This window comes from Lepisma saccharinum, chromosome 2, assembly GCF_977018435.1.
Source record: "Lepisma saccharinum chromosome 2, izLepSacc3.1, whole genome shotgun sequence".
In the NCBI taxonomy this organism is placed as follows: Eukaryota; Metazoa; Arthropoda; class Insecta; order Zygentoma; family Lepismatidae; genus Lepisma; species Lepisma saccharinum.
Genome location: NC_139230.1, coordinates 67,559,042 through 67,847,399, shown reverse-complemented (window position 1 = coordinate 67,847,399; position 288,358 = coordinate 67,559,042). Strand labels below are relative to the sequence as shown.

Here is a 288,358-nt window from a genome sequence, read left to right as displayed (position 1 = left end):
CGCATCTGTGTCCAAGCAGATCCATTCACGATCTCTCCATCGAAAATCTCGAGATTGAAACTTGGCGTGGTCATATTTGTTATATTACTATTCTTCTTCATATTGTTATAAGTGAGCAATTTCATTTAAAACAATGTTAATGCATATAATGGCTTGATGGTATAGTGAAAAAAACTACGCAAAAAATACTACTAAAGAAAATGAGATGAGTTGCAAAAATATTGCAACATAGAATGTTATGTAGTAGGAAGGCAAAATAAAACATACAGGGTGATATACTGTGTATGTAGAAAAGAAAATGGAAGTATAAAGATGTGTGGGTATGGATATGGGTGTATATGGAATTCACTGTTCCTGGGATGAGGATGAAAATTTAAATATGTGTGGTTGTGTGTGTGTGTGAGAGAGAGAGAGAGAAAGAGCGATAGCGAGAAAGAGCGAGAGAGAGAGAGAGAGAGAGAGAGAGAGCGCACTGAGTGTCCCTTCGACAAAATTAATCTAAAGAGCATTCATCCTCATTGTCAAAGAAATTGAAGAAAGGTGACTTAAAGCAAGAAGTACCATGAATCATGGAGCCTTCGTTGTACCCTTATCGTGGCTGCTGCAAAACCAAGAGGTCCTATGTTCAAATCTCAAATGAATGCATGCTCCTTTCTAATTCTTCTTTGTAACTGATCAGCAGTGGTTCATTCATGATAAATTGCTTGGAATTTTAACCACTGTATTTTTATACCAACGTTTCAGAGACTTGTTCTGTCTCCGTCTTGAGGATAGAGGGTTATGTTTATGTGATCATATGTAGGTCGTCCCCGAACACAGGATGTGTTTATTGAATGCACTCAATAGAAGTGATAATGAGCTAGCAAGAGCGTATTTAGCGGGGGGGGGGGTCCAGGGGGTCCGGACACCCCCCGAAAAATTTATGAAGTACTAAAATTAAATAATGAAAAATTTATTCGTTTAGCCGTTGTTATATAAATTCCTCTGAACTTATTGTAAGACAAGGATTATATTGGGCTTTGAAGGACAGGAAGGACGTATAGGGGGCCCGCCCCCCCATACACACAAACACCCGAAAGACTTATTAAGTACGAACATTTAATAATGAAAATATACTCGTTTAGCATTTGTTGTATAATTTCCTTTGAACTTATTGGAATACAAGGATTATATTGGGATCATACGGCTTTGAAGGACAGGAAGGACATATTTTTTGGGGGGGTATAGGGGTCCGGACTCCCCGAAAGACTTATCAAGTACTAAAATTAAGAAATTAAAATATTAGCATTTGTTAAATAACCGATGGTTATTAATTTCCTCTGAGCTTTTTAGAAGGCAAGGATTATATTGGGATCATACGGTTTTGAATGCCATTACAAAGAAGATTTATGTACACGACTGCTCAAAATAATATGCATAAAATATTAATCAGAAACTTACTTTTCTCCAACTACATGTAACATCATATTTGTTATTCGATAAATATTCAATTATTCATCTATTTGACATTAATTTCATTGCCAGGTCACTTGTTTTTATGTAAATTATTCCGATCTTAACTACAGGTAAGCTACGTAATGAATATGCGCTGTCATTTCTCTATTCTTATAGTCTTTTTACCTAATCGTGTCATACAGTAATAATATAATTTTAATTTATGTATTGTAATTAGTATTAATTTGATTTAATATAATTATTTAATATGTTATTTAAACATTATTTTATTATTATTTATTATTATTATAGTTTTTATTATTATTATTATTATTCCTGAGACACTTAGTTCGGACACCCCCCGAAACATATTTCTAGATACGTGCCTGTGAGCTAGGCATTAGTGGATCTAATTATTATTGCCACCAAAATAAATATATTAACTTTCCTTTATGTTTAACGCGAGTCAGATTATACAAATCTTCTCACATTCTTCAATTAGCATGCAATGTTAATTAGACTTTATTCATTGTCTACTGCTTCTACTTTAACTATTCTAACACCACGTTTCAAGAGAGCACCTCCCTCCCGTCTTCAGGTATTACTAGTATTATTATTTATTTTTATAGGTTCGAACTCCGCCGTTGTATGATAACCACGTCAACCACTGCCATTAATATTCAGAGAATTATTACATTTTTCAATTGTTATCAACAACTCGTTGCTTAACAACGAAACAACTTTTTATTACGTTTTCGTTGTTATATACTATTTGATATTACATTCTTGTATACAATAAATAATATGTTTGCAATCAGTTACAAATCTATTGACTGATTGTTTTGTTTTATTTAACTTCGATTTTCTGCTACTTTTGGCTGATTGCAAAGAATCACACAATCACAAACACACATGGACAGGACACAGAACAAGTCTCACAGAGGATTGTACTGGCTGTGGGTCCAGGCACCAGAACCTCGTTAGTCAACAAGAACGCAGTCCAGGGCATTTATTTACTACTGACAAAAGCATACACAACGATATTACAGCAATTGTGCACAGCGGACACATAGTACTACAAAATTACAAGTTGACGGAGATACTAAGAAATGAGATAAGACATATAACTAAAAATAATAATAATCAGGGAAAACGAACCATTAAAACTAACATAAAGAATAAAACTGAGTAAAAAAGAGAGACATTGAATGATAATAAAAGAGATATACAAGGTATGGAGTTTCATAAATTTTATTATGCATTAGAAAGTTTACTTGAGATAAAGATAATACCGGACCGTTACTTTTTTCAGCTTTGCTAGATGAATACTGTAAATCTTAGTAAGGAATTGTAAAAACTTTTTGTTTGCTCAATATCACTTTGAAGCAATTTGATGTTAGAAGGATAGGTACTTACAGTCTGCCTTCTAAAATATTCTCAAAGTAAGGTATAGTACATTTTCTCTTCTTACTTCAAAGTGTACTACATGGAAGAGCGGTTGGAATTTAGGTACCTTGATAAGTGACTCCCTCCAATCCAGTTACAAATCTATTAAAAGTTATTGAATATAAGAGCTCATTCTCATGACAAATCTTTAAATGCATTCTAACATGTAAGTTATTTGTAAAGACTTGTTAAGTCATCCTTAGGTACCAGCAATATTAGCTACTGCAGGTACCAGTGGTCGGCAACTCAAAACTCCCACCAAGCTCTCTTCCATTCTTCTTTCTTCTTTTTCATGTAAAGATAAAATACGCAGGCTTCATCGTACACAAACGTTTTTCTCACGCTGCTATTCTTTCACTCTTCGTACGAAATGCTTTTTGTCGTCGCTGGCAAACCCCAAACACACAGCAGCAACAAATGGTATTCCCCTGTAGACTAACTTATTTTCTTTAGAATAGAAAATGGTGGAATCTTGCAGAATCATACGTATTTCGTCATGGATGAGTGATTCTCGATTCCCCGATAAATATTTGCATTTATCTTTTGAGTAGGAGTGAGCGTTTCTTTACAAAGCACGTGTGCAAATAGCTTCAAGCATGATGTGATTGCAGTTTCGACTGAGTGAAAAATATGTATTTTTTTGCAATGTGCATGCATTCAAAAATATTTCCAAGATCGGAACGGAAACGAGGAACAAAGATACGTGCAAATATAAAACGTTCCGTCGGTAAGGCAAGTGTGACAAATATCAACACTGCTTGTTATGTTTAATTTTCGTCGGTACTAACGAGGAAAGACAAGGAAACATAAACTTAAATTGTTTAAAATGTAAGATTTTATAGGTATTGACAGAGATCATCTTATGCTTAACACGAGTCGGAGATGTGTGTAATTGAGGTTGGCAAAACGTTGGATATGGCATAAAAAAATGTGTTCCTTTTTTGTATTCTTTCATTAGTTTAATTGAATGAAAGCAAAGGTGACTGAACAAAGTTAGTAATGTTTTCATGTAATCTGATGAATAAGGTATAAGTTACTTTGTAAGAACTTACTTATAGTCCATAAAGGACTTCCTTGTTGATGCAAGCTTATTAGGTCTTCTTTATCGCTTTTAGTCTCCATATTTTGACGCCTATCTTCTGTAGGCCTGCTTTCACATCTTCTAGCCATCTAAGCCTTTGCCTATCTACCCGTCTTCTTCCTACAGATTTTCCATTGAAGAGTTCTTTAACCATCTGATCTCCATCCATTTTTATGACATATCCTTACCATGCCTTTCGTTTACAAAAAACAAAATTAAACAATGCAGGAAATGCACATGTGAAGTAATTTACTTTGTGGTTTAATTGAAGGAACTATAATACGCAACAGCACATCATTTTCAAAACAGCCTCTTATTTTTAAAAAATGATAGTTATTACATTTATGAACGAAAGAGTGGATGATGAGGTATTACGTCTTCAGTGTATATGTTGGAAAAGTATGGCGGGAAAATTATGAGTACTTAACAGTTTTATACCGTAAATTTCGGACTTTGTTGATATAGAGCAGTGTTTCTCAACCGCCGAGCCGCGGCCTGGCATCAATTATACCGGGCCGGGAGAGGTTCTCCTGACGTTTGCAAATTGCAGCCCGAGCTGACAACCACCTCGAAAGATGGCCTTTCGTTCGGGGTTCACCAGCGATAAAGAGGAAATTCTTTCTCTCAAGTGCTGGTGAGAAATCAAAGCCGCTGAGAGAGTTTCGCAAATACCTGCAGACTTCTGGCATGGAAATTCCCGCTTCGGTTTCGTGCGTTTCCCTGTAGTGGGTGTTACACCATTTGATTTCAATAGAAGCAGACAACACAGGTTCTGTTGCTTTCTGTTGCCGATTTTCTCTGCGTCTCAGTGGGCGTCAAGCTTTATGGCCGTTCCCGAATGAGAGCCGGAAGTGTGAAACTGGCAACCATTTAAAAAGATAGCATTTCGTTCGAGTTTCCACTGTGATAACAGAAAATGCTTTCGTGCCAGTGGTGGTGAGGAGTCAAATGATCTAACCATTGGGTGGGTGCCTTGCTTCCAAAAATGGAACATACTAATGAAAATTAGCACTTACCAAATTAATTTAACGATATTGGGCAGAGGAAACTAAAAGATTCCATTAGATCCAATCTTTGTCAACTAATTTAAACTAAATTTTATATTTGCCAACAACCCTAGACATAAACGAACTTACACTCTCTATGATAATGCCATAATTTATTTATTAATATTAAAATCGAAGGGTTCATATTAATTAACGTATAAAGTTAGAAAAAAATAGAAATTGTAAAATTGTTAGGATCGAGGCATCGACTTTTAGAATGCGAATTTACCGGGCCGTGGGCTCACGTAGGTTGAGAACCTCTGATGTAGAGGATGTCCGGATTATCACTGATACATTTCAAGTGAATGCTATATAATTCACTGGGGATGTAAGGTGTGACTTCCTCGTTCTAATATAAGTTTCAAAGTTCATTTTTTATTATCGCCGATAAATTTTAAATAGCTTTGTAAGCATTTGTAAACTAATTAATTGGGAAATAAAATTATGAGAAGATAATATTCAGTTTCAGTTACATTATAAAGTGTTCTCGCTCATCACTTAATAATTCGGAATAGATTTGATACTCTATTCTCTTTTCCCAGTGCATTAAGTAAACGCAGAACTAGAGAAATTTTAATAATATTTCTGTGCATGTTGTTAAAAACATGGATCTGTATCGACAAAAGGAGTAATACAAACAAACACGTTCAAAGTTAACGATGCTATGTGTAAATAAATTTTTACGTTTGAATAATCAATATTTACTAATTTGTTCTATGTTTACGCTTAATTATACGATGAGCTTGTTTAAAAACATCAATTGTGTTAATGGCGCATTCAGATGCAGAATTTTTGATGCAATGTAGAATTTGCAATCAAAGAATTATTTTACAGACTAAATAATATTTCTATTATATTTCTCTCTACGCAAAGTGAATTTTAGAAGAGCTACGGCAGAAAATTCGTCATAATTCTGTAATACTTGTCAATCATTTTACGTGTATTAAATGCTGATTCTCTCTCATTGTATAAATTGGAAGGCATTTTCAGTCCAATGGCAAAATATTTGAAATAATGTGAAACGAATGTTAAAATCTTAAAGTATTTCATAAGTTACACCATTTCAATGTTCTTCTGAAATATTCTTCTTTGGTATTTGATATTTGGATTCACAGGTGAACTGTTCCAAACGATCGTCGTGTGAAATATGAACTTCTGTATATATTAATTATCTACGTCATAGGTTATTTTATTAGTATTTTAATGGGAGTCATCAAGCTCCTTTTCTTCCCTTGTTTCGTGAACATTGTTTTTATAGTGCATCAGCCGGACCCTGTGGCCGAGTGATTAGCACATCGCGCTGCGACGCCAAGGGTCCCGGGTTCGAATCCCGCTCGGGCTTGGTTGTTTGTGAATGTCCATTCATCAATTTCATCATTTCATCACTCATCCCCATCTTCGCAAATTAGCCAAGAGGCACAAAACGCGAAGTAAAATAAACTAAATCAATCAATCAATTTATAGTGCATCACTATAGTTTCCATTAACAACCGTACGATACGTCAATTACGCATTTCATCTAGTTTCACCTGATCACAGTACACTTGCCTTGGCAATAAAGTATTCAGGGGACTCTTTAGTTAATTGAAAGTCCCGGGTGTAATTTTTGATTTACATAAAAAAATGCGCCATCCTTCAATTTTCGAATGAAATTGACATGACATACAATTTGCATTGGACTCAGTGAAGCCTTCTGAAATTGGTAACCACATCACGAAAACAATTTATCTACAGTATAGCTTCTAATAAACTTTTATCATAATGAACTCAGAAATGACCAAAATGTCACTTACCATGTTTTACACCGGAGCCCTTCAATTATGACTTGAACCTTGCGATGGGCAGATCGCACGAATTGTGCTCCTCATTATTGCTTATCTTTTTATAATGAAGGGGTACAGTGTTCGATTCTATCGGAGCCAGCATTTTAAATTTCAGGTAAAAATATAAATTCAGTGCAGAAATGCATTTCCAATGCAATACAATTACAAACTGTGTTATCGGACAAGGACTAGTAGTTTTGATAACGTGTTCGCAATGTTAAATATATCGGGAGAAAGTATTTATTTGTACCCTATGATATCTCATGGCTTGTTTTCGCCTTGCCCTTACATGCAATTTCTGTAGTTCCCCATTTTCTAAAGAAATGTTCCTCATTTTGGGTTTGAGAACGAGAAATAGCTCATAAGTTTCAACTGCCATTAAATTTATTTTACACCTCTCAACATGTCAAAAAAAAGTACGTACGTCGGGTATGTGTGTTTCCATTTCTGTCATGGAAGACACCCGAGTGGCAAACTCTCTTTCACCCTAGAAACTGTATTCTTTCAGGCTAACGAAGTTCTGTGTGTCTCCCTCCTTCATTGATTGCCTTCATCTGTCTGATGATTATATTATTATATTAAGCGAAATAGGGGAAGGGAGGGAGAGGGAGATAGAGTTCTTAAGAGAGAAAGAAATGCTGGTGCTTCATTGATGGCTAACAATAATGTTTCGTTACAAGTTACATTACACACAAATCTTTAGAGTTGTAACAAATGTATGAATCTTGTTGCTAAAATTAGATACTCAGTAATTGTGCTAAACTAAAGGCACGAATTGTGACAACAATAACACCTCAAAATAGGAAAAATTACACGGATTTTCGTGGGATCTTCGCGATTAGGCAAAAATGGCAGGAAAGCGAAGTAAAATTAAGGAAATCAATCAATATCTGGGGGGATGACACCCAATAATTCGAGTCACTAAGGCAGGAATACGGGTTTGAATTCAAATAATTTGTATTCAAATTCGTCAATGTCTTCAACCTATAGTTCACTCCTAATCTCTTTATCGCATCCGACCTCCATCTCCCCACCTCCCGTCTCAAATTATTTTAGAAGATGAATACAGAGCTTACACGCAATAATTACGTTATTCAATTATGATTCTCAAGCTTGTTACTATCTTTAAATCATGATGTATGGGTATTTCTATGTAATTAGCAGTTTTTTTGTCTCATAACTTTACTTGTAATACCACCCTTTAGTAATCCTTCCTTTATCAGTGATATGAGTAGATTTTCAAATACAATTTCGTGCCAACACGGAGAAGCAGCTCTCCGCCTTCATATAATTAATAATTCACATGCTCATGTGATCTTGCGAGATGAGTTTCACGCCTGTCGAAACACGGAAAATGTTGGAATTGAAAACAAATCGTCCGTCCGCAGACAAGGTGTGACGACATTGCAGCAAGACATGGAAATAGTTCTGGTGGAAGATTCCGCAGCGAGACAGGAGTCCCAAATGCCTTGCCACCTCAGCGAAAGCGTGAAATATAGCAGCGATTTTAAGTCACAATGGAGTCATGTTAACCTCATTAAAACGGAATTTGGGAGGGCATTATACTCTCCTCGGCTGTACCAAAATTACGAAACGAATGTGACTCCTTGCTGTATATCATTAAGTTAAACGAAAATGCGAGATCCGCCTACGAAACTGGATGCATGGAACAGGTACATGCTCCTTGCAATAATTCAATTTATCTTTCGTAAGAAAGTTACAGCTCAGTGCCATTTGCTGGACGAAGCTTACCAGAGTTGGGGTAAGTTATATAAGAAAATAAAAAAATAAGGAGTTACAGTTACTTTGCATCCAAATTCAACGCGTTAACGTTACCGTAGTCACAAGGGCACTTAAGTTACTTTCCAATGTAACTTTACACGCACAGCTTTAAAATAATACAACAAACCATGTTTCATCCTGGTAAATAAATCCTGTAGTTCTAATTTATCAAGGTAATGCAAGTAATACATAGTAACGAAGTTCCGTCACAATTATTCTTGTAATGTTGTTACCAACACAATTACCGAAAAAGTAACACCTTATTTGCGTTATGTTACTCCCCAACTATGAAGCATATTTACGTCATTCAATTCATCCATGAATTTATCTGAGATGAAACTATGTTTGACAGTATTCCTATTCTCGAATTCCATTTGTTGAACTGCAAGGAATTATTTAAGAATGCCCCTTAATTATTTTTTTTTGCCCATTTTTGATTTTACATCACTTCTCTGCCTCTTTCAAGCTAATCGAGACATTGAGGATAAAATTGATGAACGTGAAGGATACTCGTACAAGACAGGACTCAAATCTGACGAAATTTTTAGATGACCTGTTGTAGAGATCGGCTACCGAGGCGAGAAGAATACTCTTAAAAATAGTTAAATGAGATCTTGTCCGTATGGCATTTAGCTAGATAAAATAGGCCTTCCCGATGGCGCAGTGGTAGCGTCGTCGCCTTGTAATCAAGGGGTCCCGGGTTCGATACCCGGTGGAGGAACATAGTGGTTCGGATCTCACTTTAAACTGTAGGTCCAGTCTCGATTAGCCTTACTGTGCATAAAGTGGACTTAAAACACCAAATCAATCCCATCCAATCCAAAAGCTAGATAAAATGGCACTTGCTAAAATTATCCTAATTCTTAAAAAACTACAGCTATTTCTAAATCAGGAGAACTCTTACCCTTATTGAATACTTCAACATTTTTTCAAGCTGAAAGCTATTGATTTCATTGCAACTTGAATATTTTTAAAATGAACGAAGTCTTTGAACGTTCATATTGTGAATTCAACAAGCGACCGATTTCAAGGAAGAAAGAAACACTGAAGGTGAAGAAACATGTTACGCATTCAATTCTTAAATATGCTCGCAGTTTTCGTGACGTTTATAACATATTTTTTAAAAAAATCACGAGAACATGAATAGAAGATTTGCAAAACGCTATTGTGAAAAAAAATTCAATTCATTTCAATAATAATTTAAGAATAGCGTTACGTGTACGTACATGTTCACAATTGAGAAAATTCTTGGTACAGGATCAGCAAGATTGCATGCGTTAGTCTCTTCCTCATCCTTGGTGATTCATCAAAGAGGCAAGGACATAATGATTGACTGAGTGCGGGAGTGAGTAATCGTCACTTTTGACAGATATTATGGTTGAACATCACACGATGAGAGGCGCGGGTGAGATAGACTGTTTTCCATGTTAACTCTCTGCTACCCTCGCCTTCGGAATTATACTTCCGAAAACTCGCATAGTTTACTCATATAAACAAACATCTTGCGTAGTAATAGTCACTTATGCATTAATTCGGAGAGCACAACTTAATGTGAAAGTTGGAACAAATTTACACAGTGATATACTAGAAATGTAATTATAGGTGGCCTGCAATACTATGGAAACCTTTTTATTATGCGAACGTTGACAGGAAATTCAGACATGTTAAAATCAATTCCACAAGGCGAAACTAGTACCAAAACTGAAAATCCCCGATAGCGTATTGGCTACCTCTATTGTCTTGTAATCCAGGTTTGATTACCAGCAAAGGCACGTTGTACAGGGATCCCACTTTGAAACTGTGGGCAGAGTCCTAATTAGACTATCTGGACATAAAATGGACATCAAACAAACTTCCATTAGATTTTTTTTCACATCGTAAGCTTCTTGCATTCCAGTGCTTATATTTACCAACAAACAAACCCTTTCACTACGAGATCCATGTCTCTTTTACACGTAACTCCAAACACATGCACCTCTACTCCTTATATTTTTACGAGTATCACAATATCAACAAGAAATGGAGAAACAAAGTAACAACTAATATTTGAATTTTGAGTCTCGGTTCCTTGACTTGCAACTTGTACAACCTGAATAAATTTAGCTATTTTTATGGAATATATAACATATGATTTACATACTTTACACAAAGACAACCTTGGATTGTATATTTTATCTGTTGTGTGTCAATCATATTAACTATAGCGTATGTTTTAATGATTGCATAATAACGCTAAATTTATGATGACTGTGCATCTTTTTTTGTTTAAGTTATTTTTATAGATATCTAAGTTAGATACTTCCCTGTGTTACATCTGATGGTAAACAGAACAGTATCAAGAGCCATCAAGATGCTCTTTACATTTTGCAACGAATAAAGCGAAAGACATTTAGGTGGCTACTTTACAATTTACGTCACCTCTTATATCTACATCCTTAACAACATAAAGACAAACCTTTGAGAATCTCACTAATTGATTTTGTTCATAATAAACAATTTTTTTAAAGTTATTTTTCTTTTCACATATTTCGAAATTCACATTGAAATATCAATCTTGATATACCTTTACTGCCATACATAACTCAATTCTTCTCTCCCTGTCCAGATAAACCACACATGCAAACTTTCCGATACATTTGTAGTGTCATTATACAGGAAATGGGTGGGGGTAGGGGGGCTGCAACTGACTCTGATAAATATTCATGAACAAACGGCGACAAAGATCATTTGCCCAGAGGATGTTTGTTCCACCTTCCATCCTATTCCGCGCACTCAGAAAACCGAAGAACGTGAAGCACTAACGCATTATGTAAAGCGATGGAATTTTTTTCGACGTAGATGAAAGCATTCTTGCCTTATATAACTCCCCCATCAGGATACCGTCCTCTTGACATCGTCTGCACTTCCCACTGAATCCGTTCAGACAAAAGAAAGCCCTTCCAATACGTAAGCAAACACAAACCGAGACAGTCCCCTCCAACTTTTCACTTCCCTCGAATTTCAAAAGAAGATATCGGTTTTGTGAAATGTGTGTAATCAATCCAAAAAAAGAAAAAGAATTCTTCGAAATTTCCCATCAGGAGCATTCCCCTCCTCTCACATAAGGCTTTTCCTGACAGAATCAGGTGTCAGAACGACAAAAAAGGGGGGAAAGCCCCGCTGGAACAACCAGATTCTTTGAACACATCATGGATGAATCTTGAGAGAGGCTGGGAAGTTTCGGCGTAGTACTTCTCGCTTTACCGTTACTTTCGTCCGTTTGCTCAAGCGACACTGGGATTGAACTTGTGGCATATACAGTGCAGGTTTCGGTTTGAAATGGTCTCAAATAGTGTTATATAAAATATAGTATATTCCCGGGGTGGGTGATTGCAAGTGGGAATTTATCCGGCAATGTCTCTGCATGGATCGGCTATGGTGTAAAGGCAGCCGGAGCGTGGTGTTGATTGATGCAAGTGTCACATTACCCAGTAGACTGTATAGCCTAAGGTAGAGGATTTCTGAGGAGCGCAAGACCTTGCGGCGAGTCGCAAAACTGTTCAAGAAACGTATAAATACATAAATATTGTTTTTCTTCACCAGATGTTTTCTGCTGTTAACACCAAATTATTCGTTGTCGTACAACAGTATTTGTTTTTACATTCGAATAGCGGGGAAACGCTTCGGTATTCTGGTGTTCACGTTTCATTATAAGTATCCGATTTTTCTTATCGTTGCGGTTAACCAACGGATAGAAATGCGACAGAGAAAATAGCCAGTAAACCTTTCTTGCCTTGCTAGCCTAGCGTTTTGTTGAGTAAATTTACTATTTCCGACTACCATCGATTTCAGAGGGCTGATGTCCTGGCAAATATATGGGTTTATTTTAAAGACAGAGTTTATTGATTGATTGAGTTGGTGTTTTAAGTCAACTTTATGCACAGTAAGGCTAATCGGAACTGGACCTACAGTTTAAAGTGGGATCCAAACCACTGTGTGCCTCCACCGGGTATCGAATCCGGGACCCCTTGATTACAAGGCGAAAACGCTACCACTACGCCATCGGCGAGGCCCTAAAGACAGAGTATAATAAACAGAGTTAATAAATGGTAATTGTCATTTAGAAAGTCAAACAGCTATCTGAGTTTTAGATTTATTATTATTATGATCATCTGATTGTTACATTTGTGAGAAGGCAGGAGGGACTCAGGAAAAACGTGAGCATTATGTGTGATGGTACTAATAATCTTAATCATGCTTTGTCGCAGAATGTAGTTCGCATCGTCGAAAACGGAAATACAGACATTGTTGACAGAAAGCGCAATAACATACAAAGCTTAACAGTCGTGAACAGCTTTCGCCCTCCTTCATCCTATTAGTTTACGCTACAGCCTTAAATCAATTTCGGCTGTGGGGAAATATCTCAGGTCTTCGGTTCAACACTGCACTGAAAATCCAGTCCAAAGCCCTTCGATTGTATCTTCAATTTACATAAACATTTCTTGATCTCGTCAAGAAATGTTTATACTTATCTTCTTTAAAGTTGGCCAAGCACTTTGACTGGTTGACCTATCACCAAAGGTTTCACGTTCGAGTCCTGGCCTGGGTATGCGTGTGAACGTCCCTTCGTCAGTTTCATGTAATCATGATTCACTCTCATCATATATTAATTATATTTTGCAGTCTCAAATTTGGGAAAATTTGGCAAAAAGTATTGGAAACAACTAGGTCAACAATCTTTTTTTTTTTTTAATGAACAATCCATATTGATTTGATGAACATTAAATTTCATCGTAGATTTGCAATTAATGTAAGTCACATTCATAGCTTTAGAACGCAATATCACTATTATACCAATTACACTGCTACTGAATTATGTCCGCTGACTTAATTACCTTTTGTCCAAATGTCCTTCGGTATTGGATGTCCATCTATCTATCTCTACGGCTAAGGCTTGGGAGTACCTTTATTCCTAACAATGACCATCCATCCTCACCGTCCTAATAAGGAATAGTAGAGCGATGTAAAATAACAAAAGTGTACTATATCAAATAAACGACAATATACAATTCCCAGCACCTAGTTTGTGCTTTATCGTAAACCATTATCTTATCAAACTTCTTGTAACGATGTGGATGCAACCATAATAATTGTTTTGAAGTCGCTCACAATAAAAACAAACTAGGCTGGAGAATCGTTAAACCTGGTGGGTCTGTCTTTGCTTCCGGCGAAATACGACCTTTAGGCAAATGAGATTGATTTACGTTGCAACCAGTAACGGCGGGGAAATAAAGAAGGAAAGTTCCCATGATTATTGAAATAAATTTCCATGAACTCTCAAAAAGTTAATTTATATATGTGGAAAGTGTTGATTTTAAACAATTGTTCAGCGGCCTTGCATGTCATGTTATACTAACATGCTGGAGGCGATGTGAGAAACCTGGTCACATATACGAGTATACAGTCATAAAACATTCACTTCTGAAATATGAGCGAAAAAGTCGGCTGGTACAAAATTCAATTAGCATGAAAAAATAGGACATTTTGACTGAATCTATCAGACCAAAATCAAAGTAACACAACAATGGAAGAAATAGTTGTTCCCCAGTAATTCCATGGTTTGAAAAACATTATGGCCTTTATTTCGTTAAATTTACTCAATTTAAACATATACGAGAACATACCAATATTCTTTTGCTTCCCCAAATGAGTTGAGCTAGGATTCTGTAGCTACACACGATCCCTAATATGGTTTCGCAGTCGGTTGACATGTGGCTGCATCATTTACCAATGTCATTCTGCAGGTCAAAATGATAACAACCATTATTCATGCATTATTAAAGGCTACCAGAAGACATCTTTATGGTCCACAAAGCGGAATCGCAGTCTGTCCGTTGCTATTATCAACGAAGTGTGTTTGAAAACTCGAATGTAGTACGGTGTTAATCCACAGCAAGAATGTAATGGATTTTTCGTTTGTTCACCTTTCCACTTTATGCTTCTTGGTGCCAACCTCCGTGGCGGAGTGGTTAGCACAGCGCATTACGAACCCAGGGGTCCCGGGTTCGAATCCCGGTCTGGGCATGGGTGTTTCTTGTGACTGTCCCTTCGTCAGTTTCGACCTATCATCACTCATCCTCATCTTCGCGATTACCAAAAGTGGCAAAGAAGCGAAGTAATTCAATTTCCAAACTTGAAGTTATATTTCTGTGAATAGGGATGGTCATCGTTCACCATAGTCACTATTATTCAATTTTCGATAGCGTACTCCTTTTCATAATTGTTGCAGGTTTTGCACTTACGTTTCAACATGAAAAGATAAGAATTGGACATGTGGAAGCAAACACTGTAAACTTCAAATTCTCAGCTCAGCTATTATGTGAGGGCAAAAACTTACTCATACACACACACACACTAAGGCAGAGATGGGTAAGTTGCTCTGGCCTGCGAAGTTTTTGTTGTTTTGATACATTTAACTAATTTCTGACAAACCAGACGTGCTGATTTTAAAAAAAAAAAAACATTGTTCATTTTACACCATCACGTAAAGGTTCTACACAGTTCAGTATTTTGTGGATACTGTGAATCTTCTCTTGGTTGCATTATAAGCGTACACTATTGCATTGCGTCTAGAACCTTTTAATTCTTCTAATTATTATTTGTATGAAGAAGACTTTCATGACATCAAACAGCATTCCTAACACTGGTTTTTGAACTGTTACGTTGGTATAGAATGCGCGTTTAAATGGTTTACCCCTGAAGTCAAAGAGTGGGACGAATCCATGGAAGGTGGTAAGTGTTTGTTGCATTTTCAAGAACATGACTTCTACAGAACTGACACCCATCATGTGATTTTGGATTCTTGAGGTTCCGAGTAGTATCACGTGCGCTTTCGTTGCATACCTAGTCTTGCAGTCACGTTCTGTTTTTCTACCAGCAACTAAATGTTCTGGTAAGGTGGAAAATGTGCCTAGTGTATTTAGAAAACGTTATGTAAACAAGCCAGAGAGTTTTATTTATACATGTAGCTGTTACGTGACAAAGGGTCAGAAATGAAGTGTAACTCGGTGTTCAGGGCTCCACGTGTCGTGTGCGACTTGTGTGTTGAACGATTTAGGCACAGGCGCAAGGGCAGTCGTTCATTCATGAAACAAAACACACCCAATCTCTATAAACAAGTCTTCCCTCCTCAAATGCAGTGTACACGTACATTTGATTTAGCCTACATTTTTGATCGGCCGCATTACCACATACGATGCGAATCTGTCGTAAGAAATGGATAACACTGCAGTAATTTCTCAAGCATATTTGAACTAGAAGCACTCAGTAACAAATATCGAATTTATTTTTTAAACAAAATTCGCATATTAGTTAAGATTTAACACCAGAAATTAGAACATAGACACATAAATGAAATTCAGCACTTACAGGAGGAACATTTTATTTTTTCAAATATTTTTGAAGAATTTTGACAGGATAGAAATATAGATCTACAAAAATGTATCTTAATAAATATATTAAAGTTTGAAGATGACTTGAAGACTAAAATTGGTAAACGCTTTAAGTGCTACAATAATTCAAACACCGTTTTCCACGTTAAACTGTGAAATGTGCCATGCTTTGTAATGTGGTAAACGTGAAATGTGGCTGGTAGCCTTCTAAGTAGTTCAAATGGCGTGTAAAGAGGTCACTAGTGTGAACGTTCTTACCGGCTGATGTGCGAAACGATGCGATTTCCCAACGTTTACCACTTTTAGTCCTCACTTTCTCGCAGGAGACAACCCCTTTCTTTCAGTGTATAGTCAGAAGCAAATTACCGTTAGTAGGGACACCCTGTCCTGAAAAAACAACCTTTCATCATGTATTGCCTTTTGATTTTCCCAAGCAAATGTATCACAAAGGAACATAAATTATGGGAATTTTATAACATAACACGAAATTGCAATAACAATGATAATTTTCCCCTGACTGTACAACGTGCATTTATTTTCTTTTAAACTTTCGTTTTTTTTTAGGAAAACCTGTGTTATTCAAGGACGTAAATGGTAAGAAATTCTCTTGTCACACATTTTCACTCAGCACTCCGAACAGTGAATATTAGTATTGACACTGATTTTACGGTCGAAAAGGAAGAATCTATAATCATCTCTTTCTCAGAAAGCAATGACCAAGAGCACGCGTTATTCATGACTAATCGGTTGATTGACAGAACGGCCTTTCTTATATACAGGAAGTGGACCATGCATGTGACAGGTAGGTTCAGTAGCGTTTCGTCCTAGTTGCAGTTCGCCCGAAAGCGAAATTTGTAGAAAAATGCTACAGTTCTTCCGCGACGGTTTAATGAGTTGCGTATCGTCCGAGCCCGGGTCTCTGGCATACCGTGCCATTGCTCTAACCATTGAGCTAGTTTACAACTTTTAAAAGTACATTGCATAGACAGCGGAGTGTAGCGCAGGGAGTGCAGACTGCCAAATCGTCGAGAGAGGGGTACCGGGTTCGATACCCGGAAGGTCCAGTCCCGATTAGTCTTACTGTGCATAAAGTGAACTTCTAACAACAAATCAAATCAAATCAAATCGTCGAGAGCAAGTGAACTTGGATCCAGAAATTTTATTCATGGCAGATGGCAACGCTTTCTTACTATCTGACGACTGTGAAGGTGAGAGGTTATTAATATTTGCAAGTTCCAGAGGGAAAGAAATATTTAAACAACATAAAAATATTTTCTTGGATGGAACATTTAAGAGTGTTAGCAAGCAGTTTGCTTCATTAAACACTACAAGCCCTCGGACGAAACGCTACTCGGTCAGATAACAGTAAGCTGCTGCTTGTTCCTGGAATTCGGACGAAACGCTACGCCACGGACAGGTACGTACCAGAGACTGTCCCCCAAACCCTTTAATCTTTGTCATTAATCTAGGAAACTGTTTCCTGCTGAGTTATGAGAAAATTCAAACCATCCCTCTTCCATGTTTCGCTTTCTGCCAAATGAATCCTTCAGTTCTGAGTTCATCAAGGTAAAGCAAAGTAATGTTCATTGCATTTGAAATGTAAGGAAGTACGTTGCATTACATGTGTAATTTCAATAACGCGATATTAACGCGTTAATGTCGTTACACTACTCCCTACTCCCTATTTCTGCGCTGAAGTTATTTTGGTATTAATTTCCTTCAACTACAGTATGCAACTTTGTACAACAAGGAGGGATCAGGTATTGAATTTTATCCATTGCTATGGATAAAATTCTTCTCATATCTAATGATCACATGAATCAAACAAGCGCTTCTTAGTTTCAACAACTGCCAAGGTTTTCTCGCGTAGCCCATTGATCAAGTAATGTGTTACTCGTGTATTGTAATGTTTTTTATTTGCATTCACAGACGCATAGATCTAGAATAATTTTAGAAATTAAGTTATTATTAACTGTCTTTGGAATATACATAATAAAGTTTAGGCTGCGTTCACTACATAACTGCGATATGCCCAATAGGTACAAATAGATTTTCTAATGATGTACTAATCTAATGAGAATAATTTATATCATTACTAATTACCACTTGAATCCTATCTCATTGCACCAAATTTTATATTTTTAACATTCGTAGATTGATAAATAGTCAAATCTAGATAACTAAGATTTTGTTATTATGTTAGCGGAATTTTACCCACTAAATACATTTGTATGGGTATTTTTTACGAATAGTTTGCTACAATGCAATTGCAATTGCTGTCATTGAAGACACGCAGACATTTCGATCGAGATACTAAATATCCCGTTATACTAGCGCCTTGTATTTATTTCATTCCACAAAATTGTATGTTAGTGTCTGTATTAGTTTCCAAGAAACTAACAGTTTATAACAGAAATGAGAAGATATCGAATTGTTAGAATGTGGGACACGGACACACCAATCTTTCCAAACATTCAATTTTCAAACATTCCAATATCAGTTGAGACTTGTGTATATGGTCTTGTCGCCTACTAACCAATACAAACATTAAACGATATTAATAATATTTATACTATTCACCATTTCACCCTTATCTCTCCAGCTCTTTAATTATTTATATCTATCTTTTACTTCTCCAACTCTCTGCAAGTTGCAATGAATCTTTGTAGTGCAATAAGCACCGTCAAATATCCGCCATTTGTTCTTTTCGCAAGATGATAATTCTGGGAAATGCCAACGCTTAACTCTCCTTAAATTCATTCTTCCCCCGAACTCGTCAAAGATTTCGCTCCAGCAACATCTATTTCGAACTCCTCTGGCAACTTGCCTGGAGGAAAGATACAAAGAAGAACAGTAATGTCTCTAATTAGCATGGCCACTGCAACCCACACCAGCTGCTGCCCAGGAATTAACTTGACAGCAAGCCTTAATATCTTCCTGTTTACAACGCGAAATCATTATTAGAGTTCTTAATTACTTTGAAAATGTGCTGCAGGAGTTCCCGTGGCGTTTATGTAACAAAACATTATTATTCGACATCGGAATCTGTCAGATACCGAGGATCCTTGCCGTTTCTTACAAATAAAACTTTTAGACTGAATTTGAAATTCTTGAGATCAGGAAAATAATATCCGAAGAAGATAAACGTCCTTAGGCTTTTCATTATTATATAAACTCGTGAGGTTTTCCGTCCATCAAATCTATTGGAAACGCAACGACAGATGCGTTTTTTCTTCATTCTTTTTTTTTGGCCTTCCCCAAGAATCAGGTTTACAGTTTGATGCATTTTTGTACATCGTAAAGGACACACCAAAGTGCATCACATGATGCAAGTGATTATTTCTATGTCGAACTGTATTTTAATATATCAATTGATGCGTTTCTTGATGCACCAGTAGTGTATATTGAGCGGTTCAAAGTAGTACTTAGTAGGTATGGTCTTTTTTTACCAATTGAATATCACTTTTTGACATACTTTGACAATTTTTTGTCGATGTTTTAGCGTTTAGCGATGTTTTAGTACAAATTTTCACTATACTCATTTTTCCCCCACTCGTACTTGGTAGGTATATCATGATGTTACGTGATACAACTTAACCTATCCTTTTTTTACGATTATTTAATTTTTTTACGACCCTAAGTGATATAACTTAACCTATCATTTTTTTTTATTTAGGTACTGTTTGAACGTTATTATTTGAGGATCATATTTTGTAGGTAATTTTTTTATCAATCGAATATAAGTTTTTGACATATTTTGACAATTTTTTGTCGATGTTATAGCGTTTAGCGATGTTTTAGTACAAATTTTCACTGCACCCATTTTTTTTTCTATTTGTACTTGGTAGGTATATCACGATGTTACGTGATATAACTTAACCTATCTTTTTTTTACGATTTTTTTAATTTTCTCACGATCCTAAGTGATATAACTTAACCTATCATTTTTTTTATTTACGCACCGAACTAACCTACAAGGGGGAGTTTGTTTGTTTTAATATTTCAGTATTATAAGGTTTTCACAAATTTTATATAACCTAAAATGTGTTGGATGTTGATTTTTAGTATGTGGCAATTTTTTATGAATTTAAAACTGTTCCGTCACCCTCTCGTTCTTCACGTCGTGGACGAAGGACTTCTCTGCAATTAGGATGACGCTGCATAGAGTATCCTCGGGCAAGGCGTCGTGGAACTCGCAGACGACCTTGATGTTGGTTCGATCGTTGACCACCACCTGCCTTCTCTTAGATGTGTTGATGACGGTCATGGGTCTCCGTGCTTTGAATTCGCTGGGCGTGTAATACATGTCCACGCTTCCCTCGGTCACGCGTTTGTAAGCCGTGTAAGCTTCGTAAAGTTTGAGGTAATCGTTTTTGATCACGTCGAGGTTGTAATTCTCGCGCGGGAACACTTCGTTGCGTCCGTTCTTCAGATAAACGTTCTTGATCTTGCAGTCGTCGAACTTGCTGGAATCTTTTTCCTGATTCTTGTCCCTCCCGGTCTGAAAAAGCACCACGACGAAATCTGGCATGTCGAACTGTATGTTGTTGAACTGCGTCGTTACGTCGAATTCCATGTGACTTCCCGACGCTATTTTCTGCACGCACTGGTAACCGTGAAAGTGAATCGACACCTGCGGACTTTTCAAGATCTCCGCTTTGTACTTGAGGGCGTAGTTCGTTTCGTATTCCACCACCGGCATTCTCAATTCCATGCTTCGGATGACGCATTTCGCTGCTTCGGGTAAAGTGTTGGCTATCGGCGTGGTGCCGTCCGGACCCAAAGTAGCGTATCGCATCAGTGCGTCGTTGTCGTTGGCTGCTCTTCGAAACGTGATCCTCAGTCCTCCCTTCCACATGATCTCCTTGTAATCCGAGAAGAAACCTGGCAGCAGACGCATGGGAAAGAGCACCGTGTGACTTTTCGTCGATATTTTGGTTCCGGCTTCGAATCCCCCGGCCTGGTAGTACGCTGCGTCCGTTTTGGATAATTTTAACGTTCCCACTGCCGTCGACGTGATGCCTGGATAATCTATTCTGTCGATGACAGTGTTGTGTTTCCTCACCTCCACCTGCGAGAACAGGTGAGGCACGAAGTTGTCCACGAGTATCAAGTTTGCTGCTGCGGGAAACGCGTCTCCGCTTTCTTTCTTCACCACGTCGAATTGAAGGTAGAGGTCCGCTCTGTGAGGATGAATAAACCCGTCGCCTACGTCCACGTCGTATTCGATCTCCCTGTTTGCCTCGTTGAGATTGGCGAACGTGCGACGGTTGGGAGGGAAAGATTGCAATTCGTAACTTTCGATTTGCTCCATTTTACATGTATGGTTATTTATTATACGTTGATCTCCACGATGGCCGTCGTAGTGGCACCTGCGAAATCCACCACGTCTCCTTTCTCGTTCGTCACCACCAACTCTATGTCGTCTATGCGGTTGCGACATACTGGAAAATAGATCGGCGAAGAGGGCGTGTAGATGATCGGTTCCATGAACTCGGAACTTGGTTTGAAAGTGGCTATGATTCCCGTCTGCTTGTGACTTCCTAACAATCCGTCCGAAGATTTCGTGATCATACCTTCGGCCACGTTACAGTGTACGTTCAGAGTCTCTATGGCCAAGAATTTAGGAATGTTGGTTGCTACGTGCTTGATGCCAGCTTCGAGTTTGGTGTCGTTCTCGAAACCTAAAAGTTCTCCTATGGTGCCCAGGTCCACGGTCTCCGTCGCGGATAGGATTTCCACTCTGTGCGTGACCGAATTTTGAGAAAGGTATGTGCCTTTGGGTAATTGAGCTTGCAAAGTGGAAAGATTGTATTGTCCTGGCGTGACGACGATGTGTTCGCTTCCGACGCTAATTTTGTTGTTGTGCTGGGTGACGTTAGGTATGAGGTACATGCTGTAGAATGCACGCAGAGCCACGGATTTAGGATAGACGATGTCGTCGTGCAGCGTGAGTTTCAAGATCGAAGATTCGCTCGTGAGATGGAACACGCCCATCCTAGTGATGCTGTTTGAGGTTCCACAATGCTTTCTGGAAATCCTCGATCGTAGGGTTATTTATTTTAGAGAGAAACGCGAGCACGGAGAGGCAGAGATGACCGCAGTTCACGTCTCCGAAATCTTGAATGCGTTCGTCGTTGTAGTATATGGAGGTTTTGTTCGTTTTCAGATAATGAACTAAATTTGTAGGTGGAACACCTCCGAAAGAATCGAAAACGAATGCTTTATCATCATTTTTGTGGTAACATATCCAATGCGTGCCTGGATTTTCTTGACCGTCCAAGTTGACTACTCCGCATTCTCTTCTTTTCACGCTTGAAGGTAACGAGTCGGACATGAAAACTCCTCTGAAGTGTTTGATTTGTAACGGTTCGATCAGAGATTCAATATCTCGGTTGGTGAGTGCTTCTGTTTCTTTTTTTTAAACTTCTTCATCACGCCCTTCCCCTTCTTCTCCATGGCCAGGTTGTGACGTTTCTGTTCTTCCAATTCCGCCTTGTTCTTCTTCGAGTCGATGACGGTTTTCGCGATGGCGGCACTTCCGCCGGCCAAACTTCCAACGGCCCCCAATGCTGCCAGGATGGCCGGGATGCTGAATATGAAACCTCCGACCTTTTGTTGTTTCCGCGAACGCTGCAATCTTTTCAATTGAGGTGTGCTGAGCAGCAATTTCATTCCATGTCCTTTCGACAAGCAAGAACGTTTCTTCTCACGTTGTTTCTTGGTGAGTAACCCATCGAGGGCACCTAGATTTTTAAGATTGGAGTATGGTATCTGGTACACGACACCCTTGGGCTTCATGTTGATGCTCTATGTGTTATTTTCACGGTATGTTATTTATATATATATTCTGAGATTTTTTTTGTGTAGTTTTTTACGGTATGTTATTTATATATTTTCAAGGCCTCGCAGTCGTTACACAAATTCTATTACGTGCTTCGTTTTCTTGCCAAGAAGTTCCTTTGTCCCCTTGTACACGATTCGAGTTTTGTTCTCGATTAAAATAGATAGCTTCTCGTCGGATAACATGTTAGCGTATCGATCTGGTAAAAATAGACTGTATTGTGCGTTGAGCAACAGGCGTACCTTGGGACCATACTGGGTAGAAACGATTGAACCGGAAGTTATTGTGTAAGGTTTGTCGACTTCCAATTCCTGAATTTTTACATACTCGACTGACAAATTTAGCATTTGTTTTAATGCTTGGAGATCGCTCATTTTTTCAGTTGTCAGAGTGTTAGAGAGAAATTTAATTGCTTTTTTTCACTATGTGTGTTATTTATATATACCAAAAATTATTTTTTACGATGTGTGTTATTTATATATCAAGTTTTTTTTACGGTATGTTATTTATATACCCCACCCCAATTTTTGTTTCGTGTTCATGGCGATGGTGGTACCCAGTGCGGCGACCCGTTCACCCAGCGATGCGTCTCTGCTCACGAACCTTTCGAAAGCTGCGTGCTCTAACTTTCTGTCTGCTTCGTGACGTGCGTCCAGATCCGTCTGCGTGGTGTTGTAGGCGATGTCGTGATCTTTGCATGCCGCGTCCAACGGATTCACACCCTTGTCTCCTCTCTCCAATCTTTTCTCGAGTTTGGTACCCGGCCCGCAGTACTGGTAGCCAGGTAAATGCATCTCGAAAGGTAACTTGTTGATGATGTCGTTCACGAGTCCCTTTCCTTCGGCCACGTTCCAAAATTTCGGAGGCAGCGTGTTGATGATTTTGATCAGGTAACCTATGCCCTTGTCGTCGTTCACGATGAAGTTGGAAAGTTTCGTGCTGATCATGTCCACGATGCCAACCTTCTCGTTGTAGAAATTACGGTTGCCTGCATTCTCTTCGCCGGCTATCACCAACAATCGGTCCACGAGCTTCCTTACGTCGTCCACCCAAACAAATTCTTTGGGTAACGTGTTGTAGCGTTTGACGCCGCTGCCTGTTTTGACCTGGTTCCAAATCGGTTTGATGAGATTCCTGTACTTCTCGCCGCTGCTCGATTTCACCCTATTCTGCGAGGCGTCGTTGTTCTGGTACAAGGCATCCGTCATGATCAGAATTTCCTTGTAACTTTGGTAATCTTCGTCGGTGTAATCTTTCGGCTGCTTTTTGGCGACGAGTTCCCACAGTCCCACCGTACCCGGATACCTGTTCCAACTATCCTTGTCGCCTAAATTGACTTTAATGTCGTTGCCTTCGAAGGTCACCTTCGATTTCCCAATCTTCCACACCACACCGCCGCCTTCGCTGGTTTCCATGCTGGGATACAATCCGAACACTTCATCCTTGTCGAATTTCCCCGTGCTCAGGTAGTCTCGTGCCAAAGGTCCCAACTCGATTTTATCCGAAGACGACGACGTGCTACCTATGGCTCGACGTCGTGCCGGTGCATCCTTCAGTTCGAACGGCGTCGAAGGAATGCTCGAAATAGGCGTGGGTACGGCGTAACTTTTAGCTGCGAGCGGTACGAGTTCATTAATCAAATTTTTATTTTGTTCCGTGACACTTTTAATTTCTTTACCTAGACCGCTGATGGCATCGATCACGGGTTGATCCTGACGTTTCTTCTCTTCGTAGAATCCGCGATTCTCGGATTTCCAACCTTTGAAGCGTTTCGCGAGGTATTTTCGCAACTTGAGATTTTCGTCTTCGATTTTTCGTTTCGTCATGACGTTATTTATATACGTCGTTTCTCACAACGTTGCAACGTTTAGAAAGTCGTTGATTTTGTTTCTGTATTTTCCGTCGTTGGGTTTCCTCGTCATGTCGATCGTCGCGAATCCGAAATCGTCACCGTTCCAGCAAGTAGAGCAGCAGCCTTCCGAAAATTGATTGTAGTTCATGTCTCCGCCTACGTAGTCATCGTACGCATGCTTGAGGTTGGTGTGATCTTGACGAAACAAACATATGAAATTGGCGTTGTCGCGCACTAACTGTTTTGGAATTTTGGAAAACGTTTGAGCTAGGTAAAAGCAATCCATTCCTTTGTGACGACCTTGCGTGAAAAAGTTGCGAATTTCATTTTGATTTTCCAGGATGGCGTCGTCGAACACAACGACTGAATTTTCACGACAATCGTCGAGTGGTTTTATTTCCGAGGCAAACGTTGCAATGTCCAGACCATCGTACAGTTTCATCAGTTGCTGGTATTTGGATTGCTCCAAACTTTTCGAGAACACGTACAGGTGCCTGTTCTTCCAATCTAACCAATTCGGTGCGAGGAGAAAATTGTCCACGAGCAGTGTCGTTTTCCCACACCCCGAAGGACCTACGATCAGACAGCGGATGCTGTCGGGAAGCAACTCGCCGTTCTTTTTTTTTCTCGTTTGACTTTCCGGATCCGGTAGACGCTTCACCACGTTCCACGTACTCACAAGATCACTTCGTTCGCGTCGATCCAACTCTTTTCCGGAAGTCCCAGCCATTTGACCAAAAGTTTGTCACCTTTCCTACGCAATACTTTCTCGATGAGGTACGTGTCGGGGTGTTTTGTTTTAGAGAGTTCCTCTTCGTAAAATCTTCCTTTCAAAATCTCGCCGCTACTATCTTTTATTATATACGTGTGTCGGTTTCCAGGTAGAACTCGAACCACCGTAAAGAGTTCCGTGCTCCAATTTTTTGTGAACCCCTTCTCGAAGGTGCGTTTGAATTTGCTGATCCTCACCTGGTCTCCAATTTTGTATTTAGCTTTTTTTGTCGTGGGTGTGTACTTTGGACAGTAAACGGTAGAAATTAAACGCTGCTCGTCGGACTTGGTAACGTCGGCTGGCTTCATGCCTATCGTTCTGTGTACCGTTTCATTATAGGTGTCGACGAGTTCCGGCAGGATGTCGACCCATTTGTAATTTCCCCGAAGCGTGAATCGTTTCCACATGTGTGTTTTCAAGGTTCGATTGAATCTTTCCACGATGCTGGCTTTGATGTGACTGAAGCTCGAATAATGTCGAATCTTGTGTTTTTGAATAAACTTTTGGAATACGGCGTTGTAAAATTCTTTACCGTTGTCCGTTTGCAGAAACCGTGGTCGTCTGCCTCCGCTTTCGCGAAAAATTAATTTGAATGCTTCCGTGACGCACGTTCCCGTTTTCGCCTTCAAAGGTAGAGCCCATGCGAATTTCGAAAACGTGTCTATGACGGTGAGGAGGTACTTGTTGCCCTTGTTCAATTTATGTACGTTTTTCAAATTACCGCTACTCATCTCCACGAGGTCGCTTTGCCAGAGGTCGTCGATGCCCTTGGTTACCACAGCCAAACGTTCGTAGTTACGGCGCGCAGGTTTATGCAATTCTTCGACGATGGCTTGCCTAGACATTTTCTTAGAGATTACGTTTCAAGAGAAGCACAAGCGTGATGGGATTCAAAGAGGGTGGCACTTCGCTCGTGTTTTGAATGATCAGCTTATCGCCGGCACTCACGTCGAAAACGGTGAGATCTTCGTCTTCGTGTATTTCATATATGTTGCGCGTTTCGTTCCAACGTGCCAGAGGAATGTTTCCTGCTTTCTGCACACCACGATTCGATATCAAAGTCATGGTGGGAACGCTAGCTTTTCTGCCGTGAGACCAGTACGAAAATTCGTTTATCTGAATCGTGCCATCGAGGAGAAACTTGTAGTACGGATGATAAGGATGCAACATGTACAGTTTGTTACCTTCGACGAACGTGGAGATTCTTTGTTGATTGGGTACGCTGTTGATTTCGATGGCTTGCAGAGAATGCAGTTTAGCGAATTTAGTGTCGACGCCGAGCAGATTACTGTGAACTTGTCCGAGTTTATTTTCGATGGGCAGCAAATGCTCGACTATGGTATCCGTTACGGCAGAAAACGACGGTTTGATTTTCACTTCCACGTTCAACTGCTTGTAGTTTTCGTTGAGTTCTTGCAACTTGGCACCGAAAGAGGCCAGCGTCGATTCCTGCGTGGATTCCAGCACTCCAACTTGATCTCTGATGTTGACGACAATGTTCTGAAGGTTCTCGACTTGATTCAATTTCGAGCTCTTCTCGGTAAGATCGTTCACGATGCTTCGCATCTCTGTAAACTGCGTGTGAAGGTCGGCGACGCTCTGCGAAGTAGGCAGCGTCGACACCAGCGAACTAATTTCGTCTCGAATCTGTTCCACGTTCGCCGTTTCCGTTTCTAGTCGTTTTAGCATTCGAGATATGTTTCTTTTCAAAGCGTGCAATTCTTTGGAGGTGGGGAGATTGGCCACTTTACTCTCAAGATCGCTCAATGAACTTTTGATGTCGCTCGAATCGGATAGTGCCGTCACCGCCGTTTTCAATTTTTCCAAATCTTCGCTCGAAGGCACGCTCGTCCGTAACGATTCCAAGTCACCCTGTATGTTGTCGAGTACGTGATGAAAATGAGCGAGATTCGTTTCGACGTTCAAATTTTCTAAATATTCGATCTTCTGCTGAACCGTGCTCAACGTGTCTTGAATGCTCGTCAACGCTCTCGCTTCAGCGTGAATATTTTTAATTTCTTCGTTGATCAATTCCAAGGACGCCTGAAGCGTAGCGATGGTGGTTTGAATGTGTTCGAAATCTCGATAGGCCTCCAATTGAATTTTTATGTTCGCGACGCTTTTACCGATGACCTGCAGTTCGTCCGACGATGGTAGGTTCGTCATTGTATCTTCCAAAGTCTGCAACTTGGATTTAATTTCTTCCAACGTGCTGGTGAATTCTTCTTGTAATTTGGAAACAACGACATGCAAGCGTTCTACATCAATATCGTTCACGACGGTTTGAAGTTCAGAGAAATTCTTTTCTATTGCGGAAGTTCGTTCTTCGATTTCGAGTTTCAATTTTTCCAAATCTTCATTTTTCGATTGAAATTGCTGTAATTTGGCCAAATCATTTTGAAGCGAATCCACGCTCAACTGTATATTTTGAACGTTGTCGTAAGAAGGTACGTCGACATAATTTTTTATGAGCGTTTTCAGTTCGGAATCGATTTTCAGAATGGGGTCGAGACATTGCGTTTGGAGCGTAGCGATTTCCGACTCTAAACTTTTGTTTAAGGTCTCCTGCAAAGCGATCAAATCGGTCCTTAACTTCTTAACTCGAATGTCCAACATGAGAATCTCTTCTGCATGGTCTACACGCTTGGTGTTGCCAAAAATGTCGTTAGGCATTTTGTTAACGGTTATTTATAATAGGATAGACGATTCGTAATTCTACAAAAAGAGGAATAAGTTTGTCGTAATCTCCGAGGAGTTCTATGTAAAAATAATCTCCTGCAGACACATCGTACGTAATGTTAGAAAGCATCTTGTCGTGCTTGATTCGAAAAATGTTCTTGCCGGTAGAAATTTTGATTTCGCCTGCGTTTTCCGGATTCACGGTGATTTGAAGTTTCCCGTCGATCGGAATTTCGTAGAAATGTAAATTGTTATTAAAAACATAAAACATCTTGCCCACATCGTCATTCAGTTTCGTCCAAATGCTGTTGAGGTGAATGATCAACAGACCGTTGAGTTTAGGTAACACGGAAGGTAAGACTTCATGATCTGGTATGGTTTCCATGATGATCTGTTTTTTGAAACCGAACAAGTTCATAGGCATGCTGGTTATTTAAGGATACGGTCATAGTTTTTTGTAATAACAGTCAGTGTTTTTTTACTGAGTAACAAAAGGTTTTTTTTGAGTTAGTGAAAATGGTTGTGTGTGGTGGTGAGTGCTAATTATTTGCACTGTGCGCAATTCTTATTTATTTCTAAACGACGATGTCCCCAAGGCAATGTGTGAATACCACACTCGAGGACGCACCTCTTGTCGTCATGCGGATCTAATGCTACTTTCCTAACTTCGTTTGTTGTAATCACATGGTCGACGCTCTGGATTCTTTGTTCTATGCTTAGTATCGTCGATTGTGAGTAAAGGCAATCGATGTAATCGTGGAAGGTGAGTTTGTTCTCCACCGTATTTTTGCCCACACCTTTTGCTTTCTTCGTGACACTACTCTCTGTTCTCATGGCATACATCTTCGAACGCAAACCCGCGAACTCGACAATAATATCACCGTTACATTCATCTTTCAGCTTACCTAGGATTTTTTTGTTGAGGGAAGGAATTCCAAATCTGTTGGGTTGAGGATACGCAGAAGTATCGAAATACTCAAGCATGGAAGGATTTTTTATGTCTTCATAGAGGTTAGGTGTTTGTATGCTGTAAATGAAGCTGTCGGTGTCCGTGTACAAAAGTGATATTTTATCATTGTAGAAGGGTTTCATCACGTCATAATGAAATTCGAACATGTAAAGTTTCGACAAGTCGAGAACCGTTGCGCCAACGTAAATTGGTTTTCTGAATTTCATCAATTTTATGTGTAGATTGAAAAGTGCTAAATTCTCGTTGTAAATTTTTCTCGACTTGAATCTAGGATCGGCTATCCACTTCCGACATTTATTCTTATCGGAAATTAATTTCACGTCTACGTGCTTTCTAACATTCTCCATGGTCTTTCCATACACCGCATTGTTCATTAATTTAAAGAAGTCCTTGTCTAAATCGGAAGTGGCAGCTGTTCTATGTTGTGTGTTAGTTTCTATGTAAGGTCTTAACCACGTGGAATGTTTAAACTTTAGTATTCTTCTAACATTTACTATCTGAACACCCTTCCCAATCAAAAACCGGAGATTCTTGTAGTGGACGACGTATCTCTGTTTAGGGTCCAATGTTAACAAAAGCTTGTCTTGAACCGAGTCGGGTGGACATTTGATTTCGGGAGTCGGAGGCAAATCCGAAAACGTGTCGTGCTGGTGGTCGGAGAATTGGAGATCTACCTCTGCGAAGAAACCACACTCGCTATCGTCGAAATGAATAATATCTATCGAAGTGGGATCTAACCATTCGAATCCCCCGTAAGGAAGTTTCTGAACCATGGCATGTCCGTAGAGATTATTAACGTCAGCGTAGAAGATGTAATTCGATGCTCGATTTGAATCGTAATCTTCTTTCATGTGTACGTTATTAGCTTTTGCATGTCTCTGTACGCATTGCACCATTCCACCTCGTATCCCTCTTTCGATGAAAAGTAACATGTCAACGTCCGATATCAGTTCCAGCTTGACCTTTGTCTGGAATAACATTGCCGACCACGCTAATCCCGGTAGACTGTAGAAATACGCTGGATCTAATTTATAAATATTCGTTGCCGTTTTCCTGAACGCTTGAAAAACATCCGCGAGTATCGTCACGTCCAGTTTTAAGTATGCGTCGTGGTAGTCTCCGAGTGTCCTACATTCTAATTTCTCCCACATGAGTTGCGCGTGTTGGTATTCTTCTTCCGCGATTCCTTTCTCTCTGAGTCTGCTGTAAAATTCTCTTGGAAGTGGAAGAGCGTCGTCGTTAAATTTAGAACCATCACTAACATATTCGTAAGGATAAATCCCTTTACGTCTAACGAGTTCTATGTCTACGTTGGGAAAACTAGCTCTAGTTATTGTGAATTGATCGTCGGTGAGTTTGTTCGCTAAAGCATCCAGACTTGCAGAGAGAAATCTATACGAATCCAGGAAGCGCATCTCGATTGTATTTTTCGTTCCCGGAATCGACACTTGCTTGCTGAGACTAATATAGCGTTCTTCATTCTCGGCCAAGACACCTATACGTTTCGGATCGTAGCCAAGATGTCTCACCAGGTGGTGAAAATCATATCCGCTTCCGTTGTGAAAAAATATGGGGATGAATTTAGGTTTCTGGATTTTAAGATTGCACGTGTTGCAAATTCCACCTATGTAGTTTCCGCTGAAATGATCGTGGTGGAATATTTTTTTGTTCTCATCAGTGAAACTTTGATCACATACCGGACACACCTCAGTGGAATTGTAATTTTGAAGTTCATTTTCAGTTAAAGATGTCATCGGTTTTGATGTAAGCAGTACGCTACCAATTACCTCAACCTCCTCCACCATTTTTTCCAGGAAGTGTTCGATTGCATTTGGCCCGCGGTATATATATGCTTCATTTATTTTATCACGTCGCACAACAACATAGCCGAAACTATTAGGTTGATGAAGCTGGTACGGCGTTGTGGAGGAAATTTCAGGATCCGGTTCGCAGTAGGAGAGTGGTTTGAGGAACGCCTCGAAATCTGCGACGATGATTGCGGGATGTTCCAACAATGCCTTGTGCATTTTGAATTCTTCGACTTCGTTCGTTTCGAGCATCAACATTCTAGCCGGTCTGTTGTCGCCGCAATAAATTTTATGTTCGACAAGTTTCTCCAGAGCAATTTGACGTCCGGTGTATTTTCGATAATCGAGCTGTTTTTGATCGTCGAACGTGGTTAGGCATCTCGGGCAAACTTCGATGCAATTTTTATGCTTGGTTGATTGACTTCTGACCAAACGTGATAGTGAACGAATTAGCGTGTAGTGATGAACATCCTCGTTTGAAATTAGAAGGAGATTTATTACACAGGCATCGTCATCGTCGATATCGCTTATCCTGACAGGGTGCACGAGATATTTATCTGACGTGAAGGAATACACATTAATAGCGATGCGTTTTCCTGTACGATTTTCGAACTTTGTTATATCCGACAATGTCACCGGGTATTCAATATCAGACATTACACTTTGAAAGTCGGTCTCGTATTGCTTGTAATGATAAATCCGTTCTGGATTATTTTTGCAATGAACAGGATGCAGTGCAGCCAACACACACCAGAGAAAACACTTGTTATCACCGTTTTGTATATTTAACACAGCCCTCTTGCGTTGAATATTCGGTGGAAGAGGAACGTAGCTGGAAGCGCGAAGAGGCGAGAATCGGTTCACGTAAACGGTTAACGTGTGAGGACTTCCACACAGAGACCATCCCGACCCTTTAGCCTCGAAATCGTCGTGTTTCTTAACCAGCTCGTTGGAAACTTTATAATAGAAGTTGTCCAAATTTTCGACGTCAGCAAAATAAAGAGTCTGGTTTTTTGTACGATGATAAAAAATACTCGTTGTGCCATCAACTTTCTTGTATTCGGAAAACAGAACAACGTATACTTTTATAGAGTTGTTTTCCAATTTATTTTTTAGAATATTTATCACGGATGTTTTCGTTTCGTCCAAGAAACTAAGGATGTCACGGCCTGCTTCTGACTTAATTGAAAAATCCTGGAGTTGGTCGTTGAATGCAGATCTAATTGGTTTGGGTTCATCGGATAATTTAATTTGCTTGGAAGTGGAAGCTTCCGTTTCTGAATTATCGATTTTCCTTTTCGATGTTTCTTGTTCGGTCGATGGTTTGCAAATTTTGAGATGTTTACTTAAATTTGTAATGCTGATCATCTTTCCGCATCGAGCACAGGGCTTAGAAGGTAACGAACGATTAATTCTCGAACCTGTTTCGCTACATCTTGCCCTGTGTACCGATAAATTGTTCCTTGAGATTAGCTTCCCACAAGTAACACATTCAGTTTTATCATTTTTACGATTGAAACTGGTGGTGGATGCCATTGCTTTCTCCAAAATCACAGAAATAAAAAAATCTAGTATATAGCAACACAATTTTCAGGTATGTTATTTTATATAGAATTTCTTGGAGTGATTACAAAACTCAAAAATTCAATCTACTGTAAATAGAATTTCAGGTATGTTATTTATATAGAATTTCTTGTGTGCGAATACAAAAACTCAAGAATTCAATCTACTGTAAATACAATTTTCAGGTATGTTATTTTATATAGAATTTCTTGGGGTAATTACAAAACTCAAAAAATGAATCTACTGTGAATATAATTTTCAGGTATGTTATTTTATATAGAATTTTCTCGGGGGGGGGGGGGGGGGCGAATACAAAACTCAACGTTTCAGCTACTAGGACCTCATTACCATGAGCCTAATCCTAGTAAGTCACATACACACCTGTTCTTCGTATCGCATATGCTAGTAAGTCAGATGACATATTGGGAGAATCACATTTCCCCCAATGATCCCACCACAACAAACGTCGCACATGCTAGAAGCGTCACATCAAGCTTCAGGTATGCATCGTGGTAATCACCGAAAGTTCGGCAACCCAACTCGACCCACATACTCCTCGTCGGTAATACCTGAACCTCTCAACTGGTTGTAGAACTTATCCTAGGGAGGCAGCAACTTTTCTTCGAACTTGGAAGGGTCTGTGACGTATTTGTAGGGGTAGACCCCTTTACGTCTGATGAGTGCGACATCTAAGTTTGGGAAACTTGATGTAGTAATGGCTAGTTGGTCGTCTCTGAGCTTCCCAGCAAGAGTATCGAGGCTTGCCTGGAGGAACCTCAGAGAGTCGAGGAACCGAAGCTCGATGCTGTTGCTTGAGTTGGGGATCGGCCCCCACTTACTGATGCTAATATAACGCTTTTTGTTCTGCGCCAGGATATTGATTCTCGCATTGTCGTACCCTAGATGTGTAACCAAGTGATGGAAATCATATCCCGAGCCATTGTGAAAAAAAACCGGTATTTCATCAGACGGTTTCTTATACTTGCAGCATAGCACGGCATAGAATTTAGTGGAGTATGTAGGCAATGCATCGTTGAGGATGGATATTATCTTAGCTCGCTCGCTCTCCAGAAAACTACGCACATCGCAGAAGCTGTCTGATGTTATGTTAAAGTCTTCTAATAAATGCTCAAACGCAATTCGGTCTGCTTTCTTCGTCAGCTTGACGCATTTGGTAGGTGGCGATGCATCGAGGGAGGTTACTTCTACCTTTCGCTTGGAAGGTTGCGGTAGTGATGTTCCAGTGCTCTTGCAAGTAAGCTGGTGTCGCTTGAAGTAGTCAATAGAAAAATTGTTTCCACACTTAGAGCACAGTTTGGTCGCACATATTCGCTTTCCCGGCACACAAGTACGACAGTGCTTTTTGAAAATTTTTACTTGACACAGTAATTTGACACGTAGAGCAATTTTTTTCAGAACACATAATGCAGAGATTTTTTGGGGGTATGTTATTTAATACCAAATGCTGTGCAATGCAAAATATAATTGCTCACTTTTTTTAACTATTTTCTATGACCTTACTTTGGGTTTTTTTTTTTTCGCCAAATTATATGCTTCTAGTCTCCTATACAATACAATATACGTACAATATATTGTCAACGGTATTATATTTGAGCGGGCCGCTTGTCGCCTAAACACTACAGCTCACAGGTCGGAAAATCTGACATGAAAGCAGATAATACGCTTATGGCTTATTTATATATAATTTTCACGGGGGCGTACAATATTGTCAACGGTATTATATTTGAGCACGTCGCTTGTCACCTAAACACTACAGCTCACAGGTCGGAAAATCTGACATGAAAGCAGATAATACGCTTATGGCTTATTTATATATAATTTTCACGGGGGCGTACAATATTGTCAACGGTATTATATTTGAGCACGTCGCTTGTCACCTAAACACTACAGCTCACAGGTCGGGAAAATCTGACATGAAAGCAGATAATACGCTTATGGCTTATTTATATATAATTTTCACGGGGGCATACAATATTGTCAACGGTATTATATTTGAGCGCGTCGCTTGTCGCCTAAACACTACAGCTCACAGGTCGGGAAAATCTGACATGAAAGCAGATAATACGCTTATCCTTATTTATATATAATTTTCACGGGGGCGTACAATATTGTCAACGGTATTATATTTGAGCGCGTCGCTTGTCACCTAAACACTACAGCTCACAGGTCGGGAAAATCTGACATGAAAGCAGATAATACGCTTATCCTTATTTATATATAATTTTCACGGGGGCGTACAATATTGTCAACGGTATTATATTTGAGCGCGTCGCTTGTCGCCTAAACACTACAGCTCACAGGTCGGGAAAATCTGACATGAAAGCAGATAATACGCTTATCCTTATTTATATATAATTTTCACGAGGCGTACAATATTGTCAACGGTATTATATTTGAGCGCGTCGCTTGTCGCCTAAACACTACAGCTCACAGGTCGGGAAAATCTGACATGAAAGCAGATAATACGCTTATCCTTATTTATATATAATTTTCACGAGGCGTACAATATTGTCAACGGTATTATATTTGAGCGCGTCGCTTGTCGCCTAAACACTACAGCTCACAGGTCGGGAAAATCTGACATGAAAGCAGATAATACGCTTATCCTTATTTATATATAATTTTCACGGGGGCGTACAATATTGTCAACGGTATTATATTTGAGCGCGTCGCTTGTCGCCTAAACACTACAGCTCACAGGTCGGGAAAATCTGACATGAAAGCAGATAATACGCTTAAGTCTTATTTATATATGTAATTTTCACGGGGCATACAATATTGTCAAGAGCGTTAGTTTTTGTAGAGTTCTTTTTTTCCATCTTTCCTCTAAACAGTGAAGTTGTAGAAGACGCAATTAGCTAACCTAGCATACGACATACCTTCCTAATTAATATGGATATTGTCACACATTTCTTTTATTTTATACTGTTGTAAATAGAAAAGATTATGTACGGTAAATGTTTTGTACATTATAGGAAAAAAATTCAAAATATCCTTCAATTTTAATTCGAATCGAGTCGAATTTTTACATATTTCCACGCCACCACATATTGTCCTATTTGCTTCTTTTACTTGCCTTGCTTAATTAACTCTCGCTAATTAGCATTTTTTTGGAAGAAGTCAACTAGAACAACATATGGCGGTATGAGAAATATGTAAATTAAAGAACATTTTAGTAATATATGGGCCCTAGCAATTAGCTTTCTCGACTAAGAGTACTCTTTTAAACGTCTTCTGCTGATCGTATTACTAAACGAGGACGTTTAAAATTTTTGGGTGTTGAAAAAGTTTGACCCCCTACTTTTTATTTCTATTGTTTGCTAATAGATGGCGCTAATAGTACCTCCTCCCCTCCCCTCTCCCCTCTTCTCCTCTGCTGTATGACAAATAGCGCAAACATAAAAATCAAGATTTTGGAGAGCAAAACATAAAATTTGCATGCATCTGATGTCGAACCAGGAACTTTTATCTTTCGGGGAGTCAACATTATTTTTTTACTCAGTCGTCATATAACATGAACACACGCAAAAATTTACATGTGCTTTTATTATTTTGTGTTCGGTAAGTACAAGTATATTCTTACATAAATTATTGTTTAATTTAATAAATTGTAAACTCGGAGCCTGCTATACTAGCCTGTCTATTGAAAGCGAATGTTGCGTGCATGCGGAAATAGCACAGGAAAAAAAACCGGATGGAAGCAATTTAAAATCAGTGGGGCAAGGTCAGTATTACGAGAGCGTAAAAAACACGTGATTTCATTCAACTTCGAAAAATAAGAATGAATATGTGCATACAGAACACATATGCTTTCTTTTCACAGTTGTACATGAAATAAGTTACGGGAAGGCTCTATTTTTTATGTCTGTGTATATGTTGTACAATTAGGTACAAATATTGTACAATTAGGTACAAATTGTTGTACAATTATTTTCCCCAGTTGCCCAGTTGGAGTTGGGGGGGGGGGGCATAACACTGGTATTATTTGTAATCACAGTGCTTACTCATGTATTTTGTTTAATATTTTATTTCAAATTCACTGTCAGAAACTAGTGTTGTTAGTTTCTGCATGTAGGTTTATTTACTCTGTTGGTTAGCACTGTCAAGTTTTTAGTATTCGTACAGCATAAAAAACTATAACCCCCCTCTCAAAATATATACATTGTATACGCCAAGATGCGCAATAGCCTGGCAACACATCATGAAAAAACATGCCAAGAAGATCCAGTGGGTTTATAAGTCAGTGCTGCCAATTCCTATTTGTAGGTTAGCTTAGCCAGTGAAAGATCATATAGTAGAATTTTTGTAGAGTGGGTGTTTGCGAGTTCCACGACGCCTTGCCCGAGGATACTCTATGCAGCGTCATCCTAATTGCAGAGAAGTCCTTCGTCCACGACGTGAAGAACGAGAGGGTGACGGAACAGTTTTAAATTCATAAAAAATTGCCACATACTAACATCAACATCCAACACATTTTAGGTTATATAAAATTTGTGAAAACCTTATAATACTGAAATATTAAAACAAACAAACTCCCCCTTGTAGGTTAGTTCGGTGCGTAAATAAAAAAAATGATAGGTTAAGTTATATCACTTAGGATCGTGAGAAAATTAAAAAAATCGTAAAAAAAAGATAGGTTAAGTTATATCACGTAACATCGTGATATACCTACCAAGTACAAATAGAAAAAAAAATGGGTGCAGTGAAAATTTGTACTAAAACATCGCTAAACGCTATAACATCGACAAAAAATTGTCAAAATATGTCAAAAACTTATATTCGATTGATAAAAAAATTACCTACAAAATATGATCCTCAAATAATAACGTTCAAACAGTACCTAAATAAAAAAAATGATAGGTTAAGTTATATCACTTAGGGTCGTAAAAAAATTAAATAATCGTAAAAAAAGGATAGGTTAAGTTGTATCACGTAACATCATGATATACCTACCAAGTACGAGTGGGGGAAAAATGAGTATAGTGAAAATTTGTACTAAAACATCGCTAAACGCTAAAACATCGACAAAAAATTGTCAAAGTATGTCAAAAAGTGATATTCAATTGGTAAAAAAAGACCATACCTACTAAGTACTACTTTGAACCGCTCAATATACACTACTTGCACCTTCCTGCATCTTTCTCGATGATGCAATTAAACATTTGGTCTGAGCTACAGACTTTATGCATTTCTTTGTTTCAACTGATTCGTTTACTTAGTTTGCTTATCCAAAATATTGATGAAATATTACACAACACAAAACAGAAATATTTATCCGATACCTGCAAAACGTCGACATGTTCTGTGACATTTATTCTCCAAAACTTAAACCTTAATATTACGCACAATTACATGTTGCATTATGCAGTCCAATCCTAAAAAATATACTTATGATTCATGACATCTATTTGCAAATGATTTAAATTGTCCGTTAAATACTGATCTTCTCAAATATGGATGAAACGAAATGCTAAAATCATAAGAAATAAAAAAAAACTTTCAACGAAGTTCGAAAAATATAAAACTATAACGGGATTAATGATCACAGACAAAATTTTAGAAAGTATATTTAAAAAATATAAGCACATAGGGATAAATAAACTGTTATACCAAATCAAGAAATGGAAAGTAAAAGAAATTATCATTGAGAGACATTGCAAGAAATGTAATACGTAATAATTGTGTTCAAGTTATTGATAGTACAGACAGAAAATAAAAGAAACGTTTAGGACTTCTTAGCTACTTCATGTAAAATTTATATTGAAAGCTTCCGCAAACAATATGTCAATATCTATCTAAAATTGAGTGATTGATTGATTTGATTGATTTAGTTTATTTTACTTCGCGTTTTGTGCCTCTTGGCTAATTTGCGAAGATGGGGATGAGTGATGAAATGATGAAATTGATGAATGGACATTCAGAAACAACCAAGCCCAACCGAGATTCGAACCCGGGACCCTTGGCGTCGCAGCGCGTTGTGCTAACCACTCGGCCACAGGGTCGCGCAATATCTATCTAAAATAAATTATAAATAATTATGTTATTTAGTTGTAAATTTTATTGTCTGAATTCTAAATGTAGATAATGTAATAACAAAATGCCATAAGGATTTCATTATTAATTTTACTTCAATTTGCATGTTCTATAATACAACAAGAAAACACAATATTTGTAACGGTACAACCCATTATTTATCCTGGCATAGGCCTATATCTGTTTTCCAATAGATATTGGGTTTGCTAAATTCAACCAACAGAAGTTTCTACAAGCAACAACACAGTAGGCCAACGTACTATTTCAGATGAAAAAAAACACTTAGGCAACACTCTCCTTACGTTACAGTTATGAGTAATGGCGCACTATTTCAAATAGATTTTGGATTTAAGTTTGACATTAAAGTGAATGTAAAGCTGTTCCCTCTCGCATCTCGTCAAGGTATGTCGTCAAGGTATCTCGTCTCAACCATTTGTGGCGGTGATGTAATCAGCATTACGTTCTGGCCGCCTTTACTCTGGGTGAACCCCAGAGCCGCTCCATGCAGGGCCACTGCTGAGAAATTTCCCCCCTGAAACTCCGGGAAACGAACCACAGTCTTCCGTATGACAGTTAGACGCCCTACCGACTGCATCACCGGGCTTCTCTCTCTCTCTCTCTCTCTCTCTTTCTCTCTCTCTCTCTCTCTCTCTCTCTCTCCCTTTCGCTCGCTCTCTTCCTCCAGTTCCATTAAAAACAGGATGGTTCTGCCTCAGGTCAGGTAAAAGTAAACATTATTATTTTTGTCGAAAACTTTACTCAACAAAGCATTGATCTCATTGGACATCACAAACATGTGTATTATCACAAAAAAGATAATATAGTGTTAATTAAAAACATACTGAAAAGAATATCCATCCCTTACGTTCATATTTTGGTACAAAAAAGAGAGGCATTAAAATTATTAAGAAATTGTTGAGAAGATATGAAACAAAAGTCCACAATTTATGTAGAATTTTCATTTGTTTCTTAAGATTTTTTGTTAAGATTATATGTTGGTCGGTGCTTTAGATATTTGCTCCACTTATACAACACATTGGTTTATGTTTGGCTAAATATATTAATTCATTTCAGTCCTAAAATGAAGTCCCGATAGATAAGTACTTTGTCAACATTTTTAAAATGAAAACTGTACTAAAAACAGTTTACACTTCTACATTGAAAGACGAATAGTGTAGTGAATTTAGAACATACAAGGAAATGAAATTGCGGAAGTAGAAGAAGGATATATTTCAAGGGTAAATGAAAGGATCGGACATTACAGATATCTTCCCGGTTGTGGTCACAATCGCCATAGCCTCGATAGATTCACGTGGCTGCCATTGTTTCAATGATGCAGTGTGTCATCTACCACTTACACATTTACTCTTACGTCAGGTTTCCAAATGAGGCAAGGAACTAATGGTTTCCAAATGGTCGTGCATTTTCTGATTATATGTGGTGTTATCGAACACGTTTAGTATAGACAGGGCTAATAGGTGGTGTTAACAAATAAACATACAAGGTGATGTTTGTCACTGAAATTACGCAAGAGTCAATATTCTTCCAGCTTTGACGAAAGTTTAATCAAACTTTCTTTTATTTTTTCCAGTTGGAACCACAAATTTGACTAGTCCAATTCCAATGTTCTAACTGAAGAAATTGTGGTAGAAGGAGAGAAGAGGGCTTGAGAAATTTAATTTTCAACTTTTATATGTGTTTTCTAAAGTGGTATATAAAGTTGTATATATCTAATAGAAGGGAATTCAAATTGTGATGTTGCAATATAAAGTATTTCAAACTGGAGATCAAATAGCAATATTGTATAAGTAAACGTGCATGCAAGGTTTCCCATTACTTTCATGATGATTTGATATGCCAGTAATGCAATTATCACTCTTCCGCCTTAAATTTAAGTTACTATAAACCACGCGTCACCCAGTGAAAAAGCCGCTCGGGCAGGTCATGCTCCTAAGAGGTCTGTTGCACCATGGAGATTAGTTTAGTTCATCCTCGAAAATATATTTTTCAATTCTGTTCTGCAAACAGATGATACATATCAAAGTACATTTTAAATATTTCATTGGGTTCAATTAAAAAGGTTAAAATATGAAAACCACACACACACACATAAACAAAGGGTTGATGGGGCTTGAGTTGATAACATAATAACCATACAGTCGAGTTCGCTGTTGTAAGGAAAATGTGATGAAATGGCCACCTAAAAATGAAGATGAAAATGCTTGTGCGTTGGGTGTGGTGAGAAACAAAGATTTATAAAATCGCCCGCTGCAGCGCTAAGTAGACATGCAAAGGAAGAGTTAGACTCTTTAGGTTAATTACTTCCCATCAAGTACTTAAACAGAATTAGGTCGATTGCTTGGAAACCAAATGGTATCAGGAAAAGAGAAACGTTGAAATCAGTGTTTCTGTTTGGTTTTCAAACACTGTTGCTTGCGAATCCAGAGTAGAAACAAACAACTATGACATATGTAGCGATGAATGAAGATGTTTGTGAACAATGAACTTTCATTCCTTAATATTTCCAATCGTATATAATTTCTGTTACAATGAGCAATAAAATGTTGTAGAGAAGCCAAATGAGATGGGTGAACTAATAAATATTGATGACATTTTATCGAATTTTCAGTAGTTTCGTACACTGCTATCGTTTTATTATGCGAATTAAACAGTTCTATTCCTCTCCAGTGGATTTTTAAAATCCTTTTGACTAGAAAATTTATTCCCTGCTCGGAGGAAGTGACATACTCGATAAAAATTATAATGTGTGCAAAGTCGCATGTTCCTCTCGACCTTGTGTAACACAAACACTTCATTTTGGATAATATACCACAGTAAAACACCACTGATTTCTCTCATAAGTGTCTACACATACTGCTGAGAACTATTAGTATAGGTTTAATTAATAGAAGGAATCTACCCATTACGTAAAATTTCATAATATTATATCTATTATGTCATATATTCTACTTGTTTAGGTTTACTATATGCATGAACATTTTTCATAACTGGAACATTTGAACGCGTGTCTAGTATTTAAAAGCATTCAAAATAATATTAATTAAAAATTAATTAATAAAGCAAAATAGTAAGTTTCGGCTTTAAAATTATAGGTTCCAGGATTGATGGCCATTATTGAAACAGGAGAAAACATTTAAATAAAAGCTTTAAAACTGCTAATATAGCCTCGTGTTCCGGAAGCCAACATTTATAAATTGAGGCGAGGCGACACCGAAATTTAGACTTATAATTTAAACAGTTCGTCTTTCTAGAAATATCCGTCAGTTTTAGAATTAGGATATCAATTTAATACACTGAATATTTTAAACACATTAATTCACCTATATGCAGTTGGTTTGGTTTCTCAATGTAATTATTTTTCCTAATGAGTGAATGAAGATGATATTCAAAAGGTCATGGGTTGAAACCATGCTGGATGAGGTTTGTCCGTGATTTACCTTTTCCCTTTCCATCCATCTTCCTACGATATTTCAGAGTGAAAGTAAATGAATTAATTTTCGGGACGTTGATGCAATATATGAAAATATCAAACAGTGGTTCTCTAGAGACGTTCTTTTTCAGTGGTCAAGTGAAATCTGAAAATTTTCTGTCAACTAGTTCTCAAGATAATCGTGACCAAATTTACCTCGTAAGCTTACACAGACTTGACAAGTAAAATTCTCAATTTTTTGCCGGGTATGAGATCATTTAACAGTACAAGCAAGTGGCCTTAAATAGCCCAACAAAAGGTCAACTTTACCAGGACCCGAGATGAAAATGAAACACTGGACTTGCACATATCTATTCGAAAATAAGTTAGAGCTGAAGGCTGACAAAATACTTAGCTGCATAAGTGCATTGAGAATGTTTCAATGGGTTTGAGGTTCACCCACAGAAAATAATTTCCAATGGAAACATGAGCGTGGTAGCTATCGCCTTCTAGTCAAGCGTTTCTGGGTTCAATTCTCGGTAGAGGCACATTGCACTGTGGTTCGCACTCCACTTAGAACTGCACGTCCAATCCTGACGAGCGTATCTGAACATAAAGTGAACTTAAACAAACTTTATAAAACTTGTTTGTAAATATGAGTAGCAAAATATTTCAAATTAATCATATTTCCCCTTTTTGCTTAAGAAATACGAATAAAGAAAGAGGAGATTCTAGCCTCCATAACTCCCCTTTCGGTGCTTCATTTCTTAACTAACAATAAAACAGAAACGTATCGACAAATTTTGCGAAATATCTGTCATTCAACAAAATTAGATATCGAACGACAGACAGGAAAGGATGTATGAAGCATCTGGTGTTCTCTCCTTATTAAGTTTCTGTCTCTTTTAACCAGTATCATGAATGCATTGACAATACACGTTGGGCTTCCTATACAATAGCATGTAATTGAGTATCAGGGAGGAGCAATACTTCTAAGATTTCACCTTGTTTTCCCTCGAAACAACGGGATACGGGGAAATTGGTGGGAATCCCCTCAAAGTTTGCACCTTTCTCGTTTTTTTTCACAGTACAAGGATGTTCTGTTCTAAAATGCAATGTAGAGGAGAATTCTCTTTGCACTACAAATCACACGCAAGGACTGAAGTATATTTCACGAGTCTTATTGTTTCTGCAATGTCTTGTTGTAGCTCTCTCTTACGTATGATCGTTATGAAGTGCTTAGAACTGAACATATTTAGGTGCTCTGCATGGTCAGAAAGAATTTTATCTCAAGTGCATTGTGAGTGGTGTGGACGTAGGACTCCTCTCATTCTAGGTGTGATCAGCATCACGATCAAGTCGCCTATACCTCTTCCCAAGTACCCTTTGCTAAAAGGCCGTGGACATTGTAGAGACATTGACTGAAAATATCCTGACTGAGATCGCTCACACTGGTAATCGAATCACCCCCGTGCACTACCTACTGGTTCTTAGGAGGTTCTTAGTAGACTAAGTAGTAGTTGCTTTAATTTTTATAATAAGTTGGTTTTAACGCACTCACACTAAGTAATCATAGATTTTGTGTTGCTACAGTAGTACGCATCTTCTTCAGAATATTCAAAATTATGAAAATTTTCACAGATCGCCCTGATACAAATTAATCCCATCCTATATATATAGTAATCATAAGTATAGTATGTAGTAATCAAGGGGGCGTAGGTTATATTCCAGTTTCAGTTTCAGTCGTAAGTTTTATTCAAGTCTCAGTTGTTCGACTTCCATGTGACTTTTTCATCAGAATCCAGAATTTCATATTGACATCTTCCCGTAGATTGGCCTTTAAATACAGACATGTAAGTGACAATAAAACGTCATATGTAATATATTGGTATCTGAGCTGCGAGTAATTCCATATCTTACGACAGGTGCAAGTAGTATTTGTGCCCACGCAGCACAATGGCCATGAAAAACAATCACTATCACATAATAGGCTTAGACAGAAATTAGACAACAGTTTTATGTTTTAAAAGTGTGCGTAGTGACAACAAAATCGGATTAAAATGAGGGATTGGTGAAGCTACCCCCTGACCATTTCAGATTTAGCCCGGACATGCTAAAAGAAGAACTTCGGATTCATGAAGATTTTGCAAAATATATTGTTGACTACTGAAAAAACACCATCATTGCATGTCACCCCATCCCACCACTTGTACATGTTTGAGATCAAATATCCAATGTACACAATTGCTTCTGAGAATCGAAGAGAACGCAGATCTTCCGGGATCTTCCCAACTTTGTTTCGCATTTCCTCAGCTTTCGATTTTATTTGTTTATCGCAGCCTCGCAGCGCAAAACAGTTTAGAACTGCATTATTTACCATGTCAACAAAGGCTGCTTGCAAATTAGCGAAGGAGAGAGAGAACGCTTTACAAAACGTTTTGATTCCTTCGCCTGGACCCATTCTGCCGAAGACAAGACCGCCTTGAGAATTCTCCGTTTCCTGACCTTGCTTGACCTGGCACGGTGTTTACAAGGGCATCCAATTACAGCGACGAGACGACCAAGTAAATGAAGGACAGCGGAAACAAATTGCTCCAACATTGAATAAGAAAATTTCCCCGATAGTTGAGGGACTGTTGTTTGTTTGGCATTAACATAATGAATGATGTATGAAAGCAGATCAAGTTGTGTACACGGAATCTAGTTTACACAAACTTTAGTGAGGGCTTGATAACAAACGTCTCCAATTTTAGCGAGCGAGAGAGAGAGAGAGAGTTCTTGCTTAGAGTTTGGTTTAAGAATGAAGAGTATACATCAATTACGATGTTTAATACCGTGAACGATGAGGAAGAGTTAGAGCAAGACATGTTGTTTAAAGCCATAATGAAAATTTCATTCAAAAGTTTGTAAACTTACTACTCCAGCGATTTTATGTAGAACAGAGTTTGCTTGGCTAAATACCATTTTGTGCAGTGCCAGCGAAGTTGTAAATTAAAGAGAGAATGAATTTGCCTTCCAATCGATGCTGCAGTAGGTATGGAGGAATTTCTCTCTCACCCCCCGCCCCTTCTTAATTGCTTGCACAAAATTTACCGTTCCATAAGCAAATGGAAAGTCAGCGAGCAAATTAACCTCGCACTTGAGTTTGGGGGGGTTGGGGGTTATGAAGTCAACCACACTTAAGTGCAGATTGCCGACCACGGGAGCATGAGATCCTGGACTCGAGTCCCGGGACAAGTGCATGGTCATTTGTATATAAGTAGTTTCACACCTTTTTTGTGTCCATTCAGGAATATAAATACGCCAAAGAAATTTTCCGGAGCAAAAGAGTTTATCTTTCGTGGTGATTGCCTCAATCAAAATATAAACTTACCTAATTGAGTGATGTGCCCCTAGAAACGTTAAAAGCCGTTTCACAAATCTTTATATTGCGTGTACACACGTGTCCAGCATGTTTAATAACAATAAAAGAAACTGATTAAAATATCAAATTACCTCTCAACGAGCCTTACGTGCATGCTTCTACGTATATGCAAGAAATCCTGCTGCTGAAACAAACAGGATATTTTCATAGTATCTGCGACTTATCACAGTGATTTGCATGAGTCGTGATGTCCTTTAGTGATTAAATTATGCTTTCTGGGGTAAGTGAACAATTAGTGTAACCTGTACTCAGTATTAGTTATATTATTCATCGAGAGTGATGAGGCAAGAAAATAAATGTTCGAACTTTCATGGATGTTTGTAATGTTGTTACAGGTTGTTTCCCTTAATCGTGTAAAAATCTTTTACAAATAAATTGTATTCGCAAGAGAGAGAGAGAGAGAGAGGGAGGGAGAGAGAGAGAGGTGTGAAGAATGAAACAAACGTGAGGTATAATTAGGGCGGTAAAGCTTATCCTCCATCTAAGGCGCGATTTAGACGACCCTTCATGTGACATCTTCCCACGACAAAAGATTGATTGAAACATATCAGGGTTTGCTACTTCCGCAGGAAATCTAGCGAGATCATTATGACTTTGTGGATATTCGGACGATAAACTGTAGATTTCCCTTAATAAATATCAATAATTATTCACCATGTTCTTAGACTGGTGGTGGTCAGGGGACACCCCTGTCTGATTTGAGAAGAGATCACCCTACGTCCAAATACAATGTGTTTGAAATTATAAAATAAGAATAGAAAGTTTGCTTGTGTCCATTTTATGCTCAGATAGGGTAATCTGGATATGAGCTGAAGTTTAAAGTGAAACACGGACCGCTGTGCAATGAGAACCGTCGAACATATGGCGACAGCGTTAGTTACTTCGCTATTGGGAGGCCCTTCATTAAAAATAAAAGTATGTGCTTAACATAAAATCTCTGGCATTATTGAATTTGGTTTACAATCGCAGAAAGACATTTTGTAGTGTGGTAAAAACATAATTATCTGGTTAACTTATGATCAGGGAACGGATTCATATATAGTAAAAATGTACTAAATATGTAAATACATATTTAGTTATTCTCACCAAAAATGGAGTTAAACATGGACTTAAAATTGCAAAAATTTACCTTTTTAATAATATAAGACACTATACGAGCTACATAACATAAACCATTCGCTTACATTAACATTATTTGTAAAACAGCACAAAATGTTTTTCATTTTCTGTTTCCAAAACAATGAATAACAAAATTTTGTTGTTGGTGTTCGAAAGTGAATTTCCTTCCGTTGTCTCTTTAGATGGATTTATATTAACTAAAACTGTGTTCAATATCGCAAGACGTATTGCAAGTGTATTTCAAATTTGTCAGTTATTCGCAAGAAATTCACCCAACTCTTTCGGCCACACAGGGACTCGTGTCTTATTTCACAAATATGGAGTATATGTTGAGAAATGTTCTGAAGTATGGGAAGAATATGTAAAAATAACTAAAATATGTAAAATATGAATCAAAAACCTAATATATGTAAAAATATGGAAAACAAGAACTGAATTTTTCGAGTCTACATGCCATGATGCGCAAAGATAATAAAATATCAGCTTCATACATAAATATGTATTTACATATAAATCCGTCTCCTTCTTGTAAGTGAAACATTAAAATAAAACTGTAAAATGGGCTTGATTAATTTCTCATGAAACAAAATTAATAAATTTCGTCATCTCTGCGCATTACACCTACCTGTTCTTACATCTGTGCTCTATTCTTAGAATAGCATAAGACAATCAACATCTATTCTTTAATAAATACCTTCCTTTTATCAAATTTCCCAAATTTCTCGAAATATTAAAAGTATCGCGTATTACTAATGTGAAAGTATAGACCGTAGTATCTGAAATCGCTTTTTCGGTAACTAACAGAGCTGCTAAGCATAATTCATATCTGTGTACGATTCATTTATACAGCAAGGTTGTTACTAATTAGAAAGATTCTAACGTTAATTTCTAATACAGAATCAATTGAAAAAGAAAATCTTTCTTTGCATGCGACACTCTAATTTGACATTCTCTTCAACTACGATGTCATTACTGAATATTCGCGTGCTTCAAAAAAGAACATCACAGGTTGCTATCATCGACACCGTTCGCCCATCTTTTGTAACGGATAATTTAGAGGAATCAATCCAATATTCTTCATTCTTTGTAAGGAAGAAAACTGAAATTATAATTAACGATTTAAAAAACTTGCTCTCTTTTCGATACTATCAATTATTATTAACCTATCTAATTAAACTCGTTTAGAAAGTTGCTTTCTTAATGAATTGCCGAATGGAGTTGAAGTGAGATTTTTCTTCCATCCTTATGAGTTACTTTGAAGATTTTTGACGCGTAGCTAACAACGTAATTACACCAGGCAAATTCTTAAGTTCTCGCCCCCAAACTTGCTGGTTCTGTCTTTCTCTTGAGAAGCATATTGTTGAAGCACTCCCTACCTTTCCAAGTTTCTAAGCAACGGAATTACGTTTCAATTAGGCGAAACACTAGAGTTTTAACAACCGGATAACAAAAAGTATCATACTTCAGCAAATAATTTGTTCACTTTTCTTTCCCTTTCTCGGCGACAAGTCAGACACTGATCCATTATAGACAAGAACGTTAAGAGAAGATTTTGAACATGAAAATGCCATATTTTCCTGCCCGAATTTTCACAATAAGTATCACCATTCGTGTCTAAAGATGCCGCTACGTTACATTACGTGGTACAAGAATAACGTAACTAAATGATCATTATTCATCATTAAGGCTAGGATTTTTATGACTTAGCATATTTTTTTTGGTAAGTGTGATGTGTTCTTTAAATATATAGAACTTCATATTGTGAAGAAACTAATTGAATGAAGCTGCTTTTTAAGGACATATTTTGGCATATTTGGCCATTTCTACGCGATAAAGCCTATTTTGATGGATATTAGGGCATATTCAGCATATTTTCGCTTATTCAAGAAATATAGTCATTTTCCAAGTGAATTCGTTCTTACTCTCATGTTCACTAGTTTTTGATTTTTTTTGACTGCAGCAAAATCTTTTTCATTTTTAATTGAAAATTTACAGAAAGTATTCATTGTGCATTTTAACTCATCAGGGCCCATAAAGTGAACTAAAAATAGTATGTATATGAAAATATTCATAAGTTAGATATTGATGTTTGAAACAGTCTAGTTATAAGGGCATATTTTTCAAATTATAGTGCATATTTTGTAAAATTTTAGATCATAAGAGCATATTTTATTTTGCATATTTTGGTGATTTTTAGGTCATAAAAATCCTAGCCCTGTTCATCATTATCAAAATGAAGCCTACCTACTGTCTAGTAAGTCTAAATTTGTTAAAAGCATAAAATCTTTCAAACGATCAAAAAATAAAAGCACATTTCAGGACCAGCAGATTATTGCAAATAATGAGAATACCTTGACATATAGTTAAACCCAGATATTTCTTCCGCGATCGGAGCAGTAGAACAGGAGAACCAGTATTGCTAATCTGCTCGATAGAAAAATCGCTACATTGCGCCGAGGCACAGCTGTTCGTAGAACAAGGAAATTAGAGAACTCAGCTCTAACGTTGAGTTTTAAACACCATGCATTATAACCAGGGCTGAGATTTATATGTGCTAACAAGTGGCTTTATATGTACAGTACATACATATGGACTAAAACCGCTAAATGTGGACTAATCCTTGTGTAAAATTACCCAAAATGATGTAAAGAAGACTTCTTCATAGTGATTTCAAATAAAATTAAACAATTTATTATTTTTCCATTGCATTAATGAACCTGGTGGCATTTTAACTGTTCACTCCCAATAAGCCCGTCCATACCGGTACTGGAACTGCAACGACACGACATGTGATGCACGACTGACACTACCACTGGTTTGAGAACTAATAACACTGTTCTACACACGTTTTGCTACAGAAATGAGAGTACCCAATCTTTACTAATATGAGGATGCTGATTACGGAAGTGTTTAAAGTGGAGGAAACAGAGTTATGCTTTCCCCCAGTTAAGAGAATTATCATAAAGCATCACCAACATTAAGTTAATTTGCATCTGTCTTTCACGGCATCTCTCATCTATGTTTTCACGCCTTAATTTCAAAATTTGAATTGTATTAATATTCTTCCTGGCCTCCTTTTGCGGGCGTTCTTAATATATTTATTAAATTATGCTCACATTGATTATGATTAATTGTTATGTAACATGAATTATGCTATCTTGAAAATAAGAGCCAACGCATTGCTTATGGGTAACATGAATTATGCCCTAACTCAAATTAAAAGCCAATCTTAGAAAATGAAATCCGTATTCGTGTTTAGGAGGTCAATTTCCGTAAGAAAGAGCTACTTTCCTTTCTGTAACATAAAAAAGTGAAAATTTGTAGAATAGTGTAACTTGCGAACGTGTTTAACAGCGACAATTGGGCCACAAACACTCCTCCTTAAGCAGTATTATTGCCTTTCTGTGATGGTCAACAGTCGGTTGCCTTTGTTGTAAATTTACAAACGATTCCGGCTTCCGCAACAGGAATAAGAAGTACATATATTGCCACCAGACGACAAGCGGCGCGGATTTTTCTTTTGTTATGAACTTGTCACCCTGGACGTCCGCAGGATTTTTTCCAGGGAGGGGCAAGGAAGGTATTTTTTTCCAGGGGGGCAAACAAGGCACATTTTCTCCAAAAATATTGTTGTTCCCTAAAAAAACATTGCTTAAATTCGAATTTATGGTGTTCATGCAATAATTAACACATATTATTGTGGCTAAAATGAAATTATATGTGTGAAATACATAATTTTTGGTTGACTTTCATTTTCCAGGGGGGGCCGTGGCCCCCCCTTGCCCCCCCTTCCGGTCGCCCATGCCTTCAAAACATGCCAACTTTAACACAAAAAAAAAAACATGCATCGCATTAAGCAGCAAAAATAACAGCTTACATCATACAATTCCTGCAAGAACACGTGCCTGTGCCAGAGACGAGGGTTGAAATGCTCATGCATCCACATAATTTATTTCTTTTGAGCAATTCTAAAGTGATGAAATATGAACAATAGTACTGGAGGCATTATGGAATTTAACGTTCACTAACCAAACACATGCACTTTCACTTACACACACGCAATACACGCACACAATGTCAAACCAGTCAAATACTTAAAATAAAAATATGGTCTTTACAATCCAACAAAACTCACCGTCATTTTGCCTTTCTCCTTCCGTAACAGAAATAGTGCTTTATATTTACATTTGTCAACACTAGTCACTAGCTAGCCAATGAACATGCACTGCATAAAAGAAGCAACCACTACGCCATGCTATATTGCCACATTACCGTCCCTGCCGAACGGTGTGAACCGCGAGCTGGAGCGCTATTCAATTGTTTTCTATGATGTTTGCGCGAGTGTGTCCAGGAATGGAATGACAATATGGCAACAATGGCGAAGGTTGGCGAGCAGGGTAGAACACGTGATGCTAAGAGAGAGGGAGACGAAACGAAAATTGGTATCTGCGCAACGGCAAAGATATGTGTGTTGCACTCTACCTGCATCACAGGAAAACATTAAAAATCAATGTTAATATTAATCATATTATACTCAGAAGTAATAAAAGCACTACTTCTATCTCACTGTTATAAATTTTAGTACTTTTCCGAATCTTCTCAAGAAACTCTCGACTTATATTAATGTAATCGATAATAAAGAAAGACGTAAATATTTCAGTTTGTCTTGTAAAACTTCTAATCAAAATATTTCAAAGTATATCTGTAGTGTGAAACGGAACTCCGTGGTGCAACAGTCTTTTGAGAGGCCAAGAGCTGCCAAGAGTAGTCAACGCATCGAACCCAATCGCCGATGTTTTCTTCCTTTCTAGACTAAAATTTGTGAAGAAGTAGATGCAAAATATTCACGAGAAGCGATATAAGGCTAAGCAGATAGGAAGGGAGAAGAGAATGCTAGTGAGAAAATAGAAGGAAGCCAAGGAAATAGAGAAGAAAGGTGAAGAAGACACAATCAACTGGAATGGGGGACTGAAGTTAAACAAAGAATGGAAGAAGGTGTTAGAAAGAGTGGAAAGGACAAGAGAGAAAGAGGAGAGGAGAAGGAAGAAAAATGAAGGAAAAAGAGCGTGAGATATAAAGCCCAACCACATTCTATATGGAAGTAAATATGTTTAGCCTTTTAGGTGAAAGTACAGTTGACAAGGAAAGCCACCTGGTAGAAAGTTCCATAACAACTTTCTAATAGTCTGGAGGGAATAATGTTTGTGTATATATAATACCCTGTTTTTGTATCTTGTTACTTTTGTACTTGATACAGAATCTGAAGAAGACCTTGCTAGAAGGTTGAAACGTTACGTTTAGTTTATGTTTTTAATAAAATAAATTACTGCCTTGGTCAGCATATTTATATTTTTTCATAATCGAGGAAACAAGGTTTAATGGTGTTATAGTCTTACTTTGGTAAAATAAGCATAAAGTTGAAAATGAATCAGTTGTGTGCCCAAAATATAATAAAAACTCTTACCTATATATTTTAAATCGTGTTATTTGAGTAAAAATAAGCATAAACTTGGAAAATAAAGGGGTACAACTTGACAAAACACTTTGTGTGTACAGTGTACAAAATGTAATAAAAACTATTGCCTAAATCGAAAAAATTGTGTTATTTTGGTAAAAAGAGGCATACAGTTGGAGAAAAACCTGTTAAACTTGAAAAAAAATCTCTTTGAGTGTCCAAAATGTAATAAAAGACAGTTTGTGTGTCAAGAATATAATAAAAACTCTTACCTAAATCGAATAAATCGTGTTATTTGAGTAAAAATACATAAAAAGTTGTAAAATATTGGACATTAAGATCAAACTTTGGTAAAAATAAACTCAATTTTATAATTAATTTTTAATTTTATAATTAAATCAACAATCAAAGGGTCCGAGGTCTCTGGTTCGATACCTGGTGGAGGCATAATTGGTTTAAACTTTGGGCCTCGTCCCAGATAGCATTCCCTTACGCTTCATTCTCCTTGTTCAAGGTAAAGTTCTCGCTCCAATCTAATTGGGTATCCCAAAATACCTTTTCCTTGTGTTCTGTGTAATCTTGGGTTACTTTGACAGAAACATGTTCTGACATAAAATCGTTCTACCCTAATACCCGTGCTACAGCATCCCGTGCCTTGGGGGCAAACCTGAGCGGAATATTAATTGGCGGCGGAAACCGGTTCTACAAGCGACGCGCAGCTTCAGGGATTTGACCTTGACCGAGCAGTTCCAGACATCCTTTGTTGTCTGGTTCAATTCCTCCCTTGTCCTGAGCTACGCTGTTGCATACCTTTCTCCTGTTCTTGCGTACTAGTTAACCTTGAAAAATCAGTTCTCAAAATCTACCGACGCGTTTTCTGATTAGTCAATCGAGTTCTTTCTTTGTTCTGACGTCATTTGACCTTGACCGCACATTCCACAAATTCCTCTGTCGTCTACCTGCGCGGAGTTCATCGTCTCCTGTCTAGCGTCTCGGATCAACTTCTTTCATACCATATAACATTATTGCATTAGTACACTATAATTATTATCATTACATATCGCGGGTTCGAGTACCGGGACCGTCCTAAATCGTAATTGGACCTTTAACATTACCCATTACCACCCTTCATAGCGTTTAATAAACCATAAAATCTTATTTTCAATATTATAAACATGAATTATTATCGTTTTATACATTACATACTTTACAGTAATTAACATAATATCATATGCATAGCGTTTAGTAACACTAATTGCTTTCTATTTACATTTTTCGTAAAATAAATAATTAAAAATTCATAAAAGTTATAAATATGCAGATACGTAAATGTAAATTAGTTCTAATCATATGTAATTTTTTTTCTAAATACATGCATATTCATTCTAAATACATGCAAATGAATTGTGAATATTAAACATCAACAGACGTTGGCGGGGATCAATACTACGAGTACTTAACTTATTTTACTTAGCTTATCTACCTCTTGTGTCAATGGATGCGAGGAAGATGAATGATGAACTTACGAAATGGATGATGGGACAACTGGATATAGATTCGTATTATGATTCGTCACGTAGCATTTCTAACGCCTTTTTTCAAGGAGTTCTGGGTTTGATAGCCTGTGAGTGGCCTGCGATAATGATTCTGTGCAACCCATAATTTCAGTGAACCTTCTTCACAATGACTCTAATATTAGTTAAGAAACATTCAATTACGAGTAGCATTTGTTAAAAAAAACAATTCATGAAACTTTCTCTTGCAGGCCTCGTAGTAACCAGCTGTTGTTTGTTGTGACTGTGGACATAACTCATGAAATCAATGCTCAATTGTTCCCGAGAACCCAGAACCACTAGACAAACCAAAGAGACAGTTTTGTTGTTTGGACTGTATAGACAACGTGCTTTAAGACGTTACGAAATTCTAGTTTACGTGGTTCAAATGCAATATATTCTTCCATGACTGTGCTCCAGGAATTCCGCATCTCTCTTCTCAAATCGTTATTTTTTCCACTGCTGAATTGGGTCTGTAGCCGAGAGGGACTGAAGGAATTTAATCAAATTTAGTAATATTTTGCAGCGTTAGTTTTAGATGAATCTTAAATGGATCGCCACCGCACCTTCGTCATAAATTCCTGTACTGCTGAACATAGACAACGCCTTGTTGCTTCAGGCAGGGTGTCGCCTATAGCGCAATGTATTAGTACGGCAAGGGGGGGGGGACAGGTTCGATCTCTGTGGTGGTACATTTCAAAATGTTTCAGATCCCACAATAAGCTGTAGGTTCAGTCCTTATTAGCCGGAGCATAAAGTGTGGACATAAAGTGTTTCTCTTTTAAAGAAATAAAGAAAGAAGCATGAAACTTTTCGCATTTTTGAGGTAGGACCTAAAAATTATGGCTGCTGTCTTGGAAATACGATACCATATGAGATGTTTCGCATCGCTCCCTTTGAAGGTACAGTAGTTTCTGAAGAACCAATAAGCCAAATTTTACCGATTTTTAAAATCATTCATAAAGCTAGATGTTAGTCTCATATTGGAATACGTACTTTAAAAAAATCATGCAAATAATAGTAACTATTTAAAATATAATTAAAGAAAAATAGTGTTTGTTTTAAAAATAAATGTTGAAATCTCAGTCTTCGGGCAGCATCATGGGTTGCAATCACGGTGTAAGCGGATGAAGCAATAAACACCCGTTTGGACAACGTTCCATACATTTCGTTTCGGATGACATCTCCATTTGATTGTCACACCCTTCTGCAAATAATAACAAAAAATATACCCTGCTTCCCCTCCCCAAAATGGAAAGCAATACCTTTCCAGGAGTGTGTAGTACCACAGATATATTGTGGTTACTTTATTCTAGATACGATATGACTCGTATATCGTGTCATCCTTGAATTGCAAGCGGGTTGTTCCTTTTCTTCACTGATAACAATGAAAAAATTAACATTAATTTTCACTAGTATAATTAACCTAATGTATTTAAATACAGAATGGGCCAAGAAAAAGTAAGCCCAGACTAAAACAACGAGCGAATGGATAATGTACGTATAACTACTACTTCATTATTGCCATTATTACAGTTAATACAATACTATTTTTTTCTAAATATTTGGTAACACACTCACTTGTCATATGCTGTGCTGGAAATGGCCCCCGTTTAAATTAACAATAAACACTGGTATGTAGTACTGTGGAGTCAGGCTACTTATTCGCGAACCTGCCAGTATAAAAATACAGAATAAATAAAAATTGAGAAATTTCAATATAATTTAAAATGAAGATTAACATTTTAGCAAACCATAATTTTCCTAATTACCAAGACTAATGTAATGATAGTCGACAGTATGATAGTCGGAGGTCATATACTCTTAAATCCTAGGAGTACTATAATAAATACACTTGGGGCACATGCGCAGTTCCGATTTTGGCGATAAAAGTTTAACATATTTCTCACAATTTTAACAATCAACTCAACCATATTCTGAGGTGACAATTTTGTTCGAGATATTGCATAAATCTGGCTGGACAAAAATCCTTCTATGCGAAAAGCATAAAGAAAAGTAACTCTTGAAATATGTCTTGAAGCTTTCCTGGCGACGAATGATGAACAGATCCTCTCGGGCTATCGACCAGGTGAGATCTCGAAAGGTTTCCGAGCTTTTGAGAGCTGTTATCGAAAGCCCGGGCCAAGCTACGTGGCGTAGTGGCTAGCATATCCCGCTACGGCACCAGATGTTCTGGGTTCGAATCCCAGCCTGGGTATGGGTGTTCCTTGTGCGTCCCCTCATCAATTTCATCACTCATCCTCATTCGCGCGATTAGTCAAAAGTGGCAGAAAAGCGACGTAAAATAACCTAATTAATCAATCGAAAGCTGGAAAACATTTCCAGAACTCAGCCGGTCTATAGCCCGAGAGAATTTGTTCATAAAGTGTAACTCTTGTTTTAGTTACTAGTTACTAGTTACTAGTTACTAGTTGCTAGTTACTAGTTTCTTGAAAAAGTAACCGAGTTACAGGTACTCTTTCTTCCAAACACTGTCCACATCATTGTTCCACACTGGAGAGAAAGGAACTTTTGTCAATATAGCAAGCTGAAACACAGAAATATTAAGGTTATAGTTGTGGTTGGTTTTTGTACAGTACCATTAAATGTTAGACTAGAAATGTTAAATTTCGCGCGTATGTCGTCGTTGAGATCTGAAGGAGAGTGTTTCATTTCGAAAAACAGAATTTTTTCGTGGCATTACCCTGTAAAACATGTGCAAAAATATGTAGTGGGTTAAATTGCTAATTGACGTTTCCTTCATGAAAGAAAATTGAATATAAAATATACTTTTCATGCGGCCATGACATTGACGGGAGATAGATAAGAGTTTCATAACGTCGCACAGAAGGAATTACTGTGTGTTTATGACGAATCCTCGCCTTCTCGATAAACGTGACGAACAGAATACGTTCTTGTCAGAATGAATCTCTCGTCGTGCTGCTCTTACGCAAAGATGATTCCCATTTTATATAAAAAAACAAGAAATCGCGTAACTGTGGCTAAAAAAAACTTTTGAATGCACGCAGCGCAAACAAATTCTACAAAACCAGGGTCTCGCTCGTCTTGTGCAGGAATTTCGCTTTTAATGATGCATGCTGCGCCAGATCAAGTTATTTTCTGGTTTGAGTTTTCCCCTCTCGTCTTGCTAGGCTGCTTTCTTCACTCTAGAATAACATCGTATGATTTCTTTGATGTCGGCACATTTCAATTGAAGCATTCGAAGACACTGTTTCCAACTTCTATCCGTTACTAAATGATCCATTGTTGATGTATAACTAGTACTATTTTATATATTCTCTAAATGCACTGTTTCCATTTTATTACGTAACATTCCTAATTATTTATATTACTTCATGTACGCGTATGTGACCGTGAGAGTGTATGTATAATTTTCAAACATCCGTAATACACACACATAACTAACTAACTAACTCTAACTAACTCTCTAGCCTTCTTAAACCCGTAGGTTCATGGCTGTAGCAACACAGACCTTCCATCTGTCCCTATCCTGAGCAAGATCTATATACTCTTTTCCATCCCTACCAATTTCTTTATGTCCATCTCAACCTTGGTCTGACGATTGCTGGTGACAACTGACTTATGGCCCACCATATATATATATATATTCTTTGTTTCATGTACATGTATGTAATTGTATGTTATAAATAAAAACAATAAAGAAAGGAAAACAAAGTGGGGGAACCGATAAATTCAGAGCAAAACACGCCCTGGTCTATTTAAAGGCACCAGGACATAAGCGCCCTACGCTTCCTGCCCCCGCTATGGGTCTGTTGTCAATGGTGTAAGTACACAGGATTTTAAGCAAAATTACAAAAATCACTGGGATGGATAGGTGTGATTCACTACACAGGAACCCTTTCTTAGGAACAACCATCTGCATGTTTCAGATCTGATGGACCATATTAGTGGTGACGTCACCAGCAGACAACTGAGCAAGAATAAGTCCAAACAAACTACAAACTTGTCACGTGCTTTTACCCTAGCTGATAGCATTGGATTTTCCATCGTCAAAGGTAACACATAAAATTGTGAACGTAGTCATGAAACAAAATTTTGATGTGTATCGTACATCCATGTAAACATGAGATTTCGGGGAATACGTCGAAATATTACACTACCTTAATAAGCATAAGGTAAAGAATAACCGGAGTAAGGAAAACTTGCATTTTAAAAGAAAATCGTACCATTCTAGCTCCGAAGGTACATCGCCGCATTGAATGCTGGGAGTCCAGCAGCCTCACGTGACTGGAGCGGCTCCGCCTATTGGCTGCGGTTCGCGATCGGACGACGGAATATGCTTCCCTACTCTTACACGATCTCTTAACCGGCGGTTCCAGGTTCGAGTATTGGCATGGTGAAGGTTTTTTCTTTGCGAATGTCCACTTCATCAACGGGCCTGGTCAAAGCAAAATATTGTAGGTGCCAGCACCAGCACCCCTGTTGTGTCCCCACGCTTTTGATGGGCAATTGTTCTCCCATTTAAATACATGGGGAATTTGATGCTGAACGAGCTGCTATTACATTAAATTGCAAGTTTAATTTCATGTTAACCTCAGAAATTATATCGGAACATGATAGACAAATTATCAGCGCTGTGATACTGGGAATTTTAATAAGATGATCGTCAACAACAGAAAAGATACCGGAACTCAAAAAAGCCTAAAATTTGCACAGCACTTGTTTACGTCACTTGCAATTTTCCCAATTTAAGTGCTGTTTTCTTGTCAATCTGGTAAAGAATAATACATAATAATTATGGTTCTCTATTTTATACATACACATTTATCGAGAAGATTAGTTATTACAAAAGATATTTTATATCTTTTATATCTAGGGCTTTCCTATTTACAGGAATTATAATTTTAAAATTGTTGTAACCAAGAACATAAAGACGAAAATACGAGGGGAAAATGTCTTTTTAATACAAAGAAAACATATGTTAATATTAAGTTATAGGGCATAGTGTATAATAATAAATATCATGCGCTTACTCACTTAATACATTTTTTCTTTGTAATTTGGCAAGTTTCTCCGATTCCTACTCCCACCGTTGAATTACACGTACTCGCAAGTCGCAACAAGAGGAAACATAAAAGAGTAGTGTAAAAATCTAAATTTTTGTATTATAGACCCATTGGAGCTAGGGATGACCAAAATTAAGTCAAGTTTAGTGCTCTTTGTGCATAAACATACTATATTTAGCCCGTCTGAGCTGCCCTACCGTTGCGCTTTAATATATTAATTCTTAGGTTCAGGAAAATGTAATTTTCGGAAACTTATGACTTGCTACATAATATTAAAGGTTTGATAAACACATTTTTGTTATCGATTTACACAAAAAAGTCTTACCTTCTTTGAAAATAACGTTTCAATAGCTCTCCTATCGCGCTCCAATGTAAAGCTTAGGACAACCAGATGATGAACGAAATTCTTTAGGGACACAACTCTAGCGGAAAAGTTTGGCAATTAACAACCACCATCAATTGCATCTAATCAGCATTCATTCTCATCGTCACAATTAGCCAAAAGTAGCAGAAAATGATCGCTAAATAAAAAATATATCTATGGCATTCTCGCTCTTCCTCGATGTTCTCTTCTCTCTCTCTGTGTGTGGCTATCTCTTCTTTTCCAAATTACTTTTTCCTCCATATGTCTGTCCCTGCTTCTCTCTTTCCTGGTATAATTCATAATCATCTCTCTCTCTCTCTCTCTCTCTCGCAATTAGTATCGTATCTTCTTATCTTCTTTCAGTTTTCTCCTTTTCTCCCTTTCGTTTTGTCTCTCCTCTCTCTCTCTCTCTCTCTCTCTCTCTCTCTCTCTCTCTCTCTCTCTCTCTCTCTCTCCTGTTTATTTCTAGTTTTATCTATATTTATTCACATTATATGAGAACAACTGGCCTAAATATTCACATTTTTCACGGTAAAAATGTGCGAGACAATAAAAATTAAAGTCCGCCCGGCCAAAGAATGGACTTGAGGAAACCCAGATTTTTCGCCTCCAATTCAAGGGGAGAAAAGCGGTATTGCTACCGGTTGCTACACGCCTGATTTTTGTCCAGTCGTACACGACACCTCTTCCTGTCAACATGACCCTTTCGTTCACATTTCAGGGAGAGGCAGGTAATCGGAGACCCATTCGCTTGCTACGTGGCGGGAACCATTACGCTTCTCCATGCTTGGCTTTGTTGAGGGTGCCATCTGTTTCGAAAACGACCCAATACCAAAAATTGAGCAACGCAGAATACCACGAGAATTTCCTCTCACCACGGCAACTGGACATAGCCGATTTGTTCAGCTGTTCATGTGACCCTCCATGGCTTTCGACAGAAAAGACAAAAATAGAATTTTCAAGTCCATTGTTCGGCCGGAACCACTGTAGTTTTTGTTTATACTTCCATTTTGCATTGTCCTCATTTTTTTTGCTTCCATTTGCATAACAGTTTTTCAGCAAGAAGAACACTGTAAACGAGGGACATGTAAAATCATATGTTGTTAATTTCTCGTTGTTTTTTTTTTCATATCAATTGTTTTGAGACTCGGGACAAAACTGAGAGAAACCCAACGAGAACGAGACAGATATTTTTAAAAAAACCGAGACGAGACCAAGAACGAGACAGGATTCTTCATTCTCATACCTAAACTTAGTGCGTGGACCTTCGTGGCGTAGTGATACGAAGACAGGGATCCTAGATTCGAATTCCGGCTAGGGAATGGGTGTTCTTTGTGGGTGTCCCTTCATGTATTTCATCGTATCATCTTCATCGTCGCGATTTGCCCAAAGTAGCAGAAAAGCGACGCTAAATAGCAAAAATACAAATACGAAATTTAGTTTCTCCCTCAGAGGAGGTGCTTGCGCGAGGAAAGATATATTGAAACTCATACCAGAAAAAAAAGAAGAACTCAAAGAATTTGTACACACGTTATGCTCCTATTGTCTACGTAGTTGTAAGTTGCACGAAGCAAAATGACGACATTAAAAACAACAAGCATCGCAGTTGGTAAAACGGGCTGCAGAGCGAGAGAGAGGCTTTAGGTTGGAACCAGTGCCGGATCTACAAGCCGCAAAACCTCGCAGTGCGGGTGGGGGGCCCGGAGACAAGTAAGCCTTTAGGGGGCCCTCAGCCATTGACATAGTAGAGGGTTCTCGTATGTAAAAAATAAACGTAGTTAGTCAGTGGTACAGAAACGAATACAATATATACAGGTAAAGGCAAAGTTAAAGTTCCCGTGCATCTAGGTTGGATAATAAGTAATGGCAACACTGCTGTCCCGTGAAAGGGGCGAGTCACAGCGCCACAACCGTTTCGTGGTTGATAAAGGAATGTCAGACGAGGAAGTATAGTGAGTGGGGTGCGATTGTATGTTATTCAGTGAAAAACAGCAGTGCTCTGAAGCAGAGGACGAGAGTGCAAGCGCCCTAACAATATGTTTCGGCAAGAAGAACAACGTCTCTTAGGCAGACGGTCAACGCAGCCTACTACTGCACCTTCTTGCAACACCACCTTCGTCTCGCATTAAGAAGAAAGCGACGGCACGTTCTGGCACGGTGTCCCATCATCCTGCTTGACAATGCAAAGTGTCACACTGCGAACACTGTGACGGCGCTCCTGCATAACTGGTAGTGGGAGGTACTGGAACATCCGCCGTATTCACCGGTATGAGACCGTGTGATTACGACCTTTTTGCCAAAATGAAGGAACCACTGGGCGTGAAGCACTACGACACGCGCGAAGCCATCATACGTGCTATAGGGCGGTCACTGCGGGACATCGACAGAGATGGACGCGCTGACGGTGTACGACGCCTTCCATACGTGTGGCAGAAGGTCGTAGAGATGGGGGGGGGGGGGCGATTACATTGAAGGAATGTAACACGTGCTCCTCTGCCAATACAGTCAAGTAGCAATTATACCAGTGTTGCCATTACTTTTTATCCAACCCTTGTATATGTCCCATGAAGGCACATTTAGGGTATATGGGGGTAGGGCAGGGCCACACGTATTTTCGATGTCGGACATCTTGGAGGCGATATGATCAGCACCACGCTCCGGCCGCCTTTACCCCTCACCGGGTACAATTTGATTTGATGCTGGGTGGGCCCTGGAGCCGCTTTATGCGGGGACAAAGCCAGAAAAATTCCGACCTAAGTTCACCCACCCCGGGTCTCCCGCGTGGCAGTAGAACAAAATAAAGCTAGAATTTCACGAAAAATGCAGTGGAGAAGGTTTCTTCACCCTATCTTTAATCAGGAAAAAGTTATGACTGCATGATTGTAACAAATATATCATTTTACAGGTGTGAGAAAACAGTGTCACATACCGGTACATATCACATCACCACGGGGGGCAGGGGGGTCCGGGTCCCATCTGTTCGTTTGGCCCAATGCGTAACTTTCAGCATATTACATAACTTTTGCAGACAGAAACTTCGCACGCAGCAGGTAGGAATTTACGCAGGAATCTGCTCTGAAATGGGCAGAATCAACAATGTGTCTTTCTTGTGCTTGTGCGTTTACTATTTCAGTATTTCCTTTTTCAAACCGACAATGAATTAAGGTTGGTTGGTTGATTTGTTGTTTTAAGTCCACTTTATGCACAGTAAGGCTAATTGGGACTGGACCTACAGTTTAAAGTGGGATCCGAACCACTTGTGCCTCCACCGGGTATCGAACCCGGGACCCCTTGATTGCAAGGCGACGACGCTACCACTGCGCCATCGGGGAGGCAATGAATTAAGGAAAACGCATGGTATTTATGAATGAATATGTGCGAGAATAGAGGAAATTAATGGGGATACTGTAGGCTTCATGCTCTTGAATGAGCCAGTCTATTGCAAAATAGGCACTTTTCGGAAAAACCAAGCAGAAGTTGAAAACATTCTGTTTTCAATATGCCACTGGTTTATATAATCGCAGGATTAGTATTTTTTTACATGCACCTGTAAACGTGTGCGATCACCAACCTCGACGGCGCGAGACCGGGGCGTCCAGATTTAGTAGAGCCATATCCTTATTACTGATTATATAAATGTGGATATTTGTTTTGTAAAGATTTGGATTTGTGTAGAGAAAAATTCATTGAAGTTACTTCTCAATGACAAACGTATATTGCAAAATCATGTAGCAATTTAAACTAAGAGACTACTGTTATCTAGATATACAATAAAATACACGCGTTCTTTGACATAAAGGCATTGAAAAAACATGGTTTTTATTGTCGTTTAAACCGTAAATACATATACAGCAAAGTCATGTTTTGTATTAGCCGAAGGTGGAAAGTAGTGGGATCAGGGTAGAAAGTTGAGGCGGAGGGTGACAGGGTGGACAGTTGGGGTGCCAAGAATCGACCTCGCCTGGATGAAAATTTTATCTTGGGCCTTCCTTTTTTATGTAAATATGTGTGAAGGAACAAAGGATCGTTGTAAATCTTGGTAATTGGCGTGTCTTCCTCTCGAACCCAATTCCTAAAGGATTGTAGGAATACGTATTGGAAACCAAAGATGATAATCAAATTCTCTGTCAAAAGTTACATGTAAAGTATTATGTTGTATAATTACATAATCACAGTACTAGAGTGATTTTTTTCCAGCTAATAAAGTTCGATATACCCTGTTATACGTATATGTTTTGTTGTAAACGCTAGTTATAATAATTACAATTTTTCAAAGATTAACTCAATTGTATCAGGCCCAACTTACAAAAAAAAGAACCCCATCCCCCCGCAAACAGAAATAAATCAGTATTTATGCTTTACTTAGCTTTGCCATTCCAAATATCTGAAGAAATCGGCGCCTATGCATATCACCCCCTTCCCATTTAAACATTTTGAGTTGAATACAATATGGCGGACGTCCGCTTGGAACACACATATGTGGTTCCCCCTAAGCCTAACTTGTTCCTAACATGATCAATTTTACCCAGCCTAACTTTACCTTTTATAGGGGGTGTTAAGGGATTTTTGAACCACCGGCCCTTGCATGTGACGAATACGCGACCGAACGTACAGTCAGAGAAAAAATTACCTGGGCCACGGGACGTAGAATTTCGTAACGTCTTAAAGCCTGTTGTTTATGCAATCCAAATAACAAAATATTCGCTTAAGTTTGCCTGGTGATTCTGAGTTCTCGAGAAGGATTGAGCTTTGATAGCATGAGTCACATGACTCGTGCCCCAGCCACAACAAACAGCTGGGTGCTACGAGGCCTCCAGAAGAAAATTTCAGGAACTGGTTTCTTGACAAGAGCTACTCGTAAGGAAATACTATTCTTTCGAGTGATATTAGAGTCATTGCCAAGAAGGTTCGCTGAAATGATGGTTCTCATCACAGACCACATGCCACACGTTAATTGTTTAAGTCCAGTTCATGCACTGGACCTACAGATTAAAATGGGATCCGAACCAAATGCCTCTCTATTTGGTATTGAATTCGGAAGCCTTTCATTACATGGCGAAGACGTTACCACTACGACATCAGAGAGGCAATGGAACCCCTTGAGAAGGAGATAAGCGAAAATTGCTACGTGACAAACCATATTTGCCCGTAAATTTTAAAAATAAGACAATATTTTGTATTGACAGTTTCGAACCGTGGAAGAGGCATATATTTTTTTGTACCATCGTCCATTTCACGAGTTTATAATTCTTTCTCACCGACACGATTAACGCGAGTGGTAGAAGAAAAGCGAAGTAAAATAACTGAAACAGAAATAAAAGGAAAAAGCGAAATAAATTTTATTCATAATATTCTGCAGTCACTTGAGTTGTATTCACGGGATGCTATCTTTAAAGAAAGCCGTGATCTCTTCCTTGTATTTTTCGCTTTTTTGTGCTCTTGCTTCCCCCTGTCACGATTGGTCTAAAACTAATTAATGCGACGTTAATTAAACAATCCAAACAACGAAATAATGCACAATCTACTGCACAAAACAACATTCCAAATGTTTTCGACTCGGAAAACAATTGAGATGCTGTAAAATGACTTAAGATGCAGTAATAAAGTGGGAATTTGGTACCGTATAGAATTAAATCGGTAGAGATGTTCGATTTGATTGGATGTTTGTTATTTAGATTTGCTATTCTTTCACTTTTGGCAAATAGCGACGATGAAGATGAGTGATGCTATGATGAAATTGATGAAGGGACACTTACCAAGGACACCCACGCCCAAGTCGAGATTCTAACCAGGGACCCATGGCATCGTAGCGCGCTGTGCTAACCACTCCTCCATGGAGTGGACATTATACCATATTTTGTGTGCTCAATTGGGATCAATCAATGGAATGAATAGGCATATTATATGATTAATAAATTCATATCATAATACCGCGTAATATTATTCGGCACGAAGTAACATCAGAGACATTCAATCTTGCATTTTTGCCTTTCAACTGATTCTTTGAATTCAGGTTAATCACAACAATAAGATAAATTATGAAGCAAATGATAGTGAATGTGGGATATTGACAGTTATTACGAATTACCTGACAGAAACAACACTAAGCAGGCTCGGTGGTCAAGCTCATTAAGTGATTGACATTCGATATCGTCGCCAAAGTTCCCGGGTTTGAGTACCGTCCTTGTCGGAGGTGTTTGACTATTTCGTCATCAATTTCATGTAATGGTCACTCGTCCTTATCGTCGCGATCATCGAACAGGGAATAAAAATTATAAAAATAAATACGATGGAAGAGTACTTATTTCATCTCTCACGAAATCTCCTACAAAACCGGAATACGAAGTATATAAAATACATGTATATTCATTCACATACATTTTCGATTTCTATATTTAACTAATCGAGACCGAGAACGGGAGAGCAATTTTCAATTCGACAAACCGAGAGACGGAGACACTTGGCACCTCAGTAATCGAGTTGTTCTGTTTGTCATTGGCTTTGTATTGGCAATTATTGTCATTATTCTTCCCCTGCAGGTAAACCATAACGATGAATTATGATGAAATGAAGCAGATAAAAGGGCAAGAACAAGAAAGTCATGCCTGTTCGGGACTCCAACCCAGAACCTTATGTAACGAGATTTGAAATTCTGGAGAAGGCGTCCGTGTTTCGTTTGGTTTTCTCTTTCCTCTACTTCTCTTATATTATCATACATGTATAATAAAAATGGATCTGATACGATATGTTGCGATTCATAATTGTGCTGGTTAGATGCTACAGATGTGAACTCCAACCTGCAATATATTATTCCCTTTTGTTTCGTATCTGGTTGAACATGAAATTTTCTTACACTGTGACAATTTCTTTCTTAGTTTTGGTTTGGTGCACAGATATGCTAATCTGGACTCGACCTTCAGTTTAAAGTGGGATACTAACCACTATGTGCATCCATCGTGTATCAAACCCGGGATCCACTGATTACAAGGCGACGACGTTATCACTACTCCATCGAGGAGGCCCCATGACAAAATGTTATTCACTCGATCTCTACCATAATTTATTTCAGCATTTACATTTTCGTTTTCTTCTTCTTTTTTCCTTTTGTTAACTACTCTTATACAACTCTTTTTGCGTCTTCGAATTTCTTCTTGTTTCAGGAAAAAATAATACATGCAGGCTCTATAAAAATCCCCCGTTCAAATAGATAAAACGTTCACTCTCGAGAACTAATTTACATGTTTATCACTAACGTAACCATTAGGAAACTATTGAAATGTTAACTGATATAACTGCAGATGAAACAATACTTACAGCCACTAACGAAATATCTATTCTTGTGTAGCCTCACAGACAACAAGTATCTGGTGAGTCATTCACTCTTGCTGACTACGGGCGAAGGTCACTGAACTAAAGGGTGGTGGCAAGCAAGCATACTTCTGCTCTACCAAAGACGAGGTCACGTGTTCCAGTTATCAATGGCGTACGAAATAAGGAGGAACACAGCTATCTGACGTATGTTTTGGTCCCGTCATTGCACGGAGAATACTTTATCATCGTGGCCTTGAAGTTCCCTCAGGGCACTCCTACGTAAAGGTTTCTCAGCTAGAAGGATATCTTCCCCATTCAGTGGAGGAAAAGTGGGTGCGTATAGAGGTCCTTCAACTTTCGTATTCTTGTTCACTTCAGAACGCGTGCTGTATCGTCGACTTAATCCAATCTATCCGTTGTAGGTTTTAGGTTCCGCTTCTATTCGGTTATTTCACATTGTCTTACTGCCTATGTTATTCGCGACGAAGGTTCTGAATTCGATAATATGGACAATAACGGGATTGTGTTGGTTGCTTGATTTGGTGTCTTAAGTCCACTTTATGTCCTGTTAGGCTAATCGTGAATGGACCTACAGTTTAAAGGGGGATCCGAACCACTATGTTCATCCACCGAGTATCGAACCCGGGATCCCTTAATTACAAGGCGCCCACGATCCCACTGCGCCATCGGGGATTGTGTTCGAAACGAATGAATCAAATTTGAGTGATATGATATGCAACCATTGTAAGACTAATGAAAGAAAAGCTATGGGAACCTGCCAGTTTTTCTATTGCAGACAGGAAACCATAAACATGGAAGAGAAGCTTATATTCTATGAAATCTGACGCTATGTGCTCGAATACTGGCTAAATATAATCCATAGAGGCATAGCAACGTTAAACAACCTATTATATGATACATATAGGTTAAAAAAGGTCGAAATACAAAGATTGTGTGCGCCTCACTGATGGCGTAGTGGTAAGGCCTTGTAATCAAGGGGTCTCGGGTACGATACCAGGTGATAGCACATAGTGGTTCGGATCCCACTTTAAACTGTATGCAGTTCAGATTAGTCTATCTGTGCCGGTGACTCAAGTCGGTAACGCGTCTGACTACCATGCTATAGGCCCCGGGTTCGATCCCCGGCCGGTTCAAACCCTGGAACTTTACTAACGTTGGAAGCGGCCCCGGCGCCCACCCAGCGTCGAATGACATGGGTACCTGGGGGAAATCCTGGGGGTAAAGGCGGTCAGGGGCGTGATGCTGATCACATCACCCCCACTCACGAACGAATCAAGAAAGTGTGGGGCGTTACCCCCACACCCCCTATACGCCTTCATGGAGTAGCGCTAAGCATAACACATTTTTTTATTGTTTACCAATGTCATTGTTAACTAATATTCTTAATTTCAGTTTCAAGATGAAATCGGCTACGAAATAAAAGAAGTGGGTTCATATTTCTGTTACGAAATTACACTTTTGTAGTAGACCTTTGCCACTCTAAGATGTGACATAATAAACAAATCTGAGACACTTTCAAAGTATTAAATTGCTATCTACGTATTTGGGAACAATCTTTCAATATAATACTTTTTTTGGACGCGTCAAATCATAGTATTTAATTCATGTTTTAGCAGCTTTAAGAAACCTGATTTGGGGGGGGGGGTTACAAATGCCCTTTCTGCTCCCGTCAAGTTACGCCTATGACGAACAGGAATTCAAAGTAAAAGACTGTCCCGACTAAATCGGGAGACACGTCTGATAGATTTAGAATTGGAAAAATCATAATTAAGCGTGTAGTTGAAAACAACCTATTTTCATATATTGCATGCAGCTCTGCTTTTTCTGCAATGTGGATCAAGAACTGGGGACATGGAGAAGCACAACACTCCACGTAACCAATAGTCACGTGACCCTCTTTGCTTTCCTGTCATGTTGACCTTCGCGTGGAACACATTTCTCGGTGTTAAGACAGGCAAAATCACCCGATCATCGAAGGGTGCAATATGTGTTGCCTACCCTCCTGCATTACTTGCTCCTATTAAAGCCTTATGGGGAAGAACTTTTTCCATGACTGTACCACCGATAAAACGTACCTACCACCTGACCGGCTACCTGCGAAGGATCTTCTAATGAGTCTAAAAATATTTGCGATGCGACAAAACGTACCACTTGATGGTTTTGCTGATTTCCATTACACTTTATCCACGCTTTGGACTGGTAAAATTACTATATAATGCATATATAGCTATTTTGGCGTGTTTAAAATCAGCTGTGGTTAAGCTGTCGTCCACATTTTTTCTCTCTTCGTCTTTTTTTCGATTTTTCGTTTTAGTTATGTCAGTTCTAACCTAACGTAACATAGCCTAGCCTAACCTAACCTAACCTAACCTAACCTTTGTCGTGTAGGTTGCCTAGAGTATCGTTGTAAATCTTGATGATTGGCGTGTCTTCCTTTCGAACCATTTTCTTCGCCTCTTACATACGCTTCTTCACATCTAACTGAGCATCATTCGGGACTCCACAAACTCTTTTAATTTTAAGTTCAAGCGTTTTCCTTGAAGTGGTACGTTTTGTCGCTGGTACGTTCTGTCGGGACACCGCATGTGACTGTTAACATGAGATCAAGAATTACACACACACACACACATTATATATATAGATATATGTATAGTGTGTGTGTGTGAGGGTAGGTAGATAGGTAGAGTGGGGGCGTTTGGGGAAGGGGGCAAGATTTGTAGATCCGGCACTGGTTCGAACCCTGGGTAATTCATGAACGTTTCCTTAGGGAGCATTCAGACGGAAGTGACAAGCCACAAACGCACCTTGTCAATTTGAAACCAAGCTTCCAAACTAAATGGAACCTTTCGTACCGAAGCAACACGACAAACTGCACGCGTCATTCGTGCTGGGCCGTTTTCTCAATAGCGTGCATCGTGTCGCCTCGGTTTGTTGATCGCGCATGCGCAGTGAACTATTTCTTACAGATGGGAGGGTCCGTGTCGCTTGTCGCTTCGGTGTGAAAGCCTCTCTTACGGGTGTTATCTCGTCCATTCTTCGTAGCCGCTGTTAACCGGAATATGTAGAAAAGCGACGTACAGCTGAGACAAAAAAAAAAAAAAAAAAAAAAAAAACTGTTGAAACAGTCGCGTGTTTACGCTAGAGTTACGCATCCCATTACCAATGTCTTCACGAAATGCCGGTGGATTTCCAAACCGAAAAAAATTGAAAATTGTTTCTAATTCGCGAACTATATTTATGCATTCGAGCTTCAATTAAACACTTGGATCGTAACTTTCCTTCCTTTGGTCGTTTATGCTTTATTATCCACTCCCTCCCCCCTCGTTCATCTTTCCCCTCCCCACTCTTCGTTCCCAGACTCTCCGCAGTGCTCGTGCAACCGGCTGCCTGCTCATCAGTCATTAGGCCGACTTCTCATTAAGCCATTAACGGTAACAGGTATGACAGGTGTAATGAGATTGTTGTCTAGCGCATGCGTATCTTGCGTTGCACTTCGTAACAGATACGAAGTCGTCGTGGAATGGGATATTAGAATGAATATGCAAGGAGAGAGAGATCTTGAAAACAGAAGCTTGAGATAGAAGCATGGTTAGGCCCCGGTCACTTTGAGAAACGAGTGAGGAGGGCGGGGGACTATTGGCGACTATCAGCAAATGAAGGAAAAGGGGGGAGATTTATAGTAAGCGGGGAAAGCACGTGCACATCATCCCCTGTCAACAGACCCAAGCATCAACATGATTAATGGCCGATCAAACGTGTTAACAAGCGTGCTGCATGATGTTTTGTGTTTAGATCCTGGTAGCGCCAGTTAGGTAAGCAAGGAATTGTTTTGACTGCAACAAAACTCTAGTTTAGTTTCACGGGTTACATGGATTAATAAAAGAAAACAGAGCAGTTTGCACAAACTTGATTTTCGCATTTTTCTCTCTTTAATTTGCTAGAAAGAAATATCACCCCTTATTTTGTTTAAATCGAGTTCGGATTATTTAACACCCAACCCCCCTCTTGATGTTAGGATGGATTCTGACAATAAGCAGGGCAATATTTGTATGGAGCTTAAGGGGGACTTACTCCTCTCTCGTCAAATATTATTCTCCGTGATGGGCAAGAGAAAATTTCAACTTCAAATTTCAGCTCCTTAGAAAAACGTGAATAGGAATATGTATATGTTATCATGATGACGTCAGAAATCATAAAACTCAATCGTAGAAATAATAATAATAACAATTACGTACTAATTTGAAACTAATGATAACCACTATTATTTCTATTTTCAATTATTATTATTATTTTCAGTGGAAGATGCTTCTACTCAATCCACCAGATGAGTGATTATCCACCCAATTTTTCCTTATTTATTATATTTCGTAAGTAAAATTTACTGAAATGGATAGTTATTCTATTGTGTTTTTAACTTTTACACACCTCCCTCCAGACTAATCTTAAATGTATGGGGAAATTTTAAAGGTAAGCTTTATCCCATACTGCACACAAATATCCAGGAGACATTAATATATATCTTCTAGATATTCATTCCAAAATTCTGGATGCCCAGTAGATATCCATATTCCATCCAGGGGACATCCATAGGATATTCAGGAAGGATATGTTTTGAGCATTCTGTGGATAATTTTTGGACAAGTTTTGAATATTATATGGACCACTTTGGATATGTTTCGAACATCAGTGCAACTTGGTTCATGTGAACAGAAAGTTGCCTGGATGTTTTTATTTGATTGTGGATAATGATATATTCTGGACTAAAATTGGACCTGATCCTGATATTTCTCACATATATTTTGGATACAAAAATAACATTCTTGGACTTGGACTAGATTTATGTATATCAAAGATCTCCTGCACTCATATGTTTATAACATGCACTCCTCTTTCTCTCTCTCTCTCTCTCTCTCTCTCTCTCTCTCACACACACACACACACACACAAGGACACATACAAACATGTCTACACATCTGAAAAATGCTTTATATTCACACACATTTCCATGATAAGCAGAGTATGCACCGAATTTGAGCTTATTCTTCACTACCACTACTTCCTCATTGCAAACTAGACTGGCGAAGCAGACACAAAGACTCATAGCAATGGAACATTCACCTGGTCTTGGACGCATGCGCCACTCGCTGGATCAGACAATGGGCATATACATGACAGGTGATGTTTTGGAGTTATGATTTAAGACTGCATCACAGAGTTCGATTAGCTGAATGACTAATACACGTGGGCATATACCATATATCCAATGGATATTCAGGACAATAGATGTCCAGAGCTGGATATCCATAATATCTATAGATCTGATCTGGATATTTGTGGATATCCCTTGGAGATTTGTACTGTATGGGATGTTGTGTGACCTAGAATAATAAACAGATAATTTTGATACCACTACTCTTAATACCCAGATATCTGTCTTCTCAATCCTGCGATACCATACCTTATCATGGGGATACTAACATACCTGTCATGTTGATAACAAGGCAACCCCAATGGCGTGGTGTAGTGATAACACTCTCACCTTGTAATCTGGTGGGTTCAAATCCCACTTTAAACTGTAGGTTTAGCATATATCAGCAAAAAAGTGGACTTCAAACTTTGACTTTGCCACCATGGTACTCATTATCTTGATACTCTAACGTTGACACCCAGTGGAGACACATAGTGGTTCTGATCCCACTTTAAACCTGTCAGTTCGATCAAGCTTGATCTGGAAATTATTTTTTGAAAAATGTTCTCACATGATACGATAATTACTAATACAGAGCACGATAAGTGGTTGACCAACAAAGTTCCTCGGTTCAAGCCCCAAACTGGGAATGGATATTATTTGTGAGAGTTCCTTCATCAGTTTAATCTAATTATCAATAATCATCTTCATCATAGTGATGTGTGACATGTTTTACCATTCTGCAGTTCAGCTAAGATGATCTTAAGTGAGAAGTTGGTTAAGATTTATTTCCTGTTGGACATATCTTGTTGCCTGGTTCGAACTCTGCTAATAATTACCTATAGGAAAAAGTAACTTTTTAAACAACTTTCAATGTAATGCATAAGTTTTATTCTGTATACCCCGAGGACAGGCTATTAAAATTAAAATATACTTAAATTTACTAAGAAAAAGTTAATTTACTTACATTATATTTTATATGGACATCCAGAACAGCTCAGAAAACAATCACACCGGACAAATCAGTGCAGTATGTAATTATGCATAAAGAAGATTATTCTACCAAAATAAAAGATAAGCTAAGGAATGATGCATGCCAAACTATTGCAAAAAAACAAAGGGACAAATACAATGGGGTAGTGAGGCAATCAGTGTTATCATCTTGGAACATGGTCCAACTAACAAAATTGATAAAAAACAAAATCTCAGCCTTCAACCATAAATTAACATACATTTTTCACAATAGTGCAGAAGCTAAGAAACTCATCACCTCCATACCTCAAGCTGACAGTGCCAACCCACCAGAATAGACATACTGTAGTAGATATGTACAACTCCATTCCATTAATTTGGCACTCACTTCAGTTGAGATATGGCTAACTGTAAACAGAGTATCAACATTAGAAGTTGCAGAAACAATCAAACTCCTTAAAATCTGTTGAAAAGATTATCTCAGGCTATCGACCATGTGAGTTGTGGAAAGGATTCCAAGCTTGTGAGAGCTAACACTCTCCTCTTCAGGGTACAAGTGCAGTCCTGAGCGTCAACCTGGTGTATGTGTGTTTATAGAGGGCAGACCAGTCGGGTCCTGTGTCTGCCGCATCTGTGCTGCTGGTTGACTATTGCAAGCCAAGCTGCATCCAGTTGGAGCACCATATCGTGATTAACATTATTTTTTCCCTATCATCTTTTTACGCATCATCAAAGAAGCAATAGCCATTCATGGAGAAACTAGTACATCCATGGTCTATCTAACCATATGCCAAAACAAAAGGCCAACATATGGCTTAAGAAGATCCTTCTCCTACTGCTCTTTGGAGGAAATTTTGAATAAATAGACAGAACACCAACTATTCACATGGTGCAGTAAGGCAGAGGCTTAAACCAAACAATCCTTGTTGCTTCAACATTCCAAAAAATAATAATTTAACCATTTATTTCTGTGTCCTTCAAATGGTGAAAATTGACATTGAAATTTTTTCTCAGGCTTGCGTATAGATCTGCCGGCCATTTTCAATTAGTCGCATGCATTTGTGAAAATTACTGTAACTTCTGTTCAATAATTCCAAATGTAATTATTCAAAAACTATTACATTCACAAATATATGTTCATTCACTTTATCACCATATTTACTCTCAGATAAGTAGGTTCCATGCTATACTACAAAGAATATTTTCATCTTTGGGGCACAAAATAACTATGAAGGGGGAAAAACACCTTGCCCATATTTCTCATGCTTACTATGCAGTGCCAGGTAAGCCCAAAAATTGCTAATGAGGCGTATGGGCCCTCTTTTTTCTATAAGTTTCCAAAAATTGAAAATTTTGAAAAAATGAAAAGTTTGACACTCTGTAATCAATGGAGACAGGAGAAATCTTAACAACTTTTCACCACACCACGATCCACTGGATAACTTGGGGATGTATGATGCCATTACATCACACTTGGCTTCTGCTAATTGAGCAAGTAAAGTTGACAATCAAATAATAGCAATGCACCTAACGGCCATCAGCATAACAATGCAGACCAGAAGCCCATGAAGCAGACTACTACAAGTTCTGATGTGGATGGTGACAGTGGCCACCGAAATTAATCGAATATAATAAACAGGTACGTGGATACGTAAGCCAGTTTCATGTGTATTAATAAAAGGTAAAGAAGTCCAATAAAATACCTTACTTTAGTCTCATTTGACTTGAATTTTAAGTACCTTTATGCACAGATAGGGTATTGGGGACTGGACCAACAGTTTAAAGTGGGAGCTGAACCACTACGTGCCTACACCAAGTTTTAAGAATGAACTTTCTCAATGTATATATTAGTAGATGATACAATAATCAGTGGCATCGCATGCCATTCAAATTCAGGTGTTTGCAATAAGATTTTGATGTTGAATCATGGGCATATTTAAGGGGGGTTCAACGGGTCCAACTCCCCCCCTTTTGGTTAAGAAAAAATACCAGATTACCTTTTCTATCTGCTATGCACAGAGACTTGTTCGTAAAAATTTCTTCAGACTTATTTCGTTCTCATAAATTACAAGCATATAAAACGGTATACAGATGGGAAAGAAATTAATTCCGCACACCAGATGGGACTGCAAAGCAAATGTCTGCAATTTCCTGAAAGTTTCGAAATTTCTCTGGAAAATACTCAGAAAGCTCCTAACATTTCACAAATTCTATAATGCCACATGTAATTTCTGCCCGAAGCAGCTGCTTGTGAACTTATAGCACGAACATTATAATTTCATTAGAAGTTCCCGATATGGTTTGTTACCATTCAAGATTTAAGTATTCCTCAGGTTCTAATTTTTTGATAATTTCAAATTTCCCAACTGTTTGATAATCCCGAAAGTCGATAAACCATTTTCCAAACTCTAGATCGGAATGGGAAACTTGTCCCTATTGGAGATTGTAACTGCATCTGAGTTAGCTTCAGCTATTAGTACCTCTACTCTCTCTGGGTTGAGTGGGTGTGGATTTAGAAAAAAAAAATAGTTGGTGAAGAATATGATGGTGCTGATGTAATGGGTGATAGAATTAAGGGGTGAGATAGATAGATAATTTCAGAGAAGTGTCCAAAAGCAATTTTTGTACATTGTTCAGCATATATTTTAACCCTGGCTATTGCCCATTTCTGTGGATTTTCTGCGATATTGAGACTGTCAAATCAGTTATAATTTTTTCCCCTTGAGTCTTCTCAAAGGAGCAGCCCCTACAATGTGCAGATTTTCAAGGGAAAGTCAGACATCTTCCCCTGCTTCCTGTTTTTCCTAAAGGATATTTTTCTTGGTTAGCACATTGTGGGTCCAGGGTTCGAAACCCGGCATGGGCATTTGTGGGTGTCCATTCATCAATTTTATCATGTCATCATTCATCCTGATCTTCGGAAATTAGATAAAAGTGGCACAAAAGGCGAAGTAAAATAATGCAAATAAATCAATCAATCTTCTCAAAGTAATTTGGTTGTAAAAATGCAGGGCAAGATAGCTAGGGAAGTACTGTAACATTCTCAGGTTGTTCGACACAAGATGGACAGAAAAGTATCAATACTCAGTAGGGTGACTTGTGAAATTGTATACATTAATAATAGAAACTTTACTGTTGTCCATTTTTGGACCATTTTGTAGTAGAAATGAACTCAAGTTTCTCTGAATACAGTCAACACATTGAAAAATTGCAACAACTTATTCCAATATGAAATGCCTATTCCTCATTCATTGGAACAGTGTGTCGAAATGTTGGATGGCCTGGTTGATATTTTTTTACATTTTCAAATCTGAATGAAAAATGTGGTGTGGCAAACAGTAATTGAAAAGACATGTCCAGGGTCTGCATTGTAGGCAGTAGAAAATTGTGACAAGCTCTTGTACTCAAATATGCACAAATTGTTGGTGGTCTTGGCTACACTGTCAGTTTTATCTTCAACACCCGAGAGGACGTGTTTAACATTAAGGAGGTTGAAATAATGTCCTCGCAATTCAATGGAAGATCCTCAACTCATGGATCCTGCACTGTTAGTGTGCATACATACGACTATTAAAATAACACCCACGATGTTATTTTCAATTTTGTAGCAAGGAGGAAAAGACTAATTGTAATTCGTTTTTAAAGAGAAGCTGGGATTAGCTTTTTCAAAGCATTTTCTGCTCATTTTATGTAGAAAAGTTAGGAGTTCGTAGATAGACTTAATTTAATAAATGTGTGACCTTTCATGTGGTGGCAGAGTGAATTTTGATACAGATCATACCTAGGGACGCTATACGTCCCGGATTTTCAGCGACAATCCTGGAATGGTATAATTTGTCCCAGTGTCCCGAATAGTTTCTTCGGAAAGCACAAAGATCCTGGAATCAGGTGGGAAAGAAGAAATGATTAAGACTATACTTTCCTGTTTTTTTTTTATATATTTAAATGCGTGGACGTAATTTTAAAATGCTCATTTTACAAAACAATCTAACTCTACATTGAACCAATCTCTCTCCATAATACAAGAGTTAACGAGATACAGATGGTACTACAAAACATCTTTGACTTCACGATGGCTCTGCCATCTGCTAGCAGTGCTGAATTTCAGTTACGATTCTCTTACATTGTATATACTATAAAGAGTGAGTGCTTGGGTGCTTATCTGTTCAGTCCGCAGTTTTCAAATAAAGTTCCCACATGATGTGGATGTAAATGACAATTATGTTTTACATACACACAACTTGGCCCAGCCCCCCCCCCCCCCCCCCTTGCTCCCTAACAAGCTACCAGTCAGTAGTGTCTTGGATTTTCACTTATGAAATATAGGAACCCTAATTGAACCAAAAGTTGACCCCCCCTTCCCTTACGTGAGCTATATATACGCCCATGTGTTGAATCCATATTTAATCATCCTCTTTTGTGTAAATACATCTTCAGCTGAAAAAGTGAGAATAATAATTCAATTAATTTTCAACCATTTTCCAAAAACATTAACGTTATATTGAAATAATACAAGTTTTTAAATTCAATTAAGTTATTTATAATTAGCAATGACTATTCCAAAATAAATAAGCATAATAATTCGTGGAGCATACAATCTGAGTTATGTACAGCATAAGGCTACCATACTTTGCAATCTACTTTTTATTTCAGGAACCCCACATTAATACGAACTGCCATCAGCATTGAGAGCACGTTCCTCATTCCCTACAACCGGTAAATTCAGAACAGGGACTCCCCAATGGCGTAGTGGTATAGTTGTCACCTTGTAATCAAGGGGTCCCAGGTTCGATACCCGGTGGAGGCACACAGTGGTTTGGACCCCACTTTAAACTGTAGGCCCAGTCCCGATTAGCCTTTCTGTGCATAAAGTGGACTTACAACAACAATTCAAACAAGGGAATTCAGAATGTTGATTACCTCTTAACAATAAACATGGAAAACAAAAGAGTGGCCTTTTCCTTTGCAATTTAAGTTGCTGAGAGTTACTTTCATGGTATGAAAAAAGTCGATTACGGTGCGGATGTCTAAAAAAATTACACAGGTCTGAATGAACCTTCAGAGGCACATGCACAAATCATGTAAAAACCTGGTAAGATATTATGTAACTCAAGTAGACTAGTTTCTAAAGAAACCTAAATTTTCCAGAGTCACTCGTCGATATTCCATGAATTTCAGAGCCAGGTAGAATTTGAAATCTTCCAGGTTGAGCAACATGTCACTAAAGTTGGCAACTACATGGCCTAAAAGGGAGACCCATCGAGGTAGGAAGGACAGAGGACCTTTGTTATGTGCTACACTCTGGTGTTGAATGTAAAAATGTATTATGGTTCACACCACTACGTGAACGACTTTGGGGTATAGCCCCTTAGTTATCAGTTTTATGCAAAAGACACAGAGAGTGCAAGTGTTACTAACTACCTTTAAAAGTTATCAAATGTGAAAGTAGTTGCATCAAAGTAAATTGTGTGTATATACTTGAACATAAAACAAACATTTTGCGAATAAATATGGGTGTGTGTGTGCCTTTAAGGTACACATAATTTAAAATACAGGGTGACCGGAATGGGACTGACAGTTTTTAAAAGTTTGTGGTTTTAATATGGATAGAAGTAGATAAAAAAAAGCAAGACTTTTGAAGATAAACTCACCAAGTTTTATTGGCAGCAGATACAACTCAGCACAGCTCAGTATAGCTCCACATGAGCTCATTTTTTGATACGGAGGATGTCCAACCTGAATTCAATTTCTCTCCACATATTCTGTAGCATTAGAGGGGTTACAGAAGCAATTGCATTCCTAATTTGGTCCTGCAGTTCTTGTAGGTTTCTTACCTTTGGGCCAGAATACACAATGTCTTTCACATAACCCCAGAGAAAAAAGTCCAGATGGGTAACATCAGGCGAGCGTGGTGGCCAAGAAATTGGCCCATCATGGCCTATCCAACAATCAGGATACTGTATGTACTCCCTCACTTGTAGGCTCCAATGTGGTGGGGCATCATCTAGTTGGAATATCACTGTAGGTTGTAAATGACATAATTGGGAAGCTGCAAAGTTTTCGAGCATATCTAGGAACACATTTCCTGTTATTGTTTGCTCCACGAAAAAGAATGAGTCCATGACTTCCTTATGCGTTAAAGCACACCACATGTTCATCTGACACTTGCGGTTTACCACCACTGCGAGGTTTCATCACACTCCCTGTAGATAAAAAATGTTTCTTCCATGCCTTGATGGTGTTACGTGATTGAGGATCCTTCTGGTAAACACAGCGAAAGTTTCGTTGCACTTGCACAACACTGTTTGTCTCTGCATACCACCACATGCATTGCGCTTTTTTGCTTACCAATGCCATTTTGGTTTCAGTGATACCAGCACCGACACCGCTAGTCGTACAAGTATGAACAATTGCGAAACGAAACTCGCAAATGTATACTTCCTTTGCAGTCCATTGTTAAAAACAAGCTCGGTTTGCAAGAAAAAGTTATATCTGTTTAAAAACTATCAGTCCCATTCCGGACTCCCTGTACATTCCATGGGTGTTTGCATGCTTGTGCGAACATTATCAAGTGACAATAAGCTTGATGGCATAGTCACTGAGAAACAAATTCAATGCTTCTATTGGACTTTTGACAAGACATGCTTTGCATTAAAATCCAGGAAGATGTGTGATGCAATGGTGTGTGAACATTTAAATGAGAAACTTTTGTTTTCCATATTGTATTACCATCCTTTCCAACACATACTTCAGATGAACAAATAGATCAAGCATGGTTGCAATCCAATTCACCATGACTTACCTCTTGCTCCGAAGCAGTGTCATATTCATTTTCATCACTTACACCTCTTATTAACCCACCTCCGTATAATATCTGAATTTGCTGTGCTGTCTTTTGACATTTTTCTTGTTATGCATTTAGGTCAACTACTGTAACCCAAGCATGCAACTGACGTTCATTTTATAATATTACATTGTTCTAATTTCAGTAGTGTAATCAGCAAAGACAAAGAAACAATGTTCAGCTACTCAACAGCATGCACACACAATGTACTTCACAGTGTTGCAATCTCACAATGAATAATGATGGGTGACAGTGTGCATAACAGAGGGTTAAGGACAAATATAAGAGGTTGAGCACAATTACAATTTGAATGGCAAACACAAGAGGATGATCCCTTCTCCACCACAACAGGTATAGTGATAAGGATGGTGCATTACTTACTTTGAATTCACTGAATCTGTGACATTGTCCCTGCTCAATTAACCCCAATCCTCGCTTGCTACAGCCTTTTATTTCCCAGAATCTTTCACCTCTGTCAGCGAGAACCATTAACACCAGGCGACGTTCTCAGAATGAGTTCAGTTGCTTACAGACTTCCATGCCAGGTATCCGCCAAGCCATTTCTTCCTGGGTTACATGTGCCACTAGACCATAAGAATCAAAGTCTAACAGAAACAACAAAAATATGATGGCATTCTTGCCCCAATTTGAATGTGGTGTTATGAACAGTGGCGAAGCGTCCTATGAGGCCGGGCCTACCCTAATATATTTGTCTATTACGGATTATTTTATTACTTATAAATTTCATTAAATGACGCTTAATAAAAGAAAACTGAAATTCTAGGTCTTCTGATAATTAGAGCAAGTTTGCAACCCTGCCTTGAACCGTATCTGCGCATTCAGCGAGGCCCGCCTGAGAGTGCCTCAGCTGGTCCAAAAATAACCTATGTGATTCATGCGGGAAAGCATAATTTCAGGGGCGCGTTCGCCTGTAATTTAAACAAAGAGGCCCGCCTCTTTTCTCTCTCTCACCCTCTCTCCCTGACTTCCGAAGAGTGCCGATCATGTACGAGTCCGCAACGAAGCAGGCAGTGGACGTACAGAGCTTGTTGAGAAGCAGCGTTTCCATGGAAGATTCAGAGCTGTGCCGGAAGCAGAGCACACCCAGCTGCTAACATGTAGCGAAAATGTGTTGCTAACACCTCTAAGCCTGGCCTCCTAACCTATCAAAGTAGGCATTATTAGAATTCTAACTGCAAATAATGCATGCAAGTTGGTTACCAGTGTTAAGTTTGTTGCTTTCAGCTCTTTTGAGGAACCGCTTTTCGCGAAGTGTTAGCTGCTGGATGTGCCCCACACCAATCTAGATTCAGAGAGGGAAAGTATTTTATTTCTTTGAGGAAAGGTATATTGAGGCGAAATTTCCTTTCATGATTAGTGACATAACTGAAAATGCGCTACTTTTAAAATGGGGCAAAGTACGTACAATGCAAACGTATAGAGAAAATCCATGTTACTGAAATTTTCTGGTCGGTGTGTTACACAGAAAGGTGTCCGTGTTCTCATTTAGTATTTCATCATTTTCTAAATCATATTATAATTTTTTTTAAAAAAGTCGCCTGTTGAAGAAGAATTATATGCATAAAAGAGTTAAAAAGAAATAATTGATTGATAGATTTAGTTTATTTTACTTGGCTTTCTGCCATTTTTGGCTAATTGGGAAGATGAGAATGAGCGATAATATGATGACATTGACGAAGGGACACTCACAAAGAACACCTATGCTCAGGTGGGGATTTGAACCTGAGGCCCTTGTCGTAGCATGCTGTTATAACCAATCCACTGCGGAGGTCAGCATCAAAAAGAAATAAACGCTAAGTGACGATCAAGTGAACCAACCATTTCTGTGATGCGAGAAACATTTACAATACTGTTATTGAAGTAGCAAATAATATTTACGAGCAGCTTTAATCTAACAAATGTAAGATGGCTAGGGCCTGACAGAACGGCTCTTTCATTGGGTGACGCGTGGTCAGAACATCGAGTCCCATTGTCACTGTTTTCTGACCTTCGAGACAGAAGCGCCTTTATTCTCAGATATCTAATCGAGACTAGATTAAAGTAGAATCCGAACCAATGACTCCAGGGGGAATCGAAGCTTCTACTTCTTGATTATAAGGCGAGAGCGTTAATCACTAGATTATCCTTTACAATCACTATCCCAACTTTTTCGAACAGTAGTAGACGAGATTCAGGCAATATGTTATCTTTTATTTTCTAGGGGCTATATTTTAACATACTACTGTTAAAAAAAATCACATCTTCCCCTCCCCCCAATCCCTGCTCCGTCCTGTGCCTACCCTTCCAGAGACAGCACGCTTCGCCACTGGTTATGAACACCTTTGTTTCACGTTTCTCTCTGATTGCATTCAGACTGGTAAAATAACAACTGGATGAACATTTAATAATGTAGTGTGAAAGAGTGCAATACATGCTAAAAAAACAGTGTAAAATAATATCATCATATAATTCAAATAAAACCTCAATTCAGCTTTTTACCTTCCAAATTTTAAAACAGCACCCTTATCAACCACCTCTGTTTACTTTGATTAGCTAGTGACACAGTTAATTTTATTTTACCATACCCATTGCCATATTCTGATTGAACCCCGAGACCCCTTGATTACAAGCCATATTCTGAGACACAACTTTCAAATATACCTTTGAAAGTGCATGTGAGAATGGTTTTGATACTTTCGAGCTATCTTATAATAATCTTATTCAACATATTTCAATTGGCGAATGCTCCGTTTCAATGCCTATTGAATCACATGCAGGTGGTTTTTAGAGATTTTCACTTAAAAAGATGTGGAAAATTTTTCATCATTGTAATTAGGGTTGAGCCAATACCACTTTGAACCGATACCCAAACCAACATCAATACTCTTACCGATTTCAATGCTTGAAAATACAGTGCCTTTTTTGGTCGAGTCGCCCTCAGCAGGAAGTAAGATCGCATCTGCCAGCATTTAGACCCACAGCTGTATGCTGACCTGCCACTGGACATGTCAGTGCTTCATTATCCAGATAGCTCGTGTTCAGTTTGCACCTGTTTGTGAAGTGTTAATGTGTTAACAAGTGTTTTAGATTGCTTTAGTTTACATAATACTGGTGCTTTTCTGCAGTCTAATAATGCCACACTATCCATACAATTTGAAACAACACATTTTTATGCATGACTCTTATGTCATTACGAACTCTTGTAGGGAAGTTAAAATACGTTTTACAGCATAATTCCCAGATGTTCCTGTTTCACACAGACAGTGTTCGGATACTTGTGATCAAATTTAGGTAATCTGGGTCTGTTCTTGATAAGAAGCAAAAAGTAAAACGGCGTGTGCTTAATGAAGAGAAACATTGAAGTACGATAAAAAATCCCTCTCGCACCTCGCACAAGAAAAAAAGACATTTTCATGATGTCTGCATGGTGAGCTACCAAGCTTTCAAACCTGAAACCATACATTAGAAGAATCGAAAGGAAATATCAGGAGAGAAATTGATGCACTTTTGGAAGAGAAACTGATATGTGTAAGTCAAAATTTCCTTTAAAAAATGCCGTAAATGTGTGGATGCAGGAGGACATCATTTCCAACACCTCGTGTAACAAGATATGTGCTCATTTTAATTGTGACTGTCAATGTAATCGACGAGCTTCTTTTGTTACATAGTTAGCAGTTTAAGTTACGCAGAAATCACAAAGTACAGTTTTTCACACAATATTGGTGCAAAATAAATGGAAAGTTGAAATTTTGCATAATTTCCTTTGTAATTAGACTCAATGACAGTGGCATTTTTGTGGACCCTGAAAAAGGGCAAAATGTCAGAAAAGTATCAGTAAATCAAAATCCAACCGATACATTGACATCGCTATCAGTTCAGTCCTAATTTTAATTCTAGTTCATGAACTTGCAATAAAATGGAACACCTAGATCCTGAGATATACTGGCTTCCCTGCATGGTGTTGTGTGTGTTGACTAGGGTGATGACTTTTTCATTTTTTTCTCAAAACTTATTTCCTGTAGCACAAATGGATAAACTTTTGCCTATTAATGACTAAAATGAGGTATATTCCATTGAAATATTGAAAAAGGTCATGCACAAACCATTTTTAAATTTTATGTATGCCATTTTACCATTTCATAAAACTGTATTAAGAATATTTATATATAATATAATTCAGCAAATGGAGTTGTGTAATAATTTATGCACCAGAGAATTGTATGGAATATTCCAGAAAATCATAGAACGCTGTGCTCTGTCCAGCCGGACTGAGATGTAATTACTCGGGAAGCATCTGTACAGTACTAAAATTTTCTTCAGCTGTTTCGCAGTGTGGTATAAACTGCTATATAAGCGAGGTGTCCAAAGTGGGTAGTTGAGTTTTAATTAGATTAATTTGGTGTCAACATTATTATTGCCTTATTATAACTATTGCGCAATGTGCAATTGCGCATTATCCAGAGTATATTATAAAGAAATCCTTGTATTATTTGGTGAGCTACATTGAACTCTCTCGCTAATTATAATTGAGCATCTAATATATTATTAGTGTCTGTCCTTTTTTTATTTTCTATAATTGATTTTTGCTTGTTTTTAAATAAAATATATGGAAGCTCAATACAGTTTCTTTAATTTGTTACGTATTTAATATTTATGTTAAGGCCTTTTATATATCAGTTGCTGAGTAGAAAACAACATGTTGTTCAAGAAGAGCTCCTCTAACACGGAGAAGAACAAGGAAACCTGGACAAAGAACTTAGTCCAGTTTCAAGCACCATTAAGAAGAGGCAACGTGGCAATTTATGAAGCACCCTTGAGTGAACAGAGTCGCATGCCCCTGAAAAGCCACATCATTGGATGCTTCAAATTTCTTGAATTTACTGCCAAAGAACTGGGAGAGAGGATCGGTCTAATTGCTGTGGAGCTTAAAGCCCTATGGAGCAAAACATTGAACTTCCCGCATGTATCTGATCAAGCCATTTGTGCAAAACTAGCAAACCTTCTGAAAGACTATGAGCGATGCAGAAAGAAACAAAACTTTGATTCATTGAATGAACTGTTTGACGTGACCAAGGTGAAAGGCAAATGGATGTACAAAGAGGATGAGAACCTCTACAAACTGCAAATTGAGAGCAAGGGCCAGGTTGGTTATTCCAGTTGCAAACGTGCTAGTGCAAAGACCATCCACCCATCCAAGTGAAAGAAGGCAATGGAAGCGACTGTGTCAACACTTACCAGCTCAGCGCCACCTGATTGTTCAGTTAGTTACACGGACTCATCCAACAACAGCAAAGACAGTCCTTGGGAGGATGAGAATGAAGCATGCATCAATGAGCACAAGGAAGCATAACCCAACAGGTATTTCAAGATGCCTTGTTACAAGCTCAAAGCTGTCGCCCAACGGAGCAGCAAAGGTGTGCTGCCAGCTTTCTGGTGAGGGCATTGAAATCCCAACCCCATGTCAGTCAGCAATCCACAAGGCTATCTACACGAGAGCTGCTCAGATGAAGAAGCACTTGGTGAGCACGCTTCATCTGGAGAAGTGGAGCATACACCTTGACGGCAAACACATTCATGGCTTTGAATATCAGGCCATGGTCCTCAAGAATGAAGCAAAATAAATTAAGTTGTCTGTACTAAAATTGAAAGATGGGAAAGCTCAAACAATCGCAGAAGGACACCGGGATGTGTTACAGGAGTTCAACCTGTGGGGATCAATTTTGATGATTGTTGCTGACACAACAAGCGTGAATACCGGCAAGAAGACAGGCATTGTTGTTCGGCTGCAGCAAATGTTCGAAGAGAAAGGTCACCCCAAACCCAAGTTCATCAGTTGCCAGCACCATGTGCTGGATCGCGTTGTCATGGACGATGAGTTCCATGGTTCGACTAAATCACCAAACATCGACTACTTCTTTGTGCATGATTTGATGAGCAATTATGATAAATTGAAAGCAGCCTTCAGCAACGGTAAAACTGAGATTAAGGAAACAGGCGGCTGGAGAGACAACATGAAGTTTCTCTACCACCTCACTAGAGTCTTCTGTCACTTCACTGACAGGAATGAGATCCCCTTTGTGAAGTTTCAACATATCCCAAACATCAGCAATGCACGATGGAACTCTCGTGCCATTCTAGCCCTTCTTGCATTTATTCTGATGCCTGAAACCCGGAACAGGCTGCGTAAAATTTGTTCATTCATTTCCTACTCATGGGCTGACCATTGGTTCAGCAGTCAATTGTTCCACGCTGAAGATTTTGATGAACTATCTGCAGTTCTGAATGACTACCCAACAGGTCTCAAATGCTTGAAAACCCACTGGAAAACAGATGAATCTCCAATCAACATTGCCCGAAGCAACCAGTGCTGTGAGCGAGCAATCAAAGTTATGCAAGACTTGCACGACTCCTACCGCAACAAGGACAACCTCCCACTGAGATTCATCCTGTCCAATGATATTATCGTGAATAATTGACTTCCTTGTGTGTTTGATGACCCTATATAATGTTGTATATATGTGACTCTAAAGCTTGTGTTCAATTTTATATCTGCTTACAGTGACTTCAAAAAATGGGCAAAAAAACTGTAAATAAAATTTTTAAAATCATTTTGTGCGTTAGTTTTTTTTTTATCTAATCACCTTGAAAGTAAGATTTTATCTAATCTTTAATGAAAGCTCATCAAATTATGATACAGGGAAATGAGGTTGTAAAAACGTCATCACCCTAGTCAACACTGTTGACATCCTCACTAGTCAGATCGGCCACGAACATAGAGTTAGGCAACACACACAACACCATGCAGGATATAGGTGTCCCATTTTTATTGCCAGTGACTACACATGAATAACCAAAATTACAACTTTCATAGCGTTTCCTTTGAACAAACCAAGCTTTTTTCCTTCCAATGTAGAGAAACCTTGAAAATCCATTATGAACAAGTGTGCAAAATACTTCTTGAATATAACAGGGTGGCTACTTTAGGACCATGATAAAATTCAAGTATAATTCCCGGTTTTCAAAGCATAATTTTCAAAAAAATTCAAGGCCACAAGCAGATGTTTTTCTCTATTTCAACCTTGCGTATTACCGCCTCTCAACATCCACACACATGCACTATGCACTAGAGGCACAACCACGAACTTTTGTCTGAGGTGAGGGGGGGGGGGGGGCAAGTCCCAGATAAACATACCAATAATAATAATAATAATGACTATTATTAGTAGTAGTAGTGTCAGACGTTACCATCCTCGTAAATTACACAAAAAGGGGGTAGAAGTCTGTGTTAAAGCATTTGTGTTGAAACAAACTATTTTAAATATTTCTCTTATTTAAAAAAAACGTTCAATTTCACATTAATTAATAATGGAAAACAAGTACACAAACTGTATTTTTGAATGGCAGAAAATGCATGATAAATGCATTCCAAACATTATTCTTTTTGCACATATAACATGTATAACTTTCATGTAAAAAATATGTTTTACACATATTCAAAATGGAGTGATGTAAAATAAGAAAATTCATGCCAACATTAATATAAAGAGCATTCCCTGACATTCGCTACGAGACTCGGCGGCAAGCGGGCCGGTGTCAGCACTTGTATTTCCCGGTGAACAGGGTCCGCGACAGTCGCTAGAGTCTGCTATTAAAATTAAAGTTTTCATATTGTGTACTAACCATGACTACAGAAGGTGTTGAAAATGATGTCCCTCTGCTGCAACACATTCCTGGCATCTCCGAAGGAAATTGACATTTACACGAGCAAGTTCGTCTACTGTAATTCTCCCGATTTCTCGTACAATACTCTCTTTTAACTCATGGATGGTGTGCAGATTGTCTTTGTATACTTTATTTTTTAGATTTCCCCATAAATAAAAATCGCAGGCTGACAAATAAGGGGACCTAGAGGGTTTTTGAAACACCCGTTTCTTGTGAGGCGGCGGATAGATTTCCGAGGAGACTGTTCTAACCTTTGTCCTATCTCATAGTCTTTTTCCTCAGTAAGTACACGTGGGTTTTTCTTTCCACTTTTATTCAGAACTGACCCTGTCACTCTAAACTTTTTTACGAGGTTTAATATAGTGGTCCTATGTGGAACAGGAACACCAGGAAATTTTGTTGCAAAATGTCGTCGCACTTCTTCACAATTCCTCTTTCCGAAGTAACACTCGACAAGATAAATCCTTTGTTGTAATGTAAACTTTTGTGGTGCTATATTAAGCCACACATCTTCAACACACAGACACGACACAACACAACTCCCAAGGGAGGATTATACTGGCGTCAGTCTGCAACGTCAACAGAAAGGGAAATAGAGCGAAGGCAGGGAGAGCAAAAAAACAGACTGTAGCCTGTGAATGTCGCGAACCCTGTTCACTGGGAAAGACAAGCGCTGACGCCGGGCCGCTTGCTGCCGAGTCTCGTAGCAAATGTCAGGAAATGCTCTGCATACACACATGCACACACACACACACAGTATATAGGTCTATTATTTATATTCATTATGTAATCAATTCATCAACCTCATAACAAACCAACAGCAAACATTATATAAATTGTCTCAAATGTGCATGCTCCTTTTCCTCCAAACAATTGTTCATGCATTTAAGAAAAATCCATTAAGAGAAGACTTTACAGTGCATTACAGAGAACAATCATATTGCGAGTGAAGCAAACAAGAAAATTTTTTATTCATTTTTTTGAAAACTGAAAACAATATTGATTTAATATCACGCAAATAAATTCGCAAGGCAGCATAGCATTATTTCTCTCTTTTACAACTTTCATCATTTCGATTGTTCGGCGGCCAGGGCCGACTCCCGCTACTCCCTAGCGACGGCTCTGAACTTGACGAGACTAAGAAAAGCAAGTATTGCAAGAGAAGCGAGCAAGAAAATTTTATGAAATGTATTTTTATTTGCATAAAATTTGAAATCGAGGGGGATAATTGCCCCTCTGTGCTCTCTGCAGGTGCCCCTGGCCATCAATGTTCTAATTTAATTTAATGAAACGGTTTATTTAAAACATTTAATTTGAGGTCCTTAGTTTACATTTGCCATTTCACATACTCCGACTCGAAATACATCTACAAACACAAGTCACACAAATGTTATGGTATAAATTCTAACTTGCGAAAAATGTTAATTGTGTAAGAATTTCCAACTCAAATCTACGTAATCATCTTCAAGAAATCTTATCTTGAAATAATTTTCCATCTGTCAGATTGCTCTACAAAGGACAGTAACAAAGTAAACAGATTGAGAGAATTCTGTTTTATTTTTGACACATTATTTTCCTTCCTCGATAAAAATAAAAAGTCAACTGTGAAAATCTCGCCTCAGGGCATTTATCAATATGTATAAATTCAATAGGATTTGGATTAATAAAAGTTGCAATTTTTCATGTCTAGAGAAAAATTCAAGCAGAATTCACGCAGCCAATAATTCATGCAGAACGGTGAGTAGCCACCCTGTATAAGAATGATGATAGCAAATTGTGAGCTTGCATTATAAATCAGTATAAAAAGAAAGTAGCGTTTACTTCAACATTATTTTATTATGCTTTTAAAAAACTGTTTGTTTTTAACATCATGAGATTCACTGAGGAAAGAAAATTCAAAGCAAAATTACAACAGTCTAGATTAAATCACAACAGAATATTTTTTCCTAGTAACAGTAATTCTTGTTCCAAAACTGGAAAAGTCTCCATGTTTAACTAGCAACCACACAAATATATCACCTAACTAGAAATAAATGACGTGACAATCACACATTTTATTTTTTAATGGGAGCTTTAAAACTTACTAAAGTTATGAAATCAACACAAAAATAAATACCTTTACCTCATATTGACTCTTGTACTTTTAACAACATCCATACAAACTACTTTAGAGTACAATTAATTAACGTCATTAATACTATGTAAAATGAAGTTGATTCCTAGAATCATTTGTGCTTCTGAATAAATTGGAACTAAGGTTCAGTTAATTAGAGCAAGTTTCAAGATAAAAGTTACTCAGAATTTTGTAAAATTAAACTAACATCTACTAACAAAACACAGTTTTAAAAAATACTATAACAAGACATGAACAAATCAGTAAGTCACTAGTTAATCACTAGGTTAGGAGAACTTGAAATGCACTTTACCCAATTTCCCCATGATTCTGCAAGTCTGACTTTGTCGCCATGTTTCAGTTCTGTAACTGGCACACAAATATACATCAATTGTGGTGTATTATATTCAGAACCACTAATGGGCAAGAATGAAAATGACATTTGAAAAACATACATCAGCTACCAAATTCTCTTTTGTTAGATTTCAAACACATACGCATATAAGTAACGTCCTTTGTAAGGGACATGAAACACGAAATACTAAGACTAATAAACAAAGGAAGAAAGACATAGCAAATGATTACTTTCAAATAACATCAAACAGTTGTGTTGCTATTGAAGAATAACAGTTAAATCTACAAAATTATTTTTAATCACACAAAATATTTCACATTAATCTTTTTTCCAGGTTACACACACATCTATCTATAATTGTGTTACTCATACATATATGCATATATATAATATGTGCATGTGTGAACAGAATAAGAAAATGGAAAAAAGAAATGCTTGCCAATGGAAATAAATTAGTATATTTGAATGCAAATATATTTTTCAATATGAAGAATAAAAGAAAAGTACAAGAAAGAATGTATGGAAAAGAACAAATTATTTTGTATGCAACTTCACCCCCCCCCCCTTTCATTAATTCTCGTTATGAACAGTTTACACCAAAAATCACACCCACCTATTATCAAATAGGTCCTTTAAATTCCACTTCCTTATTTTATTCAACAATATTTCTTCTTTCAGTATATGTATGTGTATATACATATGTATATATATTTATTTGTATGTATATTTACAAGTTAAAATAACATTTGTCAACAAAGTTAGCAAAGAAAAAGTTGTATGTGTGTGTGTATATATATATATATATATATTTAGACATCTAACTAATTTATTTTCAATATACAGCAAAATCAGAACAGTTCAGTTGGAATCCCCTCAGTCATGGCATAATAGTAACATTTGCATTCACTTTGTGTAAATGCACATTTGCTCTTACACTGTCACACATATTCACATAAAATTAATAATACTCTTCATTTAATCCCAATAATTATATAATGCCTCAAAAAATACAACTCTTACTTATTTTCTTTTAAAAAAACCTGCATGTAGCAGAAGTCAATTAGGAGAAAGCGGTTTGGAAGCATTCATTACTTTATAGATATATAAATATAGATATATATTTATATATATATATATTGCAGTTATTGTCTTCCTAAGAAGATACATTTATCAACATATTTTATGCAACTGAAATGCTAAGTGAATCATATTTATACTGTCAGTATAACATGTCACAACTATAGTTATCTTCATTGTCAACTCTATGCATATATATACATGTATGTGAGATGATCACAGTTGTCAGGTAGCTTGTGAATTATGCAAGTGAACATTCGAATTTACAAAAGATATACATAGTAAGTGAAAGAAAACTAATGGGGCACATTTACAAGAAGAGCCAAATTATGCTTGACATCAGTTTTCTCTGACTAGCTAGCATGTTAAGGATATAAAACTATATTCTAGACAGCTAGCAGGGAGCATCTTGCATAACATGAAAAAAAAAAAATACAAATAGCAAATATACAGAATTTGAATTTTGAAACAAACACTGAGACATATCAGCTAGAGGAACATGGTTACTTTTCTTCTCCCCACAAATTTCACACCATGCAATCTTTCATGAAGATCTATTTGCCATGAACAAGAGGTCATCATGAGACTAAATGTCACCCCTTTTCACAGAAAATTCACATTTGAGATTGAGCTGTGTCCACAGGCACAACTTGAAATACCTATGTAAGTCAGGCAGGGTGGTCAATAAATGTAAAGAAATCAGAGTAAGAAACAGACGTACTCTTTCCACGGTGAGAATTATGAGGGTGCTGGGGATTTCCACTGTAGACAATAATACCACCTGGCAAACCAAGGATTTTCATTTGTAAACATTAAATAGATGTGATTATTGTAAAACTGACCACTTGCACTCAAGCTCATTGATAATTTTATAATATTATGTCTTAGAAGTGCAGCAGTACTATGCATCTGAGCTTAGAACAAACACAAAGAAAGAACATTCAGCACACATGCACAGTACTCACTGCAAATTCCACATTTAAAGACAGCTAAAGGGTTGGTTGACACATCACCCACGTGACTAAGTATGTTACAGAATGTAGTGCCTAATGCAGGGTAAAATGGATTTAAAAGTTTGTTCCATAACTTCATCTAGAACAAGAAAACAGAGGTAAAATTGGTGCATGCCCCCACCCCATCTTCCTTGCTTAAAAGCAAAAGGTTTAATTTGCAATCTGATGTTCCATCATTTAATGGTACTCACATGAACAATTATTGTAACAACAACAATAGAAATCTGCAGTGCAAACAACTGTACAAGGAATCTATGTAAATATCTCTAGTATATATCAGTAACTGACAGCTGGAGATCAATGACTTCTAGTGTGTACTGCTCACATTATTTATTTAGTTCCATGTCTCAAGGAGCCAAACACTGCTTGCAGGCAAAACAAATGAGGGTCTGATACACCAAATGTTGCCAAACCTAAAAGTGCCAAGTTTGTTCTCCAGATAGAACCCAAAATTAAAAATAACAAAAAAGGAAACAAAGCTATAAAAGAATTTCAAGGGGGGAGGGGACAATTAGTTCTTTAGTAACACACATGCAAAGGTAGGATTATTCCTGACAATGTTTACTTTGCAAATGAAATTATGTTCCCACCAGGAAGCCCCCAGATGATGATTGGCAGTCACCAGTATAACCAAAGTTTGTATTAACCCTGCTTTGTGCACAGCTTTTCTATCAGGATTGGGCCTGACAGTTTAAAATTAGAACCTGAACCACCATTCGGAATCAAATCCAGACACCCTTCATTCTAAGGTGACAGCAGAAGCATGTATTGGTACCTGCTACCAAGAGCTGGTAGAGTTCTTACCACAGTCATTCTGCTGAGCTCTTACAAACCTCACTTTTTCATTGGTGAATCTATTGCCATAGCTTTACAACTTTTTTCTTTAAAAGACCAAAACTTCTATCAGGAAATGCAAAAGAGAGCAAATGGATAATTACAGATCAAATTACATGTATGCTCTTGGCAACTTTGTGCTACTGTGGACCACTATGCCTGCTCTAAGAAAGGTACATGCAAGAATTGCTTGATATTGTGAAGTGGTTTCATCCCAATGTATTCTAATTGTATCGTATAACAATACAATTAGACTGCCTGTCTCCACACACGTTTTAATTTGCAAGATAAATTTTATTCTCATAACAACCCCTTGCCAGGATAAAATTATTTTCTACTACAGAATAAGTCTGAAAATTATGCAATACATTCAAATTCATTGCTTTTACACATTAAATCAGTTTTATCTACCCCATCAGTTTTACTTACAATTTACTGTATTTGTAAATCCCAAGTGCCACTGACTCACACAAGATCTTGATTAGCAACACACACGCTACATGTTAAATTAAAACATCTGGCACTAGTCATGTTTAATAATGATTATTTTTAACAAACAAAACTAACAGTTATGCTAATAGTTTAAAGCATATGCTATTTAACCCCCCTCCCCAAAACACACACACACACAATATGCATATACACATGCATATAAAACACATGTATATTCATGAAAAAATCATGAATCCATTCATGTACACATTAGCACATGCATCTACACGCAAACGCTTGATGAACACGTAGACATTAAAATATCTTTGTGGACAAATTACACGTGTATGTACATTAAAAATAAATAATTTAGAAAATGCAAACATTTTCATTCATTCATTCAGGTTCCTTTTCAAGTGATTTTCTTTTCTTGGACATAGTAGTTCGTCTGATGCTTGTTACAGTAGTTCGTTTCACTATTTTATGTTTAAATATATTTGTATTACTGTCAATAAATTCCTTGTGCAAAATTTTCCTGTCTCTGACTTTAAGCTTTGGCAAAACAAATTTCTTTCCAGAAATGGGTTTTGAAGTCTGGTGGCTTTCTGTACACACTGATTGCCAAGAATTGGGTAAATTAATTCCTGGCAAATATTCCTTGCAAACTTCAAGTTCTGGAGATAGTTCATCTTTAACACCAAAGGTGCTAAATTCTGAAACTGTTGCACTACTTTTTGGTCTGCGTAATGCCTTTGCCATTCGTGGTGATTGCTTTTCCCGACTAGCACTTAGTGATCTCTTAGTACACGACGAAGTTTTCGGTGCGTATTCTTCATTCTCTACTTCTGCTTGTTTGCAATGAACTGAATTTCCATTGTCATCTATATCTGCAGACAACGGTTCAAGCAGCATTAATTTTATATTCCTCTGAGATGGAATTATTGGTAAAATGCTGGCAGGAGCCAATACAGACTTAATCCCTTCTGTCAATGTAACGTTTGAACTATTTTCCACACCAGAGCCTGGTTCATCTTTCTTTAAAGCACATTTTCTTTGACGTGGGCAATTCCTGTTTCTGGCATCAACCTGAGGAGCTCCTTGGGTTTGAATGGAGGGAAGTTTATTTAGTCATCTAATAAATGCAGTCTTGCAGTTCCTTGTAGATGATGTACGTGTACTGTAATAACAAACAAAGCAGGATTAATAGAAGTTTCTTATAATTTTGAGCTACATGTACAAACAAATTTTAATTTTTTAAATATGTGCTGTACTACACGTCAGTAATTTGATCTATTTCTGTTCACCAGAAGCAACCCTGGTGAAGAACATACATATTCAAAAAAAATATTATTTTAAAAAATTCATGGTTTGAGCAGAATAAATGAGGATGTTATATTTACATATTTATATTCCATGTACATATTTCTTTACTACCAGCTGTTTAATATTAAACAATTCAATATCAAAATTAGCGCCAATGGGTAAAAAAAAAATGAAAGTGCTCGCACTTGTTACACCTGTTCCGGTGTCTCTTCATATAATGGAATAATTAATGAATGAATTAAATTATACTGGGGTAACAGAATGTGACACACCATAAGAACTTGTAAAGAAACAACATATTTCTGCATATTTTCTTTCTTCTTTTAGAAGGGGGTCTTAAGAGTGGGCAGAGTGACAGATATAATGGGAGTGGGTGACAAAATTCTCGAAAGTTTGAGAATTAATACAGAACACCACAGAACATCACACCAAAGTCAAAACCATGAATGTGCAAATTCTAACTTTTTCAGCTGGAGCAGTTTCAAACAATTTTTTGTTGACAGATTCCTGTGCTAACTTATATGACGTAATTAACAGTAATAAGCAGGTACATATTGTAATGATGACAACATTTATCAAAATGTAAAACCTGTCTCCCCCCCCCCCCAGGACATTGAATAATAAAATGCTTTCATCTCAAACACAATGCCACTATATATTGATAGTGAAAACCTTTCTCCCGCTAAAAACTGGGAAGGTCACTGGGGTGTTTGGGGAGGTACCAGCTTCTCTTTGGAAGGTGGCTCACACTACCAACTTTATCATCACCACTTCACTCATGCCCATTCGAAAATTAAGGAAGACTTTTGCAGGTAGCCGATTGTTAAAATGACAAGACAATTAATAAGTGGTGATTGAGTTCCTCAACAAGTGGCAGGACCGAAAGAAAGAAGAAGAAAAAGTTTCACACTATGTTTGATATTATGGTGTTGCCGCTATTGTATCTGTTAAGAGGAAGCTGCAATACAAGGGGGTTGCAGGAAATATCAAGCTGTATGTACCAAGACACTAATAAAACTTAATACACTGAAAATTGGAATTTTGGTACTTTCAGTATTTCTGGTATACCTAGAATTTTCAGTATATTGATATTTTTTGGTATGCATCAAATACCAAAACCTGGTATTTGAAACTCAATACAGGCAACCCAAGCACATCCAACCCAGATGAACTGTGTTGACTGCTGACTGCACTTCAATCCCTGAAAATTACACTGATGATGCCTCTTGAAAGCTAGGAAACCTTTCTGGAACTCACCTGGTAAATAACCTGACAAAAATCTCTCTATCATTTGACACCATTTGACATACTTTCCTGTATTGAGCCTTGCAGAAACTTCTATATTGTAATGACCCATTGACTTTAAATGAGGCTGTCACAATGTGGAATACAAGTGACAATACAAGTACCAATTTTAAGTAGCCTCAGACAATTACTTGAGAATACATTAGCCTTAATAGCTAGAAATAAAACTACTGGGCTGAACATGTTGAAGTTGTACATTGGATGTAAAAGTACAATTCAAAATAGAAAAATAAAGAAATTGGAACCTACGTTGATCTTTCCTTTAAATGCAGTGCATCACAGAGTACAGAAGGAACTGGAAAATTGAATCCAGTATATCCATATTTTTTTGTGACATGTCACAGCTGAACTACAATACATTGCAGTACCTCATCACCCCAACACTGCTAACTCTTGTGATTCATTGTTTAAGTTTATTTTACTTCATGTTTCTGCCACTTGGTTATCAAATGAAATGGATGGAAAAACAATCACAAACACAAATGGACAACACAAAGGATTATAGTGGCCATGGGTGCAGATGCCAGAGCCTTGCTAGTCTGCAAAATGCAGTTCAGGGTGTACTACGTGGAAGGGAGGATGACATTTGGGTGTTTTTGGAAGTCACCCCTTGCACCCCTATCCCCTTACGAAAAAGTTCTCTCTCTCAGAATCTAAACAGCTCTACAGCCTTCAGACGTTACTATAACACTGTTGGAATGCTACACCAGCAGCACACAGGCAAGAATGTGTGAATCCCACCAATGTTCAAGAGCTCTTGAGGCCAACACCTGTCAAGTGGATTTTCACCGTTTTTATCCGACTTTTGAGACCAGAGTCTGCTACTTCTGCTACTAAATAGCTCTGCAATTGTCCACTCAATGCAGTCAACACCAATTTTGGAGCTCCCACCACATTTGGGACCACTTGCACTGTGGCTACAGGGAAGTCAATTATTTATTAGAATGAAATCTTAATTGAACAATATATATTTTCTACCTATTCTAACACTAACACTCAAAACCTACTGTCAGGTAGGTAAAGACAATATCAGTTGAGATGGATGCATAGTAACATCAAATGTGGTATATTATTCTAAGGAAGCTAGAATCAATTCCAAAAGTCAGAAATTATAAGAAAATGGCAAAACAAACATGTTCCACCTCCCTCCTTATAAAATGATCTGCCAGGACACATGAATACACATAACATGGGCTCTCAGAACCCACTCCTACACAAAACAGAGCTAACTACCATCATTAGCCAAGGAAGAAAGTAGGACACCATTATAAAAGTAGATATACTCAATTTGCAAAAGTAAAAATGAATCATGAATACAAGGAACACCAACAGTCCAATCAGAGAACCTACAGTTGATAGAAACTAAAGTGCCATTGAAATAACCTATCAAAAGGATTTCAGGTACTGTGTTGTATGTGCAAGGATTAGCACTTTTGAGGTTTTTTTTTTTTAAATGTAGTTGCCTTCATAAAGCACGAGGAGCAAGAGAGAGATCCCAGCAACTGGCATTTTAAATGGACAATATTAATGAAATATTACTTTTTCTCTAGAAATTTTAATAAACTTTATTCAACTTAGTAACCAACTTAAAGATCAGCTTACAACTTAAACGTGATGATAAATACATAACCTAGAACTTGTTCATCTCGTTACTTCTAATTGTCACAAGCATTTTGACAGAATTTAAATAAATATGAAACTGTGCCTCATCGCTATAAATTTAGTGTAATATAGTATATGAATAAGAGGAAAATTTGTACATGTAAACTAGAAAAAAGTGACAATATTGAAAACAACAATCAAAACACCAGGATTTTGAGAGCTGTAAAATTAATAAATGTACATATGTCAGCAAATTCTCCAATTAAGGTCCCTTTCCAGGATATTTGTACAACATGACCATTCTGTTGAATGTCCAATACCATGAACTGCAGATGCTATTAATTATAAATTCCTCAATTCCTCAAATAACACACTGAAACTTTGAGAAAATAAAACATCGCAAAAAAGTTAACATGCATCAAGTGCATCAATCATCTCCATGCAAGTACATGTGCTCATTCCCACTTTTAATACACACACAAAACAGCAACAACATGTATTCAAAGTAGATGCAAATAATAATAAATATGAATATCAGAACATGGACAGGAAAATATGTGTAAAAGTTACTAATGTGACTATGATTTTCTCTTAAGGTCTTTGATTTAGTCATCATCCATGGGCATCTGGAAGGGGTGGGGCAAGGGGGGGGCATGGTCCTCCCTGGAAAATGAATGTGTACCTAAAAATTATATATTTCACACATAGTTTCATTTCAATCACAGTAATTTATGTTAATTATTATAAATTTGTTGAAGAAACATGATAATTTCAGACTGAAATAGTGTTTTTTGAGAGGGCATCACTATTTTGGAGGAAAATATGTGTCCTTTGCTCCCCCTGGAAAAAAATTACCTTGCTTGCCCCTCCCTGGAAGAAATCCTGCGGACGTCCATGTCATCATCCACTAAGTTCATTGCAGAATTATTAATTTTAGTAATCCAGATTTTTGAACAAGATGGGGAAGACAAAAATGCATGATCTAAGTCAAAAACAGTACTTCATCACAATTCTTAAAAAAGGGACCCATAGGAAATGCCAAGTTCAGTGGCAATGTCCTTCAGATGAACACGTCGATCAGCTTTCACCATTTCATCAACACGGGTAAAGTTGTCTGGTGTCAGCTAGGAATGAAGTCAGCCCGATCGCTCATTGTCCTCCACATTTTCCTATCAATTTTCAAACTCCTTGCACCACCACTACACACTTTGCACTGATAAACACTTGTCCCCATGCACTGGCTCCATTTCCCTGCAGATATCTGTGGCTGTTTGTCCTTTGCATCATAAAAACTAATAAATCATAAAAACTAATAACACTTCGCTGCTCATATGGGGTGGACTTCCTAAGCACTCCAACCAGCTTTGCCAACTGATAACAGGGCCGTGCCATGGAAGAAATTGGAAGTTACAATAGGGCCATTCCAAGGAAAGCCTACTGCATCGCTCGTATATCTCGCCTTTGTAATAACACTTATAACAAGCTAGAAAAAAATTAGGCGGAAAGACTTTTTGATTTGCCCTCGTATTAGGGATGAGGCAGATATTAACACTTGCTACTGTAATGATATAGATAAGAGCCACAGTGGTCTGGTTGGTATGACATCTGACTACCACGTTGAAGACCCAGGTTCAACCTGGTGTGGGTGATCTAAGGTCGGAACTCTTCCGGCATTGTTCCCGCATAAAAGCAGCTCTGGGGTCACCCAGCCTCAAATCAATGGGTACCTGTGGGCAACCCTGGGGAGGAGAGGCACCCTTAGTGCGGTGCTGATCACATCACCTCCAAAATGGCAGAGATCGAGAATGTGTGGGGCCCTAAACCCCACACCCCCTAAATGTGTTCATGGCACAGTGCTTTTTGCATGGGAAACTTTACCTTTGCTGTAACGATTACATTGATAAAAGGATAATGGTAAAATTGTCCATAATTTTATAGATTCCTCAAAACTACAGTTCTCACATAAAATTTTGTGATCTGGAAGCAGCAACTAGGAAACAAATTTTTCTCAGACAGGTGCATAACTGTATTAAATTACCACTATCTGTGACAAAACACAACATTTCTCTGCTTCTATCTGTCGGTTTTTTCAATTTATTAATATTAATATGGTTGATGATCAGTTAACCATTACCATCATCCAGCAGTACAATATGAGAAATTTAAGAATGCTCAATGATTCTTATTTGTTTATTTTATTTTTCACTTCCAAGTATGTTGAGAAAAAAAACTGTTTCAGCAGCATGAACTCATGCTCTATTTTTGACACTATTTCCTGGCAGTATGTTTAATCACAAAACATCTTTCTCCGAAATGAACTACACAGAGCTAACCAAAAGGAAGGAATTGACACTGTGAACCTCATACAGAAAACTTGGATCTGTATAGCTCCTTCACACATATAAGACCAGTACAGGTGGTGAATTTATGATTTTCTCTTAGAGGATGACTTTCTGTTTTTAGCTGTCATTCACAAGGCATCCAGATTCTTGGAGGAGAATGATGCTTGGTGGCCAGTTTAGATCCAGCATCGCATTTGAAACCCTGGCTTGGAAGCAGTGGTGTCACTAGCTTAAGTCACAGGGAAGCCTGTAGTTTATACATTTTCCAAGTTTTCAGAAATCTAGTATAATATCTGTATACTACTACTGGCGTTAGTATATCTGTATGCAATGAAGTCATTACAGCTGTGCACAGTTGGATATGTGGACAACCAGACAAGCTTCTTTGAAAGTGGTATTTACAAGATGCCAGAATGTTGGCTAGAGTGTATTTCATGATATGACAATTACATTGAAAAATATCATGCTATGCTTTCAGGTGTTCCAGACAAATGCTTGTTCATATTCAAATGACCCTCAGAGAAGCCAAATGAAGAAATGAATGAATGGAAGAAAGAGAGAGATTATCACTTGCAAGGTAAGGTTTTCATAAATTAGGATTGATTGATTTGGTGTTTTAAGTCCACTTTATGCACAGTAGGGCTAATCAGGACTGGACCTACAGTTCAAAGTGGGATCCGAACCACCATGTGCCTCCACCGGGTATCGAACCTGGGACCCCTTGATTACAAGGCAAAGACACTACCACTATACCATTGGGGAGGCCCTCATAAATTAGAACAATTAAAAGAAACAGGAATGAATGAACTCAAATTACATATTCACATGCTACTTACTTGGAAAAAAGGACGGAGTTTACAATGAAAAAGAAAACCAAATCTAGCCTCCCAAAGAAACAAATATGTAAACCTTAGTCAATTCCTCTTCACTTTATAGACAAGAAAATGATATTTGAAGAAAACTTTTATGGAAATGTTGAAGTACATGAGAGAGAAATAAAAGAATATCTTAACATCATCTATTCTATATTTTTAAAAAAAAATCAGTCAATGAAATTAAAAAGGGCAATTCTGCATGGTGCAATAAAAACTAATAATTCCCATGGTACCAAAATGAAAAACAGGCTTACACAGGATGGAACACAGCATCAAGCAAAGAAATATGTAAGCATTTGGAATTCCATATAGATGCAGTATGTATGTGTGTTTCTTCTCACACCCGTACTAAGTAATAATTAAAGTAAGAGTGAAAAGAACTCAAACAACATTAGGAGAAATAGCAGAAGAGAGAAAGTTTCTCTTAGAAAATGGTTTTCAATAATACACTAGATCATATTCTGACACAGCTGACTATGATAACAACAAATATGATGTTATTCTTTCTATATTTCAAAAGAAGCCTTCAAGTGCTGCCTGCCCAAGATAAATCCCACATCTGCATATCTACATGTTCATCTAGAGCAATGGAAGAACAACTACTTTAAATAATTCCATAAAAAAGCAAACTGATGACACACTATAATGGAACCACAAGCAAAGAAACTTGCACAGACCCACAACTCCTGTGCACCATACTCCCTCATGGAGGGGAGGGGAGGGGGAGAGTGGACCATGCTTCCTTATGGCCAGAGTTGAATAGAAGAAGGGAAAGCTGCACGGGGGCTTTTCGTCCAAGGTTTTCTTCCTTGTGGTTGCTCTATATCAACCTTGTCTGCACCACATTCTAAACCACTGAGTGGAATTTCAGCCCTTATTAAAAGTGAATGCTCCATTTTTCTAATTTCCATGAATGTGTTGACTAATGTTGAAGACTTGAGGACTATGAAGATTAGAGTGTGAAGAAGAATTGTAAATGAGGGAGGCCGACAGGCCAACATTCAACAAGGGCTGTAATTAATGACAGACTTTCTGTTGCCATCCAACATCATCCACTGAATAGCAAGAATGGGACTACACTTATTAGACTATCCATATCAACCCATTTTAGGTATACCAATACATTAGTTTATTGGTAAAATTTCTGATCATTTCTGGCATTTTGTTATTTCTAACATATAATTCATATACAGAATGTAATTTTAATGGCACCCATGGACCACAGAAACGTATAGAGGACATCAAAACAAATAACTTCTCTCAGTAACATTTTTCTCGTTGGTGCATCGTTTTGGTGCTACAGTCGTTGAAAAAAGCCTGTTTTGCTGCCTGAATACTGGCAACCCAACACAACATTTGATAACATCTGTGATGCCATTTTCTGCGGCAAAACAGAGCACTGCAGTGTTGCAAGGACACACACAAATTTTGGGGAAAATGACAGACTACCAACCACATTATGAGCTGTAAAACGAAGATAGGAATGCCTCCAGTAGACTGAACATCTAGGGAAACACAGCCTACCAGCCAGAATATCAGCAGTCATCCCAGGGTAAGGGGGAAGTGAACCAACGATATGTAAAATGGTAGAAAAACAACATATTCAAAATGAAGTGGCAATATCGAATTTTGTCTCTAAGCCTACATGTCAAATATAATCATCATCAACAACAACAAATTTGATTGAAATTACAGTTTACATCTGGCTGTTTTCGCCCAGCTACATGTCAAATATTTGCAACTCTCGTTGCAAGGTTGATATCTACAGGTGTGTATATCAATTTGTCCTGATACATGTGTTGTGGGATTGTGGTGCTGATAACGGAAGTATCAGAGGTTCACATTGTAACATTATGTCTAAAACACGTACAACAACAGTAACAACCTAATAATGAATCAGCAGCGAATATACTGCCATATTCACAGTTGCAAACTATTGCATGTATATCCGGTGAGTAGATAAACAAAGTCGTCCGAGAGCTTGTTTTACTACTACTTATATCCCTTTATTTTAAACTATTTTTACCCCTTGTTGCATAATGCCCTGAATATGCATTACATTATGTGTTACTTACCTTTGGAATTTTGATTTTTTCATTTCTATTTTGTCAACTGTTCAGTGTATCACAGACAACGAGTATCAGAAGGACAAAGTGGATAGACTAAATTGTAGATACCAACTTGGCAACGAGATTTGCAACTATTTGATATGTAAGCTGAGACAAAATTCGGTATTACCACTTCCATTTGAATTCCTTTTTCTTTCTACCATTTTTCGTATAGTTTGTTCACTTCCTGTTGGGTTACAGAAGGTGTTTTCTTGCTTTGTTTCACGGTACATAATGTGGCTGATTGTAGCTATGTCATTTTTCACAGAATATGTGTTTTTCTGGCAATCATGGGATGCATCACTTCACAACAGGAAATGACATCTCAAATGCAATCAAATGTTGTGTGTGGTTGCCAGCATTAAGGCAGCAAAATACGATTTATTGAACGAATGTAATGCCGAAACGATGCACCAATGAGAAAAATGTTACTGAGAAAAGTTGTTTGTTTTGATGTCCTCTATATGTTTCTGTGGTCCGTGTGTGCCATTAAAATGACACCCTGTATATCTTTGTTTTGCCATGTAAATAACTAAATATGCTGGGAATAACATATGTCTGGTTTGTTTTGATAAGGTATCTTTCTGCTACCTAAAATTTCCAAAACTAGTCCAATTATTTAGGGCTTGTATATCACTTTTTGCATGTGGAAACACATTACTTGCAAGCAATTTCATCCTCTCTCTTATTCTCACACGTATTTAAAATAATAATAATATTGGGGCATTCAAAAACTGGGTCCTTATAAATTGGGTTCTTCTCATAAGCTGTTTGAAATTAGTGACATCTAAGACTCAACTCAACCACCATTTCTCATTTAAAATTTGAGGCACTCTTCCATCCACAACCCACTGGGGAAGATACAATGCAAGTGTAAAATCCAATGAGACAGAATGCCAGGTTGAGTCAAAAGTTCGTTCGTTTTTTCACGTGGGAGGGAAACAGTGAAGCCAGAGAAAAAGCATGGAAAGCCAAGCGAGCACCTCGCAGTGGGCATGGGACATGCAGGTCAACTGGTGCATACATTCACACAGGCACAATGCATTTCGACAAGGCACAGTGCAATTTCTGTGGTCCATCATGGAGGTCGACAAATTGGCCGTGTGTATCTTATGATATTATTGGAAAAAGGGGTGAAAGATGCGAGGGAAATTTGTGTGGTGGAAGATGAGGGCACAGTGAACATTAGGACAGCACAGAAATGGTTCAAGCGGTTCTCGTCTGGGGATATTAGTGTGGAAGACAAGCTCCAATTTTGGAGACAGGGTGCCATGGATGCAGATGCCCTGCTACAGCACATGACAGCCGATGCAAGCATCAGTAACGGCAACTGGCACGACAGATTGGATTATCCCAAATGGGTTTTGTCTCTCAACAGCCTCGACTTGTACACCACGAGTTGACACCACAACAGGCAATGACAAGTCTCCACCTGTGAACAATTCACTTCAAAATCCACTTGACTACAACTTTTAGCATCGAATTGTCACAGGTGATGAAAAGTGGATCATTCTACAATATTCTGCCTGTGGTAGTAGTGGTTGCGGCCACGGCAAGAAACAATGGCACTTGTTTAAAGGGATGGTTTGAAAAGAAGGTCATTTGTGCATATGGTGGAGTATCGATGGTTCAGTTTTCTGGGAACTTGTGCCAGATGGTCGTGCTGTCGATGGGAACCTTTACGTTGTACAACTGCAGCAGGTCCATGATGCTATGCTCCAGAAGTATCCAACATTGATGCATCGGAAGAGAGCCTTGTTGCAGATCGATAATGCCCCATGTAACCAGTCATGAATTGTTACCTAGAAACTGCAGGACTTGGAGGGAATTGAAGTGTTGCCTCATCCCCTGTACAGCCCTGATCTCATGCCATCCGATTACCATTTGTTTTGCTCTCTCGAGCATTTCCTGCAAGGATGACAGTTCGACACAATGGATGCTATGGAAACAGGGGTGCGCGAGTTTATGGCCTCGAAACCAGCTGAATGGTATTGTCGTGGCTCTCACGGAACGTTGGTAGAAGACCACACAACAGAATGGCCTATACTTTGCTGAATAAGTCCAATGTATCGCCTTGTGTCTCCAGTCTCAATGTCCATGTGAAAAAATGAACGAACATTTGACTCACCCTGATATATGCATAGAGGGATAGAAGGAGTCTCCTGGCTGATGTAAATTGAAGCTCCAATGGCCATGATATGAGTGCCCGAAATGCTGAATTTCCACAAGAGCCAATGTTAATTGGGGCAGGAATATTCAGAAGGAAAAAAAAATAATGCTGTGGTGTGAACAGACAGACTTGTATACACAATCTTGTAACGTGCTATGATGTGTACATATAGGATTTGAAATAATACATTGCCATAAATATGTGGATGCGGCTCAACGAGCTACAGTACTATCCACCTTATTCCACTGGGCCATCTCCATCAGTGACATGGAGCATCTATCAGAAGAAATACAGCATCTTCGCATGACTTTTAGACCGAATGCGTACTCGGAACACAATATCAATAAAACATTAAAACGAGTACTGTCCAAGAAGACCATCACATCAGGGAATCTGGACACACACACACACCAGGGAATCTAGAAACTCCAGGGAACCAGGACGAAGCTTTCATGAAGATAGCCATCCTACTATACATCGGAAATCTCTCCGGAATTATAAGCCAAATTCTCAGGAAGCACAACATAAAAACCATTCACAAACCACCGCCAAATATCAGAAGCCTACCATGTAACCCCAAGGAAAAATTAGGACTTAAAACACCTGGAGTTTACCGTATTATATGCAAATGTGATAAAGCATACATTGGGCAGATGGGCAGGACAATAGAACAGCGCTGCAAAGAACACCAAAGCTACATCAAGAATTTCAATCCGGAAAAGTCGGGACTAGCGGAACATTCAATCAACGAGGGCCATAGACCAGATTTCAGCAACACAGAAATTATAGCCAATTCTTCAATCTACTGGGATCGCATCATAAAAGAAGCAATAGTTATTCATGGGGAAAAGGAGAATCTCAATCGCGACAGGGGCTCGAACTGGACCCAGCTTGGCCAGCGATAGTCGACGAGCAGTGCTTGGCACCAGATTGATCCACCATATTCACCAGCAAACCCCCTTCATGAATGTATAGGGTGGGAAATAACCTTTTGCTAGGGGTCCACAGTAAAAAGTAACAACAATTGAGAAATTATGGTAATACCAAATGTTTACTACGACAATTGTGGTTACAAAAACAAAATTAAAAGTTAGTATGTCCGCCGTTTGCTTCTCTCACAGCACGAAGACGATCAGGGTAGGAGCTCAGAAGATTCGCAAACAGTCCGTATTCCATTCCATGTCACGGAGGACTTGTTCCAGATGTGCAAGGAGTGTTGGCCGGGAATAGCGGTCCGGTCCGGGTTCCACTATCATCAAGGACTCAACTGCATCCTTCAGAATAGCCCCAAAGTGCTCTGCTGCATTGAGGTCCGGTGATGCACCTGGCCATTCAGAACTGCTGAAGAAGTCAATGCCACTTCGCCGAAGAAGGTCTTGGTTTTAGCATTTGCCTTGAAGCAAGGTGCTTTGTCGTGAACTAACTTTTAATTTTGTTTTTGGAACCACAATTGTTGTAGTAAACATTTGGTATTACCATAATTTCTTAATTGTTGTTACTTTTTCCTGCAGACCCCTAGCAAAAGGTTATTTCCCACCCTGTATATACACTGGGTTGACACTCAGGACTGCACTTCTACCCTGAAGATGAGAGTGACGTAAGCTCTCGAAAGCTTGGAATATTTTCCACAACTCACCTGGTCGATAGCCCGAGAGAATCTTTTCATGTGGATTTTCTGTTGCTCATGTCATTGCAATGGTGATAGGAGCATAGGAAATTATTGATCTAATTGTCAGGTGTAAGCCTAAATGTAGCCTTTATGTAAAATACATAAACATGTATGCAGTGATGGACCCAGAGAGGGTAACGGGACTATCCCACCACCACCTATCCTATTTTATTTTTTAAACATAGGTTAGATATGTGAAAATATATTTTTTTTAAAATAATAATATTGTATTGATTTGCCAAAAGTCATACGCTCCATTTATGGTCATATCATCCCTATTTAACACTAGAATGGCGAAGGATATGATAACCCCTAGAACAGCGGAAAGGGGTCATTTTGACCCCTCATAAGAAACACATTTAAAAATTATAATTATTTTAGAATGGGAACATCTTTTTAATTTATATTATTATCTGTGCTTCACGTATTATCATTGGTTTCCAATATATTTTGATTACAAATAAAAAAAAATATAATCAATGACAACTTAAGACTCCAGAATCATGGGTGTAGTTAGATAGGGGTAGGTTGTGAACCCTCTTTCAAAAGTCTACTTTTAGAGAATAATTGAATAAATACATCACATAAATTGCAACTTTCTGTATCCTTCACCCCATTATTTAGTATAAGTATGCGCTTTTCTTATAATTTGTTTAAGTCAGACCTTCTCTTCAGGTGTGTTTGATAATCATTTTAATAAAAGGTCGACTTTAATCTTAAGCCAACATAGAGATCAAGAATAATTCAATAATTTATCAAGTTCTAAATTTTGTAATAGTTCGGAATTTTTCGTTTCCCTAATTCATTTCTTCAGTATACATTTTCTGAAGATCTGAAAGCATACACGTAACTTGGAGGGGGCAAAAGGTTGAGAGCACAAATCGCACCCTGGGTAGATATTAATTTTCAGTTGTACAAAAAAGTTTAATATTGCACAGTGTGTGCCACTGTATTCGGCTACAGCTGAACATTCTTTCTCTGCAATGACACGTCTGAAATTAGGGGCCAAAATGACCCCTCCCGCTGTTCTAGGGTTACAACATGAAATATTACAGAAATAAATTATATTTTGTAGATTTAAATATACCATCTTAAAAAGGACAAAGAATTATGAAAGGTCACAAAATTTCGAGGAAAAAATAAGAAAAACTGGAGTTATCAAAGAAACTGTGAAGGTAGGGTCACTTTGATCCCTCCCGCCATTCTAGTGCTAAAAAAATGCATTTTGCTGCCAGTACTTAAGGAGTTTTGAGTTTGATTCCCTTTGGGGGCATATTTCAGTTAAGATCACACTTTCAACCACCCTGCACTGTATACATGTTTGTGAATCAACAAGTGGATAGCGATTTTACTAAGAAAATCATCTTTAGTGATGAGGCAAATTTCCACCTTAGTGAGTATGTCAACAAGCAAAATTGTCACATTGGGGCATAGAAAATCCTCGGGTCATTCAAGAATTGCCTATGTACACCCAATAAGGGACAGTTTGGTGAAGATTTCATACTGGGGGAAGTGATTGGGCCATTCTTATTTGAACATGGGGCCGGAAACGCAGTGACTGTCAATGGTGAACATTATCGTGAGATGATATTGGACTTTTTGTGGCCTCATTTGGACGACATGTGGTTCCAGCAGGATGGCACCACCGGCTGTACAGTGCATGAAACATTCCACTTGATGTGGCAGAAATTTAATAAGACTCATCTTGCGCAACAGTGAAGTACAAGGGCAAATCAAAAAGTCTTTGCCCCTATTTTTTTTTTTTCAGCCGAAATACTAGTGTGATTGAGAAACAGAGATATACATTCAATGAAATAGGTTTTTCTTGGAACGGCCCAGCGTTAACTCTGAGCTACTCCGCGGCACGGTGCTGCTGTCAGTTTGCAAAGATGGCTGTAAAGGGTGTCTACCAAAAATTACACATCCAAAATTATTGACTTTTTCTTGACCTTTCCTTCCTTTTACTTGACCTTTTTTCCTTTTTCTTAACATTTATTTAATCGCCCGCTACTTAGGTATAGTTGGAAATTAAGAAAATATATATTTTTATTCAATGAAAAACCCCTACCACAAGACTGGTTAAGATGAAACTGAAGCTGTACTTTAACAAGAGATTTAGACTTACTTTAATTATTGATGCATGTAAAAATTAATGCTCCAGACTTAATTCTGGATGGAGAATTGCCACATTCCTTTGTTTAATATTTTCACAAAACTTCACGCATACAAGAATGTCATTCTTAAGAATCAAAGTGAACAAATTTTAACCACAACTCACTTTTATCAAATCCCAGTACAGGTATATAACAATGTAAATTGACTATACTGTAAAAATGATCAAAAATTATTGACCACAAGCATGATTTCTTGACAGTCTTGACTGGTAGACACCCTGCTGTAGGACTCAACACATCCACGTCATACGAGCAGTGAAGTGTTATTCGTTTTCTATGGAGCAAGAGATGAATGCCCATCGAGATCCATAGGGAAATGCAGCCGACGTATGGGGACAAGTGTCTTGCTTTGAGAAGTTTGCGGTGGTGGTGTTGCGAGTTCAAAAATGGCCGAGAAGACCTTCATGACAATGAACGGTCGGGGGTGTCCTCACTCACAATGAAAAACATTGCCCACATGGATGCAATGGTGAAAGTAGATCGGCGTGTGCATCTGAAGGACATTTCCAAGGAGCTTGGCATTTCTTATGGCCGTGTTTATGATATTGTTCATGAATCCTTGGGGTATCGCAAGGTTTCATGTCGGTGGGTACCTAAGCTTTTGGATGACCTGAACAAGGGCAAGCAAATGATGGCTTCACTGAAACATTTGCAGCGTTACGTCAAGGAGGGTGCAAGTTTCCTGGATCTCATTGTGACTGGAGATGAAACATGGGTATTGCATTTCACTCCAGAATCAAAGCAGCAGAGCATGGTGTGGAAACATCCACATTCGGCTGTCACAAAGAAATTCCGCAGAATGCCATCAGTCGGGAAGTTGATGCTCACAGTCATCTGGGATTGCTGAGGACCACTCCTGATAGATTTCATGCCACGAGGTGACACCATCAATGCTGACAGCTATTGTGGCACACACTCACATCTGCAAGCTGTCATCAGGAAAAAGTGTCAAGGGATTCTCGATGTCGACAATGTGGTTATCCTCCACTATAACGACAGGCCTCATGTGGCAAACAGGACCATCGACAGACTTCAGTCATTCGAATGGGAGATTCTGGAGCATGCACTGCATAGTCCAGACCTAGGCTCCAGTGATTTCCACATGTTCGGTCCACTGAAGAAGTTCCTGGCAGGAGAGAGGTTCATTTGCGATGACAAAGCAAAAAAAGCTTTCCGGCAGTGGTTCCACATCAACTGGCCGAATTCTACAACAGCGGCATCTCCAAACTAGAGGTGCGATGGGACAAATGCCTGAACCGCTGTGGTGACTATGTGGAAAAATAGTGAAAGGTACATAGAACAATTCCTATATTTTGATTCCCTGCATGTTTATTATTTCAGCTGGAAAAAAATGGGGTCAAGACCTCATAAATTGGCCACCAAGATTGTGCGACCTCATACTGTGTGATTTTTTTCTCTGGGGATTTATTAAGTCGAGAGTTTATGCTGTGAAAATAAGAATGATTCCTGAATTGAAAGCAGAAATTTGAAGAGTAATGGATGGCATCCAGAATTTTGTCAAAAGAATTTGAGGGTGTGAAATGTGTCATGGAGGACATTTGTCAGATATCCTATTTCACATTTAATGGCAATGTTTACCCTTTCAAATAATGTAATGACTTTGCCAACTAATAAATAAATAAAATGTTTTTATTTTAAATGAAATTCTACCTTTCTTGGGGACATCCTTTATTATGGTGGACAGAGATTAATTTTCTTCAATAGAAGCCATTACCTGGGTGCTCTTCACACACACTCTATGGTATTTATTCTAATTTATTGGTAAAATCACACATGTCACCTTGGCCCATGCATTTTCGTGCAGTGATGAAATTTTGATCTTAGCCTGTTCCAAAATTATACTCACCTGTGTGTGTGTGTGTGTGTGTGTGTATATATATATATATATATATATATATATATATATATATATATATATATATATATATACATACACATACACACACACATCGGGTGATCCATTTGAGATGTCAGAAAAGTAAACCTTTATACACAAGAGGTTAATGTACGTATCTGTGAGCAGTTTATTATAATATAAGCATAAAGGATGGAAGTTTCAAATGAGACTTCAGCTGCATGGCGGCAGTAGCATGCATGGAATACTCGAAAATTCGCATACCATATGACATACTGTGTGTGCTGTTGTGCCATGATCACCACCTTTGTTACCATGCACATGTTACCATGTATCAAGGTTTACTTTTCTGACATCTCAAACGGATCACCCGGTATATTTTTAAAATTTAATCTGAAAGTAATAGTAAGGAGAGAAGAATTATAAACACAAGATAACATGCATACATTTTGCTTCAGATGCAACAAAGGTTTCAAAAATGTTCTCAATTGAAAATTTAAAGTTTAAAGAAAAGCACCCTCTAGTAACATAAATCCTGTAAATGCAATTCTTTATGTGAGAAAGAAATAGTTGCACTCATTCTAGTAGCTGGTATTGTGTTCAATGATTACAGAATACAAGCTTTAATTGGCAATCTACTACTAAAATAACCACACACGACACTTGAAACACTGTGCTTGCTGAGCAAATCCATATTTTCAAATCAGGTTATCATGCATGTTTTTGTTAGAAGCGGAAGCACAAGAGGCACATTAAGTGTAGCTTGCACTTACTGATGAATATTATGGTACCTGGAGACCCTTTCTGCACTTCTTAACGTCATGCCCATTGAGGTTTGGGAAGGACCAGAAGTTGTGGTAGATGCTTTGAAGGAGTATCGTGTTATGGGTCTTGAAGGGTGGGTTAGGTTGACTTTGCTGATGTTTAACGATCTGTTGGATCCATACATAGAGCTTAGAAGCCAAGTATGTCTAGGACAGAAAAAGGTGAAGATACAAATAGAGTTTATTATTTTATTAGTTGAAACTACTCTCTTACTCTAAATTGCCCTTTTGGTTTGTTATAACAGTGTGTTACGTAATTTTAACTCATACTACATACATACCAAAATACATACTAATTCCAAGTTTAAAAATCACTTATATTCTGTGCATAGCCAAATTCAATCTAAATACTTTCAAAATTGTACATTGTAAATGTCATTACCAAATAGTTGTCCACTAAGATTTTCTTACTACAACAAGGAAAAAGGAAAAAAAATACTTCACAATCTCTATATTATCTTAATGACATACTGATCAAGCAATCATGAAGTATGAAGTTTTAGTTACTAAGTCAAAAAACAAAAAGGAATAATAAAAATTGTTCTTTATTCTACAAGCTACTTCTATCATTAACAATTAGCAACTTAAGAAACATAAAAGAAAGAACTATTGTAGGAAAAAATAGAAATACTATAATGTCTGGAAAGTATATTTCCTATTAAGCAGAAACAAGTGAACAGAGAAGAAAATCAGGCTCACAACAAAATAGAAGTACTTGTAACTTTTCACCTTGCATATTGCATACAACAAAATGCATCAAGGTAAAAACATATTCTGATACTAAAAAATATATTTATTTTTTGCTTTCACCTGAAAGCAGATTCTACAAACTAGATATAATACATTTTTAATTTGCCTCCATGAACTAAATTTTCTACATGCTTCTGTTATCTATTCATGCAATGTACAGATAGAATTTACATGTCCACACTCACTAGCTATCGTTTACACATGCTTGCTTGTCTTCTATGAATACTGTATGCAAGTATGTCAATGATTTTACCTTTTGGTAGATGCAGTAGATGCTCTCGATGTTCTTTTACTCAAAATGGTCTCCTTTTCTTTACTATGGGCAGCTGCAATGGTGGAGCTGACTTTTGTAGCTTTCAGTGGTGATAATATACCTTGAGAAGACTGAGTTTGTTGTCCTGTGCGAAATGGCTGAGATTTGGCTCTTGTATGAGGTCGTCCATCTTCCAGACTATGGAAAAAAAGTTACATTTTACATGTTACTTACTGCTGGGTAAAAAAAAAAATCAACTCAAATCATCAGAACTGTTCTATCAATACCCTATAGGTAGAGCCACATATTTATAGTGAATCAAAGATCAAGATTTCCGTACAAAACACTGGCAACATTTTGGGATCAAAAGCAGTATATAAATTGGCATGTGTTAAAAAAATATACTTATTGCACAAAATAAACATTTTTTGTCTTCTAATAGCACATTTTATGTAGTTATCAGTGATTAAGTTTATTCCTGTGTAAAGTAGTACATTTTTGCTTCTCAAATATTTACAGCAGAATTAATAAATTTTCAATTAACTGCATAACTCACAGGTTAATTCAGACTTCAGAAAGTGTTGCATCAGTAAATAAACTCTAAATTTAGTGTTTAAGAGTTTATTTTGCATTCTGCAGTTCATTTTGCACCACCTCGAGAAAAAACATGGTAGGAAAATGTAACTCACATCTTTAAAAAATACGAAAAATGAACATTACAGCATGCTATTTCTCATTTTGTATTTCCATAAAAAATGGAACATGCATGCCTCTACCTACAGGAAGTGTGCTTTTTCCCTAACACAACCAGATATTTACTTAACAATCATTAGATGAATTAGTAATTAAGAGACATAACCTAAAAAAATCCACTGAATGGTAAACAAAATTATTGCATATTCAATTAATGATATCCATATTAATTTTAAATTTTCCTGTATTAATCTCAATTCACTAGTGAAGAAAGGCACTGAAAGAATTTGGAGATGAATTTCACAGTAAATTTGCAATGTGAAAAGTGTACAAAATAAATAGATCCTGTTCTCCACATGATCATAGAATATCAGTCAATCTTATATGCATATTACTAATTTATAAACTTTTTATAAAACCTAAATGTAATAGATACTCAATAGTAAGATGTAGTTTCAGTAATAAATAAGTTAAAATTTCCAATTAGTGACTATCATTTGTTATACAAAATTCTTTAAATCTGAAATTTTATCCTACATACTTTAGACATTAGGAAGCTTTATTTCAACAATTTTATCTCCATTCAGACTGAAACCTTTAATTAAAAAATCAAAGCTTATCTTAAGTCTACTTTACACATAGAGGGGGCATAGGTAGAGCTTCCAGTGTAGTCACTTAGAAGACATAATCTAATCCTGGGTGCTTTGCTAACGCAGTGTACCTGATCAGTTTTATTCTATTACTTTCCAACTCCACTACATTGGAAAAAACTACCCAGATTTATATGTAAAGTATATTAATGTTTCACAACATTTTCTGGTCATCAAAACTAAGATATTGTCAGTGACAAAGCATGACATTTTTAAGTACTCATCGCAAGACTTGTCAAACAACTGTGTTGATCTTTCAACAGGGAGGGAGGACAATATTTCTCCACAATAAATGCCAAGATCATTGCCTATTCAATGTAAAAGCTCACTGCAGTACCATAGACCTTACAACTACAAAATACAAATATGCCATCCCATACGATGAGAATTATGAAATCTGATTAATTTTAAATATAACAAATTGACATTTATGAATTACGAAGTAAACACAAAGGCTACAGTACAGCATGTTATTGTATTTCATTTTCTTGCTGATATTGCTTTTGTGAATTGTCAGTTTACATAGTGTTAATAACTTTAATAATACTGATAATAACACTATAAAAATGATAAACTTGGAAGAAAATACTTTGGAGACCATACTACTAAAATTGAGCAACACAAAAAAGCAACAATTCTCATATTTCCCCTTTCTCTCTTTTTGAAACTGAAATGAAAACACCTCAATTGTCGTGAGTAAGAGAAACAAGAACATCATTGAGACTTTCACATGGGGTTTCAAAATCCCAAGTCATGTTAAGTCAAGCTTTTACGTTGGTTTTGATAATGAAAAGCAGATTTCGTATCACTCAATATGTCTTTTCCTCTTAAAAACAAGAGCGTTGCAAGCTCTACACTGAAGGAAATAGCAGACACTTGGAAGAAGCTTATGTCAGAGAAATCTTGCCATGGCTGTAAAAAAGGCCTTGTTATATGACCAGGTGAGGGAAAGTCTCTCCTCTTTCTTGTCGCAGGATGTCTGATGAGAACAGCAGATTGCTACTGAACATTGCACAATTCTGCGCTGAACTGGGCCTTGTAAAACCATTGCACTCAATGTGCAAATCTCTTGTGCATTTCTAGCTGTTTCATACAGTCACTTGGCTTATTTTGCACAAATATGCAAATATTCTGACTTATAGCTATAATAAAAGAAACATGCACTACAGTTTACGAATACCGGCCACAGTCAAAACCTGTGTATGTACGGTATTGCCATTTACGAAAAACATGAATAAATAAGGGAATAAACAGTGTCACATCTACCATGCTGTTTAACACTTGGATGGAGTTGGAGTACATGTTGAATGTTGTGATACTAAGGGTGCCCATATAGAAGTGTATTGACATTATTAGTGACAGTGACGGAGCCAATGTCTCTCATTTTGTGATGTGTAATGGTAAGGTATTGTGCCTCAGGATACACCTTCATTCCCAATAAATTCTTGGTCAAACCAATTTTGGGACAGTTTCTTTTATAGTTCTAAGCCGGACACGCTGTACTTAAAATGCAATATTTTTATTATTTTCCTTTATCATCGCTGCAACTCCCGATGACTGGATATTGTAGTTAGTGTAGAGTTGTCTGTATTTTTTACACATGTCTATCCTTTTGTGCATATTCCTGCTTCACATACTAAATGAGACACATTGTGCAGTTAGGTGAAAATTGCTGTTTTTATGAAATGATTAAAACCCACACATAATTTCCTATAATTTATATTCCTTATAGCAAACAAACCAGATACTAAAAACACTAAGTTGCTGACCAAGGCAGTTTATTAAGATATAAAAACACTTCACATGTAACAATTCAACCCTGTATCAGGGTCTTCCTCAGATGAATATAGCATAATATCTGTGGTTGTATCATTTGAAAATCCGACTTATATTTTAGGTCTGCAGTGAAGAACATCGTATTTGTGTGTGTGATGGTATGTGTGTGTGTGTGTGTTGTTGATAGGCTAATTGGGACTGGACCTACAGTTTAAACAGGAATCCGAACCACAGTGCAATGTGCCTCCACCTGATATAAAACCCGGGACACATTGATTACAACATCCTGTTTACGAACATATATTTATGACATATAAATATTTAATGTGTGTTAACATAACTTTTGGCAGCTGAATGAATAGAAAGGTCTGCCAGAAATACTGCCAATCACTGAAAAATCAAGAAGTTGAACAGAAACATTCCCAACGTATGCATCGCATAAATATTTACAGTGATTTAATATTGCATTATTATAACACTTCGTACTCGGTAAATAACAATAAAAAAATAATCAGGAGTGGGTGAGATTTGAACCTATGATGTTTCGTTCTTGATGAAAAAATAACAAGACAACCATCTATCCAACTGCTCCAGGAGATTACTAACGTGAAACTCTGTAAAACAAGTTGATCTCAGTTAAAAGAATATTTTGCCAAAGTTCCGAAGAATTGTTCGTCACAGATCAGGGAAAAGACGCACTTTGTAAAATCGTCCGGTATTGTGCAATTTTCTTTACTGTAATTTTGATTAAAATCGAGAGAAATTTGCTTCAGTGCATTGAAATGTGATGTCAATTCTCTCCAGGTGGTGGAGAACCAGATCAGTGTTTCCAACTGCACATAAATTCCCCTATTTTCAATTTCAGAACGAATACTCTTAAAAAAAAAATTCAAAATTCGTATTTCCAATTTACAATTTTTGTTTAATTACGTATTATATTACTGGTTTAGGGTTTCTAACTTCATGGAATGGGAAAGAATTAAAGAAATTCACAACAGCGTTTTTGTCTAGAAAGACAAACTGTTGCTAAGTTGGATACTATTTGTGGACTCTGAAGCACTATGTTGCCCAATTTATGAATTCAGGACTTTGAATTTTTTCAGGGTGGTCAATCAAGATGTTGCGAAGAGTACATTATGATTCATTTACCCTGGATTGTACTTGCTTTCATGTGTGCTGCTTCCATATGTTCTGTGGTACAACAAAATAAATATTAATAGGCAACATTACAATAATTAAGCATGGGATATGCAACTTTTTGAATTTATTGGGCTTCTGCAGCTTCTGTTGTGAAATATATAAGGAAAAGTTTTGCCAAATATGTTGGCATTACAAATAACTTTCTAAAGTTTAAGATCACCAGGTGGAAAATTTCTCAAGGAGGAAAATTCTTTCTAAAATGAAGGATATTTGATAGGAATGGAGAGAGATCAGGGTGGCCACTCTAGGACCACGATAAAATTCAAGTATAATTCCCAGTTTTCATGGTGAACTTTCCAAAAATTCAAGGGTACAAGCAGATGTTTTCTCTATTTCTCACACCACCCACACACACAAATATATTAACAATATAAAGGATCTGTGTTATTGTAATGTGTCCAAAATTCTAATTTAATTTAATTAAACAGTATAAACATTTAAAATATTCCATTTAAGGTGTCATTTCACACACTCAGACTCGAAATATATCTACAAGCACAAGTCACAAATGTTACAGGATATACAAATCCATGGAAAACTGTTAATTCCGTGAGAATTTCAAACTCAAATTTACCTAATCAACCTCAAGATATCTTATCTTCCATCTGTCAGATGTTCTGCAAGGGACACTAACAAATTAAAATAATTGAAAGAATTCTGTGTTATTCTCCACACAGACTTACTTTCCTTCCTCGATAAAATTAAAAACTGAACTGTGAAAAAATTGGCTCAGGGTATTTATAAATTTGTACAAATTCAATGGGATTTGGATTAATAAAAGTTTCAATTTTTCATGTCTATGGAGAAAAATTCAAGCAGAATTCACACAGAATTCCCGGAACAAATAATTCACACAGAATTCCTGGAAATCAAGGAATTCCCGGTGAGTAGCCACCCTGGAGATGCCCCTTTGGCCATTAAAAAAAAACAGATACTGGCAACATATCCAATACAAAATTGTGAATGTTTCATGAAGAACCTGAATTCAGCTCTTTAATTAATGTACATAACCAGGTGACAGATTTCGGCATGTTTTACAAACACTGTATACTTTACAAAATAGTAACACGATTTAGAATGTTGCCTTAAGCTACATTATAAATATCAGATATATACATTTCACTGATAAAGAGATATAAGGGAGAAAATGTAAGAACGCTTTCACCAGTGATGTGCCTAGTAAGTTTGTAAATTTTGTGTGTATGCTGATCAGTATGAATTTTCTCTTAGAATTTTTTAAAAAAAATTTAAAAGGAAAGCTGGGCAAGAAGGGAGGATGGGGAGTAACCCTAATTTATGCACCACCACTAGCTTCCACAGAGACTCATGATAAAATAAATTTTGCAGACACCTTTTCAAATTCTGAAAATTTTGGTACCACCATTCCTGTAGCAACTAGAATAAAATTTCCCTAGACTCTATTATGTTCCCAAGTTAATTTGAAATTCACATAACCTAAAATGTGATATTAACTAAACATAAGATGATCTGCTTTTCTATGCTTTGTTATTGAAAATGATGTTTTAACATTTACAATTTGTATCACATTCAATACAAAGTACCTGCCAGACAAAATTAAAATGAGGACTTGTGTTCTTTTTTGAAAATTGATGATAAAATACAGAATGTGTCTCTCTTGTTTTCTGCATTTAAAATGTATGTTTTTCATATAAATTAAGACAGTTTCAGTAATCACTAAAATAAATATTATTATGAAATTTGTACTGGGAAATAAATAACATGTCTGATAGAAAGAATTGCAGCAATAAAAATACCAAAGGATTTTGAAATGAACATCATAATACCAACATGCATGAAGGGAAGCACAACAACAGAGTGTGGAAACTACACAGCTATGTCTCTCTCAACAGCAGTAATGAAAATATAATAATAACCCATGGTGTAACAGCCCACGAGGGGCAGTGCCTACCTACCAATTGCCGGCATCGCTCCCAACAGAGGTGGGATATCATTCAACACATTACGGGTGATGTGTGGTCAGCGCAACAAACCCCTTGTTGTTGTATGTTTCCATGTTTGGGTTACACTTCTCATTTGTAGCTTCCAAATTTCCACATGATGGTGGGTGGCTACAGGTCCCATACGCAGCCCGAAATCTCAGGATAAAAATTGTTACATTTTCCCCCAGGAGACCCGAACCTGTGTATGTCACATAGCTGGAGGCCTAAGCTTGCACCTTAGACTGCATGGTTACAGTGGGGGACGTAATGAAACTATATTCAAGAATATTGGAAAAAAGATTGAGGATATGCCGGAATCAGATATTTAAGGGAAGTAAGCATTTTTTTTTTTTTTTTTTTGCCCAGGCAGACAGACACACTAGCATATTTACTCAATCCAGACCATAGCAGACAAATCGTTGAATAAAGGAAAATAAGTAAATTTGGCATTCCTCGACTTGAAAGCTACATGCTACCATGCAAAGTAATATGGGAGCCACTAAGAAGAGAAGCCCCACCAAGATTATACAGAACAGTAATTCAACACATGAGAAAGAAGTAGAAAATAAAAATTTTTGTTATTTTTTCTATTTTCATTTTTTGTTGTTATTCTTTGAAAATTACCACACTTGGATACATAGTGGCCGCGGTGGCTCAGTCGGTAACGCGTCTGACTACCATGCTCAAGGTCCCGGGTTCGATCCCCGGCCGGTTCAAATCCGGGAACTTTTCTAACGGTGGAAGCGGCCCCTGCGCCTACCCAGCGTCGAATAACATGGGTACCTGGGGGAAACCCTGGGGGGTAAAGGCGGTCAGGGGCGTGATGCTGATCACATCACCCCCACTCACGACCGGATCAAGAAAGTGTGGGGCGTTACCCCCACACCCCCTATACGCCTTCATGGCGTGGTGCTATGCACAGGGGAACACTTTACCTTTTTTACTTTTTGGATACATGGTAAAAAGTCAGCTATAACTTTGTAACCTCAAGATTAGTATATACCCATCACAAAATGTGAACTCACCAGATCACACACTACACATCCTTAGCAGGGCCTATCTGATAGATAGGGGCATGCTTATTTCGTTTTTGACGAAAACACGAAATGTCAAATAACAAATTGTAATGTTAATTTTTCATGTTTTTGAAAGGTGTGGGGTGCATTTTACTATCATGTTTTGTCACGAAATGAACTAAAAAATGAGAAATAAATTCTAAAGCATGAAATTTATGGTTTATTTACCAACTTTATACCTTCTGAGGTCTGAATTATCCTGAGAGTTATGCTATAAATATTTGAGAAGCAAAAATTGACTTTTTTACACAGGATTAAACTTCATACTCTGATAACTATATAAGTGTGTTATTAATAGTGAAATATTAATTTTGTGTAATAAGTAGTTTTAATTCAAATTTAGGGTTTTATTCACCATTCTAACACCGGTATGCCATTCTATGTACCACTTTTGATCCCGAAATACGCCCACTTTTTGTACAGATATCTTTATGTTTTATTTACCATAAATATGTGGTTCTACTGATAGCATAATGGCTAACAAGTGTTGATTCCAGGTGGAGGAATAATTGTGAATTTAAATCGTAGGGAAAGTCCCAATTACTGTAGTTGATGTGAGCATCCTCCAAGCTTTTGCATCTGTTGTCTTAATTTACTATTTTTGTTTATCAGCAACTAACACTTCATTGCATTCCTGGATTTTACAATTTTCTTCTTTTCTTACCAACAGCCAAAGGTTTCACTTATTTTGAAAGCCTTCAGATGCACATGCTCATTAATAAAAAATAAAATAAACTTTAAAGAGCACTTTGTGATATGATATTAAATGACAATGCTGCAAGTATGCAATATAAACACAAAAATGCAACAAAATCTCTCATGCACCATTTTCACATCCAAATATTCATGTTTGTATCTGGTTTAGGGATGGGACAGATTAATCAGTACTCTATCGGCATTGGCTGATACAAGCATATCGATGTATCAGTGAAATTACTGATTATTTTACCGATCCAATAAATCTATAAACATCTTATAATTTAGTGCAAAATTCTGCCGTTTTGTTATAACTTTTATGGATAATCTCCATGCCTTACTTTTTTAAAAAGTAAATGTCTAAATATATAACTTCTTTTGCATTGCAGTTACCTGGAAAGACACATTTATTAATGAGGTCAATGATCCATTCATGTTCAAGGACCATTTGGAATTTTGTATCAGATTGGTTGTCGGTAGAGTTAAATTTTATATCGGTACTTTATCATATATCGCCAAAATTTCATATTGGCCCATCCCAAATCTGGTTATTTACTGTATCTTTTTATACCATTTTTTATGTTCATCATGACAATGAGGAGAATAATGAATAAGTGAATAGAAAGAAAGAAAGATAAAAATATCAGTCAAACACATTGGCCTAATCTGAAGCCAATGCAACATTATATACTTACTGAAGAGCTCCAGTAGTCACAGACCTAGGATGTCTTCTCAGTGCTTTTATTTGGTTCAATTTATCACCTTGTGTCATTACTGTTATGTTTTGTTTGTCCTCTTCTGTGTTTTTATTTACAGCATCCTATAGAAAATGAAAATGTAAGAATTTAATCATCCCATGTTACCAATAAGCAATGTAAAACTTAGCAATGAAAATAAATGCAAAATGGTTTTAGTTAATTCATATGTTTCAAAAAGATATTCCCCTCATGAAGCTAATTTAATAACATGAAAAACCTTGCAACACTTACCAGCCTCTCCATGTACACCCAACAGCAAAAAGAAACAGTAACACGATTTTCATTCAACTTGCTTTCCACATACTGATGATAATGAATTGAAATATAAACGTCAATAAGTAGAAACCAACAACTGCTTCAAATCAACAGAATTCCATTACTTAAAACAACACAGGATGTAAAATAAAAAAATAATGAAAATAGCGATGGACAATTTGCCTACAATTATCTTTGCCATTGGCTGTACAGTTTAAAATGTAAGCAAATTTCTGCAAATGCAGAAATGATAAAAATATGGCATTATCAAGGTAAGTAAAATAAGCAAAGGAGTAGGGTGAAATTTCATTTTTTTCTACCATCATGCCCAGACTATTGAAGAAGAATGGCCATGAAAAGATAGACTTGAAAGCCACACTGATTGTAAGAAATCTGGTTGTTAATTCCAAGATCCATGCCAGACGTGTGTTGACCCCTCATGTGTTCCATCACATTGTTTACAAAGCAAGTCAAGTCAACAGACTGGTGCAACTTTGCCTGGTTTCAGGATGGAGATAATGGTTCATTCATTGGTCACATCTGTGCACGGCTCATTGTAATCCATCAGTACTTGCATGGATCATAGCACAATTGGCATATAGAATGGAAAAATGAGCAGTATCCAGGACTTGAGACACGGAGTAGTAAAGTAGCTGTCAAACTTGTGCGTTTGGAAAGTGCGATTTCGAGAAAACCTTATGTTCGGACAAATTGTTATTTGTATTGTCTTGTTGCCATGTTAGACTGCGCATGCACAGTGTGTGTGTGAGCCGATTTGAGTATGGCATGCAAGGTGTTGTACGCATCGTAATTACATGTGTATTTGTGGAGAACTTTGCATCATATTTAGTGTATTTAATATTCTTTGAGTCATGAAAGTGTAAGTAATTAACCATACATGTTTCATTTGAACCAGAGAGTAATTGAAATACACAAAACCATGCACTCAGGAACTAGGAGCAGCAGGGAGATTGTGTATGGTATCTCACCATGCTGCAAACATCAACATGTCGGAATGACTAATTCACATGTGCAGCGAGACTATGAAGATGAACATTATCAAAAATATAAAGTAAGGAAACTTGTATTTATGGAGCTTCTCACACTAAATGACATTAATTTTTTAATGAAGTTTTCTAGTATTATCACTGTCTGTCACTGATTCATAAGTTAATCACTCACACAGAATGGGTCAATGAAAAAGTGTACACAGCATAGTACATTAAATTGAAACATTTCTGAACAAACCACATAGAGGCAAACCTTATCAGTTTTACTCAACTTGCAACTTTTCTTCAGAAATGGAAACAGATTTTAATGCATCCATAAATTCACACTTTCTTTTCAGCATTTTCAGTTGAAAAACAAAAATCTAGAAACACAAATTACAGAGAACTGCAATAACCAGTCTTATTTGAATCTCACGTTAGCATGGGTAGCTAAAAGAATTATCTAATTACCCAAAGAGTTTTGTTGTGTGAGCAGTAGTAAACTTCTCCAGTATGGGTGAAAATAGAAAATTGACAGGCCAGGTTGACTCAACGATAGGTTGAAATACAGGACAAAAAGCTGTCTCAAGGACTTTTGTCGAGACACCGGGACGCCTTAGTCGACTTCATACAATAATCTTTGGTAGAATCGTCAACTGATAATATTTCTTTGCTGGCAAGAGAGAACCAGACATTACTGGCTTCCGCAAAGAAGGATGCAAAACTTTAGAAACAACTGGTATCTGTGGAGACAAGTCATACATCTGGATTCTTATGATTTGACAGCTACGAGCATTAGCAGCAGTGATAGCAAAGGGTAGAGATGGAGGTGTGTAGACACTCTTGTGAAGACAGATCTTCTATCCTCCAGCTGAGATTTTTTTCTATTACAACTTCTGGATCTTTTTTTCTCTCCTGCTGGTATGTAGGGCTGTGCAGGTGCTTGTCTTGACAATTGGTATATTTTGGAGCAGACGAACATGGGGTCTGATCAATGCTGGTACTTACAGTACCACATGGAGTAGGTATGTTCAATACCCAGACAGCAACACTGGTTGGGTGTGCCAATACTAGTGTAGTGAGGGTGTACAGGGAGTGGCAAGGGAATGGGACAACAATCACCAAGACACAGAACTGCAAGGGCAAATGGACATGTTGGGGTACGTGCCGAGTACACTGGTTCATAAAAGCTGAATGCATAAAATGCATGTGGACTAAGGGTAGATGGTCGCAGTTTAGTGTGCACTCAGTGTATATTTGTTTTAATTCATAGCAAAAAATAAATATACCTCTATCAACTCCGATCTTCTTTTGATGCTTCGGTCATTTCTATTTTCATCCTCTTGGTCATCAAGTTTCATGGTGTCAACTTTTTGAAGTATCCTAGAGACATTATCAGATCCTTTGAGATCTTTCTTGCTAAATTCTGAATTTCTTTTGTTGAGATCCACAGGAAGAGATTTAACTTTGACACTGTATACACCATATGGATGTGTTGGATACACATTGCTGTTTTCTCTGTGTTGTGATCTGTGAACATCTCCTTGAAGCCACATGTAAGATTGCTTTCTGAAAAATGAGAAAAGAAACATGGTGTCAGTTACAAAAATGGGCACATAATTACCATAAATTGAAAACTGATATTGTCATCTTCCATCTTAGAAATATTCAGAGATTTCTTCCGTAATGTGTGTTCTGTATTTTTCTTTACCTTGAATGCCTAATCAAGACTTGGCAGAAATGGGACTGTAACAATTACAACTACTTTTGCTTCTCTTTAACACTACAGTACATGAAGGGCCTTGGTCTCTTTATGAATTGGTGACTAACCAATGTTTTAAACATGCTGCAGTAGTTCTACTCAATCCCAATCATTTAACATAGTAACTTTGTTTCATATGCACATGGTATGAAACAAAAATACTGTATATCATAGATTTACATGGTAATGAGATGAATAGTATGACATACAAATCCACATTTCAATTGTTTTTTTGTATCAATATGTAATATGTATGCATACCTGTGGGAAAAATATAATAGCGCGAGAACTAATTGTCGTAGAGATATGAAATCTTTTTTTTCTCCAGAATTACCGAGCTTTTAGTGGAGGTGAAATTTATCCACTGTACCTCCCAATAATGAAAGTTAAAGGAAGAAAATTGAAATTTTACCACAAAAATTGCATCTACCATGACCCTGTGGCCACCACAATAGACCAAAGTGAATGAAAAAATGTGGTATGTAGCAGAGGTGCATTCCTACAACCATGAAGAGTTTCGTTGAAAAAAATAGGTGGATATTACTTGCGGGGGTCGGGTAGACGTAATTTGCAGGGAAGCACAACAAAAGATCAATCTTCGAGGACATGTAATGCCTGTCCCACAGTTTTGAAGTATAAAACTGAAAATATTGGAAAAAAATTAGAAAACCATATTATTCAGGAAATTTTGAAAATTTGACATTTCCTGCCGGACTCCTAATTGTCGCATGTTGTGAGCATGTTCTTTTGTCTTCATTATTACATGTAAAAGTAAAAATATATCAGCAAAAAGCAGTGTTTGAAGGGTAAATAGCCCATTTATATAATATTTCTCATAATGTGCATGGAGAAAATTATGACATTTTCACACTCCGTCTGTTAATAGTAGTAACAATGGATATATTGTTTTGTGATTCAAGTATGTCATACTGTAATATGTGTACAAATGAATGAGAAAGACAGAACTGAAACATCATGCGTAGTTTTCACATAAATTGTGTGTTAATTGCTGCTACATAGAGGTAGTAAACATAGCTATCACTCATCCTTTGCAGAATACACATGCCGCTAAAAATAGTTACCATTTGTACACTAAAGGTTAAGCATATATTTTTCAAAAACAGAGATCCTTTAGTTATTTATTCCCTTGCATTTCACAAACATGATGGTTATGAATGGTAATTTAGACATGTATAACTGTGCATGTTCAATTTTCATGCTTTGTAGTGAAAACATTCACAAAAACACACAGAAATCACACTTTATCTAAATTCACATTATTTAGTAACCATGAAAAAAACAGGGTTAGGATAGTTACAGTTCCACACACATACAGTGGAACACAGGCCCGTACCCAGGGGGGTGCAAAGGGGACCATGCCCCCCCCCCCTCGAGCCATGAAATATTTTGATGCAAACCTACAAAAATAACCTTGATAATTTTTAAGATTTTGCAAGAATTTAGATTTTCTTCTTGTATAAATGAATGAGTTGTCTCTGGAGAGAGGCAGTGTTCAGACGAATTGTCATTCTTATTAAGCTTGTTGCCATGCAGTGTGCGCGTGCGCAGTGTGAGTCCGAGTAGAGTCGTGAGGCGACGTACGTGTGTTGTACGCCTCGTCATATTCGTGTACATTTGTGTGGAAACCTTCATTATATATTCGTGTTATTTTACGTGCTTCATGTTATTAAAGTATAAGTTAATCTACATATATGTTTCATTTGTACCAGAGTGAAACTGACATACGCGAAACCACACACCCAGGAACTAGGAAGCTAATCATGGTCCTCCTGTGCCCGGATAAATGGTTGATTCGATTCGTTACGGCCCGGTCATCCATTGTGTTCCTGCTGAGAAAGTGCGCCTTATTAACGGCTTTGTGTTTGAGCTACGAGAGACAGTGTTTTTGTGCTTACCAGCAATTCTGTGCATCGTATCCTTGCCGGGTGTGACTGTGATCTTCGTGTATGTACTTTACGTGTTTTGAGACTGAAATATGGAGCAAATACTTTCAAACAAACGTCTCCTCAAACGTGATGTCACACGTTTAGAGAAGAAATTGGCGGCAGATGATCTCACCGAAGGTAATGTTTTAGTGTACATAGACAAAGCATTACAACTGACAGAAGACACTCAAAAACTGATCCGTGAAATCTCTGAAAAGTGCACCGACGAACAGTTTGAGCAATATGATGAGGAAGACAGGCTCGACGAAGCATTGGCCAAGTTATACATCGCGAAAAAACAGCAAACTACCGTGACCGTGACCGAGACAAAGACAGTGAGTGATGTGCGTCTACCAAGATTGGATTTGCCTACTTTTACAGAAAATCTGCAGCAGTGGCTTTCTTTTAGAGACTTGTTCGTGGCGTCCGTACACAACAACGCGTCACTTTCACCCGCGCAAAAACTTCAGCATTTGAAATCTAGCGTCCGTGGTGAACCCGCGTTATTGTTACAGTCTATAGCGATAACCGATTCGAATTACAAAGAAGCATGGGACATTCTGACTAACAGATATGAACAGAAACACGCGCTAGTGAACGACACAATTAAGCGGCTTGTGTCCCAACCCTCATTACAAACTGAGTCTGCTGTCGGCTTACGCAAGCTTGTTGACGTGACGACAGAATGTGTTCGAGTTTTACGTGTGTTGGACATTCCAGTGCAGCATTGGGACGCTATCCTAGTGTTTCATACCGTGGAGAAATTGGACAGTACTTCGAGGCAACAATGGGAGCTGAGCGTGTCGTCCGAGCAACTTCCTACTTTCGAACAGCTGAGCGGCTTCCTGGACAACAGAGCGAGAGCGCTCGCAGCATCTGCATCTTCCAAGGACCCGAAACCAGGATCCCAAAGGAAACCTCCCACCCCCCACAGTGAACCCAGTGCTAGAAGAAGTGCTAATTCATTTCACGTGTCGTCCTCTTGCCCTATGTGTCGAGAATCGCATTTTTTGAGTAAATGTGAAGAATATATGAGATTATCTGTGCCAGAGAGGGAAGTGTTTGTGAAATCGAAAGGCTTATGTTTCAACTGCCTTGATAATTCCCATTTTGTGGATAGGTGTAAATCAGGCTCGTGTAGGTCTTGTGGTAAGTCTCACCACACGTCTATCCATCGTGAAACTTCGCAAAGAGCTAAGGTAAGTGGAAACGTGGCAACACCGCAAGTGGTGTCACACATAACAGCTGATACGCAGTGTGACGCAACGCGTGTCTTGTTACCGACTGCTGTTGTGAGAGTAAAGGATAAACAAAATCAGCTTCACTCCCTGCGAGCACTTTTGGATAGTGCTAGTGAAAAGTCATTTTTGAGCGAGAACTCAGCCCAATTATTAGGCTTGAAACGTAAAAAAGTGTTCGTGTCGGTTACTGGAATTTCGGGTGTAAATGCCGGCAATTCACACTCTACTGTTGATTTGAACATACTCTCTAAAAACGGGGACAGATCCTATCATTGTTCGCCCTTAGTTGTGAAGAAAATATCCAACACAGTGCCACAAGCGTGTGTACCAAACACTCTGAGTTTTAAACATTTACGAAACCTTGAACTTGCCGATCCTTCATATCACAAACCTGACACAATTCAGTTGCTTATCGGGGCTGATCTTTTCCCATTGTTACTAATGAGTGGAAGAAGAGAGGGGAGAATGAATGAACCCATGGCTATTCAAACCCCCTTGGGATGGGTTGTTTGTGGCAAAACTCCTCAACAAAGACCTCAACAATCTCTGTCTTCTTATCACATTGTTGTCCAAGAAAATGATCTGAACGAAACACTGAATAAGTTTTTTGAATCGGAGGAGATTCCTAACTTACGAGTGCCGAGTCAAGAAGAGCAATTGTGCGAGGAACATTTCGTACGAACACATTATCGCGAGGATGATGGTCGGTACGTTGTACGCTTACCATTTAAGGTCAAGCGCGATGAGTTATTTTATTCAAAAGATAAGGCGATGAAATGTTTGCTTAGTCAAGAGCGTAGGCTTCAAGTTGATAGCCAGAGACTAGAACAATACCAGTCATTCATGCAAGAGTACATTGCGTTGAATCATATGACACCAGTGGCGGACTGTGAACCAGCCAGCACCCCCGCTGATTCTTATTTCATTCCGCATCATTCTATAACAAAGGAGACAAGCACAAGTATGAAACTGAGAGTAGTTTTTAATGGATCGAGTAAAACTAGCACAGGCGTGTCCTTGAATGACGTGTTAATGAATGGAGGTAAACAACAGCCAAGAGTTACTATCCATTTTGTTACGTTTTCGTGGCCATCTTATTGCATTGACGAGTGATGTTCGGATGATGTATCACCAGATAAAGGTGAATCTTCAGGACAGAGACTACCAATTAATTTTGTGGAGAGAATCCCCCAATCAACCTGTGATTGTTTATCGTTTAAATGCGCTCACGTATGGCACGGCACCAGCTGCTTTTCTTGCTACGAGAGTGTTACGTCAGTTAGCAGACGATGAAGGTGAAAATTACCCGATTGCAGCAGAAGTCTTAAAGCAACAGTTTTTTATGGACGATTTGTGCAGTGGAGCTGACAGTGTTCCAGAAGCAATAGAGATGCAGCAACAATTGACACAATTGTTGAGAAAGGGTGGATTTGAGTTGCATAAGTGGACGTCAAATCATACTGACGTGTTGAACAGTATTCCTGAGCATTTGCGAGAGAAACCTACAATATCTTCCATCCATAACAGCGAATTCATAAGAACTCTTGGCCTTGTGTGGCACCCGGATACTGATCATTTGAGTTTCATCATTAACCCACCTAGTGAACACCCTGTATTAACCAAAAGGTTGTTGTTGTCTGAGATAGCTCGCATATTTGATCCACTCGGATTACTAGCCCCAGTCACTATGTTAGCTAAAATATTAATTCAATCACTGTGGAAGGAACAGTTAAATTGGGATGAACCTATTCCTAGTGACATAAGAGAAATATGGGAAAGATATTGTGCTGAATTACATGTGTTACAGAGCATACAGTTACCGCGATGCTTAAAATGTAGAGAACCAACTTTGTGTCAACTGATTGGTTTTTGTGATGCCAGTGAGAAGGGTACATGTGCTATTGTGTATCTACGAACAGTATATGATGACAACGCTGTTACAGTCAGATTGTTAGTTTCGAAAACAAAGCTTGCACCCATAAAACCTGTAACATTGCCACGTTTAGAGTTATGTGCTGCTGTGTTGTTAGCCAAATTGATTAGTGTTGTGCAGTCATCATTGTCATTGCATATAGACGATATTTTCCTTTGGTCTGATTCCCAGATCACCCTATGTTGGATTAAATCAGATCCATCCAGATGGAGTACATTTGTTTCAAATAGAGTTTCACTCATTCATGAACTGACGAATCCTCAACAGTGGTTTCATGTACGTTCCAAAGAAAACCCTGCAGACATTGGTTCTCGTGGTGCTTTTCCTACACAGTTGTGTGAAGCTCATTTATGGTGGAATGGTCCATCATTTCTTTATTTGCCTGAGTTGCCTATGCATGAATCCAGAGATTCTCATCATTCTTGAGATTAATACGTGTTACTGCTTGGATGTTTAGATTCATAAGCAACTGTAGAGCGCCATCCATGCAGCGAAAAGAGCAGACGTTGACAACCGAAGAGTTATCAGCTGCGACTGAGTTTTGGGTCAAGGTCACCCAACGTGACGCGTATGAGAGCGAGGTTAACTGTTTACAAACAGAACAGGAGCTCCCCTCATCCAGTAAACTTCTTTCGTTGAGTCCATTCATTGACAATAATTGTGTGTTACGAGTTGGTTTGCGTTTACACAATGCTGATGTGTCTTCAGATAACAGGGTGGCTACAAACAAGCAGAAATGAAATTCCCTGACTTTTCCAGGTTTTCCAGGACAAAATTTACATTTTTCCCTGACAATTACAAAGTTAACTAAATCGATCTTTTTGCAAATAGAAATAATAAACTCACACAGATCCACGGATGGTTTTGTTAAGTACCAATATTATCTCCTATGAAATTGACTTAATTTCTCTATTCTCTATGATTTGAATTCAAACTGCATAATAGTGAATTTGGAAAATTATTACAATTCACAAGCTAAGGAACGATTACCGAATTTTTCATATGCAGTAAGTTTAAAATAAAATACTTGATTATTTTTAAAGTTACGACTAAATGGGATAAGAGTGAAGAGTGATTGATTAAGAAATACAATTTGTAATTTATCAGTCTCCTTAGCTATACATTCTCCGTATTATATGTTGATATTTCCACTGAGGTTTGGAACCCTCTCCTTGCAAGAACCATGAGTGCGGACTCATTTTTCAATGCATAAAGCTACTTCTCTCTTCTCTGTAAAGCAAACAACTTAACTCTTGCATATAAGTGAAACAATTGAATCGAACAAAATAAAATGTCATATTTCCTTACATTATCAATGGGATTTCTGCTTCAGTACAATATATCCAAGTGAAGTACTGTGAAACTGACAATATGCAGTTATACCATTAATACTGACGAAAAGGGTATGTAGGTATTAGAAATTGAACGCAAGGAATTTATAGAATTGCATTGTATAGGTACCTGATTTAGCTAACCACACATTAAAACAGGAACACTCTAATAATAAAAGCTTCTGAAAGTTCATATACGAGGGGCATCCTGAAAAAAGCTCCTCCAAAGGTGCCTATACGCAGCACTAGTGGTCGGAGAGCTACACACACACATGCAGGCAGGAAGAAGTGACATGTAGCTATAATCTGGTACAGTTGCAATGCAGCCGTTTTAGGACAGTTCTAGGTTAAAGATTGCAGCTCTCATACAGTCTCCCACCGACTGCAATGTAGCCTACATTGCACGCTCAGAATTTGGCACAGAGCCACCAGCAATCGTGTCAGGTGTGCAGACCGGATGTCGTGAGTGATAGTAAGGTCAGACGATGGTGCAGACAATTCACGGAAGGCCAGTCGAATGTGCACAACCCCATACAGCTGAGTACACACGGGTACTTTGCATCACTTCAGGGGAGAGATCTTGGACAACTCCCTGTACAGCCCTGGCCTTGAATGTACCGACTTTCATCTCTTTGTTTAACTGAAGAGGTTTCTGGCAGGGCAAGGATTTGACAGCTACACTGCGGTAGAGATAGTTCCAGTCTTTGTTGTCAGACACATGGGCATACAAAATTTAGTGCCATGCTACGACAAATGCCAGAACAACGGTGATGATTATGCCGAAAATTAGGTTAGGACTCACTGTTACTAATGTAACAAAGTACAACTGATATTCTTGTTTTATTTATGCCTAATCGGTAGGGACCTTGATATTTTGTTATTTTTTTTTAAATTGGTGTATTTTCTTATTTTTTATTTTTTACTACACGGTGTTATTTTCCCCAAAATTCACATTTTCATTTTAGCGTATTTTCTGGCAAATATCTGAAATTATACCTTCATGGTGCTTTAAAACTACTGTTTCAAAGTAACTCAAATGGCTTACGCCTCTTCGTGAGAGTTTGATATCTTGAAAGTTATTTCGGGAAAGTTATTTTCCATACCCCTTTTTTAATTTTAAGGTAAGGATTTTAGATAATGGAATTTTCCCCGTATATACTGAAGGGTGCATAATGACCATAAGTGGCGACGCACCCAAAAACTTAAAATCAATTAATCTCACGTGACAGATACCGATATATTATGGCACCAAAAATTGGCATTATCTTTTTTCACTTGTTAAGTTGAAAAAATCGTGGGAAATACATGATTTAATGTGGGTGTCGGAATTATTCCATGTACGTATAACTCTATAGTTTACTCTTGAGTAAAATGTTGGAAACCTTGCATGTTCTATGTACACAAACATGGCCTACAAAAGACAAGAATGTTGGATTTCATGGAATTTTTCGTTGTTTTAGGACATTTCTTTAAAAAAAATCGCTAAAAACGCCAATTCACATTTTGTGCCAAATTCACATTATTTCGAACGGGCGAAAAATGTGTCCAGACATCATCACTGCAAATTCCTAAACATAACTTCGCAGCAATTACCATTTTTCACAGTTTTCGCGTTTGCGAAAAATCAATGTCCCTACTAATTGGAAATTACTTTCTGGCCACCCCTCGTATAAATCAGTAGATGGAAGGTGAAAATTTAGCAGGGCTGGCAGAGAAAAGTCAATTCTTGAAGAAAGTGATTTGCTTTTATGATTGAATGATTCGAGTAAATATGATATTCAAATATTTACGTATCTTATTAGTATTTTATTTCATAATATTGGACATTACTCAGTGAGAGATTAATGACCATCTCTCATGAGTTTAAACAGACAGGAATTTACAGTGTTGCAGTAAATTTGAGGTTGGGAGCATGCACTTGCAATGCACTTGCAATGTCATTGTAAACGTGTGTTAACTTGTGCAAAACCAGTAATACGTCAGGATGATGAAAGAAAACCTTCGTAAGCACAGCTACATTAAATAAGGTGAAGTGAGCCAGAAGAGTAATAAAATTCCAGCAGCATATTTGCAGTCTAAAGCTCTTCTTGTTTATGCATTCGATTTTTGTTGGATGTTGCAGTCCATGCAATTTCTGTCGCATGTTGTAGTGAGATACTTTGTCGGGTGGCGATATTCGACAAAAATCGTATTTATTTATTTATTTATACCATATGGTATCATCAGTGTAAGGTCGTACTTGCCCGATGATACCATATGGTATCATGGTGCTGATTACGAAATGAATGTCCTTTTTGGACCTTCATAGTCTTATGTTTGGGTGGAAACTCTGACACAGGTCTGGAGCAAGCCTGGGAAATTCATATTGATGACCACCCTCCCCCTTCTCTTCAACATATCCATGCCACATTTCCGAACAGTTTCACATTTTGGCTCATTACTCAACTTGTATGGCACCCAGCAACATGAAATATGTTTCAATCTCTTTGGAAACGTCAATTCTTTGAAGAGAATACTAAGGTTTGCGCATTCTCCCCAAAATAGCGGCAGAAGAGGGGGCAAACTCGAGATTTTTGTTTTTTTTTTCATGGAAATTCGGTGGTCGCGCCCCCAAACCCCCCTTCCTCGGTTCGGCATTCTGAATTATACACGGTTGCATGCTATGATGATTTAGCTGCAAAACAAAACTTATCCGAAGTAGATTGCTCCTATAGTGCCCGAGTTATAACAATTTTCCTCCAAAAATGCAAATTACATATTTGTAAAAAAAATATTTAAAAATCACAGTTTGGCTTATTATTCAACTTGTATGGCACCCAAGAACATGAAACATGTTACGTTCTCTTCAGAAATGTCCATTCTTTGAAAAGAACACTAAAGTTCGCTCCTTCTTCCCAAATAGCGGCTAAGAGGGGGCAAACTCCAGATTCTTATGGTTTCTTCATTGAAATTCGGGGGCTGCGCCCCCAAACCCCCTTTCCTCGGTTCAGCGTTCTAAATTGTACACGGTTGCATGCTCTGATGTTTTAGCTGCAAATTAAAACTTATCCGAAGTAGATTGCTCGCATAGTGCCCGAGTTATAACAATTTTCTGAGCAATATGCAAATTACCTATTTTTAGTAAAAAAAACAGTGTTTCACATTTTGGCTTATGGCACGCAAGAACATGAAACATGTTTCATTCTCTTTGGAAACGTCCATTCTTTGAAGAGAATACTAAGGTTTGCGCCTTATCCCCAAAATAGCGGGAGAAGTGGGGGCAAACTTCAGATTTTTATGTTTTTTTCATTGAAATTCGGGGGTCGGGCTCCCTCAAACCCCCTTCCTCGGTCAGACGTTTGAATTGTACACGGTTGTATGCTGTGATGTTCTATCTGAAAAACAAAACTTATCTGAAGTAGATTGCTCCCATAGTGCCCAAGTTATAACAATTTACCTCTAACAATTCAAATTACATATTTTTCGTAAAAAAAAAAATCACATTTTGGCTTATTATTCAACTTGTATGGCACCCAAGAACATGAAACATGTTACGTGCTCTCGAGAAATGTCCATTCTTTGAAAAGAATACTAAATTTCGCGCCATCTCCCCAAAATAGCAGGGGAAGTAGGGGCAAACTCCAAATTTTTGTTTTTTCCATTGAAATTCGGGGGTCGTGCCCCCAGCCCCCTTCCTCGGTCCGGCGTTCTGAATTGTACACGGTTGCATGCTATGATGTTTTATCTGAAAAACAAAACTTATCTGAAGTAGATTGCTCCCATAGTGGCCGAGTTATAACAATTTTTCTCCAAAAATGCAAGTTACATATTTTTCGTAAAAATAAAAAATCACATTTTCACTTATTATTCTACTTGTATGGCACCCAAAAACATGAAACATGTTTCATTCTCTTGAGAAATGTCCATTATTTGAAAAGAATACTAAAGTTCGTGCCTTCTTCCCAAAATAGTGGGAGAAGAGGGGGCAAACTTCAGATTTTTGTTTTTTCTATTAAATTCGGGAGTTGCGCCTCCCAAACCCCCTTCCTCGGTCCGGCGTTCTGAATTGTACACGGTTGCATGCGCTGATGTTTTAGCTGCAAAGCAAAACTTATCCGAAGTAGATTGCTCCCATAGTGCCCGAGTTATAACAATTTTCTGTTCCCGTGCAGAGTTCCATAACGATATCTTTAAATTAAATAAAATAAAAAAAGTCAATGAAGACGAAATTCCCTGACATTTCCCTGACTATTTTTGACACCTCAAATTCCCTGACTTTTCCCGGTTTTCCAGGTTTTCCAGGTCTGTCGCCACCCTGGATAAGAAACATCCTATAGTGTTACCCAAAAATCATCCGTTTACTGAACTGTTATTGAGACATGAACATGTGAAAAATCTCCATGCAAATCTGCAACTGTTACAAGCTATTGTGACACAAACATATTGGATAGTTGGGCTTCGAGATATGGTTCGTAGCATAGTGAACAAATGTGTTATTTGTAGACGTGTCAAGGCTATTACAGCTAAACAATTGATGGGAAGTTTACCGCCTCCTAGAGTAAACGAAGCAAGACCTTTTGTTAACACAGGCACTGACTTTGCAGGTCCCGTTTCAATTAAGTCTGGATTTTTGAAATCTCATAAAATAATCAAGGGTTACATTGTTTTGTTTATATGTCTTTCTACTAAGTGTGTTCACATTGAGGTTGTATCTTCAGCAACTACTAATACGTTTATTGCATGTTTGAGACGTTTCATATTTCGTAGAGGAAAACCTGCTAACCTGTATTCTGATTGTGGTACTCAGTATGTAGGAGCTGACAAACTATTGCATAAAATGTTGTATTTTTTGAGAGAATCGAACCATAGAGAAACTGTGCATAACTTTCTGACAAATGAAGGAATCAAGTGGCATTTTAATCCCCCTTCCTCACCTTGGTTTGGCGGAATTTGGGAAAGTAACATAAAATGCATAAAATATCATTTGAAACGTGTTGTGGGCAATGCTGTGTTGAATTTTGAAGAGCTTTACACAGTATTAGTGCAGATAGAAGGATGTTTGAACTCTCGTCCAATCACAGCTATGTCAAGTGACCCCAATGACCTGACAGCACTTACGCCAGGGCATTTCCTGATTGGCGACAACCTCCTTAACATTCCAGAAGATGATTTCACCAAGAGCAAAATTAACCGCCTGACGCGTTGGCAAAGGTGTCAACAAATCGTGCAGCATTTTTGGAGAAGATGGCATTTGGAGTACATATCTGGACTTCAAAGTAGACCGAAGTGGCAGAAGATATTGCCTAACCTTCAAGTCAATGATTTAGTGTTGATAAAGGAAGATAACGTACCCACATTGAAGTGGAAATTAGGTAGAGTTATCGAAACTCACAAAGGACAAGATGGTTTGGTAAGAGTTGCAACTGTTAAAACTAAAGACGGTGAACTAAAGAGGCCTATTATGAAGCTTGCACCTCTACCAATTGAGAAAGTGTAAATATGTAACCAGAAAAAAAATTGTGTTTATTGTAATCTATGTATTCAAGTGTAATATGTTATTTTGTAAAGGTAATAATTATTGTGTATTCTAATTTTGGAAGCTGATCTTCCAAGAGGGGCCGTGATGTTCAGACGAATTGTCATTCTTATTAAGCTTGTTGCCATGCAGTGAGCGCGTGCGCAGTGTGAGTCCGAGTAGAGTCGTGAGGCGACGTACGTGTGTTGTACGCCTCGTCATATTCGTGTACATTTGTGTGGAAACCTTCATTATATATTCGTGTTATTTTACGTGCTTCATGTTATTAAAGTATAAGTTAATCTACATATATGTTTCATTTGTACCAGAGTGAAACTGACATACGCGAAACCACACACCCAGGAACTAGGAAGCTAATCAGGCAGTCTCCAGAAGTCTGCAGTCTACTATATTTAGTAATTTTAGTTTTATAACCATTTATGCAAAACTACTAAATGTTCCAATTTGGTCAAGACAGTTCACCATATTTACTCCCAGTTTTGACTTTTATCGAACTGCAGCCTTGACGAGAAAATGTTCTCTTTTTGTGGTTAATTCACATTCAGACATGTTCTTCATTATAAGGATAATTCCATAGCATTGGTGGTTACATTCAAGGTACGAATCCCCATGGCAGAAGGGGGATCTCCCACCTTCCCACCAACAATCTTGTTCTATTAAAATTTTCCGAGGGTAAGAGTTTGTGTTATAACTACAAAGATAAGCAATTAGTTTGGACTTCAAACATACTTTACTAAGAATATCATCAGAAACACACACAAAGAATGATGTCTGCCTGTGTGTGTTCTCTCTCTCTTTAGGCTAGTAACAACATGGGGTAAAAACGTACTTCTAGTCATAGATAAGATTTTAAAATTATATCAAATTGGACTAGTAAGAAATGGAGCCGTAGCTGGCTCCATTGTGGTTGTCGTTGTCACCCTAGGCCCCTGGAACATAAAAATTAGACCGACTGTCATTTCTCCTCAATTTCTCACCTCCTTTCGTCAGGAATAAAACATAGCATTTACATGTTAATTTAATAGGAAACTAATGTCTTCTTAAAGTTTCTCACTTTTGTCCCTTCATTGCAATCGATTTTGCAGTTGTGAACAATAACACACACTTCTTCAATGAAGATGGTGTGGGATGCACAACCAACTGTCCACATTTCTTGAATGCTAAGTTTTCTTTTCATCGGGTTCAGCAGAAAAGAGTAAGTACATAAAATTTCAACAATGTTTAAGTATGCCAGCTACACCTAGATAGGGGGTGTGCGAAAATCATTCTCGTCCTGGGTGCTGAAATCTCTAGCTACAACTCTGATAAGGAAATATTTCCTTTCGAGAGACCATTAATAGATTTACACCATTATAAAAACATAACACAATAAAAGTATGAAAATTAAATTATCATTTTTAATAAAAAAGTAATATTAAATAATATCTAACATTTATTACAAACATTTCACTTATTTTCTAATTTCTTGCCATTTTGAACCAGTCGTTAAAGGAATTAATTTGCTAGTTTATAAATGTAGCAAATTAATTTGTTTATATGTGTTTACATAAGCTTAAATCTGCTGTTTTGTAGCCAGAAAAACACATGGTTTGTTCATAGAAAGCAACAAGAAATTTATTCAAAGTACTTGCCCTCACGAGCTACACATTTTGCCCACCTCTCGGGCAATTTGTGGATATCACGCCAAAAAAGTCCTTCTCTTTCGAGACAAACCACTCATCAAGCCATTTTCAGACGTCTGCATACGAATCGAAGTGCTGCTCAGCGAGGGTGTGGCCCATCGACGAAAACATATGGTAGTCGGAAGGGGCCAGGTCTGGTGAATAGGCGGGATGGGGTAGCACCTCCCAGTTGCGTGTCTCCAAGTAGTTTTGGACCAGTCTTGATGTTTGCGATGGGGCGTTATCATGGAGGAAAATCAGCTTGTCATGCCTTTGTTGATAATCGGGCCTTTTGTGACACAGAACACGGTGCAATTTGATCAGTTGTTGGTGGTAGCGGTGGGCAGTGACAGTTTCACCAGGTTTCAACAGCTCAAAGTAGGCGATACCCTGTTGATCCCACCAAACACACAGCATCATCTTCCGGCCGAAGCGATTTGGTCTCGAGGAAGATGTTGATGGTTGGCCGGGATCAACCCACGATTTCTTGTGTTTAGGATTCTCGAAATATATCCACTTTTCATCGACAGTCACAATCCGATGCAGGAAAGACTTTCTTTTTGTCTAGCAAGCAAGATTTCGCATGTGTTTTGGCGTCTCTCCAGCTGCCGATCGGTCAATTCATGCGGCACCCATTTTCCGAACTTTTGAACCTTTCCCATGGCACATAGATGCATGGAAATGGCTGCTTGAGTAACACCCAATTGCTCGGCAAACATCTTTTGCATTTGGGTATCGTCCTCGTCCAAAAGAGCCTGCAATTGATGGTCCTCAACCTTCCTGGGCCGATTTTCACGCTTCTTGTTGCTCAGGTCAAAATTGCAGTCTTTGAACTGACAAAACCAATCCCTGCACGTTGTTTCCAATACATCGCTGTCACCATAGGCCTCCACAAGCATTCGATGCGATTCGGCAGCCGATTTCTTCAATTGGAAGCAGAAAAGCAGAGCTTCCCGCATATGCTCTTTTTCTGACACAAAACTAGACATGCTTACCACAGGAACACTGTCTGTTGTTGTCTGCACATGCTGACGATGTGCACTGATTCGTGTTGGCAGATGTCCAACTCATACAAACACCAGGTATGGCGGGCCCATGGTAGCTTCATACGCTCACTAACGCCATCTATGAGCAAACAGCAGATTTAAGCTTATACACCTGGTATAAATATATATAAATAAATAAATACATTAATGATATTAATTAATTATTTAATAATTGACATATATTTCATGATAATTTATTTATTTATATATATATACTGAACGTTCATGTAAAGCATGATTTATTTGTTTAATGTATAAAAAATATCCACATAGACAAAATTAATACCCGTGTTTCATTTCTATTGCTTTCTGTACAAAAGTTACACATGTTCAAAGTCTCGGTATCACTGACTTTTTGCACACCCTGTATATATAATTTCAGAGAACTATTAACAATTATGCTACACTTCACTGCATAAAATGTATTATTTTATTCTGATTTTTAACTTGGGAAATAAGTGATGGGCTACCTGATGTTATCTTATATTTGAATTATAAAATGACAGTGCATGCCCAAGTCCCATAAACTGCAACATGATTCATGCTTTAACGAAGTAAATATGGTGAAAAATTCTTAGCTGTGTAGTAAACACTTAATTCATCCATGCATCTAATTTTACTGGTTTCATTAATTTCTGTAGCCTCTGCCACAACGTCATGAGCTGGTTCAGTGGCAGACTAAAGTTTTTTGGGTTTGAGTCTTAGCCTGGGCATGAGTGTTCTTTGAGAGTGTCGGTTCATCAGTTTCATCTAATCATCACTCATCCTCATTGTCACAATTAGCAAAAGTGGCTGAAAAGTGAAGCTAAATAACAAAAATACAAAACACAAATACATACACAATCTCATGAGAACTTTATATTTTTGTTGGCCAGCAGTTTCATGTGCATAAGGTTTCCCCATCTACTGCTAGGTGTACTATTGTGGTATGCTCACAAACTTCAGTTGCCTCCTGCGTTTCACATATTGCACTGGCAAAATCCAAATGTGTGGGTCTTTCCACTGGCAATGTTCAATTCATGTAAGAAGTGTATAATGGTGCATGCTTCATTTAACCTTGTACCAGCACCATGAGGCAGCAAATAATGTGCCATTTCTTGAAAACTACACATGATATTTCAGTTCTCTCTTTCTTGATCATTACTATATATATGAAGGTATTATATACTTGAATTACAAAACAATATATCCATTGTTACTATTATTAACAAGCGGAGATTCAAAAAGTCCTTTGTTACTGCCTTAATATTATGGGACAGATTTATAAAAATGGCTATAATTTCTAAACCACTGCATTTAAAAAAAATGTGCATGTAATAATGAGTAAAGAGACTTTAAGTAACAATTAAGGGTCCAGAGAGCAAAGGCCAAAATTTTGAAATTACGCAAAATTTCTGAACCCTGTAATTTCAATTTTTTTCTTCAAAATTTTGGCACGAGCAATACATGTCCTCAAAGAGTGGTCTTTTGTCGTGTTTCCCCTCCATATTTGGTCCATCCAGCATCCATAGGGCCCACGCTATAAGTAAAATTCTGGATATTGTTTCGACAAAACACTCATATTCTATAACTGTAACTATTGGAATTTTATTAATATCTTCAAATTATTATTATTATTATTTACTTAAATGCAACCTTATGTTAACATTTATATTTTTCTTTTCACATTTGTATTTTATTTTATTTTATTTTATTATTATTATTTTTAAATATTTTCGTGTTCTTTCACACAACTAATATTACTGAAATGAGAATATTCGTAATTGTAGGTAATGTGAATTTTTTGATTTCTCTTTAATGTAATCAAGCTTTCCATCTGTATTCATATATTATCATATTATATTATATATACTTATATAGTTTCTTATGTAGCTCATGAAAGGATTAGGTGGCAGAGCAGCCTACGGCTGAACCTCGCCCGCTAAATAAAGGAATTATTATTATTATTATTATTATTATTATTATTATTACTATTATAAGCTGGCAACACTGCAGCTCTTATACACTGTTGTAATTTTTTAGCCAAGAAGTATGAGTCTGTTCTCAACGAAACTTTGCATTAGGGATGTACAACTGCTACATATTAGAATTTTTTAATTCACTTCGGACTATTGTGGGGGCTACAGGGGCATGCCATATGCCAATTTTATTGAAAAATTTCAATTTTCTTCTCTTTATTCCCTTAACACTAATTACTGGGAGGCCCAATTTTAGCTCTGCTAAAAGCCCTGTCTTTAAGAAGAAAAAATAGATATCATCTCTCTACAACAATTAGTTCTTGAACTATGATTTATTTTGTACTTCACAGAACGTTTGAAAAGTACGCTTGAATAGGCCCCGTCTGCAGAGGCTTTCCAGGAGCGCAAGGCTTCATCCGCTAAAGGTTAATGAAAAACTTTGAGTTTCCATAAAAATTGTGCTAGATGCAACTGAAATTAAATGGAACCAGAAAACACAAGGCTCAAGGGAAAAGTATGTATGTTTTTATACATTCCAGAGTAAGTGTGAAATATGTGCACTAAAACTTAGATGAATGTTATCATCATCAGAATCAAAGAAACAAACACTCACCTTATGAGATTTTTCCTCAAATTTTTGCCAACTACTTGTAGGCTTTCTCAGGAGCAGGGTAAAAAGGTAAAGGTAAAGTGTTCCCCTGTGCATAGCACCACGCTATGAAGGCATATAGGGGGTGTGGGGGTAACGCCCGACACTTTCTTGATCAGGAGCAGGGTACAGAAGACGTTGGTAAAAAAAGGTAAAGTTCCCCATTCACTTTGCACCATATCATGAGGCACATGTAGGGATAAATGGGGTAGAGCTCCACACATTTTTTGATCTTGGCCATTTTGGAGGTGATACATAAAAAAAACTTACTGAGAAAGGGATCAGAATGTAGTCCATGCATGGCTGCCTACTACAAAAGTGAGCCTGCCATGATGATGACACCATACCTCTTCCTTCATTAGTGTGGAATTGCCCTTTCTTTTCACATTAAAAATGATAGGATGTAGATTCAACCAGCAAGGATGGTTCACTTGTGTAGTGGACAGTCTTGCATGGATTACATTCCCATCTCTTACTTTATTTTTACACATTTTAACTACATCTAAATTTTAAAAATGCAATTAAGTTTTTAACGAAACTCCATCGCCTTTACCATGTTTCTGAGGAAGCCAACAGGTAGTTGGCAAAATTTGAGGAAAAATCTCATCAGGTATGTTTGTTGATGATAATCATGTTATTGACATGAGGAATAAAATATGTACAACAGTGGAACTTCGATTTTACATTTTTCAGGGGACCAAGCTCTCTATAATAATAATAATAATAATAATAAATTATTTTTTTAAAAAAATGCAGGAAAATGTAAAATCGAGGAAAGTTTTATAAAATTTTGCTATGTTGGGACCATCAAGATTGAATGTATAATGTGGGAAAATGTAAAATCTGGGAACATAAAATCGGCGTTCCACTGTATTTTTTTAGTTGAACACATTGATATGTCTATTCCATGTTTCAGCTTCAAAGTGAGGTGTAAAAAATAAAAAACACAAAAAATGACATACTCTTCAAGCCACTGCTGCTGATGTCCAATAATTGAACCTGGTCGACATATCCGTATCCAAGCAATTGCTTCATGGGCAGTGAAATGGTAATGTTTCATTATGTAGCAACCTATTAGTGAACCTGTTCTACCTAATCCGGCTGAAAAGAGAGAAAAAAATACTTGAATAAGGAAATGTAATTAGAACATAATCTTAAGAAATTTGCACATTAATCCACGAATAACGTATTTTATTTTCAATTCTGGTAAATCTATTTGTTTTCCTTTGCATCCCGAACTACTAGCTTTCTTTCATTATTTATTTAGTCATTAACCAAAATTGGCAAATTTAAAATGTAGTTCAATGTTTTAAATACATTTTTTCACAGATGCATAAACTACATACGAAGGACTCGGGTGTCAAACTTGGTAAGTGACACTTTGGTTATTTTTGAGTTACAAAGTAAAATGTGCCATCCTTCAATTTTCGAGTGAAATTGCCATGTCATACAATTTGCATTGGACTCAGTGACGCCTTCTGAAATTGGTAAACACAACATGAAAACAATTTATCTACAGTATAGTTTCTAATAACCTATTTTCTTAATGAACTCAGAAATTACCCAAATGTCACTTACCATGTTTTACACCCGAGCCCTTCATATATTAACTTACTGAAGTAGTGTGGTCATGGTGTGCAGATATGGCAACTTGTGGACTAGCAGGTAACACAGTAACTTGTAAAAATTTAATGACATTTAGAATCTTTGATATCTTATACTGAAAAAAAAAACTGGTCTAAGATATACATCTATATATTTTTAAAAAATCCCAAATCTGACATGAGCTCAAGATATATGTAATTGTGCAATTTGAGTAAAATTCCTAGCTGCCCTATACGCTTTTGCTTGCCAAAGCTGCAGTTATTCAAACCTATATCATCTGGACACAGCAAATCTAAAATAGTAAATATAATTGAAGTAAAACAATATAAAAATTGGTAAGTACAGAGAATCTGACGCAACCTGTTGCAGCTGTCAAAGTAGCTGAATTCCCTGTAACTCCTAAAGTTTCAATGTTTCAAACAATGTATACAAGTGAGGTAACTTAAAATTTCTGTGCACACAAGATGTATGGACAACCACATTCCTATCTAAATGTGTTCACTGCACTGACACAATGACTCAGCACGAAATTCTGATTATTCCGCTACCAGTATATCCACATGACTAGTTAATTTTGCAAATGGATTAATACAATACCTTTACAGTGTACTGCAATGGCTCCTGGTGCAGCTTCACATATGTCCAAGAACTGTCTCAATATACCATCACTTGGGGTACTGCCGTCAACAAAAAATAAGTCCTTATGTATAAAACCAGCATTAGAAAATCGGCTGGCATCATATATTTTCTTGTTTAACCTTATAATAGTTGTCACAGTATTTCTCCTGAAATATGCGAAGTAAGATTCGGGTGCATGAAGTGGGTACCCTGGAAGATTGCAAAAATCATTTGAATGTTGGAAAATCATCTACAATGAAATGAATGGTATGAAATTAGGGCTAAGCCAATACCAATGCCGATGCATAAAATTTGGCCAATACCAGTGGAATCAGTATTGGAAAGTATCTGTTGGATTTTATTTACCAAGTACCTCTCACAGGGTCAACAAAAATGCTGCACGACACTTTCACAGGGTCTAATTATCCTAGACACTGTGTAAAATTTGAAGTTACCATTTATTTTGCAACAATATTGTGTGATAAACTGTATTTTGTGATTTCATAACATAACATACTGGTGTACTTTTTTAATATTTTGAAAGAAAATTCTAGCAAAGTGATGCCAGTAATTTGGAGTGGAATATTCACCTACAAATGTTAATTAATCAATATTTTTAACAACTTTTAATTGTTATAATTTTCAAGCATCGGTATCGGTAGGAATCTGAAAAGTACTGGCATTGGTATTGGTTCAAAGTGGTATCAGCTCAGCCCCCAACACACACACACACACACATGCACACACACACATATATAAATAAATTGATTAAATTTACTCCATACAATTGTGCATTGTACAAAATCCTTATGGACATCAGGCACTGAGGCAATAATATTATGGAATGACAGAAGCAACATATATCCCATTAGAGTAGCATGAAATCCAACTAAATCTTGATCAACACTGAACAGCTACTGCAACAAGTTTAGAGAGAGCAAGTATTCTAATTATGGTAAGTAAAAAAAACTGCTACTTAAATACCAAATATTACATAAATAGGTAAAATAATAATAATATTAAGCAATGTCTACTTTTAGGCATCTGCATTATCTAAATCATTCTTACATGACTATATTATAAAATTGATTTCTCAATCACAGTTTTGAGCAAACATTTGTAATCTCCATTTCTGTTTGTAATCTGAATTGTTTTCCTAAGGACTGAGATATACAATGCATTGTACGTAGTTTTCAGATTTGGGTAATGAATCCTGAATTTTGATGGATAAAAAGGAGAAACCATACGTACATGTAATTTTATTATATTTCTATATATTTTTAATTATTTCATTCTTTATTACAGTGAACCTGAACTACAGGGTAAGTCAAAATGATGGACCCAATTTCAGACATTTATTGTGTGAAACATAATGAACAAATGTTATTGTGAGACATGTGCTAAGAAAGGTAAACTGTCAAAGTTTTTTTCAAACAAATCACAAGTGTTCTTTCTATGTGAGCACCTCGCGTAACATGGTACACATCAAGCCGATAGTCTATCTCCTGCCAAACCTTGTGTAGCATGTTGCGGTCAATATCAGCAATGGCTGCTGTGATGCGGGCATGCAGGTCATCCAATGTTGTTGGAAGTGGTGGTACGTAAACATGATCTTGACAAAACCCCTACATGAAGAAATCACATGGGGACAAGTCAGGGGAATGAGGTGGCCAGTGAAGGAGAGGTCGATCCTCCAGAGATGCATGGCCTATCCAACGTTGTTCCAATGCCCCATTGAGATGGTCCCGAACGCTGCCATGGTAATGCGCAGGGGCACCATCCAATTAGAGAATGAAATCTGGGCTATCCTCTGCAAGCTGTGGAAGGAGCCATAGTTGCAGCATATCAAGGAAAACAAGTCCTGTCACAATACGTTCATGGAAGAAAAAGGGCCCATAAATCTTTTCATGGGAAATGACACAAAAGGCATTCACTTTGGGAGAATCGCGTTCATGTTCCACAAATTCATGGGGGTTAGCAGTTCCCAAAATCCTTACGTTGTATCTATTCACTTTCCCTGAAAGGTGAAAAGTTGCTTCATCACTGTAAATTAACCTCTTGGAGAACCCATCCATTTCCATTAATGCGAGGAAATCAGCACAGAAGGACGTGCGCAAAGCATAATCAGTGTCTTTTAAGGCTTGAACTAGTCGCAAGCGGTAGGGTTTCATTTGCAAATGTTTCCGCAGAACCAGCAAGACAGTTTTCTGTGGAAGTTGAAGTTCTCTCGCTGCCCGGTAGGTGGACTTCTGTGGACTCCGCACGAAACATGTGCGCACTCGTTCCACTGTCTCTTCCCCAGTCGACGGACGGCCAATCGATTTTCGTTTAGAGATGCAGCCTGAATCTTTGAAATGTTCATATTACTTACGAATGGCCTTCCCCGTAGGTGGTTCTCTCCGATATTTGGTATGGAAATGCCGTTGCACACTAATCACAGACTTGTTCACATGATAATCAAGCACACAAAAAGATCTCTGTTCTCCAGTCAACGCCATTTTCCTGCTCGCTGCTGACTCCCAGCGGTAGAAAGTGAAAACACTGCGTGGAAACTAAACTTTGAAAGTTAACCTTTCGAAGCGCATGTCTCACAATAACATATGTTTATTAGATTTCACAGAATAAATTTCTGTAATCGGGTCCCTCATTTTGACTTACCCTGTATATTCACACAGAATTATATAAATATTACTTATAGTTAACATATCAATCACAAGCAGCAAGCAAAAAATGTCTCTGCAGAAAATAAATCATGTCACTATGGAACACATTATTAAAATTGACTCACCATTTTCGATTTTGCTCTTGGCATGTGGTCCACAAAATGCAATGAATTTCTGTGGTACTATCCAATTCAAATCTCCATTTTCAACCCTCTATAAAAGAGAATTATAAAAGTAAATAACAAGCTTGCATGACAACAGTATACTAAAGTCTCAGTAATAAATCCAAATATAAAATGAGTTTTCAACAATAATTAACTAATTAATTTAGTATCACAAAGGCATTCATTTTATAACACATTATTCACTGACATATTGTTTATCCAATTATCCTTATAAAATGTGCCACTTTATGTGAACATGAGTGTACATTATGGTGGTCCATAACTACCATTCTATGAAAACTGTGTTCTACTAATTGATCAATGCATAACTAGGCATTGTTACACTGCAATAATTGAGAGTGCAAATTAATCCATGTAATTGCTTTCCTAGGTGATTCGAATGAATAACAACATTCTATATCCTTAATTGTATAAGGAAAATTTAATTTTTGTGTGATGTGTTTTGTGGACCTGGACTGATACAGGTAAGGACGTGATATGTCCCTACCTGTACATAAACAGAACATTGCAATCAACATGAAGCATACAAAATAAACAACTGGTTTTAACAACAACTGTATGTTTTGTTTATAGTTCAGCAACATGACTAATGAATAGCTCAACTTATGTATAAAAAAATGACACATAATTAATTATGATGTACACATAGAAATCATACACTAAAAAAAAAAAAAATCCTTACCTCATAATATTCATATTCCTCAACATCAAAATCATCAAAGTTGAAGAAACCCAAATTTAGAGCTTTGTACACGGCTTGCAAACAATCTAAGAGTGTCACATGGTAAACTGACATGCCAAATGAGGCATCCCTGAAAAATTAGAAATAAACAATGAATTGCAGTTAAATATTGTTTCATTCAATAAAAATAGCGGAAAACTAACAGGTAATATTTCTTAAGGAAATCGAGAACCAAATTGTTGAATATTCTTCGAAATAGGGGAAAATTGCCACAGTAATATCCAATCTTGAAATGTGATTCAAGACTCAGTTCAATGTTACAAAGAACACACACTCGCACTGTTTCTAATCTACACATTGTATGCATTCACACTCAAAAACTAAAGGAAATTGGGAATTACAGGTAAATGTATTAAACAAAGTGAATATCATTAAAACTATTCCATACATCTATCATAATTACCAATGGCAATTTAATGCACAATCAAACAGATCATGGTGCTTGCAACTGCAACAACGCAAACACCCCCTGTGTCATAATTAGTCTTTAAAAGCTGCAAGATAGTGTACATGTGATTTTCACTGATAAAACAGGGCTTTCTACCTAGGGTGACCAGACATCCTCTTATCAGGACATGTCCTCCTCTTTAGGTGACTGTCCGGTGTCCGGGTGGATTTTTTAGAAATCGGTAAATGTCCTCCTTTTTTGGAAAGAGTATAGCATCGACCATACCAAATGTGCTGCATAGAGAATGCTTCCACATAAAACGATCATTATTTAAGGCATAACCAGGGTGGCTACAAACAAGCAGAAATAAAATTCCCTGACTTTTCCAGGATTTCCAGGACAAAATTTACATTTTTTCCCTGACAATTACAAACTAAACTAAATCGATGTTTTTGCAAATAGATATAATAAACTCACACAGATCCACGTATGGTTTTGTTAAGTATTAATATTATCTTCTATGAAATTGACTTAATTTCTCTATTCTCTATGATTTGAATTCAAACTACAAAATAGTGAATTTGGAAAATTATTACAATTCACAAGCTAGGGAAGGATTACGGAATTTTGTCATACGCAGTAAGTTTAAAATAAAATACTTGATTATTTTTAAAGTTACCACTAAATGAGATAAGAGTGAAGAGTGATTGATTAAGAAATACAATTTGTAATTTATCAGTCTCCTTATACATTCTCGGTATTATATGTTGATATTTCCACTGAGGTTTGGAACCCTCCGCTTGCAAGTACCATGAGTGCGGACTCATTTTTCAATGCATAAAGCTACTTCTCTCTTCTCTGTAAAGCAAACAACTTAACTCTTGCATATAAGTGAAACAATTGAATCGAACAAAATAAAGTGTCATATTTCCTTACATTATCAATGGGATTTCTGCTTCAGTACAGTATATCCAAGTGAAGTACTGTGAAACTGACAACATGCAGTTATACCATTAATGCTGACGAAAAGGGTATGTAGGTATTAGAAATTTAACGCAAGGAATTTATAGAATTTCATTGTATAGGTACCTGATTTAGCTAACCACACATTAAAACAGGAACACTCTAATAATAAAAGCTTCTGAAAGTTCATATACGAGGGGCATCCTGAAAAAAGCTCCAATGGTGCCTATACGCAGCACTAGTGGTCGGAGAGCGACACACACACATGCAGGCAGGAAGAAGTGGCATGTACCTAGGTAGTTGTAATCTGGTACAGTTGCAATGCAGACGTTTTAGGACAGTTCTAGGTTAAAGATTGCAGCTCTCATATAGTCTCCCACAGACTACAATGTAGCCTACATTGCACGCTCAGAATTTGGCAGACGTCGTGAGTGATAGTATGGTCAGATGATGGTCCAGACAATTCACGGAAGGCCAATCGAATGTGCACAACCCCATACAGCTGAGTACACACGGGTCCTTTGCATCACTTCGGGTGAGAGATCTTGGACCACTCCCTGTACAGCCCTGGCCTTGAATGTACCGACTTTCATCTCTTTGTTTAACTGAAGAAGTTTCTGGCAGGGTAAGGATTTGACAGCTACACTGCGGTGGAGATAGTTCCAGTCTTTGCTGTCAGACACATATACCATGGGCATACAAAATTTAGTGCCATGCTACGACAAATGCCAGAACAACGGTGGTGATTATGCCAAAAATTAGGTTAGGACTCACTGTTACTAATGCAATAAATTACAACTGATATTCTTGTTTTATTTATGCCTAATCGGTAGGGACCTTGATATTTTGTTATTTTTTTTAAAATTGATGTATTTTCTTATTTTTTATTTTTTACTATACGGTGTTATTTTCCCCAAAATTCACATTATACCTTCATGGTGTTTTTAAACTACTGTTTCAAATTGAAAGTCACATGGCTTACGCCTCTTCGTGAGAGTTTGATATCTTGAAAGTTATTTTGGGAAAGTTATTTTCCATACCCCTTTTTTAAATTTAAGGTAAGGATTTTAGATAATGGAATTTTCCCCGTATATACTGAAGGGTGCATAATGACCATAAGTGGTGACGCACCCAAAAAACCCAAAAAAATTCAAATCAATCAATCTCACGTGACAGATACCAATATATTATGGCACCAAAAATTGTCATTATCTTTTTTTGACTTGTTAGTGTTACGTTTCCCAAAATTCGCGTTTTTGTTTTAGAACATTTATCTGCCAAATATACCGAAACGTAATACTCCATTGTGCTTTTAAACTATTATTTTAAATTGCAGGTCACATGGTCTACGTATTTTCGTGACAGTTTGATATGTTGGAACAGATTTTTGAGGAAGTAAAAGTAAAGTGCTCCTCTGCACTTTTCCATGAAAGTGTATAGTAGGAGTGTGGAGTTAGGGCCCGACACTTTCTTGATCACGGCTGAAGGTAGGGGTGATGTGATCAGCACCACGCTCCTGGCTACCTTTATCCCTCAGAGTTTCCTCAAGATACCAGCTTCACATGATGCTGGGTGGGCGCCGGAGCAGTTTGAATAGGTGGAAAATATCCCGGTTCTCCACCGCATGGGATCAACCTCGGGTCTCTCGCATAGTAGTCAGACGCCCTAACAACTGAGCTCCATTCCATTATTATTCGCTCGACAAATGCCGATGGTGCGCACTTAGCTTGGTAATTCAAAACATATCTCGTGCGACGGTAGATACGCACTCGATCTCCTGGTAAAGTTATTTTCAGTTCTTACGGCGGGCGCTCTAGAAGCTGGCAGGGGAAGTGGGGAAGCGACCAATCCAGCGCGATAAGAAACGTAGCAGCCAGTAGAACGAGTTTCACGTAGTGCTTTTTCCGGCCACGCCGTGTCTCTCGGCGCCACTGCTGTTGTCTGATTGGTCTGTTGCGTAATCCCCTCTCCCCACTTCCCTTGGCAGAACTAGGACCAGCCGCCGTAAGAACTGAAAAGAGCTATAAGAACCCTGCCACTTTGTTCTGTGATGCAAATGGTTTTGATAGAAGTTGAAAAACTCGTGGGAAATACATGATTTAATGTGGCTGTCGGAATTATTCCATGTACGTATAACTCTATAGTTTACTCTTGAGTAAAATGTTGGAAAACTTGCATGTTCTATATACACAAACATGACCTAGAAAAGACAAGACTGTTGGATTTCATGGAATTTTATTACTCTTCTGGCTCACTTCACCTTATTTAGTGTAGCAGTGCTTATGAAGGTTTTCTTTCATCATCCTGACGTATTACTGGTTTCGCACAAGTTAACATACGTTTACAATGACATTGCACTATTAGATATCAAGAAGAATCCAACCAAATGGGATATATATTGAATACTATCACGAAAAAGTGAAACATAAATCTGCATTGGTGAACGTTATAAAAATTGGCAAGTGCATGCTCCCAACCTCAAATTTACTGCAACACTAGTATTGCAATGAAATTAACGCCACTCTCTGTCCTGTCTGTGCAGTGATGTCTGGACACATTTTTCGCACGTTCGAAATATCGAAATAATGCGAATTTGGCATAAAATGCAAATTGTTGGCGTTTTTAGCAGGTGGCGCCGTCAACTTGTATGGCACACAGGAACATGAAACATATTTCAATGTCTTTGGAAACGTCTATTCTTTGAAGAGAATACTAAGGTTTGCGCCTTCTCCCCAAAATAGTGGCAGAAGAGGGGGCGAACTCCAGATTTTTTTTTCATTGAAATTCCATGGTCGAGCCCCCAAAGCCCCCTTCCTCGGTTCGGCGTTCTGAATTATACACGGTTGCATGCTATGATGTTTTAACTGCAAAAAAAAAAAAAAAACTTATCCGAAGTAGATTGCTCCCATAGTGCATAGTGTCCGAGTTATAACAATTTTCCTCCAAAAATGCAAATTACCTATTTTTCGTAAAAATTAAAAAAATCACATTTTGGCTTATCATTCAAGTTGTATGAAACATGAAACATGTTACGTTCTCTTGACAAATGTCCATTCTTTGAAAATAACACTAAAGTTCGCACCTTCTTCCCAAATAACGGGAGAAGAGGGGCAAACTCGAGATTTTTATGGTCTCTTCATTGAAATTCGATGGCCGCGCCCCCCAAACCCCCCTTCCTCGGTTCGGCGTTCTGAATAGTACACGGTTGCATGCTCTGATGTTTTATCTGCAAAATAAAAATTATCCGAAGTTGGTTGCTCCCATAGTGCCCGAGTTATAACAATTTTTTGAGCAATATGCAAATTACCTATTTTTCGTAAAAAACTGAGTTTCACATTTTGGCTTATTATTATTCACCCAAAAACATGAAACATGTTTCATTCTCTTTGGAAACGTACTTTTTTTAAAAGAGAATACTAAAGTATGTGCCATCTCCCCAAAATAACGAGAGAAGAGGGGGCAAACTGCAGATTATGTTTTTTCCATTGAAATTCGGGGGTCGCCCCCCCCCCCCCCCAAGCCCCTCTTCCTCGGTCCGGCGTTCTGAATTGTACACAGTTGCATGCTCTTCTGTTCTAGCTGCAAAACAAAATTTATGCGAAGTAGATTGCTCCCACAGTGCCAGTTATATAACAATTTACCTCCAGAAAAGCAAATTACCTATTTTTCGCAAAAAAATCACATTTTGGCTTATCATTCAAGTTGTATGAAACATGAAACATGTTACGTTCTCTTGACAAATGTCCATTCTTTGAAAAGAATACTAAAGTTTGAGCCCTCTCCCAAAAATAGCGGGAGAAGAAGGGGCAAACTTCAGATTTTTATGTTTTTCTCATTGAAATTCGGGGGATGTGACCCCCCTAAACCCCTTCCTCGGTTTGGTGTTCTGAATTGTACACGGTTGCATGCGCTGATGTTTTAGCTGAAAAACAAAACTTATCCGAAGTACATTTCTCCCATAGTGCCCGAGTTATAACAATTTTCCTCCAAAGAGTGTTCGAATTTAAAATTCCCGCCGAGAAGCCAGGGCGAGAGAAATCTCTCTCTCTCTCTCTCTCCTCCTGCCACCAATGGTTTCTGGCGCCATGGTTGTGTTGCGCATAAGAGGGGCCTAAAAGTTAAGGCTCAAACTTACGAACGAGATTTTCTGTTCCCGTGCAGAGTTCCATTACGATATCTTTAAATAAATAAATAAATAAAAAAAGTCAATGATGACGAAATTCCCTGACATTTCCCTGACTTTTTTTGACACCTCACATTCCCTGACTTTTCCCGGTTTTCCAGGTTTTCCAGGTCTGTCGCCACCCTGATAACGTGCACTTGGGGCACCTTAGTATTCGAGCAATGGTCACCTAGCATCTGAGAGCTGAACACGATCACTTTCCCGACAGAGTCATTAGTAGGGTGCGGATTTATAGGCACCAAAATGATGAAAATAGACACTTAAAAAGGCACCCTAAAATTTTAAAAAAGGCATTAAAATAGGCACTGAATGTGAACTTATTTCAATTTTCTTCTTACAATGCACACTTATACTGTATTAGCACTTCAGTTTATACATAAAAGTGTGCTAACGATTAATAAACTATTAATACTCTTTTGATCGAAATTCACATTTGCTGAGAATCGTCAGTTAATTATTTCTCACAAAAATAGCTTGTGCTAATGACTGTGCTAATTTGAACAAATCATGAAAAAAAATTTGCAACATTCTAACAAAAAAAATTATTTTATTCAAGGTTCCAATTGAGCCCCGCAAATCTGGCGAATACCAGATATCAGTCAGTACAACATCAACAACGCCTTCTTCAGTGTAGGGAAAGCCAAAGGCACGTAAGAAAAGCTGAAGTATGCAAAAATTGCAGAATAACAATTTTTTGGCACGACTAAGCAAAATAGGCATTTATAGGCACTATAAAAATGCGTTTTTGGACTAGAAATACCATGAAACGAACTTTAAACATTAATGCCTATGTTTTACTACAAAGGAATTAAAAAGGCAAATAGGCAAAATTCCACACCCTAGTCATTACTATTATTGTAAGTTCTAACTCGTTGCTTCACCCTCTGAGACTGCTGGAATGCATGTTGTCTGTGCAGTTCCTTTTCGATTGACTGATTTTACTTCGCTTTCTGCCACTTTTGGCTAATCGCGAAGATGGGTATGAGCGATGATATGATGCTTTTGATGAAGGGACACTCACAAAGAACACCCATGCCCAGGCCGGGATTCAAATCTGGGACTGCTGGCATTGTGACGCGGTGTGCTAACCACTCCACCATGGAGGTCGGCCAGTTCCTTTTCGAGTTATACATAGGTGATACAGAAACGCGTAGCGAGAATTTTGATTATTATGTAATATTTACTTTCATGAAATAACGAACGAAAGTGTAAATTCAACAATGGTCTTGGAAGAAAATATCCCGAAATGAATATGAGGTAAAGTGTAAAGTGGCTGTCACTGTTCCCTGCTGTTGAAAGAGTGCTAGAAATGTTTGTGGCATTAAAATCATATTTCTCTACCCAATCTAAACTACCTAAAATTTTAATTCGGTTTTTGGAAATGAGTTAAAGCAAATCTTAATTGTTACATATTCTTTGTCATTTGTTAAATAACTGATTAGGAGATTGCTTTCGTTGCTTAAAGGTAAGAGGAAGTTATTGAAAGAGATCACCTGAAAAGTATCTGTGAGGAAAATGTTGGTAAGATTTTTTTATATTGCTTAAATTATGAGTAATAGCAAATGTGTTGCAATTTTTTATGGTGTCCTCTTTTTTATGACTTTGTCCTACTTTTTCGCCATGCTCTGTCCTCTTTTTTGAATGTATGTGTCTGGTCACCCTATTTCTACCAAATATAGTTGGTGAACCCACATGGAAGATGAAAAGCAGGCCAAAATCATAGAGTTTCAAGAGTGGTCAAACACTGGAGCTGTTGGAACTCAACACTCCATTAAAAGCCATTTGTGTACATACACACACACATATGTTGGGTTTTGGTTTTAAGTTCACTGTATGCACAGGAAGGCTAATCTGGACTGGACCTACAGTTAAAAGTGGGATACGAAACTACATGTGCCTCCACCCAGTATTGAACCTGCAACCCCTTGATTACAAGGCAACGACGTTACCACCACACCATCGGAGAGGGTCCGATATGTGTGTGTGTGTGTGTGTGGAAAGGGATAGGTTGTGGGTTCATTTTGGATTTTGGAAGCCCCCAAAAAACAGACACATTCATGTGACACTGTTAAAGTGTATCAGGGGGTATAATTAAAATCTGTACATGTATTCTGATGAAAGGTATAAAATAGTGCAAGAAAAAATACAGGACGTTAGTTCAGATAAAACAATAATGGGTACACAAATCAAATTATTACAAAGATCAGTGTCAATAATTGCTGCAAAAAAGTTTCTAAATAGATGTGCAAACAATTTATTGCAATATTGACAGATACCTAATTAAAATAATAATAAATAACCTGTGGTGCAACAGCCCATGAGGGCCAGGGTCTACCTACCAACTGCTTGCTGGCCTCTCTCCCACCTGCCTGGGTGAGAGATCATCGAACCAGTTACAGGGTGACGTGTGGTCAGCATGACAAACCCCCAGTCATTGTAGACATCTTAGGAGAAAAGTTGTTAGGTTTTCCCCCAGGATACTCGAACCTGTGTGCATTCCATAGCCACAGCCAAAAGCATGACGCCTTAGACTGCACGGCCACGGTGTGGGACTCCTCTAATGTAACATGTAACAGAATTCCTCAAGTGTGTAGCAAGCTACTAAATTATGCATATGAATAAAATAACTCAGAAAATACAACAAGAGTAATTAAAAAATATTAAAAACTTTATTACTTTACCTAAATGGCAAGAAAGGTGGATTTGTTCCTCCCACTAGTGGTCTGTAAGCTTCTTCTGGTGTTTTCTTCAAATAGATAATCTGAGAGAAAGAGAAATAATTAAATTAGTAAATTAAAATCTGTAGCTTCGAATTTTATAAAAATAGATCTTAACTTAACAGAGCATTTGCGGCAGTCAGGGCAATCAATATTACTTTACTACTGACATAATTTTAAAATTTACAAACAATTGAAACAGAGTAACTAAACAAATAAAGAAAATTGACAGCAATATTTGGGTAGAAATGCATTGTTTAAATTAATGCCTAAAACATATACATATTTTATTTATATCAGTAATTTTTATAACTAATTATATTTATTAATAAACATGGTAAAGAACTTTCATGTGAAAACCTGAGTTTTATGGTCACATATTTAGTAAATGAGACCTTGAATTTAGTACGAGTTTTCAACAGTGCAGTTCTATGCACTCTTCTTTGATATACATGTAATATTTCATCATAAAAAATTATATAATTTGAAAAATTGAAAAAAAAAACTTCATTCGTTAAAAGTTTGCCCCAGAATGTCAATAAAACATTGAGTGTAGCTAAAATACTGGGATAAAATTCAAATCCTAAGTATGTTCCTTCATTGATTTGATAAATTCAGTGTTCACTTGTATCATTGCAATTAATCTAGGGAGGGAGAAAAGTCTTAAAACATACCAAATTAGTATTATTACAAGAGGGTATATGTATGTCTTCTTTGCAACTGAATCGAACAATAGATTTATTGGATGCAACACCCTATCCCACAAAGTAAAAAGGTTAGTTTGCACACCCTCTTTTGAATATTAAACAGTTGTTACATTACTGGATGTTACATTTAACCTCGAGTTAGCTATAAGCGTTCTAGTTTTTCTGTATTTGGGAAAGAATATAACTTAAAAAAAAATGCACACCCTCTTCAAGTGGCAAGGAAAGTGGCATGAGGAAAGCATACAACAAAGCTCTGGGTTTTGTACAGTGGACCAGGCCCGGCGCTAATCATTTTGCCGCCCCGGGCGGTGGCAGAAAATGCCGCTCCTTTTCGAACCTCCCCCCCCCCCAACTCCCGTCATTAGGCAGCAACGGGAAATTGAAAATCAATATATTCCTAAGTAAAACATCAAACTATAAAATAAATAATGAGACTTGTTATGCTATTTCAATACTATTAAGCACAAAAGGATATCTCGCTCGACCACAGTTAAACTTTAAAAAATGTGACACTGATTTTATATTATTATTATATTTTATGAAAACTCTCTCTCTCTCTCTTAAACGTACCTTAAATGTAACAAGCATTAGGAAAGAAATGAAGGCTTGACTTCATATGTATACCGTTGTAGGTATCTGATACATGATTGGATTTTTAAAAAGAATTACATGTAATATTCCCGTATCTCCAATGTGGGTGATCTAAGGTCTTAATTCTTTCGTGCGTTATCCCCGCATAAAGCGGCTCTGTGGTTCACCCAGCCTCAAATTAATGGGTACCTGGGGGCAACCCTGGGAGGTAAAGGCGACCGGAGAGTGGTGCTGATCACCTCCAAAATGCCCGAGATCGAGAATGTGTATGGCCCTACCCGCATGACATGGTGCTATATGCACAGGGAAATTTACCTATGCATGTAATATTCTTTTTCGTATAATGCTATCTTGCATAAAATGGAAACAAGCGTGTTTCAGACATGATTGACCGAAGATAGTATTTTATTAGCCTTTATTTAAAAAAAAAAAAAACTTTGTTCGCCACTTGCCGTTGTGGTGTGTTTGTGTTTATACTGTGTTATAGTTGTGATGTGTTTGTGTGTGTCTTGTGTAGTAGTTGTGCTGTCTAATGTGTTTGTGTTTGTCTTCTGTAGTAGTTCCTCCACTCATATTGGGGGTTAGGCGTAGAGCTGACAACCCTGCACTGTAAAAAGCCATGTCAAGAATCAGCAATATAAGGCCATGGATGTTCCCAAGGTAAAATATTCCGGAGGTAAAATAGTCCCCCGTTCGGATCTCCGGGTGGGGACTACTTTGGGAGGTCACTGGACCAAGGAAAAGATCTACGTTAGGAATAAGGATATTAAATTAGGCACCTGGAATGTTCTGAGCCTTTACCAGCCTGGGGCATTTCAGTGTACAGTTAATGAGATAGTTAAGTATAAATTAGATGTAGTAGCTGTCCAGGAAGTTAGGTGGCCAGGAGAAGGGAATTGTAAAACTAAAAATTATACTTTTTTCTATGGTGGTACTGAAAATCATAATTTTGGAACAGGCTTTTTCATAAATAATAGAATTATCTCGGCTCTTAAAACAGTAGAATTTATTAATGATAGGATATCATATGCAGTTTTACAGGGTAGGTGGTGTAAAATTATTTTAATAAACATACATGCACCAACCGAAGATAAAGATGATAATACTAAAGATGATTTTTATACAGAGTTAGAACAGGTCTTTGATAAATTTTCTCAGTATGATGTGAAAATTCTGTTAGGTGACTGTAATGCACAGATTGGCATAGAAGAGACATTTAAACCCACAATTGGTAAAGAAAGTCTTCATGAATTAAGTAATGATAATGGTATAAGATTGATTACTTTTGCAACCTCAAAGAATTTAATTGTGAAAAGTACCACTTTTAAACATAAAGATATCCATAAATATACCTGGTCTTCTCCAGATGGTAAAACTCATAATCAGATAGATCATATTCTCATTGATAAGAGAAGGCATACTAGTATAATTGACGTTCGTACACATAGAGGTGCTGACTGTGCCAGTGACCATTATTTAGTAATTGCTAAATTAAGAGAAAGACTCTCAGTGATAAATCATAAGCAACAAAATCTAAAAGTTATAAAATTTGATACAGGAAAGTTTACTGATGAAAGAATTAAGAAAGATTACCAAATTAAACTGTCAAATAGATTTGATGTTTTGCAGGATTTAAATGATGATGAAAATATAAATGAAACAGACGTAAATAAGAATTAGGAGCACATACGTAATGCAATAGAATCAGCAGCTAAAGAAAGTATAGGATACCATAAACCGAGAAAAAGTAAGCCATGGTTTGATAATGAATGTCATAATCTAAGAGAAATAAGAAATCAGGCTAGACTTAGGTGGTTAAATAACTCTGATGATACAAATCTAAACAATTATAATAGAATAAAGCGAGAAGTTAACCGCACGTTTAGAAGTAAAAAAAGATATTACTTGAAAAGCAAAATTAACGAAATTGATACAAACAGCAAAAATAAAAATAATACTAACTATTATTAATTTTAAAAAGCGCGTCATTTCACTAGTCTGTAGTAGTCAGAGGGAAAATAAAAAAGAGAAAGAAAAACGAATGCAAATCGTCCCATTTCGAGCACTGGTCAGCAGCTTGAACATATTATTGTTGCCGGAGAAGGGAAACACAATGCAACTTTATCAGGCGTGCTTATGTTTTAATTCTAGAATTTGTTCCTAGATCTAGATGGGTGCGTGGTTTAAACTGGGTTCTGATATGCGATCACTAGAGTCTCCTTCATGCAGTGTTATTTAACTTAATTGGAACGATTCGTCGAGTTACTTTCTACCACTAGGGGAAAAAAAAATGAAAATGTGAAGAAATACCCATCCACCCACGAGCAACCCTTTTAAGTTTTATCCAGCCTGATATATCGATGCACAATGTGAATGAACAGTGGGCGGACTACTTCATGCTTACCTTGGCCCACGACAGAACCCAGTGCCAACTGCATAACAAAAAAGAAGAGAGAAGAGTAACTTTTGCTGTGCAAATCAAGTAAATAAACATTAAAGCAAGGACCAAGCCTGGATTTGTATACATATGCGATGGGCCGGAGCTAACAATATCGTGAGTCTCCTCCTCCTCCAATATAAAATTACAACTTTTAAGGCAAGTTATGCGTCATGATTAGTTAAATTTTAACATATTTAAAATATTTCGTTCTTTTTGTCATTTTGTTGCCCTCATCAAAGTATTTTTTTTTCCCAAGGTGGAGACCCACACCGGTATTCACACCAGCCTCCAACCCCTGAGGTCACACTAAATCCGGGCCTGGCAAAAAGTATATTTTCTGATTACTTTAACAAACTTCTCAGTTGCTCATAATGAGACTCTCACATGGATCACATCAGTGGCGGACTGACCTCTCTCTACGAGCGCGGACAACGCTCCCACTATGTGCATTGAAGATATATATACAGGGTGTTTCCGGGCTGATGATACAAACTTTCAGGGATGATGGAGAAGGACACATGTATCAATTTCAGATAAGGAACCCTGGTCCGGAAACGACTTAGTCGACAGTTATACGCGAGAATGTAATACTTTTATTACCTGCACAAGTTTCACAAGCTGCTACATTCACAACAGTTGTTCAAAGTGGCGTCCCCCCGGCTACGCTGCAGGCATGACATCGTCGCACAAAGTTTTGGCGTACCCAAACAGCGAGAATTCTTGCGAGGAGATCCTCTGCAGTCTCGCTTCCTGCGACATTGTTCGAACGACCCTGGGGTTGTTCCAACGGGTACGCCAGAACTTTGAGCGACGATGTTGTGCCTGCAGGGAAGCCGGGGGACGCCACTTTGAACAACTGTTGTGAATGTAGCAGCTTGTGAAACTTGTGCAGGTAATAAAAGTATTACATCTTCATCCACCGATTTTCGTTTATAACTTTCGACTAAGTCGTTTCCGGACCAGGGTTGCTTATCTCAAATTGATACATGTGCCCTGAAAGTTTGCATCATCAACCCGGAAACACCCTGTATACTGCTTTCAAGCACGACGAACTACGTGTAGAATAGAAACATATTTAGCTAGTTATTACATACAAGGGCGCACTCAGGGTTGTTTCTCAGAGGGGGCAGCAATGCTCAACGTAGGGGGACCGTGGGGGATACAGTCCACCAGTTAAGAAAATTCCCATAAAGTATCCCCCACTTGGATAATTTGTATAGGCATCCCCCACTTTTCTCCATGTTGATCCATACAAACAACCCCTCCCCACATTTCCTCCAACTTCCCAAAGCATCCTCCCCCAGCAACGAATTTCCACTTCGATTGATTGATTGTCCAATTTATGCACAGAAAGGCTAATCGGGACTGGACCTAAAGTGGGATCCGAACGACTGTATTATGTGCCTCCACCGGGTATCGAGCCCGGGATCCCTTTATTACAAGGCAACGACGCTACCACTACGCCATGAGGGAGGCCAATTTCCACTTCTAGAACGGGGAGGGGAGCAGAGTAATATTTCAAAAGTCATGTTTCACCTTTTATTATTACCATTTTTTTTTTACAAATCATTAAATTAAAGTTGAATTGTTGCCAAGAAAGTTAGCAGCTGTGACGCAACAGAGTTCCGATTACGCAACAATGCCATTCTGGCTTCCATCAGTTGCATGTTCCAGGAAAACACTGCCACTCCAACTGCAACAGATACGGCAGCACACTGCATGAAGCAGGCCCATTAAGTTGTTAGTTCTTGCTGATACCGCATTGTGTAACAAATACCAGTGTGTGCTACATTTACGACAAACACAAGACTTATCGTTTTTTTTTTTCACTTTCAGTACTTCACGTTTATTCTCTGGCACCCTCAAACTCAAAGTTACGCTGCCATATTAATAAAACCTGTCAGAAGGCGCACCTTACGCTTCCTGAACTTTAGTCACTTTGATGCGTGCCTCAAGTATCTTTAGAAAAAATCGAGTTCAAAGACACCGGAAACCCCCATATTTATTTATTTTGTTTTGGGCAATGTGGGTTTCAAAAGGTGAAACAAAACAGTCAGTAAAGCACACCCAACACAAAACTATACCGTTTACGCTCATAATGATAAAGGAAAGTGAAAGAAAATAGTAATGGGCTATTTTCATCCACATATCTTTGAACCTGACTGTACGTTAGGCGAATATGCATTCTGAAAGTGCTGCCGGCTTTGGCTCTGACTATTTATCGTTGTTTATTTGCATCGTTAGGTATACGCCAGAGAGAATATGAGAAAAGGAGTAGAAAGAATGGCACCATGTACATTCTACAATAATTTGGATTCCACTTTAAACTGCAGGTCCATCACCGATTAGCCCATGTAAGCATAAAGTGGCACATTTTAAAAGGTTTGGCAGTTGAAGAATGTGCCACTTTTTCTGAACAGGACTGTACAATTCCTTCATTCGCCTGGTGCGACTAAAGGAAAACCCACCGCAAACATCGGTTACAACGGCTTTCCCCGTGTTTTGAATTCGCAACCTTCGAGTAAATCTCATCCTGTTGGTAAAAAAAAATATCGGGACTGGGCCTGTAGTTTTATGTTGGGTCCAATGGGGGAATCGATTACAAGGTTAGCCACTAAACTATTCGGAAGACAAAAATGTGGAGGACAGTTCGATGTATACACTCTTTCTGTTGAAGTAAAGACAATGCTGTCATGCTAGAGAGCAAATTAAATTCAGGTTAAATTCATAGCAGGATTCGAACGACTGTACGTACAGTCACGGACACTTCTAGGTTGTAACGATCCCAAGCGATTTGTGATTTATGTTAGTTAGCGTCGCTTTTCGCCACATTTGGCTAATCTCGGAGATGAGGATGAGTGATGATATGATGAAGGGACATTCACAAAGAACACCCATGCCGTGATTCGAACCCGAGAACCCTGGCGTCGTAGCGCGCTGTGACATGCAATCACCCCCAATTATTTTATTAAAATAACTTTTTCTTTTAATGAGTGTGCATCAAAAATTCGGCTCCAAAATTAACAAATGTACCAAAAACCTGCAAAATCTCCTCTGGAGTAGTTGAAGACAATATTGAATATTGGCGTCAAGAGATCGCTGACAATTATTTTAGACAAAGGAACGTAAACATTACGGCTTCGCTCAAATTTCAGCCTGCGCGGTGAAAGTTGGCATTCTCATCTTTTATTCGACGTTTCCTCCCCCCTTCTCTTTATTGGGTCAACGGCACCACCTCTCCTATCCACAGAGCTTTATACAAACCGGTCGACTCAGCCACGGTTTCCTCTTCCTTGAATGAATGCTTAGTTCTAGTGAGCATAATACGACCTCTTCCTGAAGGTGGCTTCTAAGAAAAAAAGAGTTAACGTCACGTCAAGACAGTACGTTGTACTACGATGAGCGGCTGGGATTCTTACAATAAACTTTGCAAACTTAGGTGTGTTTCACCTACGTCACAAACTGTTGCATTGTGGGATCGAGCAGCCATGATTGTGACGGGTTCGTGTAAACATTCGGAATTCAAGCAGGCGGCGGGAGATTTGAACCTTGTTTACGATGGCATACTTTGTGCAATATTATGTGTTTAGGTCTAACAGGCACTCACGTTTATCCTAGAACTTTCCGAGAAAGAACAAAAGGTGCAATTCATGGCACAGAATTTTCCGATTGTTGATTAGAATACGCCCGTCATGGCGAGAATAAATCGTGCCAACATTAATGACAAAACAAACAGTACAGAGCGGTGGGGTGAACATGTCTTTTCAGGTAAGTTCATATATTGCATTTCTCTGCGACTTTTAGTACAAATGGATTGAACTGGTGTTTTTTTTATCGTACTTGCAAGTAGCATTTCCTTGTTATTGTTTTATTTGGTAGAAAGGTGTTGATAAGTTTGACGATAAAAATAATAACATTCAAAGTTAAATTCATCTTGACAATTGCACGCTTATGCTTGATTGTTTATATTTCATTCATTAACACAAACTGTTATTAATTGTTATCCTATTCATGAGAAAAGGTGCCGGTAGTAGGTTTTGCATACTGTCAGAAATACGCACTGCGCCATCGGGAAGGCCTAAATGATAAGATGATTGTAATGAAAGAGCAATCACAAACAGATATGGACAACACTACACAAGCTCCACAGAGGATTATAATGGCTTTGGGTCCAGGCGCCAGAGCCTTGTCAGCCTGCAACAATGCAGTTACCGGGGTGTACTACGTGGAAGCGAGATTGACTTTTGTAGTCTTTTGAACTACTTCTAATTTCGACACTTGGTAAAAGTCTTCTTTAACAAGACTATAAACCAGGAAGCATGATACCAAATATCCTGTAGGTAGTTCGTTACTAGAGCATGCCTGCATGAAATGGAGGTTTCCCCAAGGGAGAAATCCGGCTTGACCGGATCTATTCTGAGGGGAAGACTACGCCTAGGCAAAAGACCGAACATGGGTCTATAATGTATTCGGATAGTACATTAGTGTCTCAGGCGAGGTCTGCGCATTTCGGTGTGGTTGCCGGTTGACCTAGGTCGGGCACCACTCACCCCCGCGAGCTCCTTTGGGGCGGTTTTTCTCCCTTTTTAAAAAAAAAAAAAAAACATAGGTTACTTACAACCACTTACTAAGCGGCAAGGTAATTATATGTAGTAACATGCATTATCCCAATCTGCGATCTAATAACACCAATAGTATCCGAGTACCAAAATGTAACAAGGCAAGATACGGATCAAAATCCATATCATCGCTGGCAAGTAAGGCGTGGAATCAACTGCCTGTAGCCTGGAAAAAGGAGAGAAATTTGGCCAAATTTAAACAACAAATTAAGATGTTAATCTACGAATACTGACACCGTGGCTCATTTGCCTCATTGCCTCCTTCACATATACTTACTTAATTTCTATTTCTTGTGTGTTTTTATTCCTTATGTGTTTCAATTATAAAAGTTGTTTGTAGTTAAGAGACCTACCTAACGATGTGTCACTTGGTTGCCTTTACCATTTGAAATTTTGGAGCTCCTCCAGTCCATTATAATTTAAAATACGGGTCCCTACTCGTCCTGTACGTTTTCATGAAGTAATGTTCATAATTTGTACAATTTATTATCCGATTCGAAACTACTAGCCCTGTCACAAATTTACAGCTTCACTGTGCATATGCGAAACAATCAAGTTGTTTCCCCTTTTGTCGAAGAATATCGACATTGTTCCACTGTAGTTCGGAATGCTGCATTTTAACTCAGCATAGAAGCGTTATGCGAAAGGTCACAAGCAACTGGTTTGACTGAATCTAACACGCCTACTTTGCATGCACTGAACATACAGGTGATCCGGTTGGTGTGCACAGGCGAGTGTAGGAGGCAACACAAGAGCTCTCTGGTAGCATGCTTCATCAAGTTAGATTTATCGATACTTTACTACGGTACAACTGAACTAATTCTCAAAAACCATGCAAAAGATAATAGTTACGCAAACATGTTGCAAAATTCCATGGGATGGAAATACTCTGCGATTTCGATTCGCGGTGTATCTTCTTTCACAGCGGTTTCAATGTCTTCAACCAAAGGGGAAATAAAAACCAGGGTTGTTAGAGGTCCAGGAATTTTAAATAAATTCAATTCCCGTTTGGGAGAGAAAATCTGCAAGTGTAAATGGGTTCTAGACCGTAAATAACATTTTTTTATGTTTAAAGCATTTCAATTCGGTCCAGGAACCACTTTTCCGGACGAATTCAACTACGGCCCAGGAACCTTTTTTTCGGATCAATTTAAATACAGTCCAAGAACCTATTTTCCGGATCAATTTTTTGATTAATTGATTGAGTTGGTGTTTTAAGTCCACTTTATGCACAGTAAGGCTAATCGGGGCTGGACCTACAGTTTAAAGTGGGATCCGAACCACTATGTGCCTCCACCCGGGACCCCTTGCTTACAAGGCGACGACACTAACACTGCGCCATCGGGGAGGCCCGCTCCTGATCAATTTAAATACGGTCCAGGAAACCTTTTTCCGGAACAATTAAAATCCGGTCCAAGTTCCGTAATGAAATGAAACAATACGCAAATTGGACCGAATTTAAATTGTGCGAGAAAAAATGTTCCTGTCCTGTTGCGGAACCCATTAGAATGTATGGGTGCCTGGGCCTTTAACAACCCTGGAATAAACAGGTCTGCTAATCAACGTTTTTCAAAAGTTTAATAATAAAATGCATTAATGATAATCAATACATTAAAACAAGTTCGCTTCATTGAGATCCAATATTTCACACGCTAACGAAGATTGCCACTCAAGCATGTCTCAACAACTGTCGATTATCATGTAATTAGCATGCAGCTAGGCTCTGCTTATTACGAGGTTCATTGGGGTGGGTGGAGTGGTAATGCGAATGCCAAATAACAAAAATTATACAAAGAGCCGGTATTGCGAACTCTGCTCTCCGATTTTGCTAACGATTTCCCATCAGCTTGATTTTTAAGATACTGCATTCATCATCATCATCCATGGTGCTACAGCCCACCCTGGGCCTTGGCCTCCCTACATACTGCATTAACAACAGTAATCCAACATTCGTTCGGGCAGCATTCTTGTCCACAGTTGATTATTCACTATGGTGACTGCACGAACCTGGTAAACAAGGTGTGTTTTTTTGTTTTTTGTTTATTTAAAAAAGTAATCTTTTACTTGTAATGTTTACACGGCATTCAATCAGTTTCCATTAACTTGCATATTCAAACAATGTAAGCTGCGGATCAATGCGGATGCTTAAAACGGGTCAGTTTAAACGCAGTGTTAACTTCTATTGAACAACTCAATGGATTCGTTGAATGGCTCGAGTGCCTACAACGTCAAGTTACCCACTCATTCCATCGCCAGGGTTGACCACGAAACACAATACAGAAATTACAAAGAAATCCTTTCTTTTGACAGGAATTCAATTTATGTAAGTTGCAACCTCTATACTAAGCAGGTGAGACTTTCAAATGTGTATGCTGAGTGTACATTTAGTAGATTATATTCATATGATTTTCCAGTGGAACACGAGAAATGAAACAAATAATATTTTCTCCGCCTGTTACAAAATTACAATAATCATGCAATGTAGTTTTGCAATTTAATTCGAATATGGCTACACATACCAAAATACAAAAATTGCTTCAAATTAAGAGATCCATTTACAATTTTTCGAATTATCACCCTCACTTGGCGGCACCACCTACATTGAACATACCACCTAACGGCTCACCGCATGTGGTTTCTGTGAAGTGGTGCTGCTAGTTACAGCCTATGTATAAAGCGTACTGAATAAACTCATCACTAGGACGAATTTTAACATGCTAGAAATAAAGGATTGAAACATCCTGCACGAATCCGTACAATATGTAGAAAATTTGTTAAGACCTTTAGAACGATTCGAAATGTAGTGTATGGTGTTACACGTTTATCAAGGGGCCTTACGCCACATGCTCTTTACATGAATTAGGCATATGGGTTGAACTAAAATACCGCATCTAATCATCATCCATTCTCATCGTCGAGATCGCAGTTAGCCGAAAGTGGCAGAAAAGCGACGAAAATAAGTCAAATACAAACAAACACAGCAATGTGGTTCCAAGGTCAAGAGGCAGCGAAGTGGAACGACACGGCTGTGAAAATTTCTGCGACAGAGTCGTAATACGCCATTCGAGTCGAGGCACAGTTGCAATCTGTTCATGTGAACTCGGAGGAGGCGGTAACAATAACGGTCCCAGGAAAAAAGTCAGCAGGATTGCAGAAGGGGGTGAGAATGGAACGGCAGCCATAGTTGGTATGTCTCTAAATATCATAGAAAATTGTATATACTTGGGATAAACTGTATTGTTCATATTTTTCTTCTCTTTTTAGTGGAGCGAACTGGATGGATGAGGGAAGATTCTGGTGATGCCACCATGCGACAATTCACATTACGAGTTAACCTGATTGTATAGTATGGCGTTCATGGAGTACTTAGGTCATTCGTTTCATCACAGTTCAGGACTGGGCGATTGATTTGCTTTATTTTACAGTGTTTCAAAAGTTGCGCAACAAAAAACTTTGAAAATTTATATCATGAAAACCATAAGAGATATTTACACCGGGTTTTCTGCATTATAAAACCTCATCCATCGATATATTTTTCAATGCTTAAGGGCATGCGGGACAGTCTCCACGCGGCTCTTCCCTAATGGCAGCGTTGCAAACTTAGCTCTCTTGGAGCCAGATCTGTCTCTTTCGTGCACTCGTTTGGCTGTGAACTGGGGCGTCTACCCACGTGCCCCACTATGATGTCATCACTGGTTTCGGCTCACATAGACCACCTCTTGCCATGATTATACATTTTGCACATGACGAGATATTGTTATATTGACTGCGTCGCCCCACCCCCTCTTATATCCCCAGCTACTTCTTTTTTTATAGCGCCGTGTTGACGTGAAATTGGCATAATATTGTTATCAGGGAATTCTTTATTTTCGATTTCATACGACCATGAGATGGGTGATGCCGCCGGATCTAGATGATGGAAACTAAGAATAAATTGTCATCAATTTAGAGTTAACGGTAATAGCAGCGCCCCACCCATTTGACAACTAACATTACTCTAGGAAGCACTTCGTAAATCTAGCTCCTTGAAAGTCAGTTTTAACTTCATTTAATATGAAATTTAGCTCCTTTATGCGCATCAGGTTTGGCAACACTGCCAATATGGCCGTAGGAGGCAAAGATAAATGCATTGGGCTTATGGGAGTATCATTTGATTTGTCGTCTTGGGAATATCAAACTTCCGATGGAATAGAAAAATGATATCAACGGGAAGAGGGCAGTTTGAAGAAGTGATTGCCAAGCGGAAAAGTTGAAACTTCCATTTGATTAGCCGTAACTAGATGTTGATTCCCCATAAGGAATACATGGGATTCCGAAAATTCTTATTCATCATATTTTTCAAATATCGTGTCCAGCTTAATAATTAACATAAAAAACGCTTTCACTTGCAACATGGAGATAAATTAATACTCTTGATACACCCAGGTTTTTTCTTCTTTATAGGTCTCGCGCGACAACTTGAGCTCAGGGGAAAGTGGAAATCCAAGGGGGCCATATGGGTTTTGTCAAGAAAAAGGCAGGCTGGTGGAGCAAAATTCCAATGTAGATTCGGCCTGTAGATGAAAATGTTCTTGTGCGTGTCCCTTCATCAATATCATCATATCGTCACTCATCCTCATCTTCGCGATTAGCCAAAAGCGGCAGGAAAGCGAAGTAAAATAAGCAAAATCAATGAATCCAATTTGGATAAAGGGGTTATTAATTCATTGATTGATTTTATTTATTTTACTTCGCTTTTCAGTCACTATTGGCTAATAGCGAAGATCAGGATGACTGAAGATAAGACGAAACTGATGAAGGGACAATCACAAAGAACACCCATGTCCAGGCCGGGATTCGAACCCGGGACCTACGATGTCGAAGCGCACTGTGCTAACCACTCCGCCAGTAACCGTGAAAAGGGATTATTAGAAGGCTTGTAAGAGATTCTTACGTTGTGGACAATACAGTACCTACACCTATCAAAGAAGTTGCGAGAAAAATCAATTTTCGATTTGGGGTCACATTATGGAAAGTTTACTCGATCTTTGTTTTCCTTATTAAAGATCTGATCCAATAGGAGGTTTTGATGGAGAAACCAGATATTATTGTTGTGCGCGCCGATTTCCTCAGACTGCCCAAACACTGGAAGAGCTGTGTACTATTTAGACGAGACATACATAAACGAACGTCACATGGTGCCAAAACGTGTCAGTGTGACAAAGACGTTGTAAGGTCTTTATTATATTATATATTATTATTTTTATAGAAGGAAGTCCCAGTATGAAGAGTTGGGGGGTGGTATAACATGATTTGTTTATTGAAAATAGCATAATAGCGGAAGAGGTTATTAGGATGTATACGAATAAGTATGTTAATCAGGTGTTATCTTCTGATGTTATTCTTAGGTTAATTCATGATATGTGGTTAATTGATGAAAAGGCTATAATTTTTCGTAATGAAGTTTGATTTAACCCTCCAATTGCTCCAATAATTGCTGATATCCCTATTCTGATAATAAAAATTATGTTTAAATTATTAACTATGTAGCTAAGTAGTGTTGATGGAGCAATTTTTTGAATAGTTGTTATTACCAAACAATTAATTCATGTTATTCCTTCTATAACTTCTGACATTCAGATGTGGAATGGAGCTGCTCCTATTTTTATTAATAATGCTAAGATTAGAAGTGGAAAAGGAAGGAGAGGCTTCTAATGGCAACCATCGACGCAGTACAATTTGCAAGTAAAAATATTTGGGGCCCTTAGTGAAATATATATATTTAGTGCGGTTGGAAACACTGCTTTTGAAGGGCGGAGAACTCATTATTATTATAAGGGTTGTCACTGCCTCCGCGGTCAACTCGAATACTTTCTCCCTAGAGTTCAAGTTGTGGCGCGAGACCTATAGTAGTAGTGCCCATTCGGGCGATATTGAAATAAATGCACAATTGGTGCGTAACTGTACCTCCTCCCCTTAACATTATCACTTTACTTCATACAGAAAATCAGATAAATTTATAATTGGCAGCAGGCAGAGTTAAAAGTTTTCCAGAAATGGCCTTTTGAGTGAGAAAAAGACATAAAAAATTATCAAAGGGCCATAATTAGACGTCTCATCCGAAAATCCTGATCCCCCCAGGTTGGGGGTTGGAGTGAAAAACATTAACTCTACCCGTAAAACATAGAGCAGCTATAGTGGAACCACGAGCAAAACAACCTGCGCAGACCCGCGACTCCTGTGCACCGTACTCCCGCGAGTAGGGGAGGGGGAGAGTGGACCATGCTTCCTTATGACCCGAGGTGGAGGGAAGAAGGGAAAGCTGCGCGGGGACTTTTCGCCCCAAGGTTTTTTCCTTGTGGTCGACCAAGCTATGCTCACTGCAAGCCCAGAGGCAGAAAGGAGGCAGTCACTCCACTGGGCTAAAATGCCGTAGGCCAATCCCCTGCACATTTGAACCTACAATGATTAAAAGAAGAACAAGAGAGCAAGCCGGACAGATCACGATGACGACGAATTGGCGAGGATATGGCTCAGTGAATGTTGGAACATGGAATGTAAGGGGTGTAAATGGGAAAGAATGTGAATTAGTAAGAGAGATAAAGGAAACAAAAGTGAAATACTGTTACAGAAACAAAGAAGAAAGGTAATGGAATTGAAGAACTTGATGAAAACTTTCTTCTATTCTACAGTGGAGTAACAAAACAAGAAAGAGCAAGATCAGGAGTGGCATGTATGATACATAAAGATAGAAAGGAAAATACCAAGGGACGGAAATTTATAAATGAGAGAATAATGACAGTAGACATTTTAAAACAGAAAGAATTAACTCTAGTGATTGTATATGTGCCCCTAACGAGAATGAAACTTTAAACAAAAAATATCAGTTTTATGAAATACTACAAAGAACTATTGAAGACATAGATAAAGAAGTTATTATCCTAGGAGATATGAATGCTAGAGTGGGAAATAAAACTGATCGATGGGGAAAAGTAATAGGAAAGTATGGAGAAGAAGTGATAAATAACAATGGAGAGAGAATATTGGAACTCTGCATAATAAATGATCTAATTATCACCAACACTGTGTATATACATAAAGACATACACAAATATACTAGAGAAGAACCAAGTAGAAATGAAAAATCTATAATAGATTACATCATTGTGCGGAGAGAGATGAAAAAGTTCATAAGAGATGCAAGAGTTAAAAGAGGGCCAGAAGTAAACACTGATCATAAACTTCTCATATTAGATATGACCATATGGGTTAAAAGTAAGACATCAAGGATGAATAGAAGGAAGAAAACGATAAATTACAACATAAGAAAGAAGATAAAGGTATACAAGTTGAAAGAGAAAAATGTTCAAGAAGAATTTAGAAAGAAAGTGAAAGAAGAACTAGCGAATGAGCAAGTAGAAGAAAGAGAAGAGGACTTAGAAAAACTCTGGAGTAAATGGAAAGGGGCAATAATATCTGCAGCTGAACAAATGTGTGGAACATCTAGAGTAGGAAGCAAAAAGAAGATAACAAATTGGTGGAATCCAGAAATAGAAGCAGAGATAAAAGATGGAAGAAATACCTGTCGCTGGGTACTCTGGAGGCATTTGAAAAATATAGAAAGCAGAGAGATAAAGTGAAGAAAGTGGTTCAAGAGGAAAAGAAAGAAATGTGGGATCAATTTCGAAGAAATATGGAGCAAAATCGTAAGAAAATCAAAAACTTTTTTACAAAGTTTTGAAGAACATGAGGAAACAAAAAGATTGCCCTTTAAAATTTATATATGATGAAAATAAGAAATTATTAACAAATTCTGAAGAAATAATGAAAAGATGGAAAAACTACTTCCAAAAATTATTAAGTGAAAACGAAAGAAACGTACCAAATGAAGAGGAGGAGGAGGAGAGAAGGCCTGAAGAACCAGATATGCTAGATGTAGAACAAGAAGTAATTACATGGGAAGAGTTAAATAAAGCTATTAGTAGAATGAAACTAGGAAAGGCAGCTGGTCATGATGGCATTGCACCAGAAATGATCAAGTATATGGGAAAGGAAGGAGAAGATCTGTTGCTCAGAATAATAAATGTGGCATGGAAGGAAAAGACGATAGTGAAGGATTGGGAAATATCAATACTAATACCAATATATAAGAAAGGAGATAACAGGGAATGCGGAAATCACAGAGGTATTTCACTACTCAGTGAGCCTGGCAAAGTCTATTGAAGAATTTTGGAAACTAGACTAAGACAAGAAATAGAGGATAAATTAGAGGAGACACAAAGTGGATTCAGACCAGGTGTCCAAGATCACATATTTACAATAAGGCAAATAATAGAGAAAGTTATAGAATACAATAGAGAATTATACCTATGCTTTATAGAGTTGGAAAAGGCTTTCGATAGGGTGTCATGGCAAGAGCTATGGAAAAACCTAAAGAAAAACAATGTAAAAAAAAATTAGTAGAAACAATACAAAGTTTCTACAAAACAAATAGATGCTATGTCAGAACTGGCAATAACAGATCAGAGGAATTCATAACAACAGGAGTAAGACAAGGTGATAGTTTATCCCCATACTTGTTTATCATTCTGATGGATGATGTTCTGAAAGAAATAAAACCAAAGATGAGACAATTCAAAGTAGGAAATTGGAAACTGAAAACTGTAACTGTATCTGAACTTTTATATGCAGATGATATTGTATTGTTTGCAAATTCAAAAGAAAACCTACAAAGAAATTTAGAAATAATAAATGGTAATATGTCAAAGAAATATATGAAAATAAACAAAGATAAAACAACTGTGTTAAGGATAGGGAGAATAGAAAAACCCTGCATAATAAGCCCTGAAGATTCAGAACTAAAACAAGTACAAAGTTTTAAGTATCTAGGTGTTACAATCAATAGTAATGGAAAAATAGAAGAAGAATTAAACACTCGAATAAAGAATACAAACAGATTGTACCGTGCGTCCATTTCGATCTGCAGCCGAGAGATCGGGAGAAGCGTGGCGGGCGGCACTGACGGAGATGCCGACATTTGCGGCCTGAAATGCCCGCTTATTTTTATGGACATATGCAGACATTTATATAAATATTGCAAAACGAGCACTAACCTGTGTTATAAGAGTATGGTTTTAATTTTAGTAGCTTAGTGACTGTATGTGCCGATGATTTTGACACGCCCACCTCTTGTGAAACACGGCGTAGAGGTTTGTTTGGAGAACGTTCTAACGCTGCACCAATATCATCGAGTTTTGCTTCGGTTAGAATCCGTCGTTTTTGCTTAGGTGTTTTAAAATTTAACGATACAGTTTCTCGTAATTTAAGGACAAGATATCTAACCGTATCTCTGTGTGGAGTTGAAACGCATGGGAATTTCTGTACAAATTACCTACACACGTCTCTACACGAGTTTGTTTTCACGTAGGTACGTGTCATACATAAAAAATCTTTGTTCTAACGTGAATCTTGCGGCTGGCATTCCAATCGTCTCACTGACACGTCACACATACACACTACAATAACACAAACAAGTAACTGCAAGTATCCAAGAATAACACTCTTGCGCACAGTACGAAATTAACACGCTCTTGGTTTACATTGCTCGCCACTATATTTACAACTCTGTCTTCATCCAGTCGCGAAGGAACAAAAAACTCGAGCTCGGATATTTCGGATTGCGAGGAAGCTCACGAAAACCATTCACTTTTATCGGTTTCGTCTGCAGTGTAATCCTGATACAGTGTTGCACATTCGAAACCTCCAAACGATTCCCATCGCCACAAAACTCTTTCAAGGATATAAACTTAAGCAGGACGTTACTGATCAAAACCATGATTAAAATGCTTTTTTATCTGTGGCTCTTAACATCGTTTCTATAGCGTATTTATTTGTGTATATAAGAGCAGAACTTGGATGAATTACAGAAAAACTTTTGCGTGTTATAACACAGGTTATTGATCGTTTTGCAATATTTATATAAATGTCTGCATATGTCTATAAAAATAAGCGGGCATTACAGGCCGCAAATGTCGGCTTCTCCGTCAGCGCCGCCCGCCACGCTTCTCCCGATCTCTCGGCTGCAGATCGAAATGGACGCACGGTATTATGCCATAAACAAAGGATTTTTAGGGAAAAAGGAAATAAGTCAAAAACAAAAACGATTGTGTACAAATCAACGTATGTACCAACATTGATATATGGAAGTGAATCCTGGATAATTAATGAAAAACAAAAACAAAACTTACAAACAGTAGAAATGAAATATTTGAGAACAGTGGGAAAGACCAGAATGGACAAAATCAGAAATCAAACAACCAGAATAATATTAAACACAAAACCAATATATCAGGATGTTGAGCAAGCACAACTCAGATGGTTTGGACACCTCAGCAGAATGCCTGAACGTCGAAAACCTAAACAGGTATGGGAAGCAAGAGACCGGAAGGAAGACCACGTAGGACATGGAATGAGGGAATGAAGGATATCCTGAGCAGGAGGAACATCTCGTGGAGTGAAGGAAGTTGGCAGAAGATCGTGACAGATGGCGAGCTCTCTGCAAAACCTCGACACCAATCGGTAGAAGAGGATCGGAATAAGTAAGTAAGATGACTGATGCCATGTCAATCTGTCATTTGCGACCAATATTGATCATGTGCAGCATTTGATGGATTTATGACTGGCTACTTTATGGGTTGAGTGAAAAAGCGCCATTTTTGTCACATATCTCCGTAGCTGGCAACACTAGAAGGTCGATATTTTGTCAACAGACGCACGCAACATGTACTTCGATTTTCATCCATTTTTGGCTAATAACGAAGATGAAGATGAATGGTTATGTAATGAAATAGATGGAAGGACAATCATAAACACAAATTGACAGAACACAGCACAAGCCACACACATGATTATACTGGTTGTGAATCCAGATGCCAGAGCTTCGTTAGTCTGAAAAATACAATCCAGGGTGTGCTACGTGGAAATGAGCTGGACTCTCGAGTGCCTTTTGAAAAGGTTACTCCTTACACCCCTTGTCATTGTTCATGCTTTCGAATGTTTTACGACTTGACAAAAGCCTTTGATTTGGTAAACCACAAAATATTAATTTCTAAAATGGAACACTATGGGATATGGGGCAATGCGCTTGAAATTATGAAATCATACTTATGAAACAGAATGCAATGTGTTGAAATTAGCCACGAAAGAGAAGGAAACGTAAGAAAATACAAATCCACTCTAAAGACGTTAAAATATGGAGTTCCTCAAGGATCAATATTAGGCCCGCTGCTTTCTCTTTTGTACATAAATGATTTACCATTAAATATACAGAATATCAAGATTTTGTTGTATGCAGACGATACTAGCGCAATAGTAAAGGGAAATGATGTGAACGAGTTAGAAGCCAACATTCAAAAAACAATGGAAGAAATGAAATCTTGGTATAACAAATTACTATTGAATGAACAGAAAACAAATTACGTGCTATTTCACACTAAACAAAACAATAAAATTAAAGATGTAGTAAAGAATAGCCATCTTCCAGTAATATTAGTTAGCGAAACAAAATTTTTAAGAGTAACTATAAATGAAAATCTAATTTGGTCAAACCATGTAAAAATACTCGTTAAAAAACTAAACTCCAAAATATTTGCACTGAGGATATTAAAACAAGCACTTAATACAAATTCACAATTCAGGTATATTATGCAATGTTTCATTCACTAATAAATTATGCAATAGAATTCTGGGGGAACTCACCGGCAAGTTTAGGAGCATTTAGAAAACAAAAGCAAGCCATTAGGATTATAGCAGGAATAAAGACTAGGGAATCGTGCAAAACGTTGTTTTAAGAAATACAAAATATTAACCCTCCCTTCACTGTACATATATGAAATTGTATTATATGCGAGAAAAAATATTACGCTGCGAAGTTCAATAGAACATACATATAACACCCGAAACAAACAGCTTCTAAAGCCATACTTCACCAGGCTAACGTTAGTTCAAGAAGGACCCGAACAGATGGCAATTAAAATATTCAACCACTTGCCAAATGATATAAAAGCAGAAAGTATGACAAGTTTCAAAAACAAATCAAAAACTATTAGTTAATAAGGAATATTATAGCGTTAGTGAATATCTAGATTGTAAATTATAGAAATTTTGTAATTATATTTTTTATATGAACTGTACTGAACCCTCCAAATACCAATGTTTATGGTTTATATGGAGTAATAAATTCAAATTCAAATTGTTAGGAAATGACGTAAGCTAGCTAACCAAAATCATTTCTGCATGCAAGAGGATGATGGGAAACTTCTCTCTAGTGGTTGTAATTTCTGGTATATTACTTCAAAATATGTGTTGTGTGTACGCACGCACATTTTTCATTAGGGTTGACCCCCACGACTAGTCTTTAAAACACGGTGCGGTGAAGAAAGATCAGATGTAACAGAAGACAAACGTCAATCAGCCTATACTCTGAGAATTGATTGGACAGATCTTGAATGTGTTTGTGCTCCATTAATGGGGCCTGAAATCTGAACCTGTCTATATTTGCAACATCCTCGCATTATGTAGATAGACAGAAAGCAAGTGACGCGTTAGGCGTGCCTCGCACTGTTTCAACACAAGTACTGAACGATTTTACTCCACCTCAACATAACGTATCGGCTAACATCACTAGAAGCAACATAATTTGAAGTGGCTTCGGCAACGGAGTGCATCTGATGTGTTACTCTCTGCGGTGCTTTATTAATATCTGATTACTTGCACCAGTATTACACCTGCTTTGTATAGTATTTGTATTTGTCGCTGAAAAAGCAATCCGAAGTAACAGAGAGGAAAGAAGGAAAATACAAACTTGAAGTGCAATTGTCATAACGAAAATGGCAACAAATTAAACAGGAATGAATTTCTCTTAGTGCTTCATTAAACTTCAAGCCTCCTTGATAGCGTATTAGTAAAGTTTCCTTTTGTAGTGTTGCCCACGAGACGAGACTTTGGCCTGTCTCGTCTCGTGGAGTCTCGTGGAATTGCTGTCTCGTCTCGAAAATATTCGTTTGTCTTATGACACATGGTCAATTTCGTCTCGTCTCGAATTTTTAAAAGCCTGTCCCGTCTCGTCCCGTGGGCAACACTACTTGATAGCGTATTAGTAAAGTTTCGCATTGTAACCAAGGGGTCTGGGTTCGATCCACCGTGGAGGTACATTGCACAGCAATTTGGATTTCAGTTTAAAATGTAGGTCCAGTCCCGATTACCTTGTCTGGGCACAAAGTAAACACACCTCTTGTTTTCATTAAACTTACAACACATCGGTTAAGGAAGGGGCAAGAAGGACTAGCGAGGCTGTGCCGCCTGGACTCATTGCCAGTATAATCATCCTCTGTGAGGCTCGTGATGTGCCGTCCATTTTGTGATTATCCCTTTATCCATATCACATCACCATTCACCCTCATCTTCGCGATTAGCCAAAAGTGGCAGAAAAGCGAAGTAAAATAACACAAATCATCACCTAAAAAGAGCAATAAATCTTCAATGAACATGAACACAGTTGAACAATTCCAAAAACAAAATTAGTCCAACAGCAAGCCCGAGCTCGGGAATTCCCGGGAATCTATGGAGCAAGGCCGCGCATAACGGTAGAGAATGGGAGAAAGCGAGTGGGTGGAGCGAAGCAGTACACACTGCTGCAAAGGCTGGTAGCTGCGGTCGCTTCTCTATCTCCACGCAATCCCGTTCCCTCGCACGTGTTCATTGGTCGAGCCCTCGTTGAGTCACTACTTGCGCAGACTTGCTTTCGTTCGCTCTCTCCAGAGATTCCCGGGACAGAGTGCAGTTAAACCACCGCTGAATTCATGGGAATTCGATACCCCCAACCGAGAACGTCTAGCATGAGCTATAAGGGTCCTTTCACACGGGACATTGAGTGGCGCGTTTGTCGAGCATCTGTGGAGCGTGAATGGCTCGATCTAGCGTATGCTCCTGAAAAATCCCACTGAACGGCCTCGAATGAAGGGACACTTAAAATCTTCAACAAACAGAGAGAAGAGGTTAAATGCCTTCCCAAGACAGTAGTCGTTAATCCGCCACTGGCGGCAGTAAAAAGAATATCCTGTTGTAAGGTGACTTTAACGGCAGTGGCAAACGCTGTAGGTATTTTGCCTTTCTAAACGCGTCTCTCATTGTTTGTGTGGATAGACATCATCTTACGGAACAAAGTGTAAACACCGAGATGACGTAATGGGTAGAATACCAGGAAAGCTGCGCAAAAGCAATTGTGTTACCTAACCATGCTGCCGGATCACGTCTTCCGTGAATAGTCACGAAAAGTGTTCCTTCAGAGGCCTCACAAATATCTGTTCATGTAACACCGTGCTATTAGGAGGCGAATGCTTACGGCCTACGAGAGGGAAGTGGGTGTCCAGAAGGGATTGGTGAAGGTTACCACCTCTCCTTTGGCCTAACACAACAAAATAAGAACGTCAAATATGTGAAAAATATAGCACCGACCACTACAAAAGAAAGTAATACCTTACGGAATTTCGGACACACCGAAATAATTAGGTAAAAGGAATGACTTGATTGTATAATAAGCTGTATCGATTGCTTTTTCCCCTTAGAATTCGAAAACATTTAGGGGACATTCACAGAAAATAATTCAGAATTTTTATTTAATATTTTCACCGAGCCTCATCAAGGTTAAAATTAAAGGTATTCATAACAAAATCTGAACAAACTGAAAATAAACTCATGAACAAACATCACAAATTAGATATGCAACATTTGGATCGATAGAATAATACGTTGAAAGTTTTCCACAACTTTTGCGCCTCATATGTTTTGGAATACACCCTCTTAAAAGAAATTGAGACCCTTTTCAATAGAGCATACCGCAAATTGAGGAAAGAGGCAGGTTTTCTCCAAAGAAGATAAACAAAGGGGAAATAATTTCCATTACTTACAGAATGGTCCTACCGGACCCTGTGGTCGAGTGGTTAGCACATCGCGCTGCGACGCCAAGGGTCCCGGGTTCGAATCCCGCTCTGGCTTGCTTGTTTGTGAATGTCCATTTCATCAATTTTATCATTTCATCACTCATTCCCACCTTCGCAAATTAGCCAAGAGGCACAAAACGTGAAGTAAAATAACCTAAATCAATCAATTACAGAATGGTCCCTCGCCCCTCCACACTGAGGTCACTCCGATTTACGCTCTCGCCTTGTAACCAAGGGGTCCTAGGCTTGATTCCCGACGGAGGTAAAACAGTAGTTCGTATTCCACTTTAAACTGTGTAGGTCCAGTCCCCATGGAAGCCGACTTAAAAGAAAACTTTACCTCCGCTACCCACCCACACACACACACAAAAAGAATACAGATTGTAAAATTAAGTGATAATTTAGACCAACAAGGAACTTTTCAGGTTTCAATTTCTTGCGGAGATCAAGTACCATATCTACAGCAGAAAAAATAAATTATAATAATAAAATAAAAAAAGTGCCGGCTCCCGTGGCGGAGTGGTTAGCACATCGCGCTAGGACGCCAGGGGTCCCGGGTTCGAATCCAGGCATGGGCATGAATGTTTGAATTCATCAATTTCATTTCATTTCCCATCTTCGCAAATTAGCCAAAAGTGGTATAGAAAGCAAACTAAAATAAAGACCATCAATCAATAAAAGTGAATTCGTGAAACATCAGCATCCACAATCTAAACTCTATATTCTATATTAATTGACCCAAAAGAAACAAGATGCACAATCTAGTGGTTGGATGATACTCAACACTTACTCCTCACGTGAGGCATACAGTGTCACTCAAATCTTACACTCAAATCCCGTACATTACCACAAAAAGTTGATTTGAGAAATCTGTGATGGAAAATGAAATGTTTCTTGTAAACTGGTTGTTTTATTAAAAAACGAATACGAGGACCCAAAACCATACAAAACGTAACTGCCTACTTCCACGATGAATCTGGTTGGTCCAAATGTGTGAATATTGCAAGAAAAATCTGGCTTCGTAGCCCGCCACACTAACCACTTCGCAACGAGGGCTGGCGAAATGCTGTGGTGGGATAATAAAACGACATGGGACTCTGCCAGCTTAACAATAGAGCCACCGCTTTGTGGAGCACAGCAATGTATTGATTTCAGTCGACACACTAACAGTCTACGGACTCTAGGGCATTCAGCTTCCCATTTTCTTTAGTGGGTCCGTAATTTTAGAAACTGGGTTATATCTTAGCACTTAATTATCCTTGAGTCAGTCTCGTGGGTTGACTCACGAATGACTTTGGACATGAGTTTTAAAAAATAAAATCCTCAACGCGTATCTATTTCAAGTATTCCATCTACTACACAATAATGTAGTTTTTTTTTAACTTATGGACATATTTGTATTAATCAAATGCAAGTTCACTGTGACATTACGTTTCACGGATTCATCATGTTCTAAATCTTACAGAAAGGTGGTAAGCTCTCAGGGTAAAGGCTCATTAAACATTTCTAGGTATAAGTACATTTATTTATGTATAATGCGAGATAATTCGCACAGCCCATGTCAAGTTCATGGATCAATATATTGCAATTTTGGCTTGCTTCCATTTAGATCGATTCGACCCACGGGACTCAACGCTTTGCGTAACGACTACAAATTAAATTCTATATGACGAAGAGACTAATCAAAAAATCAAAAACTGGTGTTGCAAATTACAAAATATTGCCAAACGAATTTCAAAATAACGAATATAATTGGTGACAATGTGAAAACTATGTTCTAGTTAAATTCTTAGTTTATTACAACTGGATTTTATGCCCTTCACTTTTTGATTACTTTAGATAGATATATATCCACAAAATTCATACGTGAATCTTCGAAACTTTTAAAACACCAAGTTCTACTAATCGTCACTGTGTCCTAGCACGTTGAATGGTCAGAGAGCTCACGATCTTCCCACAAAATGTTCCTGATTCTTAAGTCCCAGCCTAACCATGGGTATTCCTTTGCGAGTGTCCTTTGAATCACTTTCATTTGATCATCTCTCAAACCTCATCGTCGCGATTAGGACAGAAAAGCTACGTAAAATAAGGAAAGTACAAGATACCAATATTTACAAGTGATCAAAATTAGCTGTTGCAAGAAGCGACCAAATTTTTAGTTGTGCGCCTAATTGACTTATCGGTTGGTCATTTTAGCGACTATGGAATTCTTACGCTCATAAATATGATAGAAAATTTTAATGTCGTCTTGAATGTTTTAAATGCCGGAACATGGACTATTTGATTATTTTAAGATCATTGGACAATAGGTATTTTCATTTAGATTACATTTCTTTGGCTAATCCACCTTATACTTCTCCAGCTTCAGAGTGACTATGAGTGTGAATAAATACTTGATGAAATTCAGGAGAACAACTTTAGCCTGGATACTAATCTAATAATACTCTTATCATCGAAGTACCAATTAATTTGTCAATGTCAAAACATTGAAATGCGACATATCGGCAGGGTTTCGCAGCACTGTGCTGACCAAAAATGAAAGTATCGTTTTTCTTCATGAATATTTTAAGCTTATTAATTCATGTCATCGTATTGGAATTGTTTTAGTGAAGACTTGAGGGTTTTGGCATATTATATCTTCCCGTGCATGTAATTGCATGTACGAGATTGGTAGTTTTTATTTTCGGAAATGTGCCTTAATAAGGTATCACTCAAATTTTCAAAGTGTAACATATCTTGGCATCTTAAGTACAACGTTTGCGGTTTTTGTCTTATCTGAATGCGTATTAAGTGAGGAGTACAATAACTTTATCTTTAGTCGAGGGCAGTGATGGTACGAGGTGTGACAAATCAAATTATCGGAATGGCGGTGGCGTGGCGTGTCGCTGAAGTGTTGAGTCAGGCAAAATCATGTACCCAAGCACGTTTGTACATGTTCCAACTTGTATTTACATGAGCCACAGACCAAATGAGTCGTTGGTTCCCGAGCAGTAGTATACTTCTGGCCGGGGGGGATCCGTAAAGATGGTGCCACGAATCTTCATAGGTGACCAGAAACAACGTCGGCTTCACCTTTCATCTTATCTTTTACACAATGCAGAGATGTTTGATAGGGTTATGAAACGTGGTAAAACGACAGAGCACGCAGTGAAAAACTGAATTCACCTCAGTCGAAAAAAAGCTCGTATATCTCGCTCGCAGTTCAAGACCATGTTTCTTCGATCACAAGGAGATAGTTCACTGTGAATTCACTACACAAAGACAAACGGTGAATCAACAGTGTTATTTGGAAGTGCTGACAAGATTGCGGGAATCTTTGCACAGGAAACGACCCTAACTCTTGCCTGGCACGTGGATTCTCTACCATGACAATACCTCTGCGCATGATGCTTTGAGATTTCATTGGTTTTTAGCTAAGTAATCCCCTGCAATTTTCGGATCCTTCCAACATTTAAAAATTGCCTGAAGGGACGGAGATTTGCTGACATTCCTGCATCCAACGCATCGTGACAACGTTACTGCGAGGTATTCCGGAAAACGTTACTCTAGACCGTTTCTGGCAGTGGCATCATCGTCTCGCGAAGTGCATAGCTTCACAAGGAGAGTATTTCGAAGGCGACAGCAGCCGCTAGTGCACTAGTAAGCAAATTTTGCTTTCACGGCAATTTCGGTAATTAAACTGTCACGCCTCGAAATTCGTTTTTGTTCAACTTCCCTCTCAAGGGACAATTTTCCCCTTTTCTCAGAAAAATTTCCTGGATTTAGTACTCGCATATTAATTATTTAATTTTAAATAATTATTATAATACTATTTATTATGGTGGATTGAAAGCACAAATATATATTTGTAATTAAAACATAGGCACGTTAACTACCAATTTCAACCATAATATATTCTTAAATGCAATCATTTTCACTGGAATTTTTCACACACGCGACACACTATAAATACCAACCTTAACTTATTTCTTGAACGTACACGGTTGTTGTGCTACAAGAATACGCATTCCACCAAGGTAAAACGACAAAGATCTCATTGTACCGTGCCATGAAGACACACGCCTTCTGTGTAGAGCTCCACACATTCACGATCTCGCTCACAGCTTCATGCTTTCATTCGCTTTACTCCCTCGAATAATCACCGCGGTTCTTTTTCTTTTCAGAAGGCACCAATCAAATGAGATATTTGAAACCAATAACCAATGAGATTGTCTCTTAAAAAACATTGTAGAAGGATAAACCGAGAGAAATAGCCTGTAAAAATGCCTTGGGCTGCTCACGTCGATTTTACCTACATTTTGTCAACTTTTGAGAAAACTTCCCTCCAATTAGCATCGCTGGTTGTTCTTATTGAGCACACTTATTAAACGTCAGTGGAAAAGAAAACGCAAATCCAAGAAGTGGTAGTGAAAGGACCATCACATACATTGAAAGTAATGGACACTTTTGTTCGCCCTATTACCGTCCCCAGCGCTTGAAGTGGAAAATGTCTGCGGGGGGATGCTCCTATAGTTTAACATGGTATTGCCTTGCAAAATAAATTGCTAGCCGGGAATATACCGTCCCTCAGCAGCCCACTCACTTCGAGCACTGACCTTCCCACGTGCTGGGCATATTCTATTGACAAGTTGTGCCGACGAATAGCACCTGACAGTCGCTTCCATTGCCACGGCCACCATCCCCCGCGTGCAAGGTGCGTGTGTTGAAATCAGTGAACGGAAGCGTCAATTTCACGTCCATCTCCAACCATTAGATCCTCACTGGGCCTCTTCCGCCTGTACCACTGCATGAGAGGTACGACCTTGACTGGTATTGTTTAACATCGCAAATTGCGTTGCCACTCCCTGCTCACACTGGTTTTCCCCATCTGGAACTTTGTCCTAAAAGTTGCCAATTTAAATAATTGTTCAATGGACCGACTTTGTCGCTTAGAGTACAAACAAACCAACAACATGCGTGTTACACACGAGCGCAAAAGTTACCCTGAAACGTAGTTTCTGTTTCTCGTACGGATGTGTTTCAAATATTTGACTGAATGCAATATAAAGTATGTACAGTCAGCGGCAATAAAAATGGGACGCCTAGATCCTGAAATACTTGCTTTCTTGCAAAGGGTTGTGCGTGTTGCCAAACTCTACGGAGATAAGTGGATTTTAACAGCAAGTTTTCAATGGTACCTTCCACCACCGCCGTAGAGTTTGGCACTCAAATTGCCCATCACCATATATGATATGAGGTTCTACAATTGAAACAAACCTGTTAACAAGACAGAGCTATCCTTGCTATTATAACCAGTACAAGATCACACCGTGTAAGTTCACAGAATATGCAGTTGCATCGATGCAAAATAGCTATGGGCAATTTGTGATTTTCAAATTGGTTGTGGGGTGTAAGGGGTTATGCTTCCACGTAGTACACCCTGGACTGCTTTTGCAGACTAACGAGGCTCTGGCGACTAACCCTATGGCCAGTATAATTGTGTGTGTTGTCCTGAGTTTGTCCTTATGTGTGCTGAGTGCTTCTTTACAGCCTCAGCTTTTAACCAGTCAGAATATTTTAATACTTTAGTTACGACACGACAGTTATGATATTTTAGTTATGGTAAGGGGCTGGACCCCGTATAAAGTGACGGGTGCAAAATAGCCGAAGTGCTGACGCACCCAAAATGTTAAATTCAAATTCAAATTGATTGCACTGATATAGATGACAGTGTTATTAATTTTTAATGTGGTGATTTTATCCACTTCATTTCAATATTCACCCACTCCCTTGAACGTCGACATAGCGGTATGCAAGCAAAGCACCAAACCAATGGTTACAGCCCCTAAAATTGAATTTAAAAATATAATTTTCTAGTATTGTATTAAAACGAATTACTCAATACTTACATTATTGTTGCACATTGATTGTCAACAATAACCTTGCAACTACCACCCTGAATATGCAGGGCACTTCCATAAATTCTAAATGGATTGAGAAAAGTGGAACAACAATTTTCAACCCTCACATTATAACCGACAAAAACTGAAATGGATTTGAGAGATCTTTCTTTTCTTTATGATAATTACTAAATTCTACTTTGAGACCTAAATTATCGTCGAGTGTTTCCAAGATTTTCTATATAATCTGACGTTTAAAAAAAGCACGATTTTCCAAAAAAAAATCAGAGAAATTAGATATTTAACAGAATTAATGTGTTTGTATAGTAAAAACTATCGAAAGGATATAAAAATAGGTTTTCTACGCATAGTTTACACAGCTAAAACTGTCCAATGATTTGTGCGTATATTAAAAAAATATATTTTGTACTACTGTGATCTTAAATATGAGGTCATTTCGTAGTTTTTAGAATTGGCATTTCTTACACTAAGGCTCAAATTGTACATTAAGAGGAATGGAATTTGATAGGCACAACTGTTCTAACACGAAAACGTACTCTTTACTATCTATAAATATTTCTCAATTGATCATTTGTTATTGGATCGTGTCTCTCTCTCTCTCTCTCTCTCTCTCTCTCTCTCTCTCTCTCTCTCTCTCTCTCTCACGCGCGCCTTGTAACTGATCATCATACCTTGATCGGTAGCATGGATCAGAATCTACTTCTAATCCATAATAAATTCTAGCCTGCTGGACATTACAGTTGTTTACCTAATTTGATCTAATTTGACGAAATTATGCAAATTTCAGACACATGAATCTTCCTCTACGGCTTTCAATACAATACGAAATTACATGGCCGATCTAAAAAATGACACAAATATACCTAAATTCCATGTTATATATGGAAGAAATAAGGAACACGTCAAGCTAAGATACTTTCACTGCCACTGTAGCCTCGGTAAATATCAGACTCTTACTAGTTATTTAAAAGTCATGCCCTGAGAATTTCCGACATTTGCTCATGCATAACTGCAAGGGACATTGTAGTATTTTAATCTTCAGCAGCTGTAATCCCCCTAATCACTAATAACCGCTGACCTTGAAGATTCCAGTATATTATCCACCCTGCGTGACAAACCGTCCCATTACTCAACATTGCATGATGTAACCAACTTGCCCTGGCCCTATCGAACACATCACAGATGTTAAAGGAAAGAAAATATGAAGTGCCACAGCTTCGTTTTGTATAAGGAGTATATCTCCGGCTCCTATAAATTTATTTCAACTGCGAATAAAAAGAATATCGACTTTATTTACGGATAGATCGAGAACGGGCATACATTTTAAAGGGACCCAAACGAATGATATGTGGACCCCTGGGAATCGAATCTTCCGTTTACAAGGCAATAATGTTAATCGCTATGCCGTTGCACTGAAGCGATTAGACGAGATTTTTTCCTTGCAACGTAACAATCATTGGTACTCACAGTGTACAATTATTGTACCTTAAGCATTGTTGTGAGTTTCGCAATATAGATTTAACTCACAAAAATAAATTAACTTCTTCACCTTTCGTTCTCACTAGTTATGTACTCAATCAACAAAAAATACAAAGTACAAATATACGAAGATATGCATTTTACACACACACATGCACCAAGCCAATAATACAGTTGAATATTGTCCAAAGTGCGTGTAAGACGTTAGGAAATCTTCACGTTTCCATCTAAGATCAAAATATCGAATCTCGGTTTATCTTTCAACTGGAAAAAATATTATCTTCAACATGAGTGCACCTCTTATCGTGAGTAAAGAGAGATCTTAGTGTGCTTACAAACCCTACACACACACACACGTCCGGTCATTTGTATTCTTTAGTCATTCACGAGGGAATGAGTACAAGTTGGTTTATTAGAATAAGCTAAGAAAGTGTGTACGAGAATCGAACACATTATTATTAATTAAATCACAGTAGGAGTTTGGCTACTCCTTTAACGGTGCACGTGTGTGTGAGAGATAGTGTGCATACGTATCTATAAACAAACACGCGCGCGCAGTCTGGAAAAAAGCTCATACGACTTCTGTAAATCGAGAAGAGTGGGTTGCTTCAGTTAACAGATTTCTTGAACGTACTTCCTCTTCACGCAGATATAAGCAACCGCTGTGCATCAAGTAGTTTGTTTAAATTCAGAGTCCTGTTGTTTTCCTGTAAATATTAGCGGTCCACCAAAAGCTCTTTTGTTAGCTCGATTCCTCTGGTACCGTTCTGAATACCCCGTGTTCTTCTCTGCACACGAGTGCACTTATTACATTCCCATGAAATAGCTACTATGTTTTATATTCAAGCCTAACCCTGAAGGGAAATTTCGTACCAATTGACATGTGTCACTTGAAAACCGACCAATCGACGGCATGCTTATGCAGCATGTAGCATCGTTGCAGTATGAATCATTCTTATTGATTATATCGTTCAAGTGACGTGTGTCGCTCGTCACTTACGTGTGTGAAAGCTTCCTTGAGAACTCAGACAGGAAAAATACATGGAAACCACTCAATTTCATCAAGATGTACGGTTCCATTTTATTCCTGATCAGGTAGTCACCTTGACCATTTAATGCGCTCTGCCACCAAGGCGACTTTATATTGGTTCAAAGAATGGGTAAAACTGCCTATAATGATAATATTTTTTTAAAAAGTAGTCTGCCTAATCCTGTTAATGATAAAGAAAAGGAAAATCACAGTTACAAGGAAGGAACAAAACTTTAGTATTAAAGAAAAAGAGTTGTAATTTCTTACAGAGCTGTGAAATTTGTCACATATGAGAACGTTTGCAGCATCGTCACACGATAGGAGAAAGAATCCTTTAATAGAACTTTGCAAAACAATACTTTGACGACTAAGCTTAGAACTGTTCATACATGCGACAAATGCAAAGTTTCTGCACATATTTCAACACATGCAAAGTTTCTGCACATATTTCAACACAATCAAAGGAAGTGAAGTGGTATTTTAAGAGGACTGACGAAAGATTTAAAGAAAGAAAAGCTGGCCATAGGCTCGTCTCAATGCAAAGCTTATTTCAGGTTTTACGGCGCATTGCGAGGAACAAATTTAGGTATTAGAATACACTTGAAGGGGAATAAACACACTCATATTTGAGTATCAGTATATCGCCATGCCAATATTTTGTAAATGAACATACATCAAACAATGAAATTTCGATATTAACAATTCTTCTTAATACTTCCCTTGCTTTAATAAGGCTTTTCAAGATATTTTGTAAATGAACATACATCAAACAATGAAATTTCGATATTAACAATTCTTCTTAATACTTCCCTTGCTTTAACAAGGCTTTTCAAGATATTTTGTAAATGAACATACATCAAACAATGAAATTTCGATATTAACAATTCTTCTTAATACTTCCCTTGCTTTAACAATGCTTTTCAAGATAAATAAATATGAATTAGAGATAGTATACCATTAACCTCAATAGTGATAAAACTGAAAAAAACAAACTATGAACTATTTAAAAGAGCAATACATATATATACATACACATATTCGGCAGCAGTTACTTGATCAACATCATCGATCTATTCACATTTAGAGAATTGAATCAATCCTTAACAATAATTTGAAACCAGAAAAATATGTTTTCCCAAATAAAATTAATAATACTAACAATACGTTACACGAACGTTTCTCTTTCAATTCTACAGTTTTATCTATTCTATTCAGGAGAAGCTATTACCTGACCTGTAACGCTTATTTAAGCTGAGAACTCCCACAGTGAGTGCCCTGTTTCTCTCGCTAAGGATCATGTTGCACTGCGGATTTGTGGTTTTACGTGACTCTGAAAAAAGGATCAGATTTACGAAAATTGGCAGAAAAGCGAATGCCACCAACAACAAAGCCAAGTTAGAAATTGTGGGCAGGCTCGCAGAGATATTTAAGAGTTTTATAACATGCCTCTCCATTGGGTATTTTCAAGAAAATGAGACGACTGCCAAGAATCGTCCTTGGGAAAAGTAAGTCGTCGACTCGCTTGCAACTAATTGAAAACAGTCGTCTCTCTTGCGTCACAAGTTTTTTTACACCCTTTTCGGGATACGCACGACTAAACAGAACCTCTACTTTGGGTCGTGGAGGTTGGTAGTGAAAATCTACATTGTTGCATTCAGGTGAACAAGTTCTATACGCGTGATCTTTCGTTTAGGGTATTACTAATGTTTCCAGACATTAACATGTAGCGATATATCACCATTTCATCACATCCTGAAGCATTCAATTGAAAAAAGAAAAAAAAATAGAAGGGAGTGAAGTTAAACTCCGAACATATATTGACACTGTGTGTGTGATATGTGTCAAGTAAGCAGAGTCAATTACGGACCTCAGTTACGAAGGTGCTGAGAAGTACAGGGCTTCCGCGAATGAATGGTTGAGTTTTTGATATATGGTGGTTTTGAAATATATAAGTTACGTGCTATACAATGAATGTTTGTGTAATAAGTTCTGCAACGAAAACAGTTGCAAAGAAAAGCACGAGTAAAATATAAAGTTAGTATGTCTATAACGGTATCCAATGTCAATCCACACTCGAGCAAGAGTAATGCTTGTAAGTGATTGATTCACTTCATTAAGTGGACCACATTTATTATTTCACTTAAACAGTGTTAGTTTTCCATGATCCTACAATAAGTCGAATGGTGATAAGGTCTAGATCACAGTATGGATCCCCAATCCACTCTGGAAATCGAACTGTAGTACACGTCGTACATGATCCAGGAAGTGGGGTGGTGCTTCATCTTGTTGAAAGATGATCTTGCACACTGTGCTTGTTTACTGACTGAGAAGATGCGCTGTAGTGATTTCAATAACTTTCGTAATTTACCGCCTATTGGCGCGGATTGCTGACCGTGTATAACCTGTTCCAAAGAGTATAGATGTCTCTAGAGTAGCTGAATGTGTTTCCTACCTGAAGCAAACTGTATGCGAAATTGTGACTTACTACCGGCCGTGAAGGGGTCGGCTATTTGCGGAGGCGGAACCACGAGATCTGCTTACACAGATGCAAGTTGAGACTTGCCTTTGTCATTGGACGACACAGGCAGTTGCAGAAATAATAAGACTGGAACTTTGCATTCACTTTGGTTCAACAAAAAGACGATCGATTTCAGAGTTTCCGCCGCTATACCCTTTATATCTTGTTAACTTATTAAGAATGTATGAGTTGCAGACACCTAATAAGCATACTTTCAAAGTCTAGGCCTCATATCTATATCTTCCAATAACCTCACCAAACTCCACCACCCATTCTCGAAAACTTTGTAAAATATTTAGTACATAAAATTATTATCGTTACCTATAAGGTGCCCATACTGATAAATAAGCTCGGACTTTACGTGTATCACGTGTAGGAAAATAATGTTCGAGGCTTCCATAAATTGTCTCTCTTATCTTATATATTACAATCCACAAAATTCCCCCTATTACGCACCTAAACGTCTATTTTGCCCTTATTCATTCATTTTCCCCACTATTTATTTAAAGTTTATTATTTAAAGTATGTAGATTAATTAATGATTTTGTGTACGGACAGTGAAGTAGAGATTTTTCCCCAATGACCTAACATGGCTCTTTCTGAGATTTCACACTGAAGCGACAAGTGACACGCGACATGACAATTGAAAAATAACATTAGATTTCTTTAAAAAATAAATGGAAACCCTTCACACAGTGGTGGCGTGGCATGCTGTGCACGTGTGTGTGTGTGTGTGTGTGTGTGTATTTTGTGGCGATTTGCCATTTGCCACTTTGGTGTAAAAATCCGTGTCGTATGTCACCTGCCACACTGGTGTGAAATGCTCTTTGCATTAGCTCCATCCCCAACTGGGAACAACACAAAAGAACCGGTCTTGAGACAATGGTGGACAAGGAAATTGCAATTCTAACACCAATGGTTAGAATTAAAAATTTTGTAAATACATTTTCGTTTTTCTTGCACCTAAAACCCGGGCCCTACTGACAACCGGCTGTGTACCAATCTCATATAAAGTTTTATGAAGAAAGTAAATCATTCAGCTTCTTAAATAATGTGTACATGAACTGAGTTAGAAATTGTCGGAGCACAATTTCAAAACCCTCCCGTTCTCTCGTACGAGGGGATGTAATGGCAGATTCCACCCCCGCCCCGTTCGTTTACAAGTTTGCTTTACCAATAAACAAAATAGTAGAAAGTCGGTCTTCTTCATTATTTGCTTGCCTATATTTTATCTTCATGTGTTGTGAATCATTTTATTGCTCACAGCTAGTGCAGGTAAATGTGAGAGTACAATTTATAATCCACAAATGAGCAAACTATACAAGCCTATTACAAAAGCATAACAGTGAAGAGAAGCTTAAAAAAAAAAAAAAACTGGGAGTGGTGCGAGTGATCGCGGGAGATTTTGGTGTTGATCTTACATCGTGAGGACAATTGAGAAGTATCTTAATGTGGAGCATGGAGACATTTTACTAGAAAGGAGGACAAAAGCAGAGCGATGGGATTAGGTGTGCTTACCAAGTCTAGGAAAAGAAGTTTGGCAGACGTGGCAGTTGCACTACAAAGTTTAGTTTTAGCATTAATAAATGTATGTCAATATGCACACAAAACATCCTTTGGCGTTTTGTATGATACGCATCTAACCTAAACCTGAACGAAAAATACGTGCATTCCTTTCTTGTAATGCCTCTGCTATTTCCGCCACAACTCCTGCGACGTATTGCTGCAAAATCTAATCACATGTACAACTTCTTGTTAAAAGTGAGTCATGCCAAGCTGTGTTGATGTGAGCACCTATTCAACCTCGAGATGCAGAATCATAAATGATAAGTTTCAGTTCTTGACTTCCTCAATAAACAGACACTAAATAAAACCCTATAGCGCTACAGCCCAATATTGGGCCCTGGCTTACCTACCGACTGCTGGCCTCCCTCCCACGAGGGCCACCAGGGGGGCGTGGAGATCTACAGCCAGACTAGGGGGACGGGTGGTCGGCCCGATCAACCCCCAGCCGTTGTAGGACAGCCGCCGTCCAAAGCAAGGTGCCTTAGACCGCACGGCCATGGAGGAGGACTACTGACACTAAATGCTCATGTTTATTCTTATTCAAAAGCCAATTTTTTCCCATGACGGAAAATGTAAAAATCACGAAAAATGCGAATACCTTATAACTGAGTGCAGTTTCTAGGAATCCGATACAATTTTCTACATGGTACGGCTGATACGTCTCAAACAGGTACAAGAATTTTGCTTTCATCATGAACACCGTAGCCCTTACGGATGACAGCATAGTAGCGTGTCCAGCTGGGCAAGTGAGAGTCACGGAATCAATTTTCAGTGGAACAAAAGCATGAAATTTTGCAACTATCAGAAGTAAATGAGGATAACTCACTGAAACATACCCGTACGTTAAGAATATTCCTAACCCCACGATAACAGAGGTTAATTCTCTAGAAGAAAAGCTAAACCTCACTTCTTCTTATGATGGTTGTCTATTCATTCCCTTTCTCATATCTCTTAATATCTTCTCATGTAGAAGCTTAGGCACTGAATTAGCAAATTATATTAATTGAACTGCCTGAAAGTTCAAGCTAATAGTCACATTCAAAGCATGTATAAACAGTTTTAGAAAATATGTATCCATAACATATTGTGTTAGTATTAAAATTCTGCAACTGAAGTGATCATTTCATATCTGAGAGTGAGTGAGTGAGTGAGTGAGAGTGAGAGAGAGAGAGAGAGAGAGAGAGAGAGAGAGAGAGAGAGAGAGAGAGAGGTAGGTTGAAATTGCTTCAACGTTAATTCCCAGGTAGAAAATTGACATTTTACTTTTCTCATACGTTCAAGGAAATGCATATTGAGCATATAAGGACAGAAAAATCAAGGTGTCTCATACCTTATATATGTAAATAAGATAGTGTAATGTAACGTCATATTCAGCCTCGGATTGTAACAAGTGGGGAGATATCAGGGACATGTTTTTTGAAGCATTACATGAAAGTTGCATAAGTTCGAAAGAAATGCCCAATAATATGTTATTATGAACGGTAGATTTTTTTTGGAACATGTCTATATTTGAAGTGAAATATTGCGTGGTAGGATACCAAAGAACAATACGTGATCATACAAAAATTATAACACCTCGAAAGTACGTGACATAACTAAACACCAAAAGGGGCAAAGAATGTGCCACGAACTCTATGGTTTAGTGGGGTCGGAAAATATTTCACTTCCGGCGGAGAACGTACCCTTTGGGGAGCGGATACTACATTAATTCCCGAAACGAAAACGCCCCAGACCCCAAGTTTTTAAGCCCTCGTTTGTCTGTAATGGCGACTTCAAAATGGCGGTCATGACGAAGATTTTATACCTGAACCTGTTAGTTTATTGCAGTTATCTATCATTCATGACATATTATTTTCACCGAATTTGCAGTTTATAACTGTATTATGATAATAAGAAATTAAAAAGACCCCACAACCGTATTCTTTGGATGTGTCAGAACCAACAGTAGCATCCAAAATAGTGCCAGACTAAGCCCATGAAATAATAATAGTCCATTTTTTGACAATCTGTATATGTACAGTGTGTTTCAAAAGTCTGACACAATTGGACAACTGCGTTATTAGTGCAGATGGCGAAAAATGGAAAGTTGTTGGAAATATATGAGGTTTTTAATATAATGTGCTTTAATTTTCAACGTAGCATGCACCGTTGAGGCTGTTCGCTGGTACGAGCCTCAATGAGAACTGACATTGCCTTGTTGCCACTTTGTTGTACTATGTGTACTGCTTCAAAGACATTCACAACTACTAATGGAGGACATACTACTTTTACCCATTTTCCCATTCGAGTTCAATGCAAGGATACCTCCGCAAATATCGACTGAAAAGTTTTCATCATGTGCAATTCTCCATTAAATGTTTTCGCCTATTCGTACTACCTTCATTTTCTTTGTTACAAACAAGTATTATTTGCACATTACATGTAGGAGGAGAGTTACATCTACATTTCACATTGGTCAGCTCATTCTACCTGCTTTCAGGAGCGACAACTTGTAGGATAGTGGTTACCGTTAAATATTGTCAACCAGATGGTCGTAGGTTCAAACCCCTCCGGTGGCAAAAAAAATTCGTAAGTTTTGGACGTATCCCATTGTCTTCATTGTCCACGCCGTGTGAAACTGAATGATTCAGTTTGGAATTAACGGAGGGGAAATATTAAATTACAAGATCTCCACTTCAACGAATCGAGAAGTGGAGAAAAATTGGATAATTCTTATAAATATTAAAATTACATTCATGTTTTTAGTGATATAATCGCAGGTAAAATCAAAGATCTTACGTGGAATATTTTATTTTGCTCTGAACTCAGCCCAAAGTCATTTCGCACCGATCTAATATTGGGTTGGTGCGAATGAAATGTCCGGCCCAGGTGCGTCATTGCCAAAGGCCAAAAGAATCAAAACTGCAATACCTGGTTAATCAAAATAGTCGCCGTCTGCAGCCACACACTTTTGTCATCGCTCAGCCAACAATTGGATTCCATGGCGAAAGAAGTCTGGAGTCGGCGACGCAAAGATCTCCTCAACGGCATGTTGCACCGCCCGAACATCAGCGAAGGTCTTCCTTGTCAGGAAGTGATCGAGATGACGGAAGTGATGGTAGTCAATGGAAGAGAGGTCGGGAGAATATGCTGGATGAGGAAGGGTTTCATATTGCAACTCATGGAGCGCCTGCACCGTCCTTTGCGCGACATGTGTGCGAGCATTGTCGTGCAACACGAGGACACCATATCTGTGGACCATTGCTGGATGCTTGCGGATAAGTTTGCTGTGCATTTCATGCAGTTCAGCACTGTAACGATCTGCATTGATGGTTTCACCTCGCCTGAGAAAGACATGATGGATCACACCCACCATAGACCACCATACCAGCAACAACACCTTCCGTGGGTGGAGAGGTGGTTTCGGAAACTGCCCTGGATGTTGATCACGATCCAACCATTGTCCTGATCGTTTATGATTGTCATAGCAGATCCATTTTTCATCTGAAGTGACAATCCGATGCAGGAAACCATCCCAGTTATTCCTTACACTCAGAGAACTGCACACCTCCAGACGGCGAGTCTTGTTGGCCGGTGTCAAATCATGTGGTATCCATGAGTCCAACTTTTTCACTTTACGGATCGCACGGAGCCGCCAAACGACAGTGGTATGGTGTATGCCTAACTCGTCTGCAATGGCACGAACACTTTTCCGAGGGTCCGCTTCCACGGCGTTCCTGAGGAGCTCATCCGAACATGATGTTGGCCGATGGCCACGGGGTTCATTTTGCAATGCTGTGTCACCGGAATGAAATTTGACAAACCAGCGGCGAATGGTGCGTTCATTTACCATTCCTGGCCCAAATGCACTGTTAGTGTTTTTGGCGGCTTGCTGAGCAGAATGTCCCAGTTTGAATTCGTAAAGACAAATCACTCGCAATTGTGTGTTCTCCAAGGTGCACTTTCAGACGACCCTGTTCAGCAACACCCTGCCTCCTGACTGTCTGGGTGCTCCAGCCTGTTTGCTGGACGTATACAGAGTTTATGACGTTAGACCCGTGACCTCAGTCAATCCCCGTGTTGTGTTGTTGAGGTGAGTTTCCCACCAGACGTCAAAGCGGACATTTCATTCGCACCAACCCAATACATTCTCCAATACTTTCAAAATGTTATTGAAAGTTTCATGTCGATAATTTGATCAATGCATCAATTCTTGATGCCGGGACGATATTTTCTGCAACTACCTCTTCTCTCCTCTGGCCTCCAGTCCCTTCTCTTCTCCTTCTTCTCCTCTGCTTCTATCTCGTATCACCTTCCCTCCTTTTCTCGCCTCTTGAGCCGGACCCTGTGGCCGAATGGTTAGCACATCGCGCTGCGACGCCAAGGGTCCTGGGTTCGAATCCTGCTCGGGCTTGGTTGTTTGTGAATGTCCATTCGTCAATTTCATAATTTCATCACTCATCCCCATCCTCGCAAATTAGCCAAGAGGCACAAAACGCGAAGTAAAAAAACTAAATCAATCAGTCAATCGCCTCTTGCCTCCATCCCACTCTTCTCACTACTTCTTCTTTCCTCGTCTATCCTCTCTTTCTTCTCATCTCTACTTTTCCTTTTTCTCCTTTCGCTCTCTCTTTCTCCTCTCCTTTGTCACCTTTCGTTTCCTCTCACCTCTTCCTTTCTGTAGACTCATCAACGATGAAACACTAGAAAAGCTATTTTTTTTTATTTCAGAAAGAATTCTGTCATTTGCGTTATAATAGTGATATTTTTATAATTTTAAACAATAATACTTGTTTCTATTTCCTTCTCGTATTTCATAAATATCTATTGGGCATGTGGCAACCCTGAAATTGAAAATAACTCTACACGCAACCCACCAACGCCTTGTGTAAATTGGGTTGCTTAGTTTAAAATGTCGTTGTCCTAAAACTTTTGAGAGACGCTGTACGAACTTTAGAAGTTTTACGTAATTGAGTAAGAACACGCGATTTCAATCTTTCCACTTGTCTTTATTTCACTTGTTGACTCGGAAATAGTTATAACTGTTGATTAACGCATGTAAAAAAATAGACTGAAATGGCAGATTTATTAACAGCGTATTTAGTCTTGTTGGGTGAATCAGCACGATGGCTATCACAACCCTGCACAAGCGGAGACCGAAACAATAATTTGGAAGGAGTCTGATTACATACAACCATTCGTTTCAGTACTAAAAATAGGGTCAAGCGGACGATATATAAGCTGTACAAAAGTCTGCGAGAACAAAATACAAGGATGTTGATCCAGATTGTGGTTCTAATGCTCAATGCCTTGTTAGTCTGCGACGGTTGCTGTTTCCAGGATACAAAAGAAATTGGAGTATGAGGGCTCTTAACAAAGCAGCGCTTCCTCACTTCCCTTAACAACAAACGTCCTACAATGACTTTTGCAACCAAGCAACGGATGGATTTCCGAGTATCAATCTTCCTGTGTTCGTTTCCAAGCACATTCAGAAGACTGATTGCCATGACAATACGGACTTTATTTTTATCAGAATTCTCTTTGGTCCAAAAGAACTGAGAAGGAAATGAAAACTCTACACAGACAATTTTCTATATACTTCCTTAGCTTGCTTATAAGTGCGTATATCTGTCGATTGGTTTTCCTCAACAGTGGAGACGGGCAAGAGAGAGAAATAGAAAAAGATTAAGGAAACGCAGTTTCCGTTGCTTTCATTAATAAAAGTACAAATATCTAATTAAAACATGGAGATAATATAGATAAATTTGATCTTCGGCCTGAAAGTACAACACAAAATATTTAACAAGTTTAGTATTATATTCAAAAGTTCACTCTGTGCATGCATGGAAACTGAACTTTCACAAAGAATCTAAAACATAGAATTTTTTTGCCACAATATTCATTAAAATACATCAGGGAAGAAACATGTAATTCATATATTAGTTAAACATGTCCACATGAATTTGCTCCAACATGCTCATCATTTTCGAGGAGACAGTTTGGTTTGTCATGTTCCAGTTATCGTGCATGGTCTATATTAATACCTCACCTAGTAAAGGTGAAAAATCATGTAACATCCATATTAGAAACAGGTCTTGTTGCAACATTCCTTGCAATATTACAACTTGGAGAAAAAATAAGTTCTGTACATCTGCTTCTCTTGACTACGTTACACGCCGAAGCTGTCGAACAGTACCTATATTGCTTACAAAGGTAGATTTTTTCAGGCAGTTTAGCTAGAATAATGGGGTAACAATGTCTTCCGCAATCTATCAAGCGGTGCAACAACAAGCATCCCGTTATTCTTACTAAACGGAAATTCCGAAATAGAATATACGTTATTGGCTATTGCCTCCTGTTGTTCTACATTCCCACAATTATCAAAAGTCTTACATGGTAGTAACCATGGGTTACGGGTTCGATTCGATCTAAGGTTGCAAGGTACTAATTCCGCATTCCACCTTAAAATTTGAGTTCCATGCCATGAAGACACACGAGGATGTGAAGACAGGGCCTCACACATTCTCGATCTCGGCCATACTGGAGATACCACGCTCGGGTCTCTTTACCCCACATAGACCCCCTCCGGTAACCACTGATTAGAAGCTGGGCGAGATCCAGAGCTGCTATGTACAGGGACAATCGAACCCATCTTTCCCTTGTTGCAGTTAGGCCCTACCGATGCTGTACAGTCCGAAGAAAATTGCCGTCGTTATGGAATCGTAATTTTTTTGGCAGACAGTCCAAGTAATTGTAAAAATCAAGAGGTAACTCATGATGTAAAGTTTTTTTTTTCGGGCTAGGTTGTAAGTTGTAGGGATCTAGCAGTATTTTTCAATAAGTCCCTAACAACGTCAATTTCCTCGTGACGGCAGAAAAAGTCAAGGTATAATGCAACTTGAAGAACATACAGAACTGATTCAATACTTGAAACCAAAATGGCCGGAAATAAATACAAGCAGATTTACAGCCTTGTTCGGTATTCCTGGGAGAAACAGGAATAAAGAGCACACGAGCGGTCTCAGCCAGCAACAATGCAAAGGAAATTGTATAGGAAGAGCTCTGGCATTGCGTTTTAGAATGGAAGTTGATTGTAGCCACTGCAAGCTTCACATACTTATAGGGTAGATTTTGCAGCCTATATTTCCCCTCTAATCTTTTTCAAAACTTTTACTGTTGTTGTTCACTTCTTGGGTGATCTCCTTTTATTTTTGTCCTAGGTAATGACTGCAATCCTCTTCCTCGCCGTTTGCAACATGTTTTCTTTCTTGCTATGTCCTTACGGTTCTAGCTCTCTTATATTAATTTCCGGGCTAACATTTAACAGACTTCTGCACTGCTTGCAAATGCTGAATCAATTCCGTGGCATACAGAACCGTGCCATGAAGACACATTTAGGAGGTTGTGTAGTCAGCACCACGCTCCGGTCGCCTATAACCCCAGATACCCATCGATTTCAGGCTGAGTGAGCCACAGAGCCGCTTTATTTAGATCACCCACCCCGGGAATCGAACCCGGGTCTCCCGCGTGGCAGTCAGACGCCCTACCGACTAGACCACCGCAACTCTGACACATTGCAACTATAAGCACTGGGGGTGTGAAAGAACTTCCAGTCAAAAGTTATGGATTAACAATTTTCATAGCTTCGTATCAAGGTTGATGATTTGACCAGGTCAATATGACATCGCCTAAACCTACGAGTTTAGTGCATATAGGAGGAAATGATGAAAACATATTCGTATGTGATGCTACCAAGACTGACTTCACTACGGACTAAAGGTTACGTTCACACAAATTAGTATGTGTGATTAAATAAATGTTGATTTCTACAACAATAAGAAAGTATTGTCCTATTTCAGAGAATATTGTCTTGCACATTAAAACCATTGACTCCAGATGAGGAGACTCCGATAATTATGGATAATACGCACGTTAAGAAGATCCTCTCTTCTTGATACCTGAGCATTCAAAGGGAAATATTAAGAAGAAGTACCTATTAAGCTCCGCTGTAACAATACTACTAAAGGCAAGGTATTTCATTCTTAGGGTAATTTCCAAAATAATTCGCTACACGATATTATCGAGTTCATGCAAGTTTAGGATAAATTTACAAAAAAAAAACCTGCATAGAATATGAATCTACCTTACAGAGTCCAGACATTCATTATTCTCTAACATTAAAATACAACCAAACACACTAGTATAAATACTCACCGCATATGAGGCAATTAGGAACGCCGCATTGACCCGCTTCTGCGCATCCATCGTTGTATAATGAACAATTTTCTTCTTAGCAAGCGAAAATGACTGAAACGAAAGAGATTATACTTAAAATAAGTCATAATTGCCTTATCCTAATGCAGATAAAATATTTAAAGATCACTACGACAACGAAGGTCACCAGATGCCCAGGGTAGAAATAGAAGTGTGCATGGAAAATAAATACAGCGTCTTAGGTCCTAGAACGGGTTGATTTTAACCACGATCAAAATGCGTAGGGTCGGGTCAAACATTAAGGATAATGAAGAGGCAATGACTTCATCAGACTACAAACACTCGTTCACTTCCAGTGTAAAGATCCTTTCTTGAAGGAAATAATCAATTTAGATATTTTTTTAAAAAATCTACATCTTTGAATCATTTCAAATTTCAATGAAATACTGCTTTGAATCAGTTTGGTAAAATATGTGTAGTATAGGGCAATGAGTGTTATTCACACACTAATAAGCAAGGTATTGTTTACAACTTAAATAGGCGGACACAGTTATAAATTTTTTTCTAAAAACTTTTTAGTTAAACAAACAATTCATAAAAGTGTTATCATAGAGATAGGATTAAAGTGTGAACTACAAGTTAAACTAACGACGGAAAGCCAAACTGCAAATAAGAAAATAAATTATAAGCATTAAAACATTTTTTTTCAATTTATTCATTATTATACACATTACTACACGAAACTATTGTATTTTTAGCAGTTTGTAGAAATTAAATTTTTTGGATCGACCGCACGGTTTTACTGAATGAGACAACACAGATGGACACTTTAAAACTGGCTGTTTCATTTTACTTGTATTTCTGCCATATTTGGCTAATCGCGGAGATGAAGATGAAGAAATTGATAAAAGGACACTCACACAGAACACCAATGCCCAGGACGGGATTCGAACCCGAGGCCCCTATAGCGTAGTATAGCGCTGTGATAACCACTAGTCTCCCAAGTTTTGACTGCCAGTACAAAAAAGCTCTCAGTAAACAAACGGGAAATAACTATGATTGAAACATCTTAAAATGTTTATGAAGGTTTCGACCCTGCTGTTTTAGAGATGTACATTTCTTGGATCAGTTTATTTGGCAAGATTTGTGAAAGTTCACGTAAAATCACGTTTAATTTTAGGCACTAATAAATCATGCAAGATTTACGCAATCCAAGAAAGCCATCCCACGTCAGACGCACATACAAACAGAGAGCACTAACTTTAAGACAAGTTGGAGCTAGTACAAAAACATTTCCCTGTTGGTCCCTACAAGACAAAATCGTCAAAAAAATTATATCAAATGCTACAGATTTATCTGCATGTGATAGTATACTTTTATTGTGTCCTTGTGTGTTGCAGAACTTGGAATTATTAATAATATATTATCTGCGCTTCCCTATGCTGCACTTCAAGCAATAGAGAGAGCATAGTAAAACAACATAACACACTAAAAATTATCTTAGTCCCCGTAATCAAAGAGAAAGAAAATCGCTAAGGAATGTACTACAACATAAACTTGATATGCCTTTTTAAGATCGACACAAGATTAAAGCAAAGTGCTTTTGTACGTGAAACATCAAGAGCTTCGAGCTTCTGAAAACCCCAAATCCACGGTTACACAAAATATTTATGTGCAAATTTGAATGATACGACAACTCATTATTGGCTATGTGCCAGAAGAAGAACACTACTCAAATCTCATCGCTTTGAAACTCGTTTCTTGCAGAGTTTATGGGTGCTTTAATGGAGATGCATTTTTGTTTTCTGCTTCTTTCCCAAGGTTTTCTTTTGAATGAGGTTACACGGTGTAAATAATACAACATATTTCTGATTTCACAGCGTTGCAAGCTGTTTTTTTTCGTTTAATGCACAAAAATAATATTTCATTCAAGGACATAGTTGCTGAAAAACATGTGACCTGTTTACCTATTGTTCTATCCGAAAAATAATTTACATTTGACAAGCTGATTTTAAAGACAGAACAAGGCATACTACATAGTAAAATCCGCCTACTCTCCTTGACCTCTCTTGAACTATCTTAATGTATTCTGAATATAACTGAATACAAGCAACTTTTTTACTTTGATAGTGGTAAAAGATTCTAAATTGTAGAATAAATATACTAATAAAAATAAGGTCGTTTTGCAATGCTAAAAATAGCTCGGTAAAGCGAGATGCACAGGAAGAAAATGTAAAAAATCGGAATAGAAACATAATAGGGATGGAAGTTGGCTGAGAACGTTGACAGCTGAGCGTTAAAATTTTATTTATGGTATTGGCAAATTTGTTTACTAAAGTCAATCTGCGCATATTTGAAACTGGGTCTCAAATTCTACACCCGTTACGAATTACCACAGGAAATCGAGCCTGATTTAATTGCCTGCGAATTGAGCATCTGATCTTTGATACATGGAACAAAAAGCGTAAAGAATATGAGTGCACCTGTGTACCATGCAATTTGCAACGAAACGAACAATTTCAGTGTTTGAATTTTGCACTTAATACATCATGTAATATAAAACTGTCAAAAGGTGAAGAAGTAAGGCTATTCTCTGTGCATTGCAGCGTGCCATAAGGCACATAGGGAGTGGAGATGGGGCCTCACACATTATAGATGTCGAACATGGTGGATGTGATGTAATCAGAACTATACTCCGGTCGACTTTTACGCCCTCCCCCAGCCCAGGGTTGCCACCGGGTGCCCACTGATTCGAGCCGTTCTATTTGTCGAAAAAATTCGCATCTGAAATCACCCACTCCGGAAATGAGACCGGGTCTGTCGTGTGGCAGTCCTACCGATTGCACCACCGCTATACTATCAGTTATTACTACAAAAATTATAACTTCATTCTTAATTTCGAACTCATTTAAATTGATTATTTGACTGACACCACCCTGCATTTTTTTTAAAAAAAAAGTCGGATGATTTTAAATCAATAGTGATTCTGGAAGTATTTTAAATGCTGAAATGACATCCATTTTTTTTCCATCACGTCAGGATTTTTCACAATTTCACAATCAAAATTCTCATTCGCCATTACATTGCATCCATTACCTAACGCATCAAATTAATTTATGCAAGGGAAATTTAGGTTGTTTCCAAATCAATAAGTGAATCCGAAAGTATTTTTAGTGCTAATCACAAAAATGAAGTCCATTTTTTCCTCATCACGTCACGATTTTTCACAATTTCACAATCAAAATTCTCATATTCGCCATTCCATTACAACTATTACAGAACGCAAGAAAATAAATTTAAGCAAGCAAAATTTAGGTTGCTTACAAACCAATAGGTGATTCTGGAAGTATTTTGCTTGCTGATCATGCACAATATATTAATTTTTCCCCATCACATCAGGATTTTTCATAATTTCACAATCAAAATTATCAAATTCACCATTCCATTACGTATATTACAGAACGCAATAAAACAAATTTAAACAAAGGAAATTTCGGATGTTTAGAAACCAATAGGTGATTCTGGAAGTATTTTGCTTGCTGATCATGCACAAAATATTAATTTTTCCCCATCACATCAGGATTTTTCATAATTTCACAATCAAAATTATCAAATTCACCATTCCATTACGTATATTACAGAACGCAATAAAACAAATTTAAACAAAGGAAATTTCGGATGTTTACAAACTAACAGGTGATTCTGGAAGTATTTTGAATGCTGATCATGCACATGACATATATTTCTTCCCATCACGTCAGGATTTTCCCCTAGATCATAATTTTTCTCCACGTCATTAAGTTCAATCAACAAACTACATTATAACATTGAGTTTTGGACATTTTGTGAAGGAAATTTTTATGAGGGATTTCGAAAATGGAATTTACGTAATCAAAGTTTACAATTTTCATATCAATGTGTCTTGCGAAGATAGAAGGTGTATAATGTATAAAAAAGCAAATATACCACTGCTTGTACTCGCTCTGGTTGATACCCCCGTCCTAAAATTAAAAATAAGGTAGAAACCAATGATCCCTCAAAAAAACAAATAAAATAAATGCTTACTACTCTATGTGCATTTATAGTTCGAAATTGGAGGATTTGTATTGTAGAAAGCCAATATTTTACTATCATCTAAACAGATCCATCTATTGAGAAAATCATGGAACTACACATTTTATTGTGAAATTAAGGCAGTTAATATATTGCTATTTTCTGAAAAACTAGACGTGATGGGTAAAAATGGATTTCATTTTTGGAATCAGCATGCTTAAATTATTCAGGGGCAACAGTCATCTGTGAGTCATCCAAACCCATGCAGGCCTGTGTTATGGAAGTAGAAGTACAATCAGCGGCTAAGACAACTGTAGGCAAATTATGCATCTCAATTTATTTTCTACATCCTATGTTGTTTTAAGGAATGGAATTGTACTGATGGTGAGGCACATGAACGTTTTCATTTCATGTGCATATTATGGTGGTGGGCCTCGACACAATCATTGATGGTAAACCGAACTGGAAAAAGGAAACAAGAGACAATACAGACATCATCACCGATAATTATACTAGATGTTTGAATCGCCGGGAGACTCGTTAGCTTGCAGTTTTCTTAGCATACTACGAGTATAGACCGGCTATGCAAGGAAAACTAGTTGGATAGGATATACTGTTACTTCCCCGACTTCACCAATACCTTGAAGGTCTTGAAGAACAGACGTTTGGGTGTACGACTGGCGCTCTCCTGGATACATTATGTTGGATGGACGTAAGTTTCTCGTTTACTAGGGATGGCCAGATCCGGATCCGTTTTGCCATCCCACATGAGCGTTTCTTTGGAAAGTAAGAATATGTTTATAACATATTGTTACCTGCTAATATGCATATATATATACATATATACATACATACACACACACACACACACATATATAATATATATATATATATATATATATATATATATATATATATATATATATAGGTATATATATAGCCTAGTATGTGTGTGCGTGATTTGTAATTAATACACTTACAAGGGAGGTCTAAGTCTCCACTCCGATTACCATGAAATTTGGCAGGTGTATGGAGGGGCCCAAAGGAAGAAGTACGTGTTTTTGTGTTTCAGCTAAAAAATGGTTTTAGGGGGCAACCCCCCCCCCCCCTCAAATGTAAAGATGAGGACAAATTTAAGTGGGCATTTGACCCCTGTGTCCCACTCCGATTTCCATGAAATTTGGCAGGTGTATGGAGGGGCCCCAAAGGAAGAAGTACGTGTTTTTGTGTTTCAGCTAAAAAATGGTTTAGGGGGCAGCCCCCCCCCATCAAATGTTAAGATGAGGAGAAATTGAAGTGGGGATCTGACCCCGAAACCACGTAAATATGGCATAGGATTGACTGATTGATTGATATGTTGTTTTAAGTCCACTTTATGCACAGTAAGGCTAATCGGGACTGGACCTACAGTTTAAAGTGGGATCCGAACCACTTGTGCCTCCACCGGGTATCGAACCCGGGACCCCTTGATTACAAGGCGACGACGCTACCACTGCGCCATAGGGGAGGCCTCATATGGTATAGGAAGAAACAGGGGTCAGATCCTTACTTCAATTTGTCCTCATCTTGACATTTGAGGGAGTTTTGCCCCCTAAAACAGTTTTTCAGCTGAAACAAAAAAACACGTATTTCTTCCTTTGGGCCCCTCTATACACCTGCCAAGTTTCTTGGAAATCGGAGGGAGACACAGGTGTCAAATGCTCACTTAAATTTGTCCTCATCTTGAGGGGGGGGGGTTGCCCCCTAGAACAGTTTTTTAGCCGAAACAAAAAACACGTATTTCTTCCTTTGGGCTCTTCTATACACCTGCGAAGTTTCATGGAAATTGTGGGGGGGGGACACTTAGATAACCTTCCTTGTTAGTCTTACACTTTGTAATTATATAACACTGCATAGCCTATATTAGAATGTTTTATTTTAATCTTTAAAACTGTAACTGTAGAACAGTTGTATAATTTTTGTATAACATTTCTATGTTGTTAAATGTGTTAAAGGTCTCATCCTGGAAGTACTGTTCAGTACACACGGAAGTAGTTCAATTTACACACGATCAAAACACAGTTCCTCTCACTGCACGATACTATCATCTGTCCACCAATCGTACATCACCTACTTGTCTCCTCCCAAAGCACCGCACTGAATCCCTGTACGCACATACACCGAGTCTTCCAGACCTTCTTACACCCTCACTGCTGTCACCTCTATCTCGTTGCGTCTTGTCCTTCCCCAAAGAGCCAAAACTTCCCCCGTGTCCTTGCAATGTCGCCGGTTTTTTCTGTAGTCTTGTCCAGTGGCTAACACACACACACTAATACACACAAAAACGAAGAAAAAACAACAAAAAGAACACCCTAGCCAGTGACACTTGCCCCGAGGCGCGGTTCTTCCTCTCGCCATGCCAAGCAAGGGACTGGATGAGACTGGGAGAAAAAAAACCTCTTCTGAAAAAATAAAACGAATAGGCAAAATCTATAATAATAAAAAAATAATTAGGGTGGAACTACAATACACACTTATACTAGAGGCTGAATAGACCCAAAAACGCATTTCTAAGATACTCTTGAAACTGGGGTTCTCACACGAAAATAATATTACGATTACTGATACACGAACGAATTAAAATATTATATGGCATACATTTACATCCTACCAAGCTTGCTGATCTCTAGAAATGAACTGGTACGTACGTTTGTGCAAAAGGTAAAGGTATAAAGCTATTCCCTGCACATTGCAACATGCCGTGAAGATTTATGGGGTGGATGTTGCGGATGGTCACAACTTCCGTCACTTGTGGAGGTGATGTGATCAGAACCACGCTCCGGCTGTCTTTGCACCCTCAGGTACCCAATTTTAACTGGCTGCATGACCTCCAGAACCGCTCCATGCAGGGACATGGCTGGAAAATTCCCGATCTGAAATCACCCACCTCGTCATTCAAACCTGGACTCCCGCGCAGAAGTCGTATGTCCTACCGAATTGTTGACCGCGATTCACCTTTGTACGTACATACGGTGTACAGGGACAACAATTTATAAGTACTATGTCTTATCCAGAGTATATTGACACACTTTTTGACTCTTTGTACACGGTTAGAATCTTTTCATTTTCATTGATAAAAATAATTGATTAATTTGGTTTATTTTACTTAGCTTTTCTGCCATTTTTGGCTAATCGCGAATATGAGCATGAGTGATGATATGATGAAATTGATGAAGGAACACTCACAAAGAACACCCATGCCCAGGCCCATTCGAACCCGAGACCCCTAGCGTCGTAGCGAGCTGTGATAACCACTCCGCTGCGAAGGTTGGCATTCATAAAAATAAAAATAGATTGCAGGAAGATCTAGAAATTATGGCTTTAACGCAATCCAATTGCGTAGGCTGAATTGCAGCTTTTGCAAACACTATAAAGAAACAAACTGCAGGATTACTAAGTGAGACGAGTGTACAAATAACGATTTCACGTCATGAAGATACATGTAAAAGCCCACCATACAAGAATTACCAAACTCGAAATGTAAGAAAAAAGAGAGAGAAAGAAAGAAAGCATCAGTATCTGTGTAAGAGTGGTTATCGTACGCAGCCAGGGTTCCTAGGTTCGAATCGGGCAAAGAATTGTTTCGTTTTTCTTGATTCTTTACCTATTACGACAACTCGCCATTCATCGTCAGTGGTAGAAAAACAAAGAAAGAAAAATTATACAAATACAAAAACTACAAAATAAATTAAGCATGCCAATTAATGCAACACAATGTTCTGAAAACTTGGGAGCTTGTTTACTACTGACCAATTCCGAGTCCAGGCATGGTTGTATTTCATGTAATCATCATCATTCATCTTCACTGTCGCGATTGAAGTATAGGAAGAAAAAGGAACGTCAAATATAAATGCAAAACGAAAACTGAATGAGGTCATTTACCCTCTGTTGAACACCCGACAGCAGGGAACATATTCGCTCTGGAACGTTTTTCATCGATCACATGCTATTTTAAGTGTCATGGCTTTAAACAAATGGTTGACATGTCTCTTTTGCTGCCTCCACTTTAAAAGCAGTTATCAATAACTAAATGCTTCCTTGTTTCCTTCAGGTATGTCACATGGGATCTTGATAAAATTTTATTAGCATTCTTAACAAACTACCGTACATCAAGTGTGCATTTAATTTTATTGAACCAAATGAGAGGTGATCGCCCTACCACGCGTCCATGCATCAAACAAGTGCCATTCTGTTTAAATTTCCTTTCACAGAAAAAAATAATCAAAACAATGCGCACATGATTATGTAGAAAGAGGAGGAATATCCAAAAATATGGAATATCAAGCCACTTAATCACATCCTTTCACCAATCCCCGATGATTTTTCTCAGTCCCTCATGTAGAGTCGCCGACATTTCTGGGTTGTAACGATACCACTGATTGTCAATGGTATCTTTAAAATCCGGAAGTGTCCGTGACTATAAATGCATAATAGCGAGGAACCGTTTGGTTAATAGACAACCCCCGCGCTTTTCTAAAAATTGACCGAGTATAGAAAAAGAAAAATGTATTTAGGATGGGCCGATAAAAGAAATAAATTTCAGTTTAGTATTCGGCCGAATAAACGCAAGAAAAATTAGTTAATTCCAAAAGTAAAGTGTGAGGTGCAGATGTATTTGTTATTTTGCGTCACTTTTCTGCAATTTTCCTGGCTAATCACGATGAGAAATGAAATGGACGAAGGGACACTCATAAAGAATACCCATACCCACGCCAAGAATCGAACCTGGTAAGTTCGGTGGGGAGATCGAAAGTCGACCGCATAAGGATCTTTTTTTCCTGTTATTTTACAAAAGGAAACCCAGCCAGACTCTTTTTCATCTCCTCGTATCAATTAATTCTTTACGTTTTCATTCAGGACAGACAAATACGAACATTCATGTCTTACCCAGGATTCGAACCAGGTACAACTGGCGGTCCACTCTGCTACGAAGGTCGACTATACCATTCATTCTTTTTGGGTTAAGTGGTGGAATACCTCCGTGTTTGATGTTTTCGTATTCCAGCACTTAATCCAAAAACAATAAATGGTTTCCACGGAAATACATTTTTATATGAAAGGTAACACATGAAGTTCATACCCGAAATTTCGATGATTTTTCATTTCACTGGGTTAATAAGATAATGATTATGCTGTATTTTAGTGCATTAAGGTTTGAAATTTGGTGTATTGAACAGATCAATATCTCCAAGGATATAGCTATAAAAACAATAACTTATTATTGCTATTGGTTTATACTCATGGTTATTATTAAACTACTATTACTTAATTTTATGCCAACTTGTGATCTTCGCTCATGAGTAGAATTGCTTTTATAACACAAACGAGTACAACTGTTCTGATTGTGTTACGAAATATGAAACTTTAACCCTGATTGAGTCTCGGTGAGAAATTTTTTAAAAATACGACTTATTCCTGTGAACATTTGGGACCACGATGCAACATTTGCCCCCTGTATATATTTGAATCCCCCCAATTTGACCGATACAGCCCATTACACCCACGCACTCGCCCGATAGAAAATTATGTTTAAACTCCCTTGAATTGGCAACTCACGATTTCAGTACGAAAAATATCACCAGGAAAATCTTGCGAGACGTGTTTGGTGGTCAGCCGTGTTCCCGATTGTTTATTCAGTTTAGAACCAAGTTCGCAGTATGAGAGGGTGGGTTTCGTTCATGATGAGTCATGAAGAGGTGGCCGTCATTTTTACCTCTTGTGGAACACTTGCTTTGTGTGCATTCGCGACGCCCTGTTACGTAGAAAACCTGTTTGAGAGGCATTCTCCCGTTACTCCAAGGGAACAACATAACGAAAATAAAAACCATGCTCTCTCGATCGGGAGAGGATGACCCAGACAAACGATAGAACCTGTCATGTGGGCTGTTTTGATGGCCCTTCTTGTAGCTTCCGTGTTTGGCGCATCATCACACTATGTTCTGAACAAAACGCATAACAAGCTGAACAATATGAAACAAAGAACAACAATGCACACTCATACTCTTAGAATTGCTCGATGGGATAATACTTGACACAACATTGCAGATTTCGTTACTTAACAGCTGCTTGCAGCAACACCAACGAAACAAACGACATGTTACACCGTAATGTTCAGAACAATGGTATTACACTATTTCCAAGTACATATGCCAGCATAATTTGCTTCATACGCATTCTGGAGTAGGATTTATCACATTGGTTTAATTCATTTACTGGGTACTATCTTTACTACACGAGATACCAAGCACAATCTTTATGACACACCCAGTTTTGCAGGTTTATTTAGTACTCTATATTTGCATATGTTATTTTGATTCACCGTCTTTCCTCTTTAGGTTAATTGCGACCATGAGAATCTATGATCAGGGCTGCTGTTAGGAAAAGCGAAGCCCTGTGCGAACTATATTCGAGAGGCCCTTATATTTTGAAAAGTGGAAGTATAAACAACTTCCATATCCTCGTTGAAGGCTCGGATTCCACCTCAATAGTGCACTTTCCTACTAAAACGAATGGGTTCCTTTCGGTTCGTGCCATAACTTATTCAAAAACTCTTCACCGTGACTCACCCCACAGAAATAGACACATTTTACTATGTCCGGAAGTACATCTCCGACAGGTGTATTCCAATCTCTTGCGCAAGATCAATGCACACGAAAAAATATCACGCAAGAGATGGCCGAGATGGGCAGTTCCGCCCATACTATCCGTCTGTGACCTTGGGCAGAAGATTTTAGAAACCTGACACGCAACATCTTCCAAGCGTTTGTGTGAAACATCGTGAATCGATTTTCAGATTAGCCATGTCGCCTTCTGGTTTGAAAGCTTACAGTCGGAGGGGGGATCAAACGACCTTTCGTTTGTAGTTTGTTTCTCGTTGTTCACTTACAATAGCTATACTAGAGCAGTGCGGTATTTGAATCTTCAGAAAAATCAGTGTGACGTGTCTCCCTAACATAGGACAAAAATAAAGTCATGAAAGTAGTAACGAATTTCACAACCTACTAATAGATGTTGCGTGTACGTAAAACCGTATTTAAAATACGGATAACATGAGAAAAGAGAACACATTACGAAGAACATTAAGGTAAAAGAAGAGTTGAAAACAATTATATGGAAGGGGTAGAGTGGTGGAAAGGCTCACATTGATCACCTTTTGTTGAGGTAAAATTAAAATTCTCTTCTTTATCATAGAATCAAACGAAGGCTGAATTAGGTACAAAAATCTAGTGTAAGTCGATCGCTCTCTCAGGAGACAGTCATTCGTTTGGAATAATATTAGCCATGAAGGTCCTCATAACTTTTTTTAAGGTACCCCACAAGATATCCTGCAAGTTCCACTTCTCAGCTGTTCTCAGCTGAAAGTCTGTTGCAATTCAGAAGCTGCAGATAAGAAATAAATATTCATCTTAAAAACAAATCCCCGTTTACACTCTTTAGTACAGTCACGAACAGTTCTGGGTTGTAACGATCCAATTTATTTCAATGGTATCGTTACAAGCCAGAACTGTCCGTGACTGTACAATTAAAGGTTTTGCGTGTCATTACTACTCCAAGTTTCTTATCCTTTCTTAACTGTTCTGACCAGTTTAGTGACTTAGAAACTGTTGAAAGAGATTCTTTGGAACAGTTGTTAAATCATGGGGTGCAGTTAGATCATTATACGGAGGATCAAATCTCGCCAAAACGATGACTCCGATTATTGCAGAAGGCAAGTGCCCGAGTCACATTCATGTTTGCACCTCTCATATTGCGTTCAGATCGCGATTAAGAATGGAGCAGAATTTAAATAATCGAAGAAAGAAAAGAGATAGGTCCTTCGAGAAGAGACTCAATTTCCGGCAAACTAGAATGTAGCCTTCTATATTTGAAAATTGTACCCAAAACCAAAATTATTTCACTATGAGACATACCATGTGGATATAAATTATTTCACTATGAGACATACCAAGTGGATATCTATCAGAATTTCTCACTGGCCAAAACCACCGCGAATTTAGTTTCTGGACATATAGTATTACGACACGTTCTCCTTACGTTGTGTCATCACACCGCAACATGATAATCCCCCCCCCCCGCTGACTTGAACCAAGAAACAGAAGAAAGTTCGTGAGTCAAACACTGAAGGTGTTTCGGACGGTTAGTTTATCTTGAACTAAAATCTTCACTGTATTTGGATTTAAATTTGTCCATCTACATTTCACCATTTCACACATTGAGTTAATTTTATTGCTCAATAACTCCCTAACTACTTTTGCTTCCTTTTCTACTAGAAAAACACCAATGTCGCACCCGGGATTCAAACCCTGGACCCCTAGGTGAGCAGTTTATCACTTACCAAAAGAGACAAACACACTCACTACATGTCGGCTTCTCTCAATGATCAAACAGTTTCACTTTCTCTGGCGTGAAACAATACCTTCAGCAGTTAAATTTAATTTTCAATCTGTATGTTGTCTGGTTCGTGCATAATATTCACATTGTTCTTTAGTACACTTATAAAAATATAACAACATTAGTAGGATCGACTTTTGCTACGAGCCAAACAAAACACAGCTGCGTGTCACACAAAAATTTGTAAATTTACGACCTGCTAGGACAAATATCATAAAACGCGTATCAGCAACAGCTAAGCAATGTTTATTGGCACAATGTTATTTAAATTCCAGATGAAATGGGGCACTGAGAAAGCGCGCGCAGGAGAGAGAGAGGCGGGAGGGCACTTGAAAAGTACGAAGTAAGGTGAGGTGGGCATCCTGTCAAACGTGCTTCAATAGTGCTGCAGAAGTATTCTGACATGATACTCATAGGAATAGTAAAAGGGGAAGCGGATAGCTCTGCTCCGGGATAATTGATCCATTAAGTTTTTCACAAACAAGCCTGGTTACCAGTCCCTCGGTTATTTAACGGTCATTAAATATATAATAATAACCCATGACGCGACAGCACTCGAAGGGCCTTTGCCTATCTCTCGACTGCCAGTCTCCCTCCCACAATCCTACCTAGAGATGTGGAGATCTTCAACCGGTAATGGGGTGACGTGGGGTCAGCACGTCAACCCTCAGTCGTTATAGGAGATATCAGAGACGCTACTCACTCGTAGCTCCGCAATTTCCTCACGATGGTGGGTTGCCACCGGTCCTATACACAGGCCGATAACCCGGAGAACGAACCCAAGCGGACTCGAACCCATGCCGTCCTGCAGTCGGAGTCCAAAGAACAGCGCCTTAGACCGCACAGGCACGGAGAAGGACCATTAAATATATAGTAATCAACAAATCTGCGGAAAAGAACTGGATAGAGATGTAGACGGACAATACACTCCCAACCGAAAGATCGTTATACTCGCGGACTGTGCAATACGATGCGTCATAAATAAAAAGGTTCAACTTTCAAGTACAATTTTTCAGCATCTTTTGGAACTACGCAAAATGATTACATGCAGCATGTCACCGTGCAAATCCTATGATATTCGTATCGAAACACATGAAACACAAAAATTATACGTGCATTCCTGTTCACAATGTGGCACATACTTTCAGCTATCCAACCTTATAAAACATGCTACTTTTGCGAACAAGAGTGCACAATGTTTTCATGATTGACTGAGTTGGCGTTTTAAGTCCACTTTATGCACAGTGAGGCTAATTAGGACTGGACCTACAGTTTAAAGTGGGATCCGAACCACTATGTGCCTCCACCGGGTATCGAACCCGCCTTTCATTAAAAGGCGACGACGCTACCACTGCGCCATCGGGGAGGCCTCACAATGTTTTCTGTTCACATGTTAGCATTCTATTATTTTTTGATCCGAAGCATGATAGGGCGTTTCCAAATTCACAAACTGATTTTATCTAATTAAATTTGTCGGTACCTACCATGCTATGGGGAAAAGCAATGTGAAATTTTTAGAGCTTTATGTGCACAGTTACATGCATCCATTACATGTCGATTTTATCAAAACTTTTTCACGCCTCTTTCTTATTATTTGCAAACAATCTGATGTAAAATGTAACAAAGGGTGATAACAAATAACCTGACCACAAAAACAGTGTAAGACGTTTTTCCTTTCGTTGAAAGGAACAATTCAAACAAGCACAGCTGTTCACATGTTTCAGCATCACGGCATCAAAAGTTGTTATCGTAATTTGTCGGCATACTACCGACAATTACCTAAGACTTCGTGTTTTATAAGCTGGAGGGAAGTTATAGCTATAATGTTCTGAAGTTTTAAAAACAAGGTATTTAAGTTGAAAGGCGAGATCCAGCAAAAGAAAAAAAATACTTAAGAAACTTTGCATGCAACGAAACTTGAAGGATGTAACTCAAAGGAAAACCTCAATTAGTTCTTAGCAGGTTTCCCATTTTTTAACTCGACACAGTCCTGGCCCCTCTCCTTTGTTTTAAGAATAAAGTTCCATAAACGTACTTTGTTCTTAATGCAAATGAATAAGAGTTCTTTTTTCTATTTGAAGAAACCAGAGCATGCATGGCACGATTCCTTATATAGAAAATCGTACAGTTTTCGGCTGGTTAACCACTTGGGGCCTTCCCGGTGTCTTAATTTTAACGCCGTCACCTTGTAATCCAATATCCCCGATGAAGGCACATATCAGTGATACGGATCCAAATTTAAACTGTACGTCCAGTCCCGATTAGCCTGGCTGAGCATAAGTGAACATAAAACAAACTTCAACAAAGTTACCAGGTCCTCCCCGATGGCGTAGTGGTAACGTCGTCGCCTTGTAATCTAGGGGTACCGGGTTTGATACCCGGTAGAGGCACATGGCACAGTGGTTCGGATCCCTCTTTAAACTGTAGGTTCAGTCCCGATTAGCCTTTCTGTGCATAAAGTGGACTTAAAACAACAATTCAATTAAACAAATTTATCACTTAAAGAGATGCACAAACAAACATACTACCCAGCGTATGGAATTTATGGACCATGCAGGTAAGGAGAGAACAGGCTCTCCATTACACCTTATCACAGCTTGTACATAAGTTTTGTACGAAAATATGCGACAAAGGAAAAAGAGGAGGGGGTAATGTTCTGGTTCTAGCTGCTTCTTTTTCTGTATCTGTCTCATCTGCTAACATAAAAAGGTAGAGGACCGACGTTAAATCGCCAAAATGCAATGTAATATAACGTCCTTGGGCACGCCCGCCATTGATACTATGTTTTTAAAGAAATGTCTTTGAGCCTTAGATATTTATCATAATATAATTAATTAAACAAAGACTAGTATCTTAAGCAGGTAGATTAGAATAATATATAAGTCTACCAATGGAAATATTCTTCGCGCGCAGAAGCTGAATGAGAGAGTACACATTAAGCGCCCGCAAATCTTCTGGTGACTGGAAAATCGATAAACTTCTAGGCATGCTTCCATTTGGAAAGAAGACGAGTTCTGGCAGCTGCATTTGCAGGTTGCAAAAAGAAAGTGGACCATCCACTGAAGAGTGGAAGGATCATAGGAGAGACAATGCATATATATATATATATATATATATATATATATATATATATATATATGCATATATGCATTACCTCCCACTGCTAACTCAATAAAACAGTCTGTAAGTCATGAAAAACAAGTCTTCATCCACCCAGGACCAATTAATTCTACGTGAAAACTTGGTTGAAAACATAATGTAAATCCACATGAATTCATGCTTGTATCAACATATATTCGCATAATATTCAGGCAAACCAAGCAAGAAAATGTGCATTGTTTATAAGTAGGGGGGATGATGAAACTGTCAACTGCTATGGAGGAAATCATCAATCACATGATACCTTTAAGTCGCCAAAGATCAGGGGGAGAGGAGGTGACTGTGATTTAAGTGATTATTTTGCTTATCCTTACCAAGGAATTCTAAAGCAGCTTCCACACCGAAGCGACAAACGACAAAAGGCCCAATCCAGCCTGTAGAAACCAACAGACCGAGGCGGAACGATATTGAGAAAACTGCCCAGTCCGAGCGACACATGCAGCTTGTTGTGTCACCTTAGTGGGAAAGGTTGCTTTTATTTTTGAATGTTCGTTTCCAAGTAACACGTGGTCTCCCCGATGGCGCAGTGGTAGCGTCGTCGCCTTGTAATCAAGGGGTCCCGGATTCGATACCAGGTGGAGGCACAAGTGGTTCGGATACCACTTTAAACGGTAGGTCCAGTCCCGATTAGCATTACTGTGCATAAAGTGGACTTAAAACACCAACTCAACTCAACCAAGTGACAAGTTTGTCGCGACGATCTGAATGCTCTCTAAGTGCAGCCCCTAGGAAAAAATCTCTGCTGTGGGTTGCCCTAAGCCAAAGCATCCACGTTTCAACTTTCGTGAAGATTAGTAGTGTCATCAATGCTATAATTTAGTTCAAGCACCAACAATCCTAGCAATTATTTAGTTTTCTTTACAACAGAGCCGCTGAAATATTTGCAAAGTGAAACTGTCTATCACGAAGATGCAGGAGCTAATGTGACCTCAGCATTAAGATATTATGAAACTTGGCAAGTTCAGATGTTGTCAAGCAAAGTATTCGCAAAAAGAAAAGGGAGAGGGGTGCAAGGATGGGAATTGAATTTGTGTCCTTCGTTCTTCAGCAGTCATCCTACTTCGGAGAGAAATACTTCAGTCAGAAGACAGCGTGGGCGAATAGTTGTCAATTCCTTGGCCTGACTCCCTTGGCCTGGATTCTTATCCAAAACCTCCGGTATCTAAGTGCCTCACGCTAATTCCTTCGTTACAGCTGGGAGATTGACATTGTTTTTGATCCGGAGAAGAGGAGGATATCAGTTGATAGACAATATTAAATTGATTGATTGATTTGTTGTTTTAAGTCCACTTTATGCACAGTAAGGCTAATCAGGACTGGACCTACAGTTTAAAGTGGGATCCGAACCACTTGTGCCTCCACCGGGTATCGTACCCGGGACCCCTTGATTACAAGGTGACGACGGACAATATTAAATGAAGTGGATCCTACGCTGACATGAAGCATAAGGCGCAGGATCGGAATGATCCATTACAACAGCAGTAGGACAGATTGAACAGCATTTTAGAATGACTAACTGACAAATGAATGTTTCCAGCGTTACTGACATGTGATGTAATTATTTCTGAGCATCCGATTTCGTGCACATAGTTTGATTTAAGTTAAAGATCTAGTCATAATATTATTTTCAACATTTTCTGGAAGTCAAATTTCTACATTACTAATTGAAGTCCACTTGAGGCTCGAACTAATCGGGACTGGACCTACAGTTTAAAATGGTATCCAAACAACTGTGCGATGTGCCTTCGCCAGGGATCGAATCCCTGGACCACTTGATTCGAAGGTGACACAGCGTTACCCCTACGCTATCGAGGGCCGTACACATTACTAGCGAATTGCATGAACGTAATTTACAACAAATAATAATAATTTATTTCCAAGTTTTCCGAAACGACGAAATCGCATCTAAATACATGCGATATTGCATCCTGCAAAATATATTGTTCAAAAAAGCAAACGTTCGCTATTATGTTCATGACTGCAAATGCAGTACTTACAAGAGCTCGCAATTCATGCACATTTACAACCGCTATGTGATATTACAACGTTGAAGAGGAAAACGGATATTATCTAGACCAGCGGTTACCAAACTTTTTCGTTTCGCGGCGCCAAAGTCAGAATGTAGGCCTATCGAACACTTGCAACGCTCAGTTAGTGTGGTTAGGTTGCTTGCCTTAAGTTAAAAAAATAAACACATATTTCAAATTCAAAAACATCTTATGTGTAAAAAGTACTAAAAAAGTACATCTTTGGAACAATCATATCATTGATTAAATTTACAAATGTAATTAGTGAGACAGGTGAGCCTGATGTTCACTGCATATCTTCTCAAATCTTGGTATCAAAGAGGACACAGCCACCCTCCTGTTCAAAGTTGAGTTTTGAACGATCCGAATGTCGTGCGCATAGTTTGATTAAAGTTAAAGATCTAGTCATAATATTATTTTCAACATTTCTCTTTATCACAGCAACCGCTGAAAATCCAGTTTCGCACAAATATGACGTCGCAAATGGAATTGAGATTCGCAGAGCTTTACCGCTTAGAAGCAGATATTCATATTTTACTGATATCAAAAACTGAGTTAGTTCCATGCTGCCAAACTTAGTCTTCTGCGATATGTTGCGTTGTTTGCATGGCCTTCTATACTGCAGTGACTTGACTGGAAGAATCCAAAAGAGTCTGTTAAAATTCTTAACTTGAAACGCCATCTAGTATTCATATCGGAAAGCTAAATACCGATGTCTACAGTGTCCTTTAGGTGTTTTTCCAATCATGGAATGAACAGATTGATGAGATGGTCCGATTCTTAAACCGTGTGTACACTAACACGTAAGTGTCATTTCAGTGAAAATATTGGAACCTTTCGCGGCGACCCTGTAAGCCATCCACGGCGCACACTTTGGGAACCACTGGTCTAGATAATAATGCGTGTGGACTTGCACGCGAATGTTTGAAGGTTCGACTCTGGAGTGTGTTGATTCTTCCCACAGTTCCTCGCGCTTTGTCAAATGCAAATACCAAGTCGAAAGTGCTCATCAGACAATATCAATGGCACAAATTTGACATTTGGTAAAACTGGCAGTGTCCATGCTCTGTGTAAATCCATATACGTAAGCTTAATGCAATTTACAGGGATTTTTGCAATTGCTATTTTGTTTATAGTATTACTTTATTTAAAAGTGACTTCTTCATACTGCATTAATACTTAGTTGTAAATAAGATGTAAATTTGTCCTTATTACCGTGCTAATAAAAGTGGATGTTACTAACATTGCTACCATAAAAATATTTGGTAGACTCACAATCTCGCCACCGAAGATTCGTGTTCGAGTTCCCAATTCCATAATCACAATTCATTCTCATCGTCGCGATTTAGCTAGAGAGGCTGAAATGTGACGCAAAATAAGTTTTATTTTAGTTTGAGTTTTTGTTTTAGATCCATTTTATGCACAGATAGGCTAATGGGGATTGGACCTACAGTTTAAAGTGTGATCTAAACCAGTATGGGTCTCGCCGGGTATCGAACCCGGGCCTCTTTGATTACAAGCCGGTGATACCAAGACGCCATCGGGGAAGCCGAAAAAATAAGGATATTTAAAGAAATACAAATAAGAAAACAGCATGTTTCACACACACGAAAAAATCTGTACCAGAATTATCGAATCGCCCATGAGGTTCAGATGGTAACCGTTGCTGTTTTTCTTCCTTCACCTCAACCTAGATTACTTCATACAGGCTTCTCTCGCGCCTCTTCCCCGGAAAACATCGCAAACTACCTTCCCCCCTCCCACTCGCTCTCACTACAACAAACGTGTCCCATCTCTGACCTCGATCGAACAGCCGAGCGAGTGCTGCTGCAGCGGGACTCAGTCGACGTGTCGTTGACCCCTCCACTCGGCTGGCTGGCTACTCAATACTGCGCTCGCCTGCCTTCTACCTGCCGATGCAGACATCGGTATAACAACAATAACAACAAAAAAAAATCTCATTGTGCGTTTGCGATTCCAACAAAGCGAGCAGTTGAGTGTGCTATTGAAATGTGCAGTGGCAGTTCGTCAGCCAACAGTGGTCGAAGAAATAGTGTGCAGGGTGTCAAATCTTAACTGCAATCGGATTCAAATCGACAAGCTTCGTACTCTTGCAATATATTTTCTGAACCTGAGTTCGATTCCAGTCACTGGCACCGCGAAGGTGCAGGGAATTAGTCGTATTCGACAATAGAAATTTTTCCTCGTGCACTGATTGAAAAAAAAAAAAAATTCATACCTGAGAAGTAACAACTAACAATCATTTCTCTTATAAAGAAAAAAACTGCATAAATATGTGTGAATGCAGGATCATTTACGAACGAAGTACAGAATCTTTTACTAGCTCTTTCATATGCCGGCTAGTTGAACGAACGCGTTAAGCTGCCGACATTCGATCTGGCCACCCAAGTTCTTGGGTTCGAGTACCGGTCTGGGTGTAGTTTGTGAGTGTTCAGTCGTCAATTTAATCTATTGTTCGTGGACGGGGATCCGTTATGTAAATCTCTATCCTAGGTTTTATAGGTCGGGAGCGGATTTTTGACTATTTGCCATTTTTAATCCTTTGCAGTAAACAATAAGTTTTAATGTTTTAAATTAATTCCTGTTGTTTTGAGTCCAATAACGCATTTTTTTATAGTACCTACAAATGACTATTTTGTGGTTTAGTTCCTATCTGGCATAAGTTTTACATAAAACTGCCCTTTCTGGCCTCTGTCCAAAATATATTGTACAAGGTATTTTTTTAGATTGAACTGAAATCTGGTCATATGATTGTGTTGAATTGTTGTTTTAAGTCCACTTTATGCACAGATAAGCTAATCGGGACAGGACATATAGTTTAAAGTGGGACTCGACCCACTGTGCCATATGCCTACAGCGGGTATCTAACCCGGCACCCCTTAATTGCAAGTCGACGACGTTAACACAGTGCCATCTGGAAGGCCCTAGTTATATATAAACTGGTTATGTATCGAATTTCCTAAACGCAAGAAATGTCAAATCACAGTAACAAACCCTTTGATGGTAACCAGCCGTATAGAAGAAAGGGAAGGGGTTGTAAAATCGTTCAAGATATAGTGTCACCCCTGAGTTTGTAAGAATCAATCAACTTGAACCAGGCAAAAATAAACCATAGTTACGCATGTGGTTAACTACTCTACTCTACTGAAGGACTCGGGTTCATGCCACGGGCTGTGCCAGTGTCCCTCCATAAATTTCGTCTAACCGTCATCGCAGTCTCTATTGCTGAAAAATAACAGAAAAGCGACGCAAGATAACAATACAAGGAAATATCAAAAGTTCAAATCTATAAATGTGCAACTGAGAAAGGAAATTAGGAATTTCATGTTCACTGCCTAATTTTTGTGCCTATTTGCCTGTCCATTTTACGGTTTTTTAGTGTACAAATTGCCTCCTAGTTAGAAGCTTTCAAAGTTTGGGTTATGCTACTTCTGAAACACGTTGCACAACACGACCTGAGGGTTTTATAACACTACCGATTAAACATTAAAATAATAAACTCGCATCACGCACATCCACTACATTCACTCATGTCGATATACATATTCATTGATTAATTTGGTTTATTTTACTTCGCTTTTCTGTCACTTTTGGCTAATCGCGAAGATGATATAATGAAATGAATAAAGAGACACTTCCAAAGAACCCATTCACAGGCCGGCATTCAATTCATTGGTTTTACTTCGCTTATCTGCCACTTTTGGCCAATTGCGAAGATGAGGATGAATGATGAAATTAATGGTTACTCATAAAAAAACTCATGCCCCAGGCCGGGATTTATTTATTTGTTTATTGAGAAAGTTTCATATACAGCACGTAGCCATTTTACATTGAAATCAGTAACAATGAAAAGAACAAAAATAAAAATAAAAAATAAGAAAAGATTAATATAAATAAGTCAAGATAGCACAATTAAATATTATTTAGCAACATATGTTCTGATGTAGATTTTCAGCGAAAAATGCAGGCTCGACCAGGACTCGAACCCGGGTCTCTGGCAATCCGTGCCGTAGTACATCTCCTGTGTGCGCCTAATTTAATGGATTGACATCTCTACGCTGGGAGGAACCAGGCAACGTCGACGTCTATAGTGTTTCAAAGGCAACAGATCCCGTTGCAGTAGCACTTGCAGAGACGATTTCACACAGGTAAAACAGCGCCAGCGAAAATGCAGGGGAAGCCAGGCCGGTTCGGTAGCTCAGTGGTAGAGCAATGGCACGGATTGCCAGAGACCCGGGTTCGAGTCCTGGTCGAGCCTGCATTTTTCGCTGAAAATCTACATAGTACATCTCCTGTGTGCGCCTAATTTAATGGATATGTTCTGATGGTTGACCGAAAGGCGTACTCTGTGGAAAATACACCAGCACTTGATGGGAGGTCGTTATATTGAGTGGGAAGTCTGTGGAAGAGCGATCTTTTTTTAATTTCCAGTCTAGGCTTCTTTGTGTAAAATAGATTTGTGTTGCGTGTTGTGCGCATAGGCACTCGAAAGTGGAATTCCTGGAGGAGCGTGTTGCAACGGATTTTGCCATTGACAATTTTGTAAAGATACCTAAAATCATTCAGTAAACGACGCTGATAGGGAGTCTGTAAGTTTAGAAAGGACAGGAGATGTGGTGTTGAAAAATTGCGTAATGAGGGAACCCTGTAACGAACTATAGCTAGGAAAAAGTTAAGAACAGAATCGATTCTAGAGATCAGAGTGGGACGCGCCATGGACCAGACGGGAGTGCAGTATTCTATTCGAAACCGAGATTCTTGGCGTCGAAGGGGGCTGTACAACCACTCCGCCACGGAGGTCGGCATTCGAAACCGGAATCAATGTCCATATCCACATGCACATACACACAAAGAAATGTAAAACAATATGTCAAAAATATGTAGTCAACAAACCATAAGTACTACTTTGTTCGTTATGTATTTATAAAATTTTTCTTGCCAGTTTATGGTGAGAACCTTAGAATGTTCATGTACTATACTGAATACTCTGCAATTCAAGAACCGACGTTTGTGTTTGTTTATATTTAGTATACAAAATTTCACCCAGTTTAAATCTTTGTCAGTCAAATGCAGTACGCATTGTTACAGAACAAAGGAAAAAAAGAGACTTTACATTGCTACATCTGCGAACAGGTAAAGTACTGGTACGTACAACAAAGAATTCACTATACTAAAAACGCAGCATTGTACGAAGACGGAGAAACCAGAGTCACAGGTTCTGAAGGGAAAATCGCTTCTTCTCATGGCCAGAGAGATCCGTCACGCAATCCCTGGCCTCCATTCTCCCCGTTATTTACTCACACAAGTGCATTCACCTCACGGCATTCATTAATTTCCTCCCGTCTACTCCAAAATTAGGTTATTCCCAACTCTCTTATCTGGTGGAAATCGAAACCACCCAACAAAACTTAAAATTCGAGAAATTTCAGTAATACATTTATCAGTTTCCGTTAAAACAGCTCACGAATTACTGACTGGCCACACCAAATAACAGCACATCAACCTGTCAAACACTGCAAGTTCTTCACACGGTTAACTGTACTTTCGTCGCGTAGTTGTACCGCTAGGTTAACCTCGGCAATGGAAATGAATGGACGGGCATGAGAAGATTCGTGCATAAACAGTATACGTGCCTTACTACGAAAAGAACCAAAGGCCCTACGTATGCCCAAGGTTCGACTATAAATCCCCTGGCTTCATAGCGTGTCGTGTTAACCATTCCACCATTGAGGCTGGCGTATATATAAGTATGATTTACATGGAGGAAAAAGTTTGGTTTGGAATTTTCAATAATTACTTTCTCGTAATACTTGCTTAAATAGGGAACGAACAAATGATTTTTCACCAGAAACACATTATTTTCGTAATCGTGCACATTTGCTTAGAGTTAGCAAAAAATTTAGCCAAAATTAACAAATTTAGTAAAGATTACACTTTTGTTTTCAGTTACCAAAAACCTTAACCGAACGTGTTTATTTAATTCAAACAAATCCGTTTCTTTTTCTGTGTAAGTTGTCCGGATTGTTGACTGAAAGAAGTACTAAATACAGTAACAAATTATAACCTTACTCAAAGATCCAAGCAAGGATCATAGCAGGTTAAGTTAGCCACTCCGTCATAGAGGCCGGCTAATTACATTGAAAGTAAAATAATTAAAACTGTAAACAATGCGTAGTCGCAAACAATGTCATGTAATAATCCGCAACGGTATCACTTGCAATTATCGCATAACACACGTAACATTAATTAGCGATACAGAAAGACAGTACAAGTACATGTCATTTTCATTTGAAATGTCCGTGTGCTCCTGGTGTCTATTTTTTTAATTTAATCGCCACTTTAAGAATCGTGTCAATCTTCCTTCCTGGCCCTTAAACGCAATCAAAGGTAATCACAACCATCATTTCACGCTTGCATAGGCCAACATTTCCTTCCGTGGCTGCACAGGACAAATACAGGTCAAGGGGGTCAAACACCCAGTGCCTGGCCTTACAACAGATTCTTTGCAGTGTACCAGAGTAGAAAACATTTCCGGTATATATTCACTGCAACAGCTGTTGCCCACATTCTGTGCATTTGATAAGTAAATGCTGTCATGCAAGCGTCCACCAGCCACGATGATTTCGGGGTCAAAGCCAACGATGTCACTCCAAGGTGTCTGGAGGATTTTCCTTCAGTTTTATCCGTAAACTGCCTCAACTTGAAGTTTTCACGTTCTTGAAAAGATCTGTACCAGTCTTATTTGTAATTATCAGTCTCTTACCACACATTACCGTGACAAATGAAATTAAAACTGACAATCATTCCAGTGGGCACCTCTCCCACTTCGAACGCCCATAGAGCACGGAATTATGAAATAAGAAATCTATAATACGATATGTGATTATTCTCAGGGCTCGAAAAATCCCGGTCGCCAGGTCGCCACGGCGACTAAAAATTTCAGCCTGGCGACTGTGATCTTTTGCTGTAATATGTACGAAATTTTGATGATTCTAAGTTCAAATTGCAGTAGAGCGTAAGTTAGCAAATTATTATTTTTTATTTTATCAACGTTGTGAACATTCCATAGAGTCATTAACAATTCTTACCCTTTGTCCCCCATTTCCTACTTTCTCAAATAATTTAGCGAGGTTTTGAATACCGTGATGCTCAGCATCTTATACAGTGTGTTTCAAAAGTCGCACAACCCAGACTTTGGAAATGTATATCATGAAAATCGTAAGAGATATTTACAACGGGTTTTCTGCATTATAAAGCCTCATCCATTGAGATATTTTTCAATGCTTAAAATTCAGTTCACTCCGTACAGGAAATTATATAAATTAATAACTGACGGAAAGCAGCACTCAATTTTTTTTTTCCAGAAATGAACTTCTGAGTAAGAAAAATATGTAAGAAATGATCGAAGGGTCATAATTAGACATTTGATGACTGATGCCATGCCAGTCTGTCATTTGCGACAAATATTGGTCACGTGCAACATTTGATGAATTTTTGACTGGCGATTTTATGGATTGAGTGAAAAGTGTAATTTTTGGGACATATCTCCGTATATGGCAACACTAGCAGATCGAAATATTGCCAACAGTCGCATGCAACACGTGTCTAAGTATTGGCTACACATTTACGTGAAAAATCATAAATCAAGATTTTGTGCCGAAATAGGACTCTTTGAGAGATTCCTAGGCTGCCCCTGGTTACAATGATTTCTCTTCGCTCACTTTCGCCGCTACTGTGGCTGTTTATTTTTAATTGATTCAGCATGGCGTATTCATTGGAGCAGTGCATGTGCATTACTGAAGAGTATTTTACTACTCATTCTTACACTCATGTGCAAGAGGTTTTCCAATAAAAATGCCCTGCTTCTGCTGTACCTCACAAAGCAACTGTTTTACAACCAGTCAAACACCAACAAATGATCCCACAAATCGTTTAAGAGTTGGTATTTATTGTTGAAAATCAGTTCTCAGACGTTTTCAGCAAATTAACAATGTTTTTTTTTTAAATAATGTAATTGCATTTATTTAGATAAATGCTAACATACATTTTATGAATCCAGTGATAGCCAGTGATAGCCTACAGGATTAGTTTAGTGCAGAAAACCCGGTGTAAATATCTCTTACGATTTTCATGATATACATTTTCAAAGTTTGGGTTGTGCGAATTTTGAAACATACTATAGTATGCACAATTGGTAGTAGGTGGTTTCCTGGCGCCTGATTTTTAGAGCTGGCAGCTAGCTTTGAAGAAATTTTTTCGAGCACTGATTATTCTGATATATAGACTAAGTTTATATCAACAATCTCATCTATGTAATTAAGCTAGAAGGGAAAATACACCACAACTGCAGTGATGTGTTTACATTTTTTCTAAAAGTGCAGTGCATAGTGAAGACCAAACAAAAACCAATATAAAACTGAAATATAAAAAGTGACTTTATTTCGTGGTCTTGAACAAAGGGGGAACGGCAGACTTGGGTAAAGAAGAATATTTCAGTATTTCAAAATGCCAATTGGTTCTATAAACGATTAGTTATTTTAAACATTGTCGTATGTTCCTGCCTACATTATTTTTCTCTTTCTATCATTCATAAATGAGATGAGAGAATGTTAAATCCATCATCACCTAGCGCTCTTTCCAACTCACAAACCACTCGTGCCATAAAATAGTAGTAACCAACGTTGCTCTGTTCTAAAGAGGATACCAACTCGAAATGTAACAAAAAAAATCAATGACCATTCACTGGATATTCTTGGAGGATTATTAATTTGTACTTTTTGGCATAGCTTTCTTGTACTGTTGGGCGACATATCGCGATATTAAAAAATATCGTCCAGGCGATATCAGCTAGACGATACATCTTCAATGTTTTGGCGATATACAGGGTGTCCCGAAAAGTTTCTCCCTGATTACAAACTTTATTCATATGTAAGGTAGAGATGTGAAAGTGGTGCCAAAATGTTAGAAAACTAACCAAGTTTCTTTGTTGCAGATTTCAGTAGCGTGGATTTAGTGGCATTGCCCATGAAACCGGAAATGTTCACAAATCAGGAAAAAGCTCAGTGTGTCCTCTGGTATCACGAGACCCGGTCACCAACAACAGTGTAGAGGAACTTTCAAACAACGTATGGAAATATGCCACTCGATGTCAAGAGCATTAAGTCGTGGTATGACAAGTTCAAGACCACAGGATCTGTTGCTGACTTACCGAGAAGTGGCCGACCATCACCCTCAGCTGAAAGGGTGGAAGCAGTGAGACTGTCTTTTGTGCGAAGTCCCAAGAAATCAGTGCGTAGGGCATCACGTAAATTACAGTTGGCAAAAAGTTATCTTCAGGATATCTTACAAAAACGTTTATTGTTTCGTGCATACAAAGTGCAAATTGTACAGGCTTTGTTGCCCAATGACGACAAGCGTCGGTATGACTTTGAGGTCTAAATGTTATCACGTATTGGGGACGATAATGGCTATCTCGAACGTGTCGCTTTTTCTGACGAGGCGACCTTTCATGTCAGTGGTGTAGTGAACCAACATAACGTGCGTATCTGGGGTTCAGAACCCCCTCATGAGGTGCTAGTGTGTACCAGAGACAGCCCAAAGGTGAATATTTGGTGCGCGCTTTTGCACGACAAAATTCGTTTTTTTGTTGTTGTTTTTTTTTTTTTTTTTGCGCCGAGGACACCATCACATCTGGCGTGTATCTGGACATGTTACAATTGCTTGCTGTGCCTCAGTTTCTTGAGTATCACCCAGATGTTATTTTTCAACAAAACGGTGCACCGCCTAATTGGGGTCGGGCGGTTCGTGCCTATCTTGATACGACTTTTCCTGGACGATAGAGCGATCGTGAAGGGCTGACAGCTTGGCCTGCACATTCTCCTGACATAACCCCATTAGATTTTTTTCTATGGAGTTATGTCAAGGACAATATCTACATAACTCCTGTATCAGATCTTGCAACTCTGCAACAACGGATAACCAGAGTTATTACATCGATTCCTCCTCTGATGTTGGCTAATGTATGGACAGAAACTGAATATCGACTAGATGTACTACGTGCTACCAAGGGTGCTCACGTGGAGATTTATTGATGTGTTTCCTGTTGCCCGTTAAACTTGGTTAGTTTTCCAACATTTTGGCACCACTTTCACATCTCTACGTTACATATAGCAGATATGAATAAAGTTTGTAATCAGGGAAAGACTTTTCGGACACCCTGTAGGTCGTATCAGCAATATATCGTCACGATATTTTTGCGATATATATATATCATGGAGACTATATATCGCCGATATCACCATACGGAAAAAAGATTGTATCGTCTGTGACGATATTTTCTTGAGACGATATATCGCGATATCAAACTTCCGATATCGTCCATCCCTACTTTCTTGTCACTTTTGGCTAATCGCGAAGGATAAGTGATTAATCAAATTGGTGAAGGAACACTCAAAAAGCACACTTATGCACAGAGCTGGACTCGAACCCTGGAGTTAAGAAGATTCGTGTCGCCTTTCCTAACCAGATGTGCAAATAATACCTCAATCGACATAATGAAAACATTTCCTGGTAATTTACGTGTTAGCACTTTCAACGGTTACATAAACTGTGCGTAATGTGCATAAAATCGTGCTGGAACATAATTACATCTCTCATACTAAAAGCATGTAGTTACTATAGACGCCGGAAGGATCTAGTCATGAAAATTTTACAACACAACCTTTAAGGGCGACAACTCTGCATGCATTATTTATTACTAATACGCTCGCAATGTTATCAGACATATCGTATCTTACTAGGTTTTTGCCATTTCTCCAAGCAGAACGATAAGTGAACGTTGCTGTATTCCGAGCAGAACCTGGAATAAGGAAGAAGAGGCCAATGCGTTTGCACATTGATGCTAACGGAAGATTTCAAGTATGCATTGACCACGTGATACAAATTCCACGCAGCATCACAACTTCAGCCTCACCAACTGTGAAAGGAGATAAAAATAACTGCTAGTACGCACTACAGCGGAACGCATGTGTCGAGTTAAAGACACACTGGCGGAATGTTTGGACGACACCAGCGTTGGATCAACTTAAAGATTTCCATAATTGTATACTACTTTTCGTCACGAAAGGCCTGTTTCCGTTCACATTTACGTAATTCAACTGAGATGTACGTCAATTTTCATTATGAAATAAAAAACACTATAAATAACAAAAAACCGAAAAACAAAGGCCATGGCCCTAACAGCCCTTTGAGGGTGAAGGGCTGGATAGGGCATGGTGTTCCATCGCTGCTGTTTTCTGGCATTTGAGACAGGAGTCCGCTCCTATTGGTTTCAAATAGCTCCCCAATTGTCCAAATGCTGGATCAACATCAAAATTATGGAACTCCCACTGGGAATCGAACTCAAGATTCCTCCCATCAAAAATGAGAGTGCTAACTATTAGGCCACACGGGAGCTCTCACATATTACAATAATTTGATGCGACACAAATCAAAAGTAGGGCTTCCCCGATGGGGTAGTGGTAACGTCGTCGTTACGTTGTAATCAAGGCGTCCCGGATTCGATACCCGGTGGAGGCACAGTGGACTTAAAACAACAAATCAATCAAATAAATCAAAAGTATTGCCTCTGGTTGGCATACATCGAAAACAGAGGAAAATAATGATAAATTACGATTTGTTTATTAAGTGAAACAACACGATAAAAATACGATTATACTATCTCAACTTGAAGAGCAGAATAAAAACAAGCTATAAGTAATGTTCTGTTAACATTTTAATCACCCTCTCGAAGAAGATAATGCAGTCAGCAATGAAAAGGTTTTCAAAAAGTGAGACGTACAATATTTTTATCTGTGTAATACATATTCCTATCGCTAGAACGATTTTCATCATTATTAAACCTTTAATATTGTAATATAATTTAAATACAGATGGTCTAAATATATGTGTGTGTGTGTGTGTGTGTGTGTGTGTGTGTGTGTGTGTGTGTGTGTGTGTGTGTGTGTGTGTGTGTGTGTGTGTGTGTGTGTGTGTGTGTGTGTGCGCGCGCGCAGACATGAGGAAACCCTGATGGCAAATGTCCGATTAAGACATAACTAGAAGAAGAAGCATGGGTAAAGTTAAGAATAGTCGCCGATGATGATAAACTGGATTTTAAACTTCAAAACGATGTACAGTTCCTAACTACCGGGGATTTATACAAAAACGGATTATTATTCCTGCTCCTCTATGCACTGAAAAGCAAGATATCCGTGGCAAAGTAGTTAGCACAGCCAGGGGACCAAGGTTAAAATTCTGGGCAAGGAATTGATATTTCATTGTAAAGGCGGTCAGGGGCGTGATGCTGATCATATCACCCCCACTCACGACCAGATCAAGAAAGTGTGGGGCGTTACCCCCACACCCCCTATACGCCTTCATGGCGTGGTGCTATGCACAGGGGAGCACTTTACTTTTTTTTTTTACTTTATCTGTTTCATCAATTCGCCATTCATTCAAAACCAAGTAAGTTAACAGCAATTACAAATATATATAGTATTGCTGAAGTACGTAATTCGGAGCGAGTTTCCTTATCGGAGTATCGAGGTAATTCCTTGCTTTTGGTTTGGCGTAGTTCATTTTCAAGAAGAGCTATTTGCAATTATGCGTGCTGACGAAAAGTGTCACAAATAGGACATATGACCTTCCCTTTCAACAAACTTGGGAGTAAATCTCCAAAAAGTACCAAACTTTTAAACTTATCTTAAACGCACGGCCATGAAAATAGGTTGCTGGGCAGAATTGCGCTGGTGCCACATATGGGAAAATCAAAGCGAGAGCGGGACAAAAGTCGCTGGTTCCCGCGAACTGTGTGGCAACGTCAACCGGGCTGCGTTGCCTACTTCGAGCGTCAGACCGACCTCTCTCCGGAGCACTTTTCATCTCTGACCTTTCGAGCAAATACTGTCAGTTTATATCACATGGATTACAAAGACCAACTCCACAACGAGATATTTCATCCTCGGGGTTGTGCTCCGACGTGGCAACAGCGCGAACTTCTGCCACCTGCCTAATTTCATTTTACATCGCTTTTATATCAATTTCGGCTCATCGTGAAGATAAAGATGAATAAGAAAAAATAATAAAAGATCAAAGAAATGAAGGACAATCACACACACACACATATGAAGAGAACAAGTCTCACAGAGGATTACACTGGCTGTTAAGTCCAGATGTCACAGCCTCGTTATTCTCTTCTTAGAAATTGGGTAAAAAAAAACACACACAAAGAGAAGCCTCGTTCAATACACCTACACACCATTAGGATTGGGAAATAAGTTCTCGGGTGGGTGTTAACCCAGGACACAAAATTTGAAACGATGGGGGCAGAATAAGAGCATTGTGCATCGCCTAAAGTTTGGTAAGGTCATTTTCTATCTTAAGAATAGATGTTCAATTTTATACGTTACTGCTACTACGTGATGATGCGTTGGCCTAAGTGGTCATCACGAATATTGTCGACATGCTCCGTGCGTAGAGTTCTTGCAGAGTGACTGCTAAAGTCTCAAAAGTAATATAAGCTTGCAACTAGAGCTGGCTATACCAGTACATAACTAATGCTACCTGGATAGATCTATTTATACACTCTGTAAAAAAAAATTAGCATCACTGTATTCTTATTACGGATGTTGACAATTTTGAGTTTCGCATGCATGCATCTTTCCTGCACAACTTGAAATCAATTGATTGAAGCATTGGTCTGGTATCACTGCGTAGTGTGGTGTTATTCTTTTGTTGATTTAGTGTTTGGAGTGTCTGCTAGAGGGTGTAGCAATCAGTTACTGCTGCAAGGTTTTGTAATCAATTGTCAGGAGTCTGTAAAACGATTGTTAGTAGTGTAACTTGTGACGTGTTTTATATTGCAAACTACATGTTCATTATTGACAGTTTGGATACGTTATCATATTTGTGAAGTGTTCTGGTGGTGTGTAGTGTATTTGAGCGTGTTTTCTCGGAAAAAATGGGCAGAAAGTGTGACATTTCACCACGTAAGGAAGGAATGGTTCTTGCTTTGCATATGGATGGTCATTCTCAGAGAGAAATTGGTCGACAACTTGAAATGCATCAATCCACAGTTAGCCGCTGCCTGCAAAAGCAACAAGAATATGGAAAATCATCTCTGAGAAGTCACTGTGGCAGAAAGAAAAATACATCACCTCGACTGGATCATTTGATAAAGGACATGGCACTGAAGAACAGAGGAATGAGTTCACGCCAAATTGCACATAAACTTCAAAATGAGGTGGGAGTTAATCTTACTCATGCTACTGTAGTATCCCGACTAAAGAAACAGGGTGTTTCTAAACACGTCCCACGTAATAAACCCAGACTAACTGACGCACATGCAAAAGCTAGACGTGAGTTTGTCACACGTTATGGTGCATGGAATGATACAGATTGGAAACATGTGATATTTTCTGATGAAAAACGATTTAAATTGCTGGGGAATGACAGCTCAGTTAAACTGTGGATGCGGAAGGGAGAAGAACTTGCAAAATCTTGTGTATTTTGAAACTCAAAAGTTTTGTGGCAGTGTTATGATTTGGGCATGTTTCTCTGCAAAAGGGATTGGCAGGATGCATATTTGCACAGGGACCGTTAAGGCTGATCAATATCTGGAAATCCTGAATCGGAAGGTTCTACAAACTGCAGGAGATCATTTTTCTGGACAGAATTTGGGCTACTTTATTTTTCAAGACGACAATGCAACCTGTCACCATGTTCAGGTGGTGAATAACTGGTTTCACGATATGAACATTGAAAGACTTTGTTGGCCGCCCAACTCTCCAGACATGAATCCTATAGAAAACCTGTGGGCTATGATGTGCAAAAAACTTGATAATCAGACGTACAGGTCAAAAGAGGAACTTATGTCAGCAATTGTACATGTTTGGAATGAAATTGATATCGAATATTGTCAAAATCTCATTCATAGCATGCCTCGAAGGTTGGAAGCACTTAGGAAGGCCAGGGGTGGCCACACTAAGTACTAGTCAATGTATTTACTTACTATCATTACAAATTGACATATCATGATGCATTTAAAACCTTTGTTCAATTTTTTTTCACTTGTAAAAATTGTCTTTGTGCGAAAACGTTCCACAAGCTATATTTGCAATAATTTTGTTATTAGTTCTGTAAAGTGCATTATGTATGTAACTATGACTTAAATAATAAAAATATATTGTACAGATATAGTGTCTTATATAATTGTTAGGAAAACAAATCGACAAGTCGAATTAAATCAATAAAACAACTGATAATTCACGAGCGAAATGCTGACGACCAAAAGTAATGAAGTGATGCTATTTTTTTTTTACAGAGTGTATTTTCCTTACTTATTATACGCCATCAGGGTGTCTACCAAAATAACAAATCCAAAATTCTTCGACTTTCTCTTTGCCTTTTCTTCGTTTTTCTTAACCTTTATTTATTCGACCCGGTAAAATTGGAAATTAGCAATTAAGAAGATATACATATTTATTTAATGAAAAACCAATACTGAATGGCCAGTTAAGATGAAAACTGAAGCTGTATTTAAAAAGAGAATTAGACTTGCTTTATCTATTAATGCATCCTGGACTGCATTTGACAGACTAGCGAGGCTCTGGCATCTGGACTCAAAACCAGTATAATCTTGTGGGGCTCGTGTTGTCGTCCCTATATATTTGTGATTGTCCCTTCATTTATCTTATCTTACAACCATTCATCCACTCTTCTTCGCGTTTAGCCAAAGGGGCAGAAAAATGAAGTAAACTAAATCAATCAATCAGTCATTTTGATAACGAACATTCTTGACCACAAGTACAATTTCTTGACTTTTTTTTTACTTCTTGATATACTTGTTGATTTATTTACTTTTCTTTCATGACTGGTGGACACCCTGGCCATTCTTTTGTCTAAATTAATCTCATGAATTAAAATGGATTGATTGATTTCCTTTATTTTACTTCGCCTTTTGTGACACTTTTGGCTAATTTGCGAAAATGGGGATGAGTGATGAAATTGATGAATGGGCACTCACAAGCATCCATGCCCACGCCAGGATTCAAAGCCGGAACCCCTGGTGTTGTAGCGCGATGTACTAACCACTCCGGCATGGGGGGCGGCAGGAATTAAAATGAACGATGGACTGATGACCGGAGACTCTAACCCAGAACTCAAGAATGAGCATCGCGTTGTTCTAAAGAAAGATCACGGTGGTAGTTAAGTCATTGCTATTACGTTGTAGGTAACTGAATAATTGTGTTTAATGACACATTCAATAACATAATACTAAGTAACCGATACAAGCGAGCAGTGGTGTTCTATTTACAACAGGATGCTCATAGGAAGACTATTATTCCATAAAGTTATGACCATGAGTTAAACATACATTTTCCATTAGTAAACTGACCATGAAAAGTAATGGCAAAATACAGTTGTAAAATCACACCCACGAAAATAAGGTATATATGTCAAAAGCACAAGGAAAAGAAGCGACATCTTGTAACTTTTTTATGGCATAGTATATATGCTTTTTCTAGCGCAGTATGGTAGGGTGCTTTTCTTCAAACTCGCTACGAAAATTGGAGTATCAAAATAAATAACAGGACTGGAGAAATGGTATAAAAAAAATTGCGATGAAATGGCGCAGAAATACACGTTGATGGCCTTATGCCAACCTACGTGCTCTCTCTCCCAGCCCACGCGACACACACATACATGACCAGCTCCTCCTCGGCGGACCACTCCACCACGCAGCATTAACCCTAACCTGCAATTTCCAAATCACCCCACCCAGTTTCAACTACAGACTCGACTAGTCTGACGTAAATCCTTTTTTCTTCTTCTCTGGTTTCTTCACAAGCCTACGGCTCAAGTTCGGTCACGTGACCAGTGTTCTTACAAGTACAAAGTGACGGTATACTCATTTCCGCCATCGCTTGCGAATAGTGTTGCCCACGGGACGAGACGGGACAGGCTTTTAAAAATTCGAGACGAGACGAGATTGACCATGTGTCATAAGACAAACGAATATTTTCGAGACGAGACAGCATTTTCAAGAGACTCCACGAGACGAGACAGGCCAAAGTCTCGTCTCGTGGGCAACACTACTTGCGAATGTTGTTTTTCAGCGAACCAGGCTTTGAAATTCGAACTGAAAAGAAGCTGTAGAATAAATTATGATACAATGAGATCGGGAAGTGCTTAATGGCTGTAGGTAGACTACGACTAAAGTTATACATTAGTCAATCACACAGTATATAAAGAAAAAAGAAAACCTAGAGGATCCACGAAAACTCAACTACGATCACAACTTAGTAAACAAAAGAAGCATAAGTGGTGAAAATAATGTACACAATTCATGCAATTCTCGCGAGACAATTATCATTCTCTCTAAGGCGCGCTTTAAACGAAAGCATTTTCCTTAACATTCATGCCATGACCAAAATGCTATCCGCGTGAAGTGAAAATTTTTATGGCATTTCAGATGCCATGGCATGTTTCATGGTATTTCTCAAGGATAGAACCGTCCTATTTCCGTAGTATTTTTGGTAGCATAACCAATCAGAAGCGACCTCTAGGTCACAAGTGCAGATGTAATGGCGGCCGCGTGAGATGTAAACAATGTATCACTTCACATTTTTAAAAGTCGATAACTTTTCAACCGAGAGGAATAACGTTTCCTATAAAACGGTATTAGGTACAAATCAATAGCGCTGCTTAAATACAGGGTGTACATAAAATAATATAGCAGTCTCAAGATTATTTTTTTCTCACAGCGACGGGGTATGAGACCAAGTGTGACATTGGATGAAAGAAGAACTGTCCAAGTTTGTGCAACTTACATTACAAGTGTTGAATGCGCATCCCTTGGTTCCACTGCATGCATCAGTCAGAAGTCCATTTCCTGCTAGACTTGTATCAGCACGTACGATGTCATGGACTGAATGTCTGAAACAATCCAGTTTCTCAAATCAGGCAGATCGGTTGGTAGTGGTGGCATGTAAACATGGTTTTTTCACAAATTACCAAATGAAGAAATCACATGGGGTGTGGTCAGGAGAATGTGGCTGTCACTGTGCATAGATAACCAATACGCTTTCTGCTGGGAAGTCACCATTTCTCAACAGTATCATAGCCCGCAGCAGTGAAGGAAAGTACAAGTTCGTGGGTATGTCTAAAAAAAATCTTTCACACTTCTTCTCATCCAGTGTAACATTTGTTCTCATACCCCATCGCTAAGAGAAATAAAAAATGTTGAAACTGCTATATTACTTTATGTACACCATGTGCATACTTTATAACTTATACAGTACACGTATGTAAGAATATTTTAGTTGTTTCAATTATGAACACCGTGCACTCACCATAGATGGTGCAACTCGACGTGTCTTTTGTGCTGTATATATTATACATTGTACTCGCAAAAGCTAACCTGAAATGTTACATGAAATGCTTCTCTGTAGTTAGTACTATCTGCTATAAGATTTTTGGAAGCATTTACATAGCACTTATGCTAGCAAAAATGTTAAAGGAAATGTTTCCGTCTAAAGCGGGATTAAGACTGCAGTCACCTTATACCTGCGCCGCTCTTATATCCGGCGCGGGAACAGCCTTAATGGCAGTGACACACTGTTGCCGCGTTTCCCTACGAAGAAACTCGTGGTCAAACAATCAATTAGGCCTAGTGCTTGGACAAGAAGCGACAACGTTAAAAATACCCCTCCCAAAGCAGCCAGTAGCGAAACAGGATTTTGTCAAAATAACAGTTCTGTGCTTTGATTGCACACAGGGTTCCTGCGACGGCAGAATTTTACTGTGTTAAGGCTGTAACCGTAAGCAAATAAGTTCGAGCGAATCCAATCTCATGGTGATGGGCGACCCGATTGTCTTAGTAGTCAAACGTAAGACATATAGACGCATGGGGTTGTACTCAACATAAATTATATTACTATAGAAAACCATCCGCTACATGAAACGTTCGCAGATAGCCAACTTGATTATTAGGAGATTTTTCACACTCTCCCAGCAACATATTCTATTCCAACATATGGTATGTATTACCATGTAAGTTGGAAAGTCTATAAGGAACAATCCGAGGGGAGAAGACATCTCTCAACTCTATTGAGTAAGCCCCTTTAACTGAACAAAATATGCATTTCCGAAATATCCATCTACGAATGGGGCATAGGAATGCGAAAGTATGTGGGACTGCGTCAGAGCTTAAAATTAAAGCAACCTCGGTTGAGTGTAGAGGTTCCCATTTTAGTGGTCGTTTCCTACAGCCATATATTTATCCGTTTCATTATGATGTGCTCCAGTCCTGCCAAATTTTGGCAGTTTTAAGCGGTCAGTGAGATACTGAAATAGTTTGTCCGAGGTGGTAATTGTATTAGTACTTTTATTTTTACGTCATTTCTCTGCCACTCCTGGTTATTCGCGACGATGAGAACGAGTGATGATTAGGTGAAGGGACACTTATATAGAACACCCACGTCCAGGTCGGGACTCGAACCTGGGAACTTAGGTGGCGAGATCAGAAGTCGACCACTTCACGCGCTCTGCCACCGAGGTACCTACATGTGAGAGTTGTATAGTTATTTAAACCCTATTCAGTAAAATTTGATGCGAGTTGAGAGTAAAAAATTAAATGAGTCTCTGTATTAGATCTTCGATATCATGTGTTACTCATGTGGAAATAACTGTGTAATGAATAGGGATAGAATTATCATGATTTTGCATATTTTTCTTGGTTTGTCGAGGCATTTTTGTGAACTTTCTTTTGCTTTTTAAAGCCCAATAAGGCATCTTTTGTCATTTTACCCCATTTTCTTCCTTCTGGAGCTTAAATATGTTTTATATTTAACGATTTATTGAAATATTATTTTTCCTTGTATTTAACCTAATGGGGCCCACATTCCTGGAAATGAAAGTCCACTGTTCATTGTCCCTCACTGAACTTGCAGAAAATCTTTGTAACATACTGCAACGCCTACTTAAAACACTGAACTCAGATGATAGGCCCAGTTGAAATGAATTGTATCTGGAGTGGTAATAAAACAATTGTTTTATTTTAGATTTTAAGTAATAAATTAAAAGTTTGCTGGCCCAAATTACTTATTTCTAGCATATTCAATGTAAGAAGAAAATTATTTTTGGGTAGGTTTTTAAGTTTTTAGGATATTTTTTTAAATAAATGCATTATTGCATTCTTTTTACGGCATTTTTTTGTAATTCAGTGGTCAATCCTAGCCCTAGCAATGAGTAACGACATATTCAGGCAGAGAGCATTTTCTGTATTTTACATCATTCCACGTGTTATTCTAACATTGACGTGGTATTTCTTAACAATGAGCAGAACATTTTTTCAGTTTCGAAAGTCACAATTATTGTCAAAAAAGAAGGCGAAGTTTCAGTCTACCTTATGCGAAGATGGGGGATAATTATAACAATGCGACAGCGTTAGCCACTACGCTTTCGGGGAAGCACCCAATTAATTCGTACCTTAGCGGCAAGGCACGTAATCACCCTCCAATATTAGACTGAATTAGTTTTTGTTACATTATTGTTTCTCCGTGGCTTTTCTGAGAATTTCTCCTAGTTGTGACGAGACTGGTGATATGGTAAGATAAAACTTATAAAGGTGCTCGATCTTACAACCTTCGATGGCGACATAGTGAGTCGACCACTAAATGCACTCGGCCACCGAGACGACTCGATGTTTGAACTAGTGGTCGGAAGCAAAATATGGGTTATGCATACGTATAAATTATATTACCACTTGGCCAATCTTATATTTGCGTTTTAGATCTTAAAATTGATACACACAAAAAATGGTTTGTTGGGGTTGACATGGTCTGCTCATTAAGAATAACTCCAAACATGAAATGAGAAAAGTCAAATTTCTATCGCTAATTACGACGAGCTTTCGCTAGTGATTAAACAAACCTTACAGATACACGGGGCAGTGCTGAGTTTAGCGTTTCCATCATCTGCAAGGTGATTCAGAAAGAAAGGAAAAGATGCTGAGAGCTGCTTAACAGTATCTATCCTTCACCGAAGGCAATAACGGTTGTTTGTTAAGCAACAGGTTGGTTTCTGCCAGCTTTGTTGTGGATCCTGTTACAGGCCTACGATATCATAATGATATTCATAACAACATATCGCTGAAATATGTACATTAGGGAAGGAAGAAGTCAGCTTGCAAATAAATTTCTAACAGTACAAACTATTATAACCTGAAGTTAGGTTGCTTCGAAACGAGCTGGTCAGTAGATATGACACTATGCTTGGTAAAGTAGTTAGCAGTTCAGTTCGTTAACTCTCTAGCCACTCAGGATTGAAAGCTAATTCTTGAAAGGGGCCATTCTTCTGGTTCTAAAAAATAAAATAGAAAAAAACACCACCACTTCATTCGAAGAAACTGCTGGCAGAAAATTAACACTGCCCATTTTCTCAGTTTTATTACCGCACTGCAGGAAAGTTTCCTTTGGCAATCTTACAGAAAGCAAGACATTAAATTCCAAAGTGCTGGAAGTTGGACAGCACATTAAAAACTTATAAGTACGGAAAAGGGGGGATCTATAATTATGCATGTACTCGTATACTAAGCTAGATCAATACCCCATTTAAAGAAACAGGGCGTTTTCTGTCATAAAATTGGGGTCTGCGATGTAAGCGCAGACACACAGTACAAAGATTAACTGCAAAAAAATTGGCGGATGTTTTCCAAAATATACATTCGTTAACTTTTTGTTAACGTGGAGCGTGCATTTGTCATGTTCATGTATGTGCTAATTTCGTGATGTAATCGAGTTTGAGGAAAATGTGAAAATCCATTTTTCTACAAGATCCATCGCAAGGGAGATTATGTCAGGATTGTGCGTGTCTAGATTTCAGATTTCCAAGATATTGTACACTTTCTACCACGAAAGTTAGAAGTTTCCTATTCTGCTATGGAATGCTTTTGCACATTTCATATTTAGTTCTTTATCTGCTGTGGAATAAACTAACACTATTAATAATAGTGATAATGATACATGCATGCCTGACCAGGTAGCAGCACGTAACGCTGACCACTCCCCCACGGAAATCTGAAGTTGTTTTCACAACTAGAATCATTATAATGCCTGGCCTGTACTTATTTTATCACATATGCCTTCGACTGATTGAAGGTATGGATTATTTCTTGCCTCTACATCATCTTCAACAAGTGTACCAAACCCTAATGGCGTATGCGTGTTTTCTCATTACGATAGCATGCAAATACACATACCAGTGATGGCATGTATATATTTGGGGTTCGAACGAAGTCTCCCTGGCTTTGAAGCTCGTGTGTTTGTACAAATAACCAAGAATTGTAACGTTTAGTTGATGCTTTGTACCCGATTTGATTGGAAAAACCTGTTAGCTTTAATACGCCTACATGCTCCCATCCATCATTCGGATAGCTGTTGGAATAAATGTTGTTGATAGATTGAGATTGATTGTCAATTTCATCAGATAAACTCTCACTCCAAATCACACGATTAAGTTTTCTTGCAGGGTCAATTCGTATACACGCAGAGAAAGAACTCCACATTCCCCATCACGAATGGAGTGCTTGGGGCCGACAGTCACTCAAAACAAGCTTCTCTCACTAAACAGCTTCTTTGTTTGTCTGCAACCATGCAAGTAATTTCAGGTTCCGCAATGATTATACAGGATGCTAAGTTTACGTAAGACCAGTTCTTCCTAAAGCTTGTGGTAACAGTTGCTAGTTGCAGCTATGAATCAAAGTTACATTATCAAATGGTAATAACAAAACTTAAAAGTAATGAAAAATAAAACCATGCACACAATATGCAAGCAATTCCTCTAAAGCACAAGCCACAATGAAAAATTAAGACAGTTTAATGCACTATATATGCACAATAAGATTATTTAAACCAGGCATGTTACAATATTCTCATGAAACGCAATCGTGTCGCGTGCATTCCTTTCTTGCGACGTGTGTCTGCTACTTTTACCTAAACGTGACGATAAGGCTGAATACTGATTGATAATGTTGATGAAGAGGCATTCGGCAAGGACTGGAATCGAACCCAAAACCTATGGTGGCGAGTTCATAATCGTGCTATACATACAGCCAAGACAGTTTCGAATGTACTTGCATTAATATGAATGTAATTTAAATTAATAGATCCAGGCAAAATTATTGAAACAACAATCTCCTTTCATTATCATCAGTAGTAGTATGCTCATTTCAGTCGTTTAGCTAAGGTGAACTAATACTCAAGCCCAAATTTAAAGGTTAAATTGATATATTATATATAATTATTATACACTTTTCTTTTATTGTATTTGATTACATTACGTTTTCATCTATTACATTACAAATTACATATTGGTCACTTTCATTCATTGTGTCAAATTTACAGGATACTATACTTAGGTTACAAGTTGTTCCTATTCGTTTCTATTTTACATGTAATTTGGCAACTTTTGTTCTTTTCATAACAACATTTAGTTCGGGTATACAGAACAATGTTTTCATTATGTTTGTGAAATTAATGACAAAGGAGAAGAAAATATTAATAATGAATAAATACAAAGTATGTCAAGCATGAAAGAAATGCTAGAAAATTAAATGAGAAAAATAACAATAAAAATTAGTAACTCTTATACTACGTTGTATATTATATTCATACTGATTTGAGCTTGATTCAAGTTTAAAAATATATATCTAAGTTTTATATCGGTATATATTACATAAATACAATTACAAAGATATTAAGTGTTTGTGTGAATAGAAAGTATATATATATATATATATATATATATATATATATATATATATATATAGAGAGAGAGAGAGAGAGAGAGAGAGAGAGAGAGAGAGATAGAGATAGAGAGAGAGAGAGGATATAAACATAAATATAATAGTTAATACATGTAAAAGTGTGTTACAAGTTGCGAATGATTGGGAAGTACTTGGAAAGTGAATGAATGCAGGAAAAGGATAACTGTTTAAAAGGGTAGGGATGCTTCAAAGCAGCAATATTATTCCAGAGGATCGTCGGAACAGTCATATGTAATTCCCGGTCAGGAAGATGGGAAAAGTTGGGTCTTCCTGGTATCATCGAAAAAGGGTTTGGTCAGGCGTTAAAGATAAATGAAGCTGTTTAGATTATATAATATTGGCTGACATGATTGCTTTTGAAAAGGCTACTTAAGTTGGTTTACATCGTTTTTTTCTTGGAAACATTTAGTTATTGTTATTTATTGTTGTTCATTTATATTTTTATTCATACCTGAAGGAAATATCAACTTGGCTCTTTTTCTTTTAAATATATCACAAAAAAAGTTCTGATCCTTATACGACCAAGATTACACCTCTCTCGCATGAGCATCTTAGGGTGACATAGGCAACCTCAGGACAGACAAGAATGGGTCTGGGAGAATAATTTCGGACTCCCCTTCCCAGTCATCAGATCAGTTCATAAGAGGAGGAGGTTGGCAAAACCCGATTCGAGGAAGATGCCAAGACGCACGCATAAGCACTTTCAAAGTGATCAATTTTTGGTCGGAAGCCAAATTCCCTATAACCAAAAAGTAACACGTTGACAATTGATGTGTAAACTAGGAACGAGCTTCATTTATACCTCTTATCTCTCTCGATGGGTAGCCATATGTTCATCCCGATTGATTGCACACGAAGTCAAGAAACCACTCCAAGAAAAGTGATACTCGCTTCGAAGATTGATTTTTGCACCACGTCTGCAGTTGCGGGATATGGCCGGCTACTGCCAACTTGTATCAAGATCAGTGTAGCTATACAAACACATGCATAAAAATCTGAAGATCGCGATGTGTTTTGTTGTAATCAAATTTGAGAAGGCCTACAAATTACGTAACGAGAGCATGAACAACCTAGGGCTGTGTACATTTTACAATCTATACATAGTTAACGATTTACTTACTAAACCCAGTACGGTTGAGTTTAGGATACCTACGGATCCAAAACGCGATAAGCATGCGCCACATTTCTGTAGTTAAAATTATACGCATAATATTGTTTGTGTATGTGTTTATACGCAAACAGCCAGTTGAAACTACAAAATAACAGTTAGTTAATGTTTAATACATACAGGGTGTCCACACTGGGCCTCCGTAGTTTTTTCAAAGAAAGGGAAAAACTACATTCGGAGGTATGTATGGTTTTCGTCGTTCAACCGATCTTAAGATTTGTGGAATCTGAATTCTTGAAACTGCACAAGCGATTGGGTGCACTTCTGACAGAAGTTGCAAGCACTGTGTCACTGCAAGAGAAAGCGCAAATTGTGTAGCAGTTGGCTGAGCTGAATCAATCATAGAAGTGCAGTGTCAAGATCCGTCAGGTAAAAACTTTAAAAGGGCAATACCTGATCCCAAGACACAAGTGCCTGACGATATGAGAGTTCAAAACAACACGTAGGAGGGAAGCGGCCAATCTCTAAAGAAAAAGTACTAAGAAACGCAAGACCTTCGAGCAAAACCTGGGTAACGCCCGCTACAGACGGAGGCATTTCCTTTCACATTTCTGCTAGCATAAATGCGTCCAAAAATCGTATAGCAGAGTACTTTTACACGGAAGCATTTGCGATTGTGAAGCATGCAGAGAACGTTAGATAATATTAGGTATAAAGGACGAAAGGCATTTATGCTGTTTTCATATACGTGCGTCCATTTCGATCTGCAGCCGAGAGATCGGGAGAAGCGTGGCGGGCGGCACTGACGGAGATGCCGACATTTGCGGCCTGAAATGCCCGCTTATTTTTATGGACATACGCAGACATTTATATAAATATTGCAAAACGAGCACTAACCTGTGGTATAAGAGTATGGTTTTAATTTTAGTAGCTTAGTGACTGTATGTGCCGATGATTTTGACACGCCCACCTCTTGTGAAACACGGCGTAGAGGTTTGTTTGGAGAACGTTCTAACGCTGCACCAATATCATCGAGTTTTGCTTCGGTTAGAATCCGTCGTTTTTGCTTAGGTATTTTAAAATTTAACGATACAGTTTCTCGTAATTTAAGGACAAGATGTCTAACCGTATCTCTGTGTGGAGTTGAAACGCATGGGAATTTCTGTACAAATTACCTACACACGTCTCGACACGAGTTTGTTTTCACGTAGGTACGTGTCATACATAATTTTTTTTTGTTCTAACGTGAATCTTGCGGCTGGCATTCCAATCGTCTCACTGACACGTCACACATACACACTACAATAACACAAACAAGTAACTGCAAGTAACCAAGAATAACACTCTTGCGCACAGTACGAAATTAACACGCTCTTGGTTTACATTGCTCGCCACTATATTTACAACTCTGTCTTCATCTAGTCGCGAAGGAACAAAAAACTCGAGCTCGGAGATTTCGGATTGCAAGGAAGCTCACGAACACTATTGACTTTTAACGGTTTCTTCTACAGCGTAATCTTGATACAGTGTTGCACATTCAAAACCTCCAAACGATCCCCATCGGCACAAAACTCTTTCAAGGATATAAACTTAAGCAGGACGTTACTGGTCAAAACTATGATTAAAATGTTTTATTATCTGTGGCTCTTAACATCGTTTCTAAAGCGAATTTTTTTGTGTATATAAGAGCAGAACTTGGATGAATTACAGAAGAACTTTTGCGTGTTATAACACAGGTTAGTGATCGTTTTGCAATATTTATATAAATGTCTGCATATGTCTATAAAAATAAGCGGGCATTACAGGCCGCAAATGTCGGCATCTCCGTCAGCGCCGCCCGCCACGCTTCTCCCGATCTCTCGGCTGCAGATCGAAATGAACGCACGGTAATAACTAATATATTGAAAGAGGAAGAGATGTAATTTAAAAGAGGAAAGTTATTTAATTGACGAGATATCATGTAAACTCACATTTTTTTTGTAACGTTAAGTACCCATCAATCTCAGATATATATCGAGATATTTCTGTGTTTACAATTGAAACAACTAATTTATTCTTTCATATGTATACTGTAGGCGCTATAAAGTATGTATTTACGCTGTGTCATTGATTTGTACCTAACACCTTCTCATAGGAAACGATTCTGATTAGTTATGCTACGCGAAATGCTGAGGAAATTAGGACCGATTCTATCTGTGGAAAATATCATGGAATCAAAATGCTATAAGATTTCCTCAATTTACATGGTAGAATTCGATCGTAGCAGAAATGTTAAGAAAAAAATATCTAGAAAGCGGGCCTAAGTCCATTTATCCCGTTAGCTTCTGAAATTACGTCACGTGTGGACGAGAATCCCGCTTTTCCCCCCAGATTTAAATGCTGGACTTTTCATCTCAGAGGAAAAATGAACAGGTACGATGTAAAAACGTGGTCATGGAAATCGTTGGTGACAGCCCCACTACAAAACGTTTGGTGTGCTCTCATGCGAAACCTGATGCTGACCATTTTCCTCCCTGGATAGGATTATGAGTGGAGCGACTTCTAGACATCGAAAGATTTGGCTTTCCACAACTCTAATACTTGCAGCTTCACATCTTCATTCAACGGGATGGTGTCCACTGAGACCGGCATTTCGAAATTCGCACAGACCGACCGAATCTTCCCTCAACAGTGGGGGCTATTTGTTGGCCACCAGGATCGCCGTATTTTAGCCCACTTGATTCTTTTCTGATGGGCTATGTGAAGAGCAACCCAAGTGGATAGCTTGAAGGCCCTCAAAGATCGCATTTCTGCTGCTGTGTCCTCCGACACCACCGAGCTGCCAGAAAAACACTGAGCGGAGATACTTATTATTATTTGCACCTTTTCGACAGAATAATCCCTGAATTTACAGTGGGTCTCTGAAACCAGAGCAGTCAAATATGGACACCTTGCACACACAATAATACACAGTGTAAATACTTTTATCACTCCGTATTGTGAGCTCAAGACCTCCAAATAAGTCGAAAATCTGACACACAAGGACATTAACTTTGCCCGTTAATTGTACGATCAATAACAACTCGCGAAGTGCAAATTTTCATTCTGTACGTACAGTCACTGACACTTCTGGGTTCTGGACTGTTGCAACTCCATTTACTTTCAATAGTATCGTTACAATCCAGAAGTGTCCGTGCCAGATACCTTAAATGACTTGTGCAGTCACGGACACTTCTGGATTGTAACGATACTATTGAAAGTAAATGGAGTTACTACAATCAAGAACCTAGAAGTGTCCGTGACTGTACAAGTCATATTAGGAATCTGATTCAAACATGTCATGCAATAAACCAATGCATTCTTATAAAATGCCTAATCACTGACAACTGCACGTTAGTTTATTCTGTTTCACGTATATGTAGTGTGTTAACATTAACAGATACGCGAATGTGTGTGTTTGAATGGTATAAATTATCAGTTTGCATAACTGATAAAAAAATACAAAAATAAACTCAGTAGTGCAGAGGGGAGGAAAAAAGGTTATGAAATTTACAAAATAAATAGGTCATCAGTATTTTGTGGTCAACAAATATAAGCAGAAGGAAGTATGCCTCAATATAGTACTGTCAACATTGAAACTATTAATCACGTGGCGTCAATGAAGCAATAAAATTCATCCTCGGGTCTGCCTATATCCAATCTAAAGTCCTCCATATAGTAAATGAAGCTCGAACAACTCATTCAAAGAAAGTACGTCAGAACAATCGTAATCTTACTCCTTATTAAAGGTTAGGATTCAAGAATCCATTTCAGGAAAGGTTACAGTGAATTCCACTTAAGCAAGAGCGTGGACCAGACTATGCGGTATACGAACCGATCATCGAACATATCCCAGAATGCTATTTATTCTGTGGCGAAGACAAGAGGACTCTGGAAACTCGTGGTTGTCAGAAATGCATATGGCAATAAAATAGAACAGTACAAAGATGACTCGTGCTTGTATTTGATTGCGATTATAAAGAATCGAGCAAATGGAGGGAAGCACATGTATAGGTTGCACAAGGAGAGTTTACGGACTGGGACAAAGTGATCGCTTTCAATGTGTGCGTAAAAATATATTTTCAAACTTGAAATGAATTCATTTTTAATAATGACATTTATTTCTTCTGGAAACTTCTTTTTGGGAGGAGGGAAATTATTGAAATAAATTCACGATTACACAAGAAGATTACAAAGTCTGCATACTACAACTTTTCGAAATGCCTGAACAGTTTTACATATACAAACTTGTATTTGTATTGCGTTGCTTTTCTGCTTCTCTAGGCTGGACGATGAATGATTGCGTGATAATGGTGAAAGAAACACACATGCCCGGGACAAATCTTGAACCAGGACCCTTCGGTGGTGAAATCGCGGGCCAACACAGCGCACTGGCACAGCATCCTCAATCTTCGCTTCTTGCGTAAGTTTCCAATGCGGATCGAAACCGTATTTCGATTTCGTGCAACCCCAGTGTACGCTTGGATAAGTTGCGGAATGCAGACACATGTTGACCGATATAATCAATAAACTTTTTCTTACATACCTTTGGACCCAAATCAACCTTTAAACAACATCTTTCAAATAGAAGTACCGTGTGTAGCAAAACATGCACATTTTAATAACAAAATTAAAACAATAGATTGAGCCAACAACATATTCAACAATATGCATTGTGTAAACCGCACACCTTAAATCGCATTTGCAGAAAAACAATCCCGTATCCTTTGTTTTTCTTCAAGGGCACTTAGTAGCAGACTCGTGACGGTTGCTATGCAGAAGTTGGCTTGTTTGCCATTTGGAAGGATTTGTGCATTCTCTTTGAGGGATCACATTACCCCAAAGCATTTCTCTTCTGTGCCTGATATAGCAATTATAATACTGAGAACAGCAGAACATTTTCGTGGATATAGAATACATAATTACCTTTGATACAACGAAACTAGCTATTTCGTCTTCTCTTGGCAAAAGAACAAATTACTGTTAAATTATGTATGATCGTATACAAGTGGCGTGCCCAAGTGGGGTTGATGGGCGTCATAACATCCTTCCTAAAAAAAACGTCAAATGCAGGAAAATACTGCAAAATACAGGACTGCTACAAAAAGCAGACATAATCCAATCTTATAGTCATATTCCCCTTTACGAAAATCCTAGGCACGCCGCTGAGTGTGGTCGCATTTCAATTATCGAACTGGTCGTTGACTGTTGAAGCGTGTATGATCGGATTACGTTTTCGTTAACTAGTGGTCTACGTTAATCCTTACAATGCTATTGACCGTGGGTCCAAGTTCCAGAAGAATTACTCTTCATCAAAATCATTCTCAATGCTTATTTGTATTAACTGTATTCGTGCAAGTCACTGCATAAACCGAGAAGCAGAAAAGGGTTAGAATCATATGAAATGAACAGGAAAGAAAGGCACACGAAAGCACCTAAGAGTAATATACAACTTTGTATATTTATTTGCAGGGCTGTGAACTACACAGTGAACTGACAAACTAGACAAAGGAAGCCGGTTTCATTCTTTGATAACCCAGAAGTCTGTGATGTAACGTACGATAAACAAGATACAAGTGTAGGTAACAGGCAAATGAGAGCAGAACAGTTTCATGTTCAAAGCACGATCTTGCAAGAAACTGAATTTACACAGCGGTGGAGTAACATCTCAATTAAAGGGCTTTTGCAAAGGCAGCCGAAAGTGATAGCACACATTTTGAGCAACAACTCGTGAAGAGTGAGGTTGCTGTTCCCATATTGTGTTTTAAGGTCCGTATAAACGTGCAAGATAAACTATTCTAAATAATAAATATGCAATACAGTTTTCAACACGTGCGGTAGCCCCACTTAAATGTGGTACTAATTTAATTTCAGGAACGTTGGGAGAGAGGGGGGAGGGAGGGAGGGAGAGAGAGAGGGGGGGGAGAGCTTGAACAAGTCAGACGGGTTTTCCAATAACTCCTTAGATATATCTAACAAAATGAAGCGAAGAAACCTTCTAACCAAAATAAATAAATGAGCATATGCAGAAATTAGCATATTCGATCACTTCGAATCAAAATTAAATATGCGGCAATGGAAGGGAATTCGGAAAACATGCTTGTGGCTCGGAACACAAGCCAAAGATATAAACGTAATAATCAAATTCCGGTCACATGTATAATATAAGCACACAATACAGCTGACCTACAACACATTGCCCTTATGCCATCTGTGCTCTATAACATGAAATCTTGAACAGTATTTGGGTAGGCAACCAAGATGGAGAGGGGGTCGGCCTTACGTTGCAGAAATCGTAACCCAGTTAAGTATCTGCCACCTGCGCCGCGATAATTTCCTGCCCAACGAACTTCAGGTTGCATCAATCATGTGCGGGACTCCTACGTTTCTTAGACCAAAAAGTGGCCTCGCCCAGTCGAAAACCCAAGTCACCGTCGTAAAGAGGAGGAGTTGCAGTAGGATACGATAGACCGCGCCTTAAGCTCTCCGTGTGTTGGTGTGACAAGGATCCCACTCATGACGCCTACGTTTACACAAATGAAACATGAAAGTCTTTCCCTGGTAAATGTGAATGGCTGGTTTAACAAAGGTATAATGTAATAGGCGAATATATTTAACGCCAAAGAGTTTGCTTCCTGAAATTAGTTATATAGTTCGCATCCATAGAGAGAGATGCGTCGCTGGCGGTCCCCGGTTCCATCCCTCGACGGGACTCGAACCCAGAACTTTCGATGGCGAGGGGATCGTGGGTAGGATACTTAACTCGCTGGTCACTAATGTTTATGGAATAAACATTTCCTCCGTGCTTGGAGGAATTATTATCATTCACAATAATAAAGGACTGAAATTTGGGGGAGGATGAGAATATTGCACACATTAAAATATATTTTACGAAAGCAATGTGTATATTTTGATAACTGGTACTGATCTTTGACAATCACCATAGTCATATTGGTAATTTGTTTTAGCACCAACATCCTTAAAAATACAGTTAGTTTGAAAACCAGCAACACCCAATTACGCCTGCTTCAGACTCGAACCCGAAACTTTAGGTGACAAAATCGTAAGTCGATCACATAACGTGTTCTGCCGCCAAGGCGACTAGTATCATTTCTAGGCTGCCATTAACGAAGTGCCTTTAAAGGGGTTTTAATTGCGCGAATGTATTGTATGCAAAAGGAATAAGCCCCGTTTCTAAAAAGTGTTCAACACTTCCCTATTTGAAGAACATGTGAATTGATAAGAGTAAAGGATACCACAATGAACATCACACATACTGATAAACGTTTAAAAAGTACTGTGTCGACTAGATATAAATATTGGAACGAAACAGCAAATAACCATGATTTTGCAGCACTACAGAGATTGCGGGGAGAAAAACACAAAAATTGGAAATCAATAACATGCAAAGGGAAAATATACAATTTCCAGAGGTGAAAAAGGATGTCTCATAACCATTGTTATTGGTTGACCCGAGTAAGAGCTAATCTAACACAAGCAAATGCTGACAAAAGGAAGATTTATTTCGGCCAAATAACAAAAAATAAATACATGATATGATGGAGTATTGTCAAAAAGTAAAGGTCTTGTAATCAAATAATGTAATGAGGCAGGGTCCGAATCAAACTTTTTGACGAGGGGGGGGGGGGGTAGGATTAAAGTGGTATATCTGTTGTGGTATACCAAGTTGGCGTAAAAAGTCACGAAACGTCACTGTTTCGTGAAACCAATGGATGGTAATTTTGTCGATTGGTAAAATACTGTATAAGTGGTGTATAACTTGACATCACAGCTGTGATAGTCCTGTATGGTAACCATCGAATATTTGTTTTTATTTTCTTAAGTTCCATAGTCAATTTCTGCCAATTCACGTTGATTTTTCGAACTCGCAGAAAAGTGGGACTATAATGCGTCCGTGAAAGATAAAGTGGAGTGTAACAGACATCGTATCTATTACATCATGCATTGCAAGTTCCAGCTTGTGGTTCAAACAGTAAAAAAAATTCAATATTAGGATTATATTTATCCCGAATGTATGATACTGTTTCTTTGTAAATACCTTGCAAATTAGCTGCTCCATCCGAAGCAAACCCTTTCAACTGAAGCTAAAATCTCTTCAGAAATGTCATCAAGCCCACTAATAAAACAAACTGTGATGCTGTCAGCAACGACTGACAATTCTACAATATCGTAAAAATAGTAGCATGGTGTATCACCATAGATGCAACGAACATAGATAATTAAACATGACTTGTTCGATGCACTAATGTTTTCGTTAACCAAAATGGTAAACACGCAATGGGAGACAATGATGTGGATTGTACGTATTATATTTGCACAAGTGAGATCTGAATGAAGCATGCTTCCAATATGAAGTGGTTCAAAGCCTGTAACTCGCATTTTTTTTTAACAGTAAGAATGCCTTATTTTCTTTGAAATGAGATACCCTGCTCTAAAAATGCACGCTGTCACTTGTAACTTATCCTCATTTTGCCTCCTCCCACTTTCTGAAACACTCAGAGAGACTTTTCAACTACCCCCTTTTTGTTTTTCATTCCAAATAGATGCGCACATGCGAAATTTGCTCTTAGCGTGATCACTAATGTAATCATTTAGCTTCTTATTATTTTTTGCCTTCAACAAAAGCTAACTCAGCGTGCATTTTACTGTCTTTAAGAACACCGTGACTTTGAATTTTCGAGCAGTACAAGCATATTACCCTCTGAACTGTTAGATGAAAGCTATGGGTGACCCATGCGGTCACGACGTGAAGCGGGGGGGGGGGATATTTCCCTGACAGGGTAAGAAATTTTCAATTAAGTGCTGGGAAAATATTTTGACGAGAGGGTGAACCCCCCCCCCCCCCCCCGTTAATTCGAATCCTGTAATGAGGAAAATTTATTGAAACTCTATTCCGCGAAGTCTCATCATGGAGTGACTTTCGAAGAAAGGGTAAAATTCGTTACAAACCTCCAGCGAGAACAAATGTGTGTGTGTGTGTGCAAGTGTTACGAAATGTTAACAACAGTGGGCGGAAGAAAAACGACAATTGTGTCAGTGGTGTTAACAGTGGAACGGGAAGTGATTGGTGCGCCAAAGCTGATGATTCAGCGAAACTATTGTGATTTCATTCAATGTTCATAATATACAGTGTGTGGGTCTCTCCCAGAAAAGAAGTTCAAACTGTATGCTCACCAAGCTTGCACCTACACAACAAGCAAAGAAAAGCAAATAGAACACTCAAACTCACCTTTAGTTTCTTGCTAAGCTTCAGGCAGTATCGGTACAGCATCGCTAAATTCAGCGGCCCAAAATCAGCATAAAAGTTCTCGTACACAAACTCTTCGTCGACTGTGAAATAGTGAGTATTTGGGGTCGACTTTGGCCTTACTGTCGTCCGTAACGTTACAAAGTATAACCGGTCTGAAAGAAAAAGAAAATGTTTGGTTTCATACAGATGAATTTCTACAAACAATGGCGGAAATGTAAATTTTGCAAGATTCCAAGCAAAAAATTGTCGAACATGCATTATAATCATATGATTCTGAATGTAAAAAATTCTAGAGAGTACATTCTGTTCACTTGCTCCTTCTCTAAACTACCTAGATGAAAGTTTATCTGCTAAGAAAGAAGTAAAATCGTGATTTAATTTTTGACGCTGAAAAAGGAAAACTAAATGCAATACTCATAAAGTACCAGAAAGGCAAACACCTTAAAAAACAAGAAACAAAATAAAGTAAAAAAAAAAAACAATAAAATAAACACGCAGAAAGTAGAAATTGTGGTAGTTGAGATATTTTTATTGATAAATAAGCATATTTTAAAACATATACATCTACCACGGTTGGCAAGAAGAATAGAAGAATCACGTTACTAGCATTGGCCAAAAAAAAATGTACACGAAATTCACACTGTATAGAGGCTTGATTACAATGAGACAGTCTTTATGGAATATCCTCAACATGAATCCTGTGCTGCAATTTACAAGTACATTAAAATTTAGTACAAAGATGGGTTACATAATGTCCAGGTTTGCTGAAACAAAATTTCCTTTCCCCGTTTCGATTCTCCATTCTCGTATCGTGTAGCTTTTCTTCCACTTAGGCTAATCATGACGACGAATATGAATGTTCATTAGATGAAATGGACAGATGCAAAACAGAGAAACGCCCAGGGGGGAAGAGCCGAATCTAGAACCTTCGGTGACGAGAGGTGGAGTCATGGGTACTAAACTAAGGACACTGACCAAAAATGAGAAGAAATATGTGACCATTTCTTCTTGTATATTTGTTCGATGCTTGTTCTTCTATGCTGTCTATTATAGGTTACAAGGCGAAACAAAATTATTGTCGTGATTTTGGATGGTACAGAGTCGAGATCGAGAAATAAGCAAACCTCTATAGAATCGAAACGAGACTGATACTTTGTATTCGGGACTTTAGTGTGATAATTTTCAGAAAGTACTTAAGTGTCAACCTCACTTCCACGTAGTACACTCTGGACTGCATTGTTGCAGAGTAACAAAGCTTTTCATATCTGGATTCACAGCCAGTAAAATCCTCTGCGGGGTTCGTTTTGTGCTTTGTCCATGTGTGGTGTTGGTGATTGTCCTTTCATCAATTTAATCTTATCACCGTTTATCGTCATCGTCGCGATTAGCCAAAAGCTTGTAAAATAACCAAATTAATCCAATCTAAGCTTCAAATCATGATTGCACCTGAAACAGGATGGCCAAAAAATGGCAAACCACTCAAAATCCTACCTCCCCCCAACTCTCATCACGTTTAACACTTGTACAGTCACGGACACTTCTGGATTCTAGTGATAGCATTGAAAGTCATTCGGTTTGTTACAATCCAGAAGTGTCCGTGACTGAACTCTGTTTGGAAACAACTTATCCTCCAATATAGCTTATGCAGTTCCACTTTTTGGAACAATGAAGTTCGAATCCAAGCAACAAAGCTCATTGTCCCCTTCATGCATTTTTGTAATTAGAAAAGATAAGTGTCCAGGATCACACATGACCCCCATCCAGAGTTTGTTATGAAGTCCTTTGATTACTACATTCACGTTTTACTTGCAATATAGCTCATAGTTTTACTACTCGGACTCGTAGTTTTCTTGAAATAGTTACACAGGCATTGTCACCGCGAATGCTTCGTCTATTTCCGATCCCATCAGACAGTAATAAATAGGCATTCGCCATGGTACTGAATTCTGAGGTAAGTTTCGAAACATTCTAGCCACGTGATACACCGAGTATGTTTATATTGAAGAACAAGATGTGGTTACAGAAACAATGGCGATAATGATGTGGCAATCAAGCGGAAAATAGAAATATTGTTTTCAATACAAAACACCCTAAAATGAAGAAAAAACATTCGTCTTGGAATTGTGAGTAGCTTCAGGTAATGGAGGAAAGGACTCTACACATATTCCTTGCGTTTTGAGAAAACAAACTAACTAATCATATACGTAATAATTGCGAGGATTGTTTGTCAAGATCATGATGTTAAAACGTAATGTCAAAACTGTGTGTGACATGAATATTTTTCAAATACTGATAATAACAATGAACCAAAAATATAATAGGGTATGTAACTTTAAAGGGTACAGAGTGCAGGGATTAGTGCACAATAATTACATGAGATGTACGGTGTGCGCGCTTTAATGGATACAGCACACACGTAAAAAGGGAACAAACTGTGATGTTTCACCTAACTGCCGCACTCTTTGAGTAGATTCATTGTTTCATTTATTCATTCGCAAAATGATTATATCGCTTTGCTCTTCGATATAAATTAGCAGGAGGGAATGATGGAAACTTAATCTCTGAACAAAATTATTACTCTTGCTGTTACAAATTCCCCCAACCCCCTTTTAAAAAACAAAATTGTTCATTTCGTGACATATACAAGGGCTGGACAAAAAGTAGTGGCCACACTGCTGTCACGACTGACTGACGATTCTGTGAACCACAGGGTTGTCGTAGCTGAGACGAGCAAGCGTGGCGAGTGGGAACGGCTGTGTGTTATTGAAATATTGCAGTGTCGTGAAGTAGAGGAGGGCATTGCAAGCGCACTAACAATGTGTTCACGAAACTGGAACAACGTGCGTGGATCAAAATTGAAGTGGCACGTGGTCGGAGTTCAGAAGACTGTCCTCAGGGACTGCGTGAGGCATGTGGTGATGTAGCGTTGTCCTATCGTACAGTGGCACGATGGGTGAAAGTGTTTCGTGATGGCAGGGATGCCGTTTAGAACAACTCCAAACTGACAACAACACAATTCAGCTCCTTGCTTCCCTGCTGGAGGTGGATCTACGATGGACTGCGGCGCGGCTTAGCCGCGGAGGGAGGCGTATGCCACAAAACCGTGCTCCACATTCTGCACATGCTAGGGTTCCGCAAAATTGCAGCACGTTGGATACTCCATCAAATCACCGAGGTGTAAAACTGGCATCGCTATGCACTTGCACAGAACTTGCTGAACCGCTACCAGAGGGAAAGTAAGGACTTCATTGGAAGGATTGTCACTATGGACGAAGCCTGGGCTCGCTCGTTCGAACCACGATTGAAGCGGCAATCCAATGAATGGAAGCATCAAGGATCTCATCGTCCAAAGAAAGTGTGACCTGCACAAGAAGGTGGTGTGAAGGTGATGTCCATTGTGGCGTATGACACACATGGGGTCATACTGCACCATGCGATGCAGTCTAGTACTGCAATTTCCTGGAACACCACCTCCGTCCCGCACTCAAGAGAAAGCGACGACGTCTGCTGTCACGGACTCCCAATATCCTGTATGACAATGCAAGATGCCACACTGCTAACGCTGTGACGGATCTCCTGTGTAATTGGCGACGGGAGGTACTGACACACCCACCGTATCCAACCGACATGTCTCTCTTCGCAAAAATGGAAGAACCACTTCGCGGGAAGCATTACGATACAAGAGAAGTCACCATCTGTGCTACAGGGCGGTCATTGCGGAACATCAACATAAATGGACGCGCTGACGGTGTACGACGCCATCCACAAGTGTGGCAGAAGGTGTTCGATGTGAGGGAGGGCGATTACACTGAAGCAATGTAACTGGTGTTTCATCTGCCAATAAAGATAGGTACGAATTACAGCAGTAGTGCCACTACATTTTATCCAGCCCTTGTATATATAAAAAGTAGAGGCATCATTAAGAAAACCGTCAACACACTACTCAATTTAAGGACAAACAAATGCACAATAAAATTGATCGTGCTGTTAGTAAGCTAGAGTTAATACAGCTTAATTCGGACATTCAAGCCGCGAAAATATTCAGTATAGTTTACTGCGAGTGATGTGAAGCACTGGAAACTGCCTCGGAGGAGGCAGCAGTGAAAATGCTGGAGAATTTGTATATCGAGTGTCATTTCGTTTTTCTACCCTACAGGTAAATTGGGACGCTTGAGGGAAGAAATCATGATACAGATAAATTAAATTTTTAAATTAAAAATGTCTCTTCCAGCATTCGAACTAATGAAATCTGGTTTTGCTAGGAAATGTGATAAGTAGGGCTAGGATTTTTATGATTTAGCATATTTGTTTTTGATGAGGGTGATGTGTTCCCTAAATATATAGAAATTCATATTGTGAAGAAACTTATTGAATTAAGGTGCTTTTTAAGGGCATATTTGGTCATTTCTACGTGATAAAGCATATTTTGATGGATTTTCGGTCATATTCAGCATATTTTCGCTTTTTCAAGAAATATACAGTCATTTTCCAAGTGGATTCGTTCTTACTCGCATGTTCAATCGAGGTTTCGTTTTCTTGAACTGCAGCAAAATCTTTTTCATTTTTAATTGAAAATTTACAGAAAGTATACATTTTGCATTTCAACTCATCAGGGTCAATAAAGTGAACTAAGATAGTATGTATATGACCATATTTCAGCATAAGTTAGATATTGATGTTTGAAACAATCTAGTTATAAGGGGATATTTTTCAGTGCATATTTTGTAAAATTGTAGGTCATAAAAATCCTATCCCTAGTGATAAGACATTGAGAGGAAGGTGATTGATGGAATATCGTTACATTATTCCAGGAGTTGCATATTTCATGGTTGGCAAAAATTTTAAAGAAAAAGGAGTTTTTTGTTTCGTAATCTACAAGAGGGGCTCTCCGATTGCCCAGTTGGAGCGTCCTAGCCTTGTAATCTAGGGGTCCCAGGGTCGATACCCGGTGGAGGCACATGGCGGTTCGGATCCCACTTTAAACTGTAGGTCCAGTCCCAATTAAATGAGTAGTCTACAAGAATATATTCAATGCATAATTTCAAAGAAATAGTCACTGAACAATTTCGATGTCTGCAAACTGTTTGCAAACATATCTCGATGTCCACATCAAAATCTTTGAGAAGTACCGAGAAAATCTAGTAAAATCAAACTATAAAGGTCCATGCGAGATCAAAAATTTAAATTTGATAATTCCAGAAGCAATAATTAGATTTCTATTTTCGCTCCCAACTGCACATTTGTTTCCCGGTTACCTTAAAAATACAAAAAAATGACAAAAGTGAAAAGGCGTCGAAGTGAGAAAGGTAACCTTAGTTAACATCCTAAAACATGGAATGAGCACCAATTCAATTTCCTAAACAAGGAACTTACTTCTTTCCGCACAACGAGTCATATTCGCTAGATACACAGAACACCTTTGTCATGAAAACTTCACCAGATTCAGACCCCCATCCCCATACAAAATCTTGGATGCACTACTGCTTCAAATACTGATCTTAATTGAGCGGCTCGGGAGTAAAACTTTATAACTCGCACTCCGTTCAAAATTGAATTAACATCACATTCAGTTGCTGCACAGTCTCCAGTTGCTGTACAATCGTGAATGATATTCCTTCAGTAGCCAGTGAAGAAACACACGGGAACATCTGGGTAACCCATAATTGGATTGTTATTTGAAGTCCACTTTATGCACAAATAGGGTAACCGGGACTGGACATACAGCTTAAAGTGGAATCCGAACCACTGTTATATGTGCCTTCATTCGGTATCGAACCCTCTTCATTACAATGTGAAGACGTTACAATTACGCCATCGGGGAGGCCCGGTTAACCCATTAACCACAATGTAATGAACGAACTTTCACCTGCGTTATATTTTTCGGTTCCATACTTCTGTAGGTTATCAAATTTTACTCCCGGCCGCTCAATTATCAGAAGGATGTATCTTCTTGATTCCGCAAATTCAACACTTGTGTGAAAGCACTATTTTAACAGTTAAAATGCTAAACTCTAAAACTAAAAACATCGATGTGCATATGCATTTCCTGAATTTTTCTAATTTTATGTCAACTTTCTTGCGACTTTTTGCTATCTCAGCGATGATTGATTGGTTTTATTTTACTTCGCGTTTTGTGTCTCTTGGCTAATTGCGAAGATGGGGATGAAATGATAAAATTGATGAATGGACATTTACAAACAACCATGCCCGAGCGGGATTCGAACCCGGGACCCCATGCGTCGCAGCGCGATGTTATCTCAGCGATGAGAAATACTGATTAGATGAAAGTGATGAAGAGAAACTCTCAAAGAAACACCTATGCCAGAACTGGAACCTTAGGTATCTAGATCGTGAATTAACCAGTCAACGTATTCTGCCACTGAGTTGGCCTTAACATTGATAGCTTTATTTACAAAACGGCTTTCTTTCTACAATCCGCATTCTTTTATCTGAAAAGATAAGCCACATAGTCAAATATCAGATAACAGTGAGAACCAAATAAAGACAGAGATTCTAGATTTCGTGTTTTTAGTTTTAAACCAATAATGTTTCCAACGGCGCGTGGCTAGCAAAACACCATACAGAGATGAAACTGCGAGAACGTTGGCACAGATTTTGGTCCTCCGCCAGTGAAGAATTCATTCCGATATTAAAAATTTGTTGAATATCAAGTGTAACTGGTTAACCTTTAAAAAAATAATAAACAAAACCTGGTATCAGAAATGTTATTCTAAATATGCCACAAGTATTAGCTATTGCAAATGTGACAGTAAAACTCACAATACCACTGGAATTGTGATGACTGAAAAAAAATGCATAAAGCTTTTCTTGCATGTTACTCGGCACAGTAAGTATACAGACAGATTCGTTTTTCAATGTGTTTTCTGAGCATACGTTCCTTTCTATAGTCTATACATAGTATTACGCTGCGTGCCAGAAGAACTTTGCACATCAAAATAGAGTGAAAGAGTATTTTTTAAAAAAAAATATTTACTAATCTGTTGTTTGTGCTCACTTTCGAGAACACCGTGCATTATATCATCTTACTTCTTGTGAAACTAAGACGGTTTTCGGTACTTTAAAGCAAGCTGTTTGTTGCAGAAGGCTCTCGCAATTCTTATAATGCTAACGAAACATATTATTTTACAGTCCTTGCGGATGAATTTCGCATGTACTATTATTTAAATGGCAGTTTAAATTTTATCGGCACTGTGCTTAGTTAGAACTTAGAATAAAATAGAATAGTTTAACAATCGGGATTTTGTATATATTTTTACACAAAATATTTCCCATTTTTGTCCATGAAAGTGTAATTGTGTTGTGAATCATCAGAAAGTTAATGAGTTTACAGTTTAGTTTGCATATTGCATTTTCCTTTTATATGAGCTTCACCTTGTACAAGAGTTGCAAAAAACCGGCTTTATTTTGAAGGGACTTTAACCGATAAAAAGCAGACATTTAAAAAAAAGTCGTAAATTTTGGCTTTTTGCCAAATACAGCTAACCGATTTCACTTGAAGTTACTGTTATGAGTTTACAGGTTTGTAGTGACATTTTACAACTAGATAAAAAAAATACATGATGTAGCAGCCAAGACCTTTATGACCTAAATATCACCAAAATATGCTCTTATGACCTAAAATTGTACAAAATATGCACTATAATATATGCCTGAAAATTTTCACCTGGTGTCTGAATTTTTCAATTCAGTAATTAAAAAAAAACATGTCTAATACTTCAAGTTGGCTTACGGAAATTTCAATCACCTTTTCTCTTTAATAACGAGTGCAGGTAAAAGGTAAAGTTCCCGTGCACACAGCACTGTACCATGAAGGCACATTTTAGGGATGTGGGGGTAGGGCCCCATACATTCTCGATCTCGGCCATTTTGGAGGTGATTTGATCAGCACCACCCTCTGGCCGCACGGTTGCATATATATTCAGGATAAAATCCAGTCTTCGAGGGCTCGTAGCTTATAAACGAGGCGTCACAAAAAACGTTTTTCTTAATGAGCACCGTACCATGTAAATGTTTGTACAGTGACACGTTATCTCTATTATATACTTCGAGACTAGACGGAGATTTGATTTGCTTTACTTTACTTCGCTTTTGTGCCACTTTTAGCAAATTTCAAACATGGGGATTTGAGTTTGAGTTGGTGTTTTAAGTCCACTTTATGCACAGTAAGGCTAATCGGGACTGAACCTACAGTTTAAAGTGGGATCCGAACCACTTGTGCCTCCACCGGGTATCGAACCCGGGACCCCTTGATTACAAGGCAATGACGCTACCACTGTCCCATGGGGGAGGCCCTATACATGGGGACGAGTGATGATATGATGAATGGACATTCACAAACATCCATACCCCGAACGGGATTCGAACCCGGGACCTATGGCGTCGTATCGCTATGTGCTAACCACTCCGCTACGGGGGCCGACTAGACGGAGACACACTCCCAAATCTCGTCTCGTATCGATACCATCCCTAGACTATAAAACAAAAATACATGTATTTTAATGCCACACTATTTTCAATGCTCGTTCGAACTTTGCAAATATATGGGGAAATGCTTACGCAAACTATTTTAGTCGAGGGGAAGTCTTTCCCAGCGTGTGATTGGACGGGCAGAAAATAAATTCACTTATATACAAATTTAAATTATTTCTCTTTTTTTGTTATTTAGCGTCGCTTTTTGCCACATTGACTAATCGCGACGATGAAGATGAGTGATAAGATAAAGGGACACTCGCAAAGAACACCCATGCCCAAACCGGGACCCCTGGCGTCGTAGCGCGCTGATAATCACTCCGCATGTAATATTAAAATTTGAGCGCCAACATCAGACTCCGTTGGTGTAGACACGTGCATCGGAAGCGAAGGGAAGCAAGGAAATATGCTCCTTTATTTTTATTTTTACTCCATGGGCATTGTGGATAAAATCAGTTCATTTGATGTATGTATATAACTCACAAATTGGAGCCCACGGAAGTTGGTAAAAGAAGGCAGGGGAAATTGGTTAACTTTTATGGAAGTAAATAGAAATCATGAGAGTGAGCGAGATAAAGAAAAGTTGGGAGCAAAGCTGCATACAGATGACAGTACTGTGTTATACAATATTATTATTAAAACTAACTGGTGCATTACGTATTTGTATGGAAGTGTCTGTGCCTATATCACCATTTACAGAGCTTCCATAGCAAAATAAGTACAAAAGTTTAAAACAAGGCTCAACTGCAACTTCAACCAAATCAATTATTTGAGTTGCAACAAGCTAAAATGATCACCAACATGGATTATTTTTCAGTAACAGAAAAATAACTAACTGTGAAATATTCGTTCGCTCTCATTTGTCTTTGACGGACCCTACTATTGCCTACAGTTACAAATTTAGTCTTAATGTAAACACAGTACAATTAAACAAGATAGAGAACAAACAGGGACAAACCAAGATGCAGCCTTGGGCACTCTTGCTACTAGCTGCTTCGGTATTCAAATGTTTTTGTTTGTTAGGTTAACCACGATAGGGGAATGAGAAGGTGGAATGAAGTAAAGAGAAAAGGAAGTGGAAGAAAAAAATTGAGGGCTTCACAAGAGGTATTATCCCAGCATTGTCTGGAGTGACTGAGGGGGAAACCACGGAAAAACTGGGATTTGCAAACATCTGTGAAGGGATGATGAAAATCGATTTCGATGAACGAGACTTTTCGTCGGAAGAGGCCCAGAACACAGAGCAGTGGAGAAAGAGGACTCAAATACCCTACCCGAATATAGTAAGCTTTATACTAATCCATCAACACTGAAATAGCGGACACCTAAAGAAAACATCAATAAATCTATCCTCCTGGCCTGACGTTATTTTTCAGCCTCAAGTTTGATTGTGATGCACAAAAACGAGTCTTTGAAGTCACCTGACATCCGCTGGTCTCCTTGAGACATATATTATTGACAGGAGCGACGCTTGGCAACATCTACCAATATTAGTGAAATGTGCTAATCATACGTTTCTAACAAGTTTTTAAAATGCGTTTGTGTCAGTAGTTGCAACCTTCTATTCAGACTGTCTAGACTAAGATATCACAGAATAAATATTCCCTTTTGTCTTGAAATAATTATGTGTGTATTAAACAATATGAGGTGAGGAAAGTCATGCATCATTATTTTCACCACCAAAATCAATACACAGGTGCAGAAAAGCTATTGAAAAATAGTAAAAATGTCGCAGGTCTTCTGATGCCCAAATATTAAGTCATGATATCTTAGTGTGACCACTAAATTAATCAAAAAGCATACCAAGAGAGAACATTATATCAACTTTAAAATAAGTTCACACAGTTTCACTTTCATTTAACAATGCATATACATGAGGTTAGTAATATTAAAAACACATCCTCCACAGGATTCCACATATTCTTACCCCAGCTTCATATCTACTCTCAGCATTAGTATGTCACACAAATGCTGTTAACTTTATCTTAAATTACTTACATTACAGTAATGATTAATATATAATTTAACATTATGTTGTTGTTTTTTTTAAGTCAAGTTCAAATGGCCTCCCTCTTGATGGCAGAACCCATTCCTTCGTGAGTGTCCCATCATCAATTTCACCTAAATCACCATTTATCCTCATCATCGCAATTACCATAAAGAAGCAGAGGAGCGATGTAAAATAAGAAAAATGCAAACACAAAAACAAAAGTTTAAAATCAAACATTCTTTTCAACCATTCTGGTTTATCTCTGAATGCACTTGATGAGTACATAAGTGGGCAGATTGAAATAAATACCTAATTGGTATTCATGCAATGGAATTAACCATGCATAGAACAACACAGACAAAGAGTTTTTGTCATCTTCGAGTTTTTAAAAACTAATAAATGTTGTCATTCTTTTTCAATCCTATACCTTCAGTTATGTTTTATTTATATTTCCATCTTAAGGTATCAACGAGTAAAAAACAATCTACATTCATCCACATGTTATTGGTTTCGAACCCTTGACTCGTGATTTCGCAGTTCAACACTTATCTCTAACCAACACAGAAGCTGGCAAATTCCATCAACTCAATTGCATACAAAAATGTGGACAACACCGGTGTTCATTATTAAAGCAACCATCCAAGTATTTGCTTTCATATTAAGAGAAATCTTATCAGCAAAAACTAGGACTAAAAATTTAAACGTCCAACAACAATAGTCATAAATTGCTGATTTATTCATACAGACACACACATTCCTACATGCTTATTCATACATTTTTCAAATTTCGTTTCTTGAGGGAAATATCAAAACATGATCAAAATTATGAAATTAAAATGTATCCAGATGTAAAAACAACAAGGATAACCAAAATCTTAGGTAATGCACATTAATGTAGTATGCTTTCGTTTGACTCTTTAAAGAAATAGAAAGATAATATCAATGTGTTGTGCACAAAATACACATCTTAACATAAACTGCAAATTCATGTTACATAGTATTGTAAATTTAGGCAGCTTAGAACTGACGCAATAAAATAATGTAATAACCACTTATTTAATCTGAAATATACAGTTTCACCGAAATTTCACACAGACAGAAAGGAAGACAAAAAGTGCATGACAAGCTTTTGGGTACAATATGCTATTTAAAATCCAATACACAACTAAATCGTAAGACAACTTAAACATGGGGTCATATATTTATCTTTTAAAAAATTTAGGTGGCAAGTAACCTCTTTTGCAAAAAAAAACTTGGGTTCAGCTGCTTAAATGCAATACTTGTGTTGTCTGTCAGAAGCAAACCACCCTAGTGTAATGCAGAATTCAAATAGAACTCCACATTATCAGAAATAAATTATCAAATGTAAATTCCTGCTCCTTGTTTTTAAGAAAGCAGTTATTGCAAAAATGTTGTCAAAGTCTGATTATAAGTCCATATGTTCCATAAGAGCGAAAGCCCAAATACATCATACTCATATCTCTCATCATAACCTTGTTTGCTATACTTCTGACATCCACAGAAGAACAAGAAACTACCCCAAAAAGAGCTTACAAGCCATATACACCCAACATTCTAATTATTAAACAAAAATATTTTTGGTGGAAAGGGGAAATGAATACTGAAAAATATAACTAATTAAATAAAAGCATATAAATCCCATTTTCCCACAATGCATTGGTGACTATTAAATTTTTCTGCATAGCTGAATAGCAAGCACTCTCACCGAGTGGGAGCTTCAAACTTTCGGTAAAGTGAAAACTTACTTGCAAACATTCTTTCTCTTAGCATGCAATCCATTTTCTACCACATTCCTCTGTGGTAGAGTGGTTAGCACAACCATGATGTCAGGGGTCCCGGTTTGAAATCCCAGCCTGAGTGTTCTTTGTGAGTGTCTGTCAATTTCATCATTCATTCCCATCTTCGTGATTAGCCATAAAGTGGCAGAAAAGCAAAGTAAAATAAACAAAATCAACCAATCAATGAACGTGCCATGAAGGCATATGGATCAGAGTGGCTCTATTACATGCAATTCCAAATCATATTAATCTTGTGTACTGTGTTTGCAAATGACTGCTAACATAAACTGAAAATGTATTTGGATAAATCACTGACTATGGTCCATCCAATAAATTACAATGGGTAACGGTTCCAAATGTTTAATGTTTTTCTACAAGCTTTATTAGAGTATTAGGAATTGCTTTAAAATACTGGAAATGGTTGTGGAAGGAAGTTAGAAGCTTGGAGAAACTAATTAGGGTACTTTAGTATTATTTCATTTCAGACCGTCTGTTTTCTGGGAAAGCAAAAGAAACACTTAGGTTAGGTTAAATGACTCATGTTTGTGAGGGGAATATAATTTAACGTAGAGAAATGAGGTAGTCTGTATAATACTAAAGAACCCTAATTAGTACAGCTGAAAGCTTCACTAACCATTATTTACCAGAGAAACTGTGATATAAAAAGTAGCTAATGTCAGCATGCATCCTGGTTTTCGGTTGACTGTGACACAAGTTTTCATGATTTTCATGCGAGACTCGCATGTGTGATCATGCACAAGACCAGATATTATGTGATCAGGTGTTTAAAGCATTTAGGGATGTCAATGTAATGATCAGAGCCCTAAACCTGATCCAATAACAAAAAGATTTGAGAATATTTTATTAATGCCAAGAGCCCTAGATCTGACCAACCTCACATAACAAGGAAAGCATTTAGTGATGAATTACCCTCTCGCACCCCATGCATGTGAACTAGAGGGCAGCAGCAGCAGTGCATAAATGATTCTGAAGAATGTGTTAACGGACAGGAACTGTGTAGCATGATAAAATCAGAATTAAACAAATGGAACTTGGGCCTTACAAAAGTTACAATATCAAGAACACATACTTAACCAGGCAAAAAAAAAAAGTACACATGAGGTGCCATAAAATGATGAAAGTAATTAGCCTATAGCCTTCACCTGAAACATGTTTTTTTGTGTTTTTTTTAAAAATACAGAAGTTTCGGTATATAGCATTTTGCTATTGTTCATTCAAGGAAAAGTTATATGTTTTTTTAAATAAATATCATGCTTCGTGTAATCATACTCATGGTCAAGTAAATTAAAAATAATTTAGTAATAATTTAATAAAGATTTCAGCATATCACTTATGGTTCTATTAAATGACATGGACAAAAACTCCATTGGGTATCGAACCTGGGAACCTTCATACACGGTAATGATGTTACTACTATGCCATCAGTGAAACTAACTACCAGAATATTATAATGTGATAAATAGGACCATAAATAATTCCACCCATCACTTTACTATGACCCATCTCAGAATGCTAAAAAGAAGAAAAACTCATATTTAACACAATCTTCATAAAAAATGCAAAATTGCCCAGTTTAACGTGGGTGTACCGAAGGCTCTAACATGATACACTCCTGTTCATATAAAGTAGCATGTTCAATGGGATTACAGAATTAAGCATGTCTGACTGTCTGAACCAGAGTGTATTTTTATGCATGAGAAAATAATTATCATTGCCAATCTCCCTCTGGCATACCATGACTATGTAATGAAAAATGCAATAAAGAGTTCCTAATGTAAAAAAAAAAAAGTTTTGAAGTCTCAAATAATGCTGAAATAATTTTAGATTTTTTTTTTCTGCATGGTAACTTTAACTGATAACTATACACAAACAAAATAAATATGTAAATTAAGATGTGTGGAAAATCGCAACAAATGCTAGAAAATCAATCCTTCAGCACATACATCACAAAACTGCATGAGATGTGAGGTCAGTATTTTAAGAAATAATAACAATAAAAATCTCTAATTGACCAGAACCATTCAGATTCTCAGGTGAAACTAAACATGGATGATTCCCAGATAAAAATTTGCTTGCAGCAAGGTTAAAAGCAAGAGCACCTAGATAAAAAACAGTACTTTCCTGGAAATGATGCCAGGTCATGACTCCAGTTCGATAATGATTTATACAAGTTGTACAAGGTGTGAGAAATTAGTTTAAATGGCCCAAGTTCCTTTTGTTTTATTGCAATTTCATCATGCTAGGAATGTAATTTTTACATGGTTTGATTTCGTTTTACGTCTATTAACACATACTGCAGAGTTTTAGAGATTACTTAAGATTTTGTTCAATATATGCTTTTGTAGTTAGGTTAGGCAGCTCAGGTTTAGTTCTCATAGCATTAAAATAAAGTTCCTAAATGCATTCTACTAAGGTTCCGATTTACTTCTACATTCATTTCTACTAGTCTACGATACTTACTGTCGCTTGTCAATGGAGAATACCACGGGAAGCACGCATGCTTGCATAAGGTAACCTTTAAGTTGTTGTTTTTTTCAACATAAATAACTTTTTTTTAACCCAAACAGTGCTTGTTTCTTTAAGGAATGTTCAAATTTCGTGTGACAATGATTTCTAAAATTCTATGATAATTATTAGTCTCTTTGCTAGGAGGATTTGCAAAAATCATAAAACAAGCGGAACCGTTACCGTTCAAATTAGACGAAATGACTGTGGAAATATGCTGATGTTTTAAAGATGCAAAAAAAAAATATATATAGTAATTTGTGAGGAATATGTCGTGAAAAGTGCATGTGAATTGCCGCTGCCAGAAGCATTCTTTTCACAAACAGGAGTTGGAGGAGCATGCTGCAATCCTAACCTACTCAAAATGTGTAAATAGCAACATTGTAATGAAGGAGCATATTTATAATGTTAAGAGCACCAGACTTTGGACCTGACATCATACCATTATGGTAACAGTTCAGACTGTTTTATGATTTCTCCTAGCACAAAGACTAATTATTGTAGAATTTTGGAAATCATTGTCACACAAAATTTGAACCTTCCTTAAAGTAACGAGCACTGTTTGGACTGGAAAAAACAACTTCAAAATTACCTTACGCACTTCTCATTAACAAGATATTCTCCGTCGACAAGTAACAGTAAATATCGTAGAAGCATGGGAATGAATGTAGAAGTATATCGGAACCTTAGTAGAATGCATTTAGGGACTTTATTTTAATGCTAAGGGAACCTAACATAACCTGCCTAACCTAACCAGAAAAGCATATATTGAACCCAACCTGGTAAAAATTTACTATCCTTCGGACACCTCTAATTTTTTCGTTTCGTCAATTTTTGACATTCGTAGTTACGTATCTGCTTCGTGGAACATTCCTGAAGGTGTATCAACGTTGTTTCGATGAAATTAATTGCAATTTTTCACATTACCAGTACGGCTTTCTGGTAGGCCTTTTTGCAATTATTTTCAATTTCTAGATCCTGATACCGACACGACACCAAATTTTAACTATGTTTCCTAACCTAACCACGTGCAAATGGTTCGCAATTATTTCCAATTTCTAGATCCTGATACTAACACGACACCAAATTTTAACTATGTTTCCTAACCTAACCACATGCCAATGGTTCGCCGACAATGCTACAGGAACTTATTACGGTAAGTAGTTTCTTCTGTAAAAATAAATCAATGTGTCCGAAGGATAGTAAACAAGTACCTTGCTATAAGCTTGTAAATTATATTAATATTTGTGTTAATATTGTTTAATTTTATGAAAATAACAATAAAAATTAAGCCTATATATCCATTACTTAGACATGTTGTGTACTTTGACCTAAGGGTAGTTCCATTATATAGGTATAATAATAATTTTTACTAGTATTGCTAACACCATTTATCTTTTTTGATCTGTTGAGGATGTATTGTATGATGGCCTTAAAATTTGGTGCTCGCTATGTGTACAACGAGTTTTAAACTAACAAGCGATATACATGCATATAAATATTCATGAAAGTACATACCTTTGATGTATTCCGATGCACATACCAATACTTCGTTACTTTCATCCATGTTTGGTGGAAATTAAATTGTCATCGGTTTATCGGGAATATACACACCGTGAAACTTTAAACTCTGCTCAGGACTTATAAGATCACATTTAAAATCCGACCATTTAATGCCACTTCCACACAAATATATGCAAATTGCAAATCATTATCTCGGTTTCTCTCCGCAAAATACTAATATTACAAGAGCATGTTTTATATCTCAAACTCGTAACTGATACCTAAGTGACTTCTATTATGTGCACTGCAATATAAACGTAATACAACATTTCGCGCTAGGTATATTACAACCTCTCTTAAAAGCACATCAAAACCACAATAAACTGATGTGTAATCGATACACGCAATCGAATTCACCGCCAAGGAGTCAGGATGGAACAGTGTGTAATGTTTACACTCGGGCTGGCTACGTAAGAACACGTACACGAAAAGCGTTAGAGTTAACCTCTGTTGTCGGCAATTACGTCCACATACTGCGGGAAGCGAAAATCGAATACAGGTCACTACGCCTAATGCACTTGCTTAAATCAATGCAAACAAAACGAGACGCGATTTACAACACGGTTTCACATTAAAACAAGTACTTCTTCACACAATCTCACTTCTTCATTTGTACTGCAAAAGCGTATACCTCGAACCTACACTGTCTCAAAACAAACTGCCATGTTTGTTTAAATGGATTCAAATGTCACGTGCAACCTCAACAGCCAATCAGGGGAGAGATCTAAATTTATGTCTTCTGAGGGGATCGATCAGAGGAAGTAAGCGGAGACTGAGAAAACATGTATCTCTTTGACGCCATTTTGAATCCAATACAGTGACATTCGAACTCGCAAAATAATAATATCCACAGACTAGAAATCTCATTGGTCACCTCTACAAGAGAAGCTTCCGTGGATTTTTCATCATAAGGAAAACACTTTAAAATATTATTCAAGATTACAATATATTAAATTAGCAACCAGGAATGATTTGTGTTGTGGTCAGGCCCACATATAGGGAGCTTCAGGGGCAACAAAACTTGGGCTCTTCTGTTAAATGACCCCCACTGGAAAAAAGTTGCTTTGAAAAGGGGCACGAAACAAAAACAACGATTTATATTTTGATAGATGTTAAAAATGTTAATAGTACAAATCAGTAGCGGCGATTGGGTGCCAAAACTGAAGGGGGACAGTGACTGCGCAAGGGGCAAGTGACTAGAGGGCGGAAGCGGGGCTTGAAACTATTGTAAGGGGGCATTCACATTAAAACCCATGAAAACACTACATAATAATAATATATTATTATTATTCATGTATGGTGTTTTGTGTTTATCCTTTGTGCAGAGTAGACGTTTACTGCCTAAATTTAAGGGCCGTATTAATAGTTAAATCTCAAGACACTGTGTAAGAGATTCTTAGCCAAGACGATCTTGGTAAGGTAATCTCGTCTTGAGACAGTGTCGTTTCATAGTCGTATCTTGAGAAAACTCTTGGCTAAGATCCTCTCTTCCCAAGGAAGGAGACCTTCTTTTCGCCAAGACCTCGATCATAAGATGCCATTGCCTGAAGTGCTACCAACTTAAAAGAACTGCAAGGGAAATTGTCAAAAGAAACAACAAAACACATTTTGAAATACATTAATAAATTACGTGAAGTTATGAACAGAGTCGTAAAAGTACATTTATTTCGATAAGTGATGATTTTGTTACAGAAGATGAATTACTTTCCTGGCTTTGTACGTTTTTTTTTGTTTAGAGATAGGGCTGTATGTTGGTAGTAAAACAAAAGAAAATCACGCATCGGTGTGCAGTCAAGACGCAAATTCACACCGCTGTAGGTTCATGTTTTGTTGTTCATATACGTTGATGAAAGAGAAACAACAACAAAAGAATTATCTACTCACGGATTAAAACTTATAGATACTAGAGTTTGGACTCAACTTGAATTAGTCTACATAGAAACGACTTACATCAAAACTCAGCGTACTCAATTCTGCGTTAATCTATGCTAAGCAATTTTTTTTTGTCTTGAGAAAAAAGTGTCCCCCCTTTTTTTTGCATACGATCGCTCTCTTTGAAATTCTATAAAAAATAAATGGGTAGTCCGATTCTAATGAAATTTTATTATGGTGCAACGAGAAAGGTTTTAAACAATTCTTAATTTTCAGATTTTTAAAATTTGTCAAAAAAACTATTCTTATCAATTTTTGCGAAACTACTTCTCTTATAATATTGTAGTCCTACAAATACAATTTTGGTCTTGCTTCGAAGGTCTTTGCATCTGTTTTTCAAATCCATTATCATTGTCAATTCACGTTGCAAAACAGATTTTTAATCAATGGAGTACAGGGTGTCTACCAAAATAATAAATCCAAAATTCTTGACCTTTCTTCCCTTTCTTAACCTTATTTAATCGTTCACTACTTAGGCATAGTTGCAAATTTAGATATTTTTATTCAATGAAAAACCCTTACCAGAAGGCCAGTGAAGATGAAAACTGAAGCTGTGCTTGACTTGCTTTAATTATTAATGCATGTAAAAATTAATGCTCCAGATTTCATCTTAGATGGGGAATGGCCACATTACGTTATGTAATATTTTTACAAGACTTCATGCATACAAGAATGTATTTCTTAAGAACCAAAGTAAACAAATTTTAAACACAACTCAATATAATTTAAATTTCCAAATATTCAATATTTTCAAATCCAAGGACAATTTAACTCGCTACACTGTAAAAAAAATAGCAAACATTCTTGACCACAAACATGATTTCTTGACTTTCTTGACTGGTAGACAGCCTGGAGTAAATATGTACATGGAACGTGTCCAACACTGTTAGCACTAAGAGCCTGCAGTTTCTATGGTTCAACGGACATCCCTGCATTGAGATGTGCGAGAACCATTCCAATTCAACTTTTTTTGGGACACAAATTTGATACATTATACTATATTAGAAAAATCAATTCATTTGTGAATATATATCCATAAGCATAAGATAAAAAAAGTTTTAGTTGAGCAAAATGGGCATTTACAGCTGCAGGCTTGCATTTGAGGAATCTTATGAACTTGAAGCTTACCAACCTTACCACTCTTTCACTGTAGCATCAATCTGTTTGAACATAATTTCCTTACATCAGTCTAATACTGGGATGCTTCTCCATTTTCTACCCAAGTATCAAATTGCAACAAACGAGAAAGGGCTATCTAGTCCAAATTTACCTGCACATTGTCATGTTTTTTCAGAAAACCATAGAACAGATGTTGTTCACTTTGTTAATATTTACAATTTTTTCCTGAAATCTACTTGATGTCCTCTTTCCACATATATAAAATAGAAGAAATCATGAAAGAAACTAAAAACTTCTTCTATAGATTCGAAATCCGAAGCGGAATACTCATAATGAGTTTCCACAGTTTCCACAATGTGCACATAAATTGTTCACTCCTATTCTCAAGAGTATAAGCGAGATGCAATGACATAATTCGACACAAGTACAAGTAAAATTCATCAACGAAGAAAGCGTAACTTTTAGAAATTGGAATTTGAAATGGGTGGTTACAATACACGTGAACAAGAGATGCGGAGCGATTATAGCCTGGTATTTATGCACAATATGAGTGTATAGCAAAGGACATCAAATATTCAGAATATGTTAAGAGCTAAACTTTTAACAGAAGACAAAAGAAATCTACTGAATATCTGAGATGTATCAAAGTTTAATGCAAAAGTGTAACAACACACTGGGTGTGTTTTTTATCCCATCATATAACAGAAGGTACAAGATTATGGGATTCTCACATAAATGTGAGATGCACAAACATTACCAAACTAATTTATCCCACTGCCTAATCACAGCCTCTCTACCTTGCTCATTTATGCTGTACCATAGGCTATAGAAACAAAGTAAGAGTCCATGGTCACAAAAAAATGTTCCAGAGAGCTATGATCAATTGAAGGGCTTGGGTGGAAAATATGGTGACATTTTGGTATTTTTGAGTTACAAAGTAAAATGTGCCATCCTTCAATTTTAGAGTGAAATTGCCATGTCATACAATTTGCATTGGACTCGATGAAGCCTTCTGAAATTGGTAAATACAACACGAAAACAATTTATCTACAGTATAGCTTCTAATATTTTTTTTTCATAATGAACTCAGAAATGACGAAGGTGTCACTTAGCATGTTTTACACACTGAACCCTTCAATTGCTTCCTATGAACATTTCTCTTGCATAAGTTACTCATTATTTTTCAAATCGTATAAAGAGTATATATTTTTTACCCAGTCAATTACAGTAACATTAGCTTGATGGTACACTATCATCAGGCTTTTTCCCATTAATGAATGATATCTAGAGAATTTGATGCACTTACTTACCTGAGTAACTTTCAACTGTACCAGGCTATACTGAATAGTTGAAAGCATACCATTCCTATTGTAAATAATTTTGGGTGTGATACCACAGATTTTTATGTTACTTATGTATCGATTGTCTATGCATGTGTGCACATGGTGCATACATACTCCCTCCCATGGATTCCAAGAATATCCACATTTTACAAATTCATAAAATTGATTGATTGATTTAGTTTACTTTACTTCGCGTTTTGTGCCTCTTGGCTAATTTGCGAAGATGGGGATGACTGATGAATGGACATTCACAAACTACCAAGCCTGAGCGGGATTCGAACCCGGGACCCTTGGCATCACAGCGCAATGTGCTAACCACTCGACCACAGGGTCCGGCACAAATTCAGAAAAGAACCAAAGGAATTAAGATAGTTAATTTTTCTAGACGCATGGACATCACTGAAAAGTTAATTTTCCTAGATGCATGGACATCACTGAGAAACATTAAACTGTGTAATAAATAAAAATCAAAACTAATTTACAGGTAAAGCACTAATTTATTTTGAGAATATTCTCGTTCACTGGTCATACATAAAGGAAGGTCACATTTCATTATTTTGTTTGACTCTAAAAAAGGGAAAAGAACATAATCAAGTTAAATGAAATTATGTTGTCCACATATACAAAATACACATGTTTTTGGTGACATTAAAACCATTTAGAAAAATGCATGGTTTTAAGGAAAATACAGTTTTGCAGGATAACTTTTTTGATATTCTTAGTATCAATCAATAGTATCAATGCACACAGCTCTTGGATGAATAGGAATTTAACGTCATGGAAAATGCTAAAACAGTGTTCACAATAAAAATCACAAACGAAGAGATAACCAGGTGGCATCTCATAAAACTAGGATTCCTACCACTATAATTCACTGTCACACACGCATGCTGACGCAGAAAATTGTGTGCGAGAGAAAGAGAGAAACATTGAAAACTGCGTGAATAGTCTTTGATCAAAGTATAAGCTGACCACATTGTTATATTCATATGAACAATCTATTCACAACAAGCTCCTTTGCAGCTCACCATTGTTACAATGCACACGTGTAGGCTTTATTTCTACAGATATGTTATCTGAGGTTCCTTGAAAATTTCAACATTGTCTTGAACTGTTTCCAAGTGTTCTGGACAAATGTGGAAAACGTCGCTTCCATATCCCAAAGGTACTCTCCACAACATTCCTCTGCTGAGCATGGGCATAGTTGTACCTCTTTCAGGATCAGTTGGTGAGTCTTGGAATGGACTGTAGAGGTATGGTCGAGCTGAGCTGAATATCCCTTACCATGAAGAAGTGCACCTTGTCCTTTGGAATATCGAATTATCATAAATACTTCCTGCCCATCTAGCCACAAAGTCAAGAACTCCTTTTTGGGACCTGCCACTACCTGAAAAAATAACAACAAAATATCTTTAAGACTGATCTCACAATTTAAAATACAACCTTGGTGACAATGAAGTTCGACCAGAAAGGACTACGTGATTAAATTCACAGAGGTGGAATAGGTGACCCGCAGAAGTGACGCACGTGTGTAAGAGGAGGCGTGTGAGCAGGCAAGAATCGTGATCCCAGCATGTTGCACCCAAGGTCACGTAAAGAACGAAAACGGGGAACTATACGCGTGACATTGAACTTCGACCAGGCACCAGACCCATACGGTAAATTCCAGATAGTGGCGCATTCGACGGAAGCATGACGTCACGGACACGATAAGGGAGTCCGCCGTATATAAGCGCGTGCTGTGCACCGAGGAACCGCAGTGCATCGTCACCATGGCCAGGGGCAAACCTATTAACAACACCGTGAGGAGAAGAGTGGTGGAGTTGCAACGGGATGGACTCAGTGAACGGGAAATAGGGTGCCAACTGAACTTACCCAAGTCAACCGTCCACTGCATCATCAAACACCACCAAAATACGGGTACTACAGAGCCAGGTAAGGCCCCCGGTCGAAAACGCCTGCTGAGCGTGCGTGCCCTACGGATATTTAGGCGCTATATCCAGACCAACAATCATGTTTCTGTGGCCGAATTACGACTGTGGACTCGAGAACGCTTTCACATTGAAGTGTCAACCAGAACCATTCGCCGTTACCTACAGCGATGCGGTTACCGAGTGTACAAGGCGAAACGTAAACCCTTCCTTTCCATGTTGAACAAAGGCAATCGACTACGGTAGGCACGAATGTACCGGGGATGGACATTTCGGCAGTGGAACAGGGTTTTGTGGACGGACGAATCCATTTTCAATGTTGTGTACGGGAAAATACGGAAAACAGTCATTTGTCGGAAGGAGGAACAGAATGAAGCAAAATGTTATGCACGTCGGGTACAGAAACCTGCGTCAGTGATGGTATGGGGATGCATGACGGCATCTGGGGTTGGCCCACTACACGTCTGTGAGGGCATTTTGAATGCACACGCCTATACACGTATACTGGAGCGGCATCTTCCCACAGTGCGAAGGCACATGTTCCACAAGCGGCGTCTCATCTTTCAACACGACAATGCCAGGCCTCATACAGCGCGGCTGACAAGAGAATGGTTGACTCGCCATCACGTGCGAACTCTGCCATGGCCACCATCGAGTCCCGACCTCTCGCCCATTGAGAATGTGTGGCGTGTTCTTAAGCGACGTGTGCAACAGAGGGGACCCACGACAGTGGCTGCTCTTATCGCCTGCCTGCAGGAGGAATGGCACCGCATCGATGTGGAATACCTTGAACGACTCGTCCGCAGCATGCCCCGACGCATTGCCACAGTTATTCGCCGACGGGGCGGCGTCACACCATGGTAAACAGGATCCCCTCTAACAGTGGTCGAACTTCAATGTCACGTGTAGATGGACGAAAATGTTTATTTTGTGTGGACACCATACATTGCTGCGTTGCAGCGGAAATTTATGTTTTCCTTTGTTCCATGTAGCCTGCTGAATAAAATATGTTCAGCATATGCATGTGTTCTCCTTCTTTCACAACGCACTCCTATATTTGTGACTGGTCGAACTTCATTGTCACTAAGGTTGTAAGAACATTGAAAGTTATAAAGAAAATTCATTCCAAATAAATTAATGCCTAACCACAAATTAACCCAATACACATACCTGATTATTAAAATGTCCATATCTCATGCATTTTGAAATGCAGATAATATTCATTTCTGAAGTTAATAACCCCAATACACATACCTGATTATTGAAATAACCATATCTCGTGCATTTTGAAATGCAGAAAATATTCATTTCTGAAGTTAATAACATGAAAATAACTGTGTTTGTAAAAGTTTTTCAGTATTGTTCAAATCTAAACAATTGCTACATACTTAAAAAATATAGTACAATTAGTTAATGTTACTATAGCACCTATCCTTACCTGCCTAAACTACTCGCATAAGTACACACGAGCAGGATGGTAAAATTGTTCTCATCAGAAAACATGTTCAGTATTTGCTTATAGGCGCATGTAGAATATGATTTATGTAAATGCATGAGTGTATTATGAGAATATCGAAATTACAAAATCAGAGTTTGGACCTGAACCTTTTGTGTCCCAAGCGTCTCGATCGATATACCCAAATGTAACCCTCACGGTCCCAAGCGTCTCGATCGAGACGCTGTGTCAAGGTCGTAGTTTTTACGTTATAACTTTTCTATTTTTGGCTAGAATTTCGATTTTTTTATATTGTTCCTAACACATGTATTTAACAGAAATGTTTTTTTGCATTTTTTTTGTCTTCATGAAAATGGGGGGGAAAGGCGGGAAAAGGGACTTCTCTTTTCAAATTCAAATTTTTGCCGACAAAGGAAGACCTACTTTTTTGTTCTAAAGCAATGCTTTTCACTCCCTCCTGTTAACTGCATTCGAAGGAAGCTCGTTTATCAGTATCCGATGTCAAAATGAAAGTTTTCCGTGAGGGCGCAAACAGGGGGTGGGGGAGGGGGAAGACTGGTTGTTGAATCTGCATTGTGAGAATGGAATTTCGAAGCGGGGTAAAGGAAACCTTTGTTTTTTTAGCACAAGTGTCCACAAGTTGCTACAGGGGTTACCCTGCATTGTCTAAAAATAGAATTTCAAGCAGCTGCAATAATTGGCGCTCATTTTTCACTGCGTTCTAGCTTTCGTCCATGAATGTTGTGCGTAGGTGTCGTTTTGTGCTCAAGTGCGAGGACATTTTTTTGGGTGAAGTGAAAATTTTTTAAAATAATTTTTGGGGGTTTTCTCCCTTCCTCCTCCATATATACGCCAAATTTGCATAAATTTTGCATTTTGACATTTTTTTTCGGGGGCGGGGGAGACACCATTTTTAAGAAAAGTATTTTTGAGGGGATTTCCCCCCTTTCCCCCTCCATATGTACGCCGAATGTGCATAAATTATATATCGTCTGAATCTGTGATTCATTCTGCGTACAACGGTATATCTTTCATATCTCTAGGGTATTTAGTTTCTGAGCTATAGTCATTTCAATGTACCGCTGCATTTTGAAGCTTGAATCAGTGGCGTGCTGACCATTCCTTTTGGTGGTACAACTCAAGTTACATTGGTCATATGATAATAATGCAAATATTTTTGTGTTCCTTACATGTCAGCGATAATTTCAATGTGCATTTTGAACTTTTCATATCCTTTTTTTTCGGGGAGGGCGAGGGGGGGAGAAACCCCATTTTTTTAAAAAAACGTATTTTCAGGGGATTTCCCCCTTTCCCCCTCCATATATACGCTGAATGTGCATAAATTATATATCGTCTGAATCTGTGATCCATTCTGCGTACAACGGTATATCGTTCATATCTCCAGGGCAAATAGTCTCTCAGCTAAAGTCATTTCAAGGTACCGCTGCATTTTGAAGCTTGAATCAGTGTACCATTCCTTTTGAGGGTACAACTCAAGTTACATTGGTCATATGATAATAATGCAAATATTTTTGTGTTCCTTACATATCAGCTATCATTTCCATGTGCATGTCGACACTGTCATGTACTTTTTTCTTGAGAGGAGGGTGGGGGAACCAATTTTTTTCCTGAAATTTTGGAATTTTGAGATTTAGCCCCCTCCTCCGCCACATATACTCCGAATTTGCAAAAAATTCATATAGTCTGAATCTCTGGGTAATTCTGCGTACAACGGTATATCACTCATCTCTCTAGGGCAATTAGTCTCCGATCTACACATATTTAATTGAAACTCTGCATTTTGCTCAAAATCGGCTCGGGACAGGCTTACATGTGAAAAAGGCCTTGGGTCTCAATGTCAAATAAAAATTATCTGAATTATCTATGTACACCTTTGGAATGGAAAATAGAAGAGAAATATTCATGATTTCACAATTATGCTTGTTCAAATATGTTTATGTTAAATCATATATTTTTGTGTAATCATATATACTGTAGTAATGAAATGAAATCAGTGACTACCTTTATTCACCAGGTGATGAACCAAGCTTTGGGGCTATTTTCACCAGGTCTCGTGATTTGTCACTGGAAATTTATTTTATGACACAAATATTTTCTTGCATTCTATATTTTGCACTGCATGTTAGGGAGGGCAGTTAGGTATGCCATGTGTGTGTCTAAAAATAATCAGAAATTTCTATAGTGCACAGGTTAGGTAGTTTGATTAACTGTTATTGTATTGTTTATTTTCCCAAGTTAGAGTGAGTAATTTGACATACATACATTGAAAATGTGTGAAAGATATATCTGGTCTCACCACAATGTGCCCGTAGTTGCACCCAAAATAGAAATACTAGGTACTCTTAACAATCTGTACTCCCACAAGAAAGTAAATGCCTTGCATGGTTTATAAATATTATGTAAAATGTAGATGTTTTTCACTATTTTTAGCTCGCACAGATGTGTCTGTGTAATAAAGTACGTGTGTTACCTTACTGTGAAACAGCCTGAGGGCTTCGTGCAAGTGAATATTGCACCCAGCACGACATTCCACAACAGCAGCTGAAATTTTTCGTCGTTAAGTTAGGAGTGTTAAGTTTGGAGCTGACGTGTTCTTTCGCTATTTTTGTGTGCACATAAACGGTTTTTTTTACTAATAAAAGGCGGCGAAAGTAACCGTAGATGGAAGGTTTTAACTTACTTTAGGATCAAATACATTCTTTATTTGTGTTTTCCGCGAGTTGGAACCAATTTAATATTATGTAAAACATCGAAATCTGTCCATTAAAAAGAAAACAAAACACAATTCTTGAGGGATTTTATTCCATTATTTTTCTACACAACTGAGTAACAAACCGATGCACTACTTCAGTATCAAATAATGTTCATGCAGAAGCAATATTATTATAATACAGGACTACACTTTTCTTTATGAATCAATAAACAGAAGGAAGAGAGGCAGTACAACCAATTAACAAGGTTTATGTCTCCTCAAACTAAGATAATTGCGTAGAGAGTAGTTCAATTTACATACCTGATGCAAAACTGAGGCATAAAAACTGGACAAAACAGCTGCTGCAATGAGAAAATCTTCATAATATCCATCCTCTTCATCATAGTTTCGAACTGCAATGTCCATTTTTATTTTCTCAGGAGAACTTTCTGTATCTCAAGAGACCTGTTTCGTTCTCTTGGCGAATACAGGATCTTAAGAGACCGAATATCGCTCTTACGCTGCCAAGAAGTGTCTATGAAACAGCGAATCTTAAGATGGATCTTGAGAGGGGCCTATGAAACAGGAAAAAACGTCCGGAAGACTCTCTTGGTACAGACTCTTCTTATCCAAGATGGTGAAGCAAACCGTCTCTTGGGCTAAATCTTGAGATACGTTTATGAAACAGCATGGCGTCTTAAGCGAGGTCTCAAGACGCTTTCCTTTCTTGAGAAACGACTATGAATACGGGCCTAAGGCCGTGTCCGAAAAGTGCAAGAACGTACTTGAAGAGTGCGGTTTTCAAGTCGTGGACTGGAAGTATAAGTCTTTCGAATTGCACTTCGACTGCAGCGCCAAATACGATCAGTAGATAAAACTGAGTACTCGTTGTTTTCCTCGCGTTTTAAACACTTATTTTTCACCATAGAAATCGCATAGCATTTTCAAATGTTCGTACACATACATTTCCACAGATTAAAAGAACTTTATCCAACAACTTGCTGGCCCATAACGTATATCTACCTGTGTCGCTGGCTTTCTACCTCCGTGATTTTAAACAAATGAACAACGAGTGCGGAAACCACGTGACCTAGTCACCAACTATCTGCACTGCGACCTGTGCACTTGCGTGCTTCTGTTCTTGGCACTTTCGAACTGTACTAGGTGACGTCACTTCCGCACAAGACCATACTTCAAGTCTGTACTTTGTACCTTTTGAACAGAACCTAAGAGTGGCCTGGAGGTTGGCATGAAAGTAGTTTCCTAGCCCGATGCGATACAGAGACACCTAGCGACATATCAGGGGACTAGGAACTATTTTCCGCTGTCCTAAACCAGAGGCCAGAGACAGAGTACCTTCCTCCCTTCATCACCCCATCCCCTCCTCCGTGACTCCTGCAGTGAGGTTTCCAGGAAAAGGCCACCCACCTGTTTCTTTTCATTCTGGTTACGGAGGCTAAAATTTCTCCACTGGCAAAGCAATTCGCATTTCACTGCATGCTGGCTGACTCTTGCATGGAGCGAGAAGAGTGGCAGGCTCCCGAGACAGAACCTTCATCACTGAAGTTTTGATTGAATAAATTTGGTTGATTACAGCTGTGGCTACTATAATTATGTTGAATTTTCTTTTTGAGGTTGGAATTATCAATTGAGAGTAAAGAAGGAGGTAGAGAATATCAGTTGAAAGAAAGTAATTTTTTTGAAGGGGGTGTTTTTTATACAAAATCGATATAATAATAATAATAAGGCAAAAATTAGTAACAATTATTATTTCAACTATTAACGAATAGAGTCCCTATAATAATTAGAGATGGGCAGGAGCGAAACTACCTGAAATATAAAAAGAGGAAACGTGTGCATGCGTAATAACATATGGAAAAACTGAAAAGGAGAAAGACGGACAAAACAATGTAACAAAATGTACAGTAGTAACAAAGATGTCAGGAAACAATAGTTTAATATTGAACTTAACACTTTGATGAAGTAGTTTTCTTTGTTATGATCTGAATTAAGTCCCTTTGCACAGTTCTCATCGTTGGAGTTCGCAACAGCTTTAATCGGTCAAGGTTGATTGATTTTGTTTATTTTACTTCGCCTTTCTGCCACTCTTGGCTAATGATGATATGATGAAATTGATGAAGAGACGCTCACAAAGGACACGTATGCCCAGACCGGATTCGAACCCGGGACCACTGGCGTCGTAGCGAAATGAGATAACCACTCCGCCACGGGGGCGGCTAATCGGCCAAGGGTGGGAACAAACTCTCAGTGGTGATGTGAATCCCCTGTGGAAATATATGGCCAGTTGCATTTAACAAGTTCCTGCATCACATTAGTTGCTCTCCTATTGTGGTTTTTCCCAATGTTAATTGATTGCTTCCCAAATGAAATTTCAGTCCAACTAATTGAAGTATGATCTACAAGATCAGCACTATACGTGTTACAAAGTACTCTTAAAAAATTCCCAGTGAATTGGTCAAAATAAAGTGACAGAATTTCGAGGAGAGGCCGAGCTTCTGTGGACCCACACATGGCTAGGCCAATATACGTAAGTAAACCCGTGATGCTACAGCCCGTGAAGGCAAGGGCCTACTCACTGACTCACAAGGGCCGGTCTCACTTACACTCCAACGCGTGGTCAGCATGACGAACCCCCCAGACGTTGTTGAAGGTTTCCGTGACCGGGTTACTCATTCGTAGCTCCCCAACCTCCTCAACAGGCCCCATAGACCAGCCATGTCAAACTCAATTCGTGAGTAGAGCCGCATAACGATAATGTCAAAACTATGCGGGCCACACATCTAGAACCCCAACACCTTGAAGTCTAGAACTAAGTGGTTCGACCCAACGGGGCCGGGGGGGATTGGAGTGATTATTGCAGCATCCCCCCATATTTTTTCATGGTTATAGTATTTTACATGTTAGTTTCGAGTATAAATTGGTTACAATTGTTCAAACATTTTTGCAAGAAACTGTTTGTGTGCAATTATAATTTCGTTTCACACAGATTTCACAGTTTTTTCTTAGCAAGCTTATCAAAAGTCTGCAATAAGTTTTTTGTGAGCATGAAACTCTTAATGCAGACAACAAATGTTTTGTCAGTCATTCTTGATCATTCGGCTGTTTCATTAATCTTCATTATGGAAAACAACTTTTCATCAAGGCAAGTGCAACCAAAATTAATAACATTTCTACAGTAATATAGCTTATTCGAGGATACTGCTATGGGAGATATGAGAAAAATCAAGGATAACCCACCTCGCGACATTTATTTTTCAATACAAGTTGCACTGCAATTCAATAAGTTCCATTCGAAGGCAGGACTTGCACACGCATCATCAAAAGAAAAGGGAGCAGAGCAGAACAAGAATATTGCCCTTCGCACCCTCTGAAGTCTTGAAACTTGTTTCCACTTTATTATATTCTCGTGGACAAATATTCCTGCCATTCCTGGTATTCCTGAGATGTTGGGAAGGACAAGTTATAACTTTATTAAAAAAAATTAACATAACGGAAGACTGTAACTTTCCAAAATGGCCTCCACTTCCTTCAAAATATCAACCCTTGTGTCACGGGGAGGAATCATTCAAGTAGTTTTACTGTCATATCGAGATGAGAATCGCATCCACGAATGAAGGGAGCTAACCGAGCTAGCTCACAGACGTCCTTAATTTCACATATTGTGAGTGAAAAGGCAAAAACACGAACAATTTTCGCTTTCAATTGTTCGTTGACTAAGTCATAAATCCTTTCCTCAACTGTAATTCTTATTTTTTTTAAATATTTTTTTTATTAGCGTTGCTTTTCTGCCACGTTTGGCTAATGGCGACGGTCAGGATGAGTAATGATATGATGAAATTGATGAAGGGACACATACAAAGAACACCCATGCTCAGGCCAGGATTCGAACCCGCAACCTCCGGTGTCGCAACGGGCTGTGCTAACCACTCCGCCACAGAGGTTGGCAAATTTATTTCCTGATAAAGAAATACTTCTGAATGAATTAGCTTTATCAGGGTACAAAATTTCTACGCTTTTCACTATTCACTTCACAACAAAAGTAAGCATTTCGCTTGAAAAATCTACATTCCTCTTCTATAGTCCTTTTCTTACTCCCACGAAGTTTGGGCAGCAGTGAATTTTGCCGTCTTTCTGTTTGATCTGTTAAACAAAGCCATCAATAAAAAATATACTTACATAGAAAAATCTGCTTTTGAGATACTTGAATCGGGTAATCTGCTTTTGCGTATTTTTTCAGAAATATAGACAATCATAGTTCTTGATACATTTAGCACCTGATATAGTATCAATCAAAATCTAGTTAGTGTAGGCCTGTGTGCATCTGGTACATATACTTACTTGAAAAAACAAATATTGGGTGTGTAAAGGATAGCCTTCTTGTGAAACAATAAAAAATCAACCTTATTTCCTCGTAACATTAACTGTAAGTGCTTCTTGCAGACTAATAAGGCTCTTCCGTGTGGTCCTACGTCATCTACAATCCTCTGTAAGGTTCGTGATGTCCTATAAATTGTCGATATACATGCTAAGTGCCTAGTTACAGCCTAAGCTTTTAGCTTCAATCAGAGGATTTTAGTCCTCAGATAGTGATTGTAGCCTCGTATAATAAACCAAATGGAAATAACCCAAATGTTGACGCACCCAAAAAGCCAGTAATACTTGAAAAATACCTTGAAAAAGGCTATAAGGTTAAATTATTCTTCTAGTATAGAAATAAAAGTTTAGCAAATGGACCTATGGTCCATATAGTCAGTCGTCTGTGAACTTCGTATTGTCCTGTGAATTGTCAATATATTGATAAATGGTTATATTTAAAAAATAAAGAAAACAATGTTGGTAAGCGTTCAGATATGGTCCTCTCGGTAAAGTGATTACAGTCCTCATAGACACATAATTATTTTAGTTACAGTAATAGTTTGGGCTTATATAATATCTCAAGTGCAAATAGTCAAAATGTCAAACATTTCGTGTACTTTATCCAGTAAGCATTAGCTAAAAATACAATAACAGCGTTATACAGACATAAAAATTAAGCAAGCTTTGATATTCTAGTTGCACATAATAAGTATAAAATATCCTTTAAAATACTCTGACAGATAGTTGTGGGTTATCTGAGATGGACATTTTCAAGCCCTCACTTCTGCATAAATAGGCTCTAGAATTCACAAAGCCTCAAAATAATATTGGGTACATGAGATAAAAGGCAGATGGAGAGTGGTGCTGATCGCATCATCTCCAAAATATATAGAGCCCTACTGCATATATTTAGAAAACTTTTACCTAGTATAAGAGTAACAAAATACTCAGCAAACTCTAAAATAAACAAACTTACCTACGTAGCAGGCATAACCTGACCTAAATAAATACATATAGAAATATAAAACTAAAAATAGCATAGTAAAAATCTGAAAACCGTAAACTATATAATAACTTTTAGCCAAAATTACTTTCTCTTCAGTGTTTTTGAAAAGATTTAAATAAAAAACAAAACTTTAAGTTAAAAATTAGTGAATGTGGGATACAAAACGCAATAAATACAAAATAATACTAACACTTGTAAATAAGAAAGTAAAACTTGAGAAAACACCCTTTGTGCGTCCAAAATATAATAAAAGATCTTGCCTGAATGGGTTAAATTGTGTTATTTGAGTACAAATAGGTATAAATAATAAATAGACAAAACTTGACAAGACACACTTTGTGCGTCCAAATGTAATAAGAAACACATTCAAATCGTGTTATCTGAGTAAAAATAAGGATAAGCTGGGAAAATGTTTGACATAAAGTCAAAGTTTGGTAAAAAGAAACTCAATATTATATTAAAAATCACACAGTAACAGAGATTCACTAGTTAAACAAACACCCTGTACGTTATAAACCAATAATCAAATTGCCCGAGGTTCAACACCCCGATTATTATTATGTTAAGAACACGCAGTAACATAAATTTACTAACTAAATCAATAATCAAAGACTCCTAGGTTCGTAACCCCGTGATAAAAGCAAATAGTGAAAACTTTAGGCCCCGTCCCAGATAGCTCTCCCTTCTTCCTAGTACAAATAAAAGACCCTTACGCTTCGTTCTCCTTGTTCAAAGTAAAGTTCTCGCTCCAATCTAATTGGGTATCCCAAAATCCTTTTTTCTTGTGTTCTCGGTAACCTTGGGCTACTTTGACAGGAACCTGTTCTGACATGCCAGCGTTCTACCCTAAAACCCGAGCTACAGCCTCCCGTGCCCTGGGGGTAACCCTGAGCGGAATATTAATTGGCAGCGGAAACCATTTCTGGAAAGCGACGCATAGATTCAGAGTTTGGCCTTGACCGCGCATTCCGAGACATCCATTGTTGTCTGGTTCAATCCGTCCCCTGCCCTATGGTGTTGCATACCTTTTCCCTATTCTTGCGTTCTAGTTGACCTTGGAAAAACCGGTTCTGATTGCTCAATCGGGTTCTTTCTTTGTTCTGGCGTTCTGACGTCATTTGACCTTGACCGCACATCCCCCAAATTTCTTTCTCCTCTACCTGCGCGGAGTTCACCGTCTTCTGTTTAGCGTGTCGGACCATCGTCTTTCATACCATAATAACATTATTACATAGTACTCTTAGTACACTATAATTATTATCATTACATATCGGGGGTTCGAGTACCGGGACCGACCTATATCGTAATTGGACCTTTATCATTACCCATTACGAACATTCATAGCGGTTCATGAACTATAAAAACTTATTTTGAATATTATAAACATTAATTATTATCGTTTCATATATTACATACTTTGCAGTAATGAATATAACATCATATGCATAACATTTAGTACCACTAATTACCGTCTATATACATATTTGTCATAAAATAAATAATTATATATTCATAAAAGTTATAAATATGCAAATACATAAATGTAAATTATTCTAATGATATGCAAATTTATTCTAAATACATGCAAATAAATTCTAAGCACATGCAAACAAATTATGAATATTAAACAGCAACAGCCACTAGCGTAGATGACATCTACTTATGTCTGAACATGATAGTTGAATAATGAGTGCTGTAAAACTAACATTTTAAATAAGATGATCGTCAACAACAGGAAAGATATCGGAACTCAAAAAAGCCTTAAAATGTTCACAATTTAAGTGCTTCATTTTTGTGAATCCGGTAAGGAATAATACATAATAATTCCGCGCGACTGTACTTTTATTTTTATAGTTGTTATTAAGAACTGACTTTTTTTCCACGTGATATCATACTTTTCCACGTGGCTAGTAAATATGGGACTTTGTTTTATATAGACTCATTTATTGAGAAGAATAGTTATTACATATAATATTTATCTTCTGTTTCATGTCTCGCAACCACTAGGGCTTCTTATTTACAGGAATTACAATTTTAAAATTGTTGTTGCCAAAAAAACCAAGGGCGAAAATACGAGAGGAAAATAAATGTCTGCTTAATACAATGAAAACATACGTTAATATTATGTTATCGGATAGGGCAGTCATAGTGTAGCTATATCAATAAATATTATGCGCTTACGCACTTAATACATTCTTTCTTTACACACTTAATACATTATTTCTTTACAATTTTGGGAGTTTCTACTACTGCCGTTGAATTACGCATACTCGCAACCAAAAGAAAAACATAAAGCGTAGTGTAAAAATTTAAATTTTTGTATTATCAACCCATAGCAGCTAGAGACGATCTAAATGACGTCAAGTTTAGTGCTCTTTGTGCATAAACATAGTATATTTAGCCCGTTTGCTCAACCCTGCCGTTGTGCTTTAATATATTAATTCTTTTGTTCAGGAGAATGTAATTTTCGGAAACTTATGACTAGGGAACGGAACTTTATGTGCTAAAAATCTTCATAAATATGTATTTTTTTTTAAATATTGAAAATATGTGATAAAAACAGGAAAATATGTGACAAAAATAAAAACTATTTGGTAAAAAAAAATAAAAGGAATTTTAAACACCTGGAATAAGTTTCTAAATGCTTACTATCTCTTAGCGAGCTATTTTTTTTGGAGAGTTGCAATGGATCACCATAGTTTTTTTTTCCAAATTCTCCATTGTAAATCTGTGACGATTATCTCTAAAAAGCATCTTATATTGTGAGAAAGATCGCTCCACGTCACAAGAAACTATTCTTGCATATTTGAAGCACGAAATGTCACTAACGCTGAGTTTTCCAAAGCTTCATCTTCCTCTACTTCACCTTCCAAAACACGTGCAATTTGGCACAAAGTTTGAAAACTTCGGTTTTTCCCAAAAATTTCTGTACATTTAGACATTAGCAATTGTGTGTTAGATCCAGTGAATTCTTTCAGTTTCGTTTCTGCTATACGGACTTCACCCATGAAAACTGCCAAAGTGTGCGGACGATTAAAGCTTTTGTATGGAATAAGAGAGAAAGGACAGGTTTGTTGAGATGTATGCCAATTCGACTTTTAAGCCTTCAACAGTTCTTGCAGAATTTCTATAGACGATGATTCTTCTTTGTCGAGATCATTTACAACAGATACAAATTTTTCAAAGTTCTGGGCATAATATACAGCTGCATTCAACCAAGTGCCCCATTGCGTAACTACAGGTGTAGGGGGAAGGGGTACCTCAGGACATTTTTGTTTAAAAATGCCTATTCTTCTAGGCGACTTGATGAAAACTTTCTTCCCATTTGAAACCAGTTTATCGACATTGGGATAAAGAGCTCTTATCTTTTCACATATTTTATTCAACGCATGAGCCACAGATGTAACGTGCACCATTTTGGGGTAGCTAACGGCAAGGCCTACTCCAGCTTTTTTCATGTAAGCTGCAGCATCTGTCACGAGGAGAACATTGTCAAATTTTATGCCTTCCGGCCACAATAGCTGCATTGCTTCGTTAAAAAGCCTTGCTATCGTTACATTGTAGCCCCAGCTAGCTCTCTACTCACTACCAAATATTTCTGACGGTTCCCCAGAAGTAGATGGAGTTTGTTGCGCGATAAGTGCCCGTCTGTCGCTCAAACGTGAAGAAGCAACAACATGCTTGTTGCTACCTAAATACTGCGTAATTTGCGAACGTTGGTCATCTGCGACAGATTTACCACACGGTTGGCAAAATAACAGTTTGCCATCAGTTGAAAACATATCCTTATATTCTTTACAGAACTGTTGCAAACGAGATGAAACACTTGCCTTAACTTTTGGCATATCACACGAGGAAACACACACTGCTGCACAAGCACCGAATCAGAACATGACAAAAGCATAAAGACTCTCGAAGCTCTCCATTACGTTGTACGCTTGCCTCATCTGGGTAATATTTTACTCCAATACCAATAGGATCATAGGCGAGGCGCCAGAAGTCTGCCAGCGAGCGTCTTCAAAGACAAATCAAACCTCGCATTCTCGATATGAAAGAGGTGCGGAGAATAAACATTTTTCCTTCGAGGATTTCGAAGTAGCTGAAGTTAATGAGCGATTTTATGTATTTAAAATGAAAATTCGCAAAATATGTATTTACATACGGAATACTGGAAAATATGTGTTTTTATGTAAAATAAAATTTGCTGTGTTGACATATAAGGCTATGATAAGAATTTTGGCAAAAACGAGGGTATCTATCTTATCGCAGAAAAAACATTTATTTACCTAAAGTTCCGTTCGCTACTTATGACTAGCTACATAATCTTAAAGCTTTGCTAAACTAGTGTTGTCCACGGGACGAGACGGGACGGGCTTTTAAAAATTCGAGACGAGACGAGATTGACCATGTGTCATGAGACAAACGAATGTTTTCGAGACGAGACAGCATTTCCACGAGACGAGACAGGCCAAAGTCTCGTCTCGTGGGCAACACTATGCTAAACCCATTTTTATTATCGATTTACACGAAAAATTCTTACCTTCATTGAAAATAACGTTTGTATAGCCATCCCATCGCGAATCGCGCTCCAATGTAAAGCTTAGGGCAACCAAATGATGAACGAAATTCTTCAGGGACACAACAGGGGTGGCGCAGCCACCGGAAAAGTTTGGCAATGAACAGCCCCATTGTAGAGTTGCAATATTATGGTCCAAAGTAATAGGGACTTGCGCTCTGAAGGCGATAGGATCAACAAGTGATCGTGATAGCCGAAAGAGAAGTGACACGCGAGTGATAGGATTAATTCTTTTGTGATACGAATAAGATACCGTTACATAAAGTGAGAAGT

General features: G+C 38.1%; 1 protein-coding gene across 2 annotated transcripts; it reads right to left on the bottom strand.

Moving 5' to 3' along the window:
* Positions 1 to 91,670: 91,670 nt before the first annotated feature.
* On the bottom strand, positions 91,671 to 268,295 carry Cdc14 (cell division cycle protein 14). Of its 2 annotated transcripts, XM_083117429.1 has the most exons (13): positions 267,588 to 268,295; positions 251,244 to 251,416; positions 199,312 to 199,404; positions 155,255 to 155,334; positions 146,980 to 147,109; positions 146,238 to 146,325; positions 143,429 to 143,659; positions 142,189 to 142,327; positions 123,474 to 123,753; positions 120,878 to 121,002; positions 112,131 to 112,328; positions 111,077 to 111,274; positions 91,671 to 94,036 (listed from the first exon to the last, which is right to left on the bottom strand). In XM_083117429.1, exons 1-13 carry the CDS (start codon positions 267,634 to 267,636, stop codon positions 93,988 to 93,990), a joined length of 1,833 nt encoding a protein of 610 aa, XP_082973555.1. In that variant the 5' UTR covers positions 267,637 to 268,295; the 3' UTR covers positions 91,671 to 93,987. The 2 variants fall into 2 exon arrangements, with proteins under 2 accessions (XP_082973555.1, XP_082973556.1); XM_083117430.1 differs by lacking the exon at positions 111,077 to 111,274.
* Between the last annotated feature and the right edge of the window lie 20,063 nt (positions 268,296 to 288,358).

Bases quoted from the DNA above. Each gene is read 5' to 3' on its own strand.
- Cdc14 (XM_083117429.1), bottom strand. From the start codon at position 267,636: ATGGATGAAAGTAACGAAGTATTGGTATGTGCATCGGAATACATCAAA. The intron at 121,003-123,473 runs GTATATTTATTT...CATTTTCTATAG, and splicing joins GAAGATCGGAGTTGATAGAG to GATGCTGTAAATAAAAACAC. The intron at 111,275-112,130 runs GTAAAATCATTG...TTTCTGTCCTAG, and splicing joins TCTACTGCATCTACCAAAAG to ACATACTTGGCTTCTAAGCT.